The following is a 283,572-nucleotide window of genomic DNA, read 5'->3' on the forward strand; positions in this document are numbered from 1 at the left end:
CTCCGGAGGACTACAGCGACCTTGGTGGGTGCCCTGTGATCTGACAGGGCTGCACACACTGGCAGTGTCCAGTGTGGAGCTCCTGACATTAGTTACTCTTTATCCTTCAAGAGCTCCCTGCACGGCTTTTTAGACAGATGATGAAGGAAATCGATTTGTTACAGCAATTAGATTCCGCTGGGTCCCTTGAGAAGTGTGATATAACTGGCTATACACCAGAAGTGGCAGCCCAGCCCCTTTTCTTGAACACAAAAGGGAATGTTCACTCAGATTGCAGGAAGGAAGGCAGACGAGAGGGCACAGTGATGGAGAACTCTCTAGAGGGTGACAATGCATGAGAAAAAAAAAGAAAAAAGAAAGGATGTGACTGCACCGAGGCATGGTGGAGGAGAAAGTTTAGTGTGGGTAAGAGGGAGAGCAGAGGCAGACAGAGACAGAAGGGAGCTGACATGACCCTGCCTGAGCTGGGGGAGGGGACGGGAGAGGGAAGAGAAGGGAACCAGGTGCAACAGCCAAGAGGCAAAGGTAACCAAAATGGCTGCGTTAGACCGGAAAGCAGCCTTGCCCCCTGAGCTAGAGTGTTCAAGGTAGGCTGGATTACACAGGAAAGCAACCTAGCCACCTGGGCTGGAGAGCTCAGAGTAGGCGGTGGGATATGCAACCCAGGAACACTCTGTAACGGGTAGGGAATGAGGGATGCTGGGAGAACCTGGTGGCCAGGTCCACTTGGATATGTTAAATATTCACCTCAGCCAATTGTCCCATGGTTTGAGACAACAGAATTTGGTTGCCCTCACTCACAGCAAGGTGGTTCATAATCACTGTAACCCCAGCTCCCAGGGACCTGCTTCCCTATTCAGCTCATTCAGACAAACCCACAAACGCATTCCCATATGAGCTAAAATTAATTAATTAATTAATAATATTTTTAAAACAGCTGGATGGGCACAGGGCTTTATCAAAATCCTTTGTGAATGGCGATGAAGACAACATGAAGCCCTGTTCACTGTGAGAAGCATCTAGGAATGGACTTCTACAGAGTTCAGGCCAGAGTGGTATTGGAATGACAGAAATAGAGGGTGACGTTTAGAGAAGGCTCAGGATGGGATGGGACTGGGTGGATGTATGGCTATGTGATGTTCTTGTACAGTAACCTTCCCCACATCTACCTGGGGCTGATTTCAGATGGTGGCCATCATATTCTGGTCCCTGGGTGCAGAGTGTGGTGGATGAGTCTGACCTTCCATGACCTGGAGGAAGAGTCTGAAGAACAGCCTTGACTTTGATAATCGTTAGAGGCCAAAGATACTGCCCAGAGAGTGCCCCGTCTTATTTACTGGATTCCTGGGAGCCCTGGGCTCTTTCTGGATGGTGTGCAAGGGCCAAGCCAGACTCTGGGATCACTGTAGACAGTATTCTCACTGTACAGGTTTTCCAGGACACACGATCTCAGCCATATAAAACAAGGCTACTTTTAACTTCTGACCTGGCCATCCTGTGCCCCAGAGATACTGAAGGCTCCTTTGAATTTTGAGCATTTATGGATGTTTAAAAAATTTCCCTCTAAGAAGTGGATGAATTTGGGGGTAGTTCCCTGGCAGTTAAGTCTTTTTGGAGCCAGTGACTACAGGCTATCCTGGAGCTATGAAGCATGAACACAAGCCATTGGCTATAGGGCGATCTGCTTCAAGAGAAAGAGAGCTGACTGGAAGGGAGGGGCTATGCCTGGCACAGTGGGCGATCACTGCTCATGTGTCAACCATAGAGGTGATAGAATGCCCATGTTAGTGAAGTCAGCAGAGAGATGCTGAGTGTGGGAGATGAGGGGGGAAAGGAGACAGTGTTTTGGCTTTACAGAGGAGAGGTCTGAGTTGCCGACTTCAGATCCACGAGGATCCATCTGTCTTCACCCACACAAGGCCCATCTCATTCCACATCAGCCCAACCATCAGCCAGCATGGGGATGGGGGTGGGAGAGAGAAAGGTAAATAAAGCCTGTCTAGTCTTGACTCAAGTGCTTTTCTTCAGGAAGATTCACATGCTGTATTCTGCAAGAAAAAAAAAAGTCTCAATGTCCCTTCATTACAGTTACAAAAGGGACCAAAATCAGAACTCAATGGCCTTCAATCTTTTTTCTCTGCTTCCAAATGAAATTTACATATAGATCTAACATCAAAAAGCAATAAAGATAATCTATCCAGGTGTGTTACGTACTTTGAAAGCCAACACTGGTCAATACCAGTGGAACACACCACACACACTCTGCACAGAGGCTCTGGACTCCAGCTCACAGAAAATGGATGTTCAGAAAGGTTAAATAATGTTCCCAAGACCACTCAGCCAAATGGTGGAGGGGAGAGGGTTTGAACCTGGGTTGAGTTATTCTTGGTTGGGAACTGACTGAAAGTGTGTTCTGTCTTTCCCCTCCCCCACCTCTTTGGAGGTCCCTGGGTGTGACCTCAGCACTTGGGGCTCTACCAGCATGGAGCCCAAGACACTGTGAGGTCTGTCAGCAGAGGTGAAGGATATAGGCAAGGGGTGGAGGGTAGGGGCAACCAGACTAGAGATTGACAGGAAGAGAAGAGCAGAATGTACTGAAGCCATCTGGGAAGGACTTTCAGGGGGATGGAGTCAAAGATGAGGCAGGGTCTAGACTGAGGCTTCTCACCATCTTTAGCCCTGAAAGTGAGGGCAGTTAACAGGGTTCTTATCTCAGGGACAACAGGTCTACCCTGAGTCTAGAGGTGACCCATCTGTGTACATGACATTAGACCATCTTCACACTCAGGGTTGGCTGCCAACATGCAGAGAGCTGAGACAGGGACGTCACAGAAAAGACAGGTAAGAATGTATTTAGGCTTAGTGACCACAGCTTTAAATCAGTCTCTGGTTCTACCTAAAGAGATTAAGTGGTTGCAACCAAGTCCTTATGAATTCCAGTGACTCCAGGGAGCGAATGCTTGCCAACAAGAAGGGACCAAGGAGCTTCTGGTCAGCATAGGCCTTGACGGAAAGCCTGAGCCCTCCAAGAGATGCCAGGTTGTGTGCCATCCCTTGGGGTCCCCTCCTGTTGTCCTTGTTACTACCTTTTCTGCCCTGTTATTTTTCATGAAGATTCCTTGCAGTTCCTGGGGTGATCCTAGCAACTACCAAAGTCTGAGTTTACTGGAACACACTCTCTAGGCAGAAAGAGAGAGAAAACACAAGAGAGGGAGGTGTGGGTCTATCCTAGGATATGGCCACCAGCTGGAGCTTCACTAAGCACTCGATCCATGAAGCATGTGTGGATGGTCCCCACACCCACAGTCTCTGCTGACAGTTACATGCCCATACTTGGTGACCTTACAGAAAGATGAATCCAACCCTAGGAGCAGCTGCCTCCCCAGTCCCAGCTTAGCCCCTGTCCATCCAGCCAAGGCCAACAGTCTAGCAGTTAGCTCACAAAGTGATGAAATTGAGTTCCTCTAGTCCTGCTTCCCAAGGAGGAGAGAGCACAGAATACCCTACAGGGTCGGCCTCTGTCCTAAAGTGTAGGGAGGCTGGAGTAACACACTTGAAAAGTGTGTCATAGTGAAAAGGGAGGCTAACAGCCCGGCGAGGGCAGTTTATGGTGAGTGTTGGGCCTCTAGGGAGAGAGGGGATTGACAGGATGGAGAGGGACTGCTTGGTGAGCCCAGTCTAGACACTGCAGACATCATTAAAAAATGGTGGGCGGATGCATAGTCATCAGCATGGAAAGGGAATCCTTCAGGCAGTGCCACAGACAGCTCCAGTGGTGGTGCCTGCTCTCCTGGGCATTGTCCTCTGCACCATGAGGGGCAGGAAGGAGGAAAGGTCTACTCTTTCACATCTGAGAAGGCCTGCTTGTCTCTGGCTCTTAAAACCAAAGCTTTGTCCTTGCATCAAATTTTCTTGTTTAAAGCGGTCAGAATGGAAAGGAGATGAACTGCACAGGCAACTAACTGCCTTTGGCTCCTTAGGCGATCCCCGAATCTCCTCAGTGGTTGTCAATAGCCTCTGCCACCCTCTGAGCCACCAAGAAACACACACCCAGCAGACAGAGTGACGGTCAGAGGCAGTCTGCCCAAGGAAGATCCCTTGGGGCCCATTCTTCAACACACCATGCCACAGATGGAAAACTGAGAGAATAGACCTCTACTGTCCTGATGTTGCCTCATAGCAGAGCCCAGGGGCATCTGAGTGGGCTGTGGATCTGAGCCTCATGACCTCTGGTCCAGCACCATGGGAAAGAAACAGCTTCGGCCTCATCAGCTCCATTCAAACCCAGCTTGTCTGCATTTTACACCCCAGTTTCCTTGGTCCTGGTGTCTCTCCATCTGTACCTCACTTCTCTGGTTTCTAGAATTCTCTTTTGTTTTTTAACACAGGGTTGCACTGCATAGCCCTGGGTGTCCTGGAACTCTTTATGTACACCAGACTGGCTTTGAAATCTCAGAAATCCACCTGCCTCTGCCTCCTGAGTGCTGGAATAAAAGGTGTGAGCCACTACTGCTCGACCTAAGGATTCTCTCTCAGGAGGGTCCTCATGGGTTCCAGCTAACCACTTGACCTTGGATTTGCCATCATATTTCCCCAAGGAGTTTTTATATACCCCACAATTCTTGCTGCCTTCTGGACCAAGAACCTTTTGGAAGCTATCCCTCAAACACTTCCAGATCTGATTCCTGTTTCTGGTTTTTCTTCCAATGCCTTGGTCATTTCCTGGATAGATTCTGAACTTCTAGCTACGGGGCCCTTGCTTGTTCCTATGGAGAGAACCCTTCTCACCCACCATGGTATCCATGACCCTAGAAAGGCTTCAGGACCCACAGCCCTCCCCAGATTCTCTGGGCAACTCTGGCCTTTCACCGAAGCCCAGCTCTCAGTGGTGGTTGCCATGACTGCTGTTCTCATGGCCACTACGTGACAAACACCTGGGGGTGGTCAGCCACTCTGGTCCACAGCAATCAGTAGGCAGATCAATTATAGTTAGGGTCATTCAAGGCTTATAAAGTTTTGGGGAACTGAGGGTAGGGACATCCAGGATGGAGGCTTGGGGTACTGGAATGCCTCATCAGCATGGGGAAGCATTTCAGGAATCTCAGGTGCTGGCTGAACAGGTTCTTGTGTGGGGTGCTGAGGTAAAATTGATCCTGTAACCTCATTGAGGCTGCATACATTCCCCAGGTAGAGGCATATGTGTGGGGGTTAGAATTACCCTGACAACGTCAGAGAAGGATAAGCCACCACTAACGAAGGGAGTTTTTCATTAGGAGCCAAGCCTTAGAAGGCTATCCGGCCAATGGTGGACTTCGACCTTAATTAGCAGTTTTCCCACAAATACCTTACTATATCCCAGACCTAGGTGCTGTTCACAGCATGAGCTCGTCTGGCCCTCTCCAGGCAAGTTTCACTGTTGCTTTCTCTATTTTCCAGATGTAGAAATAGCTCAGAAGTTAAGTGACTTGCCCAAGGTCACATACCTGAAATTCCAAAAGTGAATTTTAAAACCTGGCACACAGGCCAGGGAAGTCCATCCTTAGGTATGGGCACAACCGGAAGGATGCCAAGCTCCATCCTGGGTTGTATGCAAGAATGTGAGTTTGGTCTTGAAGGGCAGTCCCAGCCAGGAGATCCATGGGTGCGGGAAAAGGTTGTGCAGTTGATTATGGTGCTTTGATAAACACTGCTTGTATGGTGCTGTCACGTGTAGTGTGTGCATACAAAAGCATGCTCGCACGTGAACAGACACTCATAGAGACACGCAAGCTAACGTCCAACATATGTTTTGCTTCAACATACGGAAGCATCCCCTCAAGGAGCTGAGTACTCATTAGCAGTGGTTCTGCCAGAGGACAAAATGTCAGCCCAGGACACATCTGCTTTATCTCCAGATGCAAGTACTTAGGTCTTAATGATGTGTATATTTGCATATGTGGGCAGCTGACGTTCCCCATGTAAACTTTGCAATTTCCCACTATGCAGAATCAGCTCTCTGGAAAAGTAGAGCAGCCGAGGCAACTCTCTGGAAGAAATGGATCCCTGGGGGCGGGGGGGGGGGGGGGGGAAGGGGGGGGGTTTCCCTTCTTCCTAAACAAGGAGACTTCCTCTTCCTGCTGGACCAGGAGGTTTCTTGGGGACCCTTATTTCTCCTTGGACAGGAAAACAGGGGATGGGCACTCCCATAACTGTGTCCTGGCTGCCCTTTGATCCTTGGGGAGGGGATCTCATCAGCTATAAGAAACCTGGCTTCAGGGGTGGGGCAGGAGGGGCAGTCAGACACCTAGCAGGTGACAGGGTTGGACGTGGTAATGGGAGCCAGGGAGAAGGCTGGCTCAACAGCTGTTGGCTCCGAGCAGAAAGAAGCCTCCATGTTCTGGGCCTTCTATGTAGGTTTTTCTACCCATTTACACTTTTGCTACTCTGGGAATGCATGCTGTGAAATGGGTTCACAGTTACTAGGTTGTGGGCATGTATGGTGAGCCTTGGAGAGCTGAGGGAAAGCAGGCTGGTGTTTCAGCCCTATCTCCCAAAAGGGAGCATTCTGCAAGGGACCAGATATTCAGGAAGTGGTGGCTTTGACACTTGAATCAGGGCCACCTCAATCCCAAACCTGAAATCTTTCCACTCCATTTTTAAAGTGAGTAGGCGGGGCTCAGCAAACAGGAGGTACTCAATATGCTTGTTGAATAAGTGTGTGTGCACGTATGTGTTTGCTTACATTGGAGAATGCTTGCCTAGCAACCACAAAGTCCTGGTTTCCATGGCCTGACACCACATTTAGGAATTTCCTGTTTGGGCATTAGAAATTTCTTTGTGGAGTCATCTGGTCTACCTCTGCCTTGGTGACAAGCCGAGCCAGTTTTCTTAGTCAGAATTATATGGCGAGTCAGGGTGAGGTATTTCAGATACTTGGGGCTGAAGGCTAGGGAGGATGAAGCTGCACTTGGGAGATGTTTCTCAGGTCCCAGTCCTCTCCAGCCCAGTTTGAGAACTGCTGTGTCTTGTGTGATTTCATCTGATAATATGGGAAGTCTCTATCCCCAGCTTTCTAATAACTTCCCCTTTGAGTGACTGAAAACTAACATCTGCCATTTGCTAGGCCCTGGAGACCTGGGTGGGGAAGCAGGAGGTGGTAGGGGAACATGAGGACTTTTTCTAAACTCAACTCTTGCCTCAGATTGGGCATGCTCTCTACAAACAGGAGAGAAAAGAGAAAGTCAGTGGCCCGCCGGCAGAGAACATTGCCTTGCTTGGGGGTGTGATTTAAAGCCAGGCTGACAGGAGTATCTTACACTATTCTTCCACCTTTTAAATCAAAATCTCAGGGCTGAGTGTTAGAGCTGCTGCCGCCTGCCCTCAGGTCTGTCTGGGGCAGTTGCTCTCGGTCTGTGGCCAAGAGGACACAACCCACAAACCTCAGACAAGAACAGAGCAAGGGAGGAAGACAGGCTTTGTGTCTGCGGCACTGAGGAGAAACAAATCAGTCTAGCTCACAAGCAAAATATCCTCTGAACTGAGTAAGATTGATCCATGGCAGCTGAGTGCAGGATGCCCCCTCTCCTTATGCAGGATCCCCGAGATCAGCCCAGCAGGTTGGCTGCAAGGCCTGAGCTCTTAAGTGCTGAGCCATCATCTGTGTAGCCCCCATAAGGTGTTCTTTTCCTTCCTTCTTTTTTTCCTTCCTTCCTTCTTTCCTTCTTCTCTTCCTCCTTCCCTCTCTCCCTCCTCCTTTCTGAGGCAGGACTTTTTTTTTTTTAAAGATTTATTTATTTTATGTGTCTGAATATTTTGCATATATCGATATATATATGTATATCTATATATGTATTGTATATGTATATCTATATCTATATGCGCCTTGTACCCTTGGAGGTCAGAAGAGAAGAGAGCGTTGGATCCCCTGGAACTGGAGTTAAGATAGTTGTGAGCCACCATGTTGGTACTGGGAATCGAACTTGGGTCCTCTGTAAGAGCAACAAGTGTTCATTGCATCCGAGCTATCTCTCTAGCTCCGTGAGGCAGGACCTTGCTATAAATAGCTCAGGCTGACTTCACACTAGCGATACTCCTACTGCTTGAGTTTCCACGGTGTTGAGTGTGCACCACCACGCCCAGCTGCTGTTCATTGTCTGGAAGAGGGAATTTCCCACATTTCTTAAGCTTTAGGTCTCACAAAACTTGGCCTTGCCCTTGCCTCCACAGCATGCTCAGTGCCCTGCTCAGTGTCGCAGGCCTCCTCTAGGGCCTAGCTCAGGCCTCAGCAGTCTATAAGCCTTTAGGGAGGTGTACCCAGCCAGCCATCTTCCTCTTGGCATCATGAAGATCTCAAAAACCCAGAGTGTGACTTCTGTGGAGTCTTGTGTGTGGTTGGGTGCTTGAGCGACTGGACAGTAATGCCCTCCCTGCCACTCTCCATTGTGACGAAGAGAAGCAGCAGTCTCCTAAGATGCATGGAATTCACCCAGAACTCCCTGCTCCCTTAGATGTCATGTCTGTGCCCAAGGCCGATGGGCATGGGTTGGAGGGTACAGGAGGGGCAAAGGAAATGCCCCTTTCCTGTCTCTGTGTTTGAAAGTAACAACAAACTCTATGAAACCCACGATTCCATCACAGTACAGGCAATCTCCTGCCTGCCTCACTTCTCTCCTCTGAGTCTCAGAGGCTCCTCCCTATTCCCCTCCCCCTCCCCGCTGCTGGCCGCTTTTCCTCATCTGCCCCAGAGTCAGTTCCCCATAACCAAGCTCATCAGGCCACCACCCAGGAGCCTTTGCCTGTCCCTGTCACTCTTGGTTCTGAGCAAAAGGAGCCTCAGACTAAATGAGTGCAGGCAAAACTTTGCTTTCTTGGCTCCAGAGTCTAAGGACCAACTGGCAGCCGGATTGTGGACAGAGGGGAATTCAACTGTACCCAGGACACAGGAACCAGGGACCCACTTCCCTGAAACCTCCTCCTGCCTGTGCAAGTCAAGTGTGCACACATGTATGTGCAAGTGTGCACACATGTGTGTACATGTGTGGATTTCAATCAGCCTCGGTGCTGACTATCTGACTCTCTCGTAGAAGTGTTGGTAGAGAACACGGCAGTTACTCATTGCTGAGTACCCTATTTTTTTTTAAGCATTCTTTAAATTAAAAAGTATTGTTGTGTGTGTGGGCACCCATGCACAGGCCCATGTATGTCGTGACATGAATATAAATGTTAAAGGACGGTTTTGGGGAGTTGATTCTCTTCTTCCATGGTGGTATCTGGGGGTGGAACTCAGGTCACCCATCTTGGCAGCACCTTTGCCCCCTGCGCCATCTCCCCAGGCCCTTCTTTAAGGGTTATTTCTGAGAGATGCATCACCCCACAATCCACTGACTCCAGAGAAAGGCTTCCTTCCTTCGGCTCAGTGCACAGGCTCTGCTCTGCTCTATGGTCTTGCTTGCATCATTTAGAACATACAGAGTCTAGGATAGTGATGTAATCATAAAGTGTTAGTGGGACACCTAGGAGACAGGATACACGGCCACTAGATGAACCCGTTTTAGAAGAGGCACTCTTTCCAGATAAGCCTTGGGTTTGACTCTGACAATTATTCTGCAGGTCTCTCGAGTATGACCCTCACTCAGGCTGTGGATGTGGCCAGGTTGGGTGGAGTACTTGGTTAGCATGCACAAAGCCAGCACCTCATCAACTCGGGCTACGTGGTGCACACCTGTAATCCCAGCACTCAGGAGATAGAGGCAGGAAGATCAGAAACTCACGGTCATCCTTGGCTACATAGTATGTTAGAGGCCAGCCTAGGCTATACAAGATCCTGTCCCCACTCTAAGACAAAAAAATAAAATTCTTGAGGGAGATCAGATTAATAATAGAAAGATACAAAGAAACAACCTGCTTAGTACCCTGGTGAGGCAGAAGTGATTATTTTACGACAAAATCCCAGATAATCAGGCATATTGAATGACACTAATGTGTGTTCATCTGGCCCACAGGACCTGGAGCTTGATCCCTGGTGCTTTGACTGCATTGTGAATCAGGGATGACATTTGGTGGCTTCCTGGCCTCTCACTCCTGTTGATTATGTTCTTTGGGCATTCTTCTTCTTCTTCTTCTCCTTCTCCTTCTCCTTCTCCTTCTCCTTCTCCTTCTCCTTCTCCTTCTCCTTCCCCTTCCCCTTCCCCTTCCCCTTCCCCTTCCCCTTCCCCTTCCCCTTCCCCTTCTCCTTCTCCTTCTCCTTCTCCTTCTCCTTCTCCTTCTCCTTCCCCTTCCCCTTCCCCTTCCCCTTCCCCTTCCCCTTCCCCTTGCCCTTCCCCCTCCTCCTCCTCCTCCTCCTCCTCCTCCTCCTCCTCCTCCCCTTCTTCCTCCTCCTCCTCCTTTTCCTTCTCCATCTTCTTCTTCTGTTTTTGAGACAGGGTTTCTCTGTATATAGACATTTTTGCTCTTTCCTCTACCCAGAAAGGTAAGCTCCCATGTGGTGAATCTTCTGTTCACTGTGCACCACCAACTGCAGAAGATGGTCTCCCTCATAACAACACACCAAGAAAACCTGGTTCAATACCGGACAACTCTTCCTTACCCCCAAAGAAGAGGCTAGAAAAACTAATGTCTGGTCTAAATGGGGGGACAAGAAGGTTTCACACTAGTGACAAACTAGAGATTAGGGTCCCCAGAGAGAAGATTTAATGAGAAGCCCATCTATCTTGAAGATGCCCATGGCAAGGTTCTCTTGGTCTGTGGGGTGGACACTAGCCTGAGCCTCTTTCAATTCTCTGACCAGAAGGTCAAACCTTATCTCTCTAAATCACAGAGATCAGATTTAAGTCACAGACTCTCCTCTCTGAGAGGGCCGTTGAGGCCACATGAAGCACAGAGTGGGGCTGAGCTAACCCCTTTGTCTGGTGAGTAATACACAAAGCGTCTATCCCCAGACCACTGAGGCCCATTTGAAAACAGCCAGTCTGTGCCTGACCTGAGGAACGCAGATGGTGCGATTACAGAGAAGAGCGGCCCTGTGAGGATGGGTTATTTTTAATAAGCTCTGCCTGGTGGAAATTCAACAGAGAGGCGGGACCGCAGACGCAGGCATTCCCTGAGCCTCTGCATTCCCTGGCTGGTAACTATCTGCTGTGCAAAGGGTGTGGCCGTTTCCCCGCTCCTCCCATCCAGTTAGGATGAAAGAAAACAAATGATTTCAGATGAGAAGTTACACTGGCCTTGGAAAACTCAGCAAAGACTTCATGCTTAAAAGACGGTCCAGAGGCTAGTCAGGCTGCCAGGGGGTGATGCACAGGACCCCATAATTTCAAAGTAGAAATACCGATAGGATAGCTCAGCTCCTCCAAAGGGTGGCTCTGTCGAGGCTTATGTTGAGCATTTGGCCTGCCAATGTAAGAGCCACACTACCATTTCCTTTCTGATAAACAGCTCTTGGTACTAGCCCAGGAAGAAGGGAAGCATGGCACAACTAGAATGAAAATGGACGTCCATTGAGGGCTCCCCATCTCCTTCTCAAGCGGACTAGAGGCACCTAACAAAACACAGGTCTGGAAAATCCCACCAGATCTGGGGCTCAGTCTGACCCTGCTCCGCACCATCAGCTCCCCAGACAGGTCTCCCAGCGGCAGCCACTTCATCTTGTCCACATGGCGAGCAGCTCTGGTCCTGCCCTTGGTCTTTGGTCCTAGTCACTGATATAACTGCAGCTACCTGCTGAGTGAGACAGCTCCCCCTAGCCTAAGATGTTATGTCTCAGCTGTATGCTGACAACTCTTGGGTTTCCGTTCCCAAGCCCAAGCCTTCCCCATGAACTCAGTGATAGACAACTATCTTCCTGGTTATATTCACATGAAGGTCTGTCCCTAGATTTCTCCAGCTGAATGCTGAAGAGGCTCAGTTTATAAAATGAAACTCCTGATCTTCCCTCAGCATGACCTCCCACAGTCGTAGCCTTACTTCACTCTCCTAGTTGCTTGTGTCAGAACTGGGAAGCGGTGCCAGCTAATACTGATAGAGTCTGTAAACATGAAGACCAGCTTTGAGCTAGGGTTTCTGGAGACAGAGCTAACTGAAGCGAGACAATCTACCCTAAGTGTGGTGCCACCATTTTTGTGCTCCAACTGCATAAAAAGAAGAAAACCGGGCTGGAGAGATGGCTCAGAGGTTAAGAGCACTGGCTGCTCTTCCAGAGAATGTGAGTTTGAGTCTTAGCTCCCACAGGACAGTTAATAACTATCTGTAACTCAGAGGATCTGATGCCCTCTTCTGGCCTTCAAGGGTACCAGGCATGCGCAATGATCTCAGACATGCATGGAGGCAAAGCACCCATACACAAAACTTGAAAGAAGGAAGAAAACAGAAAGAATTAAAAAAAAGAAGGGAGAGAGGGAGGCAGGGAGGGAGGGGGCAGTGTTACGGAGTCCACTTAAATCCAACATAACTCAAACGTCAGGTCAATGCAGATGACAAAAAGGTATTTGTAATCAAGTCACTACTGATCACTCAGAGTCACAGAACAGACTTAGATGTTGAACTGCAAGAGCCAGTATATCGCAGCATATTTAAACTTGCAAACCACAAACATCTGTGCTATCTTATTGTTACACTTTCCACCAATCAGCATAGGAATTGGTTTCTGGGCCTGGGAACATGAACTTAGTTTAACCCTATCATCCAGATGGACAAGTTGTCCCTGAGATGGCTGGACTCAGACGACTGTCTCCTTACAGAAGGAAGGAAGGAAGGAAGGACAGACAGAAGGAAGGAAGGAAGGAAGGAAGGAAGGAAGGAAGGAAGGAAGGAAGGAAGGACAGAAAGAGGGAAGGAGGGAAGAAAGGAAGGACAGAAAGAGGGAAGGAGGGAAGAAAGGAGGGATGAAGGAAAGAAAGAGGAAGGGAGGAAGGAAGAAGAAAGAAGAGAGGGAAGGGGGAAGAGAAGGAGGGAGGGAGGAAGGAGGATGTCATGGAGTTTGTTCTGTTTTTGAGAAGAAGACCCGATTCACCCACCACTTGCTGCTTCTCTCATTGGATGCAATGTGACCAGTTGCCTGGGTTTCCTGCCACCAAGACTTCCCCACCATAATGGATTCTACCCTCATATTGTGACCCCCCAAATAACCTTCTTACTCTGCTTCTGTCAGGTGTTCCCTTGTCCTGACATAATTACCAGGGAACCACCTAACCATTTCCTTTTTCATTTTCCAATTTCTCTCTTCTCTCTCCTCCCTCCAAACCCACCATCTACCCCTCCTTGCTCTCTTTCAAATCATGGTGTCTTTTGTCTTTGATTATTATTGGATGAATATCATGTATATTCCTAAGTATAACCTGTTCAGCCTGTACAATGCTGCTTGTGTGCGTGTTTCCAGGGCAAACCATTTGGTGTTGGATAACTGATTGTGCCCTTCTCTGGCGAAGACCATTTCTTTTGCCCTCTGCCTTCCTTAGTTACCTGCCATTCTTTGCAGTGCTGAGGCCTCCTGGGCTTTCCTCACCCACTCTGGCTTGTCCGCGGGTGTCGCCTTTGATCATCTCACGCTTGGGAAGTCATGTTTGTGAGACTGATGAGGATACCTCCTGACGTCGCTGGGAGGAACAATCTCATACACATCCCCTGATCTTCACTCCCTCTTTTGCAATGTTTCCTGAGCCTGGAGTGTGGGAGTATTTTGCAGATGTATCCATTGGCACTGGATATCGGGCCTGGGCCAGATATGGAAAGTTTCCTGAAGCCCACACCACTTCTGAAAAGCTGCTTTATGAGGAAACTCGTTCTCTCTGCTTAGGGAAAGTTCTAAGCTGCTTATAATTAATTGAAAATGAATAAATAGTCGTGTCTTGTGTTTTCCCTCCTCCAGCTCCTTCTCCTTTTCTTTTTTCTCCCAAGTGAAGCAAACGCACCACTCAAGGGCTCCAAACTATGAAAGCTGCTCATTTCCCAGCTGAACAGGCAGAGACAGAAAGCCACAGCCTTCAGGTCAAGAGGAATCTGAAAAGGAAACAAGGCCAAGGAGACAGAGTGCTAGCCATGGGCTGTTGTATTACTTCAAACAGCTCACCTGTCTTAGGTTAGATTGCTGTGAAGAAACACAGAGATCAAAGGGACTTAGGGAGGAAAGGGTTTGTTTGGCTTTGGTATCCTGAATCAGGTCCTCTGACCAAAGCCAAGCCAGGACCTCAAACTGGGCGGTACCAAGAGGTAAGAGGCGATGCTGAGACACGGGAGGAGTGCTAACTTGCTCCTCCATGGAGGTTTGCTCCCCGTGGCTTGCTCAGCTTGCTTTCATCTGGCGCCCAGAACCACCACACCAGCCCAGCACCACACACACTGGGCTGGGCCCTCCCACATTAATCACTGATTAAGAAAGTGCCCTACAGCTCTGCCTACAGCCTGGTGTTATGGAGGCATTTTCTTAATGAGGTTCCCTGCTTTCAGATGACTCTAGCTTGTGTCGAGTTGACATAAGAAGAGAGAGGACACCCTCTCTGTGACCACAATCCCTCCTCTGAAAAAAAAAATGAAGCGCTGATTTGGGAGTAGGACTCAGAGTCCTTCTAAAGCGTCCCTGAACTTTCACTGGCCAGGGAATGCCTTGAGAATCAAGACTGAAGCATGCTACCCTCAATGTCCCCTGCATGGATGTCTGGCCTTCCATTCTGCACCTGCCCCCAGGCCCCCAAGTTGCAGAAGCAACTTGGAAACAATTTGGTAGAAAGGAAGGACTTTGTCTTTGGCAGTAATGGAGAAGCAGGGACAACTGTCCACAAACAAGGTTGGGAGAGGGGGACCTGTTTTTAGCCCAGATGTAAGTCCTTTTGGTCTGTTCTATCTCTTCTTCTACAGAACATCCTCTCCCCAAGTCTGAATAAATCCCCATCAACCCTGGGTCTGAGACACTGGTGCCTCCCAAGCTCTGGAGATGGCTTGTGACTCAACCCTAGCCAATCAGAGCCACCTGTCTTCTAGTCCCAGTGACAAGTTCAAGAATGGGCAAATGACTCAACCCCAGCCAATTAAACCCTCCGGTCTTTCAGTCACAATAATAAGGTCAAACATGGGTGCTTAATTTAGTCATAGCCAAACTGGAAGCCTGTTTCCTGGCCACGGTGGTAGATTCAAGGAGTGGCCCAGGCTCTGATTTAGCAACTAAGATCTGGGATTGTGACTGTAGCCCTGAAGCTGCAGCTAGAGCTCCTTGGAAAGGGGCCTGGAACGAGCACTTATCTTCCTGAAAAGGACTTCCGGAACTCACTCTTATCTCTAGGGTGCTGAGGACTTAGGACTGATAAGATATCTTTTCCTCCTGTCAGTTAAAGGCCAGCCTGAGAACTGGGCATCCAAGTCTGACAGGGACTGCAAGGAGGAGACATTCATTGCTCTTTTCACAGGGAAATGGCTGAAAGGCAGGGGCTATTTTAGTAGGAATTCACAGATTTTAAGTGTGATATGTAGAGGGCACTCACAAATGTGGCTTTCTCTTTCGTGACTACTTTGATTGACATAGCCTCATGCTAAGTCCTCCCCTACTTGGCCAATAGCATTGGATTCTTGCCTGAACTCTGCCTTCCAGTGTGGGTACAGGCTCTATATCTCTAGGCACAGATGGTTCATAAGTAGCCATTCCATGAAGTATTTAGCTTTGGTGTATGTCAGGTTCCAAGGAGGTGAGGAGGAGGGTTTCTCGATTGGAAAGGGTAACAGCAGGTACATTCGGGCAAGCCGACATGATCCCAAGTGACAGTTATGAAACGGCATGCTAGATAATTATAACCACAGGAGGAGATGCTGGCCACTGTGGTTCACGGCAGGTCTGTAGCCTGCATCTGTTAGCATGAGGCCCTCCTCACAGCCCACTGATCACTGTCCCCCACCCACCCACCTCATGCCTCACAGGGAAGAAAAACAAACCTTTACACCTTTCTCCAACCAAGTAGCAAATTACCAGAACCAGACCAAATTACTATGAGTCAGACAGTTTTATTCAAGTATGGGAGAGAGCACAGTATTTCTTATTTGACTAGAGCTAGATAAACCCCCTATTTCCCAGAGCAATTGTGAGATTTCATGTCTGATACTGTGACTCCTTAAGAATTCATCTAACAGGTTTTCTTCCCCTCCATATGGTGTTTGCTGTCAGTATAGACACACGGCTGATATAAACACCGGCACAGCAAACACGTGATTCTAACACAAGCTGTCAGGCTCTTCCAGCTCTACAGATGGTCCTAGGGAAGAAAGCCATTTACTACCTGGTCAGGAAGGGACAAAAGGACCAGAAACCATCTTCCAGCCTCCAGTGGAGGATATGTTTATCCTTAGCTGCAAAAGCATCCATTCTTTAGGAATGGATGACTTCATGGGGGAGGGGCACGGGCACAGGAATGGGCTCGGGGGATGGGAGAAAGCAGAAGCTGAAGTTCTCAGCGTGGCAAGAACAACGTGAACAAATGCAGATGCTTCCTGCAAAGTCCGGCCACGGCCAAGCTGGAGGCAAGAGGAGCTGTGCTGCACAGCTTTGGAGTCAAGCCTCTCTGAAGTGTCACAGCAATCGCTGTGCTGCTGATGGCTCTCATGGAGGGCCCCACCCTATGTTTCCCAGTGTGACCTGGGAAGCTCAGGAGGGCAGAAGCCTTTTCTCTCTTGACCCGTCCAGCAGGTCCAGTTATTCCAGGGTCTCGAAGCGGCACTACCTGAGGGTCAAAAATGGGGGGAAGAGAAAAGGGGAAGCCAAGCACGCTAACAAAATCACAGTCAGTCTGGGTTGTGTCAAGGCTTCCTTTAATGTCGGGGAGGTAAGTGGGTTGTGGGTTTTAAGGCTTACAGAGAAGGAATTAACCTTCACACCAGACGAAGGAGGGAAGGGCAGAGACACCCCTAGCGATGGAAGCAGGAAGCGAGGAGGTCATCCAGGTGGGGACACCCAGAGTTAACTCCAGCAGGAACATTCCGCGGTTAGGGCAGGAACATCTTGTGGTATTCTCGGGAATCTTCTCGCACCGACAGTTCATGGGGAAGTCTCTAGTTAATTGTTCTCATATTTTAGCAGCCACTACCTTAGGGCCATGAGTAAGCATTAAATCTGAATAGCTCAGGATGGTTTCCCACACTCTCTGTTTCTCCAGCTGGAGTACCTGGGAAGCTGTACACACAGGTACGTGTGCACTACGCATATATGCACTGTATACACAAACACACATACACACACCACACACAAGACATGCACACAACAGCCCCCACACATACACACCACACACATATACACATATACACAATGCACACATGATACACATATACCACACACACATATACTTACACACACACACATACAATAGCCCACACACATACACACCACATGCATATACACACATATACAATGCACACACATATACATATAAGCACACATGTACACACACACACCACTCACACACTCACACATATATACATAGATGCACACCCACACATGCACACATCACACAAACACACACACCACACCCATACACACATACACATCATGCACAAAAGGGGGGGGGGAACACCTCTTGAAGACCCTGAACTCTTGCTTTGAGCTGTGTATTTCCCTGGCATGCCCTCCTGGCTTCAAAGTACCCACAAGCCACTGCAGCAGTCTAACTTTGTGGTTTTGCTTCCTTTATTCACCCACCAAACTCTCTTCTAAGACTTCTTACTTCTTGGTACCAGAAGGTTCTTTCAGTTTCAAAGGTCACTTCTTGATTTCAGGGGCAGTATGTGGCCCCTACAGGGTGCCCTGGAGTAGACTTGGAGGACTGTGGCTTAAAGAAAGTGTCAAGTGCCTGGGGGTGAGGGCCAGGCACGAAGGAGCAGACTTCAGCAAGTCATGTTAAGGGGGGGGGGGTGAATTTTGCTAGTGCTAAGTGTAACTGTCTGAATACCCATGTTCAAACACATAGCAGGCCTCTTCTCTCTGTCTTCCCAGGTCAACCTGACATTTGTCAAAATGTCAACCAAAAGAGGTTAGAACAAGACCAAAGGCCTTGCCTTCACAACGTAATCCTGGCAATAGCTGGCTGCCTGACTTGGGCCTCTCACCATTACTGACACACTACCCAGGCCTATGGTCAAGGACAACACAGGGGGACTCTAAATGGATGGAAGACCTAAATCTGAAACCCAGGATGTTGACATTTCAAGAAGAAAACACAGACAGTACCCTAAAGGGTATAGGTATGAGCAGAGACTGTCTGAAGAGGACTCTATTTGCCCAGGAATCCAGGCCAAAAATTGATAAATGGAAATTTTGAGATAGGCCTACCCCATAATGAGGGCTCCTGGAGAACAGAAGGAAAACTCAGGGCTCCTCAAAGGGGGCAGCCCACATAGGACATCAGGCCTGTAGCACCCCTCCTTCCGCAATCCTGAGGCCTGCCTGGCACTGAGGGCACTTGGAGAAAGGGGGCTCCCCACAGAGGGGGGCCAGGCAGCTCCCCAACCTCTATCTAGCATCTTCTCCTGTTTAGACCTTGGGGTTTTCCAGAGAAGAGAGAACTTGGAGAAAAGAAAAATATCTAGGACTCACCAGAGAGGGGGTCAGGCAGGAGAGATGTCCAAAAGCCTACGATCTGCTCTGGACTGAAGGCACTTGGAGAAAAAGAAGAGACAAGCTCCAAGATTCCCAGACACGAGCTTCCTCTTGTTAGAGAATGGGGTGGGTGGTAATGGGGGAATCAGGAGTGTGTGTGTGTGTGTGTGTGTATGTATGTGTATGTGTGTGTATATATGTGTGTGTATGTGTGTGTGTATATGTGTGTGTGTATATGTGTGTATGTGTGTGTATATGTGTGTATATGTGTGTATGTGTGTGTATGTATGTGTGTATGTGTGTGTATATATGTGTATGTGTGTATGTGTATGTATATATGTGTATGTGTGTGTATGTATGTGTATGTGTGTGTATATGTGTGTGTATATGTGTGTATGTGTGTATGTGTGTGTGTGCATGTGTGCATGTGTGTGTGTATATGTGTGTGTGTATATGTGTGTGTGGGTGTGTGTTACAGGTGTGTATGTGATGATGGAGGGCACTTGGAGAAAAAGCCTCTGGGGCACCCTGAGAGGGGCCGGCTGGTAAGCAAGCTGGACCCCTGGCGCCTGCACTCCCAGAACTCTGAGGCTAGTTCAGGATGGAGGGCACTCAGAGAAAAGGAAAAAAAATGTTCCAGGGCTTTCCTGGTAAAGGGGGTGCAGGTGGCAGGGGGAAGGCAGCATGGGAGGTTGGCCCCCAGCAGCCTTTCTACACCCTTGACATAGTCCCAGAAGGAGGTAAACTTTATGGTCAACCTGCTCAAGCCTGTAGCCCCAGTGTCTGAATGAGAAAATGGACTGGCAGTAACTGACACCAGATTGGCTGGTGTACAATTCTAGGACCTTAGAGCGATTTTAAGGCCAGTCTGGTCTTCACAGAGATCTCTGGGCTACATAGTGAGACTGTTTCAAAAAAAGATGTTCCTAGAAAGATCTCACTCCCACCCACCCCTTCATACCCCAGACTCCAAAGAAAATGAAAGACAGAGTTACCAGGAGCATGATGCTGATAATGAGATTGTTGAATATAGAAGCTTAAAGCTACCCATCTAGGTGTGATTTAGAGGAGTACAGGAAATCAAGAGAATCTGCCAGACAGACTCACACCATAATCAATGATACTGAGTTCTGTAACAAATGCACACAACCTTACCAAAATAAACCTGATTCTCTGTAACTCAAATGTGTGTGTGTGTGTGAAAGTGTGAAAGTGTGAATCTATGTGTGGCTTTTTATTTCTTTAAAGGGTTTTCCCAAATTTAAAAGCAAATGAATCCCAGGTATAGTGATGCAAACCTCTATCCCAGCACTAGGGAGGCAGAGGCAGAGGCAGAGGCAGAGGCAGAGGCAGAGGCAGAGGCAGAGGCAGAGGCAGAGGTAGATGGATCTTGTGACATCAAAGCCAGTCAGTGTTCTATATGGTGAGACTCTGTCTCAAAAATAAAAATGAAATTAAATTAAATGCATTTATGGAATCTTTAAATAATGATATATTATGAAATATGGACAGCCATGTCCTTATGACTGAAGACATGTCATAATTGAAGACAATTATGACAAGCTCTCTCCCACAATTAACTGGCAACAGTCAGGTATGCCCTTCCCTACAGTTGCCTGGCACTAGCCAGGTAGGCCTGGCCTATAAAAGAGGATAGGCCCCTCCTCCCTCTCTTATTTCTCTTATCTCTTACCTTTCTTACCCCTCTCACTCTCTCTGTCCCTCTTGGGCTCTCCTCCACTCCCCCCTCTCTTCTGCCTCCACTACCCCATTAACTCCCATCCTCTTTCCTGAATAAACTCTACTCTATACCATGTCTGTGTGTGTCTGGTCCCTTGTGGGAAGGGGGTGCCTGGGCATGGGCCTGCCTAGGCACCCCCTTCCCCACACTGCCATATACCACATTCTCTAAACCCCTTTCTCTTTTTAAAGAACATAACAGATACGAAAATGACATATTGCTGGTATTCTTACGAAGCATTCAACTAAAGCAAAAATGACACATTTAAACCATTTTCTAGGTGTTATTAAAAAATAATAACAGTTTCAAGCAAGAAAGATGGCCTTGTGGATAAAGGTGCTCTCTCCCTCGCTCTCTCCCGCTCCCCTTTCTTTCTCTCTCCCCTCTGTAATAGTCTCTTTCCCATAAATAAACAATAAACATGTAAGTACATGTGGGTATGTATGGGAAGAAAAAACCCAGGACAGCATACAGGTGTGCCTCTTCCAGGATGCAAACAAACCAACCACGATGGAGGAATATCCCTTTTCTTCAAGGTCAGTGACATTATTAAATATCATCTATTATGATAGTGTTTACATTTTACCATTATTGTCTTTTTTTTTTTTTGTCTTTTTTTTTTAAGCAGGCTATCCCTCTGTAGACCATGCATGCTTGCAGAAAAATCACAGAAAGTATACAAGGTAAAGAAAATATAGGGAATCCAAAAAGGAAGAAAAACAACAACAACAAAAAAAAAGACAGAAAGAAAGCGATTTGATGATGTAAAGGGCAGGGCTTGCTGTGTCCCAGCACCTTCTTTCCCAAGCTAAGGGGAGCGCTCGCCACCTCGCGTTCGCCACCTCGTGTTCAGCCGAGGCAACAACCACTAATTAGGTTTAGGATTGCTGGCCAGTGCCTAGCAGGAACAGAGAGGGGAGCCCCTCTCTCAGAGAAATGAATGTACAGCACAGCAATACATAAACACCTGCAAAACTGAAAGAAACACGGACGCAGGGGCAGGGCAGGGCAGGGCAGGGCAGGAAGTAGGAAGGGGCTGAGGGGTGGAGGCTGAGAAGTAGGAAAGGATTCATTCAACCTGACTGTATTGGGAAGAGGGCCAGAGAGATCCCGTCAGGCCTCTCTCCTTTTCTTCCCACTCACCATAAAAAAGTAAAGGTTAGAGAGCCACTACTTGATTATTAGTAATAAATGGCAACAATAATAAATAATGTAAAATACTTTTGAGATGCTCACTGCTTTCATGGCTGCACTCAGGGGGTGGGGGAGGGGAGGGGAAGTCCTGGGCCCAGGCAGTGAGACTGCATCTGCAGAGCTGAGAGTAAAGACGGTGGGACAATCGATAGAGCTTGTTGGCTTCCAGATAAAATTTAATCAAATTAAATTATGAGGTAAAATCAAATAAGCCAAAATACATGTGGGCGTGGGGTTTCTTCAAAAAGGTGGCTGAGTTTGGAAATCAGCGTGGATGCTTTTGTTCCCCCTCAGCTGCAGTGAAGCAAAACTCTGGAAGAATCCGCTTACATTCTAACAGACAAAAGCTTTTGTAGGGCCTCACAGCCAGAGTTCATAATATACCTGGAAGTCCCGTAAGACTGCCTGGCTACTGTGTACTCAAACTGTTTGCTTAACCCGCCTTTAGGAGAACAATGTAGCAATCAGCATTACTCCCTTGGATTTCCCATGTAACCAACCTTTAGAACCCAAGCTTGATGTAGAAGAAACTAAAAGCAATAAAACAGATGTTACAAAGGACACACTGATAGATTTGCTTAGGAGACCTTAAGTCACACAAGTGGAATTTAGCTAAAGGGGCTCTGCCTCCAAAATACCCCAAGGGTAAGTAGTCTGGAGCCAGGCCTGTTGGAGATAAGGGAAATGTAGGGTCCTAGGATGTAAATGTTTATTCACCTGGATGGTCCACCCATTAGATTCTATTCCCATACCAAAGATCCATACCCCTGATGGGCATCTCACTGGGGTAGCGTGGGGTTACACCCATCAATAGTCCTCATCTGCCATTAAGTCCCTCTTATCAAAAAGGGCATAGTTCTGCCAGGTGGGGAAGATGAACCTGGGTAACAATGATCAGAAAAGAAACACTGGTACCTAAAATAATTCCGGCAATAATATCTCTGCTGTGCAAATCTCCCATGTGCCTAAGTGGCCAGACTTTCAGTCTCCTGTCTCTGTACAAATTATTGAGAGTGCAACCTGGGGCCAGACTCAAAAGAGATTTAAGGCTAACAGCATATGTGGAATGCACAAGCCTAAGATGTATATGAGTTAATGAAATCTTCTTTTCGGAGTTGACTCTTATCTGGGCATTAGCCCCAGCTGCTTAAGTAAAGAGTCTCCCTTCATTTCTGTGTGGAGGCATTTCTCACTGAGAAGGCATGTTATTTCTCTAACAATATAATTACATCTGTTTTATTAGAAAAAGAGAATTGGAAACATCAGTTATTAATTATCCCGAAGCATCTGGTGGAAACATACACAGGGCGCCACAGAGCAGCCCTTTACAGGGTTCAGTAACTTTGTAGATAGAAAATGATCTTGGGGTGGTATTTAAACCAAGGAAAGGGCATATGAGTTTTTACTATTTTTCCATTTGTGGAGACTTGAGTTGCTAAACCTCACATTTTTTCCTTCCTTTGTTTGCTGTATTTCTCTTTCCTATTTTGTTGTTATGTTTTTAGAGCCCTTACAGCCTGTGGAAACCCTTTTCAAAGCCTTTAAGTATTTGTATCTTTTCATTTGTGTGTGTTAGAGTAGTTACTTTAGGCATTATTCCTTTTTACCTTTTAATTCTCTTCTCCTGCGGGATTGTGTTTGTTTGCCTGACTGTTTGAGAGGAAGGCTGAGGTGGGAGCATCTGTGGAGATGAGCTGCTGAGAAGAGTTGCTCATCCTCATCCCAAAAGGCTTTTCTGCCTTTCTTTCCTTTGCAGTGTCCAGGGGTGGTTGGGAAGAAAGGTTATGTCTTCACTGTTGGAAAACCTGCTGACAAAAATCACTTCAGGTTTCTGCTATTACAATACACACTCTGGCAAATGTTCTGGTTAAGAAAATAAGTATTTCACGAGGTAGTGAGGGCATGTGCTGTTAATTCCAGCATCTGAGAGGTGAAGGTAGGGAGATCTCTGAATTAGAGGTCTCTAGAGTGAGTTTAAGAACAGTTAAGGCTAGACAGAGGAAACCCTGTCCTGAAAAATAAAAACAAAACAAAAAAATAAGGAAAAGTATGAAATAATGGTGTCCAACTCACCACCATTGGTAGGTACAGAAGACAAAGGTGGGCATATACTGTCTCACATCTGGGTTTTATTTGTTTGCCTTCAGTTGTGATACAAAATTCCAAATGGATCCATCTGTATTTTCTTTAATAGAAAAACTTGAATATATTATTTAATAAAAGGGTAGTAGAATACATACAGCCTGTTCAATGGATGCTTAGCTTTCCCAGTCTCAGAATTGCAAACTACATGTAATTGTTCTTATAGCTAAGAAAAGAAACTGGCTGATTTGGGCAAGCATTATTATTATTATTATTATCATCATCATCAATGGCTAGGCTGCTCTCAGAATCAGCAGGAGCATTGGAGGACTGGTCACAAGGATGCAAAGCCAAGAAATAAAGGAGAAACACTTAAAACATGATATCTGCTATTATTGGCATCTGAAGCACTGTGCTCCCACTGTTATTTCTACAATTATGTGCTTATTGACTTCTGCCATGACTAGGGAATTCTATTATGTTCCTTCCTTCTTTTTTTTTTTTTTCCTATTAGAAACTGAATGCAGGCCAGGAAAGGCGCATTTCATTAATATGTGTAACTAGTACCGTTAATCTCACAGGCCACAAATTATGGCCAAATCAAAGCAAGCCTTATTCTGTGGGGGTGGGGGCAGGAGGTATGTGCTCTGGGAAGCCTACTGCAGCAATACCAGCCAGAACATCTAGGAAGAAGAAAGCCCCAAAATCTGAAGAAACCTCTTCCTTTATCAAGGGCATCTGAGGCTTTTTCTGGAACTATAACTTAAGAAGTGTTTGGTTTTTTTGGTTTTTTTTTTTTTACTTATTCACTTTATATCCCCCTCCCTGTCCCCTTCCTGGTCACACCTTTCCACAATCCTTCTCCCATTCCTTCTCCCTTCCTCCTCTGAGCAGCTGGGGACCCCCACCTCAGGTCTCTGTGAGGCATTTTTATCAGCCTTCCTAGCACCCCAGTCAGCCATTGTTCATCCTGCCCTTCTGACCATTCCAGAGAGAGTAGTTCTGTCAGAGCATCAGAAGAAGCTGCAGAGGGCTTGGCAGTTCACAGCTGCCAGGCTTCAGTGGAGGAACCAGAGGAGTGGGCTTCACAGTCTGAAGCCTAGTGATTCATTTTTAGGCACATTCAGTGAACAATCACAAGGAGTTGGGAAGGAGGTGCCCTGCTTGGCCTGGATGCTCTCTTACCTTTTACTGGTCGTATTTCAAAAGTCAAAACAAGTGGGAATCCTTCGTGCTCTGCTGGCTTTGCTAGTTGAGTTTGGTCCGAGTTGGTGTCAAGATGCAGTGACAGCATTTGGAATTGCTTTCAGAGAATGCTATCATGCTATCCTCTCTCTCTCTCTCTCTCTCTCTCTCTCTCTCTCTCTCTCTCTCTCTGTGTGTGTGTGTGTGTGTGTGTTTACAACAAAAAGCAGGCAGTTTTGTACTCACTGTGATGTGCTTGTCACATAGCAAGTGGCTTCTTGCTAAGCAAACAAGTCAGGAGATAGCAGTTTATGGGGGACTTTTATCTGCTGTTCTTTTTCCTATCACCTTCCTCACCCCAGAACTTCCTCTTTAGTCTCGGGCTGAACAAACATCTTATTCTAGCATTATTCACTGTTTTCATAAAGCTGCCAACCTCTACTGTACTGAATTGAATCTCCAAATTAATTTTTAAAAGGTGCTTAATTAAGAAGAAGGAATCAAATGCTCCCACATCCAGGAATGATGGGGGAAAGAGCCAGGAGTCAACACATTAGTATTGGTCTTTATTGGCGTGTCAAAGTACAGCAACATCATGGGAGAATGGTCTGAAGGCATAACAGAGAGCCAAGAGTTCTGGGTGCTAAGACACGATGTCCAGAGCCTTTAAGCTATGAGGAAGGCTGTTTACTGCTTGGGGACTCGTTGGACTTCAGAATGGTCCTGTATTTGGCTAGAAACTGGCTGCCCAAAGTACTCAGCTCTTGCCGAAGTTCTTTCAGAGCCCTGTCTTGCTCCTGCTGCTCCCCACGCACATGCTTCTTGTAATAGTTGGTGTACAAGTTCACCCAGTCATCAACCACAATCTTCATGTCTTCTTCAGAGATAAGAGGATCATCAAAGACCTGGGGAAGCGAAGAGGAGAAGGGAGAGAGTTGTCAAGGGAGGATGTGGTCAGGGATGCGGGGTGCCAGGATGGTCTCACAGATGCTCACAACCTCTTTGTTTTGAATTTGCATTCCCAGTTTCTAGATATTTGAATCAATGTCATCACTGCGCTCAGTTTCAAATGAGCCTGCTCTGCCCTTCCAGTGCATACTCTCTCCATCTCTGACCTTGAAATAAAGTGCCCGGGCTTACCTGCTGATCCAACAGGACATTAAACTCCTTTATTCCTGTAGAGATCAGATCCTTATTGGTCTGAAAAGGGGCCATCTGCCAGGGAAAGAAAGGTGAACATTATCCTTTTCCCTCACACCTGACCATCCTCCCCTCTCTCCCTACCGCCATCCCAAATGTCCTGGTTAAAAATCCCTCATATCCAAGAGGGGCACCCCTTTCCCTAAACCTTCCAAGTTCTGCTCTGCTCTGAAGTTACATTTCACCAGCATGGGCTCACCTTCAAGTCCGACGGTGCTGAGCCTGCCTTACACTCTCTTCGGGTTTTTCGTGTCCTCTGCACTAAGTTAGATGCGGGCAGAGTCAGGAATTAATGTAAGAAGGCAACGCCCTGCCTGGAGGTCCTGAAGGGGTGTGATAGGTCGTCCTGGGGTGGAGAAGGTAGGCAGTGAGGCTTCCCTGGAGTTAGAAAGATAGAGAGACTGTGGGGTGTGGGTCGGGGGATAGATAAATGAAGGCAGAAAATGTAAGAAACAAACCAGGAACATATGCTTGTGCTTTCCCTGACAACCCTACAACCAGTCTCAAAATTCTAAGGAAACTAACATTAGGTAATGGGAACTTTTTTGCACCATGCAAAATGCAATAGTGTTGTCTCTCCAATCCACAGCTGCCATGTTTGTAACAGTTTAGAAGCCAGGTTACAATCTCACATCAAGGAGATAACTGAAGGAGAATCAAGTCAAAGGCCAGTCCCAGGCTACATCCAAACAAGACCCTGTTCTCAAAAAAGAAGTTTATGCTACATGTATTCTTGTATGCCAGACACTTTTTAAAGCATGTATTAAGCATTTATCATAATAAAAATCCTTTTAGAAAGTGGAGGATACATTTGTGATGGAGTTTTTTTTCAATGAAATTATGTTTTTGCCTCAGTGGAGCAAAGGAATCTTTGAATACTTGCCACTGTTTCCAAATAATGTGCAAATAATTGTATACTGGACTGGCAGGATGGCTCAGTGGGGCTTGCTGCCAAGCTTGATGACCTGAGTTCAATCCCTGGGACCCACATAAGTTATCCTTTGACATTCATATGTACACCACGGTATGTATGCATCTCTCTCTCTCTCTCTCTCTCTCTCTCTCTCTCTCTCTCTCTCTCTCATACACATAAATAAATACATAAAAATACTATGTATCACTTGCCAAATCTGACTTAGACTGCTACATATAAGATCTGTTTAGTTCTCACCCTAACTCTATCTGGTATGTAGTAGTAGTCTTTTTATTTATCAGATGGAAAAACTGAATGCCAGAGAAACAATTAACTTTACCAAGATCTCACAGTTACAGACTTGTGTTTCAAGAAAGTTTCCTGGGTGAATTCATTCACAAAAACTGGCTTGGAATTTTTCATTATTCCCAGAAACCCAAATTCTTATAAAAGTGCTAGTTTATCTCAGCCTTAGACAGAGTGTGTGGGTCAGCTATGGTGGCCTGGGTTGGAAGGGTACTCCTAGCTACAGTTTGTGATGAAGCCAGCAGTCCTCAGGAATTTGAAGTTTACAGAATGGAGCTGTTAACTGGGGAAAAAAAAATAGCTTGGGGGCAGAGTGCCAAGAATGTGTTCAAGAATTCCAGGCTAAGAAACAACCATATTTTATTTCTAATTTAAAGAAAAAAAAGAAGATGCTTTTGGTGAATTCCTACTTTAGGGCCAGTTCCCTAAACTTGACAGAAAGTAGAATGGGGCCAAAGTAGGGGGTGAGCTCTGAGGGAGAGAGACCCTCTGGCATGGACTCCAACTCCACTGAACTCTCCCAGGAGAAGAAACTTGAGGACTTCTCCTGCTTATGCTGTCTTCTGACACAGTCCTGCAACCTCCTTGATGTTCTTACCCCCAACCATCCTTAGGGGCCTTTTAAATAGTCTAATTTGGGGGGGGGGGAGCTGAAGGGCAGAGAATCACTTCTCTGTTATTAGTGACCCAAACTGCCTACTTGTTACTTGAAAAAGCCAACCACTGAGGACAAGTGCTGGGGTGGAGAAAAGGGGGTTGTTTGGAAAGCCAGAAAGCCAAGGAAACAGAGAGACCGATGCTAGTTAAAAAAACAAAACAAAACAAAACAAAACAAAACAAAAACCCGGCAGGTGCTAGGAAAGGCTTTATAGAGAGGAGAGGAGAGCCAAGCCACACAAGAAAAAGCTGATAGCCAAAGGCAAGGAAGTTGGGACAGCTGAAGACATTTTACAAACAATCTACGAAAGATTGGTGTTTTCCTGTACCGTTCCAGTGGCCCTATTTGGTTTAGTTACTCTTAATTTTGATGTCTTCAGCCTTGGAAAGGAAGAGAAGTAAGTGAGTTTAAGTCAAATCAACCTTGTTCTAGCCAAAATAGTTTTCAATGATTAGTATATCTGCATGCAGAGTTGGGCAGAAATGGTCTGAACCAAAGATTAAGGTAGTAAAGAACACGGAGAAACAGTGACAGCAGATGACGCTGTTTCTGCCTCTTGCTCTGGCTTCCCTTCAGTGGCCCTGTCCTTGTGTTCTCTAGTGGATGAATTCAGGTGAGACACACGGAGTACAGTGTAGAAAACAGTTCAGTGCATAATAACAAGGGATAAGAGTGAGCAGTGGTCAGAGAGCATCATGGAGGGCATGCTCTCAAGGGGTGGGAAGGACAGTGTCAGGGGGCCATTTGTGTTACGTGTTTGGAGAGGTCATTACGTGATGGCTCTGAACGACCACACAGCACTTGACTGGATATGTTTAGGCTCCTTCCTCAGTCCCAGCCCCTTCCAGTCTTGGTAGAGCTTTTACCCTTCCTTTACAGGTTGTCTACTTCTGTTCCCTGCCCAATTTAAAAGGCATGATTTTCCCCCTTTCTCCTGGTAACTGCCAGGATTTCCACCTGACCTGTGCTGTTTCCCTCTAAAACTAATAATAGTGTCCTCAAGATTCCTGTTTATTCCTTTTCTAAGCTATTTTATTAGAAAAAATTGTGTGTGTGTGTGTGTGTGTGTGTGTGTGTGTGTAGGTACACATCCATGTGTTTGCCTGAAGAGGCCAGAAAGAGGGTGTCTGATCCCCTCAAGTTGGGGTTACAGGTGGTTTGAAATACCTGACATGAGTGCTGGGAACCTACCTCTGATGTCTTGGAAGAACCAAAAGAGTTTAACTAGAAAGCCTCTAAATTCTGTTATTAAAGAGCCTAAGAAGTTCCCATGGGAACCTCGGTTTCCCCAGTAACAAAGTAACAACAAACGTTGGCAAAGAACCCTTTATGCTGCTGGAGAGAATGTAAACTGCTGCAGCTGCTCTGAAAATCAAAAGAAAAAAATAGAGCTGCCACAGGCTTACAGCGTGTACATGTGTGTTTACTGCTGCAGGATTTGGAATAGCTCAGAAACAGAATCAGTCTGGATCTCCGTCAGGAGACAAATGGGTCACAAAATGTGGAATTATAGTGACATTCTAATCAACCATAAAGAAAAGCAAAATCATAACATTTGCAGGGAAATGAGTTTAAGACTGTTTCAGAAACACAAATGCCCTGTGTTTTCTCTCATATGCAAGTCCTAGATTTTGGAATTTTATGTGTGTATGTGTGTGGGGGTTATAGATCATGAGGTTAGAAATGGAATCTTGAGGAGGGAAGGAGGGATCTTAAGCAGAGTAGGAAGATAGAAATCATGTGATATAAAAGCAGCCTGGGGGTGAGGAGGTATTGGTGGGTTGGGTAAGTACATGTCTACATAGTTGGAGTCAGGCAAGAGAACAGGGGAGGTGGGCGGTTAAAAGGAACCTCAGAAACAAAATATTCATGTGAATGCCATAATGGAGCTCATTAAGTCACAAGCTAATTTAAATTTTTTTCAAAAACTCTATCGTCCTTGGCCTCACAGTCAAAACAGGCACTGCGACCCAGAGAGGGATACTCTTCAGTACACAGCTAAAAGTTTGAGATCTGAGTGGAGTCTTGATCACAACTATTTCCTCAGGAAGCCATCTCTCCCTCTTCTGATTATTGAAATTCAGAGTCAATGGGGCCCCATATAACTTCTAAGGTAGAAAGAACCAAAGTCCTGGGGTGTGTCCCAGGGAGGCAGGGCACACAATAATCGGTGTTCCAAGATCTAAAAGATTATTGTCCTTCTGTGGCCACCGTAGCCAAACAGGAAATGTAGTTCTTCTAGCTTTTTGCCGCGTTGGACAGATTGGCGGAGCTTGGGGATGGCTGACGCTGGGAGCCTGCGGGCACCGCTGTGCACGGAGCAGTTCGGCTCCGGAGCCCCGCGCAGCTGCAGCGCTGCTGCCGATGGGAGCCTGCAGTGGGACAGGGCTCCGCGCTGGGGCTGGCTCTCCCGGGCCCCGATAGCGAAACCTGGGCAGCACGTGGGTGGAGGCGAGGGGCCCTGGGCAGCACTGACTGCTCTTTCGGGCCTCAGATCCGTGCTGCTGCCTCAGGGCTTCCCAGATAGCGTCAGCCGGGATTACCTGCCATACCAGCTGTGGGATTCCGTGCAGGTCCGGCCGGCCAATTGCCACGGGAGACGGTTTATGGCTGGGGATCAGGGGAACAGGCCCTGGCAATCTGCATTTGCACGTTGGAAGGCTAGGGTGCACTGCAGAGTCCTGACAGGTCCCACTGAACCAGTGAGAGCTGGTATATAGCACCGTAGGCTCCGTGCTCCCGCGACCCCTCCTCACTCCACGTCTTTTCTCTCCAGGCCTTTGCTTCCAGCCTCTCCGGCTCCCTAGCCACCCAGGCAGTATTGCAGGGCTTAGGGGTAGGCAACGCAAAAGCCTCAGTTTCAGCTGCCACGTCCACCTGGCTTGTGAAAGGTGAGCTGAAACCTGTAAGCCTTACCCGTTGATCTCATCCCTCCCTGCCTTCTGTCTCTGGCCTCGTTTTCCTTCACTGCAAATCCTAGCCTTGCCTTCTGTACTGTTCTGACTTCCAACAGTGACTCGTGTGTGTGTGTGTGTGTGTGTGTGTGTACATGTGTACATTTATGGTCTGCAGCCTGATTAGACAGTACACAGAAGCTGCGAATCTCCATGCCTAGAACAATATTTTATGTTTATCTTGATGCCCGAAGCTAGAATACCCTCATCAGTGAATCAGCCTAAATGCCTCAACTTGTTACCCATGCAAACTTCAGAATCCCTAAATCATCTGGTCCCTCATCCTTATACAGGTTTGCACAGAAGAGCAGTTTATTACATAAAACTGCCAGCTTCTCGGGATGGTGAAAATTGGATACTTCCAGTGGGCAAAGGTGCATGTGGCTGGTCCTAAATTGGTAGTTTTGGAAATGGTAAAGTGCATTCTGACTCCCCTGGGGTACTAGACAGTTCTGTAGTAAGATGATAGTAACTGTGCTGACAGTATACAACCTTTTGAAAAAAAATCACTAAGAAAAACAAAGATAATTTAGCACCATGCCGCCTGGAGAGTGAAGCAGAGAAAAGGGAACTCGACACTTGCTTCAAGTTTCCGAGGGCCCTTGGCTCAGTCTTCTGGCCGCCATCTTTCCCTGTTATTCCCAGTGGTAGTTAAATGGATCCTAGGGGCGGGGCAATCGCATCCTGTCCTACCCTAGACCTTGTCACATCTTGGGTGAGCCTCCCTGGACTCTGTAGGTTAGGGGGCTTCTGCTTCTGTTCATGCCTGACTGTTATACCTGAGCACATCGTAACAGCAGGTCACACCTTGAAAGAGCACATCAGAGCAGAAGTGGCCGGTGGCTTCTTGTCCTCATGGTCTCATCTTTTAATGATGCCAACCATCACCACCTCAACAACAGCAACGATCGATGCTGGCAGTGTTTATTATATGCCAGTCTTTGTGTTGCTGATTAGACCTCTTGGTAGCTGTGTGTATAACAGATAGTGCAGTTATCCCCACACTATAGCTGGGTAAATAGAGGTACCCACGGTTACACACCTGGTGAGTTGTAGGGCCTGGATGTGAGCATAGGTGATTTAGTCTTTTTCACAGCATCTCACTGTGTTTAACTTGATATTTTTCCATTGTTCTCCTTTAGCCAGTTTCAAAAATCTGCCCTTGAAGCCTGGGTCAGTAATTGGTTTTTTTAAGTGTCATTTCTTAAGCATCCCATTCTAGTGCATCACCAGCGTGATGCTTATCTGTGTCTAACAGGTTTTTAAGAAAAGCTGAGGCCACTTCAAGATATGAAAGTGCATGCACTTGAGACTCTGTTACCAGTGTTAAAAGACAACCTCTTAATTAGGAAGGATTTTACAAGCTTGTTTCCCTCAAGGGTGAGATGTTTATAAGCAGAGCACTGAATAAAAAGTACCCTTGGGATTTTTGTTGTTTGTTTTCTTTTTGACACAGGATCTCCTGTAGCCCAGGCTAACCTAGCCCTCCATGTATCACTGGATATAACCTCCCTCCCACCCATGTCTTTACTTGGAATTATAGGCATGTACTAATGCACTTGGCTTTGGAGTGTATGATGTAATCATTTTCAGACATGCATTGTCCTGGATGGTTGGTTAGTTGGTAGGTTGGTTGGTTAGTCGGTTGGTTGGTTAGTTTTGCTTGGTGGTTTTTGTCTGTTGTCAACTTGAAATAAGCTAAGGTCATCTGAGAAAAGGGAACCTCAGTTGAGAACTTGCCTCCATAAGATTGGTCTGAGCCTGTGGGGAACTTTCATAGTTGGTGGTTGATGTGGAAGGGCCCGGGCCACTGGGCAGTGCCATCCCTGTGCAGGCTGCCCTGGGGAAGAGCTGAAAGAAACCGAGCTAGCAAGTCAGCAGTACCCCCCATGGCTTCTGCTTCAGTTCCTGACTCCAGCTTCCTGCTGTGCTTCAGTTCCTGCCTTGACTTCCAGTTGGTGAACTGTGAGCCAGGATAAGTAAGCCAGGAAACCCTTTCCCCTCCAAGTTGCTCTGGGTCACTGAACCCCAACTAATGCAGTACTCTGCTCGAACATCTTCACTATTGGAACCAACAATCGTGATATCTCTAGTAGTTAACATTTTAATAGCTTGGTAGGTCAGGGATTTTTGCCCTCTTATGTATAGTGTGTCTCTTAATACCTGTAGTAGGCAGTGCAGAGGCATCATTCATTTTTCAGATAGAGGAACGCCAAGCAGACCCAAGCCAGCTGACTCTTGTGTCTCCTTTTTTAAATTTATTTTTTTTGAGAATTTAATATGTGAATATTGTATTTACATAATTTATTTCCTCTTCCCCCTTCAGCACCCCCCTCCTAAAATTCATGGCCTCTTATTTTTGAATTATTATTGTTTTACACACACACACACACACACACACACACACACACCCTACTGAGTTCATTTCTGTTGGGATTAGACAAACTATCAGGGAGCACATCCCTGGAGAAGACGGATTCTCCCAATCTGAAAAACTATCAACTTCCTGTAGCTCTTTATCAGGGTTGGAGCCTCATGAGCTTCCTCTTGTTCATCCTGTCGAGTCAGCTGGTAGCCTTTGTCAGGTCTTGTTTAGGCAACCATATCATTGAGATTTCATGGGTTCATCTTCTCTGATGTACATAGACCACCCCATCTCAAAGCAGACATGCTGGTCTAGTAGGACTTTCCAGTGGCATTTAGTAGTAGTATGAGCCTTTACTTGTTAGAAAAGGTTAAAAAAAAATCATGCAAAGTGCTTAATATTTCATGTCCCACTTGGGTTTTGTATTAACCTCAGTGCCCACAAGCTTCCTGGGTAGGACTGAGCATCGTGGAGCTGCACGTCTGGGAATGTAGCAGAGGTGAGCCCTTGACCTGCCCTGGCCAAGACCCTGGGTTCAGTCTCGACATCCTCCGGTGGAACTTTTGGGATATCTTATGTATATCATCTGCAGATAGGGATCATTTGACTTCTTCTCCTATTTGGATGCCTTTGATTTCTTTCTGGTTAGTGCTTTAAGCCCTATATTGAAAGGAGTCAGGATAGTGCATAGCTTGTCTCAGTCATGATGCTGACGGGATTGCTTTGAGTGTTCTCTATCCAAGATGATGTTGGCCGTGGTTTTTGCCATAAGAAGCCTTTGTTACATTGGGGTATCTTCCCTCCAGTACTGCACTCTTTAGCACTTTATCATGAAGTCCTGTTGGATTTTGTCAGAGGTCCTTTCTGCATCTGTTGGTATGATCATGTGATTTTTGATGCTGAAGTCCATTTATATGATTTATTACATGTATTCACATAGATGTTGAATCATTCTTTCATCACTGGGATAAAGCCCACTTGATCTTGGTAGATGCCTTTTTGTTGTCTGCCTGTATTCTATTTGCAAGTATTTTACTGAGGATTTTACATGCATGTTCCTGAGGGATATGGGCCTGTGGTTTTCTTTCTATTGTTGTGTCTTTACTGTTTTGGTATTAGAGTGATACTGTTTCTTAGAAGAAGTTTGCTTCTTCTGTTTCTGTTCTGGAATACTTTTTCCAACCTTTTGCTCTCAGATTCTGCCTGTTCTTGAAGATAGGAGCCTGTGGCTTGTAGACAATAGGTAGGTGGATTTTGACTCTTCATCCATTTGACTATCTCGTGTGTCTTTTCATTGGAGAGTTGGAACTATTAATATTTAAAGTTATCATTAAAAGGTATGTGTTGATCATTATATTTTTGTTTCTTTCTGTATGTTCTTTGTATAGCTGTGCTGACTCTTTTTAGTCTAAAATATTGCTTCCAGAACTCTCTGTAGTCTGGGTTAGTGTATGTGGGCTCTTTTGTCCTGTTTCGTCAGCCTTCTGCTGTGGGTAAAGTAGCCTAGGTTGGCAGTAGGTGCAGTGCATTGCTCCAGGCCCTTCTGATTTTTTTTTAAAAAGATTTATTTATTATATGTAAGTACACTGTAGCTGTCTTCAGACACTCCATAAGAGGGAGTCAGATCTCATTATGGATGGTTGTGAACCACCATGTGGGTCCTAGGATTTGAACTCAGGACCTCTGGAAGAGCAGTTGGTGCTCTTAACCTCTGAGCCATCTCTCCAGTCCCGCCCTTCTGGTTTTTAAAGTTTCCATAGAGAAATCAATTGTTACGCTGGTGGGCTTTCCTTTGTAAGTGACTTGGGATTTTTCTCTTGGTGCTTTAAGTACCCTGTCTTTGTTCTGTATATTTAGTGCTTTAACTATGTAGTGTCCTTCTCTGGTCTTCTCTGTGTGGTGTGGTGTTCCATGTACGGGAATGTCTTTCCTTAAATTGAGGAAGTATTCTTCTACGATCTTGTTGAAGATCTAGTTTATACCACTGACCAGGGATCCTTGCTTATTTGTTCCTATAATTTCAAAGATCTGGTCTGTTCATAATGTCTCACAGTTCTTCATGTTCCTTTCATATGCTTTGATTGACTGATTGACGTTCTTTGTGTGTGTGGTCTAATTCCTCCATCTTCAGATCTTGATGTTCTACTTTCTACTTGATCTATTATACTTACACACTTTGAGTTTTTTCAACTCCATCTTACTTTCAGCTTGAGTTCTTCAGTATATATATCTCTTGACTGAATGAATGTTTCAGATGTTGAGCTGTCCCCATCAGTGCTTTCTTGAACATCACCTAGGCATTTATTGCCATCTTCCTCAAGTTGCTTGTGCTGATTTTTGAGGCTTTCATAAGCTCCATGCATTCTTTAATAAAGTTTGTGATTGTTCTTTTATATTTGGTGTCCTGAGTTCATGTAGTTCTCACCGAAAAACACTTCTGGAGGACTACTGGATTTGAGTGGGAACATCCAGACCTAGGCCTTCAAGTGTAGCAACAGCGCTGGAATGGTTGGGATCAGAAACTCACCAGGCAAAGGCAGTTTGCAGGCTGTGTGTCCTGTTCTTAACTGCCACCCTTTGGCAGGGGTTTTTACAGTAGATTCGCATATAATCTCTGGACAGATAATCACTAATTCATCAATTGGACTAAGGAAGTTCTAGCCCTTCAACTCTACTAATCATAAGGCAACGAGGAGGTGAGAATTAAATCTCCTATTCTGGTAGACAGTATTGGCTTTCAGATAATAGGTCAGACATTGTGTCAATATTTTAGCGTAGTGCTACCCTCCAGACTGTGTTGAGAGCTCCAGGGACTGCTTCTATTGATCCACAGACCTCTCCTCGTCTCTGTCGAAGGTAGGATATATGCCCTGTTGATGTAAGTGCAAAACTAAAAGGAAGAGATGGAGCCTGCCCCAGTGACTCCCTCTGAGTTGGTCATAGTAATCTTTCCATATTCAAAATGACAAACTGATCTAATATAAAAATCTAAAACATAAAAAATTTTGTTTATAATAAAATGTCCTTGAAGGAAAGAAGTTCAAGTGTGAACATCTACTTTATAGAAAGTTGGATATCTATAAAGTTGCTTTCATGGAATTCCGGGTCCAGGCAAGGGACAGAAACGGAGAAGTAGAGCAGCCTGGGTAGGAACATGTCATACACATGGTATCTTGGAAGACTGTGGTAGTGAGGGAAGGTAGACCCCATGTTCCCATGACATCAGTCTTTCAGAAATGCTGGAAATACAGTTGTTATAAAATGCTCCAGGTCATTCATGATCTTCCTTGAGATTCAGTTGCTTTGTCTATGAAATAGAATGATCCTTCCCAAACTTACAGGATGGTCGATGGTTGAAAGTACTTCAGGTGTCCATCAGAGTTCTTAGAAGCATCCCTTAAGCCCCAGGCTCAGTGTGTCTAGTAGAAGGCACACAGCATGGAGGTTGTGCAAGCGCAACCTTCTCTTTACATTCCACACATAAGATCTCTGCCCTCAAACTCAAGCCAAATGGAGTCCTCCCCTCTTCAGTCTGTCCTTTCCAGTGTCTCTGTCCAGCCCAGCTGTCTGATTCTAAAGCATCCTTCTTTGTAATCCTCCTGCTATGCCTAATGCTGCTGTCTCCACATAGGGGACAGGCTGAATTTGCAGATGCTTTCTTTTGAATACTTGTACCAAATAGATGTGTATTCCTCAACACTGTAGTCGTAGAGCTTTCTGAAAAGCATATTGTGCTGCATGTAGTTTCTGTGAATTAGTCTGCCACATACAATTACAATACTTAGTATGTGTGTTGATGTGACTAACTGCTTCATGTGGTTTTCACTGCTGTCTAATAGGCTACCGAGTAGATCTCCCAAGGTTTTGTGCATCCCCTTATCTACCAACATTTGCAGTACCTCAAGCTTTTGCTATTATTAGCAGCACTGTAGGCTGAGCAGGAAGCTCAGTGTGTATAGAGCCCATCTAACAAGGCTACAAACAATATTTCTTGTCTAATCTCTACACAGTGAAAAACTGCTGATCTCAGCATACCCCTGAGCCTTCAATCTGTCTAGAATTGATCACACCAGATGTTTCCCCAAATGCAACATGACCTGAAGTGAATCAGTGGTTCAGTGCCAGTGTCTTCCTTTCCCTGAAGTTCCTGAGTTCCTTCCTTGCCCTTACCAACACATTCTTCTCATCCCCAGATTCAACTGGCATGTTGGGCCGCATCATCTTTGCCTGGTGGAAGGGGTAAGTTTGTTTCTTTTCTATGTCAACTGATAGTAGTACTTCCCAGTGGCATTTAGTAGTAGTATGAGCCTTTACTTGTTAGAAAAGGTTCAAAAAACAATCATGCAAAGTGCTTAACATTTCATGTCCCAGTTGAGTTTTGTATTAACCTCAGTCCCCACAAGCTTCCTGGGTAAGACTGACATCATGGAGATACAAGTCTGGGAATCTAGCAAGGTGGGCACATGACCTGCCCCGGGCAAGACCCTGGGTTCAGTCCCCTAACCTGAAAAGAGGAAGATGACAAAGACACTTTTCAAGTCGTGAAATACACCTAGAAGAGGGAAATTATTTTCTTAATTCTCACTCTGTAATTGTTGGGGTGAAGCCTTTCCTCTTTCCACAGCATCAGGCTGGTTAGGGGCGAAGAGCGCCCATGTTTTCACCAACTCCACTGTGTGTACACAGTATGCCCTGCCTGGAAGGAGATCTGGAGCTAATGGTGCAGATTCTAGGCTGGGCTACACTGCAGCATCTCCTAACATTAGTGAAATTACCTTTAGGTGCTCATGCTTGGGCCAGAGGAAAACTGACTCTGTAGAATAGAAACAGAGGGGTAGCCACCTCCCGTGTTGTAGCACAGACCACCCTAGGCCTGGATATTGGAGCCCAGCATTTCCTTTGGTCTTCTTCTTGCCTACCCATTGTTCTACGAGCCCAGAGGGCCTGCACTGTCTGTGACCTGCAGTTACACCAAATTGGGTATTAAGCAGTTCCAAGTGTATGGACTTTGACCCAGTTACCTTTGATGAAGCAAAGAAAAAAGGAAAACGATCCAGGAATAGCCTCTTCAAAGGTTACCCAGAGACTGGGAGAACTGTCAATAAACAGATTTTTTCCCTCAGAGCCAGTAAGGGGAGATGCTCAGCACCCACTGAAGACCTTCCTAGCTAAGGGTCATATTGCAGGGGACTGTGTGTGTTGGAACAAAATACTGGTCAGAGAGGCAGATACAAAATTACCTTTCAGGAGAGCTTCCTCATGAGAGAGAGCTTCCCACCTTGCAGTAGGAGACCACTTAAGGATATAACATCCTGCCAAGGACAGCATGGTGGGACTCCAACTGAAGGGAGCAGGCTTCCCTTCAAAACCCAGAGAGGAGTGAGGTGAGGAGAGGTGACAGCCATGTACAGTGTAGTAAGGGGGTGGGGGTGGGGGCAAAGGAAAAAGCCTCAAGTCTCCCAAACAGCAAACTGAATTTCATCGATTTTTCAGAGGTGTGACAGCAAATTCCACATCATGTGACTTAGTTTGGCGGAGTCTATTGCTGGGGGAAATGGAGCCTGCTCTAGAGCGGGCTGTGAACTTATCTTCAGTTGAGTTGGGAAGGGCCACACGGCCTTTCTCACCAGCTGTTATCAGAGAGCTACAGGAGGCTGTGGCCCAGTTTCTGAGGTAGTGAAAAGTAGCTAAAGGATTCCTGATCTCATAGTGACAGCAGAGTCTAAGTAAGGAATGGTTTCTGCTCTGAACCTCCAAGTCTAAAGCACAAAGGAGATTTGACAAAGGGCAGGGAATGAGACAAAGACAGGAGATAGAGGACTAGGGAGAAAGGGGATTTATCCTGGAGGACAATGGACTTTGGGTGGAGAGGAGACGGATGTGGCCCATGGGAAAATGGCAGTTTATAAAGGTACAAAAGGAAACCTTGTGTTAGGATGAGGTGTTTAATTTTCAATGGGCCTCTTAACTATGTGGGCCCCAGGGGCCCTTTGATCGCTAGACTTCAGCACTTTGGTAGCTGGTTCTTGGTCGTCCGCCTCAGGAGCCAGATAAGAGTATAGATCTTGGTGGCTAGCTTTAGGAATGTAGCCTAACAGTTTCAGCAAGGCAGAGGGTGTAAGGGAGGACAGCAAGGCCTGCCAGAGCCATGCCGCTCACTCTCCTCACTCTCGGAGCTGGCCAGAGTCCCTTTAGTAAATTTCCACCCTGTGCTCTTTAGACCTCACCATGACCTAGGGCAAGTCCTTACAGCCTCCCGCAGCAGTTTTCCTTTGTTCTAAATTGCCACAACCTCTTACCCCCAACAGGAGCAAATTGGACTGTAATGCAAAGCAGTGGAGGTGAGAAGGGATGGGGGAGGGGAGAGGGTGAAGGACGGAGGGAGAATCTGCTATTATAAAACTCTTGTTTGTGACCTCTGACCTCTGATCCTTCCCACAGGCTCTTTGCCGATGTCCTCAATGATATAGCCATGTTCCTAGAGATCATGGCTCCCATGTACCCAATCTTTTTCACCGTGACTGTCAGTACCAGCAACCTAGCCAAGGTAACTACCTACCTCTGGGGCACTTCCGATGGGACCTGAGGTACCATCCCTAAGGATGCTGTGTGTGACTTACGGACCCTGTACTGGAGGGAGTTCTAAAAAAGTTTGCATGTTTCTACTCAGACACAGACAAGTTTTCTGATCCTCTGACCAGACAGTCCTTTACCTCAGCCAGCCTGTGCAAGGCTGTTACACACACTGTGACACACACTGGTGAGGGTGCCTGGAGCTGAGAGATGAAGGGGTGGTCCAACCCCAGTATCTAGGGGCTAGCTTCCCACCTCTTTTCATTCTTCAGTAAAACATCTTTTTAGTGCCTACTGTATGGATGACACAGGCCACAGACGCTCCCATCTTTAAAGGAAATGACACATGGTTATACAATATCTATGGGATTATAGTTCTGAGCATACCAGGCAGGAATGGTCTTGGGATGTAGAAAGGCTCTACCTGAGGCTAATTCCCGAAGGAGAGTTTATAATTCTAGGACCGAGAAATCACACACAGCAGCACCACAAATCGCCACTGAAGCAGATACACGGTTTCCCTCTGTGGTGCGGGTTCACTGCCCTCACAGCACCTTCAGGCGAGGAAGCGGACTTGGCAAGGTCAGACAACCCTACCACCACAGTCGGGTATGAGAACACGGCAAAGCTCCAAGACTCAGTACTGGACCCATCTCAAAGGCCTGTCTGTAACACCGAATCCAAGCAGTATTTTGCCACCGGCACTTTTTGTATTTGTGGTAAAGCAGTCTTTTTGTTTAGGGACAGGCAGTAAATGCTGCACATACCTTGACTTCTGCCCCTGCTTCTATTATCAAGGTAGGAAACCCCAAGAGTGAAAACACTGCTATAGCTGTGGACTAGGGATTGTGACTTCTGGCAAATTCTGCAGAAAACTCTGTTTCTGAAACCTGTATCTGTCAAATACTGTCCTAGACCAAGGCGTGGTCTTTCCCCTTAAGATCTATCTTGGCAGAGTTTCAATCTGTGACCAGCACTCCATCCGCAGCCACAGCAGCCAGAAGCTGGCTGTCATCCTCACCTCCTCCCCCTCAGCTGTCTTCCCCCTCTGCGGGACCAGTTCCCTCCCAGGCAGTCTAACTGCTCTGTTGTCCTTAACCCAACCGACGCTCTCTTGAAAGTCAGTTGTAAAGGGGACTTTTATTCTCCTGTAGTAATTGACTACAGTGTCCCAGGCTCACTGCCTCTGCCTGCCTACCTAGACCTAGTCCCGGAAGCTTCCAGCCTCCACATCGTCTTCTTATCTAAGCCTAGAAGGTGTTCAGCCTCTGAGACTTAACTGCTGAATACGTTCACCCTTTCTTGTTCTTTCTGAGCTCTGACTGGCTGGTTCAACTCAGCCAGTTCTGGTTCAAACTCCTCTCCAAGCTGACTGATTCAATCAGGCTGTTCTCTGAGCCTCTGACTTACTCTGCTTGGCCTCAAAGTAACTCTAGCAATCTTTTCTAATCTTCTGGCTCCTTCTTGTTCTCTTGCTTGTTTTCTTTTAGCCCGTCTGTGTAACCCTGTCCTAGTCAAACTGCCGCTTCTCTGTCTGAACTGCTCCCCAGAGTAGCTTCCCTTTCTTCTCTCTTCTTGGGTGTATCCTATTCTGTCAGCTCTTTCTTTGATCTGTCCCTTTGTCTGCCCCTCAAGTAGACATTACTTTCAAACATGGGTGCTCCCTTCTACAAGCTAATTCTCCCCTCATGGGATTAAAGGTGTGCACCACCGCGTCTAAACCTAAGCTTTTCTTTACCTGAAACTTGCTCTACACCAGGCTGGCCTTGAACTCAGAAAATTGCTTACCTCTGTACCTTGGAATTAAAGGTGTATCTGTATTACAGCCAGATCACACAGACCGAGAACATCTTTGGATGTGATCTCTTGCCAGAGCAGCCTTGTTCTGAATTAAAATTTCTCTACAGTCAGTGGGCCAGGAGGAGCCGGCACCAAGCCTGCCAACCTGAGCTCAGTTTCTGGGATCAACATGGCCGGAGAGCAGGAGCTCCTACAGATTCTCCTCTGACGCCCATGCATGCATCAACACACACACACACACACACACACACTCATTTAATTAAAAAGTAGTAAACGTAGAAATCAAATCAGGTTACTTGTCTGATCCATTGCTCTCTGAAAGCCTTAAAGGCTTCCAGTTTTCTGTTTGGAGGCAGGCTGTTCCCTGCCAGTCACTGGAGCCTCATCTTACGCCACTTTTCTCTTGATTGTGAATAAATCAGTCCCTCCACCTTTAAAGCTGTACTTAAACTTCATCAAAAAACTGTCTGATTTTTATCACCATATATTGTTCTGTGTCTGTCATCTACAAGAGACTTGATGATCAAAGTTATCAGTGACTCTAGCTGCTATCTAGAGATCTCAGGAGAGATGTAAATACCTTAATCCAGGGCGGCTGGAGTAAGTGCGAACCCGCCTGAAGTGCTCAGTGGAGCTGAGCTGGGCAGGAAGAAGAAAGGGTTATCAGGAGGCAGACTGTAAGCATGAAGTCGGACACCAGACTGGCCTTATCGATCAGGCAGGGAGAGGGTGCAGCCAAGTCAAGTCAAGGAGATGGGGGACATGACCTTAAAGAGACCTCAGCGGGCACACCCCTGTGATTCTAGCATTATGGAGTCTGAGTTCCAACCATTACAAGTTCTAGGGCTGCCTAGGCTACATGGCAAGACCCTAATTCAAAGAGGGCCAGAAGGTCCATTGGGAAAAGGAAGTTGGAATTCCCTACAGTTCGTAGGGTACAGTACAGGATAATAATGGCGGGCAAGACTTCCCTTTTCTCTTGGAACAGGGAAGGGGGGGGGGGACTGTGTGACTAAAGACACAGGAGTAAGAACTAAAAGCCAAGGACTGCACTGAGTGTTTGCCAGAGGGGAGGTGTCACCAGAGACCTGCTCTTCTCCAGCTGGTGTGAGTGATTTCTGCGCTCACCCACAGGAGGGCCTGCGTTTCCACAGTCCACACCGCTCTGACCTTCGCTCTTCTCTTCTTCCCACCCAGTGCATTGTTGGTGTGGCTGGCGGGGCCACTCGAGCCGCACTGACCATGCACCAGGCCCGAAGAAACAACATGGCCGATGTGTCAGCTAAGGACAGCAGCCAGGTGAGCATCTCGCACAGGGAAACCATGTGGGGTAGGGAAGGGCCCAGGTCCGGCCACAGTTTAGAAGTACGGAAAGAGGCTTCTGAGTGTCCCTGGGAAGGGGGTTGGTAGGGATCACGCAGAGAGAAACCCAAGTGGCTCTGCTGTCGCTGGTGGGGTCAGCCATACCCCCACTGTGGAAGTTGGGTTTCCTGATCACTTTTGGCAAGTGAGGCGTATTCAGCATGTGAGGTTGTTAGGATGCCAGCCAGAGGCCTACACTGAGTAGTTTGGATGGTCCTCTGGTCCAGTACCCCCTCTCGGACTGAGGGAGTCTGAGCAGAAGGGGGCTGGGAGGGACAGCCCCCAGACTGGACTCCAGAGGTCTTACATGCTGTCCCACAGCTTTGTGCTAAGTGCTCTCTGGGTCTCTGTTTACTTCACACCCTGTAAAGTCGGCACTTGTGTGGTCCTAGTCTCACCGTTGAGGAAAGTAAGGTCTGGACAGGTCCCCAGAATAAATATGACCTGCTGATTTTACAGTTCATTTGATTATTCCTGTAGTTGGTGACCCTAAACCTGTTTAGGAGTCTGTTTATCCAATCCTGTTGTAACCTCGTCTCACACTGTTTTGCTCAGTACTCATAAACTAATATTTGTAAAGCATTCACCACATGTCAAGTATGTATTCTCCATGAACTCATTCAGTTTTTCCAGTGTTAATGTACTCATGGTGACCATTTCACAGATAAGAAAATGAAGGTCAGGAAGGCTCAAAGTCCACCTAGATACCCTTGGGCAAGTTCCTCCGCCTAGTGAAATGGTTGAACTAAGTCAAACAAGTAAAGACCAGGCCCTCCTCTCCAGCATCTCACAGCTTCTTGCGCTAATTCCCGCTGGCTCCCAGTCCTGCCCCAGCCCCCAAGCTTTGTTTCAGTAGAGCTTCCTCAGTAAGGCAGAAATGCTTCTTGGGGGCTATTCAGGCCCCCAAGTGAGGTCCCAAGTGGGGGTTCCTTTGGGAGTCCTTAGTCTCATTAATAAAATGATTTATAAACTGACTCAAAGTATGCTTCAGAGCAGGCAGGGGAGAAAACTACTAAAATAATTGCTTTATTATTTGGGGAAGGTTTTTATTGTAGATAAGAGAGAGAAGAAGCAGACTGGATGTGGCCAGGGCTATCTTTGAGAGAGCTGAGAGAGCAGACAAGAATTGTGGAGAGAGCAAGAGAGTGATGGATAAGCAAAAGTGGGGAGGGTGGGGTAAAAAGGGCAGCATGCTAGTGTGGGGCAGCATGCTAGTGTGGGGCAGCATGTAGGGGCAACATGTGGGGCCAGCATGCTAGTGTGGGGCAGCATGCTAGTGTGGGGCACCATGCTAGTGTGGGGGAGCATGCTAGTGTAGGGGCAGCATGCTAGTGTGGGGCCAACATGTGGGGGCTAGCATGCTAGTGTAGGGGAGCATGCTAGTATAGGGGAGCATGCTAATGTAGGGGAGCATGCTAGTGTGGGGCCAGCATGCTAGTGCGGGGTCATTGTGTGGGGGAGCATGCTAGTGTGGGGGAGCATGCTAGTGTAGGGGAGCATGCTAGTGTGGGGGAGCATGCTAGTGTGGGGGTGCATGCTAGTGTAGGGGAGCATGCTAGTGTGGGGCCAGCATGCTAGTGCGGGGTCATTGTGTGGGGGAGCATGCTAGTGTGGGGGCTTTGAGATGTGTAATAAGTACTTGAGAGTAGGGACTTCTGCCAGAGGCAAGGGAAGTGATTCCTTTTAGGACAGAAAACCTGTTTCACAAGGTCCTGAGGAATGCTGGCTTTTTTTTCTAACATCAGAAATCCTTCTATAGTCCAGCGTGCCCTCCTTTCTGACCTTACGGACTGCCTGAGACATTAACACTCAGGAGGAAGCACTGGGATAATTAGTTTAAGAGATAAGAGAAATATGAAGTACAGGTTAGGGAATCTCAGTACCTCCGGGAGGAGGGATGGAGAAAAGGTTAATACCTTTTAATACGGAATAGAAATAGCTTATTAAGAGAGGGAAAAAGCACTCCTAAGAATAGAAATGGCTAGCAAGTTAATAGAGTCCAAAAGGCACCCAGCCATGCGGCGTGAAGTACAGGGCCTTGATAGCCCCCTCTTGTCTGTGCTTCACATATAGTCTGTTAGATGATACCAGGGTGAGGACGGGCAGGCATTGCACAAAAACCACAGCTGTTATCTTAAAGGAAATAAAAGACAGTGCCTTCTGGAGCCATTTTGAGTTACCATCACCCAGGAACACAGAATTAGGTTGCTCTTAATTCCATGTTCCAACATGGAAGCAATTTCACGACATTTTTGTAGTTTTACAGAATAAAGACATACTTACATCAAGGCAAATTGTTTGTTTGTTTTTAATGAATCTGACTTAAGAGTCAGTTCTTTAATTAGAACCCTGTCATTTCATAGAAACTATAAGCTTACTTTGATAAAAACAAAATCTTTAAGTACATTAATTGCTTGGGAAAAGCTAAAGGCACAGGGCTAAATCATTTTCCCAATTTTTGGAGTTTATTAATAGCAGAGCCTAGAGGACCACCTCTCTGATGAGGGGACTCGGCACACCCTAAGAGCCGGTTTATTTTCCAAGCATAGGATGTTTAAAGCCCTTCCGGGTCAGAGCTGAGACCAGTACGCGGCAGGGTCTGGGCTTAGACTCTTTATTAGATCCCCTTTTCATATTAAACTTCAGTCACGGTGTGAATAAAGAAGAGTTTTGGTTAAACTTGGCTGTTTTAACTAATCTGACCATTTACTTATGAGGCAGTTTGGTTCTGTGAACACAGTAAGAATGGAAACATAGGAGAACACACAGTTGTGTGTAAACATGGTGTCAGCTTCTCCATCGGACCGTCTTAGGTTACACTGGCAATTAGATCACATTATAATAGCATTAGCAACTCTTATTCCAAAATATGTTTTTACAGATAGGATTTTAGAATAAAGCCGGAGATCTTTGATCTTAAACCCAGAGTGTGACCTGACTCGGAGCTCACTGGGCAGGCACCCACAGCTTGACGTTATGTGACTTTCTTCCTGGAAAAGCCCACGTGTACAGGAGAACAGAGGTGGGATGGCAGCTGGTCGTGCTTTGTAACAACCTAGCTCTAAGGTAAAATATAGGTTTAGAAATGTAAGGTATTCATTATTAATATCTTAGGATTTAAGAATATAGCCATCTTTCTTATATACAGAGCAAGGTAACCTATACTGATGATGGTATTGTTTTTTTTATATAAAAAATAGCATTTAAGATTTTAGGAAGTAACTTATAGGTCCAAAGATACCATTTTAATAGGTCTTAAGAAAGCAAATGAGAACCTTAATTTATATACACACTTCCAAAGCCTTTTAATATATGCTTACACACAACTTAAGGTGTGCCAAGACATAAAAAGTAAATTTAAATTTTAATGTGAGACTTTTATTTATTTGTAAAATTTTTAATAACACTTATGTTTTTATATATGTATGTATACACATACACAATTATTTTAAGTACATAGAACAAAATGGATGAAAGAAAAAACTCTAAGTGGTCCCTGTTACTTAGTTATTCTGGGAAATTTTAGGAACATACTGAGTTCCACTCCTTATTGTTCCAGTGTAGAATACCATACTTGGAAATACCATCACTTGGAAATTCACGTGACTCAGTTACAACCAGGTGTTCAAAAGTTCCCCTCTCTGGCTTGGGAGGAGTAAGGTTAGCTCTCGAGGAGTTGGCTAGGCTGCCTTTTGTCTGTGTGTCAGAACTTTCCATCCCTGAGAAAGTTGGATCAGGGATGGGTTTTCAGGTCACAGCTGTTTAACATCAAAGGGTAGTGTCCAGGAGATTGGGTGCTTGAGGTCTGAGATTCCTGTACTTTGAAAGTGCTTATAATAACATTGTAATTTGAGTTTATCAGTTTAGGGAGAGTCTTTGGACCTTGAGAAAGAGAGAGAGAGAGAGAGAGAGAGAGAGGAATCAGCTTGGTTTGAGGAAAGTTCTCCTTTGGGAAGAAGGAGGGTACTGTTATGAATTGGGGTTTTGTAAGTCACCACAAGACTCCAGATAATCATAGTAAGACACAGATTTAGATGTATCCTGGTGCTGTCTGGGAACTCTGCAGAGACGCTTTGTAGCTTTTTGCTGAGGGTGTATGATTGAAAAGGGTCATGAACAGTAATTGCTCCTGAGGATCCAGGCCCTTCCCTCCCAGAAGTGCCACAGGCACTGGAGTATGTGGAGACTTCACTCTTAGAGGGGGGATCATAGCCCTTGACCTTTACAGAGTAAGTCCAGCTAGAGGAAGGCAGCTAGGTTTAAGATGTATCTTTTGGCCCGAGTTTTCATTTACCTAGCTTATGTTGAGGCCAGAGAGTACAGTAAGACATTAGTCTCTCTTTCTCTGTGTCTTAGGGGCTGTGTCCTAGCATGCCGTAGCAGTGGGTGGAAGGTCAGAGGAAGGACTGGTGTTAGTGGTGGTTGGGGTCTGGGTCAGGTCCTTGGCTGCTTAGCCCAAGAATTGGACATAAGGGCTCACACAGATGTGTACAAGAAGCAATAAGGGCTCACACAGATGTGCACAAGAAGCAAGGTAATTTTATTTGGCGCTAAGCCGTCATCTAGATTAAAACAAGATACACTGTCATGATTGACAGCTAGCCACATGAGAAAATACTCAAGGGCTACAGCTTGGTGTTTCTTTTTATGGGGTCTAAAGCAAGGAGCTTACTAACTGGGACCCTCAGGAGTTACTAACAGGGATAGTTTGGATTGATCAATATTTTGACTAATAGATTAATTGTTTCTATACTATATGTATCCCTTCTCATAATGCTTCCAACTTCAGTCATGTGCATGCTTAATTACATAGGTTTTATATGGTAAATAGGAGATTCTCCCTAAAATGTTACTAAAGGAGACAGCTTGCCTTACTGCATATACACCCCAAACCAGCTCAGGCCAGATTGGCTTTTCTGTTCTTTATACCTGGATATGTTAGGAATACATTTGAATAGAAACTGTCTAAATGTGATAATTACCAGGGTCAGGGAAGCTCATACTATTTTTCAGAGACAGGATACTGAAAACCCAGTGCAAGTCAGGGATGGCAGATTTTTTGAAGACACGAGGTGCAGTGCTTGGAGAGGGTGTGTTTGCCAAGTGCATGCAGATGAAGGAGCCAGGCTGCTCTGTGCATTACAACAAGAGACAGATGTGCACAAACCAAAACCAGGCGGGAACCCCGGGCACACGAGAGCCTCTGAAGTAAAGTAGAATGTCTCCTGATGCCACTCCGGGCGCAAGACCAATCTTCCTGTCATTAGCTACCCAGATATCCTTGGGGATAACCCCTCAAGTATAGCCCCAAAGGAACTAGACACTGGCTTGTGCCCCCCCCCCACCATGCCTCTCCCTCCCTCTCTCATTCCCACCTACCTGGTGCAGATCCCTGCTGCTGGCGGCTCCAAAGTGTCTCCTGTGCTGAAGTTGAGTATAGTCTCTATCCTAAGATGCTCTAAAAAGTAAACAAAAACAAATAGAACCAAAAACCAAATGGGCTCAGAGCTCTTGGTCTTCAGTCACCATGCATGTTAAAACACAGGTTGCAGTGTTCTATTTGGGTTTTACTTCGAGGATCATTTCACTTGGATAAATGTTTTCCAGTTATGGAAAAGACATTTTGAGAGGTGAACCATAGACACCCAGAGTCACTTCAGCTGCAGAGACTTATGTCTCCTGAGCAGCATGGGCCCAGCACCCACAGCCACTATATAAAACCCCTATAAAGGCAAGCTAACCTTTCCTGGTGCCCACCATTCTTTAGTCCTTGAGTCCTGAGATAGAACCCCAGACTGTCAACCCTTGTCCCTGTAGAGAGAAGAAATGTGAGCAGGGAGGCACCTGCAGGTACCGACATTCAAACTGGAGGCAGTAAGATCCTGCAAGGATCCACATTGCCTTTCATTTCTCCATGCACTGGGGGACACCCGGGAGACATTGCTTTACTTAATGGTACGTGTTGTTAAGAAGGGAGAGTGCTCTCTTGATCTCTTGCTCCTCCCTTGCTCTTCCTGTCCTCCTCTCTCCCCATTCCCTTCCCCACTTTTTCTCTAGGTGCTCATGGTCGGTCTCCTCCGCCCCCCCCCCGCCCCCCCCCCCCGCTTTGCCCATACTACCCTCTTAACTCCCTTCCCCATGCCCTAAATAAGCTATTCTATACTTTAGAGAGAGAGAGAGAGGGGAGAGCATTGCCACCCCTCCTTAATAAAAGAACACCTGGTACAGACCCAGGGAGATAAAGGAAGAGAAGTTGGGGGAATAAGTACTGCGTAAAGTAGAGTTTGGAGTTCCCACTCTTGTAAACTTTCAGGCCTTGGAGGTTGATAAAGGTGACCCAGGAGGATGGAGTTAAAATTTTTCATAGGACCATAAGAATGTGAATTGACTATAAACAGGACATACAGTTAAAATAACAGTTAAACACACAATGTCTGACACTATCAAGATTATGATAAATATAACCCATTTCTGCCAAAAGCAAAGTCAAAACAAAAACAAAAAAACTAGAGATCCGATTTTAAACCCATTTACCAATGAGATGGCAGTGTTTAACATGAGCTCAGTCTGACTTTGTAGATCTTTTAAAGCAAGAGGCATTACCAGAATTGTCAGGAACATGCAGATAACATTTTGTTTAAATGAAGTTGTTAAAGGAGTTGGTCTTGATTTAAAGCCTCAACACTTTTGTGGTATTTCATCCTGTAAAAATCACCTGCACCGACCCCGTCCTTCTGAACCCTTGGGGTCAGGCACACGGCTCACAGCAGCCTCTGCACAGAGTGGCTTTTGTGGGAGGTGGTCTAGACATTGTAAAGGATGAGGAGGACAAAAGGAATGTGAGGACTGGGATGTGAAAATGCGTGCTGGCAGTGTGGCCTGCCTGTGTCACTGAGGACCCTGACAGAGAGGCCTGCCTCTGTCACAGGAGACCCTTGGCAGAGAAGCCTGCCTCTGTCACAGGAGACCCTTGGCAGGGAGGACAGTCAGTGTCACGGGACCCTGAGGATGACACCTACATGATTTGGTGGTCACATATCCTGTAGCCATCTCCTACCTTAGAAAGCCAGGGCTACTAGGAAGCAGGTGTTGGCCCTGCCATCATTACCCTCTCTTGGGCTCTGTATCCTCAGAGTAGATTCTGCCATCTCAGCCCTCCAAGCCTTTACAGCTCTGTCATGTTTGTGACACACGAGGGATCTGCACACTGAACCTCAGGGCCTGAGGCAGAGGAGAGGATAAAGCCTGGAGACAGATGTTTCAAAGGGAAGCTTGGGCAACAGGAAGCTGAGTCTTCAGAGGAGCCTCCTTGGGACCCTTCCTGGTTCTGACATGTTACAGGGGAACCTAAGGTTCCTGTTAGAGGTTCTCAGCCTCATTAGTGTAAGAATTCAGAAACAAACTGAGAAGGAAGCTCTAGGATAATTTTATTAATAGTTTAGGAGGAAAACACAGTAAAAGTTAAGTGAAAACTCCCAGCAGCCTCCAGGAAGGAAGACGGAGGAAAAGTTATACCTCTTAAATTAGGCCTGGAATTAAAATAGATTATTTTTTTTCACTTTTTTTTATTCGATATATTTTTTATTTACATTTCAAATGATTTCCCCTTTTCTGGTCCCCCACTCCCCGAAAGTCACATAAGCCCCTTTCCCTCCCCCTGTTCTCCCACCCACCCCTTCCCACTTCCCTGTTCTGGTTTTGCCTTATACTGTTACACTGAGTCTTTCTAGAACCAGGGGCCACTCCTCCGTTCTTCTTGTACCTCATTTGATGTGTGGATTATGTTTTGGGTATTCCAGTTTTCCAGGCTAATATCCACTTATTAGTGAGTGCATACCATGACTGATCTTTTGAGACTGGGTTACCTCACTTAGTATGATATTCTCCAGCTCCATCCATAAAATAGATTATTTTAAAAGGGTAAAAGCCTACCAGGAATGGAAGTGGGCTGAGGAAAGAGTTGGAAGAGCGCCCAGCCAAGCTGCGAGCTCGTATACAAACGCGCATGCCCTTATACCCAACCCTGGTATTTCTCTGCCAAGGTAAAGAAGGACCCCAGTCCTCCTCGAACCGTGGCTTGAGGCAGCTCTGCCCGGCTCCTGGGCTCACTCGCTGCAACTTTACATGGCTGCTCGGCTGACTTTACCATGGAAGCAGAGGCTCTCCGCTCCTGTGCTCCTGGCTGCTTCCATTCCTAGCTCCCCACGTCATATGCAGGCTTTAGTCCCTCGCCTCTCTCCTTCCAAGGAAGGCTAGGAGCAAAGAGAGCTCGTGAGCCTCAGGGCCCCTCCATGCCAAGACCAGCTTTCCCCTGAATCCCGAGACCTAGGAACCCCAATTTGTTCTCTTGAATAAAGTCCTGGGCAGCTGCAGGGTTCCGTTCCCCTGGCTAGTAGCAGGCTCTAGGTACACTGGTCCGTAAGCAGAAGGTCAAAGCCTGTCCCTTTGCCTTCCTGGGGTCCCTCGTTTGCCAGTGTTAGATACCAGACAAGAAGGGACCCACCTTTTCCTGCACACTGTAGAAAATTAGTTGTGCCCAGTGCCCAGCGTAGGACTGCTCAGATGAGTCTTGGTGTGTCCCAAGGGCATTCGAAGAATACTGTGTCTCCTGAGCAGAGACATTCCCAGGATCTTTGAAATAGCAGCTCACTCACCAAGACATTAGTAGTTGGCACTCCCGTCAGGATAGGGAGCCCTGGATGTGTTTTGAAGTGCTAAGGATTGTAATAAAAAGCACCAAGATTGGAGATTCTCCTGGCTTGACGGCAGCCCTCTACTGCTCTGCTTCTCTGCTCTTTTCCAGGAGACAGTGGTGAACCTAGCGGGGCTTCTGGTCAGCCTTTTGATGCTTCCCCTGGTATCAGATTGCCCAAGGTAAGCCAGGAGCGAGGCTGTGGCGAAGATGCCCACCTGGCCTCTTCCTGTTTACACTGCACACCTTACTCTCTGCCCAGCCTCGGCCTTGGCTGTTTCTTCCTGCTCACTGCCCTGCACATCTATGCCAACTACCGGGCAGTCCGAGCCCTCGTCCTGGAGACCCTGAATGAAAGCCGCCTCCAGCTGGTCCTAAAGCACTTCCTTCAGAGGGGAGAGGTACTTGAGCCTGCTTCAGCCAATGAGATGGAGCCATTGTGGACAGGTGATCCAACCCTTTGGGCTCTGGTTCCTGGGTTTCCCAGCCTTCCTTCCCCCTCTGCCTGAGCATCCTGACTGCTTCCAACAGGTTTCTGGCCATCCCTGTCTCTGTCCCTGGGTGTTCCCTTACACCACTTGGTCTCCAGGTGAGTGGTCCAGTAGCTCCTGCTTCACACACTTCCCACATAAGCTCCTGTTTTCAGTTACACACTGATTTTTGGTCAGGTTTCACTGAATAATCTGTTCTAGGTTTCCTGTTGCCATGGTACAGCATCAGAGGTCAGCGAGAGCTCTTGAGGGAAGCAGGAAATAGAACAGAGGAGATAAGTTATAGCAGCAAACTGCCTTCTGTATATATACCTGTAGTTAAAAGCAGCCCTCAGCCTCCTTATAATGCACGGCAGTGGCGCAGACTCAGGCCCACATAGATGAAAGATGTGGCCCACCCTGAATCAAGGTACCCACACCATCCCCTCTAAGGATCATGGGGCATTGTAGTATCAAGAGGGCGCAGGAAGTATGTAAGCCGGAAGACAGGGTGAAAAGCTCCAAATGCCATTTTCTACACTTGGTATGATCTGGTTTATTTGCTGTCATAAACACCATGACCAAAAACAGCTCCGGGAGGAAAGGGTTTCTTTGGCTTATAGTTCCAGGTCACACTCAGTCATAAAGGAAGTTAGGGCAGGAGCTAAGACAGAAGCCTTGCTGTTAACTGGCTCACTCGCAGGCTTGTGCTCAACTAGCTTTTTTATGCAAACCTGGCCTGACTGCCGAAGGATAGTGTCACCCACATAAATCTTCAATCAGACAGTCTCTCACAGACATAGCCCTGGGCCGGTCTGGTCAAGGCAGTTCTTCAGTTGAGGTTCCCTCTTCTCTGGTGACTCCTAAGTCGTGTCAAGTTGACACAAACTAAGCACCTCACAGTTCAACCAGCGCAGTCACTAACTCACAACTGGAGTTACCTGCACTAAGCTCACAGGAGGCAGGCCATACCTGTCAGCCAGGGAGGAGGACTATTAGCTCATAATGGGTTCTGAGAGAAGGAAGTCACTGTCTTTGGTTGTGTGCCCACTCCTGAGCCCTCCAGCCTTCAACCATAGCTCCAAGGCCCTAGTCATAAAGGAGGCCCTGGTTCACCTTAGTGGGCCACAAAACAAAACGAATAGACAGTAGATATGAGAGAAAGATTTGTGGGAGAAGCAAGATGAGAGTCAGTATGCAGCACTGGAAATCATAATTCCTGCAAAAGATGTTTCTAGATGAAGGAAGGGTTGTACATGGGAAAGACTGTACAGGAAGGGAGAGGTGGGAGGGGCTGAGGCAGTAGCTAGGAAAATGGGCACTGAGCAGAAGCCCGTGGCACATGGACGGCTACAGCCAACAGTTTAACCACGTGTGTCCTGCTGCTTTGCCGTCCCTGCTCCAGTGCGCTCTTCTTTTCTCAGTGTCTCCGAGCTGAAGCAGCTGTCTGAGGGCCACCACGAGCCATACCTCCTTTGCTGGGACCAGGCCCGAAGTGAGTGTGCCGCACCCTCCTGGTCTTCGTTCCTCTGACTCTGGCCTCTAATCCCTGGATGGTTTGGGAGCTGCCTAGAGTCCTATAGAGTGCTCTAGACCAACATTTTGATGCATTCAAACAAATAGCTTCCTACCCTAGTGAATTCGCTGTATCCCTCTTTAACAATGTTTTTCAACCTGTGGGTAGCAACCCCTTTGGGGGTTGAATGGCCCTTTCATACTGGATGTCCTGCAGATCAGGTATTTACAGTATGATTCTTTTTTTTTTTTTTTTTTTTTTTTTACACAGTACAATTCTTAACAGTAGCAAATTATAGCTGTGAAGTAGCCACGAAAATAATGTTATGGTTGGAGATCACTCTGTGTTAAAGGGTCACCGCATGATCCTTTACGTGAAAACCGCTGATCTAGATCACAAAGCTACAGAAGTTGCCTTATTACTTGCAGCATTTTTCTAAGGATTGAATAGGGTGATTTTGTAAGAAGCGCTTTGTACGTTGTAATGTACTCAGGTGAGACTGTGGCCTCAGCTTCTCTGCAAGTCACTTTGCCGCTTACCCTGAGTTCTTTGTTGGGCAGCAAGTCCTCAGGAGTTGCCGGTTGTGACGTGTTAAAGGCATTAATTTTCACTGGTGAAAGAACTTACCTCTTGGCGCTACTGTGAAATTGCACTTGAAAACTGAGCATTTCAGTTTGTCTAAAGAAACAAGAGAAGTTGAAGTTGGAAAGGGAAGAGTGGGGACTCGCACGTCTGGCAATGGCCTCGGGTGGACGAGTGGACCAGAAAAATGGATTGAAGGCATTTGAGGAATATTCTGATCTTTGTCTGTCTCTTGGGTCTCTCAGACCAGGTACAGGTCGCTCTGAGCCAAGAGGCAGGCCCTGAGACTGTCTTAAGGGCTGCCACCCATGGGCTGATTCTTGGAGCCCTGCGGGAAGATGGGACGCTTCCAGGAGAGCTGGCAGCGCTGAGGCGCCAGGTGCAGGCGGGTAAGAGCTGCGTGGGCTCGTGCTGATCTCTGTAGAGGTGCAAAGGGGGGGCTATCTGTGCTGCTGAGGATGTGAGAATTCCCGATTTTACACCCACCAGGTTCTAAGAAAGAAAGCTGGATTCTTGTCAGGGAGACCCATCAAGTGTTGGACACACTGTTCCCAAAGTTCTTGAAAGGTAACAGCATCCCCTGCCTTCTGCAGCCTTGGGTCCTGCGTGGGAATAAAGGGCTGCGCTTGTGCGCTTCAGTCTGGGCAACTGTCCCCTCCCTGCAGGATGGAGTTCAGGTGGCCTCTGACATTGATAGTCTGTCAGCCAAGTTGGTCATAAAGCATTTACTTTTTTCTGCCCTTTCCCATGGACTATGGCTGATTTCCCACTATGCTTCATTTTCTGCCACAGGTAATCCCAACAGAGGAGCCCAAGTAGTGTGAAAGGCCGCACCAGCCTGTGCCTCATCACATACCCCATGCCTGTAGTGAGAATTCTGGAATTTTGGTTTCTTTAAAAAACACAGAAATATTATAGGAATATGTTTTTTGTTTTAATCCCAGATACAGGGATACAGGGCTGCCTCGGACTGTCCACAGGAGCTGGCTGTGATTTCCTCATGCTCCAGCAGAGCCATGGTTTTGCCAGTTGTAGATAGTTTCTGAAATTATGTGACTTTCGGAATTCTGGGAGTTTTTCACAGGGTGTATACATGCTAAGTCCCCAAAAGGTGGGGTAGGTGGTTGTTGGTCGTTTAGGGGAGCTTTGGTTGCGGTTTGTCAAAGAAGAAACAAAAGGAAAGACATTAGATTCAGGGATCTCTATCTCTCTCCCCCTCCCCTACTTTCTCTCCTATCTAGTGATAGGGGTTGAAACTGAGGGGGATAGAAGGTGGGAAAAAGAAGAACCCACAGAGTGGCCAAGACCAGCCACACCCCCAGGTTCAGCCCAGAGTATCCTCCCTGGCCTCATCCTGTGACCTTCTCCTAGGACTGCAGGCTGCTGGCTGGAAGACAGAGAAACACCATCTAGAGGTGGATGAGTGGAGGGCCACATGGCCCCTGACTCCAGAAAAGAAGATCTTATGAGCAGTGGGGCTCCAAGCCCGAACCCAGGACAGGAGCCTGGAGACCAGAATGGAGCCAAGAGCAACAACATTTCTGCCACAAGGGCAGCTTTATTCTTGTATAGGCAAGCTTCTGTGACCAGTTGGCCACCATCTTGTGGGAAGTGACAACCCATCAAATGCACTGGACCCCAGGTAAAGAGGAAGGAACCTGCTGTATTCCTGCCCTTTCCCTTTTCCGGGATCCACTACAAGCTCCTCACGCTCACTTTCTGTGAGGCTCAGACATGCCCTGGTGGCAGCTCATGGTAGCCAACACACTTGACTTTATGCATAAAAGCCCCAGAGGAACACAGCCACAGTCATCATTAGCAGGGCGTTGAGGTTGACTACTCGGGCCCAGCTCGGATCCTCACTGATGTCCTCCAGTCGCCTGGTGCTTGCAGCCGCCTCCTCGGAAGTGGGTGGAGGACTCCCTGACCCACTCCTGCTCATCCCACAGAACCAGAGCAGGCACTGGCGGAGCAGGCCTGGAGCTGGGGACTGGACCTCTGGAAGAAATGGGGAGCACACAGTTAGTCTGAAGGGAGTTAGCTCGCGAGCTTCCCAGGATACGCTCCTGGGGTGTGCCTTACCTTCCATCCCCATTGCATATTCCTGACACCCGTTCTGCACAGGGGGAGGGGCTGGACTGTCCAACTCATCAGCATCCAGGTCCTCCCGCTCCTCCTTGCTGTGCCGGAGACTGTAAACCAGGCGGTGGAGCTGGGAAGTCAGGGAGAAGGAACCAGGTGGGAGTTCTGACCCCTGACCCCCGGTCCATGCTGGCACACAGCCTTGTCACTGTCCTCCCCAGCCTCCCTCTGGCCTGCACACCTGCCTAGGCTCAGCTCACTCAGATCCCTCTTTCCAGGATAGTCTTTGTCTGCACACTGAACCCGGAGCTCTTCATCCAGTATTAAAGTCTGCCCTGCCCGGCCCGGTGTTTCACCCCAAGTTTTAGGTCTAACCCCAGAATCGTAGTTCTTCAGACTGGTCTTAAAGTTCCTATTTTCATTTGTTCTGCTTCCCAAAAATGTCAGTTAAGTAAATGCGCTTGCCCTGGAAACAGCCTCGCACTGAACTCCCGGCTTCCGGCCTCCGGCCTCCGGGCACTCCTTGAAGCAGACTGGCTAAAGGGGTGAAAAGGGCTCACGCATCCCAAACACTCCTGTAGTCCCCTGGCTCCCCTGAGGCCAGCACTTACATGCTTCTGAGGGATGGGCGCGGTGCACAGGGAGATTCCGAGGGTGAGGAGGCCAGAGCAGATGAAGAGAATGATGGCGAAATAGAGGTAGTGTACCCGGCAGAAGAGCGCTGGGCACGCCGAGGGCCGCACACAGCTGCCCGAGCCAAAGAAGAACTCGGGGATGAGCCGAGCCAGGCCCATCAGCAGGCCCCCAATTAGTCCCCAGAAGGCTCCCTACAGGAGAAGCAGCATTAGCCTACTCAAGCTGCCGGGGCCTCACCCCGGAGTCCACACGGGCACGGGCACGCCCTACTCACCTTCTCATTCACACGGGGCACGAAGAGTGCGAGCACAAAGACTGCAGACACTGGAGGCGCCAGGTAGCTGGAGACAGACTGGATGTAATCGAAGAGCTGCCCTCCCTGCGCAGCCTGCACCACGGGCAGCCAAGCCACGGACACCGCCACGATGAACACCACCCAAAGCCTGTAGTTAAGGACAGTGGGATTTTACTTCCCCATTACCCTCCTGGGGTTCCACGCCCACTTTCCAAGTTTGTTTATGGAACCGGGGTTGGGACCCAAGCCACACCTTCCAACTAGCAGCAGCTCCTTGTCGCCTGCACGAGGCCTCAGGCGTGTGTAGATATCCATGGTGAAGAGCGTGCTACTGCTGTTAAAGATGGAGGCCAGGGAAGACATGAGGGCGGCCAGCATGACGGCCAGCATGAGCCCACGCAGACCTGTGACCAACGAGAGCTGTCAGGCCGGGGCCCTTCAGTGCGGTCAAGGTGGTGAAGGGTTGGCAGGAGGTGACCCTCCCATAGGCAGTCCCTGCAGGCGTGGCCGTTCCCAGCCCTCACCATTGGGCATGAGCTTCACAACGAGCCGTGGGTAGGCGATGTTAGAGCAGCCCACCTCAGTGCCACACACCCGCTTACACACCTCAGGAACCACACATGCCACCTCATCTGCAACAAAGAAGCTAGAAGGTGGCTAGGAAAGACCATGATCTGGAAGGCCTAGTGTGAACGGGATTCCTAGAGATGGTACTTCCGGGGGCGGGGCGGGGCGAGGGGTGGGGAGCAAGACTGATATACCAAGTCCTCAGCTCTTAGGATAGTAGCAGGTATAATGGGCAGGTACTTGAATCCTTGAACAAAAAAAAAAGGGGGGGGGGCGGGGGTAGGACCCGGATGTGGCCCAGTACCGCTGAGGCTGGTGTGAAGCAGACATTACCTGGGTAAAGAATGCGGCTGATCATGCCTGGCATGACCATGAGGAACATGGGCATCAGCTTCAGGTAGCCACACAAGATGCACCCAGCTTTGATGTGAGTCAAATTCTTCCCAGCCAGGCAGCGCTGCACTATTACCTATGATAAGGGGTATCCGGGTCATCCCTGTAACTCACATCCCACAGGCCTCGCCTCTGCTCTCCACGGCCCCTTAGCACTAACCTGCAACCCCACTCTGCTTCGTACCCAGCCTCTAGTTAGCTCTATGGAGCCCCTGCTACGTCTCCATCCTCCGATCCTACCACTGGACTCTGCCCTTTGGGTCCACCCAGGCATGATCCATCAGCTCAGGTCCTGTCCTCACCCTAACTCCAAAGGCTGGTGTCACCACCAACCAGCCCGGGGCATTTAGAGTTCTGCCTCGGGCGTGTGCACACACACACACACACACACACACACACACACGCCACCCCACGCCTTCACCCACCTGATCACTGCACCAATACCAGCCTGAGACAATGGTAAGCCCCAGGAGCAGCGCAGGCCACGGCAGGTCTCCTGTCACAGGGTCACGCAGCAGGTGGTAGGAGTCAGCCCTCGGCAGGTAGCAGGAGCTGGAGATGTTGCCAACAGCTGGATCCTTGGACACCGTCAGTGACGTCACTGCTCCCAGGTATTTGTCGAAGAGACCCGAGTACCCGCCCACTTCATGGAAAGCTGTGCAGGCAAGGTTGTCAGGGGATCTGGCCCAAGTGTGAAGGCCCTCCTTAGGACCCACATGGCAGAGACCAGCAAGGTTCTAGCCCTTACATCAAAAGCTCTGCGGCAGCAAAAGGCCCTGCCCTGCCCACAGTGGGTAAGCCCCGTACCATAACCAGTGAGGATGAAGGCCCCAGCAAGAATGACAAAGGTCTGCACGGTGTCTGTGTACATCAGTGCCGCCAGCCCTCCTGCAACAAGACCGAGTCAGTGAAGGATCGCACAGCTGCTCGTCCCTAGCACCCATGATTTTTGAGACCAAAGAAAAGTACCCATTCTAGAGAACAAAATTTACAAAAAATGATGTTGGGCTTGTGCCCTGGGACAGCAGGAAGCAGAGTTGAGTTTGAGAGTCCACTGATACTTTTTTGGCCAGGAATGCATGTAGTGCAAGACTCCCACAATCCACTGCTTGGCCTGTTTTCTGAACTGGGTAATGGGGTGGGGTGATTCCTCCAAGGCCCAGGCCTGGCTGGCATCCCCTCCTGCAGCAGGCCCCCAAGCCCACTTTGGCACCACTACCCATTCTATATGATCTGGGATCCTGGGAACTGCACAGAATTTAACCAAAGATCTTGGAGATCCACCAAGTCGACTCTTGAGACATCCAAGAAGGCCAGGAGCTTCTAAATTATTTCCCTCTTCACTATTGAGGCTCACCCAGCACTAGCCGGGTGCCTGACCTTACAATCCAAATCCAAGGGACATTGAAAGAAATGTGAATTTCTTTTCCATAGATTTAATTCTGCTTGTGCTATATCACACTTCCGTAGCTCTACTGCTTTTCAGTAGACCCAGTGGCTCCCCGCTTATACTGCAGGCCATCTCTCTATGACCACTGTCAAGCTCCTCCCCTCCCACCCTGCCACGCCCATGCAGCCACCTGTCACAGTATAAATCATGGTGATGCCCAAGAGTGCGATGACGGAAGCATAAATGTTCCAGCCCAGGGCCTGTTGAATGAATACTGCCCCGGAGAACATATCCACCTTTTAGAAGAGAGCGAATACATAGGTCAGAGGCAAAGGCAGCGATTCGGGTCCAACACCTGTCCCCAAACCATCCTTCCTATTTGGCCATACCTCAAAAGTCCACTCATTTTTCAACAACCTAGTCTTCCCAGGTCCGCGAGGCTGTGCTCTTTCCAGGCCCCACCCCTCATGCTGATTCCAGCGTTTCTCCCTGTTCCCGCCCCTTCCAGAGGTCTCTGAAGACTTCATTGGGTTGTTCTACCTTTCTGAGCGTCTGTACCGCCCACAGCACGTGCTCACCGAGATCTTGGTGAAAATGTACAAAAAGAGCGAAAGCACCGACAGGTAGAGGCGAATGCGGTGGCCACCGAAGCGCTTGCGGAGGTACTGAGGCATTGTAATCACACCGGCCGTCAGATACACTGGCACGAAGAGCCATCCGAGAAGCAACACCACAAAGAGCGCCTGTGGGATCAAATGGCAGCCAGGGATAGGATCCTGAGCAGCCCTGTCCTAGTCCTCATACCCAGGACCCAGAAGATGGCAGCGGAAGTGCCTGGACCCTGGACATCTTCCCGGCACCTTAACTAAATAGAGCCCTTTTTGCGCTTACCGACCATCACCTCTAACTAGTCTCTCCCAAGGTTGTTATGGTCCCTGTCGACCTCTCTAGCAAATGAACCTGTGTGCACAGACTCTTTAGACTGCCAGGCAGCGCTGCCCCCCCTCCACTCACCCAAGACAGCCTCAAACCCCCATCTCTCCAACCGTCCAAGTGAGCCCAGTCTCCGCACTTGATTTTCTTGTTTTTGCAAAGAACTTCAGTTCAGCCTAGAGATGCTCACAGACTACAGCATCAAAAAACATCAAGACAGGCACTTCATCATGGAGATGCTGGCCCTGTTTCAGAATGGTCAAGTCCCACGGAGGACGGATGGGCATATACGGAAAGTCGGGAGCAGGACCTGCCTGTACCTTACTGCCTGTAAGCTAGCATGTGATCCTTGCTCCCAGCCCGACCTCACCCCCGAACTGGGCTGTTCCAACTTGTTCATATCCCCATGCCGGGAGCTTTTTCCCAAGATGTGATCTTTCTGGAAGTTTCCACTGGGTGGATTATTATAGACAAGACGATCTCACATTCCACTCAAATCCAGCCACTGCCAAGCCGCTTGCTGCACCAGTCCCTGCCAGGCCCACAAAATGACCGCTGCCGATGTTGCTGGCAAACAGAGACGCTCCAACCTGGGTGGCCAGAAAAGGGGGTGAGCTAAGCTGTTTCTCCAGGGTCCCTCCCATCCCATCCCCCAGCCCCTCTCACCGGCCACCACACCATGCTCCGTCCTGCCAGGAAGTAGCCACCAACTGTGCCTCTATTGGTTCTGAACATAGACTGGGAAACAGAAGTGGGGGGAAACTGAGATTGGGGCACATCTTTGGACTTCATTAGCTTCCTCAACACATTCCTCAGCCTTGTTTCAGGCTGAAGATTAACCAGCCCTGGACTCCCCAGACTGTGTATCTCCTTACCCCCAACCTTCTCCCACAGAACCACCAGGGCCCTAATCCTAGTGCAACTCCTGGAACCTAGATATGTCTAGATTCAGCCTAACTTACCCAGTGGCTTTAAATATGGGCTGCTGCTCAGCCGTAACCCAGATGTGGAAACAGATACATCTCTTAGAACACTTGGCTTAAAGGAAAACCTATTGATACCCACAGTCTCTTTTGCACAATCCAGAAGTTCCAAAGACAAAGAATAAAAGACAAAGAATTAAAGATTGGCTTGCCTACTAGATCTAGGTTTCTCCCTCATTATATCCAAGCACATTTCTCCCACTCCTCTCTGAGATCTCCCTAAATCTTTACCCTCAAGCCCCATAAGTATTTCCCTATCAAAACCCCCTCAACGTCTCACCCACAAGCCAACACCAATGACCAGCAGGAAATACGCAGCAATGACCAGAATGTCAGCAAGATTATCAATCAGGACCTTCTGCTCCCCAAGTTCAGAGCCTCCCTCTACGTGCTCCTCCATTCTCTCGAGCATCTGCCCCTCAAGGGGCTAGTCCCTGGCTTCTCCCGGGGGAAGGATTAATGGTTACCTCAGGAGCACTGAGCCGACAAGTCCCCCAGCCCCCATCTCCAGCTTTATTTAGCTGAATCAGGTTCTATCAAGGCCGAAGGCTGGTCCTGGGGCGCTGGACCATTTGGAATTCAAGAGCCCTCCTTCCTGGGTTTAGGCTCCATCCTGTACCCAGTGTTCCAAGCAAAGTTACTTCCTGCATTTTCTGAAAACTCACCCTCTAGCTTTGGTTTAGGAAGGTCCGAATCCAACTCTGATGGTGTCCTCTGCCCAAGTCTTCCCCTGACAGTGAGCAGGAGGTATATGCTCCTCCGCCTGACCAGCAAGCCTGCCCTGCCCCAACTTCTGCCATACAAAACCCAGAAAAAGATCACATTTCCTTCACTGTCCTGCCCTTCCCAAACCAAAGACTTCCTACTTTCTCTTTGTTCTATCCCAAGAATTGTTTTAAATTTTATTTTAAAAAAATTTTTATGCAATATATTTTGGGCAAATTCTTTCCCTCAACATCTCCCAGATCCCCGACTCCTCCGATCAACTTCATATTCTTTTTCTCTCTCAAAAAAAAAAAAGAAAAGAAAAAAGAAAAAAGAAAAAAAGAAAAAGAAAAGAAAGAAAAAGGAAAAAAGAAAATCACAAAAACAAAATAAAAAACAGAAAGTGCAGTGTGTTTTGTGTTGGCCAACTATTCCTGAGCATGTGGTCTGCCTTGGGATGCTATTGATACACCCAGTGTCTGTCCATTGAAGAAAACCAATTTATCTCTCCCAATAGTTGTCAACTGCAAGTAGTTTCTTGGTTAAGAGTGGGACTTTGTGCCCACTTCTCATTTCCCATGCTGGGATTTTATTTGGTTAGGACTTGTGTGGGTCCTTGCATGCTGTTTCAGTTTGCGAGCTCAGATACACATCAGCTCTGCTGTGTCCGGAAAACTGTGCTTTCTTGGCTTTTGCAATCTTCCTGTTTTCTATATAGAACCCGAGTCTTTAGCAGAGGTGTGAGACACAAACACCCCATTGGAGTCTAAGTGCTCCCAATTCTCTCTCTCTGCAAGTTGTCTAGTCACAGGTCCTGTGTTAATCACCTTCTACTCCAAGAAGCTCCTCTAGTGAGGTTTCAGTGAAGCACTGACCAATGGATGGAGCCAGCGATATGCCATTAGGAGTCATAGTTGTGTGCCTTTAGCAGAATAATTGTACTACGTTTTCCCTGGGGCCCATGCTCTATCTAGTTTCAGGTTCTCAGCCATTTTAGCAGTGTCGGGGATGGGTTCCATCTCATGGAGTGGACCTTAAATACACCCAAAAATGTTCGTTGTTCCCATAATAGTGCACCAGGAGGCATGTCTTTTGAGCAGGTCTCTGGTGTAAGTCCCAGGGTGTGTAGCTGAGTGAGAGGGCTGATTAATTTCCTCCTGCACCTAGCACTTTCTAGAACTATGAATATCGTCTATAGGGGTGAAGAAACTTCTAGTCACACAGCTCAATTTCTCCACGTTCAGTGGTATAAATAAGTACCATCTTCAGCCACAGGGTCTTAGCATCAGGTTACGGAAAGTACCCAGTAACCTCGGCAATAGTTTTTTTTGTGATGATTGTGATCCAAAGCCATTGGATCTCTATGGCCAATGACTTCATAAGATGGTAACTCGTTCCTGGTACTGGGACTTTTGTTTGGTACCATGTGATGTCCAGTTGGGACATTGTCTCCTTCATTAAATGGCAACTCTATTTAAATTCCACTAATGTATGTGTATATTTTAGGAAGTTTCTGCGGGAGTAGGTTTCCATGTGGCTCTTTTTTTTAATTGAAAATATTTTTCCATATTATATATTCTGATTAGTTTCCCTTCCCCCAACTCCTCCCAGATCCTTCCCACCTTTCTACCCACTCAAATCCACATTCTTTCTATCTCATAAGAAAACAGTCACCTAAAATAAAATAAAGCCAGAGTAAAACAAAACAAACAAACATAAAATAGCCAAAGGAAATGTACAAGAAACACATATAAACACAGAGACACATAGATTCATACTCACACTCACACACACACACAGATCTCATAAAAACACAAAATTGGAAACCTTAATATATAAGCAAAGGGGCTGGAGAGCTGGCTCAGCAGCTGAAGGCACCGGCTGCTTTTCTAGAGGAACTGGGTTCCATCTCTGCACTCACATGGCCTGTAGCTCAGTTCTAAGGAATCCCAGTGCGCTCTTTTGGCTGCCTCAGGGACTGTACACATGTGGGGAACAGACATACATACAGGCAAAACATTTATACACATTAAATAAATACATTAAAGAGAAATTTAAAAAATAATTATTAAAAAAAACATTTTTAAAAAGTAAGCAGAAAACCAATAAGGGGGGAAAAAAAAGCAAAGCCCATACAAAAATACCTCCCCAAATCCTATTGAGTTTGTCTGTTGGTTATCGACTGCTGGGCATGGAGCGTATCTGTAAGCGTGGTTTGCATATTCATGTAGACCCTGTTGAAGAAAACTAACTTTTCCCTCTTAGTCGGGTGTCATTTGGAGATAGCTTTTGAGTTAGGGATGGAGGCTCATGTCTCCTTCCCTCTCAGTGCTGGGACCCCGTAAAGCTTAGACCTGGACACGCCCTGTTCATGCTGCCATGGTCTCTGTGAGCTCTTGTGTGCGTTAGTCCTGTCACGTCTAAAGGGCCTTGTTTTCTTGGTGTCTTTCATCCCCTCTGATTCTTACACTCTTTCTTCCTCCTCTTCCGCAGAGTTTCCTGAGCCCTCAGAGAAGAGATTTGATGGAGACTTCTTAGACATCTCATCTGGGACTGAGTTCTCCAAGGTCAGTCGGTCAGTCTGTCTGTCTCTGTCTCTGTCTCTCTGTCTCTGCTCTGTCTCTCTGCACATTGTCCAGTTGTTGGTTCCTGTTATTAGCTCCCATGTACAGCAAGAGGAAAGTCCTCTGATGATCCATACAGCTTTTCAAAGGCTTTTAGTGTTAGTTTTCCCTCCTCATGTTCCCTCTCTACCCTGCCCTCATTTAAACCCCCTATTTTAATTTTCCTTTATCTCTTTATATTCTATTTCCCCTGCCATAGAAAATCCCCTCCTCCTCCCTGGTCATTTAGTAACTACCTAACCTCTGTGGATATTATAAATGAAGCACACATATCTAAAGTTTAAAAGCTAATATTCTCATAATAAGAGAATATTTTCAGTGTTTGTCTTTCTGGGTGTGGCTTACCTCACTTAGAATGATAGTTTCTAGCTCAGTCCATTTGCCTTCAAATTTTGTTTTCTCATCAGCTGAATAGTATTCCTTTGTATGGATGCACCTCATTGTCATTGTCGCCAGTTGATGGACATCTAGGCTCTTTCCCACTTCTGCTATTGTGAACAGAGCTGACGTGAGCAAGTGTCTCATGTTTTGAATGATGAGCAGTGTCTCTGTAGTAAGATGTAAAGTCCGTTGGATACATGCCCAAGAGTGGTGGCTTACTTAGGGTTTTATTGCTGTGAGCAGACACCATGACCAAGGCAACTCTTATAAGGACAACATTTAATTGGGCCTGGCTTACAGGTTCAGAGGCTCAGTCCATTATCATCAAAGTGAGAACATGGCAGCATCCAGGCAGGCATGGTGCAGGAGGAGCTGACAGTTCTACATCTTCATCTGAAGGCTGCTAGCAGAATACTGACTTCCAGGCAGCTAGGATGAGGGTCTTAGAGTCCACACCCACAGTGACACACCTACTCCAACAAGGCTACACATCCTCGATAGGGCCACACCTTCTAATAGTGCCACTCCCTGGGCTGAGCATATACAAACCATCATAAGTGGTATAGCTGAATGTGATGGTATATTGATTTTCAGCTTTTAAAAGAACTTCCATAGTGATTTCCACAGTGGCTGTACCAGTTTGTGCTCCCATAATGCATAAGTGTCTCCCTTTCCCAGAATCCTTGCTAGCATGACTTGTCACTTGTTTATATTGATCTTGGCCATTCTGATAGAACTAAGATGAATCTCCGGGCAGTTTTAATTTGCATTTCCCTAGTTGCTAAGGATGTTGAACTTTTAAGCTGTCTCTTTGGCACTTGTGTATCATCTTTTGATAACTCCCTACTTAGTTCTATACCCTATTTTAAAATTTGGCTATTTTTTTTCTTGATGATCATTTTTTTTTATTTTAGTTCTTTGAATATTCCAAAAGCTAACCCTCTGTCAAATGTGTAATTGGTAAAGATTTTTCTCACTCCGTAGGCTTCCTCTTTGCTCAACGGATGGTGTCCTTTGTTATACAAAAGCTTTTACGCTTTATTAGGTCCCATTTAGTAATTATAAGTGTCAATGCCTGTGTTAGCAGGGTCCTATTCAGAAAGTCTTTTTCTGTGCTGAACATTTTTATATCCCTCAAATCTTTGTCTTCTGCTCAGAGGGCCTCTCTGCCTCCGACATGACAGTTCTCCCCAGCCTTCAGTAACTTGTCTATGACACTTTTAAAGAAATATTTCTCAGTCAGAGGTGGTGGCACACAGCTTCAAGCTCAGCACTCAGTAGGTGGATACATGAGGATCCTAAGTTCAAAGCCAGCCTGGGTTACACAATAAGATATAGTCTGCAAAACCCAAGGGCTGGCAAGGAAACTCGATGGCTGTCATGGTGTAAATATGAAGTGTTCTTCACAGTCTCATGTTTTGAATGTCTGAGTCCCAGATAGTGACATTATTTAGGAAGACTGGAGACTTTTGAAGATGATACTGGGTTCCTGGTTCCTGCTTGTTCTGCTCCCTGCTCTACCATGATATGAAAAGACTCCACAGCCACGCACCGATCTGGTCTGCCACAGCCTTTCTGCCACGATTTGACACCGTGAGCCAAGATGAGCTCTTTCTTCATTTAAGTCATTGTCAGGTATTTTGGTCTCTGTGACATAAAAAGTAAATAATACTGTGGTAGAACATTTGCCCAGCATGCACAAATGCCCTGGCTTTGATTCTGAGCCAGAGAGAGAGAGAGAGAGAGAGAGAGAGAGAGAGAGAGAGAGAGAGAGAGAGAGAGAGAGAGAATGAATGAGGAAGCTTCCTTGACTTTCCTGATATAGTTATGGATGCTTCTGTGGTACTTTTCTAGGTTCAGGTATCTTTCTCCAGCAGATTAAAGACTCCTCCACAGCAGACTGACCGGATTCATTCTTAGTAGCCCATTCATTACTTAGCATAGGCTGCATATAGGAAGGGCTGGAAAATATCCACATATCTGCTTTCTAGAATTGACCGGACTGGAAATCAGAAAGTGGTATTCTGTGTCAGTAGGATTTGTCTGAGTATGGCAGTTGCAAGGGTCCTTGAAATAGAGAACAGAGAATGATGTTTTGGATGAATATGATAACCTGTGTTTAAGGAGTGCCAAGTGCTACAAAGGCAGACCTAAAGATAAGAAAAGGCTGGGGGCTGAACAGAGGCAGGGCAGTGGGCAGAGTTCTTCTAAATATTTGTTTCAGGGATACAGCCTCTAAAGACATGAAAATGGAAGATGTTTTGGTGAGGACTTGGTGGGAGTTTCTGTGCTGGTTCCATCAACATCTTCATAGAACAGCACAGGTCACCATCATCTTAAGCCAAAAATTCATGTGATAATTCAAGTATACTCATTCCTCAGTACCTGTAAAGTCTTGGTTCCATAGCCCACTTTAGATGAGAATATCTAAGGACGCTTCAGGCCCACACACATCCTCAGATATTATGCTATCTCAAAATTCCTTATTATACACAAAACGATATAAATGCTATGAAAATAGTTCTTATACCATATTGTTTAAGAAATGACCAGAAAAGGGTCATATGCTCAATACAAAAGCAATTTTCTGTCCTCAAATGGTTTTGCTTAAAGGCTAGTTGAGTCTATGCTGTCTTCTGAAGCAGGCATGCTAGGCACCTGCCCATTTACACATGGCCCGTCTTTAAAACCATCCAGTGGAAAAACAATAGCCTTTTCAACAAATGGTGCTGGTTCAACTGAAGGTCAGCATGCAGAAGAATGCAAATCGATCCATTCTTATCTCCTTGTACTAAGCTCAAGTCCAAGTGGATCAAGGACTAACACATAAAACCAGACATACTGAAACTAATAGAAAAGAAACTGGGGAAGAACCTTGAGTACATGGGCACAGGGGAAGATTTCCTGAACAGAACACCAGTAGCTTATGCTCTAAGTTCAAGAATTGAAAAATGGGACCTCATAAAATTACAAAGTTTCTGTAAGGCAAAGGACACTGTCAAAAGGACAAAACAGCAACCAACAAATTGGGAAAAGATCTTTACCAACCCTATAGCCGACAGAGGGCTAATATCTAAGATATACAAAGAACTCAAGAAGGTAAACTCCAGAGAGCCAAATAACCCTATTAAAAATGGGGTACAGAGCTAAACAAAGAATTTTCACCTGAGGAATATCAAATGGCTGAGAAGCACCTAAAGAAATGTTCAACATCCTTAGTCATCAGGGAAATGCAAATCAAAACAACCCTGAGATTTCACCTCACACCAATCAGAATGGCCAAGATCAAAAACTTAGGAGAAAACAGGTGCTGGCAAGGATGTGGAGAAAGAGGAACACTCCTCCACTGCTGGTGGGGTTGCAAGCTGGTACAACCACTCTGGAAAACAGTCTGGCGGTTCCTCAGAAAACTGGGCATGATACTACCGGAGGACCCAGCTATACCACTCCTGGGCATATACCCAAAGGATTCCCCAGCATGTAATAAGGACATTTGCTCCACTATGTTCATAGCAGCCCTATTTATAATAGCCAGAAGCTGGAAAGAATTCAAATATCCCTCAACAGAGGAATAAATACAGAAAATGTGGTATATTTACACTGTGGAATACTACACAGCTATTAAAAACAATGAATTCATGAAATTCTTAGGCAAGTGGGTGGAACTGGAGAATGTCATCCTGAGTGAGGTGACCCAATCACAAAAGAACACACATGGTATGCACTCACTGATAAGCAGATATTAGCCCAGAAGTTCAAAATACCTATGAAACAATTCACATATCAAATGATGCCCAAGAAGAAGGAAGGAGAGGCCCCTGTTCCTGGAAAGGCTCAGTGCAGCAGTGTAGGGGAATACCAGGACAGGGAAATGGGAAGGGAGTGATTGGGGAACAGGGGGAGGGAAGAGGGCTTATGGGACTTTTGGGGAGGGGTGGGAATCCAGGAAAGGGGATATCATTTGAAATGTAAATAAAGAATATATCGAATAAAAAAATAATAAAGCCACAAAAGTTCAAGTCACCTAGATTCTCCACTGCTTCTTGAGTCTCTTGTCTGAGGATAACCCTTAGGGGAGGGGGTGTGACGGAGAAGCCACAGATGTGGAAGGCCAGCCTAGACCAGTGACTCTGGTAAGGAGGTGAAGGAGTGGAGAAGCGAGGTGAGGAGGGGCACAAAGGCCAGAGAGCGATCATTGATTGACAGACAGAACCTATATGAGGCCGCAGCCCAGACCCCAGTGGCCTCACACAGAATGCACCTCAGACTGGACCATCAGTCGCCAGGAGATGGGGTACTTATTCACCAAACTCTGTCTTTCAATGGGGTAAAAATTTCATATGCAAGCACCTGCTGAATACACGGAACATAAGGCACTCACGAGAGAAACTGGTTAATGCCTCTGGCCATCTGAGAAGCAAGAATTCTGACAGGAGGGTTGGAGATGGTTAAGAGCACTGGCTTCTCTTCCAGAAGACCCAGATTCAATTCACATGGCACCCCAGACCCACTCTAATCTATTTTTAAATTTAGAATATATTTTTCTACAATGTATTCTGACCAGTTTTCTCTTCCTCATCTTGTTTCAGATCCTCTCCACCTCTACACCCTACCAACTCCAACCCCCCCCTGTCTCTCTGTCTCTCTCTGTCTCTGTCTGTTTCTGCCTCTCTGTCTCTGTCTCTCTCTCTCTCAAACAGGCAAACAAACAAACCAGAATAAAACAAAACAATGAAGAAGTATGAGAAGCATATACACACAGAGACAGACAGACAGACAGACAGACAGACAGACAGACAGACAGACAGGCAGGCAGGCAGACAGGCAGGCAGGCAGTATGCATACAGGCATTCTCTCTCTCTCTCTCTCTCTCTCTCTCTCTCTCTCTCTCTCTCACACACACACACACACACACACAAGCCAATAAAAATACAAAATAGGAAATCGTAATATGCAAGCAAAAGATCAGAAGACATCACTGGTCCTAGGTATAGTAGAGGAGAAATCTATATTTATTATAGATATGTGGGGAAACATGGCCAGAGGCAGGGACATCTGGAAGAGTCCAGAATGAACATGTTCCTGAACCATGAAGGGAGAGGGGAGGGGGAAGAGGAGGGGGAGAGAGAGGGGGAGAGGGAGAGAGAGAGAGGGAGAGGGGAGACCCAGAGGCAGGAGAACAAAAATGGTTGGGGGAGGGGCAATGGAGCCCAATACCTGGGCTGCAGAAGTAGGGGGCAGGGTATGTCAGCCAGGAGGACCCTGTAACAGGCAGGAGCCTGATACAGCTGCCTCCTGAGAGGCCCTGCCAGAGCCTTACTGATAATGGAGAAGTTGGGGGAAGGACTGAAGGAGCTGAAGGGGTTTGAAACCCCATAGGAAGAACAACAATATCAACCAACCCCCCCCAGAGCTCCCAGGGACTTAAACCACCAACCAAAGAATACATATGTAGGGACCTATGGCTCCAACTGCATATGTAGCAGAGATTGGCCTTATCTGGCATCAATGACAGGGGAGGCCCTGGGTCCTGTGAAGGCTTGATGCCCCAGCATAGGGGAATGCTAGGGCAGTGAGGGAACACCCTCATAGAAGCGGGAGATGGTGAGATGGGGGTTTGCAGAGGGGAAACAGGAAAGGGGAACAATGTTTGAAATGTAAAGAAATAAAATAACCAATAAAAAATTTAAAACAAAGCAAAACAACAACAAAACAACAACAACAACAACAGGCCAGGTTCACTTTGATATGTTAAGTAGGCACCTCAGCCCTTTGTCCTGGCATTAAAATCTAACACCACTGAGTTCATGTTGTGTTGGCCATATCTACTCTGGGCATGCACAGGACTTGCCCTTAAGTGTGGCTTATATACCCAGTGAGAGTCCATTGAAGAAAACTAATTTTTCCTTTGCAAGTCTACTGGACCAGCCGATATGAAGGGGGTGGGGATGGGGAACGGAGGATTAAAGACAAGAGAGACAGAAAGAAGATGCAAGAGACAGATATGGGAAGGCTGTGGGTCAATACTATGCCAGCAGCAGCCATCAATGAGTTTTTCTTAGCCTTTTAATATACTATGCAGTGTCATGGGAAGCAAAGTCACAAGCTAACAAAAACAATTGCTGAAATATACACATAAGACATCTGTTCCCAGGCTGGAGAGATGGCTCAGTGGTTAAGAGCACTGACTGCTGTTCTGAAGGTCCTGAGTTCAAACCCCAGCAACCACATGGTGGTTTACAACCATCTGTAATGAGATCTGGCACCTGCTTCTGGTATGTCTGAAGACAACAGCTACAGTGTACTTACACATATAATAAATAAGTCTTTTTTTTTTTTAAAGACATCTGTTCCCATCCAAAAGCCTCTGTTCCTTCTACCAAGGTCAATAGAATCTTCAGCCCCTCACCTTGAGCCTCAGGTGTACCATCTCTTATTAGTCCATGCCTCAGCAGGCTAGGGAATCTGCCAGCAGACCCTGACCTTCCTTGACACTGCCTAACAGGCAGGCAGCCTCTCTCTCTCTCTCTCTCTCTCTCTCTCTCTCTCTCTCTCTCTCTCTCTCTCTCTCTGCTTCAGAGAAGCAGGCAAACACTCCTGATGCAAGTGGTTCTCAGTTGAAGGTACCTCTTAGGGATGGGAGCTCACGCCCACTTCTACCTCTCATCCCCGGGACCCCATTTGGCCCAGACCTGTGCAGGCCCTGCTGTCAGTCTCTGTGAGCTCATTTGTGCATCAGTCCTGCTGTGTCTGGAAACACTGCTTCCTTGGTGTCTTTCATCCCCTGTGTCTCTTATAATCATTTTTTTGTTTGTTCCTCTTCTGATTAGTTCCCTGACTTCTGAGGGAAGACATGCCACTAAGGACTGGATGTTCCAAGGTCTCTCACTTTACACACTTTCTACTTGTGGGTCTCTGTATTAGCTCCCATCTACTGCAGGAAAAAGTTTCTCTGATGATGGCTGATTGAGAAAGACACTAGTTTGTGGGCATAGGAGAATTACTCGGATGAGATAATGCAAGTGTTGTCTTTAGCAAGAGGGCCTTACCATCAGGTTGTGAAGAACAACCAATAGCCTGAGATATTTGGGGGTCTCTGTGGGTCTCCTTTGACCAATGTCTCAATTATATGTAGCCTGTTCCTAGCACTGGATGTTTCCCTTGGTGATGAAAGGTATCTGGCTGAAGCATTGTCTCCCCCACTGTTTGGTGGCTTTCTTTAGATTCCTTTCATATATGTATATTTTTGGAGGCTTCAATAGTATCAGGTTTCTACACAGCCCCTCCAGGGCCTTTTAGGATTAGTTTTCTCTCACAGCCCCTATCTTTTCTTCCTCTTTTCCTTTCCTTCTCTTCTCCTCTTAATCTTCCTGTTCTCCTTTCTCCTGTCTCTCCATAACTATATATATTCTATTTCTCCTTCTTTAGACGATCCCCCCTGGCAGTCCCTTACTCCATACACAACCTCTGTGATTATATGGATTGTAGCATATCTATTGAAAGCTTAAAAGCTAACATCCACATATAGAATACATACCATATCTGTCTTTTTGGATCTGAGTTTACTTGCTCAGAATGATTTTTTTTTCTAGTTCCATCCATTTACTGGTGAATTTCATTATTGTGTGTTTTAAACAGCTGAATAATATACCATTGTATAAATGTAACACAATTATCCATTCATCCGTCAACAGCATCTATGCTATTTCCAGTTCCTGGATATTATGAACAGAGCTGCAATGAGCATGGATGGACAGGTGTCTCTGCAGTAGGACACACAGACCTTTTGGGATATGCCCGAGAGCAATCAGCTGGATTGTGAGGTAGATCTCTTCCCAGCTTCCTGAGGAACCTCCACACTGATTTCCACAGTGGCTGTACAAGTCTGCACTCCACAAGCAATGCAGAGGTGTTGCCCTTCCCCCACCTCCCCACCAGCATGCACCGTCACTTGTTTTATTGATCTTTGCCATTCTGATGAAATCTCGAAGTAATCTGTGTTTTTTACTGTTTATTCAAGGCAGGGTTTTCTCTGTGTAGCCCTGGCTGTCCTGGAACTCATGCTGCAGATCAGGAGGCCTGACTCTCTCCCAAGTGCTGCTGAAGGTAGTTTTGATTTGCATTTCCCTGATGACTAAGGACGTTGCGCATTTCCTTAAATGTTTCTCGGCCATCGTGTTTCATCTTTTGAGAACTTGCTTACTTCTGCACCCTGTTTTAATTGGGCTATTTGTTTTCTTAACATCTGGGTTTTTGTTTTGGTTTAGTTCTTTTTATATCTGATATTGTATAATTGATAAAGATGTATAATTGGTAAAGATATTTTCCCATTCTTTAGCTCCTACTTTATCCAGACGTCTACCCAATAATCTTAAGTACCAAAAAGAGGATTAGAGACAGAGAAGTAGATGGTGCCTGAGAAACTCATTAACAGTTAAAGTTCTAGATCCTCACCCCTAGAACACAGAGCTGACTTGTCTTTCAGGAGCCCACACCTATGTCTTCCTTTCTTCCCCAGTGCCTCTCTTTTGACTCTGTGGTTAAGACCTATGTTTAAAATGTCTTTTTAAATACATGATAACTTGTGGTGTCTTCAACTCCTTGGAACTGGAGTTGAAATGACTGTGAGCCACCATGTGGGGGCTGGGAACTGAACACGCATCTCCTGAATGTACAGTGCTCTCAATCACTGAGTCATTTCTCCAACCCCCTCCCCCTTTTTTTTCAAATTGTGTTTTATATGTATGGACTTTTGCCTGCATGTATGTCTGTGCACCATGTGTGTACCTGGTGCCTGTAGAGGCCAGAAGAAGGTGGGGAACTAGAGTTATAGTTGCAGGTGCTTAGAATCGAACCTGGGTCTTCTGGTGCCCCACCCCAATCCTATTGGTACTAGGTCTTATACCCAGGAGCCAGGCTGGCCTGGAACTCACTCTATATGGCCAGACTGTTTTTGAGCTGGTGTTGAACTTGCCTCTGTCATGCTGGGATTAGAGTCATGGACTACTACTATACCCTTCCCTCTGTTGCCACTGCTATGAATTTTGGTTTCCAGGTATTTTGGGTTTTTTTGCTTTGAGACAGTCTCATAAACCCAACCTGGTCTCAATTTTTCTATGCAATTGAAGAGAGTCTGTCCTGGCCTCCATGTTGGGATTACAGGCATACCTACCTCTCCATGCCTGCCTTTATCTGTTATCTGTTGTTATCCCCAAGGGGGTACAGTTCTGTCCCCTCCACAGAGCTGTGGCCTGGAGCCCTCAGAGCACAGAGCAAGGGCTCAGGGTAGTAAAGCAAAGTTCTCTGGCACTCTAAGATGTGGAGCGTGTTTTTATGTTTGTAGAAAAAAAAAAGTGTACAGAATAGCAAACCGCGTGAACAGGGACGTCCTGGCCTCTAATTGGTCAGATTAGAAAACCAGAATCGTGTCAAAGTGAGAGCTATAGTCCAGGCTAGTGGGGCCCTTTCTGAGCACCTTCGGGGTAGGCCTCTCCAGGGGCTGGGCCACAGTGGGGAGGGGGTGGGAGTAGGGGCAAGGCTGCCTGGGTAGCTCCAGAGCCAGGGATCTGGAGGACTCGGTCTTATTCACGAATGTGTTTTTGAAGGCTTGGTTTTGGAGATCCGTGATCCCAAGAGGAGCTCAGCCGAAGAGCTTCAGGAAGCAAGGCTGGCAGTAAGGCTTGCCGGCACGCTCCTGGAAGGAGCCTTTGGTGAGTGGGCGCAGGCAGAAGGTGCAGGTGAAGTGATCTGGGTGGAAGCGTCGGCCCAGAGCAGACACACAGCGGCCAGTCACTGGGAGGCCACACGTGGCACACAGCGAACCACGCTGTGCATGGAAATGGTTTTCACACAGCGGGCGACCCTCGTGCTCAAAAAAGCTGCCTCCGGAGAAGGGCGCGAGGCATTCCTACCAGAAGGAGGAATTAACAAAATGAGCCAAAACCCTGACCAGGTAACCCGCGGCGATAACTAACATCCACCCTGACTCCTGCGGCTTCGCAGCAGAAGTCGCAGCAGAAGTGAAGCGACTAATCCACGAATCATCCCACCCTGGGCTCCTAGCCCGCTCCCCACAGCCACGCACCCTACACACGAAGCAGTCTGGGTGCCAGAGCGCGCTGAGTGCGGAGATGTAGTTATCCAAAATGGGGCCTTGGCAGCCCTGGCAGCGCGGGGCGAACAGCTGCAGGAAGTCCCGCCGGCAGTAGGGGCGGCCCTCTCGCTCGTGGAAACCTGGGGGCGGGGACAGACGAAATGGGCGGGACAAGATCCAAGAGTGGCAGTGGGTAGGAGGGAAGGAGAGGGTGTAGGACAGGGAAAGGGCGTGCGGTGGGTGGAGACAGGGGCGGGAGTTGGGACCCAAGGATGGAGAGGAAAGACCAGATGAGATAGAAGAAAACTTATGGGGAGTGGAACAGTGGACCTGTAGTTTTTAAGCGTTAGCTCTCACCCTCTTCTCCAAAAGGCTCCCCGCAGCTGACGCAGCAGAAATGTTCTGGGTGCCAGTGGGTGCCCAAGGCAGTAACCATTTTCTGCATAAAATGAAAAAGGACACTATTGTCACCTTCTTTCCCGTCTTCCCTCCACCTCCCTCTGGGAAGCTAGGGAAGGTGGAAGAACTAACAAGGAATCTGGGGTTAAAGAGGGAAAACTGAAGAGACAGGGAGGGGTGGGCGTGGAGGTAGGTAGAAGAGATAGGTCTCCATTTGGCCGGTCCTCTCTAAAACAGGTTAATCGGTGGGGGGTCTGCAGAGCTTACATGTCGGATGGGTTGATTGCAGAAGCCACATCGTGGGGAGAAGCGCTCAAAGTAGCACTCGGGACAGAAGGGAGCCCCATCCTTCTCGAAGAAACTGCTGCCTCCCAGGGTTGTGGAACAACCGCTACAAAGGAAGTGCTCCGGGTGCCAGGCTCTGCCCAGAGCTGTAACCACCTGCGAAGTTGAATAGGAGGTTTCTGTCAGAGTGGCTCTCCACCTGGCAGGAGCTGGACGAACTAAGGTTTACATACCTGGCATTTTCCCAGTCATAACCTTGATGCATCAGGATGAAAAAGAATCAAGCGTCCAAGGCTCTACAAACTGGGTTAGAGGCCCAAAGCTGGCCTTACTGCTCTACCCTAGTGTTTACATTTACATAAGGCATAGTGTATCTGGGCCCACGTTCCTTCTAAGGGCCCATGAAAAGGTTTAGTTACTTTAAAGTCTATGTAGGGTGTCTCTTTTTGTTTGTTGAGAGAGAGTCTAAGTTGTGCTGGCTTCAAATTCACTATATAGCTTAACCCTACCTCTCAAACTCTGGGATGCCAGAATTATGGCCACACCATCATGCTAGAAAATAGAGTTCTCTTTATGCCAATACAGAGGTAAGTTTTAGTAGAAGAAGCACCCCATGAAGTCTAGAGTACCTAGAGCCTCACAGAGGTCACACTACCCTGCTTTCTGAGGTCAGCAGGTCTGGTTTGGGAATCAGGTACTAATCTACCAAGATGCTTTAAGCCAAGTGAGTGTAGTGACTCTGGGTCATATCCGCTCCATCCACCATCCAAGAGCAGGCCTTCTGATCCAGAAAGGGATCCCCAGGAGATACTAGGGAAAACTAATGAGCTCTTTGGAGAAATTAAATGAAATAGAACTAGTAGCACTCGGGACAGAAGGGTATGAAAAAGAACTAGCACAGTGGCCAGCACACAGTAGAGCCAGACCCAGTATTAACCAGGTTGAAATTCTTACCCTATGGCTTATCGCTAAGAGTTTCAGGTTTCTTGCCCATAAATACACATGGTGCTAGGGGTTAGTTCAGTGACAAGAGGAATATGTAGCAGGTATAAAAGCCCGGGGTTTAGTCCATAGCACACACACAACTTTTTAAATTAAGAAAACATGAAATAGGGGGTCTGGGGGAAATGGCTCAGTGGTTAAAAGCACTGGCTGCTCTTCCAGAGGACTGGGGTTCAATTCCCAGCAACCACATGGAAGCTGAGTCTGTTAACTGAGGCAAAACAACAATATACATGAGAGAGAGAAAGAGAGAGAGAGAGAGAGAGAGAGAGAGAGAGGAAGGAGAGGGATAGAGAGAAGGGAGGGATGAAGGGAGGGAGGGAGGAAGAAGGGAGGGAAAGAAGTGGGAGGGAAGGAAGGAAGAAGAAATAAAATATAGCTGGGCATGGTGGTTCACACCTGTACTTCCAGCACTTAGAAGGCTGAGATAGGAGGATTGCCATGAGTTCAAGGCCAGTCTGGGCTACAGAGTGAGTTTCTGGTCAGCTTAGGTTATAGTGAGACACTGACTCAAAAATTTCTTTTCAAAGAAAATATAAAATATAAATAATAATGTCCACATCAGGTGGGCATAGTGGCACATGCTAAACCTTCTAGAACTTGGGAGGTAAAGGGAGGACAATGATGGGTTTTAGGGTAGCCTGTGCTACATAGTAAGAGCTTGTCTCAAAATTCCAAGGGTTGGGCTAGAGGTGGCAGACTGATCACTTAGCACACACACAGCCTTGGATTCAATCTCCAAGAATTACATATAACCTGGGAAGGAGCAGTGCATGCCTATAATTCTGGTACTGTCCCAAGAGCTAGGGTACAGCTCAGTGATAGAAGTCTACTTAGCAAATGCAAGGGTCTGAGTTCAGTCCTCAACATCACAAGAAAAAACAAATTCCATTTCACAGATACTCATTGAAAGGGGGAACACACAGGCCTAAATAGAGCATCTGTCTTCCTCAGTGTCCCCAACAAGGCTCAGAGAGCATCACAGAACAAGGGGTGGCCAGGTTGTAAGGGTGAGAGGTTGGGGAAGACTGCTGTGAATTGGTGCTTGCTCAACATGACTGGGCTGGTGCACCCACATGCTCACAGTCCTGTAGATCTTTCATGGGACCTACACAATATGGAGCCAGTCAAAATTCCATCAAGGATGAGGAAGGGGCTTATTTTGTCCTTTCCCCAGCAGAGGAGCGATTGGCAGTTGTTAGCTGCTGGGTGGGGACCCTGAAAATAATCCCTTTTTTCAGGGATGTAACCCCTGGAAGATGCCAGTGCTCCAACAGATGGTCCCACACCCACACCCACACTGGAAGCACTCCTGTACTTGGTAGACTTTTTAAAAAAAGATGACATGAAGTTGGGAATATATGGGGGCACTGGAAGAAATAGAGGAAGGGGTTAGATACATTGTATCTAACACGTATCTCACTTTGTATACAATGTATACATGTATACAATTTAATACATGTATACGTGTATCAAATTCTCAAAGAATAAGGAAATAGTTTTAAAGGGAAAAACACAAGGTCTGATTCTTAAAGGGAGGTATGTGCCTCTCGAGAAGGGCTGCACTTACTTGCCCAGCAATAGGTTTATTGCAGTTGCCACAGAGGCCTTTGGCCTGCGTGGGGACCCCACGGCGGCTGAGGTCAGACTGCAGCAGGCCCAGCATGGTGTCCAGACTGCCCTTGCTAGTCTGTCCTGGTGGAGATGGGGATCCCTCATGGGTGGGGCTCGCTGCTGGAGGCTGAGGTGGCCCTGAGGCTGGAAGCTGCAATGAAGAGGACATTGAGTGGACAAAGCCACCACACCATCAAGACTGGACTGGTGAGTCACAAAGTGACACCGACCGAAATCCTTCCAGACTCACGTGGTTCTGGACGCGAAAGTCAGAGAGTGATGCCATCAGTCGATCCAGCTCCTGAGTGGCTGAAGTGGCCGAAGGCTTTGAGGGGGCAGGGAATGGGCTGGGAGGGCTGTGGAGAACACAGTGGATAACCTCAGAACCTGCCAGCCTACACCCCTCTAGTAACTCAGGCATCCAGGACCCATCACCCCCTCCCCAACCCTGCCAACTCTGCCAAACTCACACAGTGGGCGAGCTCTTGTCTTCAGATTGGTCCTCCTTCTCCTCCCCTTCAGCCATCTTACTAGATGGGAACTGAGACATGATTTCATCTGGAGAGACAAGAGAACAACACTGGCAGGGAGCCATACACTCCTTCCCACCCTCCCAGTGAAGGCTTCACGGCCTTTAACTGCTCCTCGGACAGTCTGTGTCCCTCAGACTCTGCCCTTCTTTGCTCCCCGGACAGTCTGTGTCCCTCAGACTCTGCCCTTCTTTGCCCTGTCTCCAACCCATCCAAGACTGACTCAGTAACCCCGGTACCTGTAATGTTGAACTGGGTGGCATTAAGTTCCTGAAGCAAACGGTCTAGCTCACAGAGGCCATTGCCCAACACACCACTGGAAGAGGAGAATGGAGGAGCCACAGGGGTCACAGGCTTTGGGGACCGAGGCTTGCATACTGTGCTAAGGGACAGGAGGGAACCTAGGTTTAGGGAAGAGAATCCACATCCCCTCACCTGAACTCCAACTGGCTTCCCCATCTTCATGGCCCAGGCCCCAGGCCCCTCACCTGTACAGATGATCCTTGTCCCCTGAAGCTCCGGAAGTTTCTCCAGACCCTGTCTACAGAGAGCAGAGGTATTTGTGGAAGGCAGTCATATCCCTTACCTCACTCAGAATCTGATTTCCCCTAGCCCAGACCAACCCAGGCCCTAACAGCTCCCCAGACCCCAGAATCTCATCTCACCTGTGGCTGGTGGCCATAGGGTGGGGGAGGTGTGAGTGGCTCTGGTGGGCGTTCGTTTGGAGCCCCTAACCGTGACATGTGTGAAGTGGTGGTCTCCAGGTCAGAGAGCAGGGCATCTGTGGTGAGAGGCCCTCAGGGTGAGAGGTTGGGGTGGGGTGGGAATGTCAAGGTCTTAAGAGGTTAGAGGATAAAGGATTTCATGTGTCAGTGTTTTAAAAGATAGAAAGCCAGTGTTAAAGGCAGTAGCGGCCAGAAAACATACAGGGCCAGACCAAGGCAAAGAAGTAAAATAGTAGCACATGGGGGGTGGGGGTGCGTTTTTATGACCAGATGTACCCCTTGCTTACCCTTGGAGACAAATACAAACCCAGTAATGGTCTCTTTTCTTCTCTCCATCTTTCCTGGTGCAGCCCAGATTGGCTCTTACTGTACCCAAACTGTTCAATCGGCTGTATGTTTGACACCCAACTTCCTGACTAGATATTTGCTGTGACACACTCACTACTTCTCCCAGCTTGGTCCACTTGGTCACACTGAAGTCTAGCCCTGTCCTCCTCAGGAGTAAGTGGCCCGTTCAGGGAGCGGCTTTTTTGGTGTACTTCTTATCCATGCACTATTATTGAGGAGCGCCCTCTGCTGCTCGATCTAGAAATTCTGCCACGAAGTGCAGAGTCTCCTAGTCTCAGCCTCGGCAGACTGAGGGGATGAGATGCCTGGGGCGCTTAATCTACGAGCCCCTTTACTCTCGTCCGGACTTCTGCTTCCTACCGTGGAAGCCTTAAACGCCTATCACCCTGACACTCTCTATTATTCTCTTTCTTTCCCCGAGGGCTTTCTTGACCCCACCCCCACCCCTCCGCTATACCTGGAAGCACTTAATTCTTTTCTTGAAACCCTGATGTGGGTCCTTTTCAGCTCCGAAACTCCAGGTCGCACTCTCCTCTCTAGTCTGTTTTCCTAGTCCCAAGACCCAATGATCCTTTAACCCCTTCCTTCCCAGAGTCTCTGAATCCAGGCCCTGTGGGTGCCTCAACGCTTTGTCCGTTGCACAAGCAGGATTGAGGGAGCAGAGCGAGCCCGGGAGAAACGGAGGGAGCGGGAGTGGCGTTGCAAGCAAGGCAGGAAGGGAGAGGCAGGAAAGGAATTGTGGATTTGGGAGGGAGGCACAGGCTGAGGCGAGAAAATGGAGAGAGAAAACTGAGATGGGGAAGATGTGTGAGCTGGGAAGAGGATAGATGCAGGGAAGGGTGAGAGGTTAGGGGGATCCGGTCCCCACTCACCCAGGTCCTCCATGGCGGTGTGCTGGCGGACAGCTTGGGGCGAGTAGGGCGGGGGCCGTGTCCGGTGGGGGCGGAGGACGGAGGGGGGGGACGTCAGGGAGTTAGAAGCAGGGCCGTGACCATGTATGGAAGCCGGGACCCGCTGGGATACAGTCGGGGGTGGGGGAGCGATGAAGGGGGGAGCATGGGGACATGAAGAAAGACAGCACTAGGGCCCACCCAATCCAGCTTTCTGGCTCTGCTTAGAGGCCACACCCCAGCCTTTGCCTCCGCGGCAGCAGCGACTCCCTGAAACTGAAGCCAAGTCAGAGTGGTTCTTCCATAGCTCCTGCCTAAGGAGTCTCATAATCGGAGGGCCCCAAGCCGGCACTCTCAAAGCCAGCAGAATTCAAAGTCGGGCCCCACTCGCACCCTGGGCATTTTAAAAAGGCTTGCAGAATTTGGTTAGAGGCAGAAGTGACAGTCTAAGGATCTAGCAGACCACAGGTTTTGACTGCCAGCCTAACAGAACTGGAACGGCAGGCAGGAGACATACATACTAAGAACTGTCTCACACAGAGAACAGCGATCCAGACTCTAAGTCAGGACTTTCCCTGAAAGACCTAGAAACAGATACCCAGAACAGGGAAAGCAAACTTCAGACCGAAGTCCCATGTAAACTCCCAGGATGACAAACCCAAACACTTGTAAAACAAAATCCTTTCCTAACACGGAGGTGACGAGAACTTGTTCCAAAATAACCCTTTCCCAAGGTACTGAAGAAAGAAAAGCAACACAGGCAGCCGCAGATGGGATGCTGCTGCCGGTGAACTGAGCCCTTAAGAGATCAGGTTGGAAACACCTGGAGATGGGTTGGGCAGATGGCTGCTGCCTTCCAGGCATCCTGGAGGACAGATCTAAGCCAGGGAAGATGGGGCCTCAACTAGAGCAAATCAGAACCTGGCAAGTTTGATAATACTGAAGCCCAGCATAGTCCTCCATGCTGACCTCAATCAACTAGAAACGGACCAGGCACAAGCACTTTTATTTTTAAAAGTCAGGGTCTCGCTATGGAACTGTCCTGGAACTCATAAGAGATGCACTTGATCCTGCCTCCTGCATGCTGAGATTAAAGGCATGTACCACCACACCCTAACGCATAACCTACCGCAGAGATTTGAACCCCCAGAGGCTCAGGGTCAGCAAGAACACCCTTACCTCACCTTTCTGAACTACCCAGACCCAGGCATGCTTAGTCCTGGGCTCTTGAGAGCCCAGGGAATGGAAACCCTCCCTTCACCTGTGTGCCAGTAAAGGGGCTTTCTCTGAATGTGACCAAGAACGGGCCTCAGAAACCCTAAGAACATAGTAGGTGTCCCGAGAAGCAGTTAACATTTAACTGGCTTGGGCCAGTAAGATGGCTCAGCAGGTAAAGTACTTTTTGCCAAGCCAGAATTTGGTCCCTGGGGCCCAATGATAGAAGCAGAGAACTCCTTCAAGTTGTCCTCTGATTTCCACATAGGAACCATGGCCTGCACAAACCTACACGTTAACAAATGTGTTTGTTTGGGTTTTTGTTTGTTTGTTTAAACTAGCCCAAGAGCTGGGAAGAGACACAGACTGACAGGTAAAGGATGGTCCGAAGTGTTCCGACGTGCGGCCACACTCATACTCGGCCCAAACCCCTTAACCCGGCCAGGTTATGTATTCAGATGGGTGGCGGTGTCCAAGCAATGAGGACTCAAACACAAATGAGGCCTCCCCTGGGCTCAAAACTCCATCCTAGAGAAAACGCACCACGCCCCAGGTGTGGAAACAGCCAGGCGATGGTTTATTGAACTCTTAAACCGAAGGACGGTCGTGTCGAAGCATGGGGGGGGTCTCAGCAGGTAAATGCTTTTCTTTTCCCCGGGGGAAAGCAAGCAGAAGCACCACACAGCAGCAGTGTTCAAATCTCAGGTTTTTAATTTTAATACCACAGTGCTGAGTCAGGCCAGACCCTGGGCCTGAGCTGCCCCTTGGACTCCACAGACTCTGGTATCGGCTTTTCAGTCATGGATCTTTAGATCTTCATCCTGGGATTCCATTTTCTCTTCAGTCCCTGAGGATAGCTCCTTCTGTAGTCTTCTCTCATGCTGAGAAGCCTCCCTTCCAGCCAACTCATCCCTTGGGCCCTTCCCAGGGATGCCAATAGTTCAGCCTAGGGCGTATGCACTATGACTCCATCCCCATTACCACAGCCAGCAGAGCCTCAGTGAGGGGCCCCGCCTCCTCACCTACTGCTTCCACGAGCCCTGTAAGGGCCAGGGCCCGTTTTCTTGGGCACTGCCCTGGTTCTAGTGTCCATCGTGCACAGCGGGCAGCCAGCCTGGGCCGGCCTAGGCGGAATACCTCCCCCACTGACTCTGGGCCACCCCTGGGACTCAAGTGGATGCGGCCAATAGCTTCTTCTAGCTCTTCCTCCAGAGCAGGCAACAAGAATCGGCCAGCAGCTTCTAGAGCTTCCTCAGCCTTGGAGCCCAGCAGGGGCTGACCAGGTGGAGGTACAGGTCCCAGAGCAGCCCCACAGCCCCTGCAGCCATGCAAATGATGTAAGACAGGCCCTGCTGCACTAGGGGACAGGCCTCGAAGAGGCACCAGATCCATCTGGGCTTCGGCAAAGCTGCCAGAGAGCAGGGCCCGGAAGAAGGGGGAGGCTGCAGCCGAGGCAGCCCGCTGAGCAGGGAGCTGGAGGCCTGAGTCCAGAAGGAAGTGCAGGTCAGGAGCTGGGGCTGGGGCTGGACCCAGCAGAGGTTCATAGAGGCAAGGGGAAGATGAGTCCAGTTCCAAGGACAGGGCAGGTAAAGGGACTGGGCTAGCAGTGGGAGATACCAGGCCTTGGAGACAGGACAGGGAATCTGCAGCAAAGAAGAGGAAGAGCGGGTGTGGAGCTGGCTGAGTTAGTGCCGTGAGGAGGAGACGGAGTCCACCCTGGTCCAGAAGTAAGCGGCGCCACAGAGTTGGCTTCCTGTGGGGAAAGGGGGTCTTTCAGCAGGCTAAGGGCAGGGCTGGAGAGTTGCAATCTTGTTCATAGTCCCTGCAGGGCACCCATTCCCCCTCACCGGCAGATGAAGGGTAGAGTCAGTGCGCAGGCTACACGGTCCTCAGGACTCCCAGAGAGCAGCAGGTGGGTGAGGGCTCCTACTCCAAAGGGGGACTCAGCCTGAACAGTCAGGTTCTGCAGCAGCATCTCACCTGCAGGGACAGGCACAACAGCTCAGGGTGGGAGTCAGGGTATGAACAGGGTGCTATGGGCAAGACAGGACTCTGCGTCCGTAAAAGGGGGCACGTAACACCTCAGTAAGAAATCAACAGAGGAGTGGGATGAGCTGGAGGACAGGCTTAGGTTGTGAGGTGAGAACAGAAACGTGGATGCCAGGCTGCAGATCTGGGCCCTCAAAGATGGAAACAGCCTACAGTCAGGCACAGAAGACAGGGTACTCCTAAGATGCTAATGGTAGCAGCGCCTGCGAGGACACGGTGCCTTGGTCTGAGGATATAAGCGAGTGTGCCCAATATAGTTCAGAGCCAAGAATAGAGTGGGTAAAGAAATGCAGAAAGGTCAGACTCTAGGGTACTAGGAGCCAAACCTGGTACCAGGTTATCTGGGCCCCAAGGTTTGGGGTAAGGACAGAATAGAGCTCTGGGTATTCCAGGGCTATGGATCAGAAGGGAATGTTCCCTGCCTTCCAGGGCCCTCAGACCACCAATGCCTGGGGGCTGAGCAGCCTAGATGTTCGGCTGGAGACAGTAGGCAAGTGAGGAGGAAGTAGAGGTTCAGGTCCACAAAAGGTACGGGAGGAAATGGGCCTTTCACGTGGGTAGGGATAGGGGAAACATACCCAGCTCTCGGTGCTGGCTTCGGTGTACAGGCCGGGCATGTGGCACAGGCCAGTCATCTGGTGAGACACCTAGTACCAGCCAGGCACGCAGCAGTGCTGCACCATAACTGCGCACAAAGGCCTCAAGGCACGCAGGGTTACAGGTGAGGCGTGCCAAGATACGGAGTGCACGTGGGTTTGGTGGTCCCGGTGCACCTGTCACATAGGCCAACAGGCCACACAGTGCTGGGCCAGTCACTAGAGCTCCACTTGGGTCAGGAGCCTGGGAGAAGCGTGACAACAGCAACAGTGCTGGCCCCTCTTGGCCCCAAGGCTCCTCAGTAGTGGCAGCAGGGACACGGCCAGGTTTGCGAAGTGTGCGGGGTGTCGACATTGAGGTCTGGCCAGGGGTAGGACTGACTGACTCAGATGGCTCTGGCATCGGACAACGCTCAGGAGACCAATCTGGGGAGATATCTCCAGGGCCTGCTGCATAACCCTCAGAAATCAGCCACAACCTACAGAGGACAGGAAGAAAAGGAGTCTGAACCCAGAGCCAAGGCAAGGAAGCAGAATCACAAAGATGGTCCTGCGTCACAAGATCAAGGCGAGCCTGGGACAGTGAGTTCCAGGACAGCCTAGTGAGATGCTGTCTCAAAATAGGAAAGAAAAAGCAGATGGGAGAGAGAGAGGAAAGGGAGGAGGGAAAGGAAGGAACGGTAAGAGAGGCAACAGTCCTGAGAAAGAAAAGGGTGAAAAGGGGGAGGGCCCAAAACTGAGGTGGGGCCACACCTCACCCTGACTTACTAGCGTCTACCATGTGCCAAGTCCAGCTTCAGGCCCTCAAGAAATCAAAAAACAAAATGCTATTCCCAGAGTTTACAATCTACTAAGGAGAAACAGCGCAAGCTCACAAAACAACTGGTCTGGGCAGGTACGCAGTACTTTGTGTCTGTGAACCTGGCACTCGGGCTGATGCAGGATCAAGTTAAGATCAGCTTAGCCTACAGTGAGCCCGTCTAAACAAAACAGAACAAACCTTTCATGGTATGTGCTGTGAAGTCTGTGGTGCGGGGTGGGGACAGAGGGGTAGGGAGACGGAGAGTAGAGGAGGTAAACCAGGAAATGCGACAGCCATCTTGACTCCTTACGGAGACCGTGAGAACTGAGCACAGACTCGGAGGAGGTGAGAGCCGAGAGCCTAAGAGGGAAGAGGATTCTAGACAGAGCAGCGCGGCCAAGGGGCTGGAAGGAGACGGAAGCACAGGAGGAAGAGTGCTCTGGACACAGACGCTCTCAGATGTGCTGTCTCATCATGTCTAGGAACAAGAGAGGAGGCCGCCAGGGGGTGAGAGTGGGGATGCAGTCAGCTCCCAGGACTGACATCTACTGACCTAGGTAGGTCTCCAGTGACTCTGTGGGTGCGCATGCTGTTATACTCCATTGCACACACACACAAAGGCAGTGAGTGGCTCAGAGAGGCCAACTAGTTATGTTGTGGTGATGGTAACAGAATAAGAACTTCTCTAGAGGATAAGACAGGCAGGAGAGTTCCAAGTTCAAGGAAAGCCTGGGCTACATGGTGAGATACAGCCTAGACTCCATAGCAAATCACCACGATAAATAAATAAGTAAATAAATAAATAAATACAGACAGACAGACAGACTGACTTGGGGCTCCACAGCAAACCACTGCAAGCAGGACACATGCCACCCCCAAACAACTTGTATAGGGCCCAGAGTTCTGGATGGTGGGGTGGGACCGGAGTCAGATGGCAGATAAAGTCATATGAGAGGAGAGCAGAGATTCGAGAATCAGTTTTCATAAATGTCTTACAACAGAACAGAGGCAGAAGTGGGGAAGATGGCTGGAGCAGACACAAGCTTCCTCCCCAGAGTACCATCCATCCTCAGGCCCTGACACGAGGACTCACCTGAGGCTTCGGAAGCTTCCTCCCTCTGCCTGCCCAGAGGTCCGTTCCTCAGGGAAGTCCCAGGAAGCAGCCTCTACTCCTTCCTCTTCCTCTTCGCCAGCGTCGCCACATAGCTGCCTGGCCAGAAGAGGTACAAGTCCCAGAGCCTGTAACTTGCCCAAGGCCCCAGTGTCATAAAGGAAGCCTACAAGGGCAGCCACAACACGTGGATGCCAGGCGCTGGCACCCGGGTCCTGCAACAGACCCATCAGCAACTCCAAACCACCAGCATCCCGAAGGCGGGCCCGGTTGATGGCTTCCCGGCATAAGAGGCACACAGCCCGCACTAGGGGCTGCTGGGAAGCGGAGCTGCTCCCACTGGGACCCCGTCGCCGCCTAAGCTCACCTAGTAACACCTCCACACCACCAGCATTGCCCAGTGCAGGCCGCACCAGGCCCTGAGCACACAGATTGGCAAGGATCAGGATGGCTGCCTCACGAATTGCCCGCTTAGGGTGAGAAGCCAGGCTGACAAGTGGGCCCAGCCCCCCACCCAGACTTAGCTGCTCAGCGCAGGCCCTAGAACAGCCTCGGCTGAGTTCCAAGAGGGCACGGACTAGGGCCGAGGTCAGTGCAGGGTCTGGGGCAGTAGCCAGGAGCTCAGCCAGTGGCCGCACTGCTCCTTGCTGTGCCAGGGCTAGGCGGTGCTGGGGTGAGTCTGCTAGGTTGCGGAGGGCACGGACTATGCTCTGTAGGCACTGCGAGTCCTGGCAGGCGGTAAGGCTCTCCACAAGAAAGGGAACAGCACCTACAAGAGGAAGAGGAGAGTACGGAATGAGCAAAGGTAGACACCCAAGTCCCACGCGTCTCGGCCCACCCGACTCTCGCAGCCTCTCACCAGCAGAGTGGATGTCCCCACAGCTCTCAGGCTCCATGGCTAAGTTCCCCAGAGCTCGGGCTGTTCGGTTCTGGATGCTGTCTGTCTTCACACACTGAAGAATGGTCACTGCAAGGACAGTTTGTCTTCTTGAGAGCTACTCTTTTGTTTGTTTCTCATCAACCAAAGCAAGAATGTGGTAAATGTTTGGGGACATAAGTCAGAGGCAGAGTGCTTGTCAAGCTTGTGTCAAACCCTGAGCCAATCCCCAACAAAGCGAGAGAGTGTGGAGGGAGAGGGAGGAAAGAGAGATGAAGGTTAGAGAAGGTCTTCAGAAGATGCTAAATGGCGAGCCAGAGCTGCAGGAAGGACTGGATGGATATTTGCCAGAAGGGTGCTGAATGAAAAGGCTACCTCAGGTTGAAAGCCGCTTTTCCAAGCGCGGCGGGGTAACAGTGTCTGTTCTATGATTTCACAAAGCCCCTCAAATGTCTGTCCAAGGAGTCAAAATATAAACGTGGAGGCCACGAAAGCCACAGAAGGGTTTGAAGAGGAATGACACGATACAGTCCTGCAAGTGCCATGGTAGGGTATTACCAGAGAGAGGAATATGGCAGGAAGAGCAGCTGAAGCTGTCATGTAATCCAGGTAACTTGGCTTGAACCAAGTCAACTTTTATCCTTGCCAATCAAATACTGTCCAGCACAGTGGGCAAGCTTAGAGAGAGCTTGGCATTCTGTCAGGCCTACTGTCAAACACATTACTTGTGGTCTACACAAGCGTAAATATAAAAATGCTTCACTTTAAAAAGTAGGATTTTTGTCAAAACTGAGTTGCTATCAGAGGACAGGCAATGATGCAACGTTGTTCCCATCGTTACCATGAGGAGGCGCCAAATCACCGGGCACACAGAAAAGCTTATCCTTTGCTGGAATTTGTTTACTGTGTGTTTAAGTACCCACCTATGCTTGGAGTCTGGGCATTGTACATTTGAGTTTCATTTTCTACACAACTTCATTCTTGTCGGGTAGCTATTGTTATTACACAAAGAATTCTAGCTTTGGAGGGGTTGGGCGATTTGCTTGGCATGTCTGACAGCACCACTTTCTAACTTTTAAAAACTATACTTTCTGGTCTCCAGCTCACCCAGTGAAGCCTTGCACAGGGACGGGCACTGTCCACGAGAAGCCCCCAAAACAGAAAGTTTGCTCAAAAGTGAGGCAGGAGCCGCCAGTACTAGTTCTGGTCTGAGCAGGTCCAGATAAAATTTATAGAGAGAGCGGTGACGTCACATAGCATTACACCTGAGGAGATGAGTGGCGCTGCACCATCACAAAGCACGTACTTTGAGGCCTAACATAAAGGAAGGACAGCACAGGTCCTGTGGGTTGAAACCTTTCTATGAAATGGGGGCGGAGCACTTACCCAAAGGGAGAATGCCTCCAAGTCTACGCACTTCAGCCCGGCACGCCCCTTCCGTACAGCAGTTGGCTAGAATGCTGAGCGCTAAATCCAGCGTCTTGCGCAGGCGCATTGGCGACGAAGGCGTCAAAGGCGACTCGGCAGCGGGGGCGTGGCCAGGGGTAGAACCAGCTGACGCAACCGACGCAGGGGCGGAGCCAGAGGCTGCTTGGAACGGGGCGGGGCTCGCAGCAGCCGTTCGGCGTAGCAGGGCGAGAAGGGGGCGGAGCCCGCCGCGTGCCCGGAAGCGCTCAATTCCCTCTGCTGCCTTGATGTGGCGCGTGCGAAGAGCTAAGAGCGCGCGGCCCAGGGGTGTCTCGTTGGTAGCTGGGTCCTTTCCCCCACCTGGCCCCTCCCCGGCCGCCGCCGTGAGTTGCGCGAGGCAGAACGAGAGCGAGTCCGTAAGGGCCGGTCTCGCAGCCGCCATCTTGGCCCGGGCCTAAGGCTCCGCCCCGCGTCTCGCCGGTACTCTGAGAGAGCGGAACTGGAAGAGGGGGGCGTGGCCAGACTGCTCCTCTGAATAGCGCCGCCGCAGTTATCTTGCGAGTCGGAAGTTGGAGTTCTAGATTCTGGAACTCGGGTACTTGCACAGTCGCAGAAGACATGGCGAGAATGGTATTTATCTGTGTGAAAGTAAGAGGCGCGTGCGGTGCATGCTGGGATATGTAGTCGGCGCCAAGCTTAGTGCAGTTTACGTGGGTGAGAAACTCCTCCCAAGGCCGAAGAGTGAACTGTTGCACCTAGAATCAGACGCTCCTCTGTGGAGTCTTAGTGCTGTCCTGTGCTCCCCAACGTGACTTAGCTACTTCGCTCCCGGTACGTCCTTGTCAGCGACGTTCAGACTTTCTTGGCAACCCTCAAGCGCGGTGATCAATGGCCCCGAAAGCCGGACTGACCGACTCGCAGAACCCCAAGCCGTTTTAAAAGTGCTAAGTTCCCGACAGAAAGGTCTCGCTAAGCAAATGAAAGAGTTAAACCTACCGGGAAAGTTCGCTGCCGCTTCCTAGAGTCTCTCGGGCTTGGGGACCTTTCCGTTTCCGGTGCTGGCCTCCAAGCCTCCAGTGCCCCTTTTCCAACTGTGCTGATGAGTTAGACGGGTGGCATTTAGGAAACCGAGGGCTTTCCGGCCGCAATGGAACTTGCGGCGCCAGAAGTGACCAGGGAGAATCTAGATGGGGAGAAGCTGCTGGAGAACCCGGCATCAAAATTCCCGGGAGCGCCCCTGGATCGCGAGGCCGCGCCTCATGAGCGCCCCCTCCTGGCGCGGCCGGAACAGCCAGCCTCCGAGGGAAAATTGCTGGACAGGCGGTACTTATGTAGGTCAGGCTCTGCCCCTGAGGAAGAAGCCTTTGCCAAGACCAGTGATCCTGCAGTCCCTAAAGCTTTCAAGTGCAGGAGTTGTGGGCTGGCGGTACCCAGCCTCTCTGACCTCATTCACCATCAAAGCAGCCATGGGTGTGACCGACCTTACAGCTGTCCAGAGTGTGACAAAAGCTTCCGGCGTGGTTCAGATCTGGTTAAGCATTACAGAGTTCACACTGGTGAAAAACCATACTCCTGCCCAGAATGTGGCCGTTGCTTCAGCCTCAGCTCTAATCTCGCACAACACCGGCGTTCTCACTCGGGTCTCCGGCCTCATAAGTGCATGGAGTGCGGAGAGGCCTTTGGTCGTAGTGCAGACCTAGCAAAACACCAGCGAGTGCACACTGGGGAAAAGCCCTATGCTTGCGCTGAGTGTGGTAAGACTTTCAGGGTTAGCTCCAACCTGATCCAGCACCAGCGTACTCACACTGGTGAGAAACCCTACCGCTGTGGACTCTGTGGCAAGAGTTTCAGCCTGAGCTCTAACCTTTTACAGCACCAGCGCTGTCACACAGGTGAGAAGCCCTACTTCTGTGCCTGGTGTGGAGAAAGCTTTGGACGCAGTTCCTATCTGCTGGAACACCAGCGTTCACACACGGGTGAGAAGCCCTACAATTGCTGTGAGTGTGGCAAGAACTTCACCAACAGCTCAAACTGCCTACGGCACCAGCGCACTCACAATGGAGAACCACCCTTCAGGTGTCTTGAATGTGGTCGTGGCTTTGGCGAGATCACCATGTTCACTGAACACCAGCGCATCCATTTGAGCAAATGACCTTTCCAGAATGTGGCTAAAATCTTACATCCCAGCTCCATCAGTGTTCACACATGGGCAAGAAACCCTAGAAGTTCCCTGATTGCAGCTAGTATTTTGTGGACAACACCAGCATATGCACACAGGCAAAAGCCTTATATTTGCAGGAGGTTTGCCAAGAGCTTCAGTCAGATTTCCTACTTGCTCTTCTACCAGGTGACCAACGTTAGCAGGAAGACCTCCATGTGCCTGTAATATGGCAAGGCCTTTTCCCACAACTCTTAACCTTGTTTAGCACCAGTGGATGGTCCAAGATGAGAGCTTCTGCAGTTATCCCTGGCTTCAGTTTTAGCCCAAACTTTGTCTCTGGGTTTGGGTCAGTCCTGAGAAGCCTGAAGGGACCAGGAGTTTTTTTATTTGTTTTGTTTTTTTCCATCCCTAAGGTGACTTAATTAAGGGTCAATAATAGGGTTCACAAATGGCACCTGGGTTGAGCCACAGGCTAGATGAACAGCACTAGAGCTATGTCAGCCTTCAGAGAAACAAGATTTAAATGCACACACAAACGTCCTGTTCTCTGAGATTTCATTCAGAATCTCCATTAGCTAGAAGGAAGTTTTTAGATGCTCAAAACCACATAGCTCTTGCCCCAGCTGGAGATTGGCTAACCATAACAAAAACAGCTACTTTTTCTCTAGAGGAAAATGATTATAATCCAGGCAAAGTCCATGTGAGGACTCCAGTAGCCAGAGGTTGGAGGAGTACCAGAGGGGGTGATAAAAGGATATGTCCTGGCAAAGGGGCGGAGCATTTGACCTTGGGATTGTTACATAAACTCTGGGCATAGGATTCCATTCAAGGAATTCTTCACCACTTATTAACTACCTTTACTGTTTACACTAGGGTGGTAGAGACTATGGTAGAAACAAAGAAATAGATGAGTTTGGGATATTTTATGGTATTGCTAGGCAGGGGCAAAGGCCCAAGATTTGTCACCTGGTTCTTCAATCCCCTCCCTTAAAAGTCCCCCTGCCCCCCCCCCCCCCTTACTCCCATCAGTGGAAGAATAGTGAAGACCTCTGGACTTTGGATATTCAGTGTGGCCTTTTTGTCTGCTATAAAAGAGGTTGCCCATACAAACATATTTCTACTGCTAACGTTATTATATATGGGAGTCACGAGGTTTCCCAGAGTACCACATCGTCTTTAATTTGAGCAGAGTCCAAACAATGAGGGACTGCTTGTTTTCCCGAGAGGTACACTTGTGTGCACCACATGCATACAAGTGTCTCCTCAACCTTTTGTGACAGAATATTCATCCTTAACTGCAGACTCCCTGCCCTCCAATTTTGCTGTTTATCAAGCTTGCTGTATTTAGAACTGTGTCTGTATAGAGTAAGAGGCTAAAAGAAGAGAACCAGGTTATCCAGCCTCAGTTTCTAAGTGATTAGGTTTGTCTCTAGTTGTGTGACTCATTACTTTTTCTGGGTCAGTTTCTTCATCTGTGAAATGTGCAGTCTACCTCACCAGGCTGTGAATATTCCATGGATATACCAACTTTCATGAAGTGCCTGGTTAGGGGAGTGGCTTAGTAAGCCTCAGAAAGCATCAAGGCAGCTCATGGATCAGCTTCTAAGATTGCAGAAGTGAACTAGACACTCCTGGAGTAGCCTATTTTCCAATAAAGGCAATGGAACAGTAACAGTGAATGATGCAGCCATTGGAGATGGGTGTCACCTGGAGCAAATCTGAAAGGCATGACCTAGGTGATACCTAATGAACAGCTCTGGCTCTTCAAACTGTGGGGGAAACTTACTCCAAGCAGGAGTAAGTAATTAAAGAAATTACTTGAAATTGTTTTCAAGTACAACAGTACTTGGGAAAAAAAAGAAAAACACAACCCCTGGGTTGGAGTTGAATATCTAAGTATAGCACAAACATAATTGGCACTCAATAAATAGTTGTTATGGTTTGGTTCTGTTTATATTGTTTACTGTTTGGCCTTTGGCTCTGTTACATTGAGCAAGTGTTATACCCATACCTGCATATATGTGTTAGGCACAGAAGCAAAATCTCTTGGGGGAACTGAAAGCTAACTTGTCACGTTATAGCGGGTATCTCTGGACCTACTCTCTAATTGCTGAGAAAACAACATCAACAGCCAGGAACTTACTTGGCTGAACCTAGAAACAGGTTGCAAAAGCAGGAGGTATAGGCTTGATATTACCCGAGTATGTGACCAGATTTAGGCCAGATATGCCAAACATTTGTCTAGCCATGTCTGTGTTTATTTAAATTAATGGAAAACTTCCATCAAATTGTACATTCAAATTTATATTTCTAGTTTTTCTGTTTGTGTAGTTGAAGAGAAGATTCATCGATGTTTTTATCTTTTTTCTTTTTAGGATTTATTCATTTTTATTTGTGTCTCTGCCTATGTAAACTTGTGTGCACCATATGTATACAGGTGCCTCTGATGGCCAGAGGTGATTGGATTCCCTGGAACTGTAGTTACAAGCATTGATAGCCTGATGTCGATGTTGGGGACCAAATTCAAATCCTCTGCAAGAGTTGGAAGCATTAACTGCCAACCCAACATAAGATCTTTAGAGCAATGGTGTGTTCAGTAGTGGTCATTCCATCATTCCTATTGTATTGCCAACTCAACAGGAAGACTTATTATTACTCATTTGACCCTGCAGAAGCCACTGGGGATAATAATACACAAGCATTATCATGAATAAGGACTCTTTACAGAATGAAACCCTTTACTCATTTGTATCCTCACCCTACTAATTTTCTTTCTTCCCCTTCTCTAACACTGCTCAGTGACTGAGCTGTCCTCCTCTGAGTCTGCCCATCTCCCTGCATACCTCCCTATCCAGGTTATCACCCCTTAAAGCTTCCTTCTCTTTCTGAAAGAGGGCATGGACAGGGCACACAGGCTTAGCAAGGCAAACTCCTGTGTGCTTTCATTAGGAGGTCCAACTATTGAACCCTAAGTATTTAACTGACTCAATCTAAGTTGATTTAGTGAGCTGTTGTGGCAGTCAAACAAATCTAGAAGCACTCTATGAGGACCTATGTAAATCAGGGAATGCTGAAGTAGGTAACATTATTTCCCCTGGAATGGCCTGGCTACTGTCTAGATCTAGATTGAAGTGCTGGGATCAAGTTGTCCCATTTGATCTTGATAGGGTATATAGAAACCAATGTTGTGTGATAAGTGTGGCTGTGCCTGGCAGTTGGATTATCTGTAAACTCGTCTGGTGTGGCAGGATTTTGGGGAGGTGCCCTTACCCCATTCCCAGATCATTCTCCTAGGCATACTGTAGAAGGCCCTGCTGGGTCCCAGCAATCCCATCCAAGGGCAGACAGCTCTGAAGGAAGGCCCCATGATTTAACATTTCTCTTTAGGATTTGGATCTCTTTACTAGGGAAGTAGGGGAGAAAAAAAGTCAGTTTGAGGAAAGGATGAGGATGGGCTGGCTTAGAGCAGGTATGTCCATCTCCTACCTCAGTCATGTAGCTGCAGAGCTGAGTGTCCCAGGGCTCATAATTTCAAGGGAGAAAGAAGATAGATAAATCTCCAGACATGCTCAGATTCGGGAGCTAATTGGAAACAGAATGGATGGGCTTGCAGATGCAAAGCCAGCAGAAGAGTTTCATGTCAGGCATGGTAGTACATGCTTCTAATCCCAGTACTCCTGGGGACAAGCAGGCAGCTCTCTTGAGTTTACAGCCACCCATATGTTCTAGTAAGGTGTTCCCATCTGTGTTTGTTCTAATGGAAGGGTCTCCAGGGACTCAGAAGCCAGGAACCACACAGCTGTGAGTCACTTGTATTTCAGTGGAAGGGCATCCTGAGACACTGGGAGTGGGAGGTGGGGCAGAAGCCGCAGCTCTGAGAGGAAGCCTCAACAGAGGCAATGCAGCTCCAGGGGAGGGTATCCCCAACTGAGCTCAGGAGCCACGCCCCGCTTCTTTGCTTCTCTTCATTGCTTCTTGGCTGCTTCCAATGAGAGAGTCACATCAGGCAGCAAATCTCATAAAGAGATCTATTGGAGGGTCCAGAGTGTGGAGGGACGAATTCAGAGATGGCTACCCTCTGCTCCCGGGAGCAGACAGCAGGGAATTAGACAAAGGGCAGGGCTTATATCAGATTTTTCTTTTTTAGGGTTGTAGAGCATTTCAGGGTGGATTTCCAGATTGAGGATTGGTGGGATTTCAAATCCTGAGCTTGGAGAGCTCAGGGAATGCTGGCTTTTTTCACCTCCTATTCCCCGCATCAGGCTCCTGGGTTAGGATGGGAAGTCTTTCCAACCACCTACAGGCAGCTTTTGCTGAGGTGCCATCTCTGTAGAGCTGCTTTGGGAGCTGGAGAGGAGGTGCTGCTACTCTGGACAGCTCCTGCGGCTACAGCTCCTGCAGTAATTCTTCACTGAAGACTGTAGGCTGAGGCAGGAAAGGAGATGGGCGACCATGGACAGCTCCTGCGACGGCTGCAAGCTTAGGAGGTGTCATGGCGCCACCATTTTGACAGCTCCTGTGGGGGGCATCTTACAGCCGCGCAGGCTGGGGCAGGAAGGAGAGGTTGGCCACTGCTTTTGACAACTTTTGTGGTGCACTTAGGGACTACGCCATCTCCTACTTAAATCCTATGCGTGAAGATCTGAGTATATTAGAAACCTTAGGCTTGGACCTCAAGCTTTTGTTTCTGAGTCCTGAGCAGGGTCTTGAGTCTCCTTCCTCCCCATTGTTTCCCCCACATAGCTATTCGAAGTCAAAGATATGTTGTCCCTCACTTCCCTCAAACCCAGACCATTCTTATACCACAGCTGTTCAGAGTTGGAAGGTTGGGGAGAGGAGGAGGCTCCATCTAGGACCATGACTGTGAAGAATGTGGGAATGAAAACTTCCATTCAGCATAGAAAGATGCTGTGAGCAAAAACTTTGGCCCAGAGGCTCACGGTATTTCCCTATAGTGTCGACCACAAGACTCCATGATGCGTATTCCAACAGGCATAGCTCAGACCCCACACTCCTTTGCTGCACATGTGTCCCACCCACACCATCTATCTCTCTCACCAGTGTCAAGATTCTAAGACATCCTAAAAGTGACAGGCTACATGAGAGAAACTGAAGCCCTGCTTGCCACGTGAGGTCCCTCTAGGTTTACTAACATCCACTGCTCTCCAGGAATGAAGCAAGAGAGGCCTTGCCAATAGCTGTTCAAACAGCAAACTCCTTCAAGTACATGTATCAAAGCCCATACTTTTTTAATGTAGCATCAAAGAGTGAATGAAATGAAATCTAGTTTCTAATCCAGCAAACTTGCTTTGAATAGCAAGTTAGAAAGGAAGAAAGATCTCTTTCTGTTAACTCCTGGTTTCCTCTCTTCCCCTTGCCAAACAATTCAATATGAGGGTTTGTAGCTATGGCAGACAGATCTGAGCATCTTGTGTGGACAATAATACACGGCAAGGTGTCAGGAGTGTTCATTCAATAACAGATGGGCTGGCACAGGTAAAGGGTGAATTAACCGAAGAAGGATGGCAGGAGCAATAAGAGATTGTTAAACTAGCCTCTGATAGCATAGGCATGTATATTAAGGCTAGTGGAAGTCATGTTTTCCTGCCAGGAAAAGAAGAAACCCAGGTGGCTTTTAGGATTAGAACTAAAGATATCAGTAGACAGGGTCTTCAATAAATGTGTATACACAGAAATAACGATGCACATGCTATATACATTGTATGTGTATGTTTGGATATTCCCTAGCTCTGAAAGGTCTCAAACCAGTGCCATTCCAGTAATGAAAAGGTTTTAAGGTAATACAAATTAAAGAAAGTGGATCCACTGTCCTAGAATAATGAAGACTAAAGAGATATGTGATTAATGCAGCAGCTGCTAGATCCTGTTTGCTAGAGCAAATAAATATTTTAAGTTGGTTGAGAAAGCTGGAGTAGGATCTAAGGTTTTGATGGCAGTGAACTTCCTGATTTGGTTGTTCTTAGGTAGGAGAATGGTCTTGTATGTAGAAAACACATACCAAAGTATGTGGTTGCACATTAAAAAGTTATTCTCATGCTGGGAAACTTTTTTACGGTGGATTCTAATCACTTTTCTAATTTTTTATTGAAAAATAATTTTAGAAAAATCAGTCTGAACAGGACGTAGTGGGAAGAGGGTCACAAGTTCAAGGCTATTCTGGGTTACATCACAAGACCATGTCTAAAAGAGGGGGGAGGCTGGAGGGGGTGGCGGGTGAGACTAGCTTATTGTCAGTTCTTGCCTTACAGACCCTAGTTTGAATCTCTAGTGTAAAACAATAAATTCACAGACTCAAATAGTATGGTGGTTTGGGAATGTTTAATTTAAAAAAATATTAGCCTATATACCAAAAATTGCCACTGTACTAAAAAATAACCTTAATGATTATTAATGGATTGCTCATTTATTTATAAACATATCATGCTAAGTTCTGAAAATAAAATAATAGGTGAAATAAGCATCTCAGCCTCCAAGGCTTTTTGTTTATTTGATCTTTGAGACAGGGTCTCATGTAATTCAAGATGGCATTTAACCCCCTACAAAGCTGAAGATAACCTTGAACTTCTAATCCTCTTGCTTCCTGGTCCCCTCAATGTTATTACAGATGCAGTACTAACCATACCCAATATTTATTCAGTATTGGGGTGCTGGCAATTGGACTGATAGCTCCTTGCAAACTGGTGTAGGCTTTTATTCTTGAAAACCTACGTTTAATAAGGGTTCTTAAATGCTTTAGCCTCCTTTCCAGCCCTCCACCCACCAGAGGAAGTAGAAAGGAAAGTTTATTCGGATATGGGGGTAGTGGATTTGTTTAGAAATTGTTCTTTGGTGCAAATCCAGTATGCATTGTCTGGATATCAGCAGTTCAGTTCACACAAAGCAGCAGCAGCTCAGTCCACTCGCAAACACCAGTTCATGAATCAGCAAGGGCAGGTCAATCCTGAAGATGCCTGGAGGCTCAGTGGAGTGCTGTTTAGAAGTAGTTCCTTGGAGCTTTTTCAATCTCCCATTTTCAGGATACCAGCAGTCCAGTTCAGTACTGCCAGGATAGCAAACAGGAATCAGCAGCAGTGGCACAGCCTAGCAGAAACACCCAGGCCTTCACCAAATCAGAGTGAGTCAGCAGAAGCTACCAGAACCAGCAGGGACTCCAGGAGATGAAGTGAAAATCAATAAAGATGCTAGACCAACAAAGCTTTGCAAAAATCGCTATGCCAGCCCCCTACCCGTGTCACTGTCTGTTGAGTCCTATTTATACTCCTTCCAAACATCATGTGTCCACCCACAAATCTTGCCTCAGCAAAACATCACATGAATCTGTCTTAGCAAAATTCCATGTGAGTCTGTATCAGCTGACATATTCAGAAACTTCCACTTCACTCTGCCAATTGTCCTGAATCTGCAGAAGCAGAAAGAAGCCACCAGAACACCACCAAAAGTTTTTTTGTGTGTGAAATCATGACAAATGATGACTATTAATACCAATACCAGCCAGCATCGTCCACTGACTATTGGGTTATATGTATATTCCTTCATAACACCATGCGTCCATTCACATGTTTCTTTTATCTAAATATCCTTCACCAAAACATTCCTTCACTTGTCTGCTTTAGCAAAATATCCGTTCACCTCTGTGCCTCAGCAAAACATCATTTGACATAACTGACTTTCCAAAGAAACCAGAGGTTTTCACTTCACATCCCCTTTCTGTTTAAGAATTGTCCTTTTCTTTAACATTAACAACCTACACACAATAGAAATAATTTTACGAGCCATTCTATTTTCTTTTTCTGAGATGAATGCTTTTCAAAAACATCACAGCCAATGAACCAGAATCTTACCCTCACCTAATGTCTGTGCCACCCTCCAAGGAGAACCATTGTTCATTGAAATAGGTAATGAATGACTTATGGATAGACCATCTTAATACAAACATCATTTCTTATATGAATGTAACCTGTTCCCTGTGCACCTGTGGGGGCGGCTCCAGAGCAGAAGCTTTTGGCTGCTTGTAGCTTGCACCTGCAGCTTTCCACGCGTGGCTGAGGGTGTGAGCCCACAGTCTGCGCTCTGGCCGCCATGCCTGCTGTTTTCTGTCCTACCTCCATGCCATGGTGGACTCCTTTCCCTCTGGAACTGTATCAAGTAAACTCTTCCTTATTTAAGTTGCCTTGGCCATAGTTCATTGTAATACGGCTGTACTTCAATGTGCCTCATATCCCCAAAGAATTTCACTTCCATGGTAGCTAAGAGTTGACAGTTCTGCTGTGCCAAGGAATGAATTGTAGGCACAATTATTTGGATACAGATTTCCTGCTATGGTCAAAGCTATTTGACTTGAGTGATTGTCATCATTCTCGGCCCACAGGGAACAGGTTACATTCATATAAGAAATGGTGTGTGTATTAAGATGGTCTATCCATAAAGTCATTCATTACCTATTTCAATAAACAATGGTTCTCCTTGGAGGGTGGCACAGACATTAGGTGAGGGGAAAATTCTGGTTCACTGGCTGTGATGATTTTGAAAAGCATTCATCTCATAAAAAGATAAGATCATCTTTTGAAGATAAGATCATCTTCAAAATTGATGCAATAATTATAAATATCAAGCAAAACATTCAGTCTCATTCTTGTTGTTCTTTTACAAGCCACCTCCCAAATTAATTGTCTATGTTTCTTTTGGCTGTATAAATAATTTTGAAATATGTAAGCTGTTCTGAAAACCATAGTATAGAGTAAAAACATCAAACAGTCCTACTAAGAGAGAGGCTGATATAGGAGAAGCATGATTTCAAGACCATTATATGGTACACAGCAAGACACTGTCATGTACAAACAAGCAGAGAGTGTATATGGGTTGTACAATATTGGACATATCTCTCCAATTACCAAATTAGAGAGTCCACTGGGTGACAGCCAACAAATTTCTAATTCCTCATATTTTTTAATTTCAATCAATTAGGATATGTTGGTAATATTACTTTTCATATTAAGAGATATTAAGGAAAAGTGATTTTTACTTCTTGTTATTTTTGTTGTTAGAGGTGGAATTATGTTTGTGTGGTTTTGTTGAAAGATTACTTTCTTGCTTTTTCTAGGGTGTAGTTTTCCTCCTTGTGTTGGTGTTTTCCATCTATTATCCTTTGTAGGGCTGGATTTGTGGAAAGATACTGTGTAAATTTGTTTTTGTCATAGAATATCTTGTTTTCTCCGTTTATGGTAATTGAGAGTTTTGCTGGGTATAGTAGCCTAGGCTAACATTTGTGTTCTCTTAGGGTCTGTATGACATCTGTCCAGAATAATAATAATCATCATCATCATCATCATCATCATCATCATCATCATAGTCTCTGGTGAGAAGTCTGGTGTAATTCTGATAGTCTACCTTTATATATTACTTGACCTTTTTCTCTTACTACTTTTATTATTCTTTCTTTGTTTAGTGCATTTGGTGTTTTGATTATTATGTGATGGGAGGAATTTCTTCTCTGCTACAGTCTATTTGGAGTTCTGTAGACTTCTTGTATGTTTATGGGCATCTCTTTCTTTAGGTTAGGGAAGTTTTCTTGTATAATTTTGTTGAAGATATTAATTGGCCCTTTAAGTTGGGTATCTTCACTCTCTTCTATACCTATTATCCTAAGGTTTGGTCTTCTCATTGTGTCCTGGATTTCCTGGATGTTTTGGGTTAGGAACTTTTGACTGTTGTGTCAATGTTTTCTATGGTATCTTCTGCACCTGAGATTATCTCTTCTGTCTCTTGTATTCTGTTGGTGTTGCTTGCATCTATGACTCCTGATCTCTTTCCTAGGTTTTCTAGCACCAGGGTTGTCTCACTTTGTGATTTCTTTATTGTTTCTAGTTCCATTTTTAGATCCTGGATGCTTTTGTTCATTTCCTTTGCCTGTTTGATTGAGTTTTCCTATAATTCTTTAAGGGATTTTTGTGTTTCCTCTTTAAGGGCTTCTAGATGTTTACCTGTGTTCTCCTGTATTTCTTTAAAGGAGTTTTTATGTCCTTCTTAAAGTCCTCTATCATCATCATGAGAAGTGATTTTAGATCTTAATCTTGCTTTTCCTGTTGCATCCAGGACTTGCTGTGGTGGAAGAATTGGGTTCTGATGATGCCAGGTAACTTTGGTTTCTGTTGCTTATGTTCTTATGCTTGCCTCCCGCCATCTGATTATCTCTAGTGCTACCTGCCCTTGCTATATCTGACTGGAGCCTGTCCTTCCTGTGATCCTGGTTGTGTCAGAACTCCTCAGAGTCAATCTGACTGTGATCCTGTGATTCTGGGATCCTGTGATCCTGAGATCCTGGATGTATCTTAGCTCCTGGGAGTCAAGGTACCTCTGGGACTCTGATATCCTGGTGTGACCAAGCTCCTGAGATCTTGGGATTCTGTGATCCTGTGATCCTTGGTGAGTTAGAGTGCCTGGCATTGCAGCTTCCTCTGGTGTTGTGGGACTGGCTGCAGAGTTTGTACCCAAGGTCTGCTCAGGGCATCGGCCCACATAGACCGGAAGGAACCAGTGCCACTGGTCTGTCAGAGTTCCTGCTTGCCTGGGTCCTGCTGTTCCCAGTTATTCCTGGTATTGGGACAGATGTTGGGTCCTCCTCACCTCTGATCCTATGATTCTGGGCGTATTAGAGCTCCTAGAAGTGGAGCTTCCTTTTGGTGTTGGGGTACTGGCTGCAAATTTGCTCCCAAGTTCTGTTCAGGGCCCAGCCCAGTGAGACCAGAAGCCAGAACCTACTTTTAATAAAGGTTCTCAAATGCTTTAACCTCTCTTCTAGCCCACCACCCACCATAAGTAGTGGAAAATAAAGGTTATTAGGATACAAGGGAAGTGCACCTATTTAGAAATAGTTCTTTGGAGTAAATCCAATCTTTGTTGTCAGGATACTGGGACCCACACTAGTCCTAGTCACACACAAGGCTTCTTCAGTTTTATGGTAAGTTCACCTGCTACTAAAGATAGCAGTAGGCTTGACTGCAAGTGCAGCGGTGGAATGAATCAAACCTTGAGAAACAAAAAGATTCAGTTCTCTAGAGATTCAAGCCAGCTCCTCAGAAGGTGAACTTCACCCAGAAACACTCAATGTCCTCCCTCTGCCCTTTTCTACTTAATATAAAAAAGCTGGTATCCTAAGTAATTGCAATATTAATATTGCAACAATATTATCTAGAAAACAACAATAATATCTAAGCAAAGCAAATCTATAAATAACACACAGCTCCACATGGTCTGCCAGAAGCCTGGGTCTGGGTAGCATTATTTAAAGATAGCCTTGTTTGGCACCTTCTGTTCACCTACCTTACCTTGGGTGACAATGAGTAAGTTTGGAAGTGAAAGAAGGGTGAACATAATAGCATGTGGCACTCTTCCTGGGGAGACATGCACAGATGTCTACTCTCCCTAGATAGGAAGCCAACAATAGACCAAAGTAAATATATAAAACATCTGATTTGAACTAATGAGTTTATTGGAGTTGCAGGAGGAGTATGAGTGAAGGGTTATGTACAGGGTCATCAAAAGCTCATCCCAGCATGGATGATAATTCAGGAAAGGTAGAACTTTAGAGCTCTCTCCATAAGAGGCATGCAGCTCAAAGGCTGAAAGGTCTCCTCAGAAGACTTCACTACTTATATAACCTTGAGAGAGAAAAGTCTTACACATCTGTTAAGTTTCAGGAACGTCCTGAGAGTGCTGAATTGTTTGTTTCCTGAGTCTTAAGGAGCCCTGCAGTGAAAGGTTTAAGTTCAGAGGAAATTTCTGTGCAACAAATTGATAAGATAATTTTTTGGTAAGGGGTGCTGGGGAATTCCTTCATGAGCTCTAGAACATGGGAATTAGAAAAGTTTCATGCAGCCATTGGCCGTTGATCAGGAAGTAGAAGTGATGGGAATTTCCTGTAGTAGTTTACAAGTACTACACTATAGTTGCCAAGTTTGTCAAGGGGCAATATTAAGAGGCTTCCTGATCTCTGGACTGTAACATCACTCTGCCAGCATGAGATGCAGCCTCCACCCACTCTGGACCATAGCATCTGTGGGCTGAACCTGAAGAAATACTCCAAGATTTCACTTCAAAAATGCAGCTTCCTTCTTAATCACAACCGATTCTTCAGTCTCAGCTGATGAGTATTAGTCATCCCAGTAACACAAGGGTTTCACTTTAGTAGTTCTTAATTCAAAATACTATAAAATTGCCCTTATACAGGGTTTGAGGGACTCTCGAACTTCCCTCTGGAAATTCACAAGCCAGACATCCGCCATTTGCATTTCTCTCAACTCTATCTTCCATGTTCCTACAGAACAACCCATTAAGCTCTGAACACTATAGCTTTGCCAGCTCAACGTTCCAAAATCTTTTCATAAACCTCACCAAAATACATGGTTAGTATGTCTATGTATGTTTATATGTGTGTATATATCTCTATGTCTATATCTATACATGTGTGTGTGCGTGTGTATGTATGTAGATGTGAATGCACATGTATCAATTGCTTTCTTATTCTCTCTCTCTCTCTCTCTCTCTCTCTCTCTCTCTCTCTCTCAAAACAGGGTTTCTCTGTGTAGCACTGCCTATCCTGAAACTCACGTTGTAGATTAGGCTAGCCTAGAATTTACAGAAAGAGATCTGCCTACTTTTGCCTCCCAAGTGCCAGGATTAAAGGTGTGTGCCACCACTGCCTGGCCTTGTTTTCACCCTTATTGAAGCTCCTCTCCAGACATTAAAGGGAAGTCACCCTTCCCTCTAAGGCCCCATCATACTCTAAGCTCCATAATTATGTCGTTTTTGTCTAATGTTTCCATCCACCTTGAGGCCCATTTTCTGTAATAAATGTTATTTCTGAAGGGAATTATGTATCTGCCTCTGTTATGAACTGATGGCTCTGTTATCTTCTTGTTATACTTAGGAATGGTCACTCATATTTGGCTCAAGATAAAATTTTCTTACTATCTTTGAGATAAGACCTGGGTCTCGTATTGACAGTTCCATATTAATCAATTTACCAAGTATCTTAGTTACTTTTCTGTTCTGATAAAGTACCACAACAAAAGCAACTTAAGGGAGAAAGGGCTTACTTTGGTTCACAGTTCTACAGAGCAGTACATCATAGCAGAGATGTCACAGTGGCATCAGCCCGAGGGAAATGGTCACATGACTATAGTCAGGCAGCAGAGAAAGGATACATATATACTCAGCTTGTCTCTCCATCTAATACAGTCCAGGCTCTCTTTCCCAAGAAATGATCCTTCCTATGATTATGATGAGTCTTCCCATATTAATGTATTAAAATAATCTCCTATGGCAGGATGAAGGATTGTAAAAGCCAGAGGGGTGGAAGACACCAAGGAAACAAGCCTTTCAGACACATTCCCACTCTTTGTTCTTGGGAAGAATGTAACCTGTCCAAAGTTACTTGAAGCTCTGGCAAAGCTCAAATTTTAATTGGAATTATTTCTAGATGTATTACCAGAGCAGACAGAGTCCTAGAGCCAAAGAGACTTGGCAGAGCCAGAAAGGAGGCAAGCAGTCTCTAGTTCAAAACTTAAGGGGATCCCAAAGTACTCCACAGTCAAGGAAAGTAATATTTAATGCATTGCATTTTTGGAGTATTTGTTTAGCTATTTTATTGGGTTCTTATATCTACCACCCTTCCAACTCTTACCCAACCCTGATTCCTTTTAATCCTTGAAACACTAGGTAGGAAAGAAAACAGAAGGGGAAAAGGGGGTGTAGAGCTCTCTGTAGGTTGGGTTCCTTGGGACAAGTCCAATCTTTGTCATCAGGATATCCAATTTCTTCTTCCCATCTTTTTGTTCTGGCCATTTATCAGACCACAACAACATGAACCAGCAGCAGCACAGTGAGCAGCAGCTGCCACAGGCCCTCTCAAGATGTGTCTACCCTCTCCCGAGTCTCCAGAGGTAAACTATCTGCAGCAGCTAGTTCATGCCCCTGCTAGCACATGAGGCAAATCATAATCACCTGCTGTGAAGTAGCCTCTCATCCCATGCCTGGGATTAAAACAAAGATATATTCACAAAACATAACAGGGGTTTTTTGTTTGTTTGTTTTGTTTTTTAAAGAAACCAAATCTCTCACAACAATTTGTTTTTAATTTTTAGAATTTTTACCCAAATCCTGATTAGTGTAGCAAGCAACCACAGTTCTCTCACAGAAGCCCACACCCAAACTCTCATGTGTGTTCCTCTGATGCTTAAAATATGTATCTTATTCTCCTTTAATGAACTCCAACTCCCGCTTCATACGGGCTCATCCTGAAATTCTTCTCTTTATTGAAGTCCAGAGAATGGTGGTCCACACCTATAAACTAAACACTTTGGTGGGGTCCCCGGGCAATTGACAGACAGCTATACTATGTAGGGGGTCTAAGGATATGGAGTTACCTCTTGCATAACTTCAGGAAAGCGTATCGTGAAACACCCCTTTTCCTCCGTGAGGAGTGTAACTAAGCCCATCTGAAGGGTTCATGCAGGTGACTGACCACAGTGTGGTTTAGGGTGACAGTGAACATCTTCGATTCAGAGAGCTGAGATACAAAACAGAAGGACTAAACATGAATAGCCCACAGGGCTCCACCATATTCTGGTTCAGAGGTAGGAAGGATGATTATAAGCTCCAGGATAGCATAGGCTATCCCATGAGAGTAGCTGAGAAAGTCAAATGCTAGGAATATGTTTAGTGGCAGAGAATTCACCTAGTATGTGCAATTTCCAGCATCGAAGAAAAAAAGGTACAGCCTATAAAAGCTACAAACTCTTGTTCATAATGTTAAAAACTTATTTATTTGTATATTTTTAATATATGAGTGCTCTGTCTACACACCAGAAGAGATCAGATTCCTTTATAGATTGTTGTGAGCTACCAAATGGTTGTTGGGAATTGAACTCAGGACTTCTGGAAGAACACCCAGTGTTCTTAACCACTGAGCCATCCTGTCAGGCCTGTTAATAACGCTTTATCAGGAACAAGACCACAATTAGAGTGAAACTGGAGTAGAAGGGAACGGTAAGTGACAAATACGACATGGGATGGGGAAGGGACTTTCACCCCCAGAAGTCTGGCTGAATCTTCTCCCCAGCTTGAAGCAAGAATTTCAGCAAATTGCTGTGAAGGTTGCTTAGAGATAAAATCCCTTATCTATATTATATATTTTATATGAATAATGTTAAAATATCAATGAGCCAGGCTTAAGGCCTGAATATATCTGGCCACAGTAGAGCCTCATTTCTCTCCCAAACATTTTTTGGGAAACTTTGTTTTGAGTTGAGCTAGCCTAACTTCCTGCAGTCTAGTGATCTAGAGTTTTACTGTATCAAAGCTAGAAATATATCTGTCAGGTGCCACCCTGGGATCTCACTTAGATTTCTTAGGAACACTTTGAAAATAACTTCAAATTTTACCAAAATCCTGACTAGTACACCAAGCAAGCACAACTTCCCTCACCGAAGCCCACGCCCAGACTCTCTTGTGCATTTCTCTGATGCTTAAAATATGTATCATAGTCGCCTTTAATGAACCCCAACTCTGCTTCATACCGGCTCATCCTGAAATTCTTCTCTTCATTGAAGCCAAGAATTTCCTCAGGGCAGCTCCTATGATGCTGGGCCAACAGCTCTCCCAGATAGGGCTGGGCCCTGTGTGGGGACTGGAGGGACCCCACTGCTAGTTTGCACCTTTGGGAGTCTGACTTGTGAGGGCGTGGGATCTCACGTGGCACCACATGAAGAAAGGGGTGTTTGCGAACATCTTACCCCAGAGTGTTTAGTGAGATATGACATTGTCTCCACACACACATTGTGAGCAGTAGAGCGAGAGACTGCGCCACTCATTTTAGCTTTCCCTCGTCTATTTGTTTCTTGGAACACTGATATCCCATTAGCTAGATCCTCCCCTTAGTATCTCAACTCCTTCCTACAAGGGTCTTAAGTCTCCCAAAAGACCAAGGCCTTCCCCAGCCCACAGCTGTCACCACATACACAGGGGCATAACCACCACCTTCAGGGCCAGCTCTTTGTCAGACCTTGCTACCACGTCATTTTGACAGTGATCCTAGCGGAGGCACTCACATAAGTTCTGACAGTTTTAATGATACAGTTGTAGTCTGCCCACATGCTGACAGCCATGAACACCTTAGTTTAGGGACTTGACCTTTGTTCATATGTTTATCGACATTCTGGGACCTCATTCTCAGAGAGGAGCTTCAGTAAAAGGATTAGCCTGTGGGGCCAAAGAGCCAGGTGACCAGGGTAGATAGTTCAGACAAAAGTGAGGCCATTGTGTCCAAAACCCAAAAATCTTGTCCTGAGACCAGCGGAATAGAACTGTTTTCCTCCTTGCTCTGCGCCTGCGTGTCCCAGCTTTCTTAGGCCTTAGGATCCCCATCTCTGTCACCCTGAAGGAGTTTCTCTCTCCCTATAAGGACATGTGCAGCAAGCCTCTGGAATTCCTCTTCATGTAAATGAAGCATTTCCAGCACCTCAGCCCCACCCACACCCACTCCCGCCAATGATATACGCTAACCCTCAAGACCCCTACCCACCCCTTAAGGTTTACATAGCTCTTATTTGCCTCCAATAAAAGAGTTGTTTCACCAGAAACCATCTCCAGAAGGCTGTTTCTCCCTGGTATTCACTGCTGACCAGCGTTCTGAAGAACTCATCCGGCCATTCTGTTAGGCCCAGATTGTAAAAACCCCAAAGAGGCCACCAGGAATCACAACCCGCTGTCATCGCAGGAGGGTCTTTAGTCAAGCTTGAGCTTCGACCACCAACCTTCCTGATGGGACAGGAAGGAGAGTGACCCCAGGTCTAAGTGAAGGGGGGTTCATAAAGGAAAACACCGCAAGTGGGGTGTCTTAGTCAGGGTTTCTATTCCTGCACAAACATCGTGACCAACAAGCAAGTTGGGGAGGAAAGGGTTTATTCAGCTTACACTTCACACAGCTGTTCATCACTAAAGGAAGTCAGGACTGGAACTCAAGCAGGTCAGGAAGCAGGAGGGGGGATATTTCTTAACTGGCTTGCTTGAGTTCCAGTCCTGACTTCCTTTAGTGCTGAACACCAATGTGGAAATGTAAGCTGAATAAACCCTTTCCTCCCCAATTTGCTTCTTGGTCATGATGTTTGTGCAGGAATAGAAACCCTGACTAAGATGCGAGGTTTCCAAACCTCGGTGTCTCATGAGAAGGTAAAGGAATGTGTCCTTTGAACTTTTGTTCAGACAGTGGGGAGGAACCGTGCAGCTGAAAAGGGACATTTCTGACCTGGGAAAAGTAATTTGTGCTATGAGAAGCTGGTGTATTTTTACAACTGGCCACAGCTGTCTGGGAACACTTAAGTGCCTTTTTCTCACGGCCAAAAAGTGGGACACCTTTTTCAAGGATGTTTGGTTCTTTATCTCAGGACAGGAGCCATCCGTCCTGACAGTGCTAGCTGTCCATCAGGAGGCTGGGATATGTGTAAAAAGGGGGGATTGCAATATTCTGGTGCCAGGTTGGACTTTGTCTGTTTGTGCCCTCTGAAAGGCCTGAGGTATCTATGCTGGGAAGTGGGGGGAGGGAAGCAGAGCTCTGCTCCAGCCGCGGGAAAGCGCAGAGGCAGGCTTCCTGCATCTCTTCAATTCCTTTGAGTCTGACCAGTGCATAATGGTGCCTGGACACCCTGTAAAGGCAAAGGGAGAGCCAGAGCATAGGAGGTTTCTGAGAGCAAACTGAGTCCTTTACCTTGGAGTTTCCTCAACATTGGCTAGTTACTGTTGCTACAGCCAAGACAAAACAATTTTGTAACTGTCCTGGGTAAATCTATTATACAGCTAGGGTAGAGGACTACTACATTACTCCCTAGAACCGGCAGATGGGCTCTCGTGGGACGTAGCCCTGCCAGAGGATGAGCACCTTACTCTGTATCCCAGAATGCTGCTCAAATTGTAGCATTTGCTTGCTATCCCTTATCCTGTGCCACCAAACAGGAAGCTCTGTCCTATTAGAACAAATATACTTTGCAACCTATGTTAAGTAACTGGAAGACGAAGAAGAAAACAAACCCCACCCCACCCCCATCCCACCGTACCTCTACCCCACACCCAATAAAGGCCATGTAGAAAACATGTAATCTAGAGGTAAGAAAAAGAGAGCCTGGGCTAGACAGGTGACAGGGCTTATGGGAGGGGATGGCTGTGGTGGCACCGACAGAATGGAGAGGATGGTGAACGGGAAGACAGTAGCAAGCTTTGGCATTAGTCAAACATGACTAACAAGCTTACTAAGGAAATACTAGGCGGTCAGAGTAAGAAAACAGTAACTGTGTGTCATCTGGGGCAGCAGAGCTGAAACGGAATGACTGATGGTGCCTGCTTTTCTAACCCTGCTGTGTGCTCCTTCTTTTTCTGGAAAGGAGCATAGACAGCGAGTTCTGTTTGCTAAATATAAAATTGCCTTAGCTAGAAACCTGCACATTTCAGCTTCTGTAAAACTTGCTTAGTTCAAGGAAAAAAAAACTCCCTTGGGTGAGATAAAAAGATTGCCTTAGGATGGCCAATGGCCACATGGGTGATATTATGCCAATGCCTAATTCTAATAAGCTATGAAATATTTCTGATCAGGCTGTGCCTATTTAAATGTAGGGAGAGGCTACAGCTGTGAGCTAATTCAAGAGCTGGGTTGTCTCTGAGCCCTGAGAATTCCTTACTGAGAAAGGGTAAGTATCCTCCTTAAACAAAAGGAGGCCCCAGCAGGATTACCTCCATGCCAGCCTTTGGGTCTTGGAAAATGAAATGAGAGAACTCCCTGACAGTATTTTGGGAACTTCCTCTGAATGGCTCTCTGACTCCCTGAATGGCTGACCTGCACCCTACTGTTCTTTGGGAGATAAAGAAAACTCACCAGGCAACCTGCAGGATGAGGTAAGGTGCTATAGGTAGAGAGAACTAAGCCAGAGGCACTGGCTTTGAAACCTCAAAACACAAAGCACACCTGCACTGATGCAACTCCTCCAACTTTATTTTTTCCCAAATACTTCAAGCAACTGGGCCCAAGTATTCAAATATAGTCTATGGTGCCATTCTCACTCAAACCACTGCAACACCAAGGTTGAGCACGGTGAACCAAGGATTTTCACAGGAATATGGGTGAAGGGTTACTTATGCAAACAAAAATGATTCAAAGACAGCTGTATCACCAAAGGCCACCCCGGCATGGGTGACAATTTACAAAAGCTGAAACCCTGTAGCACTGTGCACAGCCTACAGGCAGCACAGTAGGTTGCAGTGTTCTTTCTGATGGATCAGTTAATCTGAACCTCCTCCAGGCAGCTCAGCAGGGCTCTGCTTCTTCAGGGAGCTAGTCTTCTCTGAGAGTGACTCTCAGGAGCCTTTACTGTTTACTGGGGTGGGGGTGGGGATGGGGGGATAATGAAACTAATCCGTTTCAGGGACTTCCTGAAGCTATTTTGGATTCTTGACTTCCTGTTTTAAAGAGCTTCCTTGCAGCATTCACCTCCCCTTAAAACAGCCTGCTGTTTTCACCTCCCAGAAAGCATCCTGCCTTAAGAATTCTTCCTTCCCTCAGATATCAAAGGTTTTAATTTCAGAATAAACTGCTACATTCAGGAACCTCCCCAACCCAGTGCCTCTTCCCACCTGAGGGACGGGCATAAATCCTGCCCAGAAACAAGACGGTTCTGGTCCATTTGGATGTTGATCCCACATGTAGAATTCTAACTGATCTGAGGCACCGTGCAGGGGTTCTATGGTTTGCAGAAGACTAGCGATATAAACTATGCTGGGCCGGCAATGCATGCTCTTTCTGCAGGAGAGTTGTTCCCCTCTCGAAACCCCTTTGCTCCAGGCACACTGCCTTTGTTTCTGCCCCACCAAGCCTGAGTACTCTTGCTATTTCTAGAACAATCTGATACCATCATTTTCTGAGTCCCTTTACATGTCTGTTTTTTTTTTTTTTTTATGTATTCTGTTTAATGTTTTCCTGTTACAGTTACTTAGGAATTTAAAAAGAGGGCAAAGGGAAAAATACTTTAAAGGAAAAATACTTGAGTTTTTCAGGTTGACTGCAGGTACACACAATTATGGGTATAGGCTTTCAAGTAGTTCCAGTCCAAGAATGTCTAGACATTAATAAAATATAGGTACCTCTAGGCTTAGATTGTTTTTCAAAATCTACTTTATTTAGGGGTCTAGAATGCTTCAACTTCTCTTCTAACCTACTGACCAGAGGTAGGAGAAAAAGAAGGTTAATAGGAAAAGGGTTTTGTGGACCTGTTTAGACGTAGCTCCTTGGGGTGATTCCACTCTTTGTTGTCAGTACTGCTTACTGGAAAGCAGACCAGTTCAAGAGCAAACACCAAACACGAATCAGTAGGGGTGGCACGATCCAGCAGAAACAAGGTTTCAATCAGTGGAAGTGGCCAGGATCAGCTGGAATACCATGAGAAGTTCTTTGGCACCTTTTTTTTTTTCTCCAAAAAGCAAAGACCTACAAACACCAGTGAAGACCTGCGAAGACCTGCAAAGACCAGCGAAGTGTTGCACAGTGTAGCAATGTAAGAGCGCCTTCTCTTTGTTTGTGGGGTTTTGTTTCCCTCTAAGGTGTCTGCTTTCAGCAAAGCATCACAGGCCTTCTCACAAGACAGCATCTAGAAAAACATCGCATGACACAACTGAGTTTACAAATGTGGAACCTTGGTGTGTGTAGCTTGGTTGGGCGAGGCCACTCCAGAGACTCGCCTCCATAATCCTATGGCCATCAGTCACATGTGGCCATGCCTCATGCCCTAGTGTTCTGGCTGGACTCCACACTTGTTGCCAGGTAACCCAGCTTACTATAAATGGAGGCTTCCCGCCCCTCCTCACACTCTCATCCTGCTCCCTTATTTCTCTGTCTCTGTCTCTCTCTCTTTCTCTCTCTCTCTCTCTCTCTCTCTCTCTCTCTCTCGTCTCTCTTCTTCTTCTTCTCCTCCTCCTCCTTCTTCTCTCTCTCTCTCTCATTTCTCTCTTTTTTCTCTCTTCCACATGGTCATGGCCATTCATCTTCTCTTTCTCCTTTTCTCATTCTACTCTTTTAATAATAAAGCATAAAACTACGAATTGTCTCTTTTATTAAACCCACCGTGTAAAAGCACGGAGCAAGCCTCAGCGTTTCCAGCCACCGTGGGGAAGGATCAGCCACCTCACAGCCAAGCTGCGCCACCTTAACAGGTATCTGGGGCCTTGTGGACGGCAGCCCCGCCTCTGGGGAAACCTTCTCCTCTAGTCAGGCAGTGCCCTGCCCTGTGGGCCTTCAGGCCAGCTCTCCTAATCACTATGTGGTCTGTTTTGTCCTGCTCATTTCCCTGTTCCTTCAGGCTCTGTGCGCCAGAGCTCTCATATGTGGGACCTGCCACCTCCGCCACACACTCCCTCCCCTCTTTTTTTCCCACTTACAAAGAAACCAGAAATTGCCACTTCAGATCCCTGTTTGATCCTGTCATGCACCTATGATCTTATTGATCTACAGATATCATATCTGTAAATTACAGATATCCAGAACATTTAAATATCAAATGTTCTATTTCTTACAGTTTTCTCAAAGAACGATGCTGTCTGTCTCTTGTGAGTCCCCCATCTGACCTGGCAGATAAGACACTTTGGACCACTCTACACAGAATAAAAACAGGGCAGATGTTTTGGGTCCATATAATGTCGTTGGACTCAACAATGAGTTTGTTATCCAATATAAAGCACTGGGTTCAGTTTTATTTTTAAAATGCCTTTGGGTGTAGATAACATTGGTAAATTCCCATACGCTCTTTAAGATTGCTGACGAGCAGGCTGTGGAGCTTAGATCTGACCTGCCCACTGTAGATCCAAACAGTTTTGGCTCAAGTTTCTTCCCAGCTGATATTAATTTATTGGATTGCCCTATTTATGTAATTTGGATTCAGTTTCCTTTTATGAAGAGGGTGTTATATTGTAGCGCTAAGATAAACAACTGACATCTTATATGTCACTTGTTCCTGTGTAAAATGATCATAACTGGGCTTGTTAAATCTTAATATTCCTTCATGGAAGGATAAGATGGACAGGGTCATTGACTTCCACCTGAGTGTCCTGTCACACTTCTCAGCCAGGTATGTGAGTTGGGACCTAACTGCATACAAGCTCAAGGTATGTAGTTTAGGAAAGACTAAGAAAGGGGATTTTCTATCTATGCAGCTATAGGGGAGCTGGCATACATACTAGATAAAGAGTCTAATAGAAGTAGATATTTCTTAAGCCACCCTCTTAGGAAATCCAAGAATACATAGTAAGCTTATTTGTTAATTACATCTCATTGTATAAAAACTTGTTTTTCAGAAAAGGACTTAATATATCAAAGTTAGGGTGGCTGGATGTTTCCAGAACTGAGACAGAAAATAATAGGTAATACTTCACACTACTTTTAATGAGGAAAAGAAATAATATATATGACATGTCATCTAAATATATTGTCCTAGTCAGGGTTTGTATTCCTGCATAAACATCATGACCAAGAAGCAAGTTGGAGAGGAAAGGGTTTATTCTGCTTATACTTCCACACTGCTGTTCATCACCAAAGGAAGTCAGGACTGGAGCTCAAGCAGGTCAGGAAGCAGAAGCTGATGCAGAGGCCATGGAGGGATGTTGCTTACTTGCTTGCTTCCCCTGGCTTGCTCAGCCTGCTCTCTTATAGAACCCAAGACTACCAGCTCAGAGATGGTACCACCTACAAGGGGCCCTCCCCCTTGATCACTAATTGAGAAAATGCCTCATAGCTGATCTCATGGAGGCACTTCCGCAACTGAAACTCCTTTCTCTGTGATAACTCCAGTCTATGTCAAGTTGACACACAAAACCAGCCAGTACACATACAATTACAAGGTTCACATGTGTGATGGCTATTCTTGGTTGTCAACTTGACTACACCTGGAATGAACTAAAGCCCAAGTAGCCACTTGGTACACCAGTGATGGACTTTTCTTAATTAAATTTTAAATTAAATTTGGGAAGATCCACCCTAAATCCAGGTCTTCTGAGGTGGGATCTAGTAGCAGCCCACATAAAGGACAAAAGAGACGTTTTTGGCTCTTTGTCTGGTTACTCTCACATGCAAGTTCATTCCCACACTGGCATCAGAGCCTACGTCTTTAGGCTTCTTGAATATACTGGAGAGCAACTGAGACATCCAGCCTTGTGGGCTGAACAACTGCTGGATTCTTGGGCTTTCCATCTGGAGACAGTTATTACTGGGATGGTTGGTGAAGGGACTCTAGCCATGGCGAACATGACTCTAGCAGGCCTTTCTATTCTCTCCCATTCCTTCTATCTTGCTAAAACCTGCTAGATTACATTCCTAAAGCTAGACCCCATGATCTATTCCTTATTTGACTTCCTCCTCCTCCTGAGGCTGACTACCAAGGTTCAGCTACCAAAGTATTGAATCCAGCAATCAAAAGCCCCTTTAGCTCCCCTAATTAATAAGTCCAATCAAAATTAAGCACCTCATCCTAACACAGGGTTTCCCCCTTATACCTGTATAAACTACCATTTTCCAATGGGCCACATCTGCCACCTCTCTATCCAGAGGCAGTCCTTGGTCCTCCAAGACAATACCCCTCCTCCCTCTCCCTGGTTTCCTTCCCCTTGTCCATAGTCCTCTATCTCCATGTTTGTCTGGTATTCTCTGCCCTTTGCTCATCTGGGACAAATAAATCTCCTTTGTACTGGAAACTTAGTCTTGGTGTTCCTAGGGCAATACTTTTCTTTTTATTTGGACCATAACCTGTAAGCAACTCTAATATATATTCACTCTATCAGTTGGTTCTCTAGAGAACCCTAATACAATCTATAAAGAACTTTACCTCGATAAATTCTTTTTCATGATAGTTCTTAGGTATAAAAATTGTTCCTCAATCAAAATATATCTCCAAAGCTCTTGCTGAGATTTGAAAAAGAAAGGTTAAAAGGATATAAAATTGCAAGCAGAAAGAAGTTTATTTAAAAGTTACAACAAATAAAAAGTTGAAATGTTGCAAAGGATATGGTTATATCTTTAATAAACATAATTTAAATATTTTAGATAAAAGTGAATCATATGTACAATATATGAATATACTATGATATATTATATATTATGCTATATAATGTATATTATATTATGTGTATGATTATATATACAATATGTTTCATCCTAAAAGTAAAAATATAATGAAGTGGAAACTTATGGGTTCTTTGGAAAGTCAGTTGTGTCGGATGGCGGTTTGCTAGGGTACACACATGAGGGAGTGTTTCCTGAGGTGGACACAGGTGAAAGCATGTTCTGACAAAGCAAGCACGTGAAAGGACGTGTGATGAAGGGTCCTTTGCTAACCACACACGTGTATTGGCTCACCTTACATGTTGTTGAGCTCCATCAGAGAGAAATGCACTAAAAATCTTCAGGTGTTGCTCTGGCAGCTTCTTGCTGCCTCCATGGACTGATTGGCAGAGTGATGTCAGCTGAGGCAAGCCCCACGCTGAGTGAGACAAGCCCCACGGAGAACACGTGATGTTTGGAGGGAGTGTAAATAGCATTCTACGGCTTGTGAGAGAGGCTTGCTTACCTAGCTATCTTTGCAAAGCTTCTTGGTCTCGTGTCTTTCCTGATCGTTGCTTCATTGAGAGAGGCACAGCTAAGAACCTCTCCTGGTGTCCCTGGATCCTGCTGACTTGTGCCAATTCCGCCGAGGCCTGGCTGTTCCTGCTGGGTCATGCCACCACTGCTGATTCATGTTTGCTATCGACACTACTGAACTGGAATGGTGGTATTTTCATGAAGTATTTGTGAGTGGATTGAGCTGCCACTGCTGATTCCTGTGAACAGAACTGCTGATTTCCCAACAATGCAGATGGGATTTGCCCCAAAGAACAATTTCCAAACAAGTCCACCTCCCTGTATCCTAATAACCTTTCTCTGCCACTACCTCTGGTGAGTGGTGGGCTAGAAGGGAGGTTAAAGCATTTAAGAACCCTTATTAAAAGTAGGCTTTGAAAAAAACTAAGACAACAATATAATAATGGACAAAACAATGCAAACTTAAAGCCAAGTCACAGAAGGTCTGAAAAAGTAATATAAGGTTTATGAGGAATGGGACTTAATGAAATACTTACTGATAAGAGTTATTAATGTTCCCAAGGTTATAACAATCTAGTCATGATAGTAAAAACTTAAAGTGTGTGTGTAAGCACTTACATCTTTGCTAGTTTTATTAACTCTTGCCCTTTGGGAAAACTGAGTCACAGCAACAGTGATGACAGTGATTCATTGTACACAGTTTCATTCCTGTGTCTTCTTATGGAATCAATCCGATCCGCTCTCCTGGATTATGCCCTTTATGAAGAAAATGAGCTTGCTTGAGAAGAAGATAATGTCAGATGCTGATATTCCAGGAAATCTCACTTTAGAAATGAGGATTCCAAAATAAAAGAAAATCCCCATTGGGGAAAAATAAATGCTAAGAAGGGATTAAGCCACCTTTCAGTTTGATAATATAGTAAAAATCAAAATAACTTCCAACTCTAAGAGTTTCTGAAATGGTTTTTACTATGGATATTTAAACATAAAATTTATATTAAAACCCCACATACTTAATGTATGATCTAGTAAACTTATACAGGTACACTATAAAAGAATTGTTGAAATGAGCTTCCAAGTTACTCTGTAGCTTATATTTACGGTTTGAAGTTTATGTAGGTACCATAAGGAGCTTCAATTCAAAATGTGTTACTTACTAAGGCTCAAAATCTTAACAAAGATAAATCACCCCAATTTATAAAATGGTAATCTTATGGGAGCATCTAGTTTATTATTAATTCTTAAAGATAATTAAAATATGAATTAATAATCAATCACCTCATAAGTGATTTAATGTTTTTTAATATATCTGGAACTGTTCATAGTCATTCTAAATATAAATGCAATTTATTTACAGAGAAAGGATAGGAGGCAGAGCTAATTTATACCTCCCATTAAACAGTCTTTCTGTAAATGTCATAAACATATAAAAGTAAAGCCTAAAGTTGGCAAGGCAGAGCAAGTTTGAAAGTGAACTTGAAGTTTGCCAATATGAAATAAGATTTAGGGCTGGAGAGATGGCTCAGCAGTTAAGAGCACTGACTGTTCTTCTAAAGGTCCTGAGTTCAAATCCCAGCAACTACACGGTGGCTCACAACCATCCGAATGAGATCTGATGCCCTCTTCTGGGGTGTCTGAAGACAGCTAGTTACATATAATAAATAAATAAAATTCTTTTAAAAAATAATATTTAAAGTTGAATATTTTAGCAATAAAATTATAAAAATAACACCTGGTTTGGGAATTGAATACTTGAATAAAATGGGTTACATTTACAATGTGTGTGCTATGTAAGAGTAATTGACTGGCGTACGTTCACAGAAGGATATCCCCAGGTTTAAGTAGGAGCCTTTCCTTTGCATGGGACGAGGACTCCATCAGAGTGAGTTGCTTCTAGCCTCAATAGGAGACACAGAAGCACAGGGAAATACGACTCTCCAGAGTCTATTGCTCCTGTCCTCCTATCTGTAGGGAAGATGCTGGAGCAGAGAAACTTCCTCCTATCTGTAGGGAAGATAAATTACTCCTCATATCTCACATGATTCAGGGATGGATTCTCTTAGACAGTGGAGGATCTTGGAGTCTCTACCCACATCCTAAAGATCTCAAGCAATGAAGAACAGCAGTTTGGTTTTTGAACTGTCACATGGTAACGCTGTAAACAGAGGAATGTGGTCCCTAAACCTACCAACGAGCTGGTGTGGGACCTGTGTGTAGTTCAATTGTCATGTCCTACAATATGCATTCAGTTCCCCTCCCCTTAGCAAAGGTTATCCCAGTGCTGAGAGCCCAATACCTGGAGAGGATTATTATTAAGTTGTCTTTCTAGGGAATACAGAAATGGTCATATTTGGAACAGGAAGGAAATAGAATTGATTATATAGCCATAATCTCACTTGGTAGAAATTTTATAATTGTTACTAAGTTCAAATCATAAGTTCTTATTTAGTACAGAATTCATTTTTATACAAAATCAAGGTTTCCATTAGTATAAATTTATTCTATTAATACTAAAAATTTTAAAGTACAGGGCTTAGACCCAGTCCTTCTTTGCTGTTATAACAGATCTGAGATATTAAACAAGCATGCGAGTTTAGGCCCAAATAACAAATAAAGGCTCTGAGTTTATCATTATAGTGTTTTCAAAATTTTAATCAGAAACCATTGAAAGTAGTTAACAGACAGCAATCCACATTACTTTACGTAGATAGTTGGTTTTCAAAAACGTCAGAAATCCACAGAATGTGACGTTTAATGTTATGTATTTTACTTGTCCTAGAGACTAGTCTGCTCCTGACAGCTTGCCTGTCGTCTTGAATTCAAAGAAGAAACTGAGCATCTGTGAGTTACTCCAGCTGTGGCAAGATAGCCACTAAAGAAAAATTACCTCTTTTCATCTACAGACAATACTGTTCAAAGAAATGGGGCACACATACAGGCTTAGGACAGCTTAAATCTGCCGAGACAGAGTAGGTGAGTCCTTAATATTCCTGTTTCTCTAATGTCTGTCAGATGTTCATGGGCCAGAAGGCTAAAGACTGATGCTCCAACTTCCTGACTTACTGGGGCTGTATAGGTGGGCAGCTGTCTCTACAATTTGTCTCGGTTCCGGAAGCTGTGTTAGGCTTCCTATATATTTTCAGTTATGATTGGTCACTCTCAGATTTCTGATGAGGTTGAAGACTGTTAGTTTCATAGTCAGTCCAAGCTGTTTAGAATTGAGAAAGCTGATATAGATTTAAGTAGATGGTTTTCAGATGACATACCATTATAGCCAGGACATGAGTCAGCTGTAAAGTTATTGTCTTTTAAGATAGAATAGATGACAGAGGTTCTGTTTGATTGACAGAGATGCTGGATTGGGTGTTAGATCTATCTTGTACTTTATAATTTACAAAATGGTAATAGTTTTGCTCAATTTATATTTGGAGAGAAAGGGTTTTTTTGTTTTTTTTTTTTTTTGGTTTGGTTGTTTGGGTTTTTTTGTTTGTTTGTTTGTTTTTTAATTAAACAGAAAGGGTAAAATGTTGCAGGATATTTCTTATCCAATCACATTGAGGCAGTGAGAGGCCTATGATTGGAGGAAAGAGGGGGCGGAGCTAAGGTTGGGAGATCAGAGGCAGCCGTGGGGTGAGAAACAGGTATCAAGATGGAATCAGACATTAGATTACCTAAAGGTTAGAAATTGGGATGACTTCTTGAGTTCTTTATATATATTGGATATTAGCCCTCTATCTGATGTAGGATTGGTGAAGATCTTTTCCCAATTTGTTGGTTGCCGATCTGTCCTCTTGATGGTGTCCTTTGCCTTACAGAAACTCTGTAACCTTATGAGGTCCCATTTGTCAATTCTTGCTCTTAGAGCATACGCTATTGGTGTTCTGTTCAGAAACTTTCTCCCTGTACCGATGTCCTCAAGGGTCTTCCCCAGTTTCTTTTCTATTAGCTTCAGAGTGTCTGGCTTTATGTGGAGGTCCTTGATCCATTTGGATTTGAGCTTAGTACAAGGAGACAAGGATGGATCAATTCGCATTCTTCTGCATGCTGACCTCCAGTTGAACCAGCACCATTTGTTGAAAAGGCTATCTTTTTTCCATTGGATGTTTTCAGCCTCTTTGTCGAGGATCAAGTGGCCATAGGTGTGTGGGTTCATTTCTGGATCTTCAATCCTGTTCCATTGATCCTCCTGCCTGTCACTGTACCAATACCATGCAGTTTTTAACACTATTGCTCTGTAGTATTGCTTGAGGTCAGGGATACTGATTCCCCCAGATTTCCTTTTGTTGCTGAGAATAGTTTTAGCTATCCTGGGTTTTTTGTTGTTCCAGATGAATTTGATAATTGCTCTTTCTAACTCTGTGAAGAATTGAGTTGGGATTTTGATGGGTATTGCATTGAATCTGTATAGTGCTTTAGGCAAAATGGCCATTTTAACTATATTGATTCTACCGATCCATGAGCATGGGAGGTTTTCCCATTTTTTGAGGTCTTCTTCCATTTCCTTCTTCAGAGTCTTGAAGTTCTTGCCATACAGATCTTTCGCATGTTTGGTAAGAGTCACCCCAAGATACTTTATACTGCAGAAAACCGAACAACCCTATTAAAAAATGGGGTACAGAGTTAAACAAAGAATTCTCACCTGAAGAACTTCGGATGGCGGAGAAGCATCTTAAAAAATGCTCCACTTCATTAGTCATTAGGGAAATGCAAATCAAAACAACCCTAAGATTTCATCTTACACCAGTCAGAATGGCTAAGATTAAAAATTCAGGAGACAGCAGGTGTTGGAGAGGGTGCGGAGAAAGAGGAACACTCCTCCACTGCTGGTGGGGTTGCAAATTGGTACAACCACTCTGGAAAGTAGTCTGGCGGTTCCTTCGAAAACTGGGCACCTCACTTCCAGAAGATCCTGCTATACCACTCCTGGGCATATACCCAGAGGATTCCCCACCATGTAATAAGGATACATGCTCTACTATGTTCATAGCAGCCCTATTTATAATTGCCAGATGCTGGAAAGAACCCAGGTATCCCTCAACAGAAGAGTGGATACAAAAAATGTGGTATATCTACACAATGGAGTACTATTCAGCCATTAGAAACAATGAATTCATGAAATTCTTAGGCAAATGGATGGAGCTAGAGAACATCATACTAAGTGAGGTAACCCAGACTCAAAAGGTGAATCATGGTATGCACTCACTAATAAGTGGTTATTAACCTAGAAAACTGGAATACCCAAAACATAATCCACACATCAAATGAGATACAAGAAGAAAGCAGGAGTGGTCCCTGGTTCTGGAAAGACTCAGTGAAACAGTATTTGGCAAAACCAGAACGGGGAACTGTGAAGGGGTGGGAGGGAGGACAGGGGAAGAGAAGGGGGCTTACGGGACTTTCGGGGAGTGGGGGGGGGCTAGAAAAGGGGAAATCATTTGAAATGTAAATAAATTATATCAAATAAAAAAAGACAAAAAAAAAAAAAAGAAATTGGGATGACTTTTATCATTGTAAATTGGAATCATGTAATTGTGAGTTTAATATACATAAATACATTTGGCTAACTAATTAAACATTAAGAGTTTTGATTTACTTGGTTACTATAATCTGGGTCTGCCAATGGCAGAGAACTGGCGGCCCACGGTTACTGGAACTTGGGCCGCCATTTACAGGGTCTATGGCAGAGAGGACACACAGCTGGGATGTTGTGGGAACTAGCCGGGAGAGATTAACTCAGTGACAGCGGCGAGAACTGCGCTGAGTGGAACTCTGCTAGGACTTGGTGCAGTGTGGGGCAGAAGAGTTGGCAGGGCAGTCCTTTTTTAATAAGTCCCACTACAAGGAGTCCCCAGGGCAGTTCCAAGCAAGTATAACACAGACGCTCTGCCTAGGACCAGCCAGCACAACAGTCTGAACTCTGGACGCTCATTTAAGCACTAATTCACAGGTGTCATGTGGACCCACCATGCCTGGGTAAAGACAGCAACCCCAGCTGAGGAAGGAGAGACCTGGACTGCAAAAGCCCACTCAGACCAGCCTCTCCTGGTCACCATCCAGAGACAGAGACAGACTCATCAGCCCTGCTCCCACCTTACCTAGAAGCTGGTGCCTAACACATGGCGTCTGCCATGTACGTTTGAAGAACTGTACAGCCCTGTTCCTGTTGCAAACCCAGAAGTGGTTGGGTTTCTGCACAGTAGGATCTTGAATTCAACAGGGAACAGTTGGAGATGGTGATCACAGTGCCTTCTTCTTCCCTTCGGACTCACAGTATTTTTGACTGTAATGTTTTCTATAGGCCTTGTCACCATAGCTCCAAGGTGTGAAGCCGGGCTCAAAGAATTATGTTAACCTTGCTGCATCTGTGAATGACATACATTCTGGGGAAATTATTTACTTTCATTAGTGATTTATGCCTGGCTACACAGCCAAATAACAGCCTGTCATTGAAGATGAATGTTCTCTAAAAAATTATATAGGACAGTGTGTGTGTGTGTGTGTGTGTGTGTGTGTGTGTGTGTGCCATATCTGCCTTTTCTTCTGAGTCTGATTTTCCCACTAACATGTGATGGCTTTTACAAGAATCCACAAAATTTCTGCTAACAATACTATGTGCCCTAAGGCACAGGCATAAGAAAGACTGGCGTGGCTCACCCCGCCATGCCCTGCATCACCACCACTTGGCAAATGCCTAACAAGAGGCTTGGGTGCTGCACAGTGGGGCTTAGCAATTGGTGAACGTGGTAACACTTATAAGAATTCTGGAATTTTGGTTTCTTTTTAAAAACACAGAAAAATTATATGAATGTGATTTGTTTTAATCCCAGGTGTAGGGGTATGTCAACAGTCCACAGCAGCTGACTTATGATTTGCCTCATGCTTTGGCAGAAGCATGGTTTTGCCATGTGACGTTTTTTAATCCTGGGAACTTTTCAGAGGATACATAAATGTGAGGGCCCCAGAGGCAGGCTGGGCAAGTGTTAGTCATTTAGGGGGGTGGGTTGTGGTTTGTTAGTAGTCATGGTCAAAAAAGAAACAAAAGGAAAGAAATCAGATTCAGAGATTTCCCTAATTCCTCCCTCCCCTCTAACTTTGTTTCTCTTTAGTGTTGGGGGTAAAACCAGGGGATAAAAGGTTAGGGAAAAGATGAACCCACAAAGTAGCAAAGATCAGCTACAGGTGAGTTTGTTTTTTTCTCCGTCTGAAGCAAAGAACAAACTTCCAGGAACCGGAATCTCTCAAATGCATGGTTCAAGGGTGCTAGAGTTGCTACAGATGTTATAGATGCAGATGCTACAGTTTTCACACAGAAACAGTTAAGACAAAGGCCATCTGGATGTGGTGGCATGGGAGCCAAGGAGGTAGGGGTACTCAGTGAAAATCAAACAAAAGAGAAAGAAAACAGGGTCTGGGAGTGTGAGTTTGCCTTGTGTACCTAGCCTCTAGGTTCAGTCCCCAGCAGCACAAAAATCAACAATGTAACACAGAAACTAGAAAATCGTTAAGTAAAATTCCCCAGTGCACCACACGATGGCAGTAGAGGACAGTAGTGACCTTTGCAACACTCACCAAGTGCCTGCAACAGGGAAGGCAGGGATGGTAATTCTCAGCAAACCTCTGAGAGGCTACTTAGGAGGAAAGGGGGACAGACCGAGAGTCTCTGTAAATAAAAATGCCCCTCTTTCTGTTTTCTTCAGTAGCCATAAGGGAACTAAATAGAGAGGAAATTAGAGGGAACTGGGAAGAATTCATTACAGAAGGAGGAACCTGGGTGGGTGAAACTATTCTGATTCTTTTTTTTTCTGAGACAGGGTTTCTCTGTGTAGCCCTGGCTGTTCTGGAACTCACTCTGTAGACCAGGCTGGCCTCGAACTCAGAAATCCACCTGCCTCTGCCTCCCAGAGTGCTGGGATTACAGGCATGCACCACCACCACCTGGCTGACTTTTCTGATTCTATGACATTTATCTTTTACCTTGTGGGTCTTAGCAATCAAACACAGATTGTCAGACTTCCCAGCAAGTACCTTTACCTGCTGAGCCATCTCCCTAGCCCAAGTTTAAATAAGAAGTATAGGTGTAGAGCCCTTTCTTAAAATTGTACCCTATTTACTTTCCCTTTATAAATGGATTAGATACATCAAACTTTGCTCAGAGCTAGAGGCATCCTGTTAAGACTGTAAATCTGAATATAGTACAATCCATACCTAGACCCACAGCACTTAATGAAACTAATGCAGGAGGGTCGTGAGTTCGATTCCAGCCTAGCCTGCATCGTGAGAGCCTGTCGCAGAGAGAAAGAACAGAAAATCTAATGGCTGAGAGTATATCTTGGGCTGCAGAGGTCCAGCTCTTACAGTCTCTTCTCCGCCTCTGCCTTTAGCTTCTTGGGCTGGCTAGATGTATCAGTGGGCAAAGGCGCTTGCTCTAAAGCCTGGTGACCTGCTCTTGACTCCCAGAAGGAGAGAACAAACCATGAAGTTGTCCCCTGAGCTCCACATCCATGCCTTGTCTGAGCACACACACCAATACGGAGTAAAACACAGCAACAGCCAACACTGAGCTCAGTGGAGGAACATTTAATTAGCATGCACACAGCCCTGGGATTCAATTCCTAGCACTGACAAATAATCTTTAAAATGGGCACTTAATTAATTGTATACATATTACATGTCTATTCTGGGCTAGCCATTGAGAACAGAACGATATTAAATAAAATCGTTCCCCACCACTATAAAAAATAGTACATGTTTATTTAGATAGTCCAGCGTAGCCCAGGATAGCTTTGACCTTGGTATGTAGTCCAAGATGGCCTTGAACTCCTGATCCTTCTACCTCTATGTCCCAAGAGCTGGCTGGCATTAAAGATAAGTGCCACCACTTATCTTTAATGCTTGTGTAGCAGTAGGGAAAGAACTCAGGGCATTATGGGTACTGTAGGCAGACACTCCAGGCATTCCACCAACCAACTCCCATCCCTACCCCACCCCATTGTAAAAATTTGTTTTAAAGACAAAGTTTTATGTAGTTTAAGCTGTGCTCAAACTCATTGACAACAGAAGCCTTGAACTCTGACCTTCCTGCCTATACATCTCAAGTACTGGGAGGATAGACTTGGATCACCAAGCCAGGGGCGTATTTCACTTTAAATCTTCTCTTGCCAAAATAAAAGACACATTGCATCAGCTGCCCGAAAGAGTATCTCCTGCCAGTCAAGACCCACTTTAGATAGAGAAAGCCCCTAAAAATAGCCATCCATGTGCCGGCTCAACAGGTGATTGGCTCTGAGAGGGGAGGAGATCCTCTAGACAGGGTGAAGGAGACAGAGAAGGGCAGTGCCAGTCCTAGCCTCCCTTCGACAATGGCTCTGCCTCTTAAGGTCCTGAGTCGGAGCATGGCCAGTGCAGCCAAAGGAGACCATGGAGGGGCAGGAGGTAAGTGGGCCAGGCCTGACTGATTTAGTAGCCTAGCCAGCCGACCTGTTTTTTTGCCCACCCCCACCCCCGATTCCCCCGCCTCCTTCTTCTGGCTCCCCTCTTCCCATCTACCAGGCACTGATCTTTCAGACCTCTCTCGCCCCACCTTTGCTCCCCTAGCCAACACCTGGCGCATCCTGACCTTTGTGCTGGCTCTCCCCAGCGTAGCCCTCTGCTCCCTTAACTGCTGGATGCACGCAGGCCACCACGAGCGCCCAGAGTTCATCCCTTACCACCACCTCCGCATCCGAACCAAGGTCTGCCAGAGGCTGAGGGAGGGAGAGCACGCAGGGAGCCGCGGGGGAGGGGCTGTGGTGACCTGTCTGCCTTCTCTCCACAGCCCTTCGCCTGGGGGGATGGTAACCACACACTTTTCCATAATCCCCACGTCAATCCTTTGCCCACTGGCTACGAGCACCCTTGAAGTCTGAGCAACAGTCTCCAAATGGACCTTCTGTCTACGTTGGCGCTCAGAGCCCCTGAGGTTCCAGTGGACAGTTCCAAGCGCAATAAAGGTGTGGAACTTTTGTGTCCTCTCGCTCTTTGGGAACAGCCTGGTGGGAGGGGCTGGGCAGGCTCTAGGGCAGTTGGTATCTGGGTTCAGGTTATTTTTTATATAAGGAAAATGTGATGTTTCCCCCCTGCATTTTAATTTTATTTTAAAAGATTCATACAAGCAATACATTGAATATTGAGCGTATTCTCCTCAGTCTGTATTGTGTGTAATTCTTATCCATACAGTAAATTTATGCTGACCCCATTCCTGCTCTTGCAAAAAAAAGCAGATCTGCACTGGAGTCTGACACATGGGCAAAAGCATAAAATCTCCCAGCTCAGGAGATATGGCATCATGCCTGGGCAGTTTCCCAGGCGAGTCCAGAGCCGTAGAGAACTTGTTCCCATGCCAGGAAATTCATAGGCAAAAGCAAGACCAATCTCTTCGTTGTGGAGATACACAGGAAAGTGGATTCCTAGGACGTAAGATGTGGAGGAGTCTCATAGTCGAAATCTGCCTGGCTGGCTGTGTCAGCATCTGCAGGCTTACCGTCCAGCATTTCTTTGTACTGACGTTTGAAGAAGCCAAGCTATAAAATGTAATAAAGTCAGAAAAACTGGGTAAGAGGGAAAGGGAAGAAAATTGAGAAGCTGAAGATGAGAGAACTAAAATAACTTCCAGCTGTGTGCCAGAGCAGTCGCTCGAACAGCCGTCACATATTGAGAAAGACCATGCACCACGCTGTCCTTACACACTTAGCGTGGGAGAAAGGCACGCTGTCCACATGGCATGTCTGGCTCACTTCAGCCATTCTGGGATGTAAGTTTTATTGTTATTTCTAAAAGGTGGAACGGCAAAAGGCCAAACAAGTGTGATAGGAACAGAACATGGGCCAAGCCTGCCCCACAACCATGATCTGAGTTCTCACTGTCCTGTGCACGGCAGAGCTGGTGGTGAACACTAGTAGTGTTAGGACAATGATGTGAAAACAACAATTCACCTTGTACAGTGCTGCTGTGATGAGAGCCAGTAACAGCAGACCTCCCACTGAGCTGCCAGCCATGAGGAAGATGGGCTCATAGACCACGTATTCTTCTAGCATCGTCTCTACCTGGTTTGAAAATCAATGAGTGCCTATTCTTTCTCACACACGCACACAAACATTCATACACACACAGAGGCATACACACACACACACACATACACACACACATACACACTCATATACACACACATACATGCACACATGTACATGCACACACACATACCTTTACTTATCCCCCTCCCTTGCCGATGCCCTGTTCCAACCATTGAGCTACAGAAGAATTCCTGCACTCTGAGCATCTAGGAACCTTCCTTCATCCTCCCTCCAGGCCGGCAGACCCCCAGCAGGCACTACAGACTGAACATTTGGAGCCCTCTCACCAGCCTGGCTCCCGCCTGCCACAGTCACTACCTGGGCTCTCAGAAATGCCTCCTGTCCCGGCAGCTGGGAGTACACAGATGTGTTGAATGTGATTTCAGCCTCACTCAGGAGCAACACCTTTTTCTGCAATGTCTGCAAAAGAGAGGACAGGGTATATCTGGGTCTTGGATCTGGGGTGACTCGGGGTTCAAGAACTGCCCTGACCCAAGGATGCCCCAGACCCATCAGGCTCACAGGGTCCAGGGGAGGGAGGGCTTCTGCTATTGGCCACGCACCTGACTGATCCAGCCAAAGCTGAGGTTGCCCTTCAGGATGAAGTCAAGCTCATCCTGGATGTCCAAGGAGGGAACGTCACAGCGGAAGTGCAGGCAGTCAGCAATGGAGCAGTCCTGGGGACAGATGGGGAATAAAGCGGAGGAAGGGGGCTCTTACTTAGAAAGAGAAAAAAGATGAAATAAAGGCTAACTTTGAGTAGAGAATGTAAACTCCAGGCTGACTACACAGCTCTGATTTATCAGTACATTCCTGTGTCCCCAGTACATGGGCTTTTCTCACCAGCACAGAACGTCTTTGAATCTGGGTCAGAAAGTCGGAATGCTGAGGAGGTTCCCTCTGTGACACACAGAACACACCCTAGGAGTGGGGGAGATTATCATGATGATAAGAGCATGACATCATTATAGAAAGGGATTCTGGAGAGGGAACTACCACAGGCTGGTACCTGTGTTGGGCTCCTCAGAGTCACATCCCACACAGTCACACCATTCAGAAGGATGGGGACCCAGAAGTCAACACTGATAGCCAACTTCAACGGACTGAGGTTATTCACCTGTAGGAACGGAGACCAGGTATTGGTATGATCCTAGAACACCCCTATTCATTTCTTACCCGTGGTTCTCCAGTCTTCCCCATCTTGAGCTGAGACCGAGTGAATGTTCTATAGCTTCTCACACGATATCGATGTTCCGCCTCTTTCCTTGTCTCCCCGTGGGAGGATGAGAAGTTGAAATGCTTGGTGGAATCTTCCTGCCTGGAGGAAATGGCATGTTAGTGAAAAAGAGCTCAGTCGCCATCTCCGTTTGAACCACAGCTTGCTGTAGAGTGCTGGGCCCAGCAGCAGATGCAGGAGAATAGCAATGGCCTCCCAGTGCATCTGCAGCCTCCCCACCAGCTTCCGCTCCTCCAGTGCATCTGCAGCCTCCCCACCAGCTTCCGCTCTTCCAGTGCATCTGCAGCCTCCCCACCAGCTTCCGCTCCTCTGGCCTTTGCCAGGCACCAGAGTCACCAGCTCTTCCATGGAGGCACAGACTTCTTTATACCCCCAAAGATCTGCTCCAGCTCTTTCTTTGGCAGGAAATGTTCTTAATCAAGTTCCAGCGATTTTCACTTAGAGACCCAATGTCTGCATGTTTCTTGTACTGATCACCATTCCCATGGTGAGCAAGCGCTTATATGCCTCCTGTAGCTGATAGTCCAGCAGACAGGAAGTGGCCTCAGGAACTCCTACTAAGTCTTCTGCCAGAACAAATAAGCCTATGGGGGCCCTACGAAGGGAAGGCCAGATTACTTGGGACAAATATATTGAACCCATCACTGGTGGCAGACCTGAAAGCAGATATAGTTGTGTTGAGGCAGGCAAACACACATAAAAGGTCCAGGAACTCAAGCCAAGAGGGTCCCTGAATGCCAACAGGTTTCCATCTACTGGTTCCTCTTTTTCTTTCTTTTTGTATTTGTGAAATAGGCTCAAGTCATAGCCTAAACCAGATTTACATTCACATCAATCTTCCTACACCTGTCTTCCAAATGCAAAGATTACAGTACTTCTGGCTTACCCATGACTTCCAGTGGACATTAGCTACGTTACAAAAGAGGGTAGGGAGGGGCACAAGAGGAGTAGGGGGTAGGTTGTGTAAATACATTACTCATATGAAATTGTCAAAAATAAAAACGTAAATTAAATAACGAAGAATGTATTTGCTTTTGAAAATGTATTATCAAATACCACTGCTCACATGAATAAAATGTCTCACACACAAAAGTCTTTTCACGGGGTGTTTGGATAGTTCTGAGGATTTCAGTAGTTTAGTCCTGGTCCCTGCCTTCCCAATGCTTGATGATATCTCAGATCTCAATAGAATTAAGCAGGGAGGCATAGTTGTGCCCAGCACTTGGGGGGCAGAGGCAGAGGCAGGGCAGAGGGGCAGAGGGACAGAGGGACAGAGAGAGAGGCAGAAGGGCAGAGGGGCAGAAGGGCAGAGGGGCAAAGGGGCAGAGGGGCAGAGGGGCAGAGAGGCAGAGAGGCAGAGAGGCAGAGAGGCAGAGAGGCAGAGAAGCAGAGAGGCAGAGAGGCAGAGAGGCAGAGAGGCAGAGGCAGGCAGGCAGGCAGACAGATCTCTGTGAGTTTGAGGCCAGCCTGGTCTACACATAAGTTTCAGAACAGCCAGGGCCACATAGTGAGACCTTGTTGTTTTGGGTTTTGTGATTTTTTTTTTTTAAACTGCGTTCTAAGATGGCCATCGTGCTTCATCAGTGCCAGAAGCAGAGCGTCCACCCAGAACTTCTGCAGAGCCCGACAGTTTCATATACCAACTGGACATTTAAGAACACAGAGGAGACTGAGGTGCGGCTGTGTGTCAGGCACTTGCTTAGTTAAAAACACAGAGGAGACAGGTGTGGCTGTGTGTCGGGTACTTGCTTAGCAAGCTCTAAGCCCCAGGTTTGGTCCTCAGAACCGAGGCTCTGCTGAAAAATTGCCCAGGTTTGCACCTCAGACCCACCACTTCCTACTCAACAAAGCAACTAGTAACTTGAAGCATAAGTCATTTAATCTCATCAGAGTCCTGCGGGAGGGCTGTCGCAGTGCCCACACACAGGAGCTCTCTATAACCACTGGGAGTTTTCTCTTAGCTGGTATTTCTCTGTGTCTCCCAAACCTCTTCTGTCTCTGCTTCCCTTTTCTTTAAAATCTCACGCTCAAAACCTCTTTTCTTTTAGAAACAATTATTTTACATGTATTTGTTTATCTGGGGGAGGGGGAGTGCCACCATACACATTTAATATTCTCTACCATGTGGCCCAGGCGTCAGGCTTGGCAGTGACTTCACCCTCTGAGCCATCTCCCCAGCCTTAACTTCTTTTCAAAGCAGAGCACTCACTCTTCCTCAGTCTTGAGACATGAGTAGCACATGCGGCCGGGCACAAACCCTCTCTGGAAGGAGTCCCTGAGCTTGCCTGCTTGCTTTGGACCACAGAAGCAACCCTGTTCTACAGCATGGTGGCCTTGTAGGAGACATTTAGTGTGGCTTACCTGGTGAATAAAGGGGCAGGTTATTAAACCTCTTGATTTATTTTATTGGTAAAAGTAGAGATAACAATGTGGTTATCCAGAGGATTAAGTAAATTACTATGAAGAAGAAGAAGGAGAAGGGGGGAGGAGGAGGAGGAGGAGGAGGAGGAGAAGTAACTCTTCCCAAGCCCCACTATAACAAAAATGTGCTTGAAATATCCCTAGTATATTTAACTGTAAGCCATGTTTTCCTGGGGAGAAAGGAAATTCATACCTGTGATCCATGGGTCATGTCACTGAAAGTGACACATTTGATCCCTATCCCTCCTGCTCTCCTGTCCACTCAGTGGCCGCAGCAGCAAGCCCCACCCGTGGGCCTCTCTCAGGCTCCCCAACCGCTCTCCGCCCTACAGAGCATCAGTCCACTCCGGGCAGCCCCTTGCTTGCTTCTAGCTTACCCCGCCCCTGTGTTCACCTACGCACCTTCAAAACCCATAGCAGCAGCTTTGCCCTTGACTCTCCCACCAGCTCTACCCTCCTCTGACCCTGCTTGGCCTCTGTGTGGTGACAGACCTATCCTGTTAGGGAAAGCTCCCCAGCGTGCAATGCCCAGAAAAGTCTTGCCCTCAATCTCACAGCTTCATGCAGCATCCGGCACCGTGTCTAGCACCGAGGAAAGCTTCGTGAGAAAGGGAGACTGAGTACTAGAGGAAGAAGAGGAGTTCAACAATAGTGCCATGTGCCCAACTGCAGACCAGTCTGTCAGAGCATTATACAGCTCTTCATGGTGTGTTATAGATGATATAGATATATATATTAGACAGAGGCAGACATATATGGCTGGAAACCCACACAAGACTTTCCACGGGAGGAAGTTAGAGGCTGCTCCAGACTGGACACAGTTTGAGTGTGTTCTCCAAGGGTTGGTGTGTTGGGAGCTTGGCCTTCAGGTGACAATGTTGAGAAGAGGTGAGACCTTTATGAGGGAAGAGCCTAAGGGGACGTTGCCCGACTAGCACCTCCTCCATTGCTTTGCCTCCCTATCCTAGCTGTGTGATCGTCTTCTAGCTCACCGGTCCTGGCACACCCTCTGCCATCTGTGGTCCAGAGGACTCTCGTCAAATTTGGCCCTGTGCTGCTTAGACTGTCACCCTCCAGACTGTGAGCTAAAGAAACCTCTTCTTTATAAGGATCCTGCCTCAGTCACAATCATGAAACAGGCTGATTTCGAAGCCCATTACACAAAGAGCCAGCAGGACTCCAGGCTTGGAGGAAGGTCGACGGCACAAGGAAAGAGCTAAGGACTCTTACCTACTGATCACGGTATAGACCGTGTACTTCACCGGGAGTTCTAGCTGGAAGGCACTCTTGCTGGTTTCAGGCTTATTATTCTCACTGGAAAAGAGAGGAAGACAACTGTGAAGAGATCCAGGAAACTGATACCCAGCTGAGGCATAAAACTGGAGTAGGAGTGACATTCTATAGCTCTCCTGGGCTCACCTGCTTGCGTTGGCCCTCAGAAGCAACCTGTCTCCCAGGAAGGCCTTGTAGGAGACATCAAATGTGATCATGAAGGTGGCCTGAGAGGAGAGAACGAAGACATGAAAATGGAGAGGATCATGGGAAAGTAAGGGAAAGGAATGGGTTGGGATAGGGAGGCCAGTGCTGAGGCAGGGGAGGAGGGGGAGGTAGGACTGACCTTTGCACCTTCTCGGAAGATGGGGTGATTGATGCTACAGCTGCTCCTCCTCAGGCTCTCCTGGCCCGTGGGCTCAGCCTCACAGACCAAGCGTAGTGAGTACTGATGAGGTTGCTTATAGGAGAGGAGATGAATTCGAGTTACTGCCTTAGCTGCCTTCCTGTTGCTATGCTAAATAAAACAACTATGGCCAAGGCAACTTAAATATAGAAGAGTTTACTTGGTACAGTTCCAGAGGGAAACGAGTCCACCACCCACAGCAGGGAGGTAGGACAGAAAATAGCAGGCATGGCGGCCAGAGCGCAGACTGTGGGCTCACACCCTCAGCTGTGTGGAAAGCTGCAGGTGCAAGCTACAAGCAGCCAAACTCTGGAGCCGCCCCCCCCACCCCCGCAGGTGCACTGTACCCTCAAGGCTGCAGCCCTCGCCTCCCAGACAGCGCCGCCACTGAGGACCAAGGGTTAAAACTCTTAAAATGGGGGTGGGGGTGGGGTGGGGGGTGTTTCATCCAAGCCAGCACAGTTAGCTGAATATGTACATATAGGACTGGTATATGACGGTGGTAGCATTGCAGAGCAGTTGGGGGCGACAGATTTCTCAATAAATGATACCAAAGAAAAATCATGCCATATTGAAAACTAAAAGTGCAGAAAGAAAAATGAAATTGTATCCCTACCTTATTTTATGCATTAAAATAAACTCTAGTACTTTAAAAGACTTATCTGTACAAAAGTGAAATTATAAAGAGTTTTAAAGGGAATATAGTTCGTTATAACCTCACTCTTGCATGTTAGATGCATTCTCTAACACTAATTTACACCCCTTTCCTAGGAAACACTTTTTTTAATTTTAATTTTTTATTTTATTCAACACTATATATTTTTATACCAATCATAAAAATAATGGACATGTTATTAAATAAACATAAAAAGATAAAGTCTTTTTGTTTGTTTGTTCATTTTGTTTTTAGTCGAGATAAAAATCCTGGCTCATACTGTGGTAGAAACCCAAAACAGGAACATTTTTTAACATTGAAATTTATTGAAATAAGGCTGTACTTCAATGTCCCTCACATCCCCAAAGGATTTTACCTCCACAGTAGCTAAGCTAAGAGTTGACAGTTCTGCTGCACCAGGGAATGAATTGTAGGCACAATTATTTGGGTACAGATTTCCTGCTATGGTCAAAGCTATTTGACTTAAGTGATTATCATCATTCTTGGCCCACAGAGAACAGGATATATTCATATAAGAAATGGTGTGTGCATTGAGATGGCTATCCATGAAGTCATTCATCAACTGTTTCAATGAACAATGGTTCTGCTTGGAGGCACAGACATTAGGTGAGAGTAAGATTCTAGTTCATTGGCTGTGATGATTTTGAAAAGCATTCATCTCAGAAAAAGAGTAACTTATAAGACCATCTTCAAAATTGAAACAATAATTATAAATATCAAGCAAAACATTCAGTCTTACTCTTTGTTGTTCTCTTACAAGCCATTTCCCAAATTGTCTATGTTTCTTTTGGCTGTATAAATAATTTTGAAATATGTAAGTTGTTCTAAAAACCATAGTATAGATAAAAACATCAAATAAATAATCCTACTAAGAGAGAGGCTGATATAGGAGAAGCATGATTTCAAGACCATTATGTGGTACACAGCAAGACACTGTCATGTACAAACAATCAGAGAGTGTATATGGATTGTACAATATTGGACATATCTCTCCAATTACCAAATTAGAGAGATCACTGGGTGACAGCCAACAAATTTCTAATTCCTCATATATCTGAATTTCAGTCGATTAGGATATTAATTTTCATATTAAGAGATATTAAGGAAAAGTGATTGTTACTTTTGTTGTTAGAGGTGGAATTATGTTTGTGTGTGTTTGTTGAAAGATTATTTTCCTGCTTTTTCTATGGGGTAGTTTCTCTCCTCGTGTCGGTGTTTTCCATATATTATCCTTTGTAGGGCTGGATTTGTGGAAATTTACTGTGTAAATTTGTTTTTGTCATGGAATATCTTGTTTTCTCCGTCTATGGTAATTGAGAATTTTGCTGGGTATAGTAGCCTGGGCTGGCATTTGTGTTCTCTTAGGGTCTGTATGATATCTACCCAGGATCTTCTGTCTTTTATCGTCTCTGGTGAGAAGTCTGGTGTAATTCTGATAGGCCGGCCTTTATATGGTACTTGACCTTTTTCCCTTACTATTAATATTCTTTCTTTGTTTAGTGCATTTGGTGTTTTGATTATTATGTGTCAGGAGGAATTTCTTTTCTGCTCCAGGCTATTTGGAGTTTTGTAGGCTTCTTGTATGGGCATCTCTTTCTTTAGGTTAGAGAAGTTTTCTTCTATAATTTTGTTGGATATTTAATGGCCCTTTAAATTGGGTATCTTCACTCTCTTCTATACCTATTATCCTAAGGTTTGGTCTTCTCATTGTGTCCTGGACTTCCTGGATGTTTGGGGCTAGAAGTTTTTTGTTTTTGTGTTTTCTTTTACTGTTGTGTCAATGTTTTCTATGGTATCTTCTGTGTTGGTGATGCTGGCATTTATGACTCCTGATCTCTTTCCTAGGTTTTCTAGCACCAGGGTTGTCTCACTTTGTGATTTCTTTATTGTTCTAGTTCCATTTTTAGATCCTGGATGGTTTTGTTCATTTCCTTTGCCTGTTTGATTGAGTTTTCCTGTAATTCTTTAAGGGATTTTTATGCTTCCTCTTTAAGGGCTTCTAGCTGTTTACCTGTGTTCTGTATTTCTTTAAGGGAGTTATTTATGTCCTTCTTAAAGTCCTCTATCATCATCATGAGAAGTGATTTTAGATCTTAATATTGCTTTTCCAGTGTGATAGTGTATCCAGGACTTGCTATGGTGGGAGAACTGAGTTCCGATGATGCCAAGTAACCTTGGTTTCTGTTGCTTATGTTCTTACCCTTGCCTCCCACCATCTGGTTATCTCTAGTGCTACCTGCCCTTGCTGTATCTTACTGGAGCCTGCCTTTGCTGTGATCCTGGTTGTGTCAGAACTCCTCAGAGTCAAGCTGTCTCTGTGATCCTGTGATTCTGGGATCCTGGGATTCTGAGATCCTGGGTGTGTCCGAGCTCCTGGGAGTCAAGCTGCCTCTGGGACCCTGATATCCTAGTGTGACCAAGCTCCTGGGCTCCTGGGCTCCTGGGCTCCTGAGCTCCTATGATCCTGGACGAGTTAGAGCACCTGGGAGTGGAGCTTCCTCTGGGTGTTGTGGGACTGGCTGTGGATTTTGCGCCCAAAGTCTGCTCAAAATTGGGTATAACAGTACAAGCCTATAACTCTCAATTTCAGTAGTTCACGGTCAGTGTGGGACCATGACTCCTTGTCATCACTGAGTTCCTGAATGGCATCAGATCTTGCTGGAGTTGGCAGAAACAAGGAGACAGAGTGCTATCGGAGGGGAGGTAGCGACCCTTGGTGTATAAGTCTGGGAGAAAGTATGGACTTGGAGAGGGGGGCAAAGAGCAGAGTCCTGAGGTCTATGGGCAGGTGGGCATGGGCAGGTGGGCATGGGCAGGTGGGCAGACACACACTAGGGCACTGGGATGTGATGAAGTATTTCTTAAACAAGATTCATATACAAAAATACTAAGAATAAAGGGAAAGATTGATAAACTGAATTCTTGTTGAATTAAGACATCTTTTATCATGCTAAGACACGATGCAGAGACTTAAACACTATCACTAGCACAGCAGTAGAACAGGACCATCAGAGAATGTAAAGATCTGTTGCAAATCAGTGTTTGAGATTAAGTCTCCCTAGGTTGTCTGGAATGGCCTAGAACTCACTGTGTAGACCAGGCTAGCCTCAAACTCACAGAGATACTTTAGCCTCTTTTCCCTAGAGTTGTGACTTTAAGGGTGATTGCCACAACATCCAGGTTTTTGTTTTGTTTTGTTTTGTTTTTTTAATACAGGATCTCACTATGTAGCTCTGATTGGCCTGGAACTCATTACGTAGACTAGACTGATTTCCAACTCACAGAGATCTACCTGTCTCTGCCTCACAAGTACTGGAATTAAGTGCTATGGTGCTGGCCAATTTTTTTTAAATATAGGAAAGAACAGAAAAAATATATAGATAGAAACATCCCAAAAACAAAGACCCAAAGGATCATAAGATATATGTAAAGTTGCACAACCTCTCTAGAATATTCCAAACAAAAGCCGTAAGTAAACGCTGAAATCACATTGACAGTTGAAAAGTCTGACAGACGGGCAGGCACAGGTGCTCTCACGCGCTGATCACAGAGTATAAACAGGTAAAAAACACATCTGACACCAGCTCAAGAACAGTCGTGGCCCAAATCAGGAAAGCAACTCCCAGTTGTAGAACGGATAAACTGTGGGCATACTCCAACAGAGCTCTCATATAGCAGTGAAACTGTTCTGCTGTTGTCTTAGGGTTTAGATGGCGTCTGCTTGTATACTTTGTCCTCAGTGGTGATGCTGTGTTTGGGGGGTAGTAGGATGCTGGGAGCATAAAACCTAGCTGGATGATACAGTTTACTCTGAAAAGGTCTTGAGGCATACAGCATCCTGCTTGAGCTGATTCTTCCTTGCTGCGGTGGCATAACTGGCTCCCTTACACCACAGAGGCTATGCTGCAGCCACTGTGCCTCCCCTACCACGAACAGACCTTACCTTCTGTGATGGGTGCGAACCTTGGTTGTCAACTTGATTATATCTGGAATCAACTAAACCCCAAGCTGATGGACACATCTGTGATGAGATTTTCTTAATATGACTGAGGTAGGAAGTCCCACCCTAAATCTGGGACGCACCTCTAGAGGCAGTTGACAGAAAAGGACATGAAGAAGGAAACTTTGCTCTTTGTCTGCTTGCCCTCACTCCAGTGTCATAGGCCCTGGGACCTGAGCACAGCTGACACTAGGTTAAAGGCACCATTCTGACCTTAAAACCCAGCACATGGCCACACCTGCCGAAACCAGAACAAAGGCCTAACCTATTGAAGACCTAGGCCATACTTTCAGGATCCAGAAAGGTCTCTAAATGGACTGTGCTTTATGGTTCTTGTAGTTTCCTCTTTGCTAACCGTTCTTGCTAACCAAAGTGTGTTAGCCAGGATGTGGGTGTTGTTCACAAAAGACAAAAAAAAAAAAAAGTAAACCTCAGGGCTGCATGATTTTGGCAAGTTCCCTGTGCAGCACCGGTCGGCAACACAGACTTTTGTTTTCAGCTTTATGAGTGTCAGTGTGCTCTCTAGTGGAATTACCTCACAGTACTAGCTAGCAAGGTCATCAATCCTGTTGCTGTGGCTAGTACTAAACATACCTTTTCCGGGATTCCAGCACAGACCAGAGACCAGCAGCTCTCCAGGGAGTCCTCCGGGACACTAGTACCAGATTGAGACTCCTGAGATACCACTTTCATGACTGAAATTCCCATGTTCTCTGCCTTGCTGTCCCAAGTCAGCCCTTGCTGGACTTCCTGGACAACATGCTAGAAGCTAGTCTAATAATTCCCCTTTAATATATATTCATTCTATCAGTTCCATTTCCTTAAAGAACTCTGACTGATAGATACATCTTCTAAACCATGAGCCAAATGCCTCCCTCTTTTATGTTGTTCCTAGCAGGTATCTGGACATAGCTTGCTACCACAAGCTACTTGTGGCAACATGGATGAATCTCACAAGCAATGCTGAAGGAAAGGGTTAAGACACAGAAAAGCATACACAACATGCTTCCATTCACATGAAGTTTAAGCACTGGCAAAAGTCAACAACGTGATTTAGGAACACACCCATGGATGGCAAGTCTACAAATACCTGGAATTGACTAACAGGAAGTTAAAAATATGATTATCTTAGGAGAGAGAGGGGGGTTATAGATAGGGAAAGATAGGAAGTCGGGCGCTTTGAGAATGCTTGTAGCTTTTTTACTTTTGACTAGGTACTAATTTATGGATATTTGCTCAGTATTGTTTATTAATTGATACATAGGCTTAATATACCTTTATCTGTGTAGTTTTCCATTATCTATGATGATAGTTAATACTATACACGTGGTAGAAGAATTATAAAACAGGAGGTTATAGGGCGGGGAGAAGCATTTTGGTTTGAAAATGGCCTGAGAATCGCAAGATTTTATGTGTGAAGTTTTTATGTGTGTGGACATAATCCCTATTGTGAGATACTAAAAAGGCAGAAACTTAATCAGACTGTGGCATTTAAAAGTGGAGCCTTTGGGAAGTGATTAAAATTAAACAAGGTCATTAATGTGGGATCCCAGGATAGAAGAGAAAAGACCCCCCCACACACACACATGTCTTTGCCATATCATTCCTTGAATGCCTTGAGTCTCTGCCTTGAGGCCTCCACCAGATGCGTCTCTTAGGTTTGCACTTCCAGAATCATAAGCCAAAATAATTATCTTTTAATATTTCTTTTCAAAATAATTCTTTATAACTTATTCAGCCTATAGTACTTTGGTAGCAGGACCAGAAAACTAGTAGAGTCCAAGGAACTGGCTTACCTGGGCTGTCGTTACCCGTCGGTAAGACAACCCTGCTGGGTAGTAGAACTTGATTAAGGTTCCATAGCTGTCCTCCCCCTCGTTCCACACCGTTACTGTCACAGTGAGCTCTGGGGAGCTTCCCACCACCAAGACCTGCAGGCTGAGGAGAGAAGGTCAAACCGGAAGGGGTGGCTCCACTGGACAAGTTGAAAATTGGATCGGGGCAGAGGCAAGATGGCGGGAACCCTTGAGCAAATAGTATTCCAACAGAATTCATTGTCACAAGTTCTTCATCACATGGAAGGAGACCACACTCACCCTGAGAAGTTAAAGCTGACGCCCAGGTCCCCCTCACACTGGAGCTCCTGCTTACAGTTCTTCTCAAACGGGAGCTGAAACAAAATGGTTTGCTCATGTTTTGTCCAAGTCTAGATGAGTCTCTGACCTTGTTGGACTAGTAGCACGCCCCTCCTCCATGATTCTCACGGACACTAGCAAGGCATGGACCTAGGGCTGAAGGCTGGACTGTGAAAGAATGACAACAGAAGATCTTGCCTTCACCACAACAAGCTTTAGTTGGATTAATATGCATCCCAGCATCTATCGCAGACATTAAATGCCAGTAACGGACACGAGTCTTCCACAGAGTGGAAGTCTGGGGAAGTGAAAACTACAGGTGACTTAGATATGGCTACGGTGCCCATGAAATGTGGGATCCACAACAATGACCAGTGCAGATGCAGATCAATTTGGCACCTAGTGACGTCGCTTTGAAATGGGATAGTCATAGCGGACTTGGGGGCTGGGGAAAACGTGGAAGGTGGAAGACTCCAAGTGTGATCAGGAGCTGAGGTTGGCACTTAACTTCAGACAGGGAGAAGGAGATGGTTTTCAGAGGAGAATTACAGCAAAGGCTTCAAGGTAAGCATGAGAACAAAGAGGCCATGTGTTGAATGTGTTTATGTCCTGGCATAAGGTGCTAGCTGTGTACGTGCGAGGGTACAAGCTACTCTGGGCCTGAGAAGCTGAGGAGGTGATTTGGATTTATTGCCAGTGGTGGACAATGAGGATCTCTTGTGGGATGTTAAGCATGTGGAGACACAATGAAGCCACTCTGTCCCTGGGACTCCATTGGAAGCTACTTACAGAAGCTGTTATGTAGTCTTGTGAGCCCACAGCCAGCACAGGACGAAGGTTCCCAGATGACGCAGCATCTCCTGCCAGGGAAAAGTTGAGGCGCAGGATGATAGGGCTCACCGCATCCTCCACACAGTCCTGAGGAAGAAGGAACTCTGAAGAACCACCATCGGTCTTCCCCTTCATCATGAGCTCCTCCTCCTCTGCCTCCGGACAGCACCACACCCAGGCTGAGGAGCCAGGCTGTCCTCCCAGCAGTGTTCTCTCTGACGCCAGTGTCCTTGCTGCTCCCACGTCACACACTAGGGAGCCGGACCCATCAAGCTAGCCTTGGTTCCTCCCCAAACAATTCTTGGCCCCTGGCTTTCCCCAAACCCAAGTCCTCACTGGCAAAAGCAGCTTCACTGTCTCACAGTGATCACCAAGCCCCAGAGTCTTCCTTCGAGTCAAAGTGCAGTTCTTCGTCTCAGCAAAAATGGCACGAGAAATCAGACGGCCTGGATCCAACGCCAGATCGTACCTGACAGAGCTTCGGACATCACCTGAAATAAAGGGGAAAGGAAAAATGTAAAACCAACTAAAACTTCTTGTTTATGTTTATTTGTTTATACTTGCTGAGCACTTTCCATGACTACATCAAGTTTTGGGAATATACATGGAGACAATAATAGATGATAGATAGATACATAGATAGAAACATAGATACATAGATAGATAGATAGATAGATACATGGATAGATGGATAGATACATAGATAGATACATAGATAGATGACAGACAAATGGACAAAATAGACTAATTGTCTATTTCACTCATGAATCTCAGTCTAATAAAGGCGCTAAACATGTTCATGGATGAAGTGTGGGAAAAAGAATGCCCCCAGAGATTGGTAGACCTAAGACTCTCGGGGAGGCTTATGCTGGTACACTCACAAAGGCACATGGCAGAAGAGGGGGGGTAGACTGAGGTGGAAGATTCAAGGATGAACCAAAGCAAGGACAGAACTACAGGAAGGGATTTGGGTTTCTATAACTTAAGACAAAGCAGTTTAAGGCAGTTAGGGTTGGGGCAAGAAACCTAGTCTCACATTTTGGGATCAAGTCAAGTTTCTCATCGGCAGTGGGTGAGACGGTATAAGAATAGGTGTGAGGACCACTGAAAGAGTCCCTGCTTTGGTGGACCTAACCAGAGACGTGGTAGCTTAAGTTGGGACAGAGGCTGAGGCAGGGAGGAGAGGAAACAGGCTGCAGGTCTTCCTGGACGGGAGCCCATAGGCCCAGATGCATGAAGAAGGTGAATATCTCAGGCCTGATTCGGGCAGCTGAGGAAGGGTTGAGAGATTTGTGTTCCTGGGCTTGCTCTGTCCTGAGCATAGCCTTAGAGGCTTCCAACAGGGTGGTGCTGGACCCACATTTAGGAAGACACTCACCTAGCAGGTCAGGTGAACCTTTGTGGACAGTGAAACAGACAATGGCCTCTCCAGCTTCGAGAACAGTGGGAATCGTTTCCCAGCACTGGTACACAGCCTTTGCCACCTCTGTGGGGGCAAATCTAATGGAGATCCCCACTTTTAGCAAAGGCAGACTCCTGGGGATATAAACAATGGTGAAGACATGATGCTGAGAAAGGACCAGCACAAGTGGGCACAGTGAGCAAGGGTGGCAGATGGGTGACTTCTCACCTAAGCAGTAGCACGTGCCCCTGGGCTCCCACGGCCAGGTCCACCAGGCCATCCTGTGTAAGGTCCTGACCGCCACTTAATGACTGCCCAAAATATTGGAGCCTCGGGGAGAACTGAGAGCCAGTAACCCGCTGATCAAGAAGGGAAAGGAAAATAAAAACCAATAGATGATGGTATCCAGGGATTGGGAAAATAAAAGGAGGGTCTGGAGTTAAAGCAAGCAGGGGGAGGGGCAGGTCTTAGGGGATGTTTAGAAAAAGAGAAGGGGACCCTCTTACAAAGTCCTGCTTGTCCTGAGGGTAAAAGCAGAAATGATATAGAACTACAGCCATAGGAGTACAATAAACTTATTTGCTCATCACTTGTACAGTCACCCAGAAACTATTTGGTACACAGAGTGCTTAACACCCTCACTGTATTATCTTTACATGGAGGATTTGGCCTTACCAGTTTTATTTTACTGGAAAACAAAACAAAACAAACAAAAAAGGCAAAAACCATAAAGCTTGCAGGATGTGCGTCCATCATTTAGACAAAGAACACACGGCCAATGAAGGTGGCTGTTGCTCGGGATCTGACTCAAACTTTAATGTCCAAGCTTAGTCTGTTACCCAGAAAGCTCTCCGTAACAGAGTGGAGGTTGTGTCGATGCAAGGATGCTTCGTACTTAGTTCAGGGAAACAGACTACTAAGAGACAGCCAGAACCCAGAGGCTGAATTTAGCCAACCCAAGACACGGAGAGGGAGGAGAAGCCAGAGCAGACTGACAACAAGGCCTCACCTGGCTGGGCGAGGGAGCGATGTCCTGCCTCGAGGCTCCATGAAATATGTAGACAGCACCTCTGTTCTCCTCCTCTCCAGGTGCACCAATAGCCACATCTGCCACACTGTCCCCATTCACGTCCCCTAGCACGGTCAGAGCTGCCCCAAAGCGGCCCCAAGGGTGGCCCTGTTCCCCATGGAGGGTGGCCACACACTGCCACCTGCTCCTCTGCAAAGCAAAACAGTGTCAGACCCAACCTGGGCAGACCTCTGCCCATGCCCAGATGCCACCAGCCAGGACCCTTAACCACTTACCACACCGGGCATGGGGCACACCGATACCTGCCCCCCTCGGGTCTGCTCATAGTAATGGGGGACTCCGATCAGGACCAGGTCAGTGCTGCCATCTCTATCCATGTCCACAGAACACAGAGACGCCCCAAAGTAGGAGCCGATCTGGGGGGCCGAGCCTGAAGTCATCTAAGATGCCCGCTCTGGGCCAGGTCCTGCCTCTCTCCCAGCACCACAAGCTCCTCCATCGCCCCCAAGCCCCGTCGTCTCCTCCTCCACCCGCACACTGCTCAGTCTCACACTCCACCCTGCCTTCTTCCACACCAACCTGTGTCCCTCTGACTTCAGAGTTGGGCCTCCAGTGCCTGGATTCCTGGGTAAAGATGACAACCTTCCCCGTGTGCTGGTGGCGAGGGGCCCCCAGGATCAGGCTGTGGGCCCCCTTCCAAAAGGCCAGTGCGGTGGAGTAACCTGAGGGGCCCAGACTCAGCACCAAGGCTTCGCCTGTCTTCAGGCAGCTCCTCCTCCCCCCTCCTCCCACAGCCGCCTCTTACCCAGGTAAGCGTCCCTCATGTCCATGTTCTCCTGAGACATGTTGATGAAGGTGGGTCTCATATTTGGGGGGTATAAGAAGGCACCTCCAGACCAGCTGAAGCTTCCCACAGCCCCCAGAACTGGTCCATCCTGGGAGGAAAGAATCCCAGGGCTGAGCAGGCTGGGACAGGCTGGACCGGGATGCTTTCCTAATCCAGCCAAACACCTTTCCTCATTCGCTCCCTCAGTTTTCACCGGCAGCATCTCCTTTAACTCCTATCTCTCCATAGTTGCCCTTGCCCTTGTCAGCCCTGTTTCCTTCCTGCCCTTCCTGCATCTTCCTTTCCTGACACGTGTTCTTCCTTCTCCTGTCCCAGCATAAGGCCTGCTCAAACCCAATATGTAGGTACCGTTCTGCTGGGAAGCCACCACCAGTCCCCTTGGAATGTCACCTGAGTCCTTTCACAATTGAACCCCTGCTGTTTCTCTGTTCCCAAACAGAGGGACCCAACATCCCCAGCCCTTGTCCTCTCTCAGCTCCTCGATGACAAAGCCAGCCCCAGCCCCAGTGCCCTCAGGTACCCACGTCCATGTTTTCCAGCATTCCTTACTTAGGCCTTTAGACTTTTGACTATAGAGTACTTAGAAACATAAAAACATCCCCCCTCCCCCAAAGTGTTTAATGACCTTCTGAGCACCTCTGACATAGTTCCTGTGTCCAGTTCAAAACCAACCTGGTTTCATTTCTGCCATACCCTGCCCAGCCCAAAAGTATTAGAAGAAAGTCTCTCTAGCTGCTCTGAACACATGTCCTCTTTCAAGCGAGTCTCACTGCACTGTCAGCTCTCTGGTCCATGCAGTCCTGGCCCTCCTACCTCTCTCCCTCGCTGCCCCTTGCTCGCTCTGCTCCTGCCGCATCTCTTTGTGTAGCACAACAGCTTGACTTCTGCCCCAACCCCTTTTCGGTTTCTCTTCCCTCTAACTGCAGAACCTGTTTCTGAGAGTTTCCCGGAGGCTGGTCCATTGTCAGTGTCATCTGACCATCTTTATTTTTCTATCCCAATACCCAGTGCAGTCTGCGAATTCTTCCTATGGGGTGTCTACCCACTGGCACGTGTGTTCCGTGAAAGAGCTTTGGCTGTCTCCTGCTCTTCTTTATCCCCAGACTGTGGATTGCAAGGATCAGTCGGAGCTTAAGGACAAATCTGCCCCGACCGCACCCCGCTCACAGAAGGCCCAGAACCGATGCCCATTTATCAAGCACACATTCTACCCACCATTGTAAGAGCTGAGCTGAAACCTTCTTGTGACATCTCGTGCTGAAAGGAACTACTTGACCTTGATTGGGTTCCTGTGGGGAAACATGTCACTTAGATTCTCCAAAGCTAGGAGCGCATTGAGGAGTCAGAACAGAAGGAAATGGGTTTGAAGGCCGAGCTCTATAGAGAAAATGTGAGGTGACTTGTGATAAGGATGATCATCAGGACTACAGGGTAGCAATCCCCTTGGCCCCAAGGCCAGAGCTTGTTCCCACTTACCCTCAATGGCAAAGATTTTCTCCTGAAGTTGCCTCTGGATACTGCGAAGTGCTACAAAGTTGCCCACCTTGAACACGTGGTCCTGTGGGGGCGCTGAGGCAATGGTGTTCAGCTCCTGCAGGGCAGCGGGCTCCCGGAAGGCATCTCCCACCTGCAACAGAGTGGCTTCTAAACAGCAGAAGCCCCCTGGACCTTCACTGGGTAGGGAGAAGGCAGGGTCTGTGAACCGAAGGAGGAAGAGACTGTACCCCAATAGCGTAGCGAATGACGCCAGCTTTCTCTGCCTCGGGGATGACGTCGCTGTACTCCAGGGAGTCTCTGTATTTCTGCCCATCCGTGATGACGATTAGGATCTTCTTGGCACTTTTGCGGGCCCCATTCTTGCTATGAAATAGCTCTCTCCTGTCAGAGAATAAAGAGAAATGGTTATCGAGACATAATTGATTCTGGAAAGACAATTTGTGAAGGCTTTAGTTCTTCTGAATATGTTTGGAAGCCCAGCACATGCCAAGCATGCTGTAAAAATTATTTAGTAGTCAATGGGGGCACAGATATGCAATCCAAGCCTTTGGAGGCTGGGACAGGAGAAGAATGAGTTCCAGGCCAGGCTAGGCTACATAGTGAGATATGGGGGACACACACACACACACACACACACATTCATGCACACATTCACACACACTCACACACACCCTGACTCTAATACCTATCCCCTTAACTCTTACCAATTCCATTTTCATCACCTCAAAAAAGGGGGGAGAAGGGAGGAAGGAAGGAAAAGAGATAGGATTCGCTTTTGGAATGCTATTCTATTAAGAAGTGATTTGGAGACCACATCTGAGGCAGCAGCAGGCAGGAGGGGACTCACACCACTTTCTGGATGCCCGTGGCTGTGTACGTCAGGCCTTGCAGCTGGACAATGGCATCCACCAGGCTCTGGGGGCTCAGGCTGCTCTTGAATTCCGTGAAGGTAAAATGGGTCTTTAGGATGTTTGAATATTGCATCAGGGAGAACTGCAAAAGCCAACAGAAGCCCCAGGTTCAGGATTCCCTCACAGTTCCTCCCTCCTTCATCCCTCCATTTGCCCTCCCCTCCCCTCCCCTTCATTCTCACCCCTTCTCTGAGGGGTGTGTGTGTGTGTGTATGAGTGTGTGGTGTGTGTGTATGGTATGTGTATGTGTGTGGTATGTGTGTGTGTATATATATATGTGTATGTATGTGTGTGTGGTGTGTGTGATGTGTGTGATGTGTGTATGTGGTGTGTGTGTGTATGGTATGAGTTGTGTGATATGTGTGTGTGTGGTATGTGTGATGTGTGTATGTGGTGTGTGTATGTGTATGGTGTATGTGTGTTATGTGTGGTGTGTGTTATGTGTGTTGTGTGTGGGGGGTTATGTGGGGTGTGTGTGGGGAGTATGTATGGGAGGACATGGTATGTGGGGGATGTATGTGTGTGGGGGTATGTGTGTGTGGTGTGTGTGTGTGTGCGCGGACGTGTGTGGTATGCTATGACATGCACGTGGAGGTCAGAGAGAAACGTTCAGGCGTTGATTCTGTCTTTCCACTACAGGTTCCAGGGCTGGGATTCAGGGCCCAGGCTTGTGCAACAAGTGCCCTACCCACTGAGCCATCTCACCAGTGGCCCACTGTTATTTTCAGTTAGTCTTTTCTCTTAGAAATTTGTATTTATAATTCATTCCCCATGTACTTTAAGAAAAGATATCATTGATTATATAGAAAACACAGTAAGGGAAATTTCTTACTTGCTTGAATTATCTACAGTGAGGTTTCAGAGTTAAATTGTTGAATTAATACTTTTCTGCTGTCATGTGTTTGTTAGCTTGGTTGCTCTGTGTGTGTGTCGGGGGGGGGGGGTTCTGGAAAAGGTCATGTTATATTGTTCAATTGAGCCTGAGCTCACATGACCCTGCTGCCTCGGTCTCCCAAGTGCTGGGATCACAGGCAAGCATGACTGTGCTCAGCTCTTTCAATGTTTTTAAAAAGCGTGGAACATGTGGATGCGCATGTTCCACAGGAGAACCTCTTGCGTTAGAGCTTAAATGAGCCCTGAACTGGCACATTGCCCTTGACTTAGCCCTGCCACAGTCTCTTCCCCTGGACTTCCTCCCCCCCCCCCAGCTGGGCTGGCCTCTCCCAGCACCTGTGCCACCCGATCACAGGCCACAGTGTCCAGTATTTACCAAAGTGCCAGTGCCTGCAAACTGGTCTATCAAAACTTTGACAAAGTTCTTCATTTGGTTAAAGTCACTTTGCTCAATACTGCCAGAACCATCAATCAGGAAAGCAATGTCCATCTCTTGTCCTGGACACTCTGGGGTGAAGGAGAGAGGAGTCAGATGCACGTGTAGACTACAACCACCTCCTGGAGCCCAGATACCTCCTTAATCAACAGAGGAAGGAGGCCCGAGGCTGCACTCATTCACGCAAATCTTCATCAAATACACCCTCTCTCTGGTGTTATGAAGTGCAGGAGGAAAGGTGGTTCAGGATGACATTCTGGCACTAAAGTGCCTGTCCCTGCCACTCCTAAGCTGATGAGTTTAGGCAAGTTGCCTAGTTTCTCTGGACTTCAGCTTCCCTATCTCTAAGATGAGGATTACAGTCATGCCCACCACATCAGATTACTGCAACAGCAAACATCTACATTAGTACAGGGGATGACGGCCTTCTGTAAGGATTGTTGTCCCCACAATCGCATATGCCAGGAATTCTTGAGGCTTGCAGAAAGCACCAGCAGAGAATGATGGGTAAGGCGCCAGGTCTACCCCCTTCCAATACTACGGCATTCATTTCCAGCTACACAGAGCTGGCCAGCAATAGCACTCAGTGTCCCAAGAATCCCTCAGGACAGGTGTGTTGCTAGGGTTACCCCCCTACATATGGGGTCAACCAGTGTCCAAACTCCCAGGTCCTGGAAGCATCTATAAGAAGCAGATCACCGTTCTCCTTGCTGTTGTGTGACAGACCTTTCCAGATGCAACCCAGAGTCACCCCAGAGAGGGAACCACAATAGACCAAAGTAACAATTGCTGCACAGTCCAGTTTAGAGCTTCTAACAGGAGCATGGTGAGTGGTCCCTGACGGGGTGACTCAAAAGCCACTGTATCACCAAAAATCCTACCCAAGCACAGGTTCTAGACAGCACAGGAAATCTGCAGGCTTAGAGTTCTCTGTACACCTTGCAGGCAGCTCAGGAGCCTCTCAGCCCTTCCTGCAGAGACTGCTTCCCTGAGAAGGGAAGTGCTAACTGGTACTTGCCTTCTACCCACACAACTCTCCTCTTGCTTACCGGCATTACTCTCAAAAACATTTGCAAACCTCAGAATCTGTTTCTGGGAAGAGCTGGCTGCACAGCCCTAACTTTCAAAAAGATACTACCTCTGATCTCACGGAAGTCAGTCACACTGTAAGGAGAAAGCCGTACCGCATGTATATACATAGGCAGGGCCTTTCAGATTGTCCCCTCATTCACGCTGAGGTCATGGGCTATGTGCAGGATTCTGCTGTCACCCTCACTAACACCTATATCCTGTGTTATGCACAAGGTGGTGAGCAAGCTGACCAGCACAACCCTGAGGTGTCACACCCAGGGTTCAAAGTTACAGCTTACCTCCCACCAGCCCTCAAAGCAAAAAGTCTTTTTCCTCTCTCTGCTCCCCCATCCCCCATTCCTGTTCCACTCACCAGAGCCTTGGGGATGCTGGGAGAAGTGGAGGATCACCACTTCCCTTTCTGCTTCTGCAGTGACCACAGTCTCGGGTTTCCCCTCTTCTGTGGACCAAGGGATTTTCTGGTGCGTGTGATGATGGGACCAACAGCTAACCTTACAGAGTGCTGCTGGACCCTGGTCTCATCATCTCATATACATATTAGTAATCTTACCGTTCAGTAACCGAATGCAGTAGACACTACCGCATCACCCACACACCTGAGTAGCCTCTGCCCTGTATTGCTGCTCATTCTTTCAGCCTACAATAAAATAACCATCCTTGTTTTCTATCAGGTTTATGACAAGCTCTGTCAAATGTCTCCTCTGTTTCTTTACCCTCACCCATTTTCTTGCTTGCTTGCTTGTTTTCCTGCTTTCTTTCTTTCTTTTCTTTCTTTCTTCCTTCCTTCCTTTCTTTCTTTCTTCCTTCACTTTACATCCTGATTGAAGCCCTCACCTGCTTCCTCTCCTCCCAGTCCCACTGTCACAAATCTCTCCCCCATTACCCCTTCCCCATCACCTCAGAGAAGTGGAAGACCCCTTGAGTACCACCCAGCTCTGGGATATCACATTGCAGCACAACTAAATGCATCCTCTCCACCAGCAAGTGCCTGAATAGAGCGGATCCGTCTCACAAAGCAACCAGGCAAAGGATGGCTGAGCTCTGTGGCCTCTTTCCATCCGTGGGCTCCTCTGAGTTGTTTTCTCACCAGTTAAACCTACCCACCAGCCATCAGCCTTATAGAGAGGCAACTAGAAGATGACCTCACCCTCACTGCCAGCACCCACCGCTTCCTGGTCCAATATGGTAGACAGTTCTTTCTAATTCTACCAAACCTGCTCCTATTGTACCTCGTTTATGCTCCGATGTTCTTGGAAGCCAACCTTGTGACATCCAGGGACATCTATGAATAGACAATGACCTCTATGGGCTGGTGTCATTGCTGCTGCTCTAACATGGACTAAATGGTCACTGTTGGCGGCCTCGTGGCTTCTGCAGTCTAAGGCACTTCTCTCAGTGAGCATCCTGCATGGCCCCTGGTCCTCAGGTTAGAGATCAGGCTCTTTATCTGTACCGACCTTCAAGGCAAATGCAGTTGTTTGACGGAATATTACTAATAAGGGTTATCATATGCTATGTGCCAGACAGGGATCTAATCATTTTGTGTACCTTAAATTCTTTCATCTTTATAACTACATGAACACTAACTCCATTTTCTCAATGAGTACGCTAAAGTCCAAAGAAAGGTGCTATCACCTGGATACATGAAAAAGCTTGAACCTAGATATGCCACGGTTATGAAGACTGACTCTCAATGAGACAACACCAAGACCCCATTTTCCCACGGACAACACCAACACGCCCACACTGTGCATTTCACTTCCTACAGCTCTGCTGTCCTCACCCCCACCCCACTGACAGAGAGTTTGGAGAGTCTGGGGGACTTAGTCAGAAGCCACCCACGCCTGTCTTCCTTGTGGATTTCTCTCCCTTATGGTATGTTTTTGTGGAAAGAGGAAAACCGAGGAGTGTCTAGACACCCGTAGCAACTGTGAGACCTTCACATCCGGCTTGGCCAGCTCGCAAGCTCTCCTCCGATCCAGTCACAGCCAACTGGAGTTCCTGTCCTCTTCACCAGCAAATGCTCCCACCCAGCTCTTGAGCTTGCCAAGGCTTCTCCTAAGTCACACGCAGCCCTCCAGAAAGGGGCAGGAACACTCCTAATTCTCCAACCACAGGATGCCAGCTCTGCTCCCCAAAGGTCTCATCTCCAACAAACCCACCTGGCATGGTAGCAGGGACTGCCCGGATGAGCTGCAAGCTGGAGCCTAGAAGGAGGCAGGAACCTTTTGCATACATGTTCTTTGCACAAGCTCTCTGTGCAGTTGGACCACAAGCCTGAAAACAGAGGCTGTCTCTGTGAGCATCGCTTCCAGGGCATATTCATCCTCCCCAACTCCCATCTGTAACCCCAGCTTCCTCTCATGACTTTTCTGGGATGCAGAGAACTCACCAGCAACTGGAAGTTATTGGTGGCAGCAACCAGAGACAGGCCCAGGGACATGTTCACTGCCTCTAGGGGAACTGAGAAGACAGATACACAGTCATGCTCAACCACGTAGCTTCATTGAGGGGGACAGTCTTAGCTGCAGTCTGCTAAGAGGAACACATCAGGAGAGCTGGGGCCCTGACACCTGGGACGATCACTCACTGTGCAGTAAGATGGGCCGGCACACACCAGTGGTAGGTGCACAGTCATACAATTGTCCTGTTTGGTTAACTGCCACCACCTCCAGAGGGGCTCCCACCACGAGTCTAGAGGAACAATCACAATACACAGTCATAGTAGGAACAGAGACACACTGAGTACATGGAAATGTCTTGCTGTGAGGAAGTAAGACTTTGTGGGGAAGGTCTGGTCAAGAGGTCATGTTTTATCCACCTGTGTGCAAGGGGTGCTTCCTGGTTTGTTTTTCATGCACATGCATGTGTATATTCTTTCACATGCATGAATGTGTAGATACGTGTGTATCTGAGTGAATAAACAGTTTGGGTCTTCCCCCAAAAAATTTTGCACTAAAATGACATTTCCCATCACTTTAAGAATCTGCCATTCTTAAATGCAATGGGAAATCACATCTGCGATTGAGTCACATCGAGTTAAATAGGACAACTTCCTGAGATCATAAGCAAGGGATTATAGTCAATTAAAAAATGTAAATATGTGTAGACCAGGTTGTCCTCGAACTCAGATCCACCTGCCTCTGCCTCTTCAGCATATCCTACCCGCCTGCACAAAAACTGTGCGCTTCCTGAGGTTGGAGATTTTTTTTTTCTCCTAGTCTCTTGGCAGTTTTAAGCACCCTCTACCAATTCCTCAAGCTCTAAATACTTTTGGAGTAACTTCATCAACCTTAACCACGCCAAGCTCATGCCAGGAGAGGCCAGCACAGTGGCCACTTGGCAGAAATGGAGTAGCTCTGCAGAGACACAGAGAGCTAAGTGGCTTTTGTGGGCTAAGACCTCCAACTCCCAGAATTCTATTCTTTCCTTCCAAAACACAAATGCAGAGGTGAAACCATTAACAATACTAGGAGCCAGAGAATAGAAAGCTAAGCTGTGGGTATATAGAGTGTGGATACGGTGTGATTACACCGACCACACACAGAGACGCCCTGGTGAGAGGTCAGGGTCAAAGGTTCCTGTTCAAGGCCAGGTCTTACCTATACTTTTATGGCCTTCCCTGGGCCCATTAACAATAAATGAAGGTGTCAGGAGCCCCAGAAGAGTCATGGAAGGACTTTTCTGTCACCTAAGGGGCATTTCTCCCAGCTACCTCCAGCAGCTACCTGCCTACATGACCTGAAAAGAGTTGACATAAGAGAGCAGGCAGGGCCTTCCTACCGAGATCCAGCAAACTGTACCACTGTCTGTCCAAAGCTGGGTGCATCCTCTCTGAAAACGATGGGCTTCTCCACATCCAGGTTAGACCCATGACAGCAAGCCAGGACTGGGGAATACAGTAGGAGGGTTGGAAGTCATCAAGGCAGCCAAATCCCCAGGGGGCCTCCTAATTCTCCACCCCACTCCAGTTCTGGATGTCACCTGCACAAGAGAACTACCCCGCCTCCTCCCACTGTGCCTCCACCGTGGTTTCAGGCTAGCCCTTTATGTGGTCCTCATCCTTCTCCCTCTCTCAAAAATAGCCAAACTCAAGCCAATGAGATGGCTCAGCTCCCTGCTACCAAGTCTGATGATCTGAATTCAATCTCTGGGATTGTCCCCACAAGGAAAGGAGAGAACTGACTCGGTAAGTTGTTCTCTGACCCTCACCTGCATGCCACACCATTCATGAACTCCCCCAACACATACATGCACACAAAATAAATAACGATGTTACACTTAAAAAATAAGCCAATGAAAACACCCAACAGATGTGGTAGCTCCTGCCGCTGATCTCAGCACTTGGGAGGCAGAGGCATGAAGAGATTATAAATTTCATGCTGGCCTGGTTGACATAGTGAGTTTCGGGCCAGCCAGAGAGACATGCAAGACCCTGTCTCAAAGAAATAAAACAGTGAACAAAGGGTTGCAGACGCCAACAGTTCAGGGCAATGTCCCCTCCAAGCTGTTTCAAAGGACATCAGGAGCTGGAATTAGGCCATATACTGTTAGCTCTGGAATGCCTCCCTCTCCCTTTTAGGCCTGGAGACTGAGTTGGAGCTTTGTACACATCGCTTCTCGGGCTTTTGGCTAAGATCAAGTGTAGAGCTTTGCATGTGCTAGGCTATCCCCACAGGCAGATCCCCTCCACATTACAGCCACTTGCCAGTGCATGCCGGATCTCAGCATGCGCTCCTGACCCTTAAGTCGCACTCCCCTTTCTGACGACTAAAGCCCAAAGCCTCAGTGACCCTCTCTACCTTTCAGAAAGCCCTTCTGCTCCCTTACACCCCCAAGCAACCGTCTTTCCTCCTCCGTTCCACTGGAATTCCCAACTGTCTCTGGATGCTGGAGTCTACTCCACAAAGTCAGGAACAAGGACACTCCAAAACGGTTTTCTGTCTGAGTAGGTGCCAGAGAGACATTTGATCCTGGAGTTCAGATGTTTAGAGAACTGGGACCGTGTGGCTCCCTGCTCCTTCCTGCCTCAAGTGACTCCCCTTTTTTAGCCAGACTGAACCCCTCAGGGGAAGATGAAGTCAGCAGGCACCAGGAAACAGACGGGGCTCTTTCTAAGGGTGCATCCATGAGCAGGCCCAGGACCCAGACCTGACATCTCTAAAGAGAAGCTGTAAATCTGAGCTTCTGTGTGAGTCTGAATTTTAAATGATATATCAATGTGGTCCCAGACTTCAAATTGTGGCTATTCTCCTGACAGCAGTGGGACCTACCTACTGGAAGTCAAGACTTGGAGAACACCCAGGTCCTCCGAGGTGGGATCCAACCTTGTCTCCTACCTGGTGGCTTCTGCATCCTTTCCTGTATACCTCTGTATATGAGCTTCAGCCGTTTGCTCTGCACACGCTCTGCTCACGAAGGCAAGTTGTCCTTTGATTCAGGCCCCTGCCCTGTCCCTGACTCTTCCTAAGAGATGACCTACAGTACCCAGGTAACCCGCCAGGTGGAGACGACCCACAGACCCCCTTCCTCACTTACCCCAGCCACACAGGAGGATCACAGCCCCACAGGCCATCACTGAGCAGTGCACTGGGAAGTAGAGATCTGTACAGCCTGCAGGGTGCTAAAACCTCCCTGGGGGTAATTAAAATAATGACTCAGGACCTCAAGGGGTGGGAGGAGGGACTTGATAGGGGAAAGGGCTTTGGTTAATAGAATATGCAGGGCAGAGGCAAAAGACACCCCACAAAGAAATGTCCAATACTTCCCCTCTTGTTACCTACTGGACGCTTGCTTCCTTCTCCTGGAGACTGTCCTCTTCTAGCTGTAGTTAGCCAGGTGGTAGTGGGATTTGGTACTACAGGGGTGTAGGTATCTGGGGCCTCAGGGTTTTCTAAGGCTGCATAAGAGTAGAAAGGGAAGAAACTGAACAGCCAGCCAGCATAGAGGCTGTATAGCACATGAATGGGAACCGAAAGACCTTGGTGGCTACCCCAGACAGTCAAGTGGTAAGGACTGGGGGTTGGAGGGGTCTGCCCTGGGTCTGGTGTTGGCTAAAGAAGTACTTTGCATACAGGCTATGGTTGTATAGTTTGGTGTTCTTATGAGACCCCTAACAGTGGGAGTTGGGGGGTGTCTCTAACGCTTTCGCCTGTTTTGGGGACCCTTTCCCTCCTACCGGGTTGCCTCATCCAGCCTTGATATAAGGGTTTGTATCTAGTCTGATTGTAACTCATTATGCCATGTTTGGTTGATATCCTTGGAATGCCTGCTCTTTTCCGAAGTGGTGGGGTGGATCTCGGGGCAAAGGAATGTGGTGGGAGGGCCTGGGAAGAATGAAGAAAGGGGAAACTGTAGTCAGTATGTAATATATAAGAGAAGAATAAATAAATTGAGGGGGGGAAGCACACAGAGTCTTTTGCTGGGTGTGGCGGCCCAGCTTGGGATCCCACCACTTGGGAAACTGTGGCAAGAAATCACTACTTAGAGCTCAGCCTGGCTACACAGCAGAGCCTAGGCGAACCTGGACCACGCATGTGAACAAGGGGGGAAGATGATAGGCTGACGGCACACGGAGGAGTAGCGTGCAGCCTTACAGGGGTCAGGAGAATGGACCCAGTGTCAGCTTCAGAGATAAAGAGCAGGAAAACCTAACCACTGGATCCAAGAGCAGTCCCTTCCTGTGACACGAGGAGGGGTGTGTTTTGTCTCCATCTCAACATTTGTTAAATTTAGCAATCAATCCTTAATGTTTCGACATTTACAAATGGGGTAGGCGCCTGGCAGGTAGAGAAACACATGCCAGAATATTGACATTAATTTTATTTTCTTTCATTTTCTGCATGCCTGAGCTTCTCTACAAGCAGGCATCAATAATGATTTTCCAAAAACATAGGGGAGTGTGGTCTACGGAGCAGCTTGGGACCAGACGTGGATAGTGACAGCACATGACAGGGTCTCTGCAGGTAGCACACCTTATGTTTTGTGTGCCTAGTTGACAGTTATTTAAGTGTCAGATATAAACAGTATAAATTGTTATAAATTGTTTTCCTTTGGGTTGTATTTGGTTCTGTTTTGCGCTGCTGGAGATTGACCCCAGGCCCTCATGAGTCTGAGACAAGTACGCTCTAACAGAGTATACACCCAGCCCCTACGATCACTTCCGTTTTTTAAAACTTAATTTTATCTATCCTTCTGTGTGATGAAGGGTGCGAGTGCTGCTGCACAGCTGTGGAGGTCAGAGGATAACTGTGGTGTCAGTTCTCTCCATCCACCCCTATGTGGGTCCTAGGGAACTGAACTCAGGTCACTGGGTTTGCACGACAACCCCCCCACCCCACCCCCACCCCCGAGCCATTTCACTGGCCTCCTAAAATCATTTCCTAAACAAAATCGCTACCTTAATTTACTTGAACTGATGTTCAATAGCCAGAATATTGACTATTTAACTGTGTGGACGCTCCCCTTGCAGGGGACCAGGCCACGAACTGTGGCTGATGACTATGGGGCTCCTTCTGGTCAAAGCATCCAGCATCCCAGATCCTCATGTTATGTCTTCACAACGATAGCCACAACTCATCATCAGGCCTGTAGGTCGCTGAACTTCTGTGCTTGGGACTATGAAATATTTTCTATTATCAACCCCTGCCCCCTTTTTTGAGACTAGGTCTCAATATGCAGCCCCAGCTGACCTGGAATGTGGTATGTAGACCAGGCTGGCCTCAAACTCACAGAGGTTCACCTTGTCTCTGCCTTGCAAGTGATGGGACAAAAGGTGTGCACTACCACGCCTAGAAAATATTCCCTTTAATGTGAAGATATGAAGAGCTCTCAGTCTCCTCCTGTGTCACCACATCTTTGGGACACAGTCTGGCATGGCTCTCATTTCACACATAATTGTTATTCTGAACTTCCTTCTATAAACTGTTCCTGAGGCCAACATTTTGCTGATTCCACCAACTGTGCAAATGTCCAACTTTGCCTTGGTTATATTATCACTTGCCTCAGCAAATGTGTTTTGTTTCCTCGCATTTTTAGAGAACACGGGTATCTTAGGGTTTCTGTGGCTGAGATAAAACAACATCACTAAAAGCAGCTTAGGGAGGAAAGGGTTTGTTTCAGCTTACAGTTCCACATTTCTTTATATCCTCGAAGGAGTCAGAGTGGGAACGGTGGGCAGGAACCCGGAAGCCGAGGCCATGCAGGGGCGCTGCTTACTGACCCTCTCCTTATGGTTTGCTCTGCCAGCTTTCTTATACAACTCAGGACCACCCGCCCACAGTGAGCTGGCTCCTCCCACATCACTCAGTAATCAAAGAAACTCACCATAGATTTGCCCATAGTCCAGTCTCATAAGGACATTTTCTCAACTGAGGTCCCATCTTCTAGGTGAGTCTAAGTTGTGTCAAGCTGACATGGAAACCAAGAATGAAATGTAATATTCACATACTCTCGGGTACCACATACCACAGTGAAAATATCTCCCTCTAGAACCAGGAATCTGACTCTCACAATCGTTCCAGTGTTATCCCTCAGACTCAGCATCCTCAGGGGACTTCAGGGAGCACCATGACCAGGAGATCCACAAACCCTAACAAAGCACATACTTGTAATCCCAGCCATCAGGAAGCCAACGCAGGGAGATGGCAAAGCCAAGGCCAGCCGAGCTACACAGAAGAGTCACAGAGAAAGCAAGTGCTGGATGTATCTCTTGGTACAGCACTTGCCTGGTATATACGAGGTCCTGAGTTCAGTCTCCAATGCATGAGAATTGTTTTGTCTTGTCTTTTCTCTTCTCTTCTTCTTTTTTTTTTTTTTTTCTTCGAGACAGGGTTTCTCTGTGTAGCCCTGGCTGTCCTGGGACTCACTTTATAGACCAGGCTGGTCTCTTCCCAAGTGCTGGACTAAAGAAAGACATGTGCCACCACAGCCTGGCAACAGAAGTAGTTTTAATAGCCCACAATATATATAATAACCTTTGGGAGTATTTTTGCAACCTTTCACCAGCGTAAGCCATGCCTGCTGCAGCAATGGGAGGTCTGACTCATAAGTTTCCCACAGATTAAACGCCATGCCCCATGCTTTGTGTCTTTTCTTCGCCCCCTTTTGCTTGCTGTCTGACAGTATTCACACAGTAGTCCAACTGTGCACATAACATGTATCCGGCAAGTTAGGGTAATCATCAATTGGCTCAAGAAAGCTAAACTTTCATGTCAGTGGTTCAGGTCCCCTGTCAATCACAGCTAATTCTTCAGCCCCAGCTAACCAGAACCCACAGACTCGTAATTCAAATATATCACACAAAAGAAAAAAACAAAAAATGAAAAGAGCAAATAACATGTAATTTCACTTGCTTCAAATAATAGAGATTCTGTCTAGGTTCAGCAGACAGATGCTCTGAGACAGATTTCAGGCAATCAGTCCTTTAATGACACCAGTCACTTTCAGCAAGAACTCCTTATGCTAGTACACGTCAGAAAGCCAAGGGCCTGTGAGCTCAGCAGATTAGGGGAGGAGTTAAATAAAACAACAAGCAGTACTTGAGAGAATTCATCTTGTTATTCCGCCCTCCCTTGAGGCTGATGCATGCTGGGAGGATGGCAGCTGAGAGAAGGTTCTAGACAAGGTATGGCTAATCCCTGCCCTGGAACGACCTTTGTGATCTAAAACTGCTAATACAGTTTCTAAAAAATGAAAATTAATAGAGAGCAGTGGTTCTCAACCTGTGGATCATGACCCTTACAGGGGTCACATATCAGATATCCTGCATATCAGATATTTACCTTATGATTTGTAACAGTAGCAAAATTACAATTATGAAGTAGCAATGAAATAATTTTATGATGGGAGGGTCATCACAACATGAGGAATTGTACTAAAGGGTCTTAGCATTAGGAAGGTTGAGAGCCACTGACATAGAGCAATAGAAGACTCAGTAGTTGCCTGGATATGTAGAATTAGAAGCAAGAGATTAAGAAGCTGGGAATCCATATGAAATTTTAGAGTTGGATCCTTACCTTACCCCATACAGAAAAATTGCTTCAAGGCAGATCAAAGATTTAAACATAGCAAACTAAGCTTTTACAAAGCTCAAAAGTTCTTCAGAATGTCAGATGTGACAATGATTTCATGGCTAATACAAGAAAAATATGACAAAAAAAGAAATAAAAGAAAAATTAAATAAATTAGAGCCAATCAAAACTAAAAGTCTATGCTTTACAAGAATCAATAGAGTGAGGGAAATGTTTGCAAATTTTATGTGATAAAGTTTTCATATGCAGAGTATTTAAAGAAGTCCTAATAACTCAACAATTTAACAATAATGATCAGATTCAAAAAGAGACAAATGGTCTGACAATGGTGACGCACGCTTTTAATCCCAGCACTCAGGAGGCAGAGGCAGGTGGATCTCTGAGTTCAAGGACAGCCTAGTATACAGAGTGAGTTATGGGATAGCCAGGAAACCCTTCTACACAAAGAAACCCAATCTCAAAAACAAAAACAAAAAAAACAAACGAAGCCTTACTATGAGGGGATGTGCCTAGTCTTGCTGTGACCTGACAAGCCATGTTTGGATGATATCCATGGGAAGACTGCTCTTTTTTGAGGGGAAATGAAGGAGGAGTGGATCAGAGAGAGAGGAGGTGGGAGAGCAGGGCTGGGAGGGAAGGAGAGAGGAGAAACTACCATCGGATTGTAATATATGGAGGGATGTTACTTACTGGCTTGCTTTCTTATAGAACCCAAGACTACCAGCCCAGGGATGGCACCACCCACAATGAGCCCTCCCCCCTTGATCACCATCGGAGAAAATGCCCCACGGCTGGATCTCATGGAGACAATTCCCCAACTGAAGCTCCTTTCTCTGTGATAACTCCAGCCTATGTCAAGTTGACACACAAAACCAGCCAGTACACCCTAACTGCACCAGCAGCAAAACCAGCCAGTACACCCTAACTGCACCAGCAGCATACAGTAGGTTAATCAATACATGCTCTGGTCGCAGCGCGTATGGGTAGGTATCTGAATGAATTGAAGTCAGCATACCACAAAGACACCTCACTTTCATTTAGCTGTGGCTCTCTACACAGCAGCCAAGACACAGAACTGTTGGGGTACATGGTGTGAAGGGGTGTCTCTGTCCATTCAGACTGGTAATTCTGCACCAGCAGAGAGCTAAATACTAGCCGGATCCTGGTATTGTTTTTTTCTATGGCCCAACATATTTTGTAAATATTTGTTCCTTCCTCACCTGCCTACGGCAATCTAGAATTGCATCTGATTGGCTTCAATGAGGTCCTGGAGGCCAACAGCTGGGCAGGAAGTGGAAGGTGGATCTTCTGGTCAGAGGCAGGAGGTAGACAGATGGACCACCATAGAGCAGAAAGGTAGACCTGGCCACATGGCAGGATATAGACCAGGATTAGTCATAATAGAGTACTTGGAAGACTGCCCAACTAAGGCCTAACCTTTAAAACACTAATAAGCTTCTGTGCCATTATTTGTATCACTGGTGTTTCTGAGAAAGAACCACTCTACCAAACCAAGATGTCCACCAGAAGATGAACGGACAAAGACCATGCGGTATATATGCATAGCACAGAGTCTTATTCTGCCTTAAAGAAGAACGAAATTATGTCATTTTCTGGAAATGAATAGAACTGGAAGCTATCAGTTAAGCAACATAAGCTGGACTCAGAAAGATAAATATTACATGTTTTTCTCTCCTGTGTGGAACCTCATGTAACCCAGGATGACCTCAAACTTGCTATTCAGCCAAGGCTGCCCCTGAATTCCTGATCTCTTGCCTCCATACTTATAATGAAAACAGCAGAGGAACTTTAGTTTGGGAAGGAAAGGGACTTCTGGGAAAAGGAAAGAGAAGCAAGAGCTGGTAGAAGGAGGAAGGAAAGGCAGCGATGTGGTTCTTTCACATGTGGTATCTGGATGTGACATATTTACATACATGAGTCATAAAATCAGAGGTGAGGAAGGCGGACAGTGGAAGCAAGAGGTGGGTGAGAGGGTAGCAGGGGTGAGTGTGGGCAAAGTGTAGTTCTCTACATTTGTGATAATATCACCATGAAGCCACTGTTTTCTATACTACCCAAAAAATTAATAAAAGCCAAACTGACAAAGCCCCCCATATTACCCCAAGTGACCATGTTTCTTTTTGACATTAAGGTGAAAAGCAGTCTGCACCTTGTTTATTTCTCCACAAAAAACACTGCCTGGCGGCCACCATTTTACCTTCTCCAGCATCTCGGCATGACAGAAAGCTTTGAGCTGCTGCAGACTTCGGTGTGAAATAACACATTTATCTCCAGTCAAGCCTTTGTTGGCCAAGAATGGATTTTTCTTTGAGCGCCATCAGCTCAGCCACATTCTTCCTGCCAGAAACAGCTTCCTCTTTAACTTGTTTTTATTGTGGATTTGCCTGTGTGTGTTTGCGTAGACGTGCACACATGTGTGCATGCAGTTGTTTGCATGTTTCATGTTAGGAGGGTACACATATGTGTGCGTACACAGAGGCCGGAAGTCAGCCTTAAGTGCTGGTCCTCAGGAACCATTCATTATTTTGTTGAGACATGGTCTCTCATTGGGACCTAGAGGGTCAAGAAGGTCAGGCCACCTGGCCAACAAACCCAAGACACCCTCTGAGTCTCTGTCTCTCAAGCGCTGGGATTATATTATGCCTGGATTTGTAAATGATGCTAGGGATCAAACTCCGAGGCATCCGCCCAGATCCCTCCAGTTATTAGGCTACAAACACCAGATGAGTGCCTTCTCAGAACTCCACATAAGAAGAGGACAGAATTAATAATGGCCTAGAGGATATGAGAATACATGCAAATAAATTACCCCAGCTGGAGGAAGTAAGAGGAGAAACTGCTCTTTCTGCCTGTGGTCCTGTGTTGGAGACTAATTACTTAGAACTGTGATGGCTCTTGTGTAACCCTAGGGGCTGGTGAGGACAGAAGCTCTCATAAAAAGGTGGTTAAAAGTTGGGACTAGGATAGAGAGGCGTCTCAGTGGTTAAGAACACTGCTTGCTCTTCCAGAGGACACAGGGTCAATTCCCAGCACCCACACGGCAGCCCGCAATCACCTATAATACCAGTTCCAGGGGATCTGACACCCTTTTCTGGCTTCTGTGAGCGGTGCACACATACGGCACAAGCCACACATGCTGGCAAAAGATGCAAACACAGAAAATAATAAAAAAAAAAACTTTAAAATCTTTTTAAAGTTGAAATAGTGTGGGTTTTTCGTTGTGTGAGAGGGAGTGATAGGGTTTCTAGTGTCACCCAGCCGGACTCACATATCCTGAACTCAAGCGACCTTTCCGCCTCAGCCTCCCACATGTCTGGAACTACAGGCACTTGGAGCAGTCTGCATCTTAATGTCATTCCTGAGCCAGTGCACTAGCAGACTCCTGTGTAAGGCAGTTATGTTCCTCTACACTTTTCTGTCTGCCACTTGTAGGCACTGGCAATCTTCCTAAGCTTGGGATGTGCAACTTTTCCTATTTTTGCTAGAGAAACCTCTCTGCTCTGGGCTGCTGCAGCTCTGAGGTCCTCTTCATGCTTGGTGCTACTGCGAACTGAGCTCAGGGGCTAAGCTTTGTGTCATTCAGTTTTAACGTTTCTGATCCTTTCCTGAGAGGTCATTTCTCTTATTTTGAAATGACTCGAAAGTTTTACAGCTTCATGCTACCATTTCAGAATGGGCGAAAGTGCCACAATATACACACAGGCATAAGATGAAAACTCAAAGCCATTTTAATTTGCATTTTCCTGGTGACTAAGGATGTTGAACATTTCTTTTTTGAATTTTGGTGGGTTTTTTTGTTTTTGTTTTGTTTTGTTTTTGTTTTTTTTGAGACAGGGTTTCTCTGTATAGTCCTGGCTGTCCTGGAACTCACTCTGTAGACCAGCCTGGCCTCGAACTCAGAAATCCACCTGTCTCTGCCTTTCGAGTGCTGGGATTATAGGCGTGTGCCACCACGCCCGGCTGAACGTTTCTTTAAATGTTTCTCAGCCATTTGAGTGTCATCTTCTGAAAACTCCTCTGCTTAGTTCTGTACCCTATTTTTAATTGGGTGGTTTTTTACTTCTTCATATATTGTAGACACTAACCCTCTGTCAGATGTGTAATTGGTAAAGAACTGTTCCCATCCTGTAGGCTGCCACTTTGCCTAAATGACTGTGTTCTTTCATAGAGAGCTGTTCAGTTTCATGAAGTCCCATTTAGTGATTGGTGCTCTTGGTGCCTGTGCATTGGATAGCAATTCAGAAAGTCCTTTCCAGGGAACTCAAGCCTGTTCCCCACTCTTTGTTCTAACACTCAGGGTGTGTGGTCTTAACGTTCAAGTCTATTTTGGAGTTGAGTCTTGGGCGAGGGATGAATAGAAACTTATTTGCATTCTTCTGTGTGCAGCCATCCATCCAGCACAGGGTGCTGAAGATGCTCCCTTTCTCCAGTGTATTTTTGGTGTCCATATATGTGTGGGCTTATGTTCAGGCCTCCAATCCAATTACACTGATTGACATGTCTTTTTTTTTTATGCCATTGTCAAGCTGTTCTTATTTCTATAGTTCTGTAATACAACTTGAAACCAGGAGTAGTAATAGTTCAGCAGTTCTTTTATTATTAGGGATTGTTTTAGCTATCCTGGTGTGTGTGTGTGTGTGTGTGTTTGTTTCCATATGAAGTTGAAGGTTGATTTTTCAATTTCTGTGAAGAATTGGGTAGTAATCTCAGTAGCTATTTCACTGAATCTGTAGATTGTTTTCAGTAGGATGGCCATTTTCACTGTATTAATCCTACTTGATCCATGAACTTGGGTAATTCATCTTCTGATATTTTCTTTCATTTTTTCTTTTTTTTTAAATTTAACTTTTTATTAATTTAACTTTTTATTGATTCTTTGTGAATTTCACATCATGCACCCCAATCCCACTCATCTTTCTATCCCTTCGTACCTGCCCTCTGACCTTGAAAATTTCCCCCAAAAGAAAAAATAATCTCATTGTGAAAGCTGCAGTGTGACACAGTGTGTCCCACAGCACACTCTTGTCCACACTTCTTGCAAATGTTGGTTCAGTAAGTCACTGGTCTGGTCCCAGGCCTCTGGCTTCTGCTACACTGTCAATACTGGATCCTCACTAGGACTTCTCTTAGGTATTTTCTTCTTGCTCCTGTATCATGGAGATCCTGCAGCTTTGGATCTATAGGACCAGCCCCTCTACGTGCTCCAGGAGTTCGTAAGTGGGATAGATGTGGGCCAACTCAAAGCTATGAATCTTGATGTGGGGGTAGCTGAGCTGGTCAGCACATCAGCTCTCCCATATCCACCAGGGCAGGCTCTCCAGCACAGCCCCGGCTAGCTCATCTAATGTTGAAACCAGGAAGGGGAAGAGTCAGCTCTCCCACTCTCGTGCCATCAGGGTCACCTCTATTGCGCTGCGGCAGACAAGGGGTTAGACCAGCTCTCCTGCTCTCATGACCCCCAAGGCCAGTCCTCCCGCCTACCATAGGTAGTAAAGGGTACTGGGAAGGGAGGAGGGCATCTCTCCCTTGCCCATGTTACCACAAGGCAGACGTGTCAGGGCCAGGTCCTCCATGTTCATGCACTCAGACTCACCGATGCCCCCTGACACCAGGATTAGCTCTATTGTGCTGCCCAGGTGAGGCGTAGATCCCACCTGTTACAGCAGGTGAGGGACACGGCCAGATCTCCTGCTCGCGCGACCTTGAAGCCAGCTCTCCTGTTAATGATATTTGGGAAGGGGCAAAAGGTAATGGGGAGTAGGGCAGCCTTCATTTTCTCCAATGTCTTAAAGTTATATTTATACAGTCTTTGATTTGCTTGATTAGAGGTGGTGGTGGTTGGTTTTGTTTGGGTTTGGGGGGATGGTTTTACTTGGTTTGGGAGGATGTTTGCTTTGTTTTTTTGAGGTTAGATATGTTTTAGGCTTTTGTGAAAAGCGCTATTTCTCTGATTTCTTTCTTAGTCTGTCATTTGTATATAGGAAGGCTACTGAGTTTGGTGTGTTAATTTTGTATCCTTCTACTTTGCAAAGTGTTTAACATCTGTAGAAGATCCCTGCTGAAGTTTTTAAGGTCTATAAGTATAAAACCATATCATCTGCAAAAAAAGATGTTTTAATATCTCCCCTTTCTATTTGTATCCCCTTGATCACATTCAGTTGTCTTACTATTCTAGTTAAAACTATAGTTTTTACTTATTGAATAAGTATGTGGAGAGTGAACATTCTTGTCATGTTCCTGATTTTAGTAGAGACTCTTTGAGATGTTTAGGTTGATATTGGCAGTGTGGTCTCACTGTAAACTGCCTTTCTTATGCTGAGGTATGTCCCTATATCCCTGGCCTCTCCAGGACTTTTATCATGAAAGGATGTTGAATTTGTGTCAAAGGCCTTTAAGGAATCTAGTGAGATGATCATGTTTTACCTTGTACTTGTTTGTGTTACTTGATTACATTTATTGATTTATGTATGGTGAAACATGCCTGCATCTCTGGGATGAAGCCAACTTGATCACGGTGGATAATATTTTTGATTTGTTCTTGGATTCAGTTTGCAAGTATTTTGTAAAGTGTTTTGCATCTGTATTTATGGGGATATTGGTCTATAAATTTCTCTTTTGCCAGGTCATTGTGTGGTTTTGGTATAAGAATAAGAATGACTTTATAAAAATAATTAAGCAAGGTCAGTTTCCATTTTGTGGAATAATTTGAGGAGTATTGATATTAATTATTCTTTGAAAGTCTACTAAAATTCTGTGCTGAATCCATCTGGTCCTAAACATTTATTTTTAATTACTGCTTTTATTTCACTAGAGGTTATGTCTATTTAAGTTACTTATCTGATCCTGATGTAATTTTGATAGGTTAAATACATCAAAAAATCTTATCCAATTTTTTTTATGTTTTCCAACAGCATTTTAAAGTATTTTCTCTGGATTTCCTTGGTGTCAGATATGTCCACCTGTCCATCTCATTATTGATTTGAATCTTTTCTCTTTATCTTTTAGTTAATTTGGCTAGAGTTTGTCAATCTTACTGATTTTCTCAGGAACTAACTCTTCTGTTTCCTTGATACTTTAAAAAAGTGGTTTTTTTTTCTATTTTACTTATTTCAGCCACAGGATTGATTATTTCTTTATGTCTACTCTTCTTAATTTTATTTCTACTTGTTGTCTAGAGCCCTCAGGTATGCTATTAAGTTACTAATACGAGATTTCTCCAAATTTTTGATGCAGGCACTTAGTGCTATGAATTTGCCTCTTATAGCAACCTTTACTGTGTCCCATAGGTTTGGATAGGTTGTATTTTCATTTTCATTTAATTCTTAAAAGGTTCTAATTTCCTTTTTGATTACTGCTTTTATTCATTTTTTTATTCAGTAGTGAGTTGTTCAGTTTCTATACGTTTTTATACTCTGTAGTTTCTCTTGCTGATGTCCAACTTTAATCTATGGTAGTCAGAAATGATATGGGAATTATTTCAATTTTCTTGTATCTATTGAGACTTGCCTTGTGTCCAAGCATGTGGTCAATCTTGGAGAAAGTTCCATGAGCTGTCGAGAAGGAAGTATGTTCCTTTGTGTTTGAGTGAGAAGTTCTGTAGATATCTGCTATGATTTATGAAGATATTTAACCTCAGCATTTCTGTTTAGTTTTTGTCTGGATGACCTGTTTATTAGTGAGTTTGCGGCATTGAATCACCCGCTCTGACTGTGAGTGTCAGTATGTGATGTTAGATGTAGTACTGTTTTTTCTATGAACTTGGATACTCTTGTGAATAATGTTTAGACATGCAATATCCTTTTTGTGGATTTTTCCTTTAACTACTATATAACGTCTTTCCTCATCACTTCGGATTCTTTTTGTCCTGAAGTCTAGTTTGACAGATACTAACCATCTTGCTTGCTTCTTGAGGCTATTTGCTAGAAATACCCTGAGGTAATTAATGTCTACCCTTAATAATGAAGTCTATTTCTTGCATGTGGCAGAAAGATGGATTCTGTTTTCTAATGCAATCTGTTAGTCTGGTTCTTTTTATTGAGTTATCAATGAGAAGTGTTTCTTGATTCCTGTTATTTTGTTATTATAGTATAATTTCCCTCCCTCTTTTGATATATACCTCTGGGATTATTTATTCCTTGTGTCTTCTTGGGTGTGGTTAACCTCTTCAGTCTGAAGTTTTCTTTCTAATGTCTTCCGTAGGGTTGCATTTGTAGATAGATAGTACTTACATTTGGTTTAATTGTGGAATGTTTTTCTCTCTCTATCAATTGTGATTGACAAGTTTCTGAGTATTATAGAGTGAGTTGGCATCTGTGGTAACTCAAAGCTTTTAGACCATCTTTCCAGGCTCTTCTGGGCTTTAAAATCTCCATTGAGGAGTCAGGTGTTATTCTGACAGGCCTGCCTTTATATGTGACTTGATCTTTTCCTCTCGCATGTTTTGATACCCTTTCTTTGTTCTGTACATGCAGTGCTTTAAGTATTGTGTGTATGTGTATGTGTGATGGGGAACTTCTTTTTCAGTCCTGTCTATTTGGTATTCTCTATCCTTCTTGTACCTTGATAGGCATCTCCTTCTTTAGGTTGGAAAATTTTCTTCTATGATTTTATTAAAAATATTTTTCTGCATCTTTGACCTGGACTTCATCTTTTTATTCTCTGTCTCCCTTATCTATAGATTGGGTCTTTTCAGAGTGCCCTAGGTTTCCTAGATATTTTATGCCTGAATTTCTTTTAATTTAACACTTTCTTTGGCTGATCTATCCATGTCTTCTACCTTATCTTCAAGACCTGAGGTTCTGTCAGGAGCCATCTAAGAGAGGCTAAGGCTAGCAGGTGACTTTCCTGGAGATGGCCCACCATTTTTGCATGGCCTACGATGTATGAGCTCTAAGAGGCAAGGTCCCAAGAGGCTTCATCTCAGGATTGCTTCTTGCAGCTGATATGCCTTTCCCTGTCACTATTACATAGTCTAATGATTCCTGGGCATTAGCCCACCTTACCGGACAGATTTCCTGTAGATCAACACAAAGATGAACTTTCATGAATTAATACTGTTTAGATGAATTAATGATTATGTAGAATTCCTGATATGGTTCAAATAATTTTAAGAAGAAAGTTTTAAGTGATGATTTTAGTTGTTTTGCCGGAAAGATAGTAAGGTTAGAATCAAGAATAAAATGTGCCCACTCCTCATAGAATAGTAAGTAAAGGCTGCATAATAAGAAATACAATGAGCTTTCACAATTACACTAAAAAGAGAAATAGGATTGAGGCACATTTGTGATCAAGGAAAAACATTCAGTCTAGGTCAGACCCAAGGATGAAGCCACAGGTGTGCACTATGATAAAGTGAGGCCATATTGCTTTGAGGTTACAAGGAACTGATAGAATGAAACTCTACTTTGAACTTGCCTATCAACCTCTTTCTATTCTCTATGAGGTAAACTTATACATGAGGTAATTTTCTAAAGAACTTTTGTCTAAGAAGGTATAAGAAGGCCAGAGAAAAGGAGTAAAGTGGTGGCATGTGGGGCTCTACCCCATCTACCCACAAAATATATGTATGTGGTTTGGAGGGTTCTGTCCCATTCACCGAATGTGTATATATGTATATGTATTTGTGTATATATGTAAGTATGCATGAACAGTTGTGGCACTAATAAGACAGGTGGTCGGGCCTGACGTGTGTGTGTGTGTGTGTGTGTGTGTGTGTGTGTGTGTGTGAATGTGTATGTGTCTGTGAATATTGCCTTTGTAAAAAGATTTTTATTGTTTTCCTTTCTTTTCTCTCTGGTTCACGGAGACTTAATGAATTGTAAGTCTCCCATCTGGCCAGCAAGAGGGGTCCTTGGGCTAAAGAGAAGCTAGCAGCTTATTAAAGCACAACTAATAAGAACCCAGTGCTTATTAAAGCACAAATAGCAAGAGAATTACAGAGTAAGAAACCAGTACTTATTGGCACAGAACATTAAGGAAGAGTTAAGTTTCCAGAGGCTGTGAGCTTCTGGCCCCCAGAACAGTAAGAGAGTTAAAAGGCCACAGATCATCAGTCTTTGGCCTTCATCCAACTCTGTGTCCCATCTCAGGACTTGTGATGCCAGGAAGGTCCAGGCAAGATTCTCTCTCCCAAGCCTTGTGCTCTGTTAGTGAGGTCTACCTCTGAGGTTTTTGTCTGACATCCCAGGTTTTTTGTTTCAAGTTTTATTGCAGTTTGGGTTTTCTCTGGTGACTTTATCCCTTTGTTAAATTCTACTTTCATGCCTTGAAATGCCTTCATTACTTCATTCAACTGTTTGTGTTTACAGTCTCCATTGAGAGATTTACTCACATCCTTTTGAAGGCCCTTGAACGTATTAGTAATTGGTATTTTGAAGACATTGTCTTATGCTTCTGCTCTATTACATTTTTCAGGGCCCTACTGTAATGGGGCAACTGGGCTCCTGGGAAGGTGTATTGTCCTAGCTGTTCAGGTAAGGTTTTTGTTGTTGCTGTTGTTAGTGTGTGTGTGTGTGTGTGTGTGTGTGTGTGTGTGTGTACTAGTGTGAGGGTCTTTGTGACCACCAAGGCCAGCAGAGTAACGATCCTCGTGAGGCAAGAAGGAAATCCAGTTCAACACAACTCAGTACCGTGTGTTGGTTCAACCTTCTAGAGTATGACACCGAATAGTTTATTTAGGCTTAGTGTAAGTACAGTACACTTTGAAAAATGTTTCCTGGTACAACACAGTCTCGTGTACACAATGAGGCATAATTATATCTAAAGTTTTTCAAAGTACATGCCTCTTCCTCCGTGAAGATCTATAGGTAGGCTACGTGTGTTATCTTAAGGGCCTCAAGGAGGGTCTGGTATGGTCTCCATAATACAGATAAAGCAAAGATCACTTTGGTCTATTAACCACCTTCAGTACTGCTTGTGGGAACTTGAGGGAGCCCAATGTGACCTGGCCACACAAATATAGCAGAGGTCAGCAGGGTATTGGCACCTCCATTCCCAGCAGGAAACAGGTTGTACATCTCTTCCTTCTAAGATACCACCCTGTGTGTTTAACATTCCTGGTTTCCCTAGGCTTCTCTGTGAGTGAGCACTAGGGTCTTTGTGCTCCCAACAGTCTAGGTATCTGAAATTATGATCTTTGAGGTATTTCTTGGTGTTGACATCTTGTCATGTCTTTGCTCGGACGGTGTTCTGTTGTTTGGTTAGTGTTACCCAGTCTGCATTCTTAGCAAGTATGGTGTCTGTGGTGTCCCTGGTGGAGAGTGCCTCTGTAGGTTGGTGGGTGGACCAAGAGAAAAGTCTAAGAGAACATCTTGGTCTGGCACAGCAACTGCATAAGTTGCATGGCGGGAGTTAGGCTTGCAAGAGATAACAGAAGAGCAGTGAGGGCTGGGGAACCCAGTAGGCAAAGCCGGTGTGTAAACTACAGGAGAGCTAGGCCTTCCAGAGTGGAGAAGGTGTGGGGTCCGTACGCCAGGGGCCGCATTACACCTCGATTCTACTCATCTCCTCATCCTCTTATTCACCCAACCAACCCACCAATCCCACAAGTCCCATCCTACTTTTATGTGGTTTTGTTTTGTCTTTTGGTCTTGGTTTGTGACCCACTTGGTTTAAGCAAGGCAAGTGTGTGAACATGGGTATAGAGCTATCCACTGAAGTGTAGAGACATCCTGAAGACAATGACTTCTCTTCCAGCAACCTTGGAATGCCACTGGCCCCCCAGGTAGGGCAGGGAGCCTTCTCTGAGTGTTTACTAGCTCAGGTTTGTGCAGGCCCTATACAGACAATTGCCACTGTTCATGAATGCCTTCAGACAGCCTTTCACAACCCTCCTCTCTGCTGTTCACTCTTACATCCTTCCCACTCCTTCCTCTGCGATGTTCCCTGAGCCTTGAAAAGGGTGACATAAGTGTCCAGTTTAATGCTGAGTGCTCTACAGTCTCCTGGTCTTAGCAGCAAAAAATGAACCATGAGTCTACATTGCCCACACCCACTGCAAAGACAGGCTGGGGACAGGGAGGGAAAATGCTTTCCTATAATGCTAATCCTCAAATGCCCCTAGACTCAGGACAGCATCTGGGAGAGCAGTGAAACAGCAGTTAACAGATTTGAATGAAGGCTACACTACATTTGTATGGAGAGCCATTCCTGGGGGCTATAAAATGACTAACTTCCCTGTGAGTTAGTAGTCAAAGACATTCCTGCTGCCCCAAAGCCATAAAATTTATTGCCACTGTGTTAGTTGTGTGTTAGAACTCAGTGGATTGGTTCATAGTGTTTTTCCTCCTATGGGACTGCAAACCCCTCCAGCTCCTTGGGTCCTTTCTCTAGTTCCTCCATTGGGGACCCTGTGCTTAGTCCATTGCTTGGCTGTGAGCATCAACTTCTGTATTTGTCAGGCACTGGCAGAGCCTCTCAGGAGACAGCCATATCAGGCTTCTGTCATCTAGTACTTGTTGGCATCTGCAATAGTGTCTGAGTTTGGTAACTGTATATGGGATGGATCCGCAGGTAGGGCAGTCTCTAAATGGCCTTTCCTTTGGTCTCTGCTCCACACTTTGTCTCTGAATCTCCTCCCATGGGTATTTTGATCCCTCTTCTAAGATGGACCGAAGTATCCACACTTTGGTCTTCTTTCTTCTTGAGCTTCATGTGCTCTGTGAATTGTATCTTGGGTATTCCAAGCTTTTGGGCTAATATCCACTTATCAGTTAACCCCCACCCCAGAGCTCCTGGAGACTAAACCACCAACCAAAGAGTACATATGGAGGGACCCATGGCTCCAGCTACATATGTAGCAAAGGATGGCCTTTTCAGACATCAATGAGAGGAGAGGCCATTGATCCTGTGAAGGCTGGATACCCCAGTGTAGGGGAATGCTAGAACAGGAATGTGGGAGTGGGTAGGTTGGTGAGCAGGGGGAGGGGGAGGGGATGGGGGTTTTCAGAGGGGAAACGAGGAAAGGGGATAACATTTGAAATATAAAATTGAAGCAAAATAAAAATAAAATATTAAGATGCAATTTTCCACTTTATAAAACCAAAAGAACATACCTGACTTTAATTGTTTTTTTAGATAAAATTGTATTTTTTTCAGTTTAACTAATGAGAAAAGGCTGTTTGATACATTGTTTCTTACCCCCATCATTTTACCAATAAAAGTGTTAAATAAAAAAAGAAAAGAACTCAGTGGGAAGTTTCTACTGCTGAATTCACCACATGATGGCTGTAAGGCATGAGAAAACCAGGCTGGGCTGAGCCACAAGCTCCCTCATTTGCTTTCTGGACAAGACTTGGGTGGAATGGTTTCTTTGGTCTTTTATCTGTGCTCTATCGTGGGCAAACAGATGTTTGTTTATGTCTTCCCCCCCAAAACATCACACAGCAAAGTAGCATAGGTCTTTTCTGACCTAGAACTATACTAGAGCAATGCCTCCCCACCGAGGCAATAGGACCGTTCTTCCCAGCTAGCAACACTGATGCTAGAATCCAGTTCCATCAACTACACTGCCCAGATGTTTCCTTGCTAATTCAGTTTGAGAAAGCTGGGATTGAACAACTCCACGAAAAGCTACATCCTGGTGTTAACAATACTCTACTAGAAATGAGGATAACATGGCCGCACGGGGCATCCCAGGCTATCCAACGCTCCCCTCCTTGAGGCAGAACTCAATTCTTAACATCCTAAAAAGTAGATGTGGGCCCTGGGGTAGGCAGGATGAATGGCTACTTTCATTCTTGATCACAGAAAGCTCCTTAGAGGCCAATGAAACAAGGCGCTACTGAGCCGCCTATGTATTCCTAGGTAGAAATTCACAGAAGTTCTCTGGGCCATAGCAGAGACCCTGTGTTCCAAGTTTTTAGGTAAAGTTTTGACCAGACAATGGCCCTTCCCAAATAAGACACAATGAGCAAAGTCGGCCTGGTCCCAGAATTCCTGCTTCTTTACCGTTGGGGCTGACTTAGGGGAGAATACAAGATCTGGGACACCTCTTAGAAGGGCAGGTTCAAAGAAGATGGGTTGGAAGTTCTCACTGGGCAACCTGGGGGCTTGGAGTCCCATTTTCTGAGACAAACTGTCCAGTTGCTTCCTCCAACATTTCCTTGTACTGACGTTTGAAGAAACCAGCCTGTGGGAAGGAAGAAGAAAGAGAGGAACTGGGGTCCACAGTGAGTTTCACACTGGCTGACAAGTGTGAGACCTGGAGGTCAGATCTCCAGAGCCCACGTGGAGGCTGGATGGGCATGGTGCCCCGCCTGTAAGCCCAGAACTCAGGAGCTGGAGACAGGGGGTCCCTGGCACAAGGTGGCTAGCTAGAATAGTCAAATTAATGATCTCTGAGTGCCAGTGGGAGGCCATGCTCCAATATATAAGGTAGAAAGCAATAGAGACAGACACCTAATACCTTCAGATAGCCTTCACACGCACACACAGACATATGCATGTGTTCCTACAAACTCACGTGCCCATGTATGTATACATACATTCATGCACATACCCCCACACAAACATAAGAGACAGACAGATAGACAAACAAACAGACAGACAGGACTAAAGGAGAGGAAGGGTAAGCATTTCTGAAGCCCCTACTACTTTCAAATAACCTAGTACATATTGTATCATTTAGGCAAGGGCAAAATTATGTGGCTTAAATCACCCTTACACTGAAAAAAACCCAGGCCAGCCCTGGGGCTCGTGTCAACGTTCTTCCCTGCCTGAGTGCACACTCTGCTCTTCTGTAAGGGACATACAGAGAAGGAGAGGAGAGTAGAAACGAAAGGGAGAGCGATGTGCAGCTGTCTTAGAGACAGGAGGGCCAGATGAGAGAAGGCTGTGTGGACGATTTCCTCACACAGTGCACTGGTGACTGGGAACCTCGCACTCCAGCAGGAGCTCTTGCTTGCTCTGTGGAAGGAACAGAATCCAGTCCTGCTGTGAGAAGGACAAACCTCTCACCTTGTAAAGCACGGCTGTGATGAGAGCGAGCAGCAGCAGGCCTCCCACTGAGCTGCCCACGATGAGAGGGACTGGATTGTGGACCTCATACATCTCCAGCACTGTCTTCATCTAGTAGAGATAGACCCGTTAGAAAGCCTCATGTCCCATGCTGTCTCACACTCTCCCCAGATTCCCAGCTCTTACTTATCCCCCTCCCTTGCCGATGCCCTGTTCCAACCATTGAGCTACAGAAGCATTCCTGCACTCTGAGCATCTAGGAACCTTCCTTCATCCTCCCTCCAGGCCGGCAGACCCCCAGTAGGTACTACAGACTGAACATTTGGAGCCCTCCCACCAGCCTGGCTCCCGCCTGCCACAGTCACTACCTGGGCTCTCAGAAATGCCTCCTGTCCCGGCAGCTGGGAGTACACAGATGTGTTGAATGTGATTTCAGCCTCACTCAGGAGCAACACCTTTTTCTGCGATGTCTGCAAAAGAGAGAGCAGGGTAGATCTGGGTCTTGGATCTGGGGTGACTCGGGGTTCAAGAACTGCCCTGACCCAAGGATGCCCCAGACCCATCAGGCTCACAGGGTCCAGGGGAGGGAGGGCTTCTGCTATTGGCCACGCACCTGACTGATCCAGCCAAAGCTGAGGTTGCCCTTCAGGATGAAGTCAAGCTCATCCTGGATGTCCAAGGAGGGAACGTCACAGCGGAAGTGCAGGCAGTCAGCAATGGAGCAGTCCTGGGGACAGAGAAATATCATCAGACCAGAGGAAAGTAAGTCTTCAGGTAGGAGACAGCATTAAGCTGTGGAACTTGACAGAAGCATGCAGGCCTAAATAGAGCTGGTTATTCAGCAGGCGCCATTTGACATTCAGAAAGTGAGCTCTCGGTCCTCTGATGCATAGCTTAATGTGCTTAAACATCCCTGTTTTCCTCACCAGCACTGGATTCTTTTGCATGTGAGTCAGGAGGTCAGATTGTGTTGGCTTGAGTCTATTCCAATAGCATTGGGTGGACGGGTTCTAGAAGGCAAGTAGAGAACATGACTTTAGCCACAGCATCAGGGACTCATAAGCAACACAGGTGATAAAAGCCAAGGGCATCAGCTGAGGAGGCGCAGGCAGTCGTGTACCTGAGGGTGGGAAACCATCACTGTCCACACAGCTTCTCCCTTCAGCTCTATAGGCACCCAGAAGTTGATGCTGACTGGCATGTCTCTCTGCCCCAGATTATTCACCTGTACAGAAGGCACTGATGGCAGAGCCTACACCAGGCTCCTCTGTCCCTACTTCCCAGTTCCCTCTCTCCCAAGTCCCCACACTTGCCTGGAATCTATGTTCGACCACACTGGTTCTCTCGTTTTCTGAGGTTGAGAAGTTAAGATACTTGGTAAATTGGTCGTGACTGGAGAGAGAAGGATCATAGTCATGCCTGGGGGGTTCTGGCACTGGCATGATGAGACAAGTAATCAGTCGGACTTGGGATGGCATGGAATGAGGTTTCAGGACTGGCATAAAGGAGTGTTTAGGGAATGGCAACAACTTCAGGGTGAGTGAAAGGAACCATGCAGGACCAGCCACCCAGAGGATCTGGCTGGAGAAAGACTGGATGAGGTATAGAAAAAAGACCTAAGAGCCAAGCCACTGACTCACTGGAATAGCAGGGACCACTGCCTGCCCCATTTCTACACTTCAGCTGTCATTTCCATCCTTCCTGCACATGTGGAATGCAGCAAGTTTTGTTGACCACGTGTCCTGTCCAAGCTTGACTCATAGGCCCCTACATTCAGGCCCTTTCCCCGCTTCCCTTACCTTTTATCACCCTGAAGCTTTTAAGGATCCAATTGACTCTTCCATAGGTCTCAATGTAACAAAACTTCATGAGACATACTTGGCCACAAGGTCCCCCACATACCAGCTAATTCTACCTCTGTCCATTACTGCTCCATTCCCCATGTACAAAGTCTTTGCCTATAAACTCCAAATTCTAACCCCCAACTCCTACTCTTGAGGCAGGCTAGCTGGGCACATGGGGAAAGAGGGAAAACCTGAACGGTTATTGTTATAACTGCAGAGCCACACTGTAGCACAGTGCCATGAGCCGGCTCAAAGAGTAAACAAGGCCAGCCCAAGCCAACTAGGGCCAACATGGCTGACTGACTGATGGATCATAACCAACTTTTCTTCATTAAATGGCATCTCCATGTCATTAGAATACCAGATGAACTGTTCCCATCATGCATCTGAAGACAGACCCATATAAGGATAGAAAGGATGAGTAAACCCTATGAGGGAGACTTTCTCTACTGCAGTTGGCCAATTAGACAAGCTCTCCAGAATGCCGGGTGACACCACTCTTTCGTGAGACGCTAGTGCTCCCACTCAAATGTGTACTTTTTGCTCTGTAGCAAGCCCTCCTCCCAATCCCTTACAGCTCTTGGGTGTGAATTCTCTCTCTGATGGTGACCTAGAAGCACTCAGAAGAAGTCTCAATCTGCTCTGTCTCTGACCCTTGGCCAACCTTCATCCAATGGCAACACTCTTAAGTTTCATTTCTCCTCTACTCAAAGGATTCCTCCCAAATGTTCCCGGCTGCCCTGGGGACCTGTCTAAGTATGATTGACCTGTAGGACCACATAGGTCTACAAGTGGTATGACCTATCTGTGGTTCCATGCAGAATGCCATGAGATTACCTTTGTATACACACATAGAGCATTCATCTGTCTGCCTGGAGAACCCCAAACAAGCAGAGCAATGAAGGTATGAAATATAAGCATGAAGAGACCCCCCCCCTGCATTAGACAGGTCCCATAACGGCCTGGATTAATTACACACAGGAGCTCGACAGATGTTTGTTTCTGTCAAATGGATTTATAGAAAGTAGCTGGGCACTCTGCCTGACATGGAGCAAACACTGAGAAGTTGTCTGAAGAATATTCTCTACCCCCTGGTCCCAATGCCTTCGCCTGTCTTCCTCAGTCCTCCTACGGCCCTATCTGCTACGCTGCTTCCCTGATACCCATCCTCATTAGTATCTTTTATCCTTAATTTCTAGGAAACAGGGAAAGGAGTGATTCTCAACCTTTCTAATGCTGCAACTTCTTATTACAATTCCATGTATTGTGGTGACCCCCAGTCATAAAATTATTCTGTTGCAACTTTAAAACTGCAGTTTTGCTACTGTTAGGAATCGTAAGGTAGACATCTGATATACAGGATATGGTATTCAATTTCTGTGGGGGTCGTTACCCACAGGTTGAGAATCTCTGTCCAGTGAGCTGTATTTGTTTCTCATTAAAAAAAAAAAAAAAACAAAAAAAAAAAACACGGTCTTACGCAAATGCCAAAGGCCCTTTTGAAAATTGCTTTTGGTCAAGTGCAATACCATAGCCTCAGCAACATTTCGATGACGCTCCTTTGATAGGATCTTTGATAGGACTCACTGCTACAGTTTCATCCTGAGGACCCGCCCACTCCCCATATTTAGGCTTGGAACTCTGAGTGGCACAGTCAGAAGGTAGAGGAGCCTCTGGAAGGTGAACCCTGCTGGGAAGTTTCTAGATCGGTCGGGGAGTGCCCCAAAGAAGACTATAAAACCATAATTCCTTCTTCTGCATTCTCTTTTACCTCCTTACCATGAGAAGAGAGCATTCATGAGAGACACTACATCACCACAGACCCAAAGCATTGGGCCAGTGAACCGTGGACTAAAACTCCAGACTATGAGCCTAAATATGCCTTTTTCACTTATAGGCTGCTTCAAAGATTGTCGTAATGGAAAGCTGATTGGCATGCTATCACTGAACAGCACCTGTAACCTCGATCTCCAGTGAGGCTCTGAGAACCTCGAAGGCAAGGGTGTGTGTGTTTCATACATCCTAGAGAACCCAAGAAATTCCTGTGGATTTTCAAAGCCCTTTGAGACCTGTAACCTGTATTAAATACATGCTGCCGTGATAATGGTTTCACAATCAGTGTCAACGCCAGCCAAGAACAAACACCCGTTGGTAAGCAGGCACAGTTATGAGCATCATCTCCCACTGGAAAGAAGGACAATGACACCTGAAATATCCCAGATGACCCGTAGTGACCCTTGCATACACTGTTTCTAAGTGAAGAAGAACCACTCTGAGGTGCAGGCAACGTACCTGCTGATCACGACGTACACAGCGTACTTTACTGGGATCCCCAACTGGAAGGTAGTTTTTTTGGTCTCAGGTACGCCATTCTCACTGGGAACAGAGGTGGAGCACGGGATGTAAGGATCATAATGTGGAGGACACCCCTCCCCGAGAGGGCTGGCCCAGCTTACCTGCTCACTGCGGCTCTTAGAAGCAGCCAGTCCCCCAGCTCAGCTTGGGGGGAAACGTCAAAAGTTACCAAGAAAGTCATCTGAGGAAGAAAGTGGAGAGGTCAGAGAGGAGGGAGAGAGGATGGGGACAGGGGACAGGGTGTGCAGAAGCTAGGCTGACCTGTGAGCCTCCACGGAAAATGACATGTCTGCTGCTGCAGCTGGTGCTCCAGAGGCCCTGAATCCTGTCTGGGGTGCTGTCACACATGAGGTGTAGGGGGTGCTGCCCATGCCGCTGCCACCACTGGTTCTAGTTAAAAGCAAGGCCAATGCACACCGGAGATAAGTGCCCGCGAGTGTTGCAGAGAGCCTGGGGTCTGCGGACACAGAGCTTGAGCACGGACGTCTGGTCAAACTTCCGCAGTGTAGAAGGTCTAGCCGTTGGAAACCCTCACCCTTCATTTCTTGATGGGTTTTTATTCTTCTTGCTCTTATTGTTTGGTAGCCCAACCTAGCTTCAAACTCATGGTGATCCTCCTGCCTCAGGCTCCAAGTGTTAGGATTATAAGCATAAGCCAGCTTCTTGTTACTTTTAAAGGCCTTTTACTATGGATAGTTTCGAACATCCTCAGCAGAGAGAGCAGACTATCAGCCGTTGTCCCTGTCACTAAGCAGAAGTTCCCACAGATTATTCTCTTCTTTTATTTTCTTAATAATTTAAAGTACTTCCTACACATCATATTGTTTTATCCCAATATATGTCAATGGCTACTCAATACCGATAAGATTATTTGTAATCTAACCACAAGACCTATCAAATCACATGCAGCAGGATTAGCAAAGACTGCCTAATATGGCGATCATGCTCCATTTTCCTGAGTTGTCTCCTAACCTCTTTATTTTTAAACTGCTTACTTGTTAAATAAATATCTGACAACGATCCACACACCACACTGGGTTGTGTGCTTAGAAACACCCTCACTGCTCGCACTCTGGGAACTGCTTTCCCAGCTTGTTTCTTCACAGGTAATTAAGATGTGCTCCCACTATAGGATGCAGATCAAGAAACACAGACCTGCAAGGCAAATGTATGCACCCAGTTCAAACTCCAGCTCAAACAAACCAAGTGTAAAAAGATATTTGGGGAAGAATTAGGGAAAATTGACTATGCTTTTAAACGTCAATAATAGTTCGCGTCATTGGGTGGCATAACTACTTTGGGGTCACATTAGATGTTGCTGCTGTTCAGAACTCCACAGTAAAATGAAAAAAAAGCAATAGTTCAATGTCTAATACTTGTTTGAAAATATTTCAGCAAACAAAAGCTACCTAGGTGTAATGATGTGCACCTGTGACCCCAGCACTGGGAAAGTTAAAGCAAGAGGATCAGGAGTTCAGGACAAGCCTTGGCTACTTGGATTTGAAGGCAGCCTGGGCTAAACGAGTTATTGGCTCGGAGACAGAAACAGATGAAGCAAGAATCAGGATGTTGTTTGTTGTTGGTGCTTTTGATGGTGCTCTTAGGGAGTTTTATTTAACTTTGACCACTTCCGTAAAAGTTTAAAATTGTTTTAAGAATAAAATTTTGAAAAGAAAATTGTGTTTGTTTAAAACTCGTTATGGTCCCAGTGCTGTCTTCTAGAACCCTGCCAGTGGCGGCTGTCATCAAAATAGAACTGAAAGTCTGGGCAGACACAATATGGCCCATGCAGCTGAAGTATTTCCCCTCTGCCATCATGAAAAGAAAATTCTGGAAAGCCCCAAACCAGAGTATCCAGAAAGTTAAATCTTTTTTATTTTACAATATTTTGAAGTATTTTCCCAGTTTGGTGGCATATGCCTCCACTCCTAGATTTTGGAGGGTGAGTCAGAGGATTGTTAATTCAATACTAACCTGGGCTCCATAGTAAGTTTTAGGCCAGCAAATCTCTGTCTCAGGAAAAGAACGACTATTACATGCACACATGACATGCATGACAGGGGCTGAGATGCCTGGGTTCTGACACCAGAAGGAGTATTAGGGAGCCAGAGTCTAACAAGATATCTTGCATGTGTCGAGTCTCTTCTATGACCATGTGATTTCTGTGTCATTAGACTTGGAGGCAAGTGCCCTTACCTTGCTGACCCTGGAACTCACTTCTTATATTCAGTATCTTCAAAATATGGTGCCAGAAGTACAAGGCCCAGGCAATAGAACCTCACCATCCAATCAAGACTGGCTAAGATCTCTTGACCACCACAGACTGCTAAGCAATGGCCACCCAGCCTGAGCTTTGAACCTAGGACAGGTCTATACTATGCAGCCCATGCACCTCTTTCCTCCGAAGGAATACTTGGCCTTCTGCAGCTCGTCTAAAGGACAGACCCACTGGGTAGAAGAGAGTGACTGTGGTTCCGTAGGAATCTTCGCCATCATTAGACACCATCACGTGTACATTCAGCTCCAGGTTACTCCCCACCACCAGGCTCTTCAAGCTGGGTGTTGGGAAGGAAGAGATGATCCTGTGACTGAGGCTAGACACAGTCTAGGGATGAAATGCACAGTAGCAAGGTGAAAGACAGGAGTTGCCCTGGTTCTGAGCCCCACGTGCGAGTGTGAGTCAGCCAAAGGCAGGAGCCCCAGATCCTGGGAGGAAGGCTGGCCTCTGGGGAAGATGTGGGGGCTGAGAACTCACTTTTGGAAGCCAAATATGATGCTAAGGTCGTCCTGGCAGATATGGTCAGCACCACAGTTCTTCTCAAAGGGAAGCTGAGAAAAGGGGGACATGGGAATTAGGTCTGGGGCCACAGCTGCTCAAGCCACGCCCACATAGGGTAGCCTCTTCCCAGAGCAAAGGAAATGACAAGCTCCCCACCAGAGCCTCTCTGTGACTCTCTAGCTCCCCAACAGGTCCCAGTCTCTCAGGCTTCAGCAAAATGGCTCGCACTGTTCCTATTTCCCCTGAGGAAGTTCACAGGCCCAGGTTGCCAAACCCCAGCACACAAGAGCACAGCCGCAACCAGAAGTCCCACCTCCTCAGCTCCCCACACGCTTGTGGTTGCACAGTCTTTTCCCATAATGCAGGATCCAAGCTGCCCTCCTCTTCAGAGACAGCCTGGCTTCAGGCTCAAACCAGATGTGAACTACTTATCGGCCACGTGGCGTGAAACCTTCCCATCCTCTGAGATCAATAGGAAGGGTCTGCTCTCTACCTCGTAAGCCTGAACTCTCCTCAGAGGCCCATCACGCTGATATCTGTCTGTACTCTTAATAACTCTTCTAATAAATATCTTACCCAAAAAGATGACCTGCCTTGGGAGCCCCCTGTGGTCCCCAACATTATGAATAACAGACTCACAGAGGCTGTGAAGTATGTTTGGTCATCTTCAGCCAGCACAGGTTGGAGATTTTGTAAGGAAGAGATAGGCACACCAACAAGAGAGAAGTTGAGGCGCAGAGTGATTGGGGTCACTGAGTCCTCCACACAGGCCTAAGGGAGAGGCGTTTGAGGGGAGGTTTCAAAGGAAGTTCCTTGAGATTACTGGCAATATCCTATCTCTGCATATGTAAAGGGAGTTAGAGCAATCTAATCTGTGGTCAATGCGTGCCTGTAGCTTTCACTGAGGTGGAAAGTCTCTGGTCCACCCTCCCCTCCCCCTTAAAGCTCTCTCACTTTATTCAGTGGCCCCTCATGAAACCTTTCTATTCTCTTTCCTGGTTTTCTGTCTTTGTAGTGTTTAATCTCTACCTGACATTCACTATCTAGAAATTTGTTTTGGGCCCCCCATCTTCACTGGGGAACTTCCTATGGGAAATGACTGTTTTGTCCCCTGCTATGGGCATGTCTCAGTGGACAGCCAGCAGTATGTGCTCAATAAATGCCTGCATGCGTCAACCTGAGGCCACCCAGCAGCCCTGTTCTCTTCCCTAGAATCCATCTGGGTGACCCCTGGTGGCTGCACCTAGCCAGAGCCATTCACTGGCTTATTTAGGTAACAGGTATTAAAGATGGCCTGCATGCCAGATCTGGGGCTAAGGCTATGCCACAGGAAAGCTCAGACCGGGCTGTGTTCTTTGTTTGCTGAACTTTCTTCCAGTCCCCAAAAGGCCTCTTCCCACAACTATTCCCACGACCTATCAAGGCTGCCCACCGGGAGCAGCATCTTCACACGTTCACAGTGCTTCTTCAGACCAAGGATTTTAACTCGAGTCAGAGCCCGGGTCTTTGTCTCTTTGAAGATGGCCCGGGGACTCAGGCGGCCAGGGTCTAAGGCCAGGTCAAATATGACATTACTTTGAAGGTCACCTGGAAGGCAAAATGGAATACAAGGACAATTGAGAAGCCCAAAAACTACATCATGAGACAGAAGTCCTAGGTTGGAGGCTTCCCCAGGTCAGGATCAGACGGAAGAGACTCACCTAGTTGGGTCTCGGGGCTTTTGTGAATATGAAAGCAGACAGTGACATCACCCAGTGTCTGCTCAGGGGCCGCCTGCTCCTGACACTCAAACACAGACCTGGAAATCTCTGCAGGTGTGAAGTGAATAGTTGATGACACTCTGAGAATCGGTCTGGTCCTGTTGGCAGAACACTGTGCTGAGGAGAGGCTCTTGGCCGCTGGGACCACAGCCTCCAGGTAGGAAGAGAGGTTCTAGTCTGGACTTAGGATGTTTGGGGGAGTGTCTGAGGAAAGTGTGCTCACCTGAGCAGCAGCATGTATCCTTTGGACCCTACGGCCAGGTCCACAAGTCCATCCCGGGTGAGGTCCTGACCTCCACTCAGAGACTGCCCAAAATATTGGAGCTTGGAGGAGATCTGGGATCCTGAAATTCTCTGTCCAGAAGAAAGAGAGTCAGTCTGAATGAAAGAATGCTGTGCTTTAGCTATGGCTTGTTTCCTCAATGAGAGTTCCAGGATTTGCCAAACCTTTCCAAGCAGTCTGGGGGAACGGCGTTAGTGATGGCCTTGCCCTCTCTGCTGACTAGTCTCTATGCCAACTTGGTACAAGCTAGAGTCATGTGGGAAGAAGGAAATGTAGAGAATACTTCAATGCCTCAATACAACTGGCCTGTAGGCAAGTCTGTAGTACGTTTTATTGATTGATGATAGATTGGGGTGGGCCAACACAATGTGGGCAGTGCTACCCCTGGGCTGATGTCCTGGGTTCTGTAAGGAAACAGGGTGAGCAAGCCATGGAGAGTAAGCCAGTCAGCAGCATCCCTCCATGGCCTCTGTATCAGTGCCTGCCTCCAGATTCCTGCCTTCTCTGAGTTCCTGGCCTGAGTCCCCTCAGGCTGATGCTGATGTGGACCTGTAAGCTGAGATAAACTCTTTCTTCCCCAGGTTGCTTTTGGTCATGGTGTTTTATCACACAGGAGAAACGCTAACTAAGATACTGTCCAAGAGATTAATTGGGACTTGTACAATTCATGTAACCCATAGAAACATTGTAAGAGAACAAGACCTCCCTTGACTAGATGTGGGGACCCAGGACTGTAATCCCAGTGCTCAGAAATCATGAAACAGAAGAATCTTTAGTTCAAAGCCAGCCTGAGCTACATAGTGAGAGCCTTTATTAAAAAAAAAAAAAGTCTAGCCCTTCTCTGCTCTCCCTGGCTTCCTATCTTGCCTTACAATCTCTCCTCACACATGCTCCCACCATCTGTCATGATGGCAAAACACCCATTCACAGAAAAAGTGTGTGATGGAGTAAGAAGAAGGAAAAACTCATTGTGGGCCAGTGAATCCAGAATCACAGTGGGCCAGGAAATCCAGAATTACAGTGGGTCAGTGAATCCAGAATCAATCACTGCAGGCCAGGGAATCCAGAATCACTCACTGTGGGCCAGGGAATCCAGAATCACTGTGGGTCAGTGAATCCAGAATCACTCACTGTGGGCCAGGGAATCCAGAATCACTGTGGGCCAGTGAATCCAGAATCACTGCGGGCCAGGGAATCCAGAATCACAGTGGGTCAGTGAATCCAGAATCACTCACTGTGGGCCAGGGAATCCAGAATCACTGTGGGCCAGTGAATCCAGAATCACTGTGGGCCAGGGAATCCAGAATCACAGTGGGTCAGTGAATCCAGAATCACTGCGGGCCAGGGAATCCAGAATCACAGTGGGTCAGTGAATCCAGAATCACTCACTGTGGGCCAGTGAATCCAGAATCACTGTGGGTCAGTGAATCCAGAATCAATCACTGTGGGCCAGTGAATCCAGAATCACAGTGGGTCAGTGAATTCAGAATCAATCACTGCAGGCCAGGGAATCCAGAATCACTGTGGGTCAGTGAATCCAGAATCAATCACTCTGGGCCAGTGAATCCAGAATCACTGTGTGTCAGTGAATCCAGAGTCACTGTGGGTCAGTGAATCCAGAATCAATCATTATGAGTCAGTGAATTCAGAAAGGCCTATGGGGGGAACCCCAGTGACATCCGTACTTGGATGTAAACCTGTAAGACATTTTGGCAAAAGAAGCTACAGAGTGGTGTGAAGTGGATGCACCTTCAGTTGTTCTCTCTGAGGCACACATCTTCTTTAGATCTCCTTCCATTGTTAAACTATGTTAACAACGATAACAAGCGCATCTTATTGTAACAACATAATAATGTACCAGGTGCTAGTCTGAGCGCTCTATAGTAGGGACACACATGCTCAGTCCTCACAGCAGCAGCTAGGTGTGCCTAGTTCATTCTATCATGATGACCAGTTTACAGACTAAATTCCCAACTAAACAGCCAAAGGAGAAAAGATTTATTTGGCTCAAGGTCTTAGGTCACTAGGACTGAGAAGGCATGGGAGAGTAGAGATGTTCACAGAACAGCAGCTAGAAAGAGGAATCAAGGGAGACAGGAGACAGGAATGTCAGAAACACACTGTAGCCATAATGGTTTTGTGCACTGTGTAAAGTTTACCCTTATGTTAGTCAAAGGGTAACTGATTTCTCCACCCTCATATCTTGTTTCAATCCAGATGTGGCATTGTAGTGCTTATACCAAGAATCGGTGTCTCGGTTTGTGCAAACAGTCTTTACCATTTATTCTTAGTCTTGTCAATAAATGTAATTATCCAACGGTTGGGCAGAAGAGAGAATACGATGGGATGTCTGCCAGCCAGAGGAAAGAGAAAGAGAGAGAGGTCGATTCAGATCAGCCAGGAGGATGGAGGATTTGCTGTAGGATTGGGGGCCATGAAGAAGGGGTCCAGAGAGAAATTGTGGAAACACACCTGAAGCCCAAAGAGCCAGGCCCACGATAAGAAGCAGGTACACTGGGGTCTTGGCTGGGAGGTAGTCAGATTAGCTTAGAGGTTAAAGTAGATTAACTGCTCAGCTATTGGGGTGCTGCTGGAAATAAACCTTGGTTTCTCAGTGTGGTTATTGGGGACTAGCTTAAGGTAGAGAAACACAGCTTCTGGATTAATACATTACTTAAATTTATATTAAAAAATAATTCATTTTATAGAACACAGAGGTTTTACTAATCTCTTGATATTCCTGAATTCAATCTCAATTAGCAAGAGTGACCCAGCCAGTGTCACACAGTCACTAGCAGAATTATAATGCTTTCCCCTGTGCTTTTCTGAAGGATGAAACAACCATTTTAAATGTTCACACACTAAGCAATAAAAATATGCACCTCAGAGCTCTGTGGCTTTTGAGTGTTCAGAGTCGTGAAACCATTTCCATGATCAATGTTAGAACACTTTATCACGTCAAAAAGAGATATGACACCTTTTAGAAGTCACCCCATGCTGTCACTTCCCCTTGTGACAAGCAGTCACCGACCTGCTGTCGCTATAGATCTACCTATTAGAGACACTTCACATAAATGTAACGATCTCTTCTAACTGGTGTCTTTTACTTAGCATAGGGTTTTAAGGCTCATCCACATAGCCTGTTCTTGGTGCAGTAACATGCCATTTCATGGATAAACCTTTAGTTTATCTGCTTATAGGCATTCTGGTTGCTTCTACATTTCACCTATTAATCATGAATAATGCTTCAAATGGCATTCTATGTAGTTTGTATGAGGACATATTTTCAGTTCTCTTGTGCTAGAATTTGTCTGATCATATGACGACTCTATAAATAACCTTCTGAGAAATTAACACATTGTTTCAAAATAGCTACATCATTTCCCACTCTCACTAGCAGTTCCTGAGTGTACGGCGTGTCCTGTTGATTCGTGACCCTCCTGGTTCCAGCTGTGCTGATGAGGTTAGGTTACACCTCACCATGGTGATGTGTTGGCATCTCATGGGTGATGATGCTAAGCGGTCGGCATTTGGCGTGTTTGCTGGCCTTTGTTAAAAGTCTTTGGAGAAATGTCAGCTGAGATGCCTGCTATTTGACTGCTTTGACATTTGCCAAGGAAAGCAGTCGTTCCTTCTAAGGGAACCCTGTTCCACTATGTGGAAGGTTCCTGCCCAGGTAGCGGGAAGGATCATCAATTACCAGGATGGAATGAAATTAAGTATTTAAGGAGATGAAGGGACAAGAAAATTAGCATAGCAAGGGAGTGAGACCAAGAACTAGTGAGCAGGGAGGAGCCACTGAAACTCGGAATGCTGAGCCCAGGGACCAGAATCCCCCTAGTTTACACTGAGCCTCCTACTTACCAAGCCACATCTATGAAAGAGGTTCCCTATCAGACTCACATACCTAGCATGGCTGACTACAGGTGCAGTGTGGAAACTGCTCAAGTAGTCTCAAGTCAAAGCACGACAAGCAGAAGTTAGTGGTCTCGTATCTCAAATGTGTGTGTTTTAAATGAAGTCACAGAAGAGAATTGTTGTGAAAGAAATGAAAAAGAAAGAGGAAGCTACTGTAGACTTGGGAGATAGCACTGGGCCTCACCTGGCTGGGCAAGGGAGCGATGTCCTGCCTCGAGGCTCCATGAAATATGTAGACAGCACCTCTGTTCTCCTCCTCTCCAGGTGCACCAATAGCCACATCTGCCACACTGTCCCCATTCACGTCCCCTAGCACCGTCAGAGCTGCCCCAAAGCGGCCCCAAGGGTGGCCCTGTTCCCCATGGAGGGTGGCCACACACTGCCACCTGCTCCTCTGCAAAGCAAAAGCAGGGTCAGACCCAACTTGGGCAGACCTCTGCCCATGCCCAGATGCCACCAGCCAGGACCCTTAACCACTTACCACACCAGGCATGGGGCACACCGATACCTGCCCCCCTCGGGTCTGCTCATAGTAATGGGGGACTCCGATCAGGACCAAGTCAGTGCTGCCATCTCTATCCATGTCCACAGAACACAGAGACGCCCCAAAGTAGGAGCCGATCTGGGGGGCCGAGCCTGAAGTCATCTAAGATGCCCGCTCTGGGCCAGGTCCTGCCTCTCTCCCAGCACCACGAGCTCCTCCATAGGCCCCCAAGCCCGTCGTCTCCTCCTCCACCCTCACACTGCTCAGCCTCACACTCCACCCTGCCTTCTTCCACACCAACCTGTGTCCCTCTGACTTCAGACTTGGGCCTCCAGTGCCTGGATTCCTGGGTAAAGATGACAACCTTCCCCATGTGCTGGTGGCGAGGGGCCCCCAGGATCAGGCTGTGGGCCCCCTTCCAAAAGGCCAGTGCGATGGAGTAACCTGAGGGGCCCAGACTCAGCACCAAGGCTTCGCCTGTCTTCAGGCAGCTCCTCCTCCCCACCTCCTCCCACAGCCGCCTCTTACCCAGGTAAGCGTCCCTCATGTCCATGTTCTCCTGAGACATGTTGATGAAGGTGGGTCTCATATTTGGAGGGTACAAGAAGGCACCTCCAGACCAGCTGAAGCTTCCCACAGCCCCCAGAACTGGTCCATCCTGGGAGGAAAGGATCCCAGGGCTGAGCAGGATGCCAGCCTAATTCAAAGGAAGACACCCCCCCCAGCTCCACACACCTAGCTAGCTAGCACTAGCCCCCCCATTCCCCTGCCCACCAGCCTACATCACCATCCTTGATGGGAATTGACTCACAGGTGTAAACACAGCACTGAAGCCCTCCTGGGACACCTCCAATTCAAAAGAACTGCTGCTTGGTGTCTCTGTACCTGGAGAAGGCAGGATGCTTGGCTTTCAGGAAGAAAAACTACCTTTCCCAGGTTCAAGGAGGCTTCTTAGGAGAATCTAAGATGAGAGACTAACAACAAGGAACGGTGCCTAGCTCATGAAGGTCTAAGTTCAAAAAGGGAAATCCTGTGCCTGAGGATGGACTCCTGAGGCAGGGAGCGTCATTGCTGACTTACCCTCAATGGCAAAGATCTTCTCCTTCAGCTGATTCTCAATATCCTTCAAAGCATCAAAGTTCTCCACGCTGAACATGTACTCGTGGGATGGCGTCGAGGCAATGGCCTCTAATTCTTTCCTGGACTGTTCTGTGTAAAACGCCGCTCCTACCTGTCCCCAGAGAAAGCCAACCCAGTGAGAATGGAAATTCTCCTAGGCCTAGATGTCATGTTACTGCTTGAGTCTGAGAAGCCCCCTCCACCCCCCTACCCCTCACCCCCGTGGGTCCATGTTTTAAGCAACTTGTGTGGTGGAGCTTAACTCGTTAAAGTATGGGATGAGCTTGTGAATATAATCCTACAACCACCCCTACTCTCTCTGGCCTCCTTTCTGGTCCTCCACATGTGAATTGCTATGACATCATACGACCACCACCATCACAAACTCTCACCCTTCCTTCTCCTCCATTATAGACTAAGACCCTCCAACACTGTGAGTCAAAATAAAATATTCCATCCCAAGAAGAGGAAGAGTATAAGGACTGGAGGGTAAAGGGAAGTGCTGTGAAGTACAGTCTTCTGGACGTGACGTGGCTGTTGCATTTATGAACTTTATACCACCTGTGGTTACCATCACAAGACTCACATAAGATCAGGCCAGCCCCCAAAGTCCCACAGAGATGAGAGAAGTGACATCCAGGCCCCAGCCCACAGAGCTATTTGTACTTCATAGCTGGCAGGGCTGAGTCATCCTCCCTTGAGAATATGGTTACTAGAGGTTCCCAGTGCTCTGGCAGATGACAGAGCCATAGGTTTTAACATATAGCAGCACTGACTGGACTTTGTAGGTTGTTTTTAAAAACACAAAGTTAGAAAAGGGAGGTGTTGGGGGACCCTGGGGGTAGTGAAGGGGAGAGAAATAGGAGACAGAGGGGGTATGTGATCACATCTCATTGCATACCTGTATGAAACTCTCAAGGAATGAAAAGTAAAATAAAAGACACCTCTCTCTTAAGTGCTTCTGTTGGATGCTTTTACCACAATGAGGCAAACGTGGCTAAGGCATTACATGCGGTATCACCCACCCAAAACTCTTCAGTCAGCCTTGGAGATTCCTTCTAAATGAGGCTCAAATGGCATTAGGGAGTCGAAGCAATGGAGGTCACAGGTCCCCAGTCTGAAGGAGCCTTTCCCTGGCTCCGTATAGCTAACTAAGGCAGCAGAAGATGAGAAAACTGCTTTCTACCTTTAGAGGAAGTTGCTTCAAGAGGAAGTTACAGGAGGAAATGGTGGGCGACCATCTTTGTGTCCTACCCCAATTGCATAACGGATGATGCCTGCAGCCTCTGCCATGGGGATGACATTTTCATAATTCAACTCGTCCCCTACTTTCCTCCCATCAGTGATGACAATGAGGACCCTGGTGGCATCTTGCCGAGCTCCGCTCTGGGTGGTGAACAGCTCTGTTCTATCAAGAAAGAAGAGAGTCCAGAGGCCTGTAGATAAAGCTACACTGACTTTTGCTGCCCTTCCTGCAGGAGCCCCACCCCCACTCACAAAGCCCCAATTGGCAAGGGTGTCAACATTTCAGGTTCTTCCCATTTCTCTCTTGGACAGGCAAATGAGGCCCAAAGGGAACCCTGGATGCTCTGGGAAAGGATGCACGGCAAGTCTGGACTCACATGACATGCTTGATAGCTGAGGCTGTGTATGTGTACCCTGTCAGCTGTGTTACAGAATTCAACAGTCTTGAAGGGTGGGACGTGGAGATGAAGTCTTTGAAAGTAAAATGTTTCCAGAAGATATCTGAGAACTGCATCAGGGAGAACTAAAGAAAAGCACATGGGAGTGAAGGCTAAGATTCCCCAGGATGCCACAAACACACCCGAGAGCCTTAGGCCCAGCGAGCCTTCCCAGCAGGCCCTGGGCCTCACATCTCCTCAGGAACTCACCCGTGTGCTAGGTCGCTGAAGTTGCCTCATCACAGCTTTAACAAAGGCCAGCATTTTTTGAAAGTTTGTGGAAGAGATGCTACCCGAGCCATCAATCAAGAACACGATGTCTTGGTCCTGCCTTGGACACTCTAGGAAAGGATATTGCTCTGACACTCCAAGGGACACTCAAAAGATCTCCTGGCTCCAAGAACCCATTTTCCCAATACCCTCCACCCATCTCAGTCTGTCAGTCACAGCCCAGTCCACTTGTGAGACCTGTCTGTGTCCAGATTCTCTCTTCCTTAGTCCTCTAATGTGGACAAGGTCTTTGAGTCTCACAAAGAGGCTACAACTGTGGACGATCTACCCCAAGCCAGCCCAGTAGATATAAAAATGCAAGCATCTCCTGTCTCAGCAGCAAGAGACTGAGAGCCTTCTCCCTCCACATAGACTGTTCAGTTCCTCCCCAGAGGCCAGTGACAGTCTCTCCCCACAACAACCACCGGCTCGGAAAGGACCATAGTCTGTGGTCAGTCCCTGTCCTTATTGGTTAGTGCAACACTGTATTTTTATCCCTGGTAAGAGCCACACACTACCTCTGTCTTGTTCTCAGTTTCAGTGTGGGTTCCCCTCCAAGGCAATAGTAGAGTTTTTATTCAGGTGAAAATTTTCCAGCTCAGGAAAATGGGTTCTACCCCCTGGGATGGCAGCAGCAGCAGGGTTCTTAACTGCAGGTTCTTTGTCTCCCCACAGAGTAGTGGTGGAAGCACCCAAGAAGATAAGGCCCACCAACCAAGTCTACGGCCTCTGAGAATGTGCCTACCACTCCTCCCAGACTTCTCTTTCTGTGTCTCTCTCAAAAGACAGAGACACACGCTCTGCTGACTTTTCTGTCGGTGGAGTCTAAATCCAGGGGATTTGTGTTAGAGATGCCTATCCTAGGCCTCAGAGTGAGCACAAAACCAGAAAACAGCCTGTCTGCAGCTGGAAAAGCCCACGCTCCTTCACCTCATCCTCCATCTCCATCAGCACCAGAGAAGCCATACCTCATGTCTTGACCTGGTAAATACACACATGCACACAAACACACACACACATACATACACACACACACACACATGTACATGCACACACATGAAGAACATATATGCATTCAACTCAAACTGCACCTTCATCAGCAAGTCCCAGACAGTTGCACTAGCCAGTCAATGGAAAATTACTCCCCTTCACTTTCGTTCTAAGAGTTACAGCAGCTTATACCATCAGCACTGCCATGTCAGGCCAGGCACTGCACCAAATGGGTCACCTTGTGCTGTTTTCAAAGTTCCACCCATTAGTAGTCACATTTGACAGAAGCAAAACCCCAAATTCCAAAAACATTAACAGACTAGGTATCAGGGCCAGCAGTATCTCTCCAGCTGTACCAGCTGGCAATGTATTTTCCAGATTCTCTCTCCCTTCCTCCCTGTCGGAAAAGAATCTGACCCACTGAAGCCAAGATACATGTGCGTGGATTCCCCAGAGGAGCCGGTGGCTTGCTTACCCTGTTGCACAGTTGGAAACTTCTGATTCTGCATGAATGATGACGTCAGTAGAAAGCAGAACCCTGTCAAGTATGTATTCTCTCTGCATATGTGGTGCACAGTAGGACCACAAGCCTTGGGACAGAGAGGAATGATGAATGGAGCTTGTTCTGTTGGTCTACTCTCCAGCCTGGCAGCCCCGGGGCCCTGCTCCTCCCCTCAAGACCTTCCTGTAGGACCAAGAGCTCTCACCAGCAGCTGGGAAGGGTTGGTGGCAGCAGCGAGGGACAGGCCCAGGGACATGTTCACAGCCTCTGGGGGCACTGTGAAGATAGACATGTGCATAGTGGGTCTCACCCCCCCCCCCACCTGGCTAGCAGGGAGGCCCCATGGGTAAAGCAGACATGCAGATTATAAGGGAGCTACAGCATCATGGGGGTACAATGGGTAGGCCCAGGAGCTTCTCTGAGGCTGAGTTTATGGATAGAGTTGCAGCTGCCAAGTGGGACTCCTGGGCTCTACACAGGCCTCATAGCCTAGGAGCTTAGCATTCGGCCGGAGGCAGGGCTGTGACTCACCCTGGAGGCGGATGGGCTCACATTTGCCTGCGAGATAGCCACATTTGTAGAGGCCACCTGTTTGGTTAGCGGCTTTTATTTCCTTTGGCGCTCCAACCACCACCCTGTTGGGAGATAGGGAGCACGGCAGTTAGGAGCCTTGGTAGAGAGCTGACTCTAGCTCTGGAAAATGGAGGCTCAATTTAAATTCCAGGTGGGTAGTGCTTTGTTTTGTTTTGTGCTTTATTCTCTCCTTATGGGAACCCTCCATTTCTGGCATCTAGGTATTTCGTAAACATACGTTAGATGGACAGACTATTCCTTGTAAGTGTACAATGAAGTCTAAAGGCGCACCCCCTGTGGTTGGCGGGTCACAGTGCCCGACATTTAAGAAGCACTTGGTAAATGTTATCTGGAATTATTCTAAAGGTCTGTTTTCAGGAAAACATTCATAACACGACTAAAACTGCCACATCCCATAAAGAGAAAGTATGCAGGTGATACCACTGGAGTGTGGGGCTGGGAGGGGCGGAACTCTGCCCAGATGCCACCGAGTCCTCACCAGGAGCTGTCGTACTGGAGCACACTGTGTCCAAACTCAGCACCATCCATGTGAAAATGTATCGGCTTCTCTGCATCCAAGTTGAAGCCAAGACAAGAAACAAACACTGGGAAAGCACGAGAAGCTTTAAGGAAGGTCCCCTCCCCCTGACCACCTTCCTGACCCCTCCCTCAGCTGCGTCTCCCAGGCTCCTGACTCCCTCGTCTCTCTTCCACACTCAATACCCCCCCAGGGGCCTTGGCCCTGGACTGTCTCTCCTTCCCCTAGTTCATGAGTCATTTTCCACGGTTGAATTTCAGTTGTTTCCCCAGAGTGAGCATCAAAGTTTGAAGACACATTTTTCCCATCTCTCTCTGTGGGGCTTTGATAAAGGAGAATCCAGGAAAACATGGGAACCATAGGGGAATTCTGAGTGCACCATGCAATGTGCATGCTCTGCCTATTTCAGAAATCTGTGGGCTGTCAAGGCCAACACGCCTGTCTCTCAGGATCTCTTGGGTTCTCCCCCAAATGGCTTCTTTGATATTCTCTCATTCCCCAAACTCCAGATCCAAAGCCCTTATACCTCAGCTCTCCCGTAATGTCAAGTCACTCTCCTTACCAAGGTCCTGATCTCTCAACCACAGCCTCCATCTCAGGGCCCTGACTTACTAGGAACAAGTCCCCAGCCCCTCTTCTCCGAGGCCCAGGCTCACCCATCAGCAGAAGAAAGGCTATCCTGGCACAGCTCATGGCTGGAGAACAGAAGCAGGCTCTGAGCGACCAGCACCTTGGAAACAGCTGCCAAGTCACTGAAGAAGCAAATGAGAAGAAAGGTGGTCAGGAGGCTGGAGCCCAGGAGGGAAGTGTCAGCGTGACTCAGAGGGAGGGGCGGCGAGTTAAGACGAAGTGGATTGCGAGGGGACGGAGGCAGCCTACACTCTTCCACAGAAGACTTGCTCTACTTGAAATGACATGATGACATATTTTTCTGGCTCCCCAGTTTTTGCCTAGATAGATATAACCTCCCTGGTTGTCTCATCCTTCTCAGCCTTTTGTACTGGCAGAAGTTTCCCCTGACCTTGAAGTATGAGTCAGGCTCAGGAGGAGAACAGATGCTGTCCTACAGGACCCTAGTGGAAGCCCTCCACTTCTGGCCTGGACTTAGTCTGAGTAGACTAAGAAGTCAGCCTGTGGGCCATGTGAGGAATTCATTCATTCACTTACTCATTCACTCATTCATTCAATGGATTAGTCATTTACTCAACAAACGTAATCGAGGGAGATGAGATGAGCCTTTTGCTAGGTGTAGGAGAAAACATAACCCAGAGATCAGTGTAAAAGCAGATGGGTAAACACTAAAGTGGGCCCTGGGAGAAAAGAAGTGCGAGACCGCTGGAAGTTTGCGCAGGACCCCAGGCTGGTTTCTGGAAGAGGCAGCACTTAAGCTGACTCTTAAAGGCAGCCAAGGTCAAGAGAATACTAAAAACTGAATTTCAGAAGCAATGGATAATTTCATTAGGATTACCATCCATTAAGCTCTATTTTGGAAGATAACACTGGCCCACAGCTGGCCATTAGGCCCTTTCTCCTATCAAGAACATGCCCCTGTCAGGCACCCCAAAGAAGGGGTGGGGTAAGCATTGGATCACAAGTTCTGGTTCTCATTCCTGTCCCAGGGAAAGTTTGATGGTGCCAGGCCGCCAGATCATCCATGGATGGTAGCGGCCAGCAAAGAACTGGGGTGCTGAGCAGCTGACATTTGAGACATTACCTTTACCTATAACTCTTCCCAGTTTGACCAGATTAGAGATAACAATGACAGCATCTCATTTGGTCTAAAATGGCTAAGCTTACGGTTTCTGTAAAACATGTCTAATTGCTCAGAATGCAACTTGGGGTTGGGACTTTAAAGAGATACTCGGGCGACATCCTATGTGAAGTATTGTAACTCAGGACCCACATAAGCCACAAACAATTTCTATGGCGGACCAGTTTCTCTTTAGGCACTAGCCAAACTGGGCACCAGCTATTTTTATTAGAGGTTTTCTCACTGTTTCCTCATTTCGTGAAGTGACTTCTCGCTGGAGGTCTTGCCTTTCTGGCACACTACAAAGAGAGAGAGTGGGAGGTGAGATTGGCGAGAGATGAGGCTGGACTGTCCTAAAGAATGGAGAGTGAGCAGACCACAGGCCTTGAGTCCTGCGGACAGAAGGAAGGGTAGGAAGGATTGAGGAGTAAGATGTTCACATTCACCTTTCGGAGAACCAGGTTTGGTTGATGTCCCTGGGAGGCCTGACCTTTTCTGAAGAGAAAGAAGGAGTAGACCAGGAGAGAGGGGAAGTGGTCAGGAGGGACTGGAGGAGAAGAGGGAGGGGAAAGTGCGGTCAGAATGTAATAGATGAGAGAATAATGAAGACAAAGGGAACTGTAAAGTGAAAAGGAGGGGAACGCAAGGGCCGTGAGTGGTTCCTAATATCCACGTTATGGAGTCAGTATACGACCGTGGGAGGCATATGGACAGAGAGCGGGCTGTCAGGGAAAAGCCAGCATCCCCACATAACATAGGACTATAAAGGGCCAGGATGCTAGCTTTCTGTCTTTGTTTATCTCTGGGCACCAAAAACCATTGGCCAAGGGGCTGTAGTACCAGGAGAGAGGTGGGAATTGGGGAAGAAAAGAGACGCATCTAGAAAGGGGAGTTCAGCACAGAGTCCACTGGACAGATGGCCAGCTCTGGGATCCCACCCTTTCAAAAGGAAGCTTTGGCCTCAGGAAACTGTTCTCACATTTTCTGAGTCTTCGCTTTTTGTTCCCGTGTGTACCATTCTTTGTCCTTCCCTGGAAGGAAGGCAGGCACATGGGCAGTCAGCTACGTCTGTACCAGGACCTGAAGAAGACCATCAGTCAAGGTCAATACAGCTGGCTGAAAGTCAGGGGGCAGAAAGTAGGAACTGCCACTGACTGTCCAGCATCTTGACACTTCTGCCTAGCTGAGACCCCTCTACCACCACCATGACACTTAGCACCATCAGACCCCCAGCCTTTTTCTAATTAAGAAAGAAGCATAGGGGACCAGTTCCAAGAGACAAGAAAACTCTATCTCACGCAGATGAACAGAGTTCCTTCCCAGGACACTGGGGAACCAGACGGGGCTTTTATACCAACAGACCTAAGCTAAGAGATAGGACCCTCTTAGAGAGGAACTTGAAATCCTGAGAACCAGTTGATGCCCAGAGTGGATGGACAGACTTGTTTGCTTGTGTCTGTGTGCAGTGGGGCAATGCTATCAGACAGTTTGGAGGTTGAGATTGATGGCTTGTAGGAGTCAGCCACCAGCAGCTTCTTAAGAGAAATGTCATGAACATTTGTTTACACCAATGGCCTTCCCTAGCAAACCTTCCTGGGTTTGACCTCCCCTTCCTGTATTTGTCTCACTTCCCCTCTTTGAATGAAATAAAAGGGGTCTACCTTGTGTTTTGTGTCTGAACTGGAACTCACCATTTTAGCAAGTTCCAGGGAGTCACTTGTCTTTGTTGCTGGATACTGCAGTCACACACACGTGTGGCCATGATATAAGATGAGTTTGTTGATGGTATAAAAGATCTGCTAAACAAGCCAGGAAATACTAAGTCACACAAGGAAGAATTTGGCTAAAGGGGCACTCCAAGCTCTCTTATCAGGAAGGAGCACAATTCTGTCAGACAGCAGGATGGCCCCAGGCTAACAAGTGCCAGGTACAAATGCCCAGGAGAGCTATGTCAGTATTTTACATTGTAAATATTGGTGTGGGCTTTTGTGCAATACTAACTCTCTAATGTCCATTAGCCAGAACCCGTCACATGTGATTATTAAAGAGTTTTCCATATTTTTCCTGAGTCTGTGAGTATGCATGGAGACATATGTATGTACACACAGGCATGTGCACACATTAATTAATTAATAATGAATTAAATTATTTTTAATTTTAAGTTTTTATTATATTCAACACAATATATATTTTTATACCAATCATAAAGATGATGGACATGTTATTAAATGAAAATAAAAAGATGAAGTCTTTTTGTTTGTTTTGTTTTTAGTAGAGCTTAAAATTTTGGCTCTTACTGTAGTACAAACCCAAAATAAGAACAATTTTTAGACATTAGAGTTCATTGTACTTCAGGCTGTACTTCAATGTCTCTCACATCCCCAAAGTATTTTACCTCCATAGTAGCTAAGCTAAGAGTTGACAGTTCTGCTGCACCAAGGAATGAATTGTAGGCACAATTATTTGGATACAGATTTCCTGCTATGGTCAAAGCTATTTGACTTGAGTGATTGTCATCATTCTTGGCCCACAGGGAACAGGTTACATTCATGTAAGAAATGGTGTGTGTATTAAGATGGTCTATCTATGAAGTCATTCATCAACTGTTTTAATGAACAATGGTTCTGCTTGGAGGGTGGCACAGACATTAGGTGAGGGAAAGATTCTGGTTCATTGGCTGTGAGGATTTTGAAAAGCATTCATCTCAGAAAAAGAGTAACTTATGAGATCATCTTCTTCAAAATTCATGCAATAATTATAAATATCAAGCAACATTCAGTTTCACTCTTTGTTGATCTCTTACAAACCACCTCCCAAATTAATTATCTATGGTTTTTTTTTTTTGGCTGTATAAATAATTTTGAATTATGTAAGCTGTTCTGAAAACCATAGTATAGTGTAAAAACATCAAATAAACAATCCTACTAATAGAGAGGCTGAGATAGGAGAAGCATGATTTCAAGACCATTATAAGGTACACAGCAAGACACTGTCATGTACAAACAAGCAGAGAGTGTATATGGGTTGTACAATATTGGACATATCTCTCCAATTACCAAATTAGAGAGACCACTTGGTAAAAACCAACAAGTTTCTAATTCCTCATATTTTTTTAATTTCAATCGATTAGGATATGTTGGTGATATTTTCATATTAAGAGATTATTAAGAAAAAGTGAATGTTACTTCCTGTTATTTTTGTTGTTAGAGGTGGAAATATGTTTGTGTGGGTTTGTTGAAAGATTACTTTCCTGCTTTTTCTAGGGTGTAGTTTCTCTCCTTGTATTGGTGTTTTTCATCTATTATCTTTTGTAGGGTTGGATTTGTGGAAAGATACTGTGTAAATTTGGTTTTGTCATAGAATATCTTGTTTTCTCCGTCTATGGTAATTGAGAGTAGCCTGGACTGACATTTGTGTTCTCTTAGGGTCTGTATGAGGTCTGCCCAGGATCTTCTAGCCTTCATAGTCTCTGGTGAGAAGTCTAGTGTAATTCTGATAGGCCTGTCTTTATAAATTACTTGCCCTTTTCCCCTTACTACTTGTAATATTCTTTCTTTGTTTAGTGCATTTGAAGTTTTGATTATTATGTGATGGGAGGAATTTTGTTTCTGCTCCAGTCTATTTGGAGTTCTGTGGGTTTATTTTATGTTCATGGGCATCTCTTTCTTTAGGTTAGGGAAGTTTTCTTCTATAATTTTGTTGAAGATATTTACTGGCCCTTTAAGTTGGCTATCTTCCCTCTCTTCTATACCTATTATCTTAAGGTTTGGTCTTCTCACTGTGTCCTGGATTTCCTGGATGTTTGGGGCTAGGAGATTTTTGCTTTTTGTATTTTCTTTGACTGCTGTGTCAATATTTTCTATGGTATCTTCTGTAACTAACATTCTCTCTTCTATCTTTTGAATTCTGTTGGTGATGCTTTCATCTATGACTCCTGATCTCTTTCCTAGGTTTTCTATCTCCAGGCTGTCTCACTTTGTGATTTCTTTATTGTTTCTAGTTCTATTTTTAGATCCTGGATGGTTTTGATCATTTCCTTTTCCTGTTTGATTGTGTTTTCCTGTAATTCTTTAAGTTGTGTTTCCTCCTTAAGGGCTTCTAGCTGTTTACCTGTGTTCTCCTGTATTTCTTTAAGAGAGTTACTTATGTCCTTCTTAAAGTCTTCTATCATCATCATGAAAAGTTATTTTAGATCCGAATATAGCTTTTCCAGTGTAATAGTGTAGCCAGGATTGCTATGGTGAAAGAATTGGGTTCTGGTAATGCCTTGGTTTCTGTTGCTTATGTTCTTATGCTTGCCTCCCTCCATCTGATTATCTCTTGTGCTACCTGCCCTCACAAGGCCTTCACAAGCTGTCCCCATCCACACTTGATCCTACATAGGTGGCCATAGCTATAACTTCATAAGAGGGAGAGCTATGTCATGTTCAGATGACAGCGTTTTGCACATTCTTCCCCACCCTCCAGCACCTACGTTCTTTCTGTTCCCTCTTCTGAAAATGTTTCTTGAGCTTTATAGTTGGAGTGGGCGAGTGACTTCAGGGACCTGTTTAAGGCTAAGCAAACCACAGTCATTTGTTCTTAGCACCATGACCAGTATGATTTTCTCAGTAACCACTACTCATGGAAAAACAAAAGCAAGCCTCTGCAACCAGATTGAAAGCAACAGAAACCTATAGCAGAGTTCAGAGATCAAGGGTGGGGTCCCATGAGTCCCTTCTGCTTTCTTGACTGATGGCAGATAGGGCCAGTCTTGTGTGGATCCCATGGAGGTGACTGCCACTGCTGTGGGTTAGCATTTGCAATGGTTTCATCCCAGCCAGAGAATGGTGTTCTGCAGCCTTTCACACTGTGCTCCAGCTCCTCCCCACTTCCCTCCCCGCCTTTCTGCAGTGTGACCTGATCCTCACACCGGTAGCCTAGGGGATCTTTTTAGGGCTGTGCCTATGTCAATGGCTCATAGGGTGTCTGCGTCTTAGACACCCATGTGTCTCTGCGTTCATCACAAGTTGCTTTTCTTTAACGTAACTGGGCTGGAAGGTGGCACAAGATAAAGTGCTTCCTGCACAAGCAGGAGGACCAGAGTATCTCCATCATCCACACAGATGCTGACTGGGCCTCGTGGTCCATCTGCATCCCAGTGCTCAGGAGGCTGAGCAAGCTCTGGGTTCAAATGGTCTCCACTTCACTAGATAAGGTGAAAAACAATCAAGAAAAAAACATGGAATCAGCTCCACATGCACACATATGCCACATGCACATGCAATATATACATATATATATATATATATATATATATATATATATATATATATATATATATATATATATATATATATCCAGTATAAAGTGACCACAGATTTTATTATTCAGTTCTCTTTTTCCATTTTTTCCTAAAGATTTATTTATTTTATTATATGTAAGTACACTATAGCTGTCTTCAGACACAACAGAAGAGGGCCCCAGATACCATTACAGATGGTGGTTGCTGGGATTTGAACTCAGGACCTCCAGAAGAGCAGTCAGTGCTCTTAACCACTGAGCCATCTCTCCAGCCCCCATTTTTTTCTTATTACAAAAAATTTCATGTAACAGTCAAATGTAGTGGTGCATACCTTTAATCCTAGCACTCAGGAGCCAGAAGCAGACCATTCTTGTTTACATTGTGAGTTCCAGGACAGCCAGGAATACATAAAGAAATCATGTCAAAAAAATTATATATGCAAATATGCATTTACATAAGAACAATTATCAGGAAAAGATGTCAAACAAATAACATAGATCAAGGTATACCCAGACAAAAAGATAAACCACAGGAAACAGTTTATGTCTCTAGTCCTTCAAGATGTAAGAAAAGTTTAAGAACAAGCAAAAGTGCCGGGCGGTGGTAGTGCACGCCTGTAATCCCAGCACTCTGGGAGGCAGTGGCAGGTGGATTTCTGAGTTCGAGGACAGCCAGGGCTACATAGAGAAACCCTGTCTCGTAAATACCAAAAAAAAAAGAAAAGAAAAAGAAAAAAAAAAAGAACGAGCAAAGTTTGATCCACAGAATTAGATCATGTTCTTTTCCTGTTTAAAGTTAACCAGCAGATGGGCACTTTCATGGGTGAGAATTTTAATGTAGTGTGGGATTTCTTTGCCTCCTATGTTTTGTCTAAAACAAGCCATGATAACCATTTCCTTTGATACAGAATTTTATTTACTTGAGAAGAAGAAGAAGAAGAAGAAGAAGAAGAAGAAGAAGAAGAAGAAGAAGAAGAAGAAGAAGAAGAAGAAGAAGAAGAAGAAGAAGAAGAAAAGGTGGTTTAAGGCCAGAGGCAGACGAGAGGGAGAGTTGGGGACGCCCCACTGTTTAATAGTCATTATTAGTTCTGATATAATCTCCAAATGTTTATTATTAATTTCCTGTTTTCTTTTTTACTTTTTAAAAAATGTATTTATTATATGTAAGTACACTGTAGCTGTCTTCAGACACCAGAAGAGGGCATCAGATCTCTTTACGGATGGCTCTGAGCCACCCCGTGGGTACTGGGTTTTGAACTTATGATCTTCAGAAGAGCAGTCAGTGCTCTTACCCGCTGAGCCATCTCTCCAGCCCTAATTTCCTGTTTTCAATCTTCTTTTAACTTATATAGTATCTAAAACTCTTATTAATTAATCAATAAGTTGTAATTTTCCTTAGATGTTTTAAATTTTCTTTTTTCCATTGAAAATTATCTTATATAAATATCCATTTAGATCATGCTTTTCTCTTCCCCAACGCCTTCCAGATTGTACCCACCTCTCCACCTACCCAACTCCAAGCCTTTTTTTTTCTCTTTAAAAACAAGCCAACAAACAAAAAACTAGAAACAAATGTCAAACATATCGAAACATCAAACACACACACACACATACCGAAAACCAAAATACACAAATAAAAGACCCATAAGACAAATTTTTTAAAGTCCCCCAATAAAGCAACTTGAGACAAAAAAAAAAAAATCATTGAGCTTGTTTGTGCTGGGCATGGAGCTTATCCTGAAGTGTGGTAACTATCCTTGGCCCGCAGGTATCAACTCAGATACCTTCTGGTAGGGGTGGAATCCCTCCATTTTCCTCTCTCTGGGATCCCATTTGTCTAGAACTGTGTGTGCTGCCAGCCTCTGTGCAGTCGTGCAGTCACGCGCAGCAGTCCCGGTGTGTCCGGGAGGCGCTTCCTTGGAGTCATCCCCCATCTCTGGCTCTTACAGTCTTCCCACCTCCTCTTCTGCATAGATCCCTGAGGGAACTGTTTGACGAAAATGCCCTATGTAGACTGAGTACTCAGAAGTTTCTCACTCTCTGCATACTGCCTGTAGATGTTACAGCTCTGAGAGAAAAGCTTTCCCGGTGGAAGTGTTACAGCTCTGAAGGGAAAGGTATCCTGGCAGTCATGAGCTAAGGAATACCACAAAGTCATACCACACAGCAAACTTCACACAGATTTTGGGGAGGGAGAGACACAAGAGGGTGGCTACCTCTGCTCCAGTGAGAAGCAGCAGTGAACTGAGCAGGAGACGAGCTTACATAAGGTTTCTTGGGGGAAGAATTTCTAGGGTGGAGATTTCAAGGCTGAAGATTTCTAGGAGGATATTTCAATCAAGGGATTGGTGGGATTTTGTGCTCAAAGAATTGGTAGGTTTTCAAACCCAAAGGCTAACTCCTGTCTTCTACCTTGCCTTGTCCGGTTGTGAGTCTTTGTGCCTCTCTCAGCCAGCCAGCATCAGCAGTCATGGGAACTAACAGCAGAATGTCATTAGAAGTCGTGTTATTGCTATGTTCCTTTAGCAGAACAATAGTTCCCCCCCCCCCCCATCCATAGCCTATCCATTTCCAGGTTCTTGGCTTCCACAGAAATAGCAGGTATGGATTCCATATTATGGAATGGGTCCTAAATCTAATGAAAGAGAGCTTGGGGGAAAAACAAGCAAACAAACAAACAAACAAACCAGCAGTTGGTCACTGCCAGGACATTTGTGCCGCTGTTAAGCCAGCATTTCTGTAGGCAGGTCACCTTTGTAGGTTGCAGGGTTTATAGCTGAGTTGATGGTTGTCTTTATTTCCGGTAGCGCACAGAGTTCCTTCTCAAACCATGAACTCTAGTCAGCAGGAGCGATGCCTCTAGTTAGGCACCAGTTCAACCTTTCTGTGTTTGATGAGATATGTACACACTGTTTTCAGCAACAGAGCTTACCGTCGGTTTGTGGAGAGAAACCTTAGCACCAGCCTGAGGTATCTGGGGGTTTCCTTGGTGGCCCTTCGACTAATGAGTCAGCTAGATGGAGCCTGTCACAGGGGATCTCACTGGTGGAAAGGGTCTACTTGTGGCCTCGTCTCCCACATTGTTAGATGACTCCATTTAGATTTTTTTTCATATATGTGTATACTTTAGGAAGCTGCTACAACCATAGGTAGGGTTTCCACATGGCCCCTCAAACAGCTCAGTGTTAGATCTCCCTCAGTCATATCCCTTCCCTAGCCCTTCCTCCTCCCCTCCCCACTTAATCCTTTCATTCCAGTTCCCCTCATCTCCCTATAACAATATAGTCTATGTTCCCTACTTGAGAAATCCCTGTCCCATTAGTTCTAAATAAGTACCTAACTTCTGCGGTTATATGAATTGCAGCGGTATATCCAAGACTTAAAAGCTAACATTCACATGTCAAAGAAAGCAAATAATATTTGTCTTCTGGGGTCTCATCTAACTCACTCAGGATGACTGTTTTTCTAGCACCATCTATGGACCAGAAAATTACATAATTTCATTTTTAACAGCTAATGTACCTCATTTTCATTAATAAACACCAAGGCTTTTTCCAATTTCTGGCTATTAGGGAATAATGCAGCAATGGGCATAGATGGACATGTGTCTCTGCAGTGAGATGTAGAAGCCGTGAGTACATGCCCTAGAGTGGTATAGCTGAATCTTTCAGTTGATCTATTCCCAGATTCCAGAGGACCCCCCACACTGATCTCCACAGAGGGTGCATACATTTGTGCCCCGGTCAGCAGTGGGTGGGCTTCTTTCCCCTCATACTCATCAGCATGAACTGTCATTCATTTTATTGGTCTTGCCCTTCTGACTGGGGTAAGATGAAATCTCTAAGGAGTTTTCATTCACATTCCCCTAATAGAGAGGACGTTGGACATTTCCTTAGATGTTTCCCAACTGTGTTTCATCATTTGGAAATTCTCTTCTTAGTCCGTGTCCCTCTTTTAAGTGGTGTCATTTGTTTTCCTGGTGTCTGGTGCTTTCTTCTTCATATCTTTCAGACACTAACCCTCTGAGGGATGTGTAGTCAGTAAACAACTTCCCCAGTTTCGTAGCCTGTCGCTTTGCCTTAATGACAGTGTCCTTCGCCATTCTAAACTCTTTTGGTTTCACGAGGTCCCACTAACTGTTGTTCTCGGTGCCTGTGCCACCAGCGTCCTCTTCAGAACATCTTGCCCCGTGCCAATGAGCTCAAGCCTGTGCCCCACTTTCCTGTTTCCTATTCAGGGTTTCCACTCTGATCCTTGATCCCCTTGGAGCCTTGTGCAGGGTGGTGAATAGGACCTATTGGCATTCTTCCTCACAGCAACCCTGGTTGAGCAGTACCATTTCTTGAAGATGCTTTATTTTCTCCAATTTTGGTTTCTCTGTGTGTGTGTGTGTGTGTGTGTGTGTATGTGTGTGTGTGTGTATACATATATACATGCATACATAAAGGAGTCCACAGGTTTAGAGACTTACTTCTGGTTCTTCAATGTGTCTGTTTTTATACCAGTGCCACGCTGTTCTGATTACTATAGGTCTGTAGTCTAACTTGAAATCAGGGATGGTGACACCTCCAGAAGTTCTTTTCTTACTCAAGGTGTTTTAGCTGTCCTGGGGTTTTGGTATTTCTACATGAATCTGAAAATTGTCCTTTCAATTTCTGTGAAGAATTGTGTTAGAATTTTGATGGTGATTGTATTGAATCTGTAGATTGCTTTCTGTAGGATGGCCATTTTCACACTACTCTACCAACCTATGAGCATGGGAGAGCCTTCCTTCTTTTGCTGTTGTCTTAATATTATTATACAAGCTTTTCCCTTATGTGGTGAGAGTTACCCCGGTGGAATGCTTTAAGTGTTGCTTATTGGGCTATCCTAGTAGGAATATGGAAGACTTTGTTGCTGATCGTAATTTGAACTGTGAATTCAGAGGATTCAGTGGAGAAGAATTTCAGAATGTGGCTTAGAGACTGTTTTCATGGTATTTTGGTGAAGAATGTGGCTGGTTTTTTTTTTTTGCTCTTGTCTGAAGAGTCTACCTGAGGCTAACACAAAGAGTTCTGTATTAATTAACATTAACAAAGGAAGTCTCAAAAAAGGCCCGCAGAGACTTTGTTCTTTGGCTAAGTCTCATGAAGAGCATTTTGAACAAGCATAGTAAGCTTAGAAAGAAAAAAATAGAGCCGGGCGGTGGTGGCGCACGCCTGTAATCCCAGCACTTGGGAGGCAGAGGCAGGCAGATTTCTGAGTTCAAGGCCAGCCTGTCTACAGAGTGAGTTCCAGAACAGCCAGGGCTACACAGAGAAACCCTGTCTCAAAAAAAAAAAAAAAAATCCAAAAACCAAAAAAAAAGAAAGAAAGAAAGAAAGAAAAAGAAAAAGAAAAAAAGAAAAAGAAAGAAAAAATGTAAAATATGTGGTATTAAAGCAGCACCAGGACCTTCCCAATCGCCTTAGAGATACATAGTAAGATTGTTTCCATCTCTTAGTACCTGGCAAGTCAACTAAGGAAGACACACACAATCTAAACACCAACAACACCTTCCTCCATCTCCCCAAGAAGAAGTAAGCCCCTCCCTTCCTGTCGCATCTGGAGCATGTGGAACAGATACCTAACCCATGACTTTCTTCTTGCATCTCAATGAAAATTATGAAATTCACTTTTTCCTTTTATACAAAATAAAGGTCAGCCAAGTTGTACAAGATAACTTGCACCTAAAGTTGTGACTACTCAGGAGGATAAGGCAGGAAGAAGCTCAGTTTCCCCCATGAGTAAAATTTCAATATTAATAAATAGGAAGTGGCAGCCACTTACTTAGCCAGACTAATGCAAAATTAGGAAGGTGCTTTCAAGGATTTGGGTATGGTTGCCACATTCACAAAGGTGCGAGAGATGGGTACTGGGGTTCCCCTTGAGGATGGAGGCCCTCTAAAACTCGCCATCAAACTTTTCCTGTAAGTGTTTGCTAGCCAGTGCCAGCAATGCATCCGCCATTCCCCACAGGCTTTCCAGGGCCCGGATAACCATGAGGGTTATCCATGGTGCAGCACAGCTCCTTGTACTCTGGATGATACCTGGTATGCATTGTCACAGTCTCTAAGGTGTGCAGTATTCACTGTCTCCCAGGTGTGTATGACTCACTGTCTCCCAGGTGTGCATTGTCACTGTCTCCCAAGTATGTATTGTCACTGTCTCCCAGGTGTGTATTGTCACTGTCTCCCAGGTGTGCATTGTCACTGTCTCCCAGGTGTGTATTGTCACTGTCTCCCAGGTGTGTATATCTCACTCTCTCCCAGGTGTGTATGACTCACTGTCTCCCAGGTGTGTATTGTCACTGTCTCCCAGGTGTGTATGCCTCACTGTCTCCCAGCACTTCCAGAGGCACAGGGCATTCCTGTCCAGTGACAGCTGCCTTCCATTCCCCAGACAACTCCCTCTACTTGTAGGTATGTTGTGGAGCCTTTTCTCACTTGAACTGTTTGGTGGGTTGGGGAGCCAGAGGGAGGGTGGCTGAGGATAAAGTTTAGGGCCTCATGCATGCTAAGCAAGTGCTCGACCACTAGGCTACATGCCCAGTCCTTGTTTATTCATTTATTCTGTTGAGAAAAGTCTTCATAAGTTACTTGGGCTGGCCTTGAAGTCACTCTTCACCCAAGCTGGTCTTGAACTCACAATCTTGCTGCCTCTGCCCCCTGAGTAGAAACAGTTAAAAGTGTGTACCACCAAGCTCATCTTCCTATCAAATTTTTATTTGGGGCTCACTTCAAGCAGGAGGAAAACCTCTAGAAATAGATTTAATAAATTACTCTTATACATATGTAAAAATTAGATATACCCAATTTATTAATTCAGCATTGTTCATAATAGCAAATTGCTGGAAATAGTATATGCAAAGGAGATAACATTAAATGTTAAATACATTACAATCATATGGAAATACTCTGAGCTACTTTATAACTTATATAAAATTATTTGAACATATTAATAAAAAGCCAATATGCATAATAGTAAAAAAAAAAGTGTGTTACCACTTGTTTAAAACTGTGTGTGTGTGTGTGTGTGTGTGTGTGTGTGTACAGGTATCTACAATCTTTCTGGGATAGATTCTAAACATATACCCTTGAATAACCCTAAAGAGAGAACTCAACAGCTAGGAAAGGTGTCTTTCTACTGTGCATTTTTGGTTGGTTTGGTTTTTCTTTGCCTTGATTTTCATTGTCGCATGCTGAGCCCAAGGCCTGCATACACCAGATGTGCTATGACTGCATCCTCCCCACCCCTGCCTTTTACCATTCTTAAGTATCTTTTGGTTTTTTTTACTTTGACAGGTTAATTGGTTCAAATATTTAAATTAATGTTAAAATAATAAATGGTAAGGTTTCTCATTCTTCATTGAACATCTCTGTTGGCTTTTCAGTTCTCTATTCCATGTCGAATTTCTCTTGTATTCTCAGTACCTGAACCTTTGCAAGTCTGCAGCTCACACAAGCAAGGAAATATTACTTCCTTCAGAGAGGACAGCACAGCATTTATCTATGCTTACCCACAAGTATCCCATAGCCTTGCCCAGAGAAGGACCCATTAGCATCTTCCCTAAGACAGTAGGAAACCCAAGAGATGCCTTTCCTTCAATAGGGTGTATTTAAGGCATTGCCCACAGGCAACCACACACAACTCTGTGTGTGTGTGTGTGTGTGTGTGTGTGTCTGTGTCTGTGTCTGTGTTTGTGTGTGTGTGTCTTTCTCTCTTTCTCTCTCTCTCTCTCTCTCTCTCTCTCTCTCTTATACACACACACACACACACACACACACACACACACACACACGCACGCACAGAAATTCCATTTTTGTATAAGACATCATGGCAACTGTCTCCTAAAGGGCATGTCTGTCCATCAGCCTCCGTATTGGTCTGACCATCTAGACCTGCTTGTTGTTGGAGAGGCCACTCCACAGAGAAAAGGCCGTTACTGAGGAGGGGCATCTTGGGGAGCAGCCTCGCTCATCATGTCCTTGTACTGCCTCTTGAAAAAGCCAAGCTGTCAGAGTAAAAACACAGGGTAAGTCCACAGACTCCATGGTAGTAGGTCAAGATCAAACAAGACAAAAAAGAGAGAGATTGGGGGAGACAGAGAGGGACAGACACACACACACACACACACACACACACACACACACGCACACAGTCAAGATGACCAAGCAGGACAAAGATTGACAGGGCAGAAAATAAAAGGGACCTGGAGAAGTCAAGCAGGGAGAGAAACAGCATCATTGCTGGGGCTAGGGAAACAATATAAAATGGAAGAAGAATCACTCTTTATACAGTGGTCATTGGAAACCAGGGGCCATCCTAGTTGCTCTGCATGTATTAAGCTAATTTTCTTTGTAAAATGAGTGTTCACAGTATTGTTTTACAACTGAAGGAACCCAGGCACTGAGCAAGCCATGACCCAGTCATGGAGTTAGCAGCAATCCTGAGTCAACCCAATAATGGAGCTGCTGAGGAGTGGGGAGACAGGACAGAAAGAATCAAGACGCACCTTGTACAGGCCCGCAGTGATGAGGGCCAAGAGCACCAGGCCCCCGAGAGAGCTGCCTACGATGAGTGGTACAGGGTTGTGGACTTGATATGGCTCCACTTTGGTCTCCGTCTAGGGAAGAAAGAAGAGAAACAGGGTACAGCAGAAGGGATACACCTCAAACCTCTGGAGAGTTCCCTGAGCTCAAGAGTTGACTACTCCTGACAACCCACACCACCAACCACAGGGCTCACTCCTCTTCTGTTGGACATAACCCTGTGACCATCAGCCACGTAGGGCCAGGCCCCTAGTGTTCTGGTTGGACTCCATCCTCACAGTCACCTGGCTACAGCCAGGCTTTCCCCGCCCCACAGTTACCTGGCAACATCCAGGTAGCCCAGCCCACTATAAAAGGGGATGCTTGGCCCCTCCTAGCTCTCTTGCCCTTTTCTCTTGCCCCCCTCTTCCTTGTCTCTTGCCCCCCTCTTCCTTGTCTCTTGCCCCCCTCTTCCTTGTCTCTTGTCCCCCTCTTCCCTTCTCCCCATTCTTCTCCCCTCTCTCCACATAGTCATGGCCGGCTCTAACCTCCCTACCTCTTCTTTCCTTCTTTACTCTTTATCTCTTTTCTTTTCCCCTATCCTTCTATAATAAAGCTTTAAAATCATGGCCTATCTCCCCTTGTCTAAACCCACTGTGTTGGAGTTGGAGAAATGGAACAGGCCTCACAGCGTCTACAGCCGCCGGACCAGACCAAGGGCTTCCCTGTTTGGCTGGGCTTCCTCCACAGGTACCCAGGGCCCATACCAGAACAGCCCCACACTCTTCCCACCTGCTTCTCTTGCCAGCCCAAAGATGACATCCACCACCCCGACTTCCTCCTCCCTCCAACAGCTCCTCCCCATCCATGACTGAGATGAGTACCTTAGACTTCACAAACGTCTCCTGCCCTGGAAGTAGGGCAAACTCAGAGTCATTAAACAGGATCTCAGCGGTGCTGACAAGCAGGAGGTGGTCATGAGAAGTCTGCAGGAGAAAGCAGAGTGGGAGCCAGGCCCAGCACTGGACTAGTGTGGCCATACCCAGAGAGTCTCAGAACACAGCATACCTTGATGTACCAGTCAAATGGTAGTTTGCCCTTGAGGGTGACATTGAATCTTTCTTGAGAATTGAAGGATGGGATGTCACACTGGATTCTCTTACAGACTGCAACAGAGCAGTTCTAGAAGAGGAAGGGCAAAGAAACAGATGACTAAGACAGAGGAAGACCATGATGACCACGTGTGCTGCCTTGAGGCTGGAGTCTACCATGTTCTTACCAGCACTGCGGTCCGTTCAAGCTCATCCCGGAAATTGGAGAGAGGGGGGGATTTCTGCTCAGTGTGACAGGCACTTGAGAGGTTCTGAGGAAAGACAGACATGGAGAAGAGAAAGGAGAGTTCTGAGCTCTGGTTCTGCCCAGCAGGACCAAAGGGAGAGTCAGAAAACACAAGAAATGGATCTTAAGAAAGACCTGAACTTTGGGGACCCAGCTGGACTCACCTGGGAGAAGGTGACCTGGGGCTGATCCCAGACGGTCACCTTGTTGAGCTGGACAGGGATCCAGAAGACCACACTAACAGGGAGGCTCCTCCTGCCCAGGTTGTTGAACTGTGTCAGAAAGGAGGGAGTGAGGGCTCAAGCCTTGTGGGCTGGCTGGCCCCTCATTCCCTACTTCCCAGGGCCACTGGAGAAGGCCTGAGCATCCTGCTCCTCAGAGAGATGGAGTGTGTAAACAAACGCAACTACACACCTGAGCCAGACTGGCTCATCCCAAGTTCCAGCTCTGACACTTGTCAGGTGTGAGAATTTAGACGTAGTTCATGAGTCTCCCTGACCCTTAGTTTCTACATCTACAAACCAGGGGCAGCAAGAGTGTTCAGGGGCCTCATAGACTGATAGAAGGCACACACACACCTGTGTGTGTGTGTGTGTGTGTGTGTGTGTGTGTGTGTGTGTGTGCATCTGCATGTTTGTGTGTTTGGAGGGGAGTGCATGTATGTGGTGTGAGTGCATATGTGTACTTGTGTGTGTGTATGCATGTGTGGGGGAGGGGTGTAGAGCAAACTTGGAACTGCACCTGACACATAGGAAACTCAGCATTCACGCTTCCTACGATTGCTTTCTGCCTTCTCTTTACATCAAGCTCCCTTCCAACGTCCTCTCAGGACCCAGCTTGCCCTGCTCCTCACCTGGTACAGATGCTGTATGACCTTACTGGTCATCTCTGAAGCTGTGAAGTTGAGATATTTGATAGAACTCTCATCACTAAAAGAAAAAAGAGGGGACAACAGGTGACAGAAAATGAAGGTGTCCTGAGAAGGGGGTTGAACTGAATATACAGAGACTAGAAAGGAGCAATGCGGCCCTCAGAGACAATGTCTGTCAGACACTGAGTGTGTGGGTTTGGGCATGTGCACATGCACACACGCAGGCACACACACACACACACACACACACACACACACACACGCACACACACACACCATTCCTCCACACAGGCGCGTGTATATACATACAACATAAGGCAGTGCATGAACACAAAGACGAAGCTGGCAGTGTCCAGCCTGGTGGGGCGAGTGGGCAGAGCAGCACCTGGTGACAACCATGTAGATGGCATACTTCACAGACAGCTCCAACTGAAACTCAGTTTTGTGGGTCCTGGACATGTTGTTCTCACTGAAAGGAAAGAAGTTCTTAGCCATGTCTAAGAGCTGAGAGTCAGTCTTTCCATCCCCCCTTACCCTCTGCATCCAGCTGTCTCCGTGTCCACTGTCCTTACCCCCAAGCTCTCCACCTCACGGAGGTCAGAAAACAACTTATGGGAGCTGGTTTGCCACATCCACCACGTGAGTCCCAGGGATTGAACCTGGGCCGTCAGGCTCCTCACAGCCTTGCCTGACAAGCCTCCTCAGCAGCCTCTCTCTATGCTTACTGCTATTGAGGGTGGCCGTGGGTTCACACACCCCACAGCACACACATTATAGGGCAGAGACAACTCCGTAGTCAGTTCTCTCCTTCCACCTTTACATGGCTTCCAGGTGTGGAGAGCAAGACACCAGCCGCCCACTGGGCCATCTCGAAGGCCCTACCTACACCGTTCTGAAGCTGCTCAGATACCTCCAGGCTCCAGGTTTTGCCTGACTCGTGTTTCCTTCTATCTTGATGCCTTTGCTTGACTTACAACGCAAATACTTCAGGAGTCTTCTCTCAACACTGGGCATCCCGACCACTACCACCCCTTGATCATTTATTTTATGCTATCTTATGATTACCAGTTTCCTTGCCTGTCTGTGTCATTGAGCATCTGTGAGGGAGGGAGCCACAGCTGTCTTCTTCATTACCATTGCCCTCAGCACTGAACACAATGCCTGGCCCAGAGCTGTGTGCTCAATCAGTGCTTGTGGACTAAATGAGTCATCAAGACAAAGAACCAGAAGACAGAAGAAAAAGGCTCATCCCAGATGAGGGGCTGGGCCTCAGAGGGAGGGTGACTGTCATATGTGGGAATAGGTACCTGGTCACAATGACCTTGAGGCGCAGTTTGTTCCCAAGGGAGGCATCAGAGTCCACATCAAAGGTGACATTAAATGTGACCTGGCAACAGAGAATGGGGACAGTGGTTAAAAATAGTAAAGAATGAGCAGCCTGGTTGTTCACCAACTACTGAATGGGGGAAATCAAACACCATCTGCCCATACAAAAGAAGATTGTTCAGAATATCTAAAAAAGGGGGGCTGGAGAGATGGCTCAGCGGTGAAGAGCACTGACTGCTCCTCCAAAGGTCCTGAGTTCAAATCCCAGCAACCACACAGTGGTTCACAACCATTCATAGACACCCTCTTCTGGAGTATCTGAAGACAGCTGTAGTGTACTCACATATAATAAATAAATAAATCCCTTTTTAAAAAAAAAGATTATCTTAAAAAAAGAAATAAAGAAAGAATCACAGGGAAGTGATCCTTAAAAAACTAACAGTTGATAAAAGAAGCCGGCCACTCAGAGCCACGTGCTGTCTGTGTCTGTGGGTGGGAGGTGTGTGTCTGTGGGTGGGAGGTGTGTGTCTGTGGGTGGGAGGTGTGTGTCTGTGCGTGGGAGGTGTGTGTCTGTGGGTGGGAGGTGTGTGTCTGTGCGTGGGAGGTGTGTGTCTGTGGGTGGGAGGTGTGTGTCTGTGCGTGGGAGGTGTGTGTCTGTGGGTGGGAGGTGTGTGTCTGTGCGTGGGAGGTGTGTGTCTGTGCGTGGGAGGTGTGTGTCTGTGCGTGGGAGGTGTGTGTCTGTGCGTGGGAGGTGTGTGTCTGTGCGTGGGAGGTGTGTGTCTGTGCGTGGGAGGTGTGTAGGATGTGCGTGCATGCAGAGAGGGCCAATTAGCAGCCCGAGCAGCTGTTAGCAAGGTCTCAGATTGATCAAGAGATTGATAGACGCATAACTCTGAGAATACCTATAAGCCACCGGATTGTATGCAATGGGTGAGTTCATGGGATATTTTTACATCTCAATAAATCTGGTTTAATGTGTCAGAGAGAAGAAATGATAAGAGGAAGACAAGAATCCCATATGACAACAGTGGACAGAAGACAGCAGGGAATGGAGCTCTGACCTCAGAATTAGCAGGTACGATGGGATGGTTTATGTTCCAGGTGGTACTCTTCAAAGCCCCATTCCCTTCAGAAGAAGAGCCGGACTCAGTTGTCACACGCCAAGGCCTCTTGGAGAGCGGGTTCTGGAACCGAGGCAGACAAATGCAGTACTGTCAACTGCCAGCCATGGGGGCCGAGACGGGCAGGGCCAAGTGGCTGAAGAGAATTTGGCTACCTGGCTTTCTGACACCTTCCGGAAAGACAAGCCAGCCGGGTAGTAGATGGTAACCTTGGTCCCATAGGAATCCTCACCGTCATTTCTCAGCATCACGTTCACGTTAAAATCCTGGGGCCCTCCCACCACCAAAGTGTCCAAGCTGTGAGAATAGCAAGACACGAGGCATCAGGGGCTTCCCGGAAGCAAGTCTACTTTGATGGAGAGAAGGCCCTTGGCGAGATAGGGCCGTGAGCACAGCAGGCGCTAGGAACCGTGTGCCCCAGAAATATCTCTGAAGAAGCCTAGACTCCCTCAGAGGCCAGGGACACATCGATTCAGATTTGAGGGAATCAATAACAGAAAGAAACTCACCCCAGGGAGCTCATGCTGATGCTGAGATCATCTTGGCAGATGCTATCATTACCACAATTCTTCTCGAAGGGAAACTAGAAAAGGAGGGTGATCATAAGGAAGGTAAAGGACATGATTAAAGGAGCAATAAAATAAAATGTCTAAATGAAATAGCATAAAGTAGCAAGGTTTTAGCAAGCGCACACTGTTCTAGTCTCTACTCTTGCGAGGCCCTCACTCCAAGACTCACCATAGCTGTGAAGAGCCTCTGAGTACCCACAGCCAGAACTGGCCGTAGGTCCTTAGAGGACCGCAAGGGCTCCCCAACCAGTGTATAATTGAGGCGCAGGATGATGGGAGTCACTGACTTGTCCACGCAGTCCTAAGAGATAATAGGGATAGAAGGACCTACCTTCTTCAGTTTCCTGAGACCACCCCACCTTCAGCCAGGAGATCTGCCATTTGCCATCTCACCGGTAAAATTAGCTTCAGGGTTTCACATTTCTGCATCAACCCAAAGACCTGGATGCGCCTGAGTGTGTTGCTCTTCGTCTCATCAAAGAAGGCACGGGGAAATGACTGGCCAGGGTCTAAAGTCAGGTCATAAGTGACAGTACTCTGGATATCTCCTGAAAAGAGAGGGCCTGGTGATTAGGAACCAGGCACACAGAGATCTGTGGCCACGCCTCTGCTCCAAGATGTGGGGTTATCCGCATATCATCTGAGCCCTCGGCATCTTAATTCATTACTTTCAAAGTAAGAATAAGAACAATTATTCTTTATAAATAATTTAATTATATCTGGAAGAAGGAGAAGGGAAAGAAGAGGAGGAGGAGAAAGAGGAGGAGGGGGAAGAAGAGGAAGAAGGTGATGAAAAGGGAGACGGACAAGAAGGAAGAGAAGAAATGAGATATTGTGCACTAAGTAAGTCCTCCAAAAGTTGTGGCTATTCTGTAAGATGTTAGAAAACTAACTTTGTTTTAGTTTTCTTCAAAGTTTGTTATTGTTGTTGGTTTTGTCCTTTGCCTTTGTCATCTGCCAGTTTGGCTCCCTTCTGGACATTTCCAGCCTGGGAGTAAGTGACTTGAGAGGAATTTCTCTGTAGATTTCATGATGCTCTCTCCCTACTGCTCTCGAGTGTGTGTCCTCGGCTCTGGGCCTTCGGACAGCGAGTCTGTTCTTACGGCAGGTCCACCCCATTTTCATTACCATGAATCTAGAGTGCGATTTGAAATCTAGGATCTTGATGACTACAGGAAAGGCAGTTGATAAATGAACTCACAGTGACTGTGACAAGAAGATCTACACATACTGAGGCACGACAAAATGCAGCATGGACTTGGGGACAGTGAGCAGGAAGTCCCATAGCTGAGGCAATGGATGGCAAAGGGAGAGGAGTTTGTGTGAGGGTGTGACCCCTTAGTAGGTCAACCAAGCTACCTGGCCCATTTCCCAAGAGTATTTGGGCAACACAAATTAGACTCAATGGTTTCTGGGGGTTGTTTTTTGTTTTTGTTAGGGGGTGGAGGGTGTTTGTTTGAGACAGGGTTTATCTGTATAGCCCTGGCTGTCCTGAACTCACTTTTTAAACCAAGCTGGCCTCAAACTTCCCCAGGGCCAAGGGAACTTCAAGAAAGAGGGAGTGGAAACAATGTAGGAGCCAAAGGATGGGGGAGTACTGTGAGACAATATTCTGGATTTGGTATAACCATGGCAACCATGGCCCCACATCAGCTCTGGTTGCCGACACAAGAACTACACAGCATTCTGTCATAGATGGGAGAGGTCTCACAAGGTTCTGTTCTTCCTTGGGATGCTATTGGCAGTTGCCAGGGTATGGTGGTCATTTTCCTCAGTGGGGTAGCTACTGCAAAGTTGCTCTGTTCTCCAATAAATAGCTTCCCATCCATGATTACACAAGTATTAGACTCAGTGGGTCACAAGAAAAAGTAAAAAACCAAAATTACATAAACATAGCACAAGGACTAGTTGGAAAAATAAGGAATTGAGTGAAAAGGCAGGTGAGAGTAATGCAGGTGACTGTGGCCAAGATACATTGTACACATGTATGAAACCATGAAAAGAACCGGCTACATTGTACACATATATGTAGTTGTGAGCAAGTCAACAAACAAGGAAAAACAAATACTAGTAAACTGGTAATCCAGCTGGAAGAAAGCAAGAAGAGTCCACAATGTGGCAATATGAATTTTTGATTTTTGATAAATTATCTTATATTAGCAAGTGTTTATTGTGCATTAAAGTAGATAATGATGTTATGGCCTTATAAGAAAGTGTTCCTATTTCAAAGATGTTTATAGGTGAGGAAGTAAAATGGCATGACTTTCATGTTTGTCTTAACATTCTTGGGAAGGGCTGGCAAGATGACTCAGTGGGCAGAGGTGTCTGATGCCAAACCACTCTACCTGAATTGTATATCCAAATCTTAAATGTTGGAAGAAGAGAAGTTGTGGACTCTCACAAGTTGTCCTCTGACTTCCACAGGAATTCCATCACACATGTAAATGTATGAATATATAAATAAAATGCATATTTTAAGGATTTCAAAGTCATTTAAGCTAGGTGTAGTGGTGCACACCTTTAATTCCAGAATGGGGAGGTAGAGGCAAGTGGATCTCCGTAGATCCAGACCAGTGTGGTATACATAGTACTCGAGGCCAGGCAGGGCTACACAGTGAGTTGAATTAAAGGCCAGGAGTGGTGACTTGGTGGCGATAAGCACGCTCACAGAAGACAGGAATCCTGTTCCCAGCACCCACATTAGGCAGCTCACGGTTGCCTATACCGTCAGCTCCAGGGATCCAGTCCCCCGCTCATTCTAGCCAGGCTTAAAAACCGCCATCAGTGCCAGTCAGAACTTCCTTCTGCTGGAAGGCTGGGCAGACGGAGATGAGACATTGTTCTGTAAACCACGTTTACCCAGCGCATCGCACCTTCTCGCAGCCGATCCCTGGTGTTCTTTCGGACACGAAGGCAGACTCTGACCTCCCCAGCATCCTTGTTTTTGAATACTTGCTCTTGACATACAAACACACTCCTTGCTATATTCTTGGGGCTGAATTCCATGGTTGCCTCCAGTCTCAGCACGGGCTGGGCTCTAGAGAGGCATCAGAGGGGTGTCAGGAACCAGCAGAGACGTCCCAAGGGGGAAGCCTGGTGCAATGGGAGGGCCTCTCACCTGAGCAGCAGAAGATGCCCCTGCGCCCCCACAGCCAGGTCCATCAGGCCATCCATTGTCAGATCCTTGCCCCCACTCAGAGACTGCCCGAAGTACTGGAGCCCAGGAGAGAAGTGGGCGCCTGTGATCCGCTGAGGGTGGGAAGAAGAGAGAAAACAGAGAGGCCTGTGACTCAGTTAGCCAAGGCACAGACTCTCTTCTTTACAGCCCATACTTTTCAAGAATTCAGAAGACTTAAAAACTTTTCTTGTGCACACAATGATTACCTGTTCAGTCCCCAGATCCCATCCTCAGTCTCTTTAGCCAACAGCATTTATGTAGGAGTTTGGTTAAACTCTCTGCATATATATTTTTAAAAATGCAAATAATTCCCATGTACAATCCAGATTAAGGACTACAATTCTAAATGTGAAGGAAAATATTTTGATGTAACTTGAAGTGACTGAGCAATAATAAGACATTTTGTTTTTATTTTTGAAACCAAAGGGTTCTAAAATAGAAAAGAACAACCCTGCAGTTCCTGCTTCATAGTTTACAAACAATATTTAAGCAAAAGCAATAAAAAAAAACCAGTATTTGTCACCTTTTAAAAAATGTATTAAAGAACTGTTTAAGTCACGATCTCCAAACAATATCCAAGCTTTCCTGGACTATCTGAGTTTCCTAAAGAAAACTGAAAGTTTTACAAAAAAGAAATAAAAATCTACTGTTTGTTAATCTGGTTCTCATTTACATAGACAGAAAAATGCAAACATTGACTATTGATCTAACCCAAAGTATCTCTTTTGTTACATTTATCTTCTTTGAGGGAACGGGGATTCCTATACTACTGTGCTCATGTAGAGGTCAGAACAACTTCAGAAATCAGTTCTCTCTTCCACCACGTGGGTCCCGGGAAGCAAACTCAGGTCATGAGAGTGTATGCGTGTAGAGTGTGTGTGCCAAGTATGTGTGTAGAGGTGAGAGGACAGGTTGAAGAAGTCACTTCCCTGCAGCCACCATGAGGGTTCTAAAGACTGGACTCTGGTTGGCAGACTTAGTGGGAAGCATTTTTTCTAGCTGAGCTATTTTGCCAGCTAGTGTTAAATATCTAAGTTTACTGTGCTTGCTCATACCTAAAAATCCATTACCTGAGATGTATGTCAGTGCACACAAACACACACACACACACACACACACCTTTAAAAAGAAAACAGTGGTTGGGATTGGTGGTGCATGTCTTTAATCCCAGAGGCCAGCCTGGTCTATGAAGTGAGTACCAGGACAGTCAGGGCTATTACACAGAGAAACCCTGTCTCATAAAGCAAGCAAGAAAGCAAGCAAACAAATAAATAAATAAATAAGGAAGAGGAAAAAGAAAGGCTTGTGTGCATATCTTTGGGACCTCTGGTAATGTTTCACTGGAAGGATGCTTGCTTTGAAATTCCGTGTAATGTGACAGGTTAGTGATCCCTGGCTTATTACCTGTTTCCACTAATAATCACCTTTAGTTTCAATCACATGAGAGAAAAAATGTAAACAACAATAACAGCAAAATAGCACAATCCATTTTATATTTGCTTTTCACCACAGATTGTGGGTGAACACACGCGTGTGCACATATAAAGCACCGACCCTCTCCTTCAGTTCTCCCCAGGCATGTTGTCTCCAAGAGGCACCACCCTCTGAGCAAGGACCCCCCCCCCTCCCCGCTAGCCAGGCAGCCTCTCTATATATATGGGTACTCAGGCACCTGACATCCCTATCCCGGTGTGGTGCGCGAGCCTAGCAAGTTTTCCCTCATGCGGGCTCTGCCTAGTCCTGTTTTCCGGGCCACATGGACCTCCAGGAGGTGGGGGGGTGGCGGGGGTGGGGAGGTGGGGGTGGGGTGAGGGTGGGGAGGTGGGGGTGGGGGGAAGGTGGGGAGGTGGGGGTGGGGAGGGGGTGGGGGAGTGGGGGGGTGGGCACACTTGCTGGCCAGCCAGTCTAGCCAAAATGGTGAGACCTAGGATATTTGTGGGGATAAATGAAAATGAAGATGACCATGCTAAATAAAATAGCTCAAGCCCGGATGGACAAACTTTATGTGTTTTCTCTCATATGTAGAATCTAAGCTTTTCAGAGTGCCAATAAACTAATAGGACTGGCATGTGATCCAGAAATCCCACTTCCCCATTTTATTCAAAAGAATCAGAGTAAGGCTCTTGAAGGAGTATTAGCACATCTGTATTTACTGCCATACTGTACTGACTGGTCTCAACTTGACACAAGTTAGAGTCACTGGAAAAGAAGGATACTCACAGCCAACCATCCGACTGAGCCCAGGGGTTCCAATGGAAGAGCTAGAGGAAGGACTGAAGGAGCTGAGGGTGATTGCAAACCCATAGGAAGAACAATATCAGTTAACTGGACCACCCAGAGCTCCCAGAGACTAAACCACCAACCAAGAGCATACATGGAGGGACAGATACATATGGAGCAGAGGATGACCTTATCCGACATCAGTGGGAGGGGAGGCCCTTGGTCCTCTGGAGACTTGATGCCCGAGTGTAAGGGGATGGGAGGGTGGGGAGTTGGGAGTGGGTGAGTGAGTGGAGGAGCACCCTCACAGAGGCAAAGGGGAGGAGGAGAAGGGAGGGATGGGGTGTGTGGAGGGGTAACCAGAAAGGGGCATATCGTTTGAAATGTAAATGAATAAAATTATTAATGAAAAAGAAAAAGAAGGAAGGAAGCAGTCTCAGTTGAGAAAATACCTCCAACTGTAGGGCATTTCCTCAATTAGTAATCAATGGGGAAGAGCCCAGCCTGTGGTGAGTGGTCCCATCCCTGGGCTGATAGTCCTGGGTTCTATAAGACAGCAGACTGAACAGGCAATGGGGAGCAAGCCAGTAAGCAGCACCCCTCCATGGCCTCTGCCTCAGCTCCTGCCTCCAGGTTCCAGCTCTGCTTAAGTTCCTGTCCTGACTTCCTCCAATGACTGACTATCTGAAATGGATGATCTGAAAGTGTAAGCCAAATAAACTCTTTCCTCCCCAACTTGCTTTGTGGTCATGGTGTTTCATTGCAGAGACAGAAATCCTGACTAAGACACAGACCATTCACATAATCCAAAGAATGGGAGAAGCTGCATGTGAGATAGCTGAGGGCAAGTCGCCCCAACAGTGACATTTATCTGTAGCGGAATACAATTCGCCCCTTACAAAGAAGGAAAATCTGTCACTGTGCCAATAGGAATAAACCTAGAAGATATTACCCTTCATAAAATAAGCCAGGCACAATAGGCCAAATCATCCCAGTACATAGAGCAGTCTAAAATAATCAATCACACAAGCAGAGCAAAGTATGGCGGAGGCAAAATGGAGGATTACCAACCAATGCCTCACACTAGAGCAGCTCAAGTGTGAGATGGAGCATTTCAAGTCTAATAAGAGTCAAATAGTTAAGTATTCTTACAATAATACATTTTTAAAAGAAATAAAGGAAAATCAGACTAGAGAGACCAGAGACCAGGAGACCACATGGCCTCAGCTTGCTCAGAGATAACATAGCATAGGTGTGTGAGGGAGTCCAACCAACCTGCAAGGACCCCACAGGGAGGGAACCCATGCGGCAATGACAGACTTCTGGGACTGGGACCAGTTCTGGGGCCGGGATTCAGGATTCAGGGTTACTTAATTTCAAGACCCAATACAAAAGAACGACGCTGGGTTCACTCATTTAAAACACTATCATTAGCCAAGCATGGTGGTCTCAACTGTAATCCCCACACTGTAGAAAGAATATCTTGTGCCTTGTATAGATGCATCACATGAATATGGGTATATAGGACTGAGGGCTAGCAGGAGACAAGGGAAGATAGGATGAGACAATTCAGGATGTATTGTATATACATATCAAAGAAGAGGTTTGATTTGAGGGCTGGAGAGATGGCTCAGCACTTCAGAGCACTGACTGCTCTTACAGAGGCTGTGGGTTTGATTCCTTGCACCCATATCAGGGAGCTTACAACTGCTTGTAACTCCAGCACCAGAAGATACACTGCCCCCTAACCTCTGCGGGCACCTGCAAGTATGTGGTACACATAAACTCAGGCAGGCAATATACACATACACACACCAAAAAATAATAATATATCTTTCAAATAAAATTTAATTTTAAAAACATGAAAAAATATGAAGAAAAGGGCTGGGCATAGTGGTGCACACCTTTAATGCCAACACTTTGGAGGCAGTAGCACATAAGTCTCTGTAAGTTTGATGCCAGCCTGGTCTGCATAGTACATTCCAGGCCAGCCCAAGCTAGATGGTGAGACCTAGTCTCCAAAAGGGGTCAGGGGGAATAAGGCGGGAAAAGTGATTGAAAAGAACATGCTTACCATCAGTCTCTGGCTTCCATATCATCCACACGGTACGTGCACACATGTGCATGGACATATCCACACGTGTGCACACATATGCAAGCAGTACACATGGACTTTTAGTGTAGCAACAGCAGAATTTGAAGCTAAACCCAGAAGTTTTATAAAAAGCCCTGAGATCAATGAAGTCTTATAAAGTGTCCAACTGTGTGAGTTTCCTGTGACATAGGATTTCCAGTCCTAAAACTGGGACAGATCTGGGGAGGAACAGAACTCTTAGCACTCAGCCAGCACCGGGATTCCAGAGGAAGGAACAGCACAAGAAACAGTTACCATACAACTCTTCATCTGGTCAAACTGCTGTTCTGCACCAGTGCTTAGCAGTTAAGATCCTCACCCCTGCCGCTTGCCCTCTACAGCCCTCCGCTATAAAGTGAGTGTGGGGACCCCAAAGCACTGCCTACCATTACAGAGAATTCATCTAGACTGGGGGTGCTCTGAGGCATCTGTGAAAGGTGTGCTACTGTCTTGAAAGTTCAGGAAGAAATGAAGGAAACTGGATCGAGCAGTTAAATCAGAGGCTCTCTGTATCACACGAGTCAGTGCTGTGCAGGGTCAGTAATGGTGCCTTACCTGGGTGTGGGAGGTACTGAGGCTGGCTATCGACGCTCCATGAAAAATGTAGACAGCACCCTGATTCTCCTGCTCTCCTGGGGCCCCGATGGCCACGTCTGTCAGTCTGTCCCCGTTCACATCTCCCAGCACTGTGAGGGCTGCCCCAAAGCGACCCCAGGGATGGCCCTGATCACCGTAGAGAATAGCTTCACACTGCCACCGTGCTCTCTGCCAAACAGAAACAGTTGCAGACCAAAAATCCTGGCAACCCTCCACCTCACACCCAGCCCCACCAGGCCCATCACTCACCCCTCTAGGCAAGGGACACACTGACACCTGGCCTCCTCTGGTCTTCCCATAGTAATGAGGGGCCCCGATGAGGATCAAGTTGGTATTGCCATCAGCGTCCATGTCCACAGAACACAGGGAGGCCCCAAAATAAGAGCCGATCTGAAAGAGACAGAGCAAAGATCACACACCTCTTTCTACCTAAGAAGAATCTGGGAGCTTCCTGTCTATGTTAACATCCATAGCCAGACATGGTAGTGTACGCCAGCACTTAGAAGGCAGCGTCAGGGAGATCAGGAGTTCAAGGCCTGCATAGGGATGTATCTTAGGACATGTCTGAAAGGAAGAGAAAGGAATGAGAACATGAATACTGGAGAAAATCATTAGAAGATAGGATTTTCTATATGATTTGTGGTGGTTTAAATAAGAATGATCCTATAAGCTCAGATACTGGAATATATAGTCACTGAAATTCTCTGATAAATTAGAAGGATTAGAAGGTGTGGTCTAGAAAGTGTGTCACTGGAGATGGGTTGTGAGGTTTCTACCCGACTTCCCTGAGACAGAGTCTCTCTGTGTGAACAGCCCTGGATATCTTGGAACTTGTTTTATAGACCAGACAGGCCTCAAAGTCACAGAAATATGCCTGCCTCTGCCTCATGAGATTACAGGCATGTGCCACCACAGCCAGGACAAGTTTTGAGATTTTAAACCCCACCTCTCTCTCTCTCTCTCTCTCTCTCTCTCTCTCTCTCTCTCTCTCTCTCTCTCTCTCTCTCTCTCTCTCTGCTACTGCTCCAGTGACATGTGTACCACCATGCTCCCCACTATCATGATAATGAACTAAACCTTGGAAACTGTAAGCAAGCCCCAATTAACTGCTTTCTCTTACAAAAGTTCCCTCGGTCATGGTGTCTCTTCACAGCAACAGAAGGGTGATTAAGACATGATTCATGAGACATTTTGAGAGAGCGCAAAGGAATAAGAGAGAGGGAGAGATGGAGATAGAGATGGAGAGGGAGAAGGAGGGGAAGGGAGGGGAGGGGAGGGGAGGGGAGGGGAGGGGAGGGGAGGAGAGGAGAGGAGAGGAGAGGAGAGGAGAGGAGAGGAGAGGAGAGGAGAGGAGAGGAGAGAAAAGAGTATGTTAAGGATGAAATCCAGTACTTTGGATTTCATGCCTGTAATCCCAGCACTCTGGGAGGCAGAGGCAGGCAAATTTCTGAGTTCGGGGCCAGCCTGGTCTACAGAGTGAGTTCCAGGACAGCCAGGGCTACACAGAGAAACCCTGTCTCGGAAAAAACCAAATCCAAAAAAAACAAAACAAAAAAAATGTCTTTTTCATATGCTCATTGTAAGCATGTAGCATTCACCCACAGAACTGAACCATATTATAGTCCACTTATTCATTCATTCAACAAAGACTTGTTTGCTGAGCACAAGACTGGGAAGCAGACACTGTGCCTTCAAGGGCGGCCAGCTTAACAATGTGGAGAGAAGAGCAAGGAACGCGTGAACAGGGATGCACTGCAGGCTTAAACCAAGAGACTCCCGGGAAGGAAAAGTAGAGAGGGCATCATGCTGTGTCTGCCCACCACCTCCACATGCGCACATGTATGCACTCGCTCACACGCTGTCGCACGCGCGCGCACACACACACATACACACACACACACACGTGCTCACTCACGTGCGTGCACACACAGACACACAGACACACACACACATGCTCACTCACGTGCGTGCGCACACACAGACACACACACACGCACACACGTGCGCACACAAATGCACACAAGCACACACCATTGTAGGCAGTCTCACTCACCACCCAGTGGAGGCACTGAGACTTTGTCCTGAAGTCAATATCATTTTTGTTTTAAGGTCAGGTTTATTGAGGGTAAATTTTGCATAAAACAAAATTCAACTGTCCTAGTATATTTATTATTCTAGGAGTTTTAGAGTTTTGGTAAACACGCCATCATATAATCTCGACCACTCTCAGGATATGAAGCCCTCATGATGCCTCACAATTGGCCTCTTCCCTGTCGGCAATCCCCAGAAACACTGATGTGTTTTCAGTCCCTGTGTCACAGCTGTCCTGTTCTAGACTGCTGTGAGCCTGGCTCCCACGGTATGCAGACCTTTTTAGACGCCATGTGTCACCTAGAATGTTTCACTGGAAGTCTCTCGTGCTGTTTGCATGCATTAGTAACTCACTTGCACTGCTGACCAGTGCTCTACTGTGTAGGCATGGCACGGTTTGCCACTCTGTCCTCCTGCTGAGGGCTCTGGACCTGCCTCCAGGTTGGCATGATTAGTAACATAGCAAACATTCGCACACAGATTCCCATGTGAACATCTGTCTCTGTTTCTCCTCAGTATTGCTTGGTTACACTCAATATTGACAGAATGTTAAATCTCATTAAAAGTGGATTTTCTTTGGATCCATTTCCTGTGATGTGTGATAAGACAGCTTGTTTTGGGTCTTCAGTCCCTCTGCCACTAGTTGAAAAGCCTTTCCATTATATCCCTTTGCACTTTTATTGTATATCAGCTGACCAGTTGTGGCAATGACAACATAAAAAGCAGTAAAAGAAGCTGTCAGTGAATGGGGGTTTGTGGTTTTGGTTTTACTTTTTTGTTTTTTCAAGACAGGGTTTCTCTGTATAGCCCTGCCTGCCTTACAACTCACTGTGTAGGTCAGACTGGCCTTGAACTCAGAGACCCACCTGCCTCTGCCTCCCAAGTCCTGGGATTACAGGTATGGGTCACCAAGGCCTGGAGAGTAGTTTTTTGTATTTGTATTTTGTATTTTGTATTTTAATGTAGTTGAAATTTTCATCCATTAAAAATAGCCTGCTATGGGCTAGAGAGATGGTTCAGTGGTTCTAAGAGCACTGGCTGCTTTTCTGGAGATCCTAAGTTCAATTTCCAGCAACCACATGGTAGCTCATAACCATCTATAATGAGATTTGGTGCCCTCTTCTGGTGTGAAGGCACACATGCAGGCACACATGCACGTATACAGAATACGTAATAAATAACTAAATCTTTAAAAAAAAACAAACAACAAAAAGGCTGCTGTAACTATAAAATGTTTTAAGTAAGCCCCAAATACACAAAACTCCATACACAAAAGAGAAAAAATAAGATATATAGCTATTTAAAAATCATCAAAGCCAGCCGGGCGGTGGTGGCGCACGCCTGTAATCACAGCACTCTGGAAAGCAGGGGCAGATGGATTTCTGAGTTCGAGGCCAGCCTGGTCTAGAGTGAGTTCCAGGACAGCCAGGGCTATACAGAGAAACCCTGTCTCAAAAAAACCAAATCCAAAAACAAAAAAAAAATAAATAAATAAAAAAATAAAAATCATCAAAGCCAAACAGGACAGCAAGAGATAGACTGGAGCAGAAGGAGCACAAAGCAGAGAACAGTGAAAAGAACACAGCAGTGTGCTCCAGCTACTGCACCAGAACACAGTGGTGTGCTCTCCGGCTACTGCACCAGAACATGGAGGCGGTGTGCTCCAGCTACTGCGCCAACCACAAGGGCTCTCTAACCAGATGCGGAGTGCAGGAACGGGCTTGGGGATTTGTTTTTATTATTTTAGATTATTTTATTTTATTCTATTTTATGTACATGGGTATTTTGTCTGCATGTCTGTGTACTACTATGTGGGTGCCTGGTGCAATATGGAGGCAAGAAGAGGACATTAGATGTCCTGTATCTGGAAATACAGCTGTTGTTAGCTGTGTGCATGTGTGTGTGTGTGTGTGTGTGTTCTTAACTGCTGAGCCAACTCTCCAGGTCTTGTTGAGTGAGTTTTTAAAATTCTATTACTGGCTACCTGAATTATACCTAGAGGTGTGGATTGTAAAGATAGCTTCGAAGCAAAGGAGGGAGGAAAGAAGCTACTGCAAGCCAATGACAACCACAAAGGAGAAGGGTGTAGCAGACTCCTGTCAGACAGGGCGGGCTTCATGTCCCCCTGCCTCAGAATCATATCAAGACAGAGAAGGCAGTTCACCAAGAAAATCCTACGCAGCAGATGGACCAATGGACCAATGATTTGGACTGAGAGTGAATCAATAACTTTAAAAAAGACTTTAAACAAAGAGAAATTCATGGCTCTCTACTCCACTCCACAAAGGGTTAAAGAGCATTGATTGTTGGAGTTGGTGATAAAGTCTCCTGTAGCACACAGGTGGGCCTTGAACTCCTGAGCCTCGCCCTCTAAAGGGCTGGGATTACAGGCATGTGCCGCCATGCCTGGCTTAAATATCAACTCTTAATAAACTACCCAAGCTTGAAAGGAAGGGAATCGTTTCCAGGTTGTTTTATAAAGCCAGAATTACACTAATACTAAAGCCACACAAGGATACACAAGGAGAAAACACAGACTGACACCCTTGTGAACACAACTGCAAAAATTTCTAAATAAAGTGTTAGCAGAGTGAATCTGACAGCACGTTTTTTTAAAAGCTGTCCTGGGTCTGGTGGCAGGGATGGGAAGTAGCACTGCATTTGCCTAGCATTCGAGAAGCTGCCAAATATTGCAAAGGAAGGAAGAGAAGGAGAATAAGAAAAGGGGGCGGTAAGGAGGAAGCTACAGGAAGGGGGGGAAGAAGAGAAGGCAGAGAGGGGAAGCTGTATTACCCATAAAGCTCATGTGTTTCATCTCTAGACTAAATAGCAAACATCACACGGTCATTTCAAAGGACACACAAGAAGGCCATTTATAAGATTCAATATGTCTCTGTGATTAAAAAATATACTATAAATAAATTGAAAATTGAAACTTTCTCCCATGCAATCTGAACAACACTGTTGTTCAACACAGCATGGGAAACCCCAAGCCAAGAAATCAAGCATGAGTCAGAAATGAGGACATGCGGGCCAAGCAGGAGGAAGTACAGTTCACAGATGCCCTCTACACACTTCCAGAAATACCATTAGAGCACATATTTTGGCAAAGTTAAAGGATACAAAATCAACATGCAAAGCAGAACATTCCTAGTGACCAATAGTGAACCATCTGATAAAAACTGTAAAGAAATTAATACCATTTACAGTACCTATCAAAAAAATGATGGCTCTGGGGCTGGGGTAGAACCTCTGCTGTTCTTCCAGAGGACCTGAGTTCAGTTCCCAGCACCCACAGGGGACAGCTCTCAATTCAGTTCCCAGTCCCCATGGTGGACAGCTCTCAATTCAGTTCCCAGGCCCCATGGTGGACAGCTCTCAATCTCTAACTCTAGATCCGTGGTAACTGGTTCCCTCCTCTGCTTCATGGGCACCTAAACACGTTTACACAAACACACACAGTTAATAAAAATAAGAATAAGAATAAATGTATGTTTAACAATAGGTCCGGAGATAAAGCTCAGAGCGTACAGAGCTTGCTTAGCCCAGTGGCGCACACCTCTAATCCTAGAACACGGAAGGCGGAGGCAGGAGGATGAGAAGTTCAAGATCATCCTTAGCTACATAGAAAGTTCATAGTCAACCTGGGTTACTTGAGACATTATTTCATGAAAAAAAAAACAAAAAACCTAGGAATGATTTTAACCATAGAATGAAGGATATTTGGAATGAAAAAATACAAAATATTGAGAAGAGATTTAAAAACACAAAAAAATGAGGGGCAGGAAGCCCATGTTTATGCATTAGAAGAATTAGTCTACACTGAAATATAATGGCAGTTTTCATTTTAAAAATATTCTTTTAAATCCTAAAATTTATAGACAATCAAAAGAAACCCCAAATATTTAAACAATTTTGAGCAAAAAGGAGAAAGATAAAGGGGCTGTGGTTGGTTTTGTTGTTGTTTTATTTTGTTTTTGAGACTGAGTCTCAAACAGTAGAGCCCAGGTTGGTCTAGAACTCCCTATGTAGCCCAACCTGACCTCAAACTTATAATTCTCCTACCTCACCCTCTTGCATACTGAGAGTTTTCTGCACGCAGTACCATACCTGGTCTTGTAAGTTTGAGATTGAGAAGTGTTCTCCTTTTTTTGAGATTGTTTTGGTTATTCTGGGTCTCTTACATTTCCCCATGAACTTTGATATCAGTTTATCCATATGAGGCATCTTAGAAGAACAGCCATTTATCAGCAGATATGAAATTACTTCAGTATTTTTGTGTGTATGTGTATGGGGGTGCCTGTATGTGTGTATGTATGTATGTATGTGTGTGTGTGTGTGTGAGAGAGAGAGAGAGAGAAACAGAGGGAGAGAGAGACAGAGAGACAGAGAGACAGAGAGACAGAGAGACAGAGAGACAGAGGCAGAGGGAGAGAGACAGAGGTCAACCTCAGGGGTTGATTCTTCGATAACTATCTACCATGTTTATTGAGACAGAGTCTCTCATTGGTCCAGAGCTCACCAAGTAGGCTATGCTGGTCAGCCAGGAAATCCCAGAAGATTCCCCCAGTCTCCACCGCCCCAGCTTTTTAATGAGGGTTCTGGGCATCAAATTCATGTCTGAGTTATCTCTTCAGTCCATCAACAGATGTGGAACTATTTCCATACTTTAATATCTTGTGTGGCTATATTGGTTATGTTCTGGCCAAATGCCAACTCCAGAAACAAGTAGTCATAGAAAGCTCTATGCAGGCTAAATATTACTAGTCACTACTAGAAATGCTGAGGCTGGCACAGGGTAAAGCACTTGCCTGGCCTGCGAGAGGCCCTGGGTCCAAACCCCAGTATAACAGCAAAAGGAAGAAAAGCCAAAGGCATAGCATTCTCACACACCGAGCTGGCCTGGGAGTCTAACATAAAGCCCTCCAAAGACTGCCCAGCACAGCACTGATCTGTCCTAGACTCTCTCAGTTCCTGGATGCCTCTGTGTTCATGTGTCACACGCTCCATACTTACCTGGCTGCCTTTGATATCACTGTGGGGCTCCCAGGCACCGAAATTCTCCCTGAACATCACCACCAGGCCAATATGCTGATATCGAGGTGCCCCTAAAACCAAGCTTTGGACTCGGTTCCTCAAGATGACTGCAGAAGCATAACCTAAAAAGAATGCTTTAGTAGGCCAAGTGTTCTCCATTGCAGACCCAGCCCTCCTTTCCACAGTCAAAGGCCATTCTCAAGTAGGGAGCTAGAGCATCCCCATGTTTTGTGTGTTGGTGTAACTATGATGAACATAACTAAATAAAATGTTTAAAAAAGAGTATCTATCCCACAGGCCCACAAAAGAGCCAATAGCATCCATGTCAGCTGAGAGATGTCACATCCTCGCCCCTTCCCAGAGCAACGCCTGTCCTCACTTACCCAAGTAAGCATCATTCATGTCTGAATCCACTCTGGTTGTGTTGATGAACGTGGCTTTATCCTTTGATGCATACAAGAAGGCTCCACCTGCCCAGTCGAAGCTCCCCACAGAGCCCAGCAAGGGGCCGTTCTGGGGAAAGGGGCATAAGTGGATTGAGAGGTGAAGAAAGAGGCGTGGCATCCACCAAGAAGCCACCCCACGAGAACCTGCCATGGAGAAAGCCCCTCCCTCCCGCCTCTATAGAGAGAATCTCCTCTATGGTGTATGGAAGCACGGCCCATCAATAAAAAAGGCTATGGTTGATGAGCTAAGGCAGAATTAGGAGGTAGGACATCTGGCAGGGAGAGAGAGAGGAATTCTGGGAAAGAGTCAGGCTGGAAAGATTCGGCCTGAACTCTGGAGGAGATGGTTGCATGAGGCTGAAGGCAAGGTAACTAACCATGTGGAAGACATAGAATGGTTTAAAGGGGTTATATCAGTAACTGAGCTAGTCAGGGAACAAGCTAAAGCTCCTGGCCTAGCACATATTAATACATAACTAAGCCTCTGGACTGGCTGGCTTTGTGTGTCAACTTGACACAGGCTGGAGTTTTCACAGAGAAAGGAGCTTCAGTTGGGGAAGTGCCTTCATGAGATCCAACTGTGGGGCATTTTCTCAATTAGTGATCAAGGGAGGAGGGCCCCTTGTGGGTGGTACCATCTCTGGGCTGGTGTTCTTGGGTTCTATAAGAGAGCAGGTTGAGCAAGACAAGGGAAGCAAGCCAGTAAGAAACATTCCCTCCACGGCCTTCGCATCAGCTCCTGCATCCTGACCTGCTTGAGTTCCAGTCCTGACTTCCTTTAGTGACAAACAGCAATGTGGAAAGTGTAAGCTGAATAAACCCTTTCCTCCCCAACTTGCTTCTTGGTCATGATGTTTGTGCAGGAATAGAAACCCTGACTGAGACAACCTTGGAGTCGTTGTTTCTGGGAACAAAGAGGCTGGGTGGGCAGCACGCAGCTGCACACCTCTTCTTTCTTTTGTGCCCCAGCTTCACCCCCAGTTTAATGCAGGACCACTCACAGAGGTAATGGCAGCACTGAAGCCTTCTTGAGACATCTCATGCTCAAAGGAGCTGCTACTTCCTGTCTGAGTGCCTGTGAGGAAGAAAACTTCCTTCATGAAAGCAAGCAGAAAGTGTAGACCAAATACCCAAAACCTCAGATGCTATCGTCACCAGGCAAAGAGAGGCTCTGGCATTGAACTAGACACAGGCGCCTCATGGAGATGGAAGCCCTTCAGCTACTGCTACCTTTTCTCAAGGAAAACTGGGGGCCTCAAGGTATTTAACCTTCCGACTTTTCCACTGAAGCCATAATCCAGATTATATATGAAATGCCCTAATTTGGACAGGTGTTGTAGCACATACACATAATCCCAGCATTTGAGAGGCTGAGGCAAGAGGGTTATTAAGAGTTCAAGGGTTGGGTGGTGGTGGCGCACACCTGTAATTCCAGCACTCTGGGAGGCAGAGGCAGGTAGATTTCTGAGTCCGAGGCCAGCCTGGTCTACAGAGTGAGTTCCAGGACAGCCAGGACTATACAGAGAAACCCTGTCTCGAAAAAACTAAATCCAAAAAAAAAAAAAAAAAAAAAGAGTTCAAGGTCATCTTGGGCTACAAGGTAAGACTCTATCTCAAAAATATATCCCTCAAAAAATAAAAGAAATTCTCTAATTTGTAAATGCATTCAAGCAACATGTCTCTGTAGCACACACTATTCTAGGTAGAGGAGACATGACAGTAAATCAAACAGTGCTCATAGCACATATAAAATTTTAGTAAAATATTGTGTAGGATTTAAATCCTCTGTACTACAGTTTAATCATCCTATAATCTAGATCTGATAATTAGAGACAAAATCTAGCTTTGCTTATCTCAAAGGGATGGAGCAAGTCAGACCCAAATGGCTGAGATGCGCTAACGCTGGGATACGGATGCTAGGTAGGAACCCCTGGTCTGCACCGGGCCGGCTCACCCTCGATTGCAAAGATCTTTTCCTGAAGCTGGTTCCGAATGGTATTCAGGGCTTCAAAGTTGTCCACTTGGAACACGTGATCACCAACTGGCTTAGATGCGATGGTGTCAAGCTCTTTGCGGGACTGTGAATTGCGGAAGGCGTTTCCCACCTGTTGCCAAGGAGCCAAAGCTAAATTACTTATTCTCTGATGAGAGCAGACCCATGCAGTAAAGAAAATTCCTTGATGAAAGAATCTGAAACTTTTTCTGTCCAATAAAGAGTTCAGCAGAAGGCAGCTTAGAACAGGGCTGTGGGGACAGTTAGGCAGGTCTTTCATAGCACGGGGAGCAATTTGGTCTCCAGATGGCCATCCATCTGCTATGCCATTCCTCCTGATAGGGGGCTGACATCTCCCAAGAAAAAGATTCCTTTTCTCATTAGTTGCTTATGTCTATCTTTCTTTCTCTCTTTCTGTGTGTGTGTGGCTGTGTGTGTGTCTATATGTGACTGTGTGTGTGTGTGTATATGTGACTGTGTGTGTGTGTGTGTGTGTGTGTGTGTGTCTATATGTGGCTGTCTCTCTCTGTGTGTGTGTGTGTGTAGGTCTGTGGGCAGAGTTGTCAGCTCCCTTGGAGATGGAATTACTAGCTGTTTAGCTGTTATGAGCCACCTGACCCGGGTATTGAACTCTGGTCCTCTGAAAAAGCAGTAAGTGCCCTTACTAAGCCATCTCTCCAGCCCCAAGAGAATCATTTCTATATGTGAAGGTCCTCCTTACTTGCCACACCATCAGTTTGTAACACCTTTTTCTATGTTATTCAAGGTGGCACACAAGTGTGATTACACTGGTGAGCCTAACATTTTACACCCGTTTATGCTTGGTGGGATATCCTGCCCCACTCACTGTCTCTGTGTCAGCCCTTAATTGCTACCTGATGTGATGCAGATAGAAGCTTGTAAAAAAAAAAAAAAAAAAAAAAAACACCTGCTATATCTACTTCCTCTCTCCTCTGCCTTCACCATAAGAACATCTGCAAGTGAGGCCACTGGAAAATAAGACCCAGGGAGCAGTCGAGCCAAGTCACCCAACTTGTTCCCAGCAAGGCCATCTTCCCAGCAGACAAACCTAAAGCATCCAGAGGTGGGGAGAGTGGAAGGCCAGCTCAGCAGCTCTGCCCCAGCCTACAGCTAATGGTGGCTATGTAAGGGAGCCTTGCTGAGACCAGGAAAACAAAGCTGACTTATAAAGGCAATAAATTTTGATTCATTTGTTAATATACAGCATTAGAGTGGCATAGATATGTGGTGGCCGAGTATACCGCCTAGCGATGGCCCTTGCCCTTTTTTAATTCCTCCAATCTCCACAGAAGTACTAAGCCAATATCTGTATTTCCTACCCCGATTACATAGCGAATGACCCCCGCTCTGTCTGCCTCGGGGATGACGTCTTTATAATCCAAGGGATCACCAAATTTCTCTCCATCTGTGATGACAACTAAGATCTTTGCAGCATTCTCCCGGGCCCCACTGGTTTTCTGAAATAGTTCTCTCCTGTGCAGAGAAGAGGATGACAGACACATGAATGGGCAGAGACATTGTTAGCATCCAGCATGAGACAGCAACAGAATCAGGACCATGATGCTGAGCCTGGGCTGCCAAGGTGGGGCTCTCCCCGTTGAGTTTGACTGGTTTTGTTGGTGGTGGGTTTTATGTTTCAAACACAAAGTCTTGCTGGGCCTTAAATTGGTGATTCCCCTGCCTCTATCTCCTGAATTACAGTTATGCACTACCACATGCAGATTCCTTGTTACTATTAAATATAGAAAAAATGTAAAGAAATAAAGAACTAGACCTCCTTGGTCCATAATCAAATCCCACCCACAGTACTCTATACAAGCTTTCTTGCTCATTTTCCTATACTTGTGTGTATGGGGGGGGGGGGTTAGGGAGAGAGAGAGGGAGAGAGAGAAAAAGAGAGAAGAGGAGAAGAAGGAGGAGGAAGAGGAGGAGGAGGAGGAAACGAAGAAGGGGAGAAAAGGAGAGAGGGCATAGTGTCATACCTCAGCAGCTATCCATCGACAGGGTTTCTCGCCAGCCAGAGCTCAGTTATTATGCCGGGCTATTATCCCTGGGCATGAGTTCCAGGGATGCTGCTGTCTATGCCTCCCTGGCATCAGGATTACAAGTGAATTGCCACTCTGTCTGGCTTTTCTGCATGGGTTCTGAAGGTGAATTCGTGTCTTTACGTTTGCTTTGTGAGCGCTTTATTGACTTTATTACACAGACCCTCATCTTCCACTCTTGCCCAGCCCCACATTCACCTCTGTACACATGCCTAAAACAGAGCAATCTTAAAAACACCACCGACAGAACAGCTCTGCTGGCTTAAAACTTTCAGCAGATCCACACTGAATATAAGGTTGGGCTGGTGGCTTGAATTCAGCTTATTTTTAGTTTGTCTTTTTGTTGTTTTGGTTTGGTTTTTCTTTTTCTTGTGCTGTTGAAGATCACTCCCAGGGCCTTACACTGGTTAGACAAGCACTCTACCCAGAGCCATGCACCCAGAACAGGCTCAATCCGCCTTCCCAGCTGTGCTTTCGCTGCCTCTTTTAATTGTTCATCTTAACTGCAACCTGTGCTTACGTGAACATTCCTCAAATAGTTTTGCCCTCTGGAAAATATTTCACCCCATCCCTGTCTGAACAACACTTCAGATCCTTCGCCATCCAACTAAGAGTCCCATGGCCTCCTTCTATCAGAGGCCACGGTGAAGGGACTCACACCACTTTCCGGATCCCTGTGGCAGTCTGTGTCCTTCCGTTCAGCTGCTTTATGGGTCTCACATGGAATCTTGGGATAGGGTTTCTCTTGAAATCATTGAAGGTGAAGTGAGTCCGGAAGTCATCAGAATACTGCATCAAAGAGAACTAGGAACAGAGCAGCTGCCATTACATCACAAAGTGCCCATTCCCAGCCCCCCACCCCAGTACGAGCTCTACACATCTTTTTGACAATATTAGATCTCAGCAAGAGTGGCATGTGGGTTTCATTCCCTAGGACAACCCTTATCAATCAATCAATCACCAATCAATCAGCCAGGGCCGCCTATGTGACAGGAGTCAAAATAATGCTGAAACTGTAACAGGCACAGCATGTGGAGGTAATGCAATCATCTATAATTTGCCAAATCCCACTTTTTTTTATCACTCAAATACAGTGGCAGCCTGACTGCATGAGTTTGTCAGCCTTATGTAGGGCTACCCACCAGCCCTCACCAATGTTTTAGACTTTTTGAACTCCTCCATCACAGTTGAGACAAACTCCTTCATCTTCTGAAAGTCACTGGTGCTGATGCTACGGGAGCCATCGATCAAGAAGACAATATCACTCTCCTGCTGAGGACATCCTGGGCAAGAAAGAAAAAGAATACATATTAGTTAAGTCACTAGAAATGTCACCTTTGACTGTCAACTCTCAGCTGGACAATGTGCAGGGGGAGGTAAATAAAGAATCCTGATTTTGCACGAAAGAAAATAAAACATGGACAGATCTCTTGCACATCAGCAAGATGGGTGAGCAGGAGCCCTTGGGAGGCAGTGCATCTAAAACCAAATGCATCTGGATGAAAGTAACTAGGGAGGGAGTGTATCAAGGGAGTAGAGGTGACCCAAGAGAGCACAGAAATCCAGGCCGGCCACAAAGGGTCCACACCTGGTCACCAAATCCAAGATCAAGTGCCAAACCAATAAAGGCTTCTCCCTGTAACAGGCAAGACAATATCAGCATCTCTCACCACATTAGATATCTACAGTTCCCACCAGTGGGGATCTCTGCAGCTCTCACCACATTAGATATCTACAGTTCCCACCAGTGGGGATCTCTGCAGCTCTCACCACATTAGATATCTACAGTTCCCACCAGTGGGGATCTCTGCAGCTCTCACCACATTAGATATCTACAGTTCCCACCAGTGGGGATCTCTGCAGCTCTCACCACATTAGATATCTACAGTTCCCACCAGTGGGGATCTCTGCAGCTCTCACAGGCACTAAGCCAGCTGAGGGAGCTGTCTGGAACCCACATGGCTGTGCCCCTTCAGAAAAGTCAACACTGCATCTGCCCCACAGCATCATCACACCCTGGAACCATAGACACTGCTAATGCATGTCCTAGTCCAGGATGAATACTCATGGTACCTTCCCACCACTGGTGTTTAGTGGGTACCTATCTAACTACAACGCACTCTCTGATCTAACTACAATGCACTCTCTGATCTAACTACAATGCACTCTCTGATCTAACTACAATGTACTCTTTGATCTAACTACAACATATTCCTTGATCTAACTACAGCATACTCTTTGATCTAACTACAGCGAACTCTTTGGGGTCAGGTTACTGTGGAGCTGGTTACTGTACACACAGTCCTGTTTAATACTGTACTGTATTGCTGGGTGGGAATATCATGGCCAAGTCAGTTTATAAAAGAAAGCATTTAAATTGGATGCTTCCTTACAGTTTCAGAGGATTAATCTCATGCATTCTATTTTAGGACCTCTTCCCTCAAGACAGACTGGGAAGAAGGTCACTGGGTCACTGAATACCTTTGCCTCTTTCCCCATGTGACCACACTGAATAACCTTTCTTTTTCTACTTTTCACTGTTAATTCATCTCTTTCAATTAGCTCATTGAAGACAGATAGTTGAACCTAGCTTGTAGGGGCACAAGTTGAGTCTGGTAACACCAGTACTCTGTGGCTTGTAAACTACATGGGTTCTGACTCCTAAGGCCAGAGGGCACATGAAATCTTGCTCCTACCTATGACACTCTGACTGCACAAACCAACTCCTGAGGTCAGAAGTTGCATGAAACCCTGCTGTAATACCCTGAGCTTCATACCATGCACACACAGACTCCTGAAGTCAGAGCCATGGAAACCCATGCACCCAGCACCCAGCTCACTAGCAAACATGAACCCTAAACCACACTCATGATGTCAGAAGCCAACCCCCGCCACACTGTGCAAAGTTGGAAGCCATTTTCCCTGTAGCCAAAAAAGGGTCAACCCAGCTGACCCACCCACAAATCAGTACTAAGTCTCACCATGACTAAACTTCAAGCTACACCTAAGTGAGTCAAGACCGGGAGCATATCATGGTGCATGCACCAGTCCAAATATTCAATCCGTGTGTGCAGGGAAGAGTCAGCCAACAAAACAACTACAGATATGGCAGTCCCGACACAAGAGCACAATCAAGACTCCACAAAACAAACAAACAAGCATGTCCCCCCAAAAAATTACCAACTAAATAGTAGTAGCCTCTGATGAGAGTCATTTTGTTGAAAATATAAACAACGAATTTGAAAAAATGATAACAAATATATTAATGGATTTCAAAGACAACACGAATAAACTCCTCAATTAATTCAAAGAAAACACAAATAGTTGAATGAATTAAGAAAGTCCATTCTAGGGATGGAAATAGAATCCAAAAAAGAAAAAAGCAATGCTAAATAAAAACAAACAGATGATGATGAAAAAAAAAAAACTTCCATAAGAAAAAACAAAAACCTTGGGAGAAAGCCCCACCCACCTGGGATTGTGTTTCACAGAGTACCAAGGACTAAAGAAAAAGTAGTGTGGGGTTAGAGTAGATGGCTCAGTGGTTAGCACCGACTGCTCTTCCAGAGGTCCTGAGTTCAATTCCTAGCAACCACATGGTGGCTCACAACCAGCTATAAAGGGATTTAATGCTCTCTCCTGGCACTGGCATGCAGGGGTATATGCACACAGAGCATGCATACCATAAATAAATAAATAAAGTTTTAAAAAGAAAAAGTAGTATAATTGGATCATTCAGTCAAAAAGAATGATTTTGTTAAAACATATGGACAGAATACATGAAATCTTTAAGATACCATAAAAAGACAAAATCTACAATTGTGAACATAGAAAAAGAAAAGTTCTATTCCAGAGGCATAGAAATACAGTTTTAATAAAGTCATAGAAGAAAATTTCCCAACTCTAGGGAATGAGATGCCTACTCAGGTATGAGAGGCCCACAGAGCACCAGGCAGGCAGGGCGGTTAAGGAAACTCCCCACCTCATACGACAGTGAAAACCACCAAATATACAAAGCAAAAGAAGTGCACTGAAAACCGGCGAGAAAGACAGGCGGGCACTCAAGGGCGGGCCCATCAAAATGACAGCTGATTTTTTAATTTTATCTCAATGTCATTTCAGTTGAGAATACTGAAATCCAGAAGGGCTTAGAATAACAAATGTGCTTGAAGTTCTGAAAAACCACAGCTGTGAACCCAGGCTGATATACTCAGGAAAACTGTCTGCCATCATTGCAGAAGAAGAAAAAACAAAAAACCAAAAAAAACTTACCACCATAAAAAAGATAAAAAGTAAAAAAAAAAAAAAAAAAAAAAAAAGCCCACTAAAGCTGGCTCTAGAGAAATCCCTAGAGCGTGAACAGCCTGAGACTCAAGGGGGAAAAGAGAAATCTCAGGATAGTTGTTGAGTAAATGTGGACTAAGAACACAACCGAATGCTAAAACCAAAGAATCAGCTGCCTTGGTCATGGCGTCTCAAGGCAGCAGAACAGTGACTGTGGCAGTCTCTCTCCACCATGAAGCTGAAGATGCCCTTGAACATCTGATTCTCCTTCTCCCAAGTGTTAGGATCACAGGTATAGGCCACTATACCTAGCTGAGCTGGAGTTATTTTAACTTACTCCAAAGGATTAGAATATAGCAGAAGTAATGAGATATTAGTTCTGAAATAGCCCAATAACAATTCTGTTATGTCTCTCTATCTGTTCCTCCTCCCTCCCTCCCTCCCTCCCTTCCTCCCTTCCTCCCTCTCTCTCTCTCTTTCTCTCCCTCTCCCTCCATCCTTCCATCCCTCCCTCCCCCACCCACCCTTTATCCCTGCTCACATCTATTCATCTACCTCTTTATAATAACAATTTTGGTTTCTTTAAAAACCACAAATAAGAATATGTTTTTGCTTTAATCCAGGGTGTGGGATGAGGGACTGCTTCAGATTGTCCATACCAGCAACTATGATTTGCCTCATGCTCTATCAGAGGCATGGTTTTGCCAGCTGCAGATAGTTTCTGCAATTGTGTGGCATTTGGGATTCTTGGAATTTTTCAGAGGGTATCTAAATGCTAGGGTCCAGATAGACGGCTGGTTGGTTGGTTGTTGATTGGTGTTGTTGGTCATGGTTTGTTAAGTAGTCATGTGTAAAAAAGAAAGAAGAAGAAATTCGATATCCTGGTGGTGAAGATCAAACATGACCCAAGGAGCTCTACACCCCCAAACAGCAGGAAGTAGCTTAACAATACTGCTGCTCCATTTTTTGACCCCTGACTTTATTCAGAGATCTCTTTCTCTCCTCTCATCCTTTTCTCTCTCTTATCTAGTGTAAAGGGGTTGAGAGGGTGAAAGAGAAAGATTGGAGGAGGGTAGAAGAGAGAGGAACCCACACAGTAGCAAATGTTGGCTGCACCTCTCCCCACCTCTACCTTCCTTATCACCCCTCCTGTCATTCCTCGATTCCTCCTTCACTCTGAGATGATCCTGCGGAAACTTGAGGTAACCATGAGGCAAGCAGCCAGGGGAGATCCCCAGCCTGCAGCCTACAAGAAACAGAGCTCACCAGCTCCACAGACGTGGGCATGAGCTTGGAGCAGGACCTTGCCCCAGTCAAGACTTCAAAGGAAGGGGAAGCCCCGGCTAAGCAGGTTCACTTCATTCTCCTGAGAGATTCAGAAGCAAAGCCTAAGCCATGCCAACATTCTTGACTTACAGAAAATTTGAGATGGCAAAAGTTCAGTTTTAAACCGCTGGATTTGTTAGGCAACAATAGTCACGAGACATACAAAATGTGCCCAGCAGTGTACCTGGTCACATGCAGAAGAAAGCGGGGACAACAACAGCAAAGTAGCTAGGTCCATGTGAGATGTCAAACAAGACTGTCATGGCTGAGAGTAAGATGATCAGAGGGCCACAGAGAGAGGAAAGACCACTTCACATGGTGACTTTATGCTTATTTTATTTTATTTTTTTGAGACAGAGTCCTGCCATGTAGCCCACACTAGCCTTAAACCTAGTACTGGCATCACAAGGAAGTACCACCATGAATGACTTGAAAGAGATGATATTTAATCCAGAATGTTAATAATGGATTATCAGTTGGGATTTGAGAAAAGCATCCCCAGTGTAATGACTCTGAGGACATCTTAGAAAGATCCTTGGAGAAGAGAGGCAGTGGGAAACTCTGAAACATGGTGGCTGAGGTAGAACGGGTGGGAAGAAATTGGAGCAGCGAGCAGGGTCTATCCCATCAATAACACCAACGACTAGGCTTGGGAGACCCCAGCAATTGCTCCAAAGACAATAATTGGGACATGTGTAAAGTCTAGTGGCTTAATCTCCTTCCAGAAGTGAGGGGCTAATGAAGTTACCTTCACTTCCCTCCAAGAGACCCAGGGTTTCTAACCTCCCTGCACCCAGACCTCCAATGCACCACCATACCATGAGCAGCCACCATCTCAGCCCATCCTAAGGGGCCTACCTCTGAGAGCCTCTGGGAACTGCTGGGGCGGATTCAGCAGGTTGGAGTCGAACAGATAGCACAGTCCATTCACATAGGTGTTCTCCTTGCAGTTCTGGTGCACTGTGGGGCCACATGCCTGAGGGACAGAGCAGGGGTCAAAGGGTTGCCCCTGCCTCCAGTTCTCCCATCGCAGCCCCTCCACCCTCCACAAGACCTCCAGCCCAGCAACTCCTTCTCTTCCATCTCTCCCCCTCAAGACCCTCTTCTGATGGAGGACAACTCACCAGGAGCTGCGGAGGGACAGTAGCAGCAGCCAGGGACAGGCCCAAGGACATATTCACAGCCTCTGGAGGTACTGAGAAGACAGATGTATGCACAATGATCCTTGGTTAGAGGAGGCGTGAAGCAGTCAGGTAGGTATATGGTGGGGCGCACATCCTCGTTCACGGTCTTCCTCACAAGAGCCAAGCACAGAGGCCAGTCAATAGATGACTGGATAAATAAAATGCAGCCTACACAATGGAGTTCTTTCCATTCGCAAAGAAGAATAAAGTCCTGGCACTTGCATAGAAGTGGATGTAATTAAATAAAATAAGCTTTAAAGTGTGGGGAACAATTTGGAGTATGGGCCATCAGGAAGTGGCAGGGGAGATTGGAGAGGGTAAAGAGGACGAAAAAAGATTGAAATATATTGAACACATGTTTCAAATGTCAGCCAAGCGTGGAGGAATACCTTTAATCCCAGTAGCTGGAGGCAGAGGCTAGAAAACCTCTGAAGGCCAACCTGGTCTACATAGCAAGTTCCAGGCCAGCCACGGATACACAGTAAGACCGTGTCTCAAAAAGAAAAAAACCTAAAGGATGAAAAAGAAACTGTCATAAAGAAACACGACTTCAGAAACGGGGTATGGCCCTATTGGCAGTGTGGCCAACCATGCACGACCCTCAAGACCACGTGTGGTGCCAGAACTTAGGAGTGGAGCAGGAAGATCAGCAGTTCAAGGTCATTGCCAGCTACATAGCAAGTTTGTGACCAGCTTGGGTACGAGAGGCCTCGCAGGGGTTTAGGGGAAAAGAAGGGACGAGGGGAGAAAGGAGATCACCCTCTTACACCACATATGCTGCTTGCGTCTGTCTGGAACAGGAGAGACGGCTGCCTTAGGGCAGTTACTGCCAGGAAGGCATGAGGACCTGAGTTCGGGTCCCCAGAACCCATGTAATAAAGAGAGTGTCCCCACTTTTACCTGTAACCCCAGGGCTAGAGAAACAGACAGAGCATCCCTGAAATTCTCTGGCCTGATGGCTCAGACACTAAGGGCACTGTCTGCTCTTCTAGGACCTGGGGTGAGTCCCAGCACTTAAATAGTGGCTCATAACTGTCTGTAACTTCAGTCCCAGGAACCCTGACACTCGCTTGTGGCCTCCCTGGGCACCAGACATGCATATGGTACATATATATATATGTATGGTACATATACATATATGTGTGTGTGTGTGTGTGTGTGTGTGTGTGTATATATATATATGTGTGTGTGTGTGTATGTATGTATGTATATATCTTTTTCATTAGATATTCTCTAATCAAATTAGATTAGATATCTAATTAATTAGATATTAGATAATTTTGACTAGCTTAGATATCTAATTAAATATTAGATAATTTTAATTAGATATCAGGTGGTTGTTAATTAGTTTTTTAATTGGATATTTTAATGAGATATTTAATTAGATTTTTTAAAAGATTTATTTATTATTATATGTAAGTACACTGTAGCTGTCTTCAGACACATCAGAAGAGGGCGTCAAATCTCATTATGGATGGTTGTGAGCCACCATGTGGTTGCTGGGATTTGAACTCAGGACCTTTGAAAGAGTAGACAATGCTCTTAACCACTGAGCCATCTCTCCAGCCCTAATTAGATATTTTTAAATTAATACTTTCATTAGATATTTATAAATATTTTATTTATTTACATTTCAAATGTTATCCCCTTTCCTGGTTTCCCCTCAGAAAACCCTCTATCCATCCCCTGTCCTCCTGCTCACCAACCCACCCACTCCTACCTCCCTGCCCTCACAATCCCCTACACTGGGACATCGAGCCTTCACTGGACCAAGGGTCTTACCTCCCATTGATGTCCAACAAAAAAGAGAAATTTATTGCCCAGACAGTCTAGCTAAATCAATGAGTTCCTGTCTCAACATAAGCAAGGTAGAGTATGGCCAAGAACTCTTGATGGTGACCAGCTGCACGCAGGGCACATGTACCTGCAGGCACATGTACACCACACACACACACACACACACACACACACGCACGCACACATACACACACACACATACACACACACACACACAAATGCTTAAATGTTTTTTATTCTAGCAAAGGAGTCCCTTCAGCCCAGGAGACAGAGGATAGACTATGAAAGAGGGCACAGCGAGGTGGCCTGAGGGGTCTATAGACAAGCCAGAGGCGAGGGAGCCAGGTGCTCCCTGCCCCCCCTAAGATGCCCAGGATTCAGGAAGGCTTGACAAGCCAGCTGGGTTCACAGGAAGACTTCACTCAGGAGCCAGAGGGAGAGATGAGACTCACCTTTCAGGTGAATGAGGCGACACTGGCTTGTGCTGTAGTCACATTGGTAGAGGGCACCTGTCTGGTTGACAGCCTTTGCTTCCTGGGGGGCAGCAACAACCACTCTGTAGAGAGGGGGTAAAGGGGGAGCTCTGAATGTAGGGAAAGGAGGCCCTGATTCTTTTTATTTCCAGAGAGAAGTTTCTGAACTCCAGTAAATAGGAGGAAGAATTATCAAAGAAAAAAATGAAAAAAAATGAACCCTAGAATGGCAAAGCCCTTTCTAAGAATGACACAAAACTCTGAGATAATTTAAAACTGGCTTTGAGAGAAAATCCTGTGACGTTAGGATGGGAAAGGGGTGGGGTGACAGGGAAGGGTGGGAAAGCAGGGGCTAAGAGGAAGGTTTGCTCAGAACACATTACACACATATATGAAATTCCCAAACGATAAAACACTAATATTCCAACCACATAACCATTTTAAATAAATGTATAAAAACGAAAAGCAAATGAATTCGAAGTCAAACAATAAATCACAAAGTGGGAAAGGAAGGCTTGCAGCTTACACCCCAGATGACCTTCTTTGGTCTGTCGGTTCCTGCAAACCAGGAAGGGGGAAGAGCAGAAGATGGGGGTGGGGGTGGGGAGGTTGGGGGTGGAGGAAGGTAAGAAAAAAGCATCAACAGGAAAAGCAGTCTCTGTGGAGCAAGTCTTCTGGGCCCAGAACAGTCCTTGTCATCTCCGACTCCCAGCCGCTGCTGTTATCCAGAGGAGACCAGGAAGAGAGTGATCCCATCCACGCTCAGTCTGGAGGGGAGGGAGGAGCTCAAAGTTGCTGATGGTTGTCAGGGAGCCCTGTCAGCTGCTCGTGGAAGCTATACAAGCTAAAGTCACTGGCTCACAGAGCCAGACCTGCACAGAATCACTCTTCAGTCTGTTGTTGGTGCCCGGTCTGGAGGGAACATGTGTTTGTTCATATCTCTCCAGAAAAGGTTACAAAACGAATACTTCCATAAAAAGAGAAAACCAGCTGGTGAGATGGCTCAAATGGGTAAGGGTGCTTGCCACACAATCATGATGGCCTGCGTTCAATCCCTAGGACCCATAATGGAAGGAGAGGTCTGGCTCCCAATGGTTATCCTCTGATGTCCACGTGTGCTGTCCCACCCACACACGTGCACATTCACATATATACATACATATATACATAGGCTCAAACACGCATGCATGCACATGCACTGTACATGCATACACTATTAGGCCATGGGCCTATCCCTGATCACTCTCACAGTCTAAAGAAATCAGGCCAAAACCCCCTGAAGCCCCCTCCCTGGGACAGAAGGAAGAAGGCATGTAGTCTTACAACTAATTCATGTCCTACCTAGTACCTGGTACCCTGTTTTGCTCATCACATGTGCCACCCCACACTAAATCATGTGATGTGGAACCTTCTATCATCTCTTGAAAAGATGTAAAAGTTGTGATGGTGTGAGTATGCCTAGCAGGGAGTGGCACTATTAGGAAGTGTGGCCTTGTTGGAGTAGGCATGGCCTTGTTGGAGAAAGTGTCACTTTGGGCTTTGAGACCCTCCTCCTAGCGACTTGGGAGACAGTCTTCTCCTGACTCCCTTCAGATCAAGATGTAGATCAAGATGCTCCTTCTCCAGCACCACACCTGCCTGGTTGCTGCCATCCTGACGATGGACTGATCCTCTGACCCTGTAAGCCAGCCCCAATTAAATGTTGCCCCTTATAAGAGTTGCCTTGGTCATGGTGTCTCTTCACAGCAATGGAAACCCTAATGAAAACAAAAGTCAAACCTTTTTCTTTGGCTCCCAGGATCTCTCACAGTTTTCCTCTGGGCCTTCTCTCCCACCATTCTATCATGACAGCTATTACTCTCTCTTACTTTAATATCTCTATCTCTCCCTCCCTCCCACCCTCTCTCCTCCTCCCCTCTCCCAATCTCTGTACTTCCCCTTAAGTAGCTTCCCTTTCTCCCATCTTCTCTCTTTTATTTTAAAGATTTATTTATTCTTATTTATATGAGTACACTGTAGCTGTCTTCAGACACACCAGAAGAGGGCATCGGATCCCATTACAGATGGTTGTGAACCATCATGTGGTTGCTGGGAACTGAACTCAGGACCTCTGGAAGAGCAGTCAGTGCTCTTAACTGATAAACCATCTCTTCCGCCTTCCTCCCTCTTTTCTTGAGAGGTGGGAGTATCCTATTCCATCAAATCTTTCTCTGATTCATCACTTTGTCTGCCACTCAGACATCACTTTCAAACATGGCTGCTTCCTTCTACAAACTAACTTTACCTTCACTGTTTAAGGTGTGTGCTAAGGGCGTGTCTGTGTTCTGGCTGAACCATGCCACAACTAGATACAGAGTTTTTCTGTAAATAACAAAATCTTGGGGTTTACAGTGTGATCAAATATTTTGTCTTTCTCTCTCTCTCTCTTTCTCTCTCTCTCTCTCTCTCTCTCACACACACACATACACACACACATTTTTTGAGTCAGGTTCTCACTATATCACTCCAACTATCCTAGAACTCATATAGACCAGGCTGGCCTCAAACTCACACAGATGTGCCTGTCTCTGCAACCTAAGTACAGGGATCAAAGGTGTGTGCCATCATACCAGACTAGGATTTTTTTGTAATTGTATGTGTGTATGTGTGTATCTCTGTGTAGGCATGTATGCAGAGTTTAGTGCTCATGGAGGTTGGAAATACCAGGTCCCTCTGGCCACTCCTTTTTTTCTATTCAACATTGATGATGATGATGATGATGATGAACTTCATCATCTTTTAAAAGGGGACTAGAGAGATAACCCAACAGTTAAGAACACTGACTGATCTTCCAGAGGACCCAGGTTCAGTTCCCAGCATTCATACAGCAGGGAATAATGAATCAGGAATGTCAAAGAGAGGAATAAATAAACCAAGGGATAACTAACAATAAAAACCTTTAGAAAGAAAGCAATATGGAAACCAACTACTAAAGAAGCTTCCTAAGATATGTACACCACATGTATGATATGTATACCACATGTATGTACACACACAGATGTGTGTATGTAACTCACATGCATATATCCCCACACAGATAGACCTCCACATACAAATTTCAAAATCTAACACACACACACATATATGTATGTATGTATGTATGTATATATGTATGTATATACATATGTATGTATGTATGTATGAAGTTACCCTATAATGAAGGAGAATTCCGTTCCCAGACACTATGAGCTATCAAAAGTCCAGGTATCATCTGTGACTCCAGATGCAGGTGATCTATCACCCTCTTCTGGCCTCTACAGGCACTGCATGCATGTAGTGCACAGATATATATGCAGACATTCATACAATTAAAATGAAAATTAAAATCTTCTCACGATTTTAATGTTCAACATCCTGATTCATCAGAGAAATGCAAATTGAAAGTACTTTGAGATTTCATCTTATCCCAGGCATAATGAGATTTTTTGTTTGTTTTGTTTTGTTTTTTAATTATAGCAAATACTGACATGAGGAAACAGTGGTTGGTGGGAGTGCAAACTGGTACAGCCACTATGGAAATTAGGCAGAGGTTCCTCAAAAAGATCAAAATAGATATACCACAAGGTCCAGCTATACCATATCTGGGCATATACCCAAGAGGTGCTATTTCCTTCTACAACGATCCTTACTTACTCATGGTCTCTGCTGCTATATTCACAATAGGCAGGAAATGGGAACAGCCTAGATGTCCCTTAACTAATGGATAATGAAAATGTGGTACATGTTCATGATGTAATGATTCATCTATAAAGGAAAATGAAACCAGCAGGTAATTATAGAACTAGAAATAATCATTTTGAGTAAAGTAACCTAGACCCAGAAGGACAAATACCACTTGTTCTCACTCATGTGTGGGTGCTGTCTCTGAATCTCTGTATGTGCCTGTTTAGAGTACTCATAGAAGTCAGGAAGGTAATAAGGGGGCATCGGGGAGATGGCGCTAAGGGCAAAGGCATACAAGAGATGGTATGAAGAGGGCAAAAAGAAACTCAGGAGACAGCAGACGTTGGCGAGGATGTGGAAAAAGAGGAACACTCCTCCACTGCTGGTGGGGTTGCAAATTAGTACAACCACTTTGGAAATCAGTCTGGCAGTCCCTCAGAAAACTGGGCATGTCACTTCTGAAAGATCCTGCTATACCACTCCTGGGCATATACCCAGAGGATTCCCCAGCATGTAATAAGGATACATGTCCCACTATGTTCATAGCAGCCCTATTTATAATAGCCAGAAGCTGGAAAGAACACAGGTATCCTTCAACAGAGGAATGAATACAAAAAATGTGGTATATCTACACAATGGAGTACTATTCAGCCATTAGAAACAATGAATTCATGAAATTCTTAGGCAAATGGATGGAGCTGGAGAACATCATACTAAGTGAGGTAACCCAGTCTCAAAAGATCAATCATCGTATGCACTCACTAATAAGTGGATATTAGCTTGGAAAACTGGAATATGCAAAACATAATCCACACTTCAAATGAGGTACAAGAAGAACGGAGGAGTGGCCCCTAGTTCTGGAAAGACCCAGTGTAGCAGTATAAGACAAAACCAGAACAGGGAAATGGGAAGGGATGGGTGGGAGAACAGAGGGAGGGAAGGGGCTTATGTGACTTTCGGGGAGTGGGGAACCAGAAAAGGGGAAATCATTTGAAATGTAAATAAAAAATATATCGAATAAAACTAAAAAAAAAAGAAGAGGGCAAAGAGGGTAATGGGGCAGAAGGGCAAAGAGGGGAGTGAGCATGGGGAGGGGTAAACAGATAACGGAGGAGCAACAGCGTGGAACCAACAGCGTGGAAACAACTCATAAAGAAGCTTCCTGAAATATATACATCATATATGTGTGTGTTCATGTGTGCACACACACATGAAATTTATACGAAGTTACCCTACAATGAGGGGGAAATTTTCTCTCCCAGATACCATGAGCTATCAAATAAAAAGTCTAGATACAGAGCACCTCTTTTGAGTTGTTGGTCAGTGGGATCCCATAAGTTGCCCCCCAAAACATGGCAGGCTATTGCCATTCCCCTCCATTACCCTCCAGAATTTGATGGTGATAACATATTGCTTAAGACGATAAATATTTGAGTCATAGAATATGGAGAAATCAAGTTGGTTCCAAACTGGAAACTTCAACCCTACAGGCTAGCTTCCATGGAGCTGAAAGGCTCAATGCATATTGCCAGGGGAGAGAATTAATCAAAAGTTTTACACAACTGTGAACCTTTTGCCTGCAATAAGGACTGGCCCAGAAAGATATCCAAGTCCCCACTGGTGTAGCAGTGGCATGAATATTATGGGAATGTGCTCATTAGTACAAAAATCATGTCTAGTACTGTTAATTGGGTCAAGATTCCTGTAGCTAGATAAGTCATAAGCCTGAGATAGGTCTCTGAGGAGACCCTACTACTATCAGTCTAGTAAGCGGACATAGCATTAAGCTTCTAAGTACTGAACATCACGCACTTAATGCATCTGTCCTTGGGACAGAAGCTTCTTTGTGAGTAGATGGTGATTTGCAGACTCACAAATGGTCCCATACGTGCAGAATTAGAGTCAGGGAGCGCTCGTCTCTAAATGAGACAGCTATACTATGTACTTCCTCTCCAGGCTCAGGGATCATTACCGAACAGGAAGTGGAAAGATTGAGAGAGCGTGAAGCAATGGATCACAGCGGGGAACCAATGTTCTCTAGACGTGACGGAGGTACCGCTTATTCAGAGCCTCTGTGGCTGCAGACATCAATACGTCCTCATTCTGAAAAGACTATTTCCATAGTGAATCCCAGCTAATATTTCTCTAAAGGAAAGTGTTTTAGGCTTTGTGAACTGTATCCTTTATCACTTATCTTTATTCTGAGTAGCAAATGAGCAGGATTATGTTTGATAAAATTTATTTTCAGAACCTAAAAGTAGGCCATAACTTGAACAAAACTCATCCTATAGATTGAGGGTGAAGAGGTAGGCAGCAGTTAGGAGGTAGATATAAAGACAGATAATCTCTCCTGAAGAACCGTAAGAAGCCAATTGTCGGGATACCACCCCCACCCCCTGCCCCCAGGAAGGGATACAGGGGGTAAGAAGGACTTTTTGTTCTCAACTTTCTTGGATTTTATGGACTTGGATTCCTGGAACCTCAAAAAGGAAACTCTTCTTCCGCCTAGCTTAAAGAGAAGCACGAAGACAGCTAGCTCCCCCTGAGGACTTCACCTGGATTCGCCAAGCTGGACCACACTCTGCCCGAAGCCTCTTGCATTCTCTTGGAAGGTCATGGGACTTTCAGTGTCCAGATTGAAGCCATGACACAGGGCTAGAACTGGACGGATAACAGGGATTGAGATTCAAAGCAAAGGAACCAATACAGTTAAGAAAACAGCACACATTTCCACCCACGACCATTCCTGTCCACAGTCACTGAAGCGCTGATAGCCCGGGGCAGGCATCCACACAGTGTCGGATCTGTCTGTTATATTTTTTGAGACAGGACTGTATATAACCCAGCCTGGCCTGGAACACTACAGTGTAACTGTGGCTAACCTAGACCTCCTGGTCTTTCTGGCTCCCATTCTACCTCCCAAATACTTGGGGTGCAGGGGTGGGCCACACGGCAACCCGTCTGCTTTTTCTACAGAAGACCAGCTAGTTAAGCAGAACCAAGCACTGTGGAGGCAAAGGCAAAAGTCTCAACAATGAGTTCCAGACCAGCCGGACTGCATAGTAAGACCATAGAGGAAAAGGTGGTGGTGGTGGTGGTGGAGGTGGTGGTGGTGGTGGTGGTGGTGGTGGTGGTGTTTCAGAGACAAAGTTTCTTTGTGTAACCCTGGCCATCCTGGAACTATCTCTATAGACCAGGATGGCCAAAAACTCTTAGAGACCCACCTACCTCTGCCTCCCCAGAGCTGGGATTAAAGGTGTGCACCATCACACCCAGCTGGAAGAAAAGCTTTTCAAGACAGTGTCTCACACATCCTAGGCTGGTTCTGAACTCCTGTGTAGTTGAAGATCATCTTAACCTCCTGATTCTCCTGCCTCCACAACCCACCCTCGGTGCAGGGATTACAGGTGTACACTATCTGGTGCTAGGGATCAACCTGAGAGCTTCGTGCACACTAAGCAAGTCCCAGGCCTCACCTCTATCTACCAAGTTTTCAACAAGGAATTTCAAGCTATAGCCAATTACCATAATTTTTGTGATACAGGTTTACCCATGAGATCAATGAGATTCTTAAGGAGTGGCATTTCACTTAACTGGGAGTAAAGTTAGTATCCTCTATCATTGATGGATGAAAGATGTCTTTGTAGTAACCACACTTAACCCAAAGACCAAATGTGCTGATTCAGGCTCGAAGGCCTCCACAAATGCCTATGGAGGGATATGACCAGTCTCTCTCTCAGCCCACAATGGCCTCTTCCCCCACTGTCACAACCACAATGGTTTACACAACAAAGGCCTCAGAAATTTTCCTTCCTATGCAAGTTTCAAGTAGTTCCTTCCCGTCTTGACTCACCCCTTACAAAAATAGACATAAAAGGAAACAAACCAGTTTTTGATTATCAGTCATTCAACAAACATCCACACTAGGTTCTTGTTGATTAGAACGTAAGGCTAAGGAGAAGTGGTGTGTGGAACACAGACGGAAACCTATCCGCTGTGCTCCCTGGCGCTGCTTTCGCCTCTCTGGATCTCGGTAACCCGTCTGAGGAGCAGCCTCTCAGCACGCATGCATTAGTTCTTCATCCATGCGTCCCTAGCCACTCCCCTCGCCTACCTCTGCTCCTTTTCTCTTGGAATCCTTTATCCTTCCCTAAAGCCCTTTGCCCCACCCACCTAGCTCCTTCCTATTCTCTGACCTTTCTCTCCACTCGGGATCCAAAAGATCCCCCCTCCCCTTTTGATGCCCCCTTCTGACTTCCACTAGCACTGCACACACCTGATGCATAGACCTGCATCCAGGTAAAACACCCCCACACATAAGATGTCCTTTTTTAAAAGAAATAGCCCAGAGTTCGTCCAGCAAGGTGACTCTGTCAGCAGAGGGGCCTGCCCTTATACACCGGCAGAGGGGCCCTTACACACCGGCAGAGGGGCCCTTACACACCAGCAGAGGGGCCCTTACACACCGGCAGGGGGGCCCTTACACACCAGCAGAGGGACCTGCCCTTACACACCGGCCGCCTGAGTTCAATCCTCCATACCCACATTGCCTAAAGCCCTTTGCCTCTCCCCACCTACTCCTCCTATGACCTTCTTCTCCACTCATAGACCCAACCGATCCCCCTCCTTTCCATTCTGAGGACCCCCTAACCCCTTCTCCCTACCCTATGAATCCCCCCCCCCAAGACCCCGCCAACGTACCTGTTACCAGAAGAACTTTAAGAGTCATGACTGAAAGGAACAAGACCCCGGGAGATGTGTGAGCTGTGGTGTTGCAGGCACCACAGACACTTTGAGGAAGCCACCAAGCCCAGGAGGGGTCAAAATAGAGAAGTAAGAGGCAAAAGCTATGAGAGATCCGAAGAAAGAGAGTGGAGGTTCCACAAGCACCCAGCCCTGTGTAGCCTTCCTGTGGGACGAAATAGCCTGCTCTTCCCTGACACCCTGTTTCCTGGCCCGAACCATCAAGGTTACCACCCAAAGGTGCCCTTTGACACTCATATACTCTGGGTAAGTCAAATATGGGAGAAAAAAAACTAGACAGTAGGCTCAGTGTTTAGGATGAGGTCTCCCGGGGGATCCACATCTCAAAGGCTCAAAACTGTCCAGTCCCAGGGGATGTGCCACTCCCTTTGGCACTCACACACGTGGTGTACAGACATGCATGCAGGGAAAACACCCAAATACATATGATATAACTAATCTCTTTAAAAAAAAATAACCAAGAGTTGGGCCAGCCAGGTAACGCAGCTGGCAGAGGTGCTTGCCTAAGTGCTGGCCGCCTGGGTTCAATGCCCAGTATCCATATGGTTGGGGAAAAGAACCAACTCCCTCAAGCTGTCCTCTGAGGTCTCCATCCTCACCGTGGTGCATGCCCACACAGGCCCAAAGAGTAAAGCAACCACCGGCTTCTAACCAAGGTCACATCCAAGACATAGCTTGGCGTTCTATATATTTCATGAAAGTATTTTGAAAACAGAACTTGGTATATTATACACAATGGAACTGAAGGATGCATTGGGAGATATTTAACCATTCCTGCCTTGTTAGGTGTGGAGTCTACTCTAAGTTCTTGTTCTTAAAAACAATGGTTTCTCATACTTGCCTGGCAGAGGAGACACTGTGATCAGGAAGGTGGTTTTCCCAGATGAGGCTCACCCATTGCACGTGGCGTGCGCTGACTCCCGTGCTTTTCCCAAACCTAGGTAGGATACTTGACCGCATGGGACACTGTGTTCACATTATCCCCTGGCCAAGAGAAAAGGTGGTTTCTTTACTCTCTGAGGGTTTTTTTTATCTTGTTTACATCTATTTATTTATTTATTTGGGGAGTGTGTGTGTGTGTGTGTGTGTGAATACTTGTGTGTTACAACTGTGTGAGTATGAAGGTCAGAACACAGCTTGCTGGGGTCAGTTCTCCTCTTCCACTTTGTGGGTCTCAGGGACAAATTCGGGTCGTCAGGCTTGGAGACACGTGCCTTTACCCACCGTCTCATGAGCCGTGTTCACTCTTCTTGAAACACGTTATCAAGGTGTTGTCCAAGCTGATCTTGACCTCTTGACCTTGCTGACTCAGGTGACCCACCTGCCTCGGCCTCCCCAGGGACAGACCTACAGGCATGCACTGCTGTGCCTACTTTCCTCCTTTCCTTTTTGACACATTTTTCTATTGTTCCTAGACATATTTTTTTCAATAGCTGGATGGAAATAGATGTTTACCTGCTGGAAAATAAATAAAGTTCTATATACTTTGTTTCCAAGTTATTACACACGCACACACACACACACACACACAGTGTAGAATAAGTGGGACCATGCCACCAGACAGAAGAACTGGTAAGACTGGTGAGATCAAACCCCAGGAATCTCAGCTTGAGTACAGTAGGAGTGGGGTCAGCTCCCTCCCTGCCTAACTCCACCTGCTCTGGAGCACTTAACCAGGACACCCCACTGAGGACCATGGCAGTCAGCACATAACATAGAAACCTGGAGTTCTCTGTACTAATGAGGTATCTATATAGAAGCCAATATGCTCCCCTTTCTGAGCATTCCTTCCCACGAAGGTGTTTAATCCCTGGTTCACCCTGAGTAAGGTGTGTGTATTCACACCTGCCATCTAATTTAGTCTGAACAAGGAAGGACCAGCTTTTCATCAAGGATGAAAGCGTGGGGCGATAGAGAGCCACACCTAAATCTCCGGAGAAGGGGAGGTCATCTCCCTCCCAGCCCCTCCGCAAACACTCTCATGACACTCACTTGGAATCAAACTAGGTTCCACCCCTGGCCAGGCGCTGCCTTCCCCCTTCCTGCCCTCCTGTGGATACCCTGATGGGAAGCATGGACTGGGAACCCCAGTCCCAGGAGACCAGAAACCACAGCAATTTTTTTTTAAGGTTTCTTTATTTATTATATGTAAGTACACTGTAGCTGTTTTCAGACACACCAGAAGAGAGCATCAGATCTCATTATGGATGTTTGTGAGCTACCATGTGGTTGCTGGGATTTGAACTCAGGACCTTCGGAAGAGCAATCAGTGCTCTTAACTGCTGAGCCATCTCTCCTGCCCCCAATAGCGATTGATCATCCCAGATTCCCACTTCTGGGAAACCAAGAACTGAGGAACTCAATTAGGGACTTCATTCTGCCTCTCCTCCAGGCAGAGGCAAGGCCGACATGCAGCCGGGCAACACAGAGGCTGAGAAGGCAGCTCAGTGAGTGAAGTGCCCGCTACACAGGTGGGTATGAAGGCCAGAGCTGAGATCCCCAGAACCCAGGTAGAAGCTGAGCGTGGTAACACCTCCCTCAACCCAGCACTGAGGACAGACAGAGCACGCAGATCCCTGGTGCTCACTGGCCAACCAGTCTAGCTGATCAGTGAGCTTCCACACTCAGTGAAGACCCCGTTTCAAAAAAATAAAGTGGAGAATGGTAGAAGACACCTGACAATTCCAGATTCTGGCCTAAGCATGAATACACATGCATGTGTGTGTGTGTGTGTGTGTGTGTGTGTGCGCGCGCGCGCGCGCGCATGCAGGCACCCATGCAAATACATACGTATACCACAACACACATACACAAAAAATTAAAATGTAACCTGGAACATACCTATAATCTCAACATTCAGAGGCTGATGCAGGAAGATTACCTTAAATTCAAGGTTGACCTGGGATATAAATTAAGACTATATATATATATATATATATATATATATATATATATATATATATATATATAGTGTGTGTATGTGTGGGTTTGTGTATCTCCTAGTGGGTGGCCTGACACACCCATGCTCATATGGAAAGCACTAATTGAACACTTGGGATTATTTCTAGCAAAGAAGGACATGAAGTTAACAGGGTGTCTTAGTTTGGGGGACTACTGCTGGGATGAAATACCACGGCCAAAATCAACTTGGAGAGGAAAGTGTTTATTTGTCAGGACAGGAACTCAAGCAGGGCGGGACCGGAGGCAGCAGCTCATGCAGAGGCCCTGGCGGGGAGCTGCTTACTGGCCTGCTCCCCATCACTCGCTCAGTCTGCTTTCTTCTAGAACCCAGAACCACAGGCCCCGATGGCACCTCCCACAGGGGGCTGGGCCCTCCCCCATCAATCAGTCACTCAGGAAAAGCCTTACAGCCAGGTCTTATGGAGACATTTTCTCAGCAGAGGCTTCCTCTCTCAGATGTCTCTACCTTGTGTCAAGCAGGCCTAAAACCAGCCAGCACCGTGGGCGACAGGTAGAGAGCTCCAGAGGGGCTGGAAGAGGTGATGGTAGATGGAGATGATCGAAACACGCCGTGTGGATATAGAAACATTCCAAAGAAAAAAATGTTTTGAAAACAAAAAATAAATATAAATGAATAAATATTAATATTGTTATCACCAAGACAGTGAATTACAAACACAAGGCAGTTAACAGTTATTTCATTGTAAACCACTCCAACACTTAACAGCTTAGCACAGCACTTAATTGTGGTGTCTTGTTACTGTTGTGGTGGGCTAACTGTTGTGATGGTTGTTATTTTTGTAGTGGGTTATCGTTGTGGTGTGGGCCTGTGTACTGGAGGCTTTCCACGGAGATCTCTGGCCGGGCTGGGTGGAAGGTTCAGGCGAAGGGGAAAGAACAGGAGCGGGGAGGGGGAGTCGCCTCTGCTGCCTCTGCTCCTGCAGCTGCCTCCGCCTCTGTCTCCGCCTCTGCTGCTGTTTCTGTTGCTCCAAGGCACCACACCAGTCACTCTGCGCTGAGTAGGGCTGGGTTGAGCTGGCAGAAGGCTGACTAGCCAGTGAGGGGTGCAAGGGGCACCGGGAGGGGGAGCTGGTGGCATTTTGGGAGAGCAGACCTCTTCCCTGGCAGCGGTGTTACAGCTCTTATGACAGAAGTTCTCAATCTGAGTAATTGTCACACACCTTTATTCCTTCTGGAGAGTATCCTTGTATACTGCCTTGGGTGGGTCAGGGTCTGACAGTAGGTGCTTCCTATTGGCTTGGTCTGAGAGTTTGTGTATACCTTATCTACATGTGGGAGGACTTGGAATGCTGCCTCTATATGACTGATGGCCACAAACCTCTCTGGGGGGGGGGGTGTTGTGGGGGGATATGGCTTCGTGACAGGGGTCTGGGGCCTGGTTCTGGGAGCAGGCAAGGCTCGTTCTGTCTCTTCAGGGTCTCCAGGGCTTTAAACCTTAGCTCAACCTTACCAGGCTTCCTCTTACAGCCCACCAGTCCACATTGTGGTGGGCTGTTACTGTTGTAGAGGGTTATTATTGTGGTGGGCTGTTACTGTTGTAGAGGGTTATTATTGTGGTGGGCTGTTACTGTTGTAGAGGGTTATTATTGTGGTGGGTTGTTACTGTTGTAGAGGGTTATTATTGTGGTGGGTTGTTACTGTTGTAGAGGGTTATTATTGTGGTGGGTTGTTACTGTTGTAGAGGGTTATTATTGTGGTGAGCTGTTACTGTTGTAGAGGGTTATTATTGTGGTGAGCTGTTACTGTTGTAGAGGGTTATTATTGTGGTGGGTTGTTACTGTTGTAGAGGGTTATTATTGTGGTGGGTTGTTACTGTTGTAGAGGGTTATTATTGTGGTGGGTTGTTACTGTTGTAGAGGGTTATTATTGTGGTGGGCTGTTACTGTTGTAGAGGGTTATTATTGTGGTGAGCTGTTACTGTTGAGGAGGGTTATTATTGTGGTGGGTTGTTACTGTTGTAGAGGGTTATTATTGTGGTGGGTTGTTACTGTTGTAGAGGGTTATTATTGTGGTGGGCTGTTACTGTTGTAGAGGGTTATTATTGTGGTGGGTTGTTACTGTTGTAGAGGGTTATTATTGTGGTGGGCTGTTACTGTTGTAGAGGGTTATTATTGTGGTGAGCTGTTACTGTTGTAGAGGGTTATTATTGTGGTGGGTTGTTACTGTTGTAGAGGGTTATTATTGTGGTGGGTTGTTACTGTTGTAGAGGGTTATTATTGTGGTGGGTTGTTACTGTTGTAGAGGGTTATTATTGTGGTGAGCTGTTACTGTTGTAGAGGGTTATTATTGTGGTGGGTTGTTACTGTTGTAGAGGGTTATTATTGTGGTGGTTTGTTACTATCCTTACTGCTCTTTGGTTCCTGGCTCACAGTTCCTACCTAAGTATCTCTCTACCTAAGTATCTCATAGTTGCAGTCAGATCATGAGTAGTGCTGGGGCTAGCCAACTGCTCTTATGACCTTCCAAGGTGGGTCATTCACACAGCTGAGCATCAGTGCTGGCCATAGACTAGACTAAGGTTGCAGCTGAGAACTGCAGCGCCTCTGCGTATGGCTTGGGCTTCTCCCAGAAAAATCCTGGATTTCAGGAGCAAGTCTTGTCTACAAGATTCTACTCACCAAGTCACTACAGAAATTCTTCCTGTTCAAGGTAAATAACGCAGTCCACTTCTCAATTCTGTGCCCAAAGATCTGTGACCACCCTTCATCTGCCATGGAGAGAGATTTGCATTTGCCTCTACATAGTTTTTAAACTACTAGGGTTATAGGCCAAGAGTAGTCACCAGCACTTGGAAGGCAGAAGTAGGTTGATCTTTAGAAGTTTAAAACCACCCTGTGTACAGAGAGGATTCCAGATCAGTCAGGGCTACATAGTGAAACCCTATCTCAAAAAAAATATTAAAACTTAAAATTATTGGACTATTTTGCGGGTGGATGATTGCTATCCACCATGTTGGCCTCAAACTCACAATCCTCCTGCTTCAGCTTTCCAAATGCTAGAATTATATCTGTGGTCATCAAGCCTGGCTCGAACTTATAGTTTTATGAGAGAGAGAGAGAGAGAGAGAGAGAGAGAGAGAGAGAGAGAGAGAGAGAGAGAGAACCTTAATAATCAGAAAGAAAAAAAGACTCTATTATGAGCTAAATGCTGAGGAAGAGGAACAAGCCCAGAACCCAAATGAGAAGTCGAAGCCACCTAGAAAATGTGAGGGAGTGTCCCTGTCAGACTTGCAGGCCTTCCTGCACAAACACCATCAGAAACAGCCTGGAGAGGAAATATTTGTTTATTCAATGTTTCAGAGGTTCCAAAGCCCACTGTTACTTGGCTCTCTGTTTCTGAATCCTAGAAGGTTAACCATCCCTGCAGCTGGAGTGTGTGGCAGAAATAGTCTTCACTTCACAACAAACAGCAGCACGAGGACGGGACTGCAGACCAAATACAAGCTTCAAAGACCTACCCCAGCATAATGGTGAATCCTGACTGTCAACTCAGTCAACTAGGAGACACGCCTCTATGTGGATCTCTGGGGGAATTTCCAGAAAGGACTGCTCCCTTGGGGGTAGGTAGCGCCTTCCAATGGGTATCCCAGACATGAAGGGTTGGAGGGGAGACAGCATTGCCTGCCCACCTGTCTTCACATCTTACTAGTGGCTGTGCCTGTATCTGCTGCCGCTGTCCCTCACTGGCGTCAGACTCCAGCTTCTTTGACCCTCCAACACAGACTGAGGACCACAAATTCCAGGTGTTCAGTTTCAGATTGGAACTGCTGGGTCGTCCAGGTTCATGGACTGAGAAGCTACCAGGTTCTCAGCCTCACAAACACGCAGACAGTTGTTGTTGTTGGACTGACTACCCAAGCCCTATAATGAAAGCCGTTCTAGGGAATCCCCTTTTAGAGCAAGAGTGCACACACACACACACACACACACACACACACATTCTATTAGTTCTGTTCATCTAGCTAGTCCTGCCTAACATGAAGGAGTGACCTACCTTTGCCAAACAGACCCACTTCCTAGTTTCTAGACCCTCCCAAAATAGGCCACAGAGTAGGAACCAACCATTCAACACGTAAACAGGAGGCTGAGGGAAGAGACTGGACCATTTCATATCTAAGCCATAATGGAGATTATTTCAATAGATAAAATCCTCCACATTCTGACCACACAAGGGGCTATTCTAACGCAACATCAAAGCCTCTTGTGTAAGCAGAGTCTAAGCGTCCACTGGCTGCAAAGATCTAGGTCAAGTCTCAGAACAGCTCTTCAATCCAGGGTTTTCCTCAATGGCCCACTGTTCTAGTGGCACTTCTGTGGCTATGATAAAACACCATGACCAAAAGCAGCTTCAGAACTCCAGGTCACAGTCCTTCATTTCAGGGAAGTCAAGGCAGGAGCTCCAGCAGCTGTCACATCACTGCCACAGTCAAGAGTAGAGAGACAAATATGCCAGGCTGCCTGCTTGCTGGATTCTTCACACTTACACAGTTCAGAGTCCCGCTGGAGGAAAAAAATGGATGCTGCCCACGAAGGGCTGGTTCCATGTCAGTTAGCAATCAAGATACTCACCCACACACTTACCCACGGGCCAACCCGATGAAACACTCCCTCAGCTGAGGCTTTCTGAGCAGGGGACTCTAGGTTGTGGCAAGTTGATGTTTAAACCCAGCCATCACAGAGGCTGGAGAGATAGCTCAGCAGTTGAGAGCATGTGTTGCTCTTGCAGAGGACCTGGGTTCAATCGCCCACACTCACAATCATCTGTAATCCCAGTTCCAGACGATCCAAAAACCGATTCTGACTTCTGGGAGCACCAGGCATTAACACCCATACGCATTAAAAAAAACAACCAAACAAACAACAAAAAAAAACCCACAAAAAACAAAAATCCACAACTACCATTTCCCCAACCAGGCAACTGTGGGAAGGTTGCCAGCCCAGCTCCCCTCCAGGCCCACTCTTTCTTTTCTTTCCCATGACTGAGCATCTAACAAATACAAGTAACATGTTTGGAAGGTGATCTGGAAAAGTGAAGACGTAGGTAATTAAAAAAAAAAAAAAAAAAAACCTCAGAGAGACTTAGTCCCGAAGGAAGCTGGAGCTCATACACTCAACGCTCTGGAGAACCTCAGTTGCCTGGTACAGAGAGAAAGGATCCAGACCCTTAGGCTTAGCTCACATTAGCTATTGATTAAAGAATTATCTGTGGGAAATCCTCTACTCTCAGGCCCGGCCTGCCCTTCAGCCAAGTAGAGCATGCTCCAGTAGTTGCAGAGTCACCTCAGCTAAGTGGTTGATGGTCCTCTGGCAAAGCTACCTTGCATAAGAATGTCACATGCTGCAGGGACAGGAATGGGTGTCTGCTACAAGGATGTCTGGGCACGGGGTCCCCAATGGAGGAGCTGGAGGAGCTGGAGGGGTTTACAGCCCCATGGGAAGAACAATGATTTCAGCCACCCAGATGCCCCAAGACTCCCAGGGACTAAACCATCAACCAAGGGGTAGACATGGTTCCAGCCAAAAATGTGACAGAGGAAGGCCTTGTTGAGCATCAGTGGGAGGAGTGGTCCTTGGTCAGGTGAAAGCTCAATAGATGCCCAACAAAGGGAAATCGACGGGGTGGTGGGGGTGGAGGGGCAGGGGAAGGGTGTCGGGTGGAGGGGCATATATGTGGAGGCAGGGGTGGGAGGAGGGGTTGGGGTTTTTGGGGAGGGGGGAAAGGTTTTACCATTGGCAATGTAAATGAAGATGATATTCAATACATAAAAGATAATAATAAAATAAATAAAATGAAATACAAAAACAAAAAAGGATGCATTTTTTCCTGGCACTTACTACATGAGGTTGCAGAATATTCTTTCTCCTTGTCTGGCGTCTGACTCCCTAGCGGACTGTAAAGCTCCAGGGCAGGAGAGATTGTCAGCATTCTTCAGGGTCTCTCCAGTGCAGACTATGCCTGCTTCATAATAGACATTTGTGGTGGTCTGAATGCGTTTGGGCACCACAGGCCCATATTTGCAAGCTTAGTCCCTAGCTGATGAGCTATCAGGGAAGGATTAGGAGGTGTTTGCTAGGGGTGGACTTTGAGGTTTCACAAGCCCACACAAACCCAGTCCTCAATCTACTCTTTCTCTCTCCCTCTCTCCCTCTCTCTCTCTCTCTCCGTCTCTCTCTTTCTCTCTCTGTCTCTCTCTCTCTGTCTCTGTCTCTCTCCCCCCCCTCTCTCTCTCTCTCTGTGTGTATCTCTCCGCCATTGCTGCTGCCTGCTGCCTGCTGCCTTTAGATCAGAATGTAGCTCTCGGATACTTCTCCCGCACTATGTCTGCCTGCCTGCCACCATGCCCCACCCCATGATGATGATAGTGGACTAACCCTCTGAAACTATAAGCAAGCCTCCAATGAAATGCTTTCTTTTATGAGAGTTGCCTTGGTCATGGTGTCTCTTCACAGCAATAGGAAAGTGACTAAGACAAGATCCAATAAAAATTAACCAAGAGTAGACTGATTGAAAGCACCGCCTATTCGGGAACTGTGGGGCATCATTTATCCAGTGTAACTATTTTGGAGCTCTGTGGTCAATTCAAAGGATAATCTCATGCCCGTGTTTTGGTAATCTCAGAAACCAACAAAATAAGAGTCAAGAGTAGGAGGGAGACTAGTCGGGGAGGTCTCCAGTGGGAGAGGAAGAGGGAGGAGACCCCAGAAAAATGGATGAAAATGACGAAAATTCAAACTTGTCAAACACTGTGCTACAAAAATAGAAATGAAAATGTGAATGGAGAAGGGTGGGGTGAGTGTCAGCGTCTGTCTCTCTAGGCCTCCTGACCAGGGTGTGACCTGCCCACTTGTCCCCTGCCCCACAACCATGCCTTCCCCAGCATCATTCACGGTACCCTGTGAGCAGAAGAAACCCTTCCTTCCTTCCTTGAGTTGCTTTGTGGGGCATTACAGCGATGAGAAAAGTTGTTTAGTGGAGCAAAGGCAGCTGACCTGTGGCTTCACAAAGGAAGGAAAAATGGTTCCTTCTCTTCAACTGCTATTTGCAGTAGCTCCTTCTGGAAGGGTAGGGCCTCACAGGCCCAGGACCCTAGCCTGTGGACTGGTGCTGCCCTGGGGACTAAGGTTGGATTGTCACACACAGGCCCATAGACTTGTCTCCCAAGTGATTCTAGATCCTGTCCAGTTGACAGCGTTAGCCACCACAACTTCCTGTAACTGTTTGTCACCTCTAACTTCCAGGAGAAAGTGTAGGTTTTAACTTGAGATTCATTTGGATCAATGTCAGCTCTGAACCCTGCAAAAATATGGGGCCCGCCACACAAGTCCGTGGCAGGCATGCCTGTGGGTGCGTGCCAAAAGTGGATTAGAGTTTACAGAGGCCAGAATCAGAAGTGAGCCTGTCACCTGGAGTTGAGCTTACAGCTGCACACAGAAGCAGGAATCCACCCCAGGGCCACATCTGCTGCTGTTTCCCTGCTGGCTGAAGCAAGTTTCAGGAGACTTTAAACTCTAGAACAGTTTCACTTCTCTGCCCCCACCTCATGCCTGTTCTCTTTAATTACATTCATTTGTTTTTTTTAGGGGACTTGCAATGGCCCATGTGTGAAAGTCAGAGTATAACTTATCTCCTGCCTTGTGAAAATTTCAGGAATTGAACTCAAGATTACCAGACAAGAGCCTTCCCATACTGAGCCGTCAAGCTGACCCCCTTTTCCCCTTTTGGGAATCAAACATTTAAGGCTATGGCATTCAAAAGAAGCTGCATTAGGGATTGAAGAGATGGCTCAGTGGTCAGAATCACTTGCTGCTCTTGCAAAGGAACCAAACTCAGTTCCCAGGACCCACATGGTGGCTCAAAACTATCTGAAACTCCAATTCCAGGGGACCCATGCCCTCTTCTGATCTGCGCATGCATGCAGGCAAAACATTCCTAGCCATAAAGTAAAATCAATACATTTCTTAAATTTTTTTAAAGAAACCACATTAAACAAAGCCAAAAGCACCAGCAAAGCCAGAGAAGCAGAAGAACCTGATTTCCACAATTGCTTCATTATCAGCTGCCAATGTTCAGTTTTAGCAACAAAAAGCGCAAAGCACACAAATAAAAGGAAAATACGCTCATCCCAAGGGAACAAAATGGCAGCAGAAACCATGCAAGACAAAGACCAAGCAGATGGTCCCGCAGAGTCAAAATATGTTTGACCTTCTCTTCTGGATAGGATGCAGCTGTTGCTTCCATGAACTCCCAACAGCAATGTCTACCTGCATGAGGCTTGTACAAGACTTGGGCTGTCAGCATGCCGTCACTGACGGGAGAAGGATCCCTGAGGAGCTAGAGCAGCCGTCCTCAACCTGTGGGTCGTGACCCCTGTTAGGGATCAATGACTCTTTCACGGGGGTCCCCTAATACCATCAGAAAAAACAGATATTTACATTATGATCCATTACAGTAGCAACTAAAACAATTTTATGAGGCAGGGCCCATGGGCCTTTCTGAAGCCGGGCTGACCAACTCAGCTACCATCCAAGCCCAGACCCAGCTCTTTGAGTGGGCCTACCTCAACATCCACTCCATCTATAGGCTGCTGGACCGTGGGACAAACCTGGTCCTGCATGGATCACCATGACTCCGGGCGATGTTGGGGCTCAGGAATCGCCACTCAAACCAAACTCTGATCTCACTTAAGCAAGGATAGTTTGTTGAACATTAATACAGAACGTCCAGGACCACAAAATAAAAAGACTCAGGAACCTAATTGCGGCACTAGTGTGTTCTCAGGGTAGATTTTTTATAAGAAAAACCAGGTTCGAAACTTAACAACTAGGTTTAAAGGGCAAGCAGTGGATCAGTTGGGTTACTAGACAAAGTATTATCAGCTAACCTTTAAGCTGATTTCAGGACATTGAGATAACAGGATACATGAATGTTATAATCATAACATCTGGCTTATTAGTAGCATTCTTCGGTGTCAGCCGCAAAACCACAGTGCGCTCACATGTAGATGCAGGAAGGGCTGCCCAGTGGTGAGTTCTGACTCAAGATATTTTAGACATAACAGTTCATATTGATTTTTGATTTGATGGGTCCTACGTAAAGCTTTGTGGACTTTCTTAAGATTAGCAAACCTCATCCAGAACAGGGAGTGTGGTCAGCAAGTCCTTGAGCCAAGTCACTTCTCTGTCAGTGACTGGCAGGCATGTTACAGCAACACTGTGAAATATCTGGCAGGCATGGAGCAAAATGGCTACAGCTATTCCAGGAGTGGGAGGAGAGAGCCAAACCATAACGGCCAACAGCAGGATACCAGAGAGGAGTCTCCGTGATGATCCAGTATTGACCATCTGGTCAAAAACCAGAAACTTGGAACCAGGTCAACGACTCACTGCAACATTTGCCTGTAAAGCTGTTTGGGGAAAAAAAATAATGTGTGACACACTGCAGCTTCCAATGTCACTGCGATGAATGGATGTGTGCTGAGAGGTGGGAAAGATGGAGGAACAGTGCTTGTGAGTTGGAGAGAGGCAGAGCTGTGACAGGTGTGAGAGAAGGCTGTTGCCCAGGCGGGTCAGCAGGGCGGTGTGCAGCAGGGTGGGGCTTGCACAGACTGCCTCCCACAGATCGCCCAACCACACGACTGCTCTGGCTCTGCACAGCAACAGGAGGTCTAAGATGAAGAATGATTCATTTCCTGGAGTGGACTCCTCATCTGTACAGTATGATCTGTACTTCCCCTGGAGGCCATGCTAGTATCAGTGGTCCTTACTGTTGCCCCAGGCTCTGATGAAACTCCAGGGCCATGTCGATGTCCATGGTCCTTGATGTTGCTATGGTCCTGCCCTGAACTGCCCCTCCCCCAGAGGCTCTGTCCTTTATGATCCAGCCATTTTGATTACCTGCCCCTTTTGCATCTGTACACTCTTGGCTGCTACACCTGATCCCCTTCTCTCTCCAATCCCTTCCCCTCCCACACACACATGGTCTGGTGATGTTCACTCTGGGCTCTCCCAGATGTTCCTGCCTCTGACTGTGCTCTCCCCATGTAGACAACAAACCTTCTCCACCAAACTCAGGAACAGTCATGTGCTTTCCGTTTTATTTCTTTATTTATTTTTTCATTCAATTAAAAACACACCAGAACCGGGGCAGTAGTGGCACACACCTGTAATCCCAGCACTCTGGGAGGCAGAGGCAGGCGGATTTCTGAGTTTGAGGCCAGCCTGGTCTACAGAGTAAGTTCCAGGACAGCCAGGGCTACACAGAGAAACCCTGTCTCGAAAAGAAAAGAAAAAAAAAAGAAGAGAAAAAAATGAAAGAAAACCAGCAAGATGGCTTAATGGGTAAAAGCCTGACATCCCCAGTGCAATCCATATGGCTGAAAGAGATAACTGACTTCCAGAGTTGTCCTTATACATATGCATATATATATATATATATATATATATATATATATATATATATATATATACACACATACACACATGCACACATACACACATGCACACATACACACATGCACACATGCACACATACACACATGCACACATACACACATACACACATACATATAGAGAGACAAACAAATAAAATACAAATAAACGTATCAAATTTTATGAAGAAAAGGAGAGGGGCACCTGCCACTACCCTCAAGAGTAAAGCATTTCTCCAAAGAGCAGCAAGAAACCCATCCCTGGCCCTGCCTCCCTCATCAACCACTGCCCTGGTTTCACTTCCATTTTGCAATACTTCTCCGAAGCAGTTGTCTATGTCCACGGTGTGTTTTTCTCCCTAAAACTCCTTCCAAGCATGTGCACCCATCCTAGCCCCTTCCCTACTGAAACAGTTTCAGAGGTCACCAAGCCAACTTGGCTTACTGCAGCCTTCAGTTCCTCGCCCTTATCTTTAGTGATTCAGCCCTTTTGACACTTCCTCACTATTTCCTGTAACTAATTTGTTTAGTTGACATCTGAAACCCCACAGCCCTGTCTCTGCTACCTTGGTTCCTCCTTCTTGATTTCTTTGCCCAATTCTTTCCTCCCCAGTAGAGGAGCTCAGAGCTCAGTCCTTTTACCTCTTTTATAGTAGTAGTCATTGTTGTTGTGGATGATGATGATGATGTTGCTGTTGCTGTTGCTGTAGTAGTAGTAGTTGTTATAGTCATTGTAGTAGTAATAGTAGTAGTTGTTGTTGTTATAAAGGTAGTTGTTATAGTAGTAAAGGTAATTGTAGTAGTAGTTATAGTAATAGTAGTAGAAGTACTAGTAGTTGTTGTTGTTGTTGTAGTAGCATTATAGTTGTAATTGTTGTAGTTGATTTGAGACAGGGTCTCACTATGTAGCCCCCAGCTGTCCTAGAAGTCACTACCTAAAACCAGAATGGCCTCAAACTCCCAGAGATCTCCACACTTGTGCCTCCCAAGTTCTGGCAGTTCATATGTGTGCATGTGTGCGTTCCTAGATATTTTTGTATGTGTGTGTTTCTATGTATATCTTCACTGGTCACTGAGGCTGCTCGTTTCATCGCCAGTCACTACCAATCTGTCCGACCTTCTCCATCACTTTCTGTGGATCGGCACATAAAACAAGGCCACCTGCCATTGACCAGTAAAGATGCACAGGATCATTCTTAGGTGCCAATGTTTATACAAACAGCCAAAGCTCCTCATGGTCTTTATCTTGTAAATCATAAAGCATGACAAACAGAAAGCTATACACCTATAATCCCAATACTTGGAAGGCTAAGGCAGGAAATCAAGAGTTTGAGGACAGACTGGGCTCCATTTCCTGTTCCTCTGTGATCCCAGCAGCCTCTGCTTCACTCTCTGCTACTCATTCCCTTGCCTCCCTTCAGTAATAATAACTGAGATGCTCTGAAACCAGGAGCCACAAGTCAGATACTTTGGTCCCTGAAGCCACAAGTCAGAAATTTTGGCCACAGCAGTAAATAACACAGAATATGAGCCAAACTAGGGAGGAGATGTTAAACTCTAGTTCTGTAAGTATGTGATCTTTAATTGTATTTTTTTATGTGTGTGGGTGTTTTGCCAGCATATATGGCTGTACGTAACATCTGGGCCTGGGACTGGAGAAGGACAGAGAATGTGTTGGATCCTCAAGAAGAGCCATGATATGGGTGCTGGGAACTGAACCCCACTCCTCTGGAAGAGTAGCCAGTGCTCTTAACTGCTGAGACATCTCTTCAGACCTATAGGCATAGGCCTTGATAAAGTTACTCTCTGGACCTCCCAGGTCTCATGTCAGAAATGGAGAAATTCTGCTACTAATTTATTGTGGTTGTGATGATTCAGGGAGATGACATGGTAGGGAGTATGTCCTAAGTGCTCAGTCCATGCTAACTATCATTATGTCTCTGTGTCTTGAGTCTAGCCATGATAAATTAAAAGAAAAACTTTTTATCCCCATATTCTGATCCTGTATGACCCCTGAGAGGTTAGACCAGCTCTAAGAAACTGCGGTAATGGGGCTGGAGAGATGGCTCAGTGGTTAAGAGCACTGACTGCTCTTCCAAAGATCCTGAGTTCAAATCTCAGCAACCACATGGTGGCTCACAACCATCCGTAATGATATCTGACCCCCTCTTCTGAAGTGTCTGAACACAGCTACAGTGTGTTCACTTAATATAATAAATAAATAAATCTTTTAAAAGAAAAAAGAATAAGAAACCACAGTAATAATATTTGTCTCACGGTGGTATTGACTATGCAATAGTATTCCACAAATAAGAAAACACACAAGTGCCAAAGGTCCTTCCTGTGATGAATCCAACTGTTCTCCAAAGCCAGACCTCCCCTGCCTCTTCCTCCTCCTCCTTCAGGGTCTAGCCTGAGTCTCCCTGACCTCCCATCCATGTGTGCTCCCCAGATCTGGACCACTACATCATCCAGTGACCAAACTAGTCTGGCCACCCGTGCCAGCACCACAACCAATCTCAGGATTCTTCCAGGACCTGCCACTACTCAGCGCCCCAAACACACCATATCCAACTGTTCCCAGCCAAGTGCATCCCTACCCTCCAGGCTTGACTGTGTATTTCCTGTACACAAACTCAGTCCCCTCTGTCCACCTGACTTCATTCCATCCAAGCTATTTCCAACCTCTGGACCCCACCCACCCACACATCTCCTCTGCCTCAACCTGGTCTGTCCATACCGGACTCGGAATTTAAAAAGGAAGCCTATAGGCCCAGATCTCATTGCAAAAACTACCAACAATCTGAAAGATCAAGCCAGGCTCTTCCCCCCAAAGCCCACCAGACCTGTGGAAATGTTTGCCCTTGAGCTTCCTGCATGAACCCCAGAACACAGAATTTAAAATAACAAGCATAGACTTGTTCATCCAAGAATTCAAGGGACTTGAGAGTGGAGTTCACTAAGGAGGTAGAAGCACTGGAGAAGAACTCGAGCTGAAATGAGGATGGAGCTGAGAAGTCCAGTGGCCCAAACAGAAAACCCAGAGGGGAGCCTTGTGCATCAAATGAGCTGAGCAGAAGAAAGAACATCAGGACTCAGCACTGCCGCTGAGCCAATAAGCAAGATGTGAACATAAACACATGAAAGGAGCAGGCAGGAAATGTGGGACACCATGAAAACCAAACCTCCCAACTACAGGCATCTATAAGGGAAAAGAATCCCAAGTCACTTGTATAGACCAGACAAAATCATAGTTTAAAAAAAACAAACCAGCCCTTCCCCAAACTAGGGAAGGACGCATCTATATAAGAAACACACAGAGGACAGGCGGTGGTGGCACACCTTTAATCCCAGCCCTTGGAATGCAGAGGCAGGAGGATTTCCGAGTTCAAGGCCAGTCTGGTCTACAGAGTGAGTTCCAGGACAGCCAGGACTACACAGAGAAACCCTGTCTCAAAAAACCAAAAAAGAAACACACAGATACTTGGCCAGCCGTGTTCATTGCTGCTCTAGTCACGATAGCTAGGAAACAGAAACAACCTAAATGTCCTTTAAGCGATGAAAAGATCATTAAAATGGAGTACATATATGTTCAGTGCCAGTTCCAGGATAAGCATCTGAGGTGCCTACTTAATATATTGAAGTAGAGCCGGGTGGTGGTGGTGCACGCCTGTAATCCCAGCACTCTGGGAGGCAAAGGCAGGCAGATTTCTGAGTTCGAGGCCAGTCTGGTCTACAGAGTGAGTTCCAGGACAGCCAGGGCTATACAGAGAAACCCTGTCTGGAAAAAAACCAAATCCAAAAAAAAAAAAAAAAAAAAAAAACATATTGAAGCAGACCTGGCTGACAGATTCTCCCAGCATCCCTCAGTCCCTACCTGTTACAGGGTATGGCTGGCACACGCTGTCCTTCACCTTCAACTTTCTAGCCCAGGGTCTGGGCTGCCCCTCCCCCAGAGTCTCTTCCCTGTATAATCCGTACATTTTGGCTACCCATCCCTCTTTTGCTCCTTTAGCACCTTTGGCCTCTTTGCTGCTGTTCTCCTTGGCTCCCCTTTCTCCCTTCCATTCCCTCTCTCCCCTCACGGCTCAGGGTCAGGTTCACTCTGACTTTCTCAGATGTGTCTGCCTCTGGCTGTGCTCTCCCTCACATCTACAAGAAACTTTCTCCTCCACCATACCTAGGAGCAGTCATGACCTTTCCTTTCCTTTTTATTTCTTTTGTCATTTAATATACACTAAGGGAAACCTTTCAGGTATAAAGAAAATAAAATCAAGAACTTTGAAGACATTGATGACACTAGAAAAGATCCTATTGAATGAGGTGACCCAGAGAGATAAATGCCATCAGAGGCTCCTGGCTCCAAATTCCCAGATGGACATACCGATCCCAAAATAACTATAAGAAAATAAAAAGGAACCATTTCAGGAACAGGGCATAATGGGGCAAGACAGAGGGGAATAGCAAGGTACAAGGGATCTAATCAGGAAAACTGGAATGGAGGGCTCCTTAGGGAGGGGAGATGAAGGTAAATATAAAAGGAAGAGAGGAAAGAGGACAAAATAACAATAAGGAATCTGAAGAGTATTGATTATGAAAATGTCATAAGTATGAAAATGTCTTAAGTCTGAAAAGAGCAATAGGATGATTCATACTATTAACTTATAACATGTAATTCTGTGTATAAATATACTATTAACTTATAACATATGTAATTCTGTGTATAAATATACATATTAACCTATAACATACGTAATTCTGTGTATAAATATACATATATATTTCAAATAAGCTTTTGCCAATTGGGCAGACAATGTTCCCCTCAAGAGCCAAAGACTACCGAACAAAAATTCCAATGCCAGAAATGAGAAGCCTTCTTTTGAGTTCTTGGTCAGGCTGTCCAAGAGTCACAAAATATAGTCTATTGCTATTACCCTTCGTTGCCCCTCCAGAGGTAGAAGGCAAGCGCCTATTACTGAAGACATCATGCATTTTGGAAACATAGCTGAGGTCTCTGAGCTGGAACTGATTTGAACACCCCCTCCCTGAGGAATAGCTTTCATGGTACTTGAACACCGTGCAAGCTTCCAAAGGAGGGAGGCAACCTGTAACAGTCCTACCCAGCTCTGATGCCTGGTCTACAGAGTGAGTTCCAAAACAGCCAGGACTTCACAGAGAAACCCTGTGGCAAAAAACAAAAACAAAAACAAAAACAAAAAAAATTCTTTGCAAATGTCACATCATATACCACAGTCCCACTCATATTCCTGAGGACTAACTTTCGTGGTATGAAAGCTTCCAAAGGAGGGAGGAAGCCAACAGCCCTATATAGCTATAATGCCTGTGAGCTACAACAATGACCAGCCTGGCAAGAAAACAAACACCAAGGGTATAGTAGTGGCATATACACCTCGGAGTTTGCCAAAGACTCTCTAGCTGGACTTAAGACCCTCTGAACAAAAGAGAGGCCATTCCTGGTACTGGAAGCCAGTGATAGTGAAGTCATGGACCTCGGAGAACCTACAATAACTTTACTAAACCAGCATAATCTCTAAGTACAACCTAAACATTTGTCCTTATAATCACAGATAACTGTAGTCCTCGCCCAGAGCACTACAGAAAACCACAACCAATCAAAACACAGAGTATGGACCCCCCCCCCAAGTCCTGTAGAGGGAAGTGTTGATTCCCTGATTGGTTCTTGATTGTGCCAATAAAGGGGTGGAAGCCAATTGTTGGGAAAAGGGGAAAAGGTGGGTCCCAGGAGGAAGAGAAGGATGCAGAGGGAGAGGATTCGGAGCAGGCTTTGGAGTGTAGCAGAAGCTGCAGTCACGTGGGGCCCCTAGAGTTTGTAGCCTCCGCCACAAGAGGGAGCTAAACGGGATGGAGGGAGCTAGTTGATAAAATTAAGGCAAGAAATTCTTCGCCCAGCCATTTTATTTTACGTATTTTAGTACACTGTAGCTGTACTGATGGTTGTGAGCCATCATGTGGTTGCTGGGAATTTGAATTCAGGACCTCTACTCACTCCAGCCCAAAGATTTATTTATTATGTCTAAGTACACTGTAGCTGTTTTCAAAGCACCAGAAGAGGGCACCAGATCTCTTTTACGGATGGTTGTGAGCCACCATGTGGTTGCTGGGATTTGAACTCAGGAATTTCAGAAGAGCAGTCAGTGCTCTTAACGGTTGAGCCATCTCTCCAACTCCCTGGCTAGTTTTTAAATAATAAAACTGTCCAGTGTTTTCCGTCCATGGGGCTAAGGTAGGCAGGAGAAGAAGGAGGGTAGCTGGGCAGTTGTTGGAGGATTGGTAACACTAGATGTGAGGGTCTTCAGGAGCAATTGAAGCTCCCAGGGAATAACTGCCTCCCGGCCGCTGGTGGAGAGGAAGCCGCTGGTCTTGAGGCCTAGCTGGGAGCAGGGGCGGAGCTCCTGGGAAGACAGAAGCGTGGTTTTTAAAATAATGAGCAACACAATCCCAACAGATACATCTACAAAACAACTCCCACACCTCTCGTTGATGAATCAGAGACAGAAAGATTGTAAGAGCCAGAGGATCAGGGAGTTTGCTGTGAGATTATATCTCTAATGAAAGTCAGAAGCCACACCCACAACGTCTCAGCAAATGACTACCTACTCATGGGCTGAGCAAGGACTGGTCTACAGAGTGAGTTCCAGGACAGCCAGGGCTACACAGAGAAACCCTGTCTTGGGGGGCGGGGGGTGAGAAAGAGAAAGTTGCCCATTGTTTGCCCTGGATCTGCTTCCTGGTTTGCTAAGCGGGGAGGCAGAGGTCAGGTAAAGCCCAGAAACCATCCTGCTGTGGGCTTCAAGGGAGCCTCAGGGATTCCTAAAATCATACTACAAACACACTCAGCTAGAGGTTAGTCTGGAAAGAGAACAACCGGTTTGCCATTTTTAAAATACTTCCTGCTGCCTCTCAGCCTTGAAAGCAGAAGCACCTCAACTCTGACTTGAAAGACGAGGGAGAAATTTAGGACTCCATTAACTGGAAGGAAGTCCCCTAGCTGAGGGTTAAGAACCACAACCTTTCTGTGTATTCATTTGCCTTATGATAAGAGCAGTAGTGGGTGCACATATCAAGGGACAACAGTATCACCCCAACCCCATCGGACAAGTTGCTTGAGAAGAATGGAACAGGTGTGGCCTGCAGAACCTGACCCTTCCATCCCTACAAGGTCAAACCAGATCTAAGGTACTTCTTTATTCTATTTTTCCTCTTGATTTTTGACTATTTGTAGTGTTATAACATTAACAAAGAAAATAGGAGGAACAATACATAGCCCATCAGCAAAACATTTCAGCCATTTGCTTGTTTGTTGAGATGGGACCCTACTGTGTAATGTCAGCTGTCTCAGAACTTACTGCACAGACCAGATTGACCTCAAACTCACAAAAATCCACCTGCCTCTGCCTCCTGAATACTGGGATCAAAGGTGTGCCGTGCAAGGCTTGGCTATTTCAGCTTTTCTACATCAGCCCCAGGCCACTCTCAGGCACAGATATTATAAAAACCAATTTGCTGTCATAGGGTAGATATAACCCTTATACCATAGTTTTGACAAATATTTTATCACAAATCGTCATTTTTTTAAACTTCTTTTATTAGACTCTGCTTCAGGGGATAGTGGGTTGGATTTTTGGTTTTGGTTTGATTTTTTTTTTTTTTTTGATTTTTGGTTTTTTTTCGAGACAGGGTTTCTCTGTATAGCCCTGGCTGTCCTGGAACTCACTCTGTAGACCAGGCTGGCCTCGAACTCAGAAATCCGCCTGCCTCTGCCTCCCAGAGTGCTGGGATTACAGGTGTGCGCCAGCACCGCCCGGCAATTTTTTTTTTTTTTTTTTTTTTTTTTGAGTCAAGGTCTCTGGAAGCCCAAATTGGCTTCAAACTTGAACGGTAACCGAGGATGGCTTTGAACTTCTGATCCTCTTTCCTCAGCCTCCCTAAAACTGAGAGTATAGACTTGTGCACTACACAAGAGAGTGTTGTTGCTTTTATAACAAAGCTTTTGCGAGGGTCAACTTAAATGATGTGTAGGAAAAGCTTAATAGAACACCTGACATGCAGCATGCGCCAAACAAACACATGGCGACTTTCACTAGCTGAGGGTGGCTTAGTCAGGGTCTCTGTTGCTGGGAAGGGACACCATGACCGCGGCAACTCTTAGAAAGGAAAACATTTCATCGGAGCTGGCTTTCAGGTTCAGAGGTTTCGTTCACTGTCATCCTGGTAGGAAGCACAGCAGCATGCAGGCAGATATGCTAGAGAAGGAGCTCACAGTTCTGTATTAGAACTGGCAGGCAGCAGGAAGAGAGAGTGAGCCCCTGGCCTGGCTTGAGCGTTTGAAGCCCTAAAGCCCACCCCTAGTAACACGTTTCCTCCACAAGGCCACACCTACTTAAACCAGGCCACACCTAATCCTTTCAGAGCCCATGGAGTCCATTTTTCCCTCAAACCAGGGATGGATCAGCTTTGTCCATGCCCCATCTCATCTCATTGGTCAGAATTTAGTCACATGGCCATATATAAACTGTCAGGCAGGCTGGAAAATTCAGTCTTCATTTTAAGTAGCCAAGTGCCTAGCTAAAATTGAGTATATTGTTGAAAAAAGAAAAGGGGAAAAAGTTCCTGGAACTCAACTAGCTCCAGCCACATCCTTCCTTTCATTACTCCAGGTACCTTAAAGAAACAGCTTGCCAAAGTGAGGAGCCGTCGACACCATCGGCCCAAGCCTGTATCACAGCAAGCTCCGTGTCACCAAGCTCTGAAAGCACGGGCCTTGGAGGCTGGGGAAAAGCTGCGGATGTGGGAGTTCCTCCAGAAAAAGTGTTATGGCTTCAATAAAGGGAAGTCCATGAAGACCTAGGCTGGTGAAGCATGCCCAGGACCTCAGCCCAGTACCAGCCTGAGCTGCATGGGGTCGGATCCCAAAGAAACCAGAGCAGTCTCACGCAGCACCTGGGGCTCCCTGTTACAGTGCTTTTTTTATTCTCCTGTAGTAAACGTTGTCTTCAAGCTTTACTACCTTAGTCTTCTAGCCTAGGCCTAGGCCTGGAGGTTTCTAGCCTCCATACAATCTAATCTAATCATCTAATCTAATCTAATGTAAACCTAGAAAGTTTTCAGCCTGAGACTTAAAGCTGAGTAAGCCCACCACTTCTTAGTTCTTTCTGACCTCTGACTGGTTCAACTCAGCTGTTCTGGTTCAAACTCCTCCCCAATTTGACTTATTTAGCCTCTCTCCCTCTCCCTTTCCCTCTCCCCCTCTCCCCCTCTTCCCCTGTCTCTCTCTCCCTCCCTCTCTCTGCCTCTCCTGGATTGCTCTGCTTGGTCTCATACTAACTTTAGCAATCTGTTCTAATATTCTGTCTCCTTCTCATTCTCTGGCTCATTCTGTCTTCACACCCGTATCTAGTTTGTTCTCTGAAACCTGTCTCTCTATATAACAGTCCCAGTAAAACTGCCATCTTCCTCTCTCTACAAGTGGCTTCCCTTTTCTCTCATAAGAGTTGGGCAATCCTATTCTGTCAAATTTTCTCTGATTCATCACTTTGTCTGGCACTCAATTTAACATCACTTTCAAGCATGGCTGCTTCCTGCTAAGAACTAACTTTACTTTCATTGTTTGGGATTAAAGATGTGTGCTAAGGGCTCAGCCACACCACAACTAGAAATAGATTTTTTCAGTCAGTACCACAATCTCAGGTTTCACAGTGTTCCAACATCCTCTGAGCACTTCTCCCCCACCCCTACCTAAATCTCTCCAGTCCAGAGGCTAGACCTTGCTTCTCTTCCCCAGCCTCTGAGTCCTACTTCTATCCGCCATTTTGGCTGCATGCTTTCTTGGTTCCGGTGTGCTTTCTCTGCCCAGTCTCTCTTCTCTTCCTTCCTTGCTCTTTCTCTCAATTCCTCTCACAGCCTGGTCTAGTTTGCTGGCCATGTTCTGGCAACGCTCTGCCTCATATCTTTAATAAAAGCCTTCTCCTCAACCATACCTAGGAGTAGTCATGAATTCATTTTCATTCACATACCAAGAGTTTGTTGAAAAGAGAGGGGCAGAAGAGGAAGAGAGAGAAAAGGAAGGTTCCCAGAAAGAATCGGACTAGAATTTCAATGATTATAGAGAGATTCATATACTGCAGTTCCACAGCCCAATTATAATTTACCCTGGTTTATCCTTAGTTCCTCAAATAGCTATTCATTCCCTACTTCTGTGTCTGACTTAACATCAAGTAACTTAACAAAACCCTAGTTTCTACCAATCAAAAAGCTAAAAGTGTCGTTGGACAGCGTCTGAGACCAATAGCAGGTTTCCCTGCTGTTCTTTAACCCGCCTACTTAATGCTTCCACCAATACAGCTTTAGAGTATCTTGATTTCTGTTTGATTTGTTTGTTTTGTTTCTATAAAAACTTCATAAAAGTGTTTCCATGTTGGAACACAGAATTTGGAATAACCTAAATATGTGTAACTCATATTTGGCTCCAGAATAAACTATCTCTTATCCCTTTTGAGGTGAGAATTGTGGGGTTTTTTTTGTTTTGTTTTGTTTCTGGCTGAAAGCATCCATTGGGTTGATGGCGTAATCCTGCAATCCTTGAACTTGGTAGGTAGAAACAGGAATTTCAGACGTTCAGGGGCAGCCTCGGCTACATATCGAGCTCATAGACAGCCAAGATTACATGAGACAGTATTAAAACTAAAAACCTATAGACCATCACCAGGTAAGGGTCATAAGTCTGCCTGCTTTTTGGACTAATTTCTCAATTTTTTTTCTTCTATCTCTCTTCTAACCATGTTTTCTGTAACACCGTGGACTTTCCCCCAGCATCGTGAGCACCTCCCTCTCTTTCCAAAGCCTCCTTCCCCACGTGAGCCTCCTTATCCAAGCTGTGGCCGACTTCCACGCCAGCTTAAATGGCATTGCTTTTCCTTTCTCTCTTCCATCCTCCCCCAGGAAGCTGCTGGTGTCTACAGTTTGCCTGCTTTAGGAGCGGAGGAGGAGGAGGAGGAGGAGGAAGAGGAGGAGGAGGAGGAGGAGGAGGAGGAGGAGGAGGAGGAGGAGGAGAAGGGAAACAAAGATAGAAGGGGAAGAAGAGAGGGGAAGGGAAGGGGATCGGAGGGGAGGGGAGGGGAACAAGAAAATGAAAGGCAAGAAGAGGAGAGGGAAGGAGAGAGCAGGGAAGGGACGAAGCTTGTGTGACTGGGACAGGTAGGACCGGTGGTGGCTGGTGCTCCCTCAGAACAGGAAGTGTGTCCTGCCTTGGCCGGAGGCCCTGCGCTGTGTCTGCTATGCTTGGTAGCAACAGCAGGGATGAGAAACGACACGTTTTTTCTGTGTTTGACCGTTTGCTTTCGCCCTACTCAGGATTGACTTGATTTGACTGCACACAGCTTGCCCACTCCTCTGTGGGCTCGACAACTGAGTTTTGTTCCTATTGGAAACCAGCAAAAGAAACTTATCCTAAGTGCTACCATTTTGTTTTCAGACTCCATTTAGTCATAGGGAGAAACTAAATTCATGGTTCCGGGCCCTAGGGGAGCTGGGGACGTCCCTATCGCTGAACAGTTTCTGTTGTAAACAGTCATTTGAGTCCAGACATCTCAGAGACAGCTTCTCCATCTTGCTTGTAGGACCAAACAAGTTCATATTCCCGGGCCTGGAAATGAACACTATCCCACTTTACCAAATGTTTTCTTAATTGTCTGTTAACTGGTAAAGAATATAGAAACTGCTGTTATCTAGACCAAGGTGCATAAGTTGTAAAACTATACAGCCAGTCCCCTGCTGGCCCCTACTTCACTGCATGTGGCTTGCCCCCTCCCTCCTTTGGTCCCTTATCATTCTAAAACTCTAGGCCGAAGTCCAGGAGGGGACCTAATTGCAAAAGCTAAATTAAGGACCTTGAAGCCAGGTGCTGTGGCTATGGCCCAGTCTCCAACGGATACTCCCTTGCTTAACCCATAATGTCAAAATACAGTTGGATAACACTGCAGTTCCCCCACCACCACCCTCTTCTGGGGCCAAGGTTCAGATCCAGAACTGGCCGCCTCCCAGAGCGCTCAGAAAATAAAGCTTTCATTTTTAACTTCTGTCTCTGAAGTGAGTTTTCTCTGCTTCCACCCCAACCCAACACTTCGCAGCTCCACAACACGACTTTGATTTTCTGTAGGCCACTGTGATTCCTTCATCAGCTTCAATTTCTCTCATCCGAGCGATTCTTGATTTCCATTTGAAAGACTATGTGGTTGGAAACTCTAATGTTAATCCTGAGATTCCCAAGAGAAAACCCAGTTCCACAATTCTGAGACAAATTTGAAGCAAGCTATAACTAAGTACTGACCAGAAGAACGGACTCTGTGCAGGTCCACCCCTGGTTCCCAGTGAGTGGCGAAAAGACACATGTCATATGGGCTTTTCCAGGACAAAACCATTCAGCCACATTCATGGGTATTTACCATGTGACTTTGTAATTTTCCAAGAACTGCAACTTCCAGCATTTCCAGGAAGCTACCTGGTCTCCGGGCAGAGGGAGGTTTACAGGTTGAATTTTGCTTGCACTAGCTCTAGGGTGGGGCCTAGAAAGTATAGTAAGGTAAGCCACTCCGTGTGCTCTATCACTGTGACTTAAGTAATTGGCTCAAGCCCGGGCATGAAACCAAAATATTCTCAGGGACATATTTTTTTTGTCCCTGAGCATATTTGGGGGGGGGGGTGTTTTGTTTTGTTTTGTTTCTTGTGAAATTACAAAGCAAAGCCTTAGCTCTCTGGAGAAAGAGGGTCAGAAGTTCAAGTCCACCCTTGCCCACAATTGGTTTAAAGACTAAGCTGAGTTACATGGAAATCCTGTCTCAAAAAATAAACAAGCAAAAAGTGAAGAAAACAAAGAGCTTAACAGAGGAAGACCACACGTGTGAGGCCATTCCAAACATTGCCAAAAAGAAACAAAGGAAGTGGGTAGTTGACAAGGGAGGTGACGTCACAAAATGATTTCAGGGAGATTAGTTAAGAAAGCAACTTCTGTGGCTGAAGAGATGGCTCGGTAGTTAAGAGCAGTTGCTTGCCCTTCCCTGGAAGTGGGGCTCAATTCCTAGAACACACAAGGCTGCCCATAACCATCGGGAAGGCCAGTGTCAGGGGATCTGATGCCCTCTTCTGACCTCTATGGCACCGAAAACATGATAAACAGCTCAACAGCTAGGAGCACCTACAGCTCTTCCAAAGGACCTGAGTTTGGTTTCCAGCACCAATCTAGGGTGAGTCCAGTCCAGATCCAACTCCTCGGGCCTCTGTGGATACCTGCAGTCATGTATACACACACACACACACACACACACACACACACACACACACACACACACGTTAAAATAATACAAGTAAATCTTTAAAAATAAAGACGAAAATGTGCCAGGCATGATGGCACACACCTTTAATCCCAGCACTCAGGAAGCAGAGTCAGGCAGGTCTCTGTGAGTCTGAGGCCAGCCTGTGCTACCTAGTGAGTTTTAGGCCAACCAAAGCCAAAGAGTGAAGTCCTGTCTCAAAACAAATAGAAAAGGAAAGAAAAGAGAGAAAAAGCAAGAAAGGGGGGTGGAGAGATGGCTTAGAGGTTAAGAGCGTTTGTTGCTCCTCCAGGATACCTACTAAGATCTGTTCCCAGCACCCATCTTAAGTGACGTGCCCAAGGGTCCCTCTTCTGACATCCCTCAGCACCTGCACACACATGCATATTTTTTTAGTTAAGCAACACATTGATCTTTTATCTGCTTTTAATTTGCTACACTGTCTTGGAACCAACCCCTCAGGACAACAGTACACTTTTTTTACCTACACAATAAGTGGCATGGCCAAATCACTGCTAAATTTTTCTGAAGAGACCCTTGGGACAGTGAATGCCTACATACCAAGGATACCAAGAATATATGGCCACATCAAATTGAACTCAATGTTTTCTGGGTTTTGTTGGTTTTTTTTTTTTTTTTTTTTTTTTTTGGTTTGGTTTGGTGGGTTTTAGTTTGTCTTTTGTTTTTATTTGGTTTTGGTTATTTATGTTTTTTGAGACAGGTTTCTCTGTGTAGCCCTGGCTGTCTTGGAACTCACTCTGTAAACCAGGCTGGCTTCAAATTCAAAGAGTACCTCTGCCTCTGGAGTGCTGGGATTACAGGGGTGTGCCACCACCACCCAGCGGTTTGGTTTGGTTTGGTTTGGTTTGGTTTGGTTTGGTTTGGTTTGAATGAAAACACAAAGTTGAATGATAGGGACTGTCACATAGATCTGAGAGGAGCTGGGTAATAGATATTATCAAAATACATTATATGAAATTCTCAAACAATTATTTTTTTAAGTTAAAAAAGATCAGGCATGGTAACACGTGCCTATGACCCTAGCTCGAGAGGCCCCAGCAGGCATTCTCGTCATCTTGAAGTACAGAGTGAGCAGAGGCAAATATCAAGACCGTGTCATTAATAAAGGGTGACTAGACCCTGAGGGCAGAGGGGAAAGTGCAGCACAGACCTGTGGCAACAAGTTTCTAATCCTCCCAATAGCACAGAACCCTGGCACTCAGCCCTCACATCCTCCACCGGGCCCTCACCTCAGAATCCTATCCACTGCTTTCTAGACCCTGCATCTGGTCATCTTATTTCTGTAAAACTCATGTTGAGCCATTCCCTTGTATCCCAGACTTAACCTCTCTGTGATGGTTTGTATATGCTCAGCCCAGGGAGTGGGGTCTTGGTGGAGTAGGTGTGGTCTTGTTGCAGTAGGTGTGTCACTGTGGTTGTGGGCTTTAAGACCCTCATCCTAGCTGCCTGGAAGCTAGTATTCTGCTACAGCCTTCAGATGAAGATGTAGAACTCTCAGCTCCTCCTGAACCATGCCTGCCTGGATGCTGCCATGCTCCCACCTTGATGATAATGGACTGAACCTCTGAACCTGTGAGCCAGCCCCAATTAATGCTGTCCTTATAAGAATTGCCTTGATCATGGCGTCCGCTCACAGCAGGAAAACCCTGACTAAGACACTGTTCTTCCTCTACTGTGTGTCCTCCCAATTCAGACATTCTGTCCTCACATCTAAATATTTTCCTTGGGAAATCCATCCTGTCCTCAGGACCCAGTGCAAGACCTGAGAGCCCATAAAGCTACTACTACCTACTCTCTCCTCCAAGCCGCACTGTTCCATCCAGACACCCTGGCTCAGGCAGGGCCAGGCCTGGCAGTCAGGCCCTCACAGCAGGAGTGACTTACACCATTGGGGCCTAGCACTCCTGCCTGCACTGCTCTGGAATCTTCATCTTAGATCTGTTTTGGGAGGGACCAACTAAGGCAAGTAGATCTTGGAAAATAATCTAGGCCAGTCCTTTCTCAATATAGACAGAGAAATGGCTGTCCAGAAAGGGAAGATGACCTGGCCTTTCCAAAACCTGCATCATTATGGACAATGGTCCAAATAGTCTGGATACTTATTACATCAAGTTAACATAGCTAGAGTCTCTTTGGAAGAGGGAACTTCAATTGAGTAAATGCTCCCACCAGGTTGAACTGTGATCAGGCATTTTCTTAATGGACAATCTGTTGAGGTTTGGTCTTTGGCTATGTACTGTAATTCTAAATACTGGCCCCCAAGGCCTGGCTGCCCCTAAGGACTAGAGAATCTGCACATAGACCCAAGAGATGCTATGTGGCCTTGCCCCCCAAGTTATGCCTGACTGGTGAATAAAGATGCCTATAGCCTATAGCTGGGCAGAATTGAGATAGGCAGGTTTTGGAGCTCCCGGGCTTTGGGTCTGAGGAGACCATGAGAGAGAGAGAGAGAGAGAGAGAGAGAGAGAGAGAGAGAGAGAGAGAGTAGGATGCCATGGGCTAGGTGAGTCTCTAAGCATGGCCATGAAGATGAGCGCTGGCCAACTGAAGCTAAGAGCTGCCCCGATGGACCCTGGCTAATTGCATGCTCTCCAATTGCTGCTGACCGTTAGTGAATCAAGATCATCAAATGCATTTGTCTCTGTAGTCTTAATTTTTCAAAAACTACTTTTAATGACGCTTCTTAACTGCTTTAACCTCCCTTCTAGCCCACCACCCACCATAGGTAGCAGAAAAGAAAGGATACCGAGGAAGTGGACCTGTTTAGGAATTGTTCTTTGGAGCAAATCCTATCTGCATTGTCAGGAAATCAGCAGTTCAGTGCACAGGATTCAGCAGCGGCAGCTGGATCCACTCGCAAACACTTCACTAATAGACCAAGCAGCCCAGTTCGGTAGAGTCAGGATAGCAAACATGAATCAGCAGCGCTGGCACAGCCCAGAAGAGACAGCCAGGCCTCAGCTGAATTGGCACAGCAGGAAGGATTAGGAACATCAGGGATCCCAGAAGTTCTTTGCCGTGCCTCTCTCAACAAAGCGAAAGATTTGAGACCAAGAAGCTTGAAAAGCTAGCTATGCAAGCAAGCCCAGCCAAACCACCTTCACTGTCCTAGCCAGACCCTATTTTCTCCCTCCAAGCATCACGCATCCTCCACAGGTCTTGCCTCACCATGTGTTTTGCCCCAGCACATGAGTAGCAAGACTCCACATGAGTCTGTCTCGGCTGACATCACTGCAAATCGGCCCAAGTCCGAGGAAGCACCAAGAAGCCACACCACCAGAATTTTTTTGGTGCCTTTCTCTCTATGGAGCCCCGACAAATGCCGTTCAACTACGCAGTGTAAGGTGGACCAATACATGCTTGTCAGCAACGGATCCTTCATCGCACATCCTCTCACGTGCTTGTTTTAGCAAAACATCCTTTCGCCTGTGTCCGCTTGAGGTAAATGTTCCTTCATGTGTCTGATTTAGCAAAACACCATCTGACACAACTGACTTTCCAAAGAAACCAGAAGTTGTCACTTCATGTCTCCTTAAGTTTGTAAAATAGCTCACACTGTGAGCTTTCAGTAGCCTCTGAGCTCCCAGGAGAGATGTCTACAACTGTAGGTGTTGTCAAATCAGAAAACCTATCCCAGATGCTTTAAAGATTCATCCCTATACTTCTGTAGCTCTGCAAGTATTTCCAGCACCAAAATCTGTATTAGTCAGGGTTATCTAGAGGAAGAAAACTTCTCCAGAGAGAGAAAGAGAATTATATAATATATACTTATGCATATACACATATACATATATACATATATGGTCAAACTAATCCAACAATGGCTTCCTGCAGAAGGCCCAGATTAGAGGTGGGTTTTCCCAGCTCAAAAGATCTGGATTAAAGGTGTGCCTTCCCACCTTCAACGTCCAGATTAGAAGTGGAACTTCTCACTTCAAATTAAGAAAAAGCCCCTCACAGGCGTGCCCCTCCATTTTGGGGTTTTAGTTAATTCCAGATGTAATCAAGTTGACAACCAAGAATAGCCATCCCAGTTTGAGGCTATCCTGAGCTACATGAAATCCTGTCTCCAAAATAACAAACAAAAACAAAAAAGAAATAAAGAAAAGATTCTTTTGCAATATGGTTCCTACTATTTTTGTTTACAAAGTTTTGTGATGGATTACAGGGAAACTGAAGTGTTTATACAATGAGAGCGAGAGCTATCCCTATCTATTCCCCAGTGGCAGATAATGTGCCCAGCATGCAGAGGGCCCTGGTTCAGCCCCGCACCATCACAAAAAGAAGCCTACCCACCACGGAGGTCAAGCAATTGACCATGTGGAGCCTATGGGTGTCTCCCGACTCACAAGCTCCCTCTTAAGAAACTCGCCTCCACCCCAGCCTTGCAAAATCCTGCATTCAAGTCCAGGCATGATAGTGCATGCCTTTAATTTCTTGAGAAGAAGTGGTAGTTGAATATCTATGAGCTCAAGCCATCCTGGTCTCCATAGTGAGAGACTGTCTTTAAAAAAAAATGATAATAGTAAGAAAGAAAGAAAGAAAGAAAGAAAGAAAGAAAGAAAGAAAGAAAGAAAGAAAGAAAGAAAGAAAGAAAGAAAGAAAGCTAGACTTGCTAACACATGCCTGTCACCCTAGCACTTAGCAGGTAGAGGCCAAAAGAATCCAGAGTTTTCAGCCACCTTCAACTACATAGCAAGTCTGAGGCCAGCCTATATAAGACCCTGTCTCAAAAGAAAAAGGGGGGAGAGGATGGCTGGAGAGATGACTCAGTGATTAAGAGTGCTGGCTGCTCTTGAAGAGGACCAGAGTCAATTCCCAAACCGACACTTGTAACCCACAAACATCTATCACTCCAATCCCAGGGGACCGCAGTACCTTCTTCTGACCTCTGTTACATGGTACCCATATACACATGCAGGCAAATCCTCATCCACACAAAAGAAAACAAGTCAGCCTGTAAAGGAACTTTTAGAAACAATGAATTTTCCATGTCAGCTGAGTGACATTGACACAGGTAGTCATGCTCAGGACTCAGGAGTCCCACCCCAGGAGCAGGAGTCCACAATGCAAAGAACGGCGTGGGTCATGATGCTCCCAGAGTCCATGTATTTTTAAATGAAAATCCCAATACCAGCCGTTGGATACCTGCATCCCAGTAGGCCAGAACACTCTCTGAGGATGGTAAAATCCTGTTGCTAAAGATGCCACACACTTTGTATCCAGGACACAGAGGTCAGGCTAGACCTGAACTGGAGCTTCTTCTGAGGTGGCTAGCTTTAACAGTTCCACGGGTAGGCTTCTGGGAGAGGAAAGCCATCAGTGGTCACCACTCTGGTTAGATCTGAAGCCAAGGGAGTACATGCCTGGTACTGTAAATCTGCTCAGAAGCTTGTAGACGAGGAAGCACACCCAGAGGGCCTACTACACGTGTTTTGTTTAATGAATACTTGTCGAACTTCTTGCTAAATGTTTGTGTTTGTACCCATATATTATTGCTTCTTTTTTTGCAGAGGAAGATAGTTAATGCAGACAATGAGTGAATCTTGAGTCCACATATCTAGATGGGCATCGTCTATAACACTCAAAGGCTTAGAAAAAGGTCAGATGAGGGAGAAAAAAGATTATATCACAAGAGCTGAAGGCCCCAGAAGACAGCTGCAAATCTGACATCTGGACGTGCGGGAGCGATGGCTATCCTTGTCTGTCAACTTGACTACATCTAGAATGGACTACAATCCAGAAATGGAGAGTACACCTGTGAGGGATTGGTTTTGCTTGCATGAATCCATTTGTAGTCCAAACCTTTGAGGTAGGAAGGCACACACCTATGATCTAGATCTTGAGGTGGGACAGCGCATCTTTAATCTGGACCACACCTTCTTCTAGAAGTCTATGTAAGGACCTAGAAGAAGGAGGCTTTTGCCTTTAGCTTACTCTCCACCACTTGGAAAGTCCATTCCTTCACTACCATTGAAGCCTACTTTTTTGGGATTCCAGCATATACTGAAGACCAACCGAGACTCAGAATGTGGACTGAGCAACTACTGGATTATTGGACTTTTCCATTCACAGCCAGCCATGGTAGGACTAGCTGGACTACAGCCTGTAAATCATTCCTACAAGATGTGTGTGTGTGTGTGTGTGTGTGTGTGTGTGTGTGTGTGTGTGTGTGTTATGGTCTGACTCCCCCCCCCCTAAAATAGCTGTAGCCATTTTGCTCCATGCCTGCCAAATATTTCACAGTGTTGCTGTAACATGCCTGCCAGTCACTGACAGAGAAGTGACTTGGCTCAAGGACTTGCTGACCACATTCCCTGTTCTGGATGAGGTTTACTAATCTTAAGAAAGTCCACAAAGCTTTACATAGGACCCATCAAATCAAAAATCAATATGAACTGTTATGTCTAAAATATCTTGAGTCAGAGCTAACTACCAGGCAGCCCTTCCTGCACTAGAGTTTTTATGGCAG

At 46.2% G+C, this 283,572-nt stretch overlaps 10 protein-coding genes, 2 long non-coding RNA genes and 1 pseudogene across 22 annotated transcripts; 6 read left to right on the forward strand and 7 right to left on the reverse strand.

Annotated features, from left to right (window-relative positions):
* Positions 1–25,288: 25,288 nt before the first annotated feature.
* On the reverse strand, positions 25,289–26,260 carry Ahsp (alpha hemoglobin stabilizing protein). Its single transcript, XM_052197519.1, has 3 exons — positions 26,143–26,260; positions 25,884–25,958; positions 25,289–25,648 (listed from the first exon to the last, which is right to left on the reverse strand). The coding sequence occupies exons 2-3, from the start codon at positions 25,956–25,958 to the stop codon at positions 25,415–25,417; spliced, it is 309 nt and encodes a 102-aa protein (XP_052053479.1). The 5' UTR covers positions 26,143–26,260; the 3' UTR covers positions 25,289–25,414.
* A 3,791-nt stretch (positions 26,261–30,051) lies between these two features.
* On the forward strand, positions 30,052–55,936 carry Rusf1 (RUS family member 1). Of its 2 annotated transcripts, XM_052197497.1 has the most exons (13): positions 30,052–30,393; positions 30,597–30,711; positions 37,333–37,378; positions 39,448–39,480; positions 39,581–39,686; positions 42,710–42,811; positions 51,678–51,748; positions 51,829–52,013; positions 52,098–52,155; positions 53,461–53,531; positions 54,380–54,523; positions 54,624–54,701; positions 55,506–55,936. In XM_052197497.1, the coding sequence occupies exons 1-13, from the start codon at positions 30,100–30,102 to the stop codon at positions 55,601–55,603; spliced, it is 1,401 nt and encodes a 466-aa protein (XP_052053457.1). In that variant the 5' UTR covers positions 30,052–30,099; the 3' UTR covers positions 55,604–55,936. The 2 variants fall into 2 exon arrangements, with proteins under 2 accessions (XP_052053457.1, XP_052053466.1); XM_052197506.1 differs by lacking the exons at positions 30,052–30,393; positions 30,597–30,711 and adding an exon at positions 38,387–38,523.
* Slc5a2 (solute carrier family 5 member 2) lies at positions 55,899–61,846 on the reverse strand. The gene is made up of 13 exons (XM_052197529.1): positions 61,694–61,846; positions 61,097–61,168; positions 60,916–61,020; positions 60,076–60,240; positions 59,688–59,793; positions 58,915–58,995; positions 58,533–58,762; positions 58,048–58,183; positions 57,672–57,779; positions 57,401–57,551; positions 57,127–57,295; positions 56,828–57,043; positions 55,899–56,346 (listed from the first exon to the last, which is right to left on the reverse strand). The coding sequence occupies exons 1-13, from the start codon at positions 61,823–61,825 to the stop codon at positions 55,909–55,911; spliced, it is 2,109 nt and encodes a 702-aa protein (XP_052053489.1). The 5' UTR covers positions 61,826–61,846; the 3' UTR covers positions 55,899–55,908.
* Positions 61,847–74,435: 12,589 nt separating this feature from the next.
* Tgfb1i1 (transforming growth factor beta 1 induced transcript 1) lies at positions 74,436–153,408 on the reverse strand. 6 transcript variants are annotated; one of them, XM_052197611.1, is made up of 11 exons: positions 153,403–153,408; positions 79,712–79,827; positions 79,535–79,587; positions 79,286–79,428; positions 78,987–79,074; positions 78,767–78,872; positions 78,473–78,667; positions 75,883–76,056; positions 75,574–75,655; positions 75,208–75,356; positions 74,436–75,030 (listed from the first exon to the last, which is right to left on the reverse strand). In XM_052197611.1, the coding sequence occupies exons 2-11, from the start codon at positions 79,787–79,789 to the stop codon at positions 74,764–74,766; spliced, it is 1,335 nt and encodes a 444-aa protein (XP_052053571.1). In that variant the 5' UTR covers positions 79,790–79,827; positions 153,403–153,408; the 3' UTR covers positions 74,436–74,763. The 6 variants fall into 6 exon arrangements, with proteins under 6 accessions (XP_052053571.1, XP_052053588.1, XP_052053561.1 ...); XM_052197628.1 differs by lacking the exon at positions 153,403–153,408 and adding an exon at positions 80,992–81,092; XM_052197601.1 differs by lacking the exon at positions 153,403–153,408 and adding an exon at positions 80,079–80,481.
* Armc5 (armadillo repeat containing 5) lies at positions 82,918–89,523 on the reverse strand. Its single transcript, XM_052197590.1, has 6 exons — positions 89,046–89,523; positions 87,642–87,749; positions 86,765–87,551; positions 84,852–85,348; positions 84,072–84,204; positions 82,918–83,977 (listed from the first exon to the last, which is right to left on the reverse strand). The coding sequence occupies exons 1-6, from the start codon at positions 89,506–89,508 to the stop codon at positions 83,185–83,187; spliced, it is 2,781 nt and encodes a 926-aa protein (XP_052053550.1). The 5' UTR covers positions 89,509–89,523; the 3' UTR covers positions 82,918–83,184.
* Positions 90,214–93,181, forward strand: LOC127695468 (zinc finger protein 239-like). The gene has a single exon (XM_052197657.1). The coding sequence runs from the start codon at positions 90,214–90,216 to the stop codon at positions 91,216–91,218; it is 1,005 nt and encodes a 334-aa protein (XP_052053617.1). The 3' UTR covers positions 91,219–93,181.
* LOC127695476 (cytochrome c oxidase subunit 6A2, mitochondrial) lies at positions 124,992–125,907 on the forward strand. 2 transcript variants are annotated; one of them, XM_052197677.1, is made up of 3 exons: positions 124,992–125,338; positions 125,501–125,637; positions 125,721–125,907. In XM_052197677.1, the coding sequence occupies exons 1-3, from the start codon at positions 125,266–125,268 to the stop codon at positions 125,802–125,804; spliced, it is 294 nt and encodes a 97-aa protein (XP_052053637.1). In that variant the 5' UTR covers positions 124,992–125,265; the 3' UTR covers positions 125,805–125,907. The 2 variants fall into 2 exon arrangements, with proteins under 2 accessions (XP_052053637.1, XP_052053630.1); XM_052197670.1 differs by having other exon boundaries at positions 125,501–125,907.
* On the reverse strand, positions 126,065–153,735 carry Itgad (integrin subunit alpha D). 2 transcript variants are annotated; one of them, XM_052197570.1, is made up of 30 exons: positions 153,640–153,735; positions 151,885–151,990; positions 150,692–150,795; positions 150,494–150,564; positions 150,264–150,378; positions 146,950–147,080; positions 145,616–145,761; positions 144,996–145,149; positions 144,748–144,898; positions 144,487–144,560; positions 143,230–143,359; positions 143,004–143,146; positions 142,700–142,840; positions 142,404–142,613; positions 141,623–141,753; positions 141,371–141,528; positions 140,329–140,483; positions 139,951–140,079; positions 139,123–139,196; positions 138,823–138,964; positions 132,291–132,404; positions 132,092–132,171; positions 131,903–131,986; positions 128,254–128,332; positions 128,024–128,131; positions 127,858–127,935; positions 127,578–127,691; positions 127,333–127,434; positions 126,877–126,987; positions 126,065–126,465 (listed from the first exon to the last, which is right to left on the reverse strand). In XM_052197570.1, the coding sequence occupies exons 1-30, from the start codon at positions 153,674–153,676 to the stop codon at positions 126,352–126,354; spliced, it is 3,486 nt and encodes a 1,161-aa protein (XP_052053530.1). In that variant the 5' UTR covers positions 153,677–153,735; the 3' UTR covers positions 126,065–126,351. The 2 variants fall into 2 exon arrangements, with proteins under 2 accessions (XP_052053530.1, XP_052053539.1); XM_052197579.1 differs by lacking the exon at positions 153,640–153,735 and adding an exon at positions 153,441–153,546.
* A 146-nt stretch (positions 153,736–153,881) lies between these two features.
* Positions 153,882–161,301, forward strand: LOC127695492 (uncharacterized). Its single transcript, XR_007979990.1, has 3 exons — positions 153,882–154,109; positions 158,841–159,115; positions 160,285–161,301. It is a non-coding gene; the product is annotated as an uncharacterized LOC127695492 (long non-coding RNA).
* A 2,200-nt stretch (positions 161,302–163,501) lies between these two features.
* Positions 163,502–177,246, forward strand: LOC127695489 (uncharacterized). The gene is made up of 3 exons (XR_007979986.1): positions 163,502–163,900; positions 168,567–168,625; positions 176,850–177,246. It is a non-coding gene; the product is annotated as an uncharacterized LOC127695489 (long non-coding RNA).
* LOC127695411 (integrin alpha-X) lies at positions 172,072–192,980 on the reverse strand. 3 transcript variants are annotated; one of them, XM_052197545.1, is made up of 30 exons: positions 192,862–192,977; positions 192,167–192,272; positions 191,626–191,729; positions 191,300–191,370; positions 191,068–191,182; positions 189,543–189,673; positions 189,273–189,418; positions 188,905–189,058; positions 187,612–187,762; positions 187,343–187,416; positions 187,060–187,189; positions 186,833–186,975; positions 186,529–186,669; positions 186,232–186,441; positions 182,070–182,200; positions 181,787–181,944; positions 181,519–181,673; positions 180,726–180,857; positions 180,063–180,136; positions 179,700–179,862; positions 177,569–177,697; positions 177,409–177,488; positions 177,245–177,328; positions 174,422–174,500; positions 174,229–174,333; positions 174,035–174,118; positions 173,722–173,835; positions 173,477–173,578; positions 173,109–173,219; positions 172,072–172,281 (listed from the first exon to the last, which is right to left on the reverse strand). In XM_052197545.1, exons 1-30 carry the CDS (start codon positions 192,896–192,898, stop codon positions 172,183–172,185), a joined length of 3,513 nt encoding a protein of 1,170 aa, XP_052053505.1. In that variant the 5' UTR covers positions 192,899–192,977; the 3' UTR covers positions 172,072–172,182. The 3 variants fall into 3 exon arrangements, 2 of the variants coding, with proteins under 2 accessions (XP_052053505.1, XP_052053514.1); XM_052197554.1 differs by lacking the exons at positions 172,072–172,281; positions 173,109–173,219 and adding an exon at positions 172,297–173,057; XR_007979975.1 differs by lacking the exons at positions 172,072–172,281; positions 173,109–173,219; positions 173,477–173,578; ... (16 more) ...; positions 187,060–187,189; positions 187,343–187,416 and having other exon boundaries at positions 187,664–187,762; positions 188,905–189,053; positions 192,862–192,980.
* A 14,052-nt stretch (positions 192,981–207,032) lies between these two features.
* On the reverse strand, positions 207,033–250,356 carry Itgam (integrin subunit alpha M). Its single transcript, XM_052197703.1, has 30 exons — positions 250,242–250,356; positions 248,096–248,201; positions 241,818–241,921; positions 239,509–239,579; positions 239,243–239,360; positions 233,927–234,057; positions 233,433–233,578; positions 232,049–232,202; positions 230,670–230,820; positions 229,717–229,790; positions 228,653–228,782; positions 228,249–228,391; positions 221,391–221,531; positions 221,100–221,309; positions 216,131–216,261; positions 215,886–216,049; positions 213,406–213,560; positions 213,182–213,313; positions 212,953–213,026; positions 212,599–212,740; positions 212,384–212,506; positions 211,304–211,383; positions 210,382–210,465; positions 209,979–210,054; positions 209,290–209,397; positions 209,067–209,150; positions 208,856–208,969; positions 208,672–208,773; positions 207,772–207,882; positions 207,033–207,270 (listed from the first exon to the last, which is right to left on the reverse strand). Exons 1-30 carry the CDS (start codon positions 250,267–250,269, stop codon positions 207,199–207,201), a joined length of 3,459 nt encoding a protein of 1,152 aa, XP_052053663.1. The 5' UTR covers positions 250,270–250,356; the 3' UTR covers positions 207,033–207,198.
* Positions 250,357–251,137: 781 nt separating this feature from the next.
* LOC127676656 (uncharacterized) lies at positions 251,138–251,291 on the forward strand (annotated as a pseudogene).
* The last annotated feature ends 32,281 nt before the right edge of the window (positions 251,292–283,572 follow it).

The sequence above is a fragment of the Apodemus sylvaticus genome, chromosome 1 (assembly GCF_947179515.1).
Source record: "Apodemus sylvaticus chromosome 1, mApoSyl1.1, whole genome shotgun sequence".
Classification (NCBI taxonomy): domain Eukaryota; kingdom Metazoa; phylum Chordata; class Mammalia; order Rodentia; family Muridae; genus Apodemus; species Apodemus sylvaticus.

Excerpts from the sequence above, each read along its gene's own strand:
- LOC127695468 (XM_052197657.1), top strand. The coding sequence starts at position 90,214 with ATGGAACTTGCGGCGCCAGAAGTGACCAGGGAGAATCTAGATGGGGAG.
- Tgfb1i1 (XM_052197628.1), bottom strand. Across the intron at positions 79,588-79,711 it reads CCTATGGCCACCAGCCACAG|ACAGGGTCTGGAGAAACTTC; the intron begins GTGAGATGAGAT and ends TGCTCTCTGTAG. Across the intron at positions 78,873-78,986 it reads GACAAGAGCTCGCCCACTGT|CCCTCCCAGCCCATTCCCTG; the intron begins GTGAGTTTGGCA and ends TGTTCTCCACAG.
- Rusf1 (XM_052197497.1), top strand. The coding sequence starts at position 30,100 with ATGGCTGACGCTGGGAGCCTGCGGGCACCGCTGTGCACGGAGCAGTTC. Across the intron at positions 37,379-39,447 it reads ATCTTTGCCTGGTGGAAGGG|GAGCAAATTGGACTGTAATG; the intron begins GTAAGTTTGTTT and ends TACCCCCAACAG. Across the intron at positions 39,481-39,580 it reads TGTAATGCAAAGCAGTGGAG|GCTCTTTGCCGATGTCCTCA; the intron begins GTGAGAAGGGAT and ends TCCTTCCCACAG.
- Ahsp (XM_052197519.1), bottom strand. The coding sequence starts at position 25,958 with ATGGCCCCTTTTCAGACCAATAAGGATCTGATCTCTACAGGAATAAAG. Across the intron at positions 25,649-25,883 it reads ATGTCCTGTTGGATCAGCAG|GTCTTTGATGATCCTCTTAT; the intron begins GTAAGCCCGGGC and ends TCGCTTCCCCAG.
- Itgad (XM_052197570.1), bottom strand. The coding sequence starts at position 153,676 with ATGGCCTGTGGGGCTGTGATCCTCCTGTGTGGCTGGG. Across the intron at positions 144,561-144,747 it reads GAAAATCTTTGCCATTGAGG|GAACCCAATCAAGGTCAAGT; the intron begins GTAAGTGGGAAC and ends GTTTCCCCACAG. Across the intron at positions 141,529-141,622 it reads GGGCACGTGCTACTGCTTAG|GAGTCTGCCTTTGCTAAAAG; the intron begins GTGAGAAGTCAC and ends TTATATCCCCAG.
- LOC127695411 (XM_052197545.1), bottom strand. The coding sequence starts at position 192,898 with ATGAGCTGTGCCAGGATAGCCTTTCTTCTGCTGATGG. Across the intron at positions 181,945-182,069 it reads GGATACATGCTGCTGCTCAG|GACCAGACCGATTCTCAGAG; the intron begins GTGAGCACACTT and ends TTCTGCCAACAG. Across the intron at positions 179,863-180,062 it reads ATCATATTTGGCTTCCAAAA|CTTGAAGAGCCTGGTGGTGG; the intron begins GTGAGTTCTCAG and ends CCCAACACCCAG.
- Itgam (XM_052197703.1), bottom strand. The coding sequence starts at position 250,269 with ATGACTCTTAAAGTTCTTCTGGTAACAG. Across the intron at positions 210,466-211,303 it reads CTCAAGGTCATTGTGACCAG|TGAGAACAACATGTCCAGGA; the intron begins GTACCTATTCCC and ends CTTTCCTTTCAG. Across the intron at positions 208,774-208,855 it reads CATTTGACTGGTACATCAAG|ACTTCTCATGACCACCTCCT; the intron begins GTATGCTGTGTT and ends TTTCTCCTGCAG.
- LOC127695476 (XM_052197670.1), top strand. The coding sequence starts at position 125,266 with ATGGCTCTGCCTCTTAAGGTCCTGAGTCGGAGCATGGCCAGTGCAGCC. Across the intron at positions 125,339-125,500 it reads AGACCATGGAGGGGCAGGAG|CCAACACCTGGCGCATCCTG; the intron begins GTAAGTGGGCCA and ends TTGCTCCCCTAG.
- Slc5a2 (XM_052197529.1), bottom strand. The coding sequence starts at position 61,825 with ATGCTCGAGAGAATGGAGGAGCACGTAGAGGGAGGCTCTGAACTTGGG. Across the intron at positions 58,184-58,532 it reads GGTATTGGTGCAGTGATCAG|GTAATAGTGCAGCGCTGCCT; the intron begins GTGGGTGAAGGC and ends CCCTTATCATAG. Across the intron at positions 57,296-57,400 it reads GAGCTGCTGCTAGTTGGAAG|GCTTTGGGTGGTGTTCATCG; the intron begins GTGTGGCTTGGG and ends CCTTAACTACAG.
- Armc5 (XM_052197590.1), bottom strand. The coding sequence starts at position 89,508 with ATGGCGGCTGCGAGACCGGCCCTTACGGACTCGCTCTCGTTCTGCCTC. Across the intron at positions 87,552-87,641 it reads TGGGGACATCCACTCTGCTG|GTGCTGTTCCCTTTCTTGTG; the intron begins GTGAGAGGCTGC and ends TTCCTCTTGTAG. Across the intron at positions 84,205-84,851 it reads AAGCCAGCACCGAGAGCTGG|GTGAGATGCTGCTGCAGAAC; the intron begins GTATGTTTCCCC and ends CTGTCCCTGCAG.